Here is a 288,358-nt window from a genome sequence, read left to right as displayed (position 1 = left end):
TGCACTGCCTCGCTATCGATCCTCTGCGGTGCTATAAAACACATCGGGACAAAAAAGATGCACACGTCTACCACAGAGGCTTTGCGGATTTTTTTCCACCTTTGGATCTTGAAAAACTTAGATGGGGCAATAAAACAATTGGATTGGTGTAAGGAACAAAAATGGTTTGGGAGGAGACAGAAGGTGACCTACGTACATGATATGCTTAGGTTTGCTATGGAATGCTTCAGGTCGGGTGTTTACAGTTCAGTTTCTCGTACTATGTTTGTTTCATTGCAGGGTGGTAGAGTTGGTCATGGATACTAGTGTTGTACCGATACTAGTAATGGAAGGAGCCCGATATGGCACAAAAATTCTGGTATAGTACGGCACGTACTAACAAATAATGCGTGGACACCATACAGTACAGTACATACTCATCAAGATTTAGTTAAAATCAAAGAAGAAGAAGGAAATGAAAAAAACAAGTTTTTCTGGTATATAGGGTTGGGAACCAGAACATACTGCTTATTTGGTAACGTTACCAACTTAACTGGTAGTAATCAGAGCCAATAAAACAAACATTTTGGTTCCTGATTACGGGGTCTTTTTACCACACGCTTGTTTCGTGGCATCAGGTGCTGGTGTAACCGGTGTGTCCACGCCGCACCAACCGCGTTCCGGTCCCACCTCGCTCAGGTCAAGACTCGAACCCACCACGCATGACGCGACTACTCGGCAGGTGGAAACACTAACCGCTAGGCCATAAGCTCGAGCTGACGGCCTAACCGCCAGCACACCCACATGAAGGCATCAGAGGGAAGGTTTTCCATGCACCGTTTCACACACGCGGACCTGCATCTACCTGTCACACTCACCCCCCCGAAAACCTTCGCTGCCGATCCGGGTCACGGCACCACTATAACCGGTGTGTCCGCGCCGCCCTGCGTTCCGATCCCCCTCATTCAGGTCAGGATTCTAACTCGCACCGCATGACGCAACGACTCGGCAGACGGAAACACTAACCGCTTGGTCATAAGCTCGAGCTGACGGCCTAGCCGTCAGCGCACCCAAAGCATCGGAGGGAACTAATTTCTAGTTCTAGTTGATCTGATAGTACCCATGAGAATATGAAATGAAGCAAAGCAATTCGAATTTTAGTTTACAGATGAAGACCATGACAACAGACTTTTTTATTCAGGCAAGTGATATGTTGTAAGTGGGGAAAAAGAAAAAAAAAGCTATTTTGTACTACAGTGTCGGTACAGCATTTGAACCAAAAAATTGTATCATTACACTAGTGAATGCTATTTAATGTATTCGGTAGATGGCTCATCGAATTGCAAAATATTAATTTTTCACAACTGTCACCTTTCCGTGATGACTAATTGTGGGGGATGTTTTGCAATTAAAACTATCCCTCCATATAAAATTAATATTTTTTTCTTTCGACATGCTTAGAACAATTCACACCATTCCAACTTTTAAACACTCCAAAAATTCACATACAGGCGCTCTTTAAATTTCGACTATAACGTTGACTGTTGCGCCAAATACATGGGGTTCTTGAACTAAAATAAGCCCCATTCATTTCCAATGGCAAATCAGCCAGTTTTTGGCAAAAATGTACAATTCCGGCCGAACGTAAATTATCCAGCATGCGTGTGTACTGCCATTGTGCACTCTTTGTATGAAGAAAACTCTCAAGCACGACAAATTTGCTCCGAAGCGACTGTTTTTGGATGGGAAAATCTACAAACGTTCCTCCACTCTGCAGTGAGTGACTTCCAGTGCTCCTAATTGCCTGCCATTAACGACGGTAGAAATCCAATTCATTTAGACTTAGAGGACTTTTTGTAAATGCTCATCGTTCAGTGCTACTGATTACGCTAGACATCTAATTCATTTTGACTGGGACGGGCGAACTAATGAATGTTCAGTCCCCCCACTTTAGTCCAAATGGATCGGACATCTAGCGATGTCAACGGCAGGCAAAGAGTCAACAAGAAAGTGAACCTAAACTGCCCCAAAATTAAAAAGGAAGTTAAAAAAATCTACAGGTTATGATCCATGGGAAAACAAAGCGGCACCATGCAATTTCTGCAGAAATTGCATTTGTAATTCATAAATTCTAATATGCCAGCTGGAAAAAAAAAATCGTTTATCATGATAATTTCTGGGGAAAATTTATGATACGACAAAAGCTTATTGTGACAGGCCTGGTTGCATGGTTCAGTCATAGTATGATTCGTCTGCAGTGGTTCGGCTAGTTAAGGTATAGTATTGTGCTCTAACCGCTCTGAGTGTACAGACGCACATTTCTGAGCTCCTGAAAAGCACGCTCCTATCAAATGATGTGCTTAAGTTTGATATCCTACATGACATGTCAACTAGGATTGAAGATCCATTGCAACGCGAGTGCTGTGTCTAACCTGCTGTAAGATGGAGCTTATGGACTGGACACTCAGCTCTCTGGACAAAATATTTTCTACAATGAGACCTACACCAAGCCAACGGCCATGTCCGGCCAACACCTTCACGTCTGGTTATGTGGAGGATGCCTGGGGGAAATGGAGGCCAATATGCCACAAAAATCATCACGGAGCTCCGGGATCATGAAAGGCTCGCTCGCGGGAACCGGGCAAGGGAGGATGATGACTAATCTTCTGAAGCGGATACAGCAGACGTGGGCCTCCATGATACCCCCGGCTATCCCTCCCTACACCAACTTGGACATCAACTGATACAATGAGCCCACTGAAATTGACAATATGTGAAATTCCATGGCAATCAATGACTTTTGAATGATATTTGAGTTAAAAAAAAGAAAATAACAAAAAAAACTGATAATAACTGGACTGTAACACAAACATGCTTGATTGTGCGTCCCGGGCTGTTGGGGGACGGGTATCGATAAGCATTTGCTTTTTCCCGTCTTTCCTTTGTCTATCATCGTCTTTTTTTCGGGCAAATTCCACACTCTGAAACTGTCAATGATTATTATGATGATGACGATGACAATAAATTTATTCATTCATTCATTCATTCATAGTTCAGTTAGTTTCTGTTTATTTTTGCATGGCATTACTTTTTGCTTTGATGCAGGGCCGTTCCTGACCAATTTGGTGCCATAGGTAACACATTTGTCCCCCTCCCCTTTTCACCACATATATTTAATCACTCACACTGAAAAAGCACATTATCTCCTTGTAATTTATTATATAAAACAAGACAACGAACAAGTGCAGAAAATAATAAAATAAAAAAATGCTGTAATAACTATTCAAAAGCACCGCTAAAAAAACACTTCAAAAACAAATGCATTAAATAAATTACAATTGTTATTACAATATGATTAACACCCACCCGCCCAAACCTATATAAAGACACACAGAACACTTTAAAATGATTACCTGGCCTTGGTGGGCTTGGACTTGGTGCCGATGTGGATAAGTTTGCTGTAAAAGATGGCCCAGGATGTACAGAGGTGGAAGGAAAATATTTCAGAAGAGCATCTACAAAGAGAAGAAAGTGGAATGTTACATTATATTAGTCAAGTACAGTAGCTGTTGATTGTGAAACCAGCATGACATAATAGCGCCTAAATTCTTGCAGCCTACTCTACCTGTCTATTGGATCCGGCCGCTGTCTTTGATGGGCGTAGTTAAAAGAAAATAAATTCTTGAAGCACGTCAACTACACAGGACTATCCAATAATAATGAATTAAATAATAAATGATTGCAAAATAAATAAATAAATAAATTGAATACTGTATGTTTTTACATGAACGTGATCGCCATTTTAATGAATTGATAACATTTAATAACAAATATTGGCATTTAAATCCGTGGCACTTTTAGTCCCCTATACCACAGAACTTTGAAATTATTAATTGCATATTTAATGGTGTGTTTATTTAATTAACCTTGGCACTTTTAGGCAACGCAAATTTATTTGAAAAGCACAATTTAACACAAGGTAAAAGTGGTTCCCATCACATGAAAATAGGCAAGACAATTTTGGTCTCACAAACACTTTGTCCAAATTTATCTGAAATTGGAGGGGGAGTAAATTTAACTGAAACTAATCCACAGCTGGCTGAATACTGAAAATATTTCTAAAACAACAGCCTGGCTAATGATAAAGTATAATTTTGCTTTAACACTAAGTCATGTAAACTGTATGTAAATAACCGCTAGCTTGCAGTTGCGCTAAGTCTACGTGCTTATGCTGTTGAAAAAAATCAACACAACAAACCTCTGTTTTACTTCACGTCTCAGCTCTCTTCTTTTTCTTCTGACCTGGAGGGCTTTTGTCTTTTCATGAAGTTGACTTGTCACCATAACGTCGCTCAATTGCGGAGGCTAAAAATAGCACCTTCAGGTAGCTCGCTGGTCTGCTGGGTGGTGAGTAAGACTAGGGTCTGTTGTGAAATTATCGCATCACAGGAAAAAGTGAAACGGGCAGAAGGCACACTAGAAAAATCATTTCATTATTATTTAAAGACTTATTATGAACGGTTTTGTTGTTCTTTTGTTTTATTGTTTTGTATAAATTTTTGAATACTGCTATCATCAAATATTATTTGAATATTTTTCTTGACGCCCTTTTGGACGCTGGTGCGCACTTAGGCGGTTACTTAGTTCGCCTTATGGGCGGCACAGGTCTGCTTTGATGGTGGTAGGGATCTTTGTTTTTGTCATTTAGTCTTTGTCATGTACAATTAGTGGTTCATCATATTTGGCGTGGTAGGGTTTAATTTAGAATTCTCTGGCTTGGTTTGTCATACTGGGGTAAGCATCATGGTTCGGGTTGTCGGATTTTAAGTTAAAAGAAAGAAAAAAAAAAAAACCTGTCTGGGAGGTGACATCACGGTTGCATCCCATCTTTGAAGGACGGTTGATGGGGATGCAGATGGTCCAGGGGACCACCGTGGATCCCGGGGGATGACAGCGCCCCCCTTGCTTGGCTCTGGCACTGGTTCGCCCTCCCGGACTGGCTAAGGGCAGTGGCCCTGGGGTGGTTCCCAAGCATCATTTCCACTCATCTGCAGGAAAATCACATGTCTGAAGGGATTCACACATGACTCGGTGCAATTAGACACACTCAAGTAGAAAAACTCGGTTTCAAGATTAGCGATCAGGCAGAATAGAATAGGATGCCAACATACACTCACAAGGGATTCACACAAATACTCCACTCCCCCAATCACTTATCTTTCTGACTCCCCCCCTCCTCTTTCTCCTTTGTTATCAGGCCCCCCACGCGGTGTCAACCGGAAATAGAACAAGCTAACGACAGCATCAACATATTCATAGCTAGTTTAGGCGTTTAATGTATTTCTTGTTGTTTGTGCTTCTTCTGTCTCTCTCTTCTGTTTTCTTCTGTCTCCCCATGACCCCTTCCAGTTGTCTGCTTTCTCCTAATAAACAAAGCACGTTGAATGACCACAATAGGAGTATGTCATACTCCCATGTAATACATTAAAACTGTTCAGACCAATCGGACACTCAGACTTCCACTCTCTGTGTCAAGCAGCCGAACAGGATAGGTTAAAAAAAAAAAAAAACCCTGTCTTTGGGGGGGGGGGGGGGTATTTTAAACCCATTGATTGAAGGTACATTCATTTTTTTATTTCTGTTAATGAATATTTTTGGACCATTTTTCAAAAAGTACAGACACCAATTAAATGTAGCTAAAAAGACAAAACTTCAAAATCTCTTCATTTTTCGTAAATGGGGCAGTTCTGGATCAGAAGCAATGTTTTTTGCAGGGTTTTATGGCTCTTTTCTCTGCGTGTTTCTGGTGGAGATGAGCAACTGCGAGCGCTCACGTTGTGTATAAATTATGGAGCAGAGTTATTGTCTTTGAACAGGCTCAAGTCCCCTTCGGGAATAGTTACACTACACCAGAAATAAAAGGAAATGAGACTGTTCCATATTACACCATGTCAAGTTTGTCGTGGAAAATATCTTTTCAAGGGAATCTGAATTCCCAGTGGTTAAAAAAAAGAAAGGGAAGTAACAATTCCATAAAAGCGCCGAACATTAATGAAGACAAGCAACGCGAATGTTCGCATTGGAGACCTGTCATGCCAAAGAAAACAGGAAGTAGCAAACTATTACAACATGTAAACCTGGGAAGCATTGCTTCACTCATTCACTGCCAATGACAGCCATGGGCTTAAAATACATTTGAACTGGGATTGGTGCCATGGAAAGTTCAGGTTTCAGTGCCATTAACACTGACTAATGTTTTTTCCATTATTAGAAAAAAGTGGGGGGAATTTTTTTTTTTTAATGTATTTATTATTATTACTTTATTGTATAAAGACAAATTAAAAAGGAAAAAAAAAAACAGTTAATCTCTTATTTCTGCAGTCCTCAGTCTTTCATTTAGAAGTACAGAAATTAGATTTAAATTTTGTTTAAGCTATCAACATGAAGCCGACGCACATTATTTACTTTTGCTGGCAACATAAAATGACGTGGCAGGCGGGTTCTGGTTCCCAGGTGGCGAGTTCGACACCTGTGCACACCAAAATCAGTTAACTTTTGCATTGCTACCTAACTGTTGCACTGCGAGCACAGTCAACAACTTAACCCATTCACTGCCATTGACAGCACTTGATGTTAAAGAAAAAGTCAATTTTTTTCTTTTTACAAGTTATTTAATTTTCTTAACTAACAGGCGATGATGACACACAATTCAGGAATAGAAAGAAAGCAACAATCACCTAAGATATATACATTTATTAAGGAAAAATTAATTTAAAGCTGATCAGGACACATCTCCCAAAACACCACGAGGTGACCCCAGAAGAAGTGCCCCTAATCTCGGACAGCATACCGTTTATGTTTGTCGTCTTCCACGAACCGTGGCGAGGTAAAAAAAAAAAAAAAAAGACAGCAGCCTAGTACCTAGACAAAACAATGGAAGCAAAAGCCCTTGTACTGTAGATAACACAGCTATGAGAAGATCATGTACAACATGAAATAAACATATGTATTTGTGTGAATAAATGGAAATATATACAGTATCTACAATGTCCAATCCATTTGAAATGAGAGGGCTGAATAAACGAATATTCATTTGCTGCAAACCCTCCAACTTCAAATGGATCTGATGTCTACTTGTAAGAAACTTCTTTAAATTCACAGAAGGATGAAAAGCACCACATGATTGGACGCATAGGCGGATCTACTAGTAGACGATCCCCTTAGGCCCCAAACCAGTAGGGGGCCTCCAACCAGCTGCCCTTACCCCAACGAGCAACGGCTTGGGCCAACGGAGCCAGCAGCACCCCCAACTATTCATCATTTATAATTATGTCAGCATACCAAACAAATAACAAAACAAAAAAAGAAAGCCATTTGAATGCTGCATTTATATTATCCCCCCCCCCACACACACACACACAGACTACAATGGACTGTTCCATGACAACGGACTGAGTATCAGTCACTTAGCTTCATTTAGCGCCGTTTAGCATTGCTTAGCTGTTCGTTAGCTTCACTTAGCTCTCCCGCGGTTTTCACGCCACTAAGCTCGCTATTTTTACAGCTCACTTGCTACTTTGCACGTCGGCTATCGTTTATTTCGAACACATGAGCGAACGTGCTCTCCATGAGAGCCAAAGTGCAGTGGAGGAGAAGTTGAGAACAGGCCTCTAATTGCCTCTTAACTTTCTTCTTCTTCTTCACACGGAACATAAAATACACGACAGCACACCCTGTGGCGAAACAATGTAGTACAGTTCCAATCAGTCATACAATAACACTATTATACTATGTTGAGTAAATACTACATAATACAGATTCTACACTAAGAATAGCTTTCAAATGGCACTCTTCATGACAAATATGATTGGCAATGAATAATTATTATACAAATATTATATATAGTAGGATACTATAATAATATTGCTAGAATTTATTTTTAAGAATCGTTTTGAATAATGTTGGAAAGGCAAAGTCAGTGTTCTGAATCTGTTTACTTTCCATTCTTTCGCACTAGTAAATGCTATCAGCATTTAACCTCATTGTTTATTTGAGAATAATTATTGTTATTTACATGATTATTTGTACTTTAATAAAGAATTTAAGTGTTCCAAAATAGTTTTGTGAATTAATAAACGTCAACAAAAATTTCATTGCTAAATTAGTAAAAAAAAAAAAAGAAAATTATTAGATTAGTCGATTAATCGTAAAACTAGTCGGCTGACTAATCAGGAGAAAATTTGTCGTTTAGGACAGCCCTAGTGTACCAGAACATATTTCGTCCACACCCTTCTCACCTTTTCAACCCCTGACCCATGAAGAGGGCAGGATATGTTCGCCTTAGGCCCCAAAATTGCCAAGTCCGCCATTGATTGGACGTCTATCATCGTCAATGACATTGAAAGAGTTAAAACTCCCCTAAATGAATGAAGGGCAATTGTATTTGGAGTCACTTGTCTTCCCTAACGTCTTGATTGCCACCAAAGTTGCATCAAGATGCAAAGTAGGCCGCCTGCATGCGTGCGTGTCACGGTATTAAGAGTGCCTTGATGCGGGTGTTCGCCGCTGTCTGCAAATGAAAGCGAACCAGCGCCAGCTGCCTCCAGAGGATTGACAGCAGACTTTGGAAGAAAATCACACGTGGTTGTCACTAACAGGGGGATGCGGCGGGCGTCCCGACGTGAGTGTGCAGTCAGGTGATGTTCGTACAAGATAGTGACTGATCATTCCACTGAACTAATACATGGTTCAATGCATGTTTCAAGGTTTTGGAAATTAGCACATTATTCAAATTCCACATCTGAAAAAACAGGTAATCTCTTATTTCTGTAGTCCTCGGTTGACGGGTGCAGAAATTTAAAAATTAAATTAAGCGGAAAACAATTAATTTCATGCACATGATTTACGTTCACGTGACCACATATGAACACTTAGGATGGTCAACCTAAGGAAGCATCAATCTTCATACTCTTTGAACAAATTTAATGTTATTTGCTAAACTCATTAATTGGCTGCCAGCCTCCAAGTCTAAATGGATTGGACGTCTATCACCATCAATGGGAATGAAACATCAAATTGCACTGCCAGCCCTCACATTTCAAATGAATTAGGCATCTATTGTGATGAACATGGTTTTTCAAATATTTAAAAACAATATTTCAAAACATAAGTGACAATAATCACTAACAATAATAGAATAAACAAGATAAAAAAGGGGAAAAAAATATTCAAGGAAAAGAAGTGAACCTTATTTACTCCCACCCCTTGAGCCATCACCATCAATAGTAGCCAATACTCACAAGAATAGGATGTTGACTGTTTTTTCCTATTTATATTATGAATATATATATATATATATATGTATCTCCTCAATACTTTGTTATGTACCTTTTGTTGGCAATAACGGAGGCCAAACGTTTTCTGGAACTCTTCACAAGCTTTTCACACACTGTTGCTGGTATTTTGGCCCATTCCTCCATGCAGATCTCCTCTAGAGCAGTGATGTTTTGGGGCTGTCGTTGGGCAACACGGACTTTCAACTCCCTCCACAGATTTTCTATGGGGTTGAGATCTGGAGACTGGCTAGGCAACTCCAGCACCTTGAAATACTTCTTACGAAGCCGCTCCTTTGTTGCCCTGGCTGTGTGTTTGGGATCATTGTCATGCCGAAAGACCCAGCCACGTCTCATCTTCAATTCCCTTGCTGATGGAAGGAGATTTTCACTCAAAATCTCTCGATACATGGCCCCATTCATTCTTTCCTTTACACGGATCAGTCGTCCTGGTCCCTTTGCAGAAAAACAGCCCTGAAGCATGATGTTTCCACCCCGATGCTTCACAGTAGGTATGGTGCTCTTCGGATGCAATTCAGTATTATTTCTCCTCCAAACATGAGAACCTTAGTTTCTACCCAAAAAAATCTATTTTGGTTTCATCTGACCATAACACATTCTCCCAGTCCTCTTCTGGATCATCCAAATGCTCTCTATCGAACCGCAGACAGGCCTGGACATGTACTTTCTTCAGCAGGGGGACACGTCTGGCAGTGCAGGATTTGAGTCCCTGGCGGCGCATTGTGTTACTGATAGTAGCCTTTGTTACTGTGGTCCCAGCTCTCTGTAGGTCATTCACTCGGTCCCCCCGTGTGGTTCTGGGATTTTTGCTCACCGTTCTTGTAATCATTTTGACGCCACGGGGAGAGATCTTCCATGGAGCCCCATATAGAGCGAGATTATCAGTGGTCTTGTATGTCTTCCATTTTATAATTGCTTCTACAGTTGATTTCTTTACACCAAGCGTTTTACCTATTGCAGATTCAGTCTTCCCAGCCTGGTGCAGGTCTACAATTTTGTCTCTGGTGTCATTCAACAGCTCTTTGGTCTTGGCCATAGTGGAGTTTGGAGTGTGACTGACTGTGGACAGGTGTCTTTTATACCGATAATGAGTTAAAACAGGTGCCATTTATACAGGTAACGAGTGGAGCCTCGTTAGAAGAAGTTAGACCTCTGACAGCCAGAAATCTTGCTTGTTTGTAGGTGACCAAATACTTATTTTCCACTCTAATTTGGAAATAAATTCTTTAAAAATCAAACAAGGTTATTTTCTGTTTTTTTTTTTTCCCACATTTTGTCTCTCATGGTTGAGGTTTACCCATGTTGACAATTACAGGCCTCTCTAATCTTTTCAAGTAGAACTTGCACAATTGGTGGTTGACGACTTACTTTATTTGCGCCACTGTATGTGTGTAAGATTTTGAAACATTTTGTATGTGTATATATACTGTACATTATGTATATGTATTTGTGAGACAATATTCACAAAAAATGGAAATAAATATTGTTTTTATTCTTAGAATATCTTTTATAATTTTTTGTTAAATAAAGAATATAGTTGATGGGTGGGCGTGCGGGCAAGCACGTAGGAAGGGGATGGAGTCTTCTTTTTCTTTAAATTCAAAAAATGTTTTAAAATAATAGTCTATAATAATGTTTTAAAAAATATACGCATGAATATTTACCACAAAAAAATAAAATAAAATAATTTTCACTGTTGGAAAGCATAAAATGAGGATTTGGACACTTTTTAAATCAACAATGACTCCCAAAAATTCACCAAATATGAAATTAGTCCATCAATTTGATCATCAATTAGTCGATTTATCGTAGTGGCCCGACTTGACTTAAGCATCCCTCCACCAGAGTAGATGACTCCACTTTCACCACGAGTTGCGCCACTACAGCAGACGACTTCACTAGTACGCGGCTGCACTACAGGGGATCCGACGCGGTCTAATTAGGTTCCAGTCGATATATCCTGCAAGCGACAGACTCGGCTGGGTCCTGAGAGGGAGGGACACGAAAGACGAGGAGCTTGAGCGGGTGGCTCTTCCGCTCTTCCTCTCTTTGCTCTGGGAAGCGTCTAATTGCCTCCAGCAAACACACACAAAGAGGCAAGAAGACAGAAAAGGTTAGGAAGGAAGGAGCAAGGAAGATTTTTTTTTCCCCGAGCGAGATGCAGTTGTTTCCATCAAGTAGTGGTCACTCCCGGGGGTCCCCTGAATGCAATGAATGACTCCGATGCAACTCAATGATTTTGTCCTGAGGGCGAATCAGGAAAAACACGCTCACTCTCCAGATGGGGGTGCACCACCTTTCATGTTCTACACTAGAGATCCCCAACTGCCGGGCTGGGGACCGTTAGCGGTTCGGGCCACACAGAAATAGTAAATTTAAATTTACTTTAGTCTGTGCCCCTTGACATACCAATATGCCTTTCTACTCTATACATATAATAATAAAACTGGATAGAATGTTGTCATAGAAATCCATGGGAGCTATAATGTATCATCTATTTTTTTTTTTTTTTTTTTACATCTATGTGTGCTTGTCCTTGATAATGACATAACCGCATCATATTTGTTCCTGGAATAATAAACCCACATGCTAGCGAAGATGACTGAAAACCAGACGTCTTTGGACAGCTTTTTTTTAATGGAGAAGAGGCCACCTGACGAGCCAGAAGAGGAGCCTACAACTTCAAAAGAAACGACAACTTCTTTTAACAGGCGATACCCAGAATCCTACATAAAATATGGGTTTGTCACAACAAGTGACTCTTAATTGCCAAGAAGTCTGCTCTGCATAAGATGTGGCCAAAAGCAAGCAAAAGAGGCAATGAAGCCGTCAAAGCTGCTTTGGTACATCAGACTGAGCACCCTGAGATTACTTTTGGAATTTATTGAAAGAAAAAAGAGCGAGCACGAAGGACAGAAACGATTACTTAGGACCACCACATCAATGACAGCGAAAGCACTGAGAGCATCTTACCTCTTGGTGAACTGTATTGCTAAAGCCAAGAAACCTTTCACGACCAGAGAATTTATTATGTCTACGACCAAGGTTATTTGCCATTTTTGCTGACCTCCCATCACGCTTAGATGGGACTATCTTGTCTCAATGAAGCAAGCTCAGGCCTCTTACTGATTGAACATATGCTTAACATTTTTTTTCAGCCCCGTCCTGTTATTTAATATTTTCTCTACTTTTCTGCCACACATTCACACCGGTCCGTGGTGCAAAAAAAACTTGGGGACCCCTGTTCTACAAAACCTACACTACACTACACTACACTACACTACACTACAGTACTTCATCAGTCAATAATTTTACTGCAATATTGCACTACTACAATAATTACGTCACTGCCATGGTGAATTGACTAAACAATAATCAAATTGTCATCATTTTCGGACTATAACCCATTATTTTATTCCCCAGCATTGAACCCTGGATCTTATTGATGCGACTTATAGTCAAGCGCAACTTATAGTCTGAAAATTAAGGTCATTGACAACCATTTTGATGGTTGATGGATTTTTTAGAGACATTGTTGCACCCAAAATTACCATATCCTCTTTATGAGATTTCCAATCATAGCAATTCGCTTATGTATTTATCTTTTTAAGTTTTTTATTTATTTATTTATTTAATTTAAAAGCAAATTTCAAATAAAGAAAAAAAACAGTAAATTATAATTTTTCTTACAATTTTCAATTGAATTTATTTAAAAAAATATTTTGAATAAAAACTTATTTTGCGTGCAGTATTTTATCATTTGTTTTTTCTAAATAAAACAAAACATTGTGCAAATTTTAACTGATTGGCTGCCATTGACAGCAGTAGATGTCTAATCCGTTTGAAATGGGGGATGTTTGCAGTGAATGATCATGTTACAGTGCTATTGACGTAAAATATATTTTGACTAGGAGGGACTTTGAGCAATGATTCTGCCGTGCACAACTACAATATATTACTGAATTATTGAGCTACTACTGCGCAAACCCATGATTATTGAAAAATCGTAAACAAATTAAACTTCATGAAGATAACAATACATTTTATTTCAGGTGCCTTTCAAAACACCAAAGGACACTGTACAAGTAATCAAAATTAAAATAGACAAATCACAGATTTAAAGTGCGTACAGCAGGAGAAAAGTCTTACATATCATTATTATGTGAATTAGTGAACGATTTGACTATATACAACAATTTAGCAAAGCACAAATGATGAGAAATCAGTCTTTTAATCTGCCGGTTTGTCACGCCTACCATTATAGGGCTCTAGCGTCCCCAACAGGTGGATGACGTCAGGAGAGTAACGATTTCATCTGATTTAGTATGCAGCCCATTCAGGGGGAATTATTCAGAACGAGGAAGACGCGACGAAGACAGCCACAAAATGTCATTGTTTCAGTCTCTCTACTCCAATATTTTTACAGGATATTCTGTTTATCCAAGTATTTTTCCCCAGTAGCTAAATAAATGGCATGGTCATGACAAATAACAGTCTTATGCTAAATGGAATATGAAATAATAAAAATGCATTTATTCAGGACGACATGGCAAAATTACTCCATAATGGTCAAAACCGTCGACTTCACTTTTACTGTCGCACCTCCCGAACGATATTTTATGCCACCTAAATCGGGCTTACGTCATTTCCCTTTCCCGGCTTTGGAGAATGTAAACAAACCAAAAGGCGTGACAGCTAGCCGACATGCTAACCCGAACCCAGTGATGTTTCAAAGTCTTCGAAGCGGAAACTCACACATACAGTAACTAGCCTGGAGCATTTCACATGACGACTGGGTTGTCGATTGTCTTCGTTGATCGGCAACCCACCCGGCGACAAACAAGTTAGAGCTCGTCGTTCACCTGCTGAGGGCAGAAGGCCCGTTTGCGGGAAAGCCGCTGGACAATGATCGCCAGACAAACTGGCCGACATCAGAGGATCGTGTAGCTGCCAAATGGTTAACATGAATATGGCAAAATAATTCTTTACTACACGGCGAAGTCGTAAACATCGAGAGACTCAGTGGAGGAGGGCGGCTGCAGTTGTTATGCAGCTAACATGACAATATGTGTATGAGGAGAGCTTTTTACATGCCCATCCATGATCAAACGTAGATAGTCCTTTATTTAAAGAAAGTTTGTAGTGTTTACTTTGTAATCGCTGTATTCGCGGCTATTTTTAACACAAAGTTGCAATTTCTAATTGGTTGGAAAATTTGACAGAACAACAGGCACATGAACAGGGCAATAAGCCGAGTATAGTGCTCTCCCGGCGGGGGGATGTGCGACAAGCCGCCGGCCGATCGTCAGCCGAGGGGACAAGGAGCATGTCAGCCACAAAATGCAAGCCACCTACATATCAAAATGATCCCAGTATTTGACATAATACAAAACACAATGTTTACTCACTTCCTCGTAAGTCCCATGGTCCCACAGTAGTAGGGCTTGTTTTGGCCAATATCCACCGGTGAGTGGGAACCTTTTGAAACCCCAAAAAGGCTCACACGCCTCTCCCTCAAGTACAGCAAGATTTTACAGCAGCCTAACGGCTGCAGTGATGCAAAAAATAAACGAATTAATCCGCAAAATCAGATGAATCCTTAGTCCTTTTCATACAACAGTACGGCTGTATAGTGAAGAGGACTCCTTCTACCGTTCACGTCACAGCGCCCTCTTCCTCAATGCAAGACCGAAGCCAGAAGTCGGTCATTTTCGCAGCGCGGGATTCAAAATATTGAAAAAATATATTGATCGCTTCTTCACACATCCAAGTGGTCCATTTCATTCAGGAGCATAAAATACCGCGTGTATTGTGAAATAAACACGCTTTTTTGTGTCACAGGCACTTTATTAAAGGCACACTTAAAGTTATAAGAAACTAAGAAGGCAGAGAACAAAACAAAAATGAGAATCAAACTAGATAAGATCATTTGAACATATGTTTTGAGTAGACGAGGAGCGAAGTGTTTAGAGAGAATTGTTGATGCAAAGGAGGTCAGATATGCAAGATGGCGCCAGGCCGTGAAGAGCTTTGAAAGTGATGATGTGGATCTGGTAGTTGATTCTTTGTTTTACAGGAAGCTAACTGAGTTTACGGAGGTTGAGGGTGATGTGGTGTGTGGTAGAGGTTTGTGTGATGAGGCGTGCTGCTGAGTTTTGGAGGCACTGCAGTTTTTAGCGGGATTTATTTGGGAGACCAAAGAGGAGTGTAATGCAATAGTCAATCCAGTAGGTGACTAGACTGCAGATAAGAGTAGCAGCGGTGTGGTGGGTAAGAGAAGGGCGGAGACGAGAAATATTGTGAAGATGGAATTAGGCTGATTTGGTGACGCTATTAATATAGGAGCTGAAAGAGTGGGTGCTGTCGAGTAGAGGTCGACCGATATGGGATTTTCAAATGAAGATGCCAATACCAGTGTTGTTAATGTTACTTTAAAAAAGTAATTAATTACAGTTATAAATTACTTAAATTACTCCCAAAAAGTAATTGCGTTAGTAACTCAGTTACCTGAATGTACGAGTAATTAAATTACTTGGCAAAGTAACTGATGATGATTTTCATGAATGTTCAAAAAAACAAAACAAACCACAAAAAAAAAAAAAAAAGGTCACACAATGTGAGGTTTTTTGGGACAATTGGCCTTAGCCCAATTCTTTACCTTAAACTTATCTAGACACAGGGGTATTGCGATAACTAGATAGTAACCTTTGCTATGTGTGTAAGTCATTTAATATTGTGAATCAACCGTTAAAGTTGTTAAAATTGCTCCCGTTATTGCATTAGTTCCCTTCTGTCTATTTTCGACATGTGTAAGTTTTAAAACGTTTTCATCATTTAAAGATAGAGTTAAGGTTTGCCGATTTAGGCGCATTTTAGATAAAAAGTTACTTAGGTTAAAGTCTACTGCTTCAAGATGACGGCTGCTCTATATCTCCAAAGCCGAAACAGCGATTAATTATGCCTTAGAGCTTTTCTCTAAATTTGGTGAGATTTCCGGTTATAAATTAAATTTACATAAAACTGAGCTCCTTCCATTAAATCTGACCAAGGCGTCACTGCAAAATCTCTCTGTACCATTTAAGATATCTGAGCAAGGCTTTACGTATTTAGGTGTCTGGGTGACCAAGAATTATCAGGAACTGTTTAAAAAAAAAATTTATGAACTGCAACTCAAAACTCAACAAGACTTATCTAGATGGTCATTTCTCCCACTCTCACTGGTTGGACGAGTGAATGCGATAAAAAGGTCGGTGCTACCCAAATATTTATATCTGTTTCAGACTCTTCCCGTGCTCATTCCCAGCGCGTACTTTAAGAAACTTGATTCTATAATATCATCCTTCATCTGGAATGGCAAAAAACCTAGTCTCCGGAAAGAATACCTGCAAAAAGCAAAACACGATGGTGGTCTTGCTCTCCCTAACTTCCGTTATTATTACTGGGCTGCCAACCTTTATTGCTTGTCCTTTTGGGTATATTGCTCTTTTAACGATGGAGGACCAATATGGATGGAGATGGAGAAACTTTCATATGGTTCTTTATCCTTGTCATCTGTGGTCGGTACTTCCATTTCTCAATCACAGAATCTGCCACGCCACAACCCTATAGTTTTTTATTCTGTTAGAATTTACATGTAGTATAGAAAGCATTTTGGTCTCCATAACATGAGTCTATCAAGCCGAATAGCATCAAATAACTTTTTTCCTCCCGCAATGCAGGATTCTACCTTCCATGTGTGGCGACAACAGGGGCTGATGAGTTTTGGAGACTTTTATATTGAGAACAAGTTTGCCTCATTCCAGCAACTGTCCCAAAAATATCATCTTCCGGTCTCTAACTTTTTTTTAGATATTTGCAGATAAGACATTTCATCTCAAGTTCCATCCCAGGGTTCCCAGATAAACCTTATAATAATGCAATTGATAGTTTGATGTCTTTTAACCCTACCAAGAAAAAGGGAATCTCGATGATTCTGGCATCATTCTCCCATTTAAATTCTTATTCTACGTCCAAAATCAAAGAAGCATGGGAGAAGGATCTCGACATTGTTATTAGCACAACTGACTGGGCAAAGGTTCTGAGAAGAATCCATACATCTTCATTCTGTGCAAAGCACTGATTAATCCAGTTCAAAATTGTACACAGGTCCCACCTTTCTAAATCTATGTTGGCAAAAATTAATTCTCAAATTTATCCATCATGTGACCGATGTAAATCAGAAGTGACTACTTTAGCACATATGTTTTGGTATTGTCCCATGATACAACAATACTGGGAATGCATTTGTAATTCACTTCCTAGTATGTTGAAGGTCAAACCTCCATTAAATCCACTAATGTTACTCTTTAGGGTTGTACATGAGGGATTAACATTACCTATTGGGGGATGAAAAATTATTGCCTTTTCAACATTATTAGCTCCTCGCCTGATCCTTCTTAAATGGAAGGATGCAGCCCCACCGACAATATCACAGTGGATCAAAGATGTGTTACTTCATCTGAGACTTGAAAAAAATCAGATATGTGATGAGGGGCTCAGAACAAAAATTTCATCTAGTATGGGGGGTCTTTCTAAGGTACGCTGACAATCCTTCAACAAAGATAGAGGAATGAAAACTCTGTAGTATAAAGGCAGACTCAATATGTATCCTGACATATGCCTATGGTCTTCAAATATTTGTTTGATGTATATGCCTGTGACAGTGGGGAAATGTTTTTTTTGGGCGGGGGGTTCTTTTTCTGTTGGGGGGGGGTCTTGTATGGATCTTCCTGTAACTTTTGTTTTTTGTCAAATCAGCAAATCTGAATAAACCCATTCCAACCCAAAGATGGCGGCTGTTTACTCACGCATCTAGTTCTTTAGTATACATGTTGCTAATGCCGCCGTGTCTGTCATTTGCATCTAGTTCTGTATATATGTGATATCTACCGAAGCATCATGTGGGCGTAGTTTGTAGGCTATGGGCTACAGTCAGGTATTATTGGAGCCACCTAGCATAGTAGCATCGCGTTTGCAATGGCGTCACACTCCCTTGCCTCCTCCCCACTCCTGCTCTGCTCTCTCGTTTCCGTGAGTCCGTCTTTTTCAGACTTTTCCCGCGTCAGTCAACCAACATCGTAACGCATAGTAACGAACTCCTTTCCCGCCTCAGTAATGGTAACGGCGTTGCCAAAATGAGAAAAGTAATTATATTACTCACTACTGAAGAAAATAACACCGTTAGGGATACCCAGAGGCTGCGCTAGACATTTTCGTTGTCTGTCATTTTGACTGACAGGGTCATAAAAATCCGGTCATAATCTATTTTTACCAGTCACTTAAATTTTTAAAATGATAATGATGATATATTCAATAGTATTTAGTTTTCATTTTTAATTAATATTGTAACGCTTGCTTGGCGGCGAAAAATTAGACACGGAAGTTGTATTTTTCTCCCTCTTTTTACTCTGCTTACCGCCAACAACACCAACAAAACAACTCCACTCCCAAAGAAAAAGAGGCAACTATATAGACCCCAATCACCAACGTCACACAATAACCTTAATTGTGGTTGTCAGCCCAAAATCTTCTAAATATATATTAAATGCATCTTACCAGATATAAAATGACTACTACATAGTCTGTGGTGATCGTTTGGTGCCCAGATTTCTTGTCGAATTACAGCAGTCCATCTCGCTCTCCTCTTCGGGTCTCTCAGAATACGGTAGAACTTCAAGTCTCTCCGTCTATCTTCTCTGTTACTGCAACCAACCGCCACACACGCCTTCGCCATTTTGATTATTAATGTTAACGAGCAGAAAAACACGCCGTAATAGGAGGCATGTACGTAGCGGTAATGTGTAAACACGACGAGCTGACGGACAATATGGCTGCTCCAGTCAGGGGGCGGAGTTGTGACGTCATGTGATTGGGGTCTATAGACAAGTTTCCTGAGCGAAATGTGGGCTTCGCACTTCCGGTCCGGTTGAGTATCAGTGTATTAGCAGTGTATTGACGATGATAAAACTACGCAATCAAGCCAGAGCAACCCATGGAATCTTCAAAAATTGATTCAGCACGACTTAGATGACGTAAATGAGATTGGATGGCAGTTCGTGTCACTTCGTTGCTCATTCGTGGACAAAATTATTAACAACGGTCAGCCTGTGTTAACGTGAGGAATGGATTGATACTACGGCCATTAGTGACCAAAATGTGGTGAAATTACAAGTTATATTACATTTGCCGACTGCAGAAGGGCTGACATGGATTGTTTTGTTACAAGGAAATGCTACAAGGTTATGTACATATGATGTAAACACAAATAGTATGTCATTCTTTTTTTTATTGCAGGCATTGATCGCAATAAAACATTTAGACATAATTCCATTTCTTGTTTTATTTAAAACGATTGGTGCACTCCAAAACAGGTCAATAAATCACATTTATAAAAGTATTGCAAAAATAGCATACGAGAATGTGATATTAGACCGCAGAGCTTAGGAGCCTCGTGAACAAATAGCGACATCACGGAGGCCCTCGGCGGCATTTAGATGTGCTTTTTTTTTTATTTTTATGATCTATGTACAACTAAAGAACAATCGGCTAACTTACAAAGAAAATGTCCGCTAGATTAAATGCTATAAAATGCTAAAGTTTTTTCACAGTGCTCTTAACAAATGCTTCAAACACATATTCCCACAAAAAACACCTAAATATACCAATAAACTAAACTATGAATGCATGAAAAAACATTAGCTCAAACTAAAACTTAGCTGGCGTTGGTCTTAACAGGGAGCAGTTGGATTCAGCCATGTGAAAAGAGGCGGACCAGGGGGCAGTGTATCCACCCCAAATCAATTAAACTAAATGAAAACACTTTCAAAATAAACCATTACAATGCCACTTTAATTAATCGAATACTCGAAGCAACAAAATTTAATTTGAATATTTTTTTCTAATCGAATACTCGAGTTATTCGATTAATCGTTGCAGCACTAATAAGAATCACTCAGTAAACACCTTAAAAGGCTAAAGTAACATTGCATGTTCTCTCATGCAAGATAAAAAATAATATTACAATATTTACAAAACAGGCAAGCCAGAAGCTTTCCTGAAGCAAGCTGCCTTCAAGCTGCTGCAGGGTCCTACTGTAAGTCAGCGGCAGCCACAGTGGCCCACACAGATGCCTGATCACAATCCTTTGTTATCGTATTTTTTTTTGTTGTTGTTGTTGTTGTTGTTAATCACTCTCTGGGCAATGTTGGAAAAAAATTCCATTTTTCGGCCCGATATCTCAGTTGACATCTACTGTCGAGAATGAAATATTTTCAAAAAATGAAAAAAATGAAATTTAAAAATGTTATTTTTAAAACTAAATTAAAACAAAAAAATAGTCTGATTATTTTTTAAATATTTTTCAAAAAAAAATTTTAAACTCAACTTAATTTTTTTAATTAATTTTTTTTATAAGTTAAAAAGCAAAAAAACAAAGCCTGTGATACTTAATGGTATAATATGGAAATTATAGTGTTAATGTAAAATTATTTTCTATGGCATGCAAGCTCCACCAATGCCCTGATGAGTACACAGAGCACTGACATTTTAACTGAGACTGCCCCAAAAATCCCCTTTTCATAACTTTAATAGAGAGGGGTTGGGTCGAACTTTCTGGACGAACACACGCCTGTGCACGTCCATACGTGTTCCCGCAGCAGCAGCATAGTTTTCACCTGTCTTGTCTCGGCTTGGCAAAAACATTGCACATGCGAGCCAGTAATCGTCCACATTTTATCATGGATTCAGAAGACAATAAGAAGAGACTGGCTTCCAGCACAGCCCTACTCCAGTACAACTCATACAAGTAGTGATGCATGATAATACATTTTTCAACCAATACCGATAACCGATAATTTCCTCCTCATTCCAACCGATAACCGATGTCAAGCCGATAATTCTATTAAAAGATTTATGTAAAATTTTAAAGTATACACAAAAGAAAATATTACTGTGCAAAAATATAATTTATTGCTCTTTTTTCAACATAAAATACGAACAAGTAGTCAATTCCAACATCTAAATAATGACAGATTGTCTGACATTGTGTAATGGTAAACTTTTGGCAACAATTACTTACAGAGTAAATACCTAAGTTGCACAAAAATGCCTTTAAAAGTAAGCCATTCCTAACATATATAACATTAATACGCAACAAAACACACCCCCTTAAAACTAGTCAGTTTTAAGTGTAAATCTATTGGAAGTAAATAGCTAGCTGAAAATAATCTTAACAGTCATATTTTAAGCAATACATTATTATACTTAATCCTAAAAAAAAAAAAAAAAAAAAAAAAAAAAAAAAAAAAAAAAAAAAAAAAAAAGGCGGCCTGCCAGACCGGCCAGAGCGGCGGGCTCCATCTACTTGCCGACTATCGGTCTCCAGTCGTGCAGGTGTTTAGCCTTAGATGAGAGTTTACCACCCGTCTTGGGCTACATTCCCAAACAATCCGACTCTGTATCGTCACAAGCCCCGTAGTTTAACTTAGTTTGTGTGTACAATAGCTTTAGCATTCCTGCTAGCAACAGCCTTGTATTCGTTCCAAAAATCTTTGTGATGCAGTTTTAAATGGCTGCTGGGTTAGTGGTTTTGAATGAGGATGCTTTCTTTCCGCCTCGTGGAACTTCTGCGGTGCATGTTTCGCAGATGGCGAGAGCGTCGTTTTTTTAGTAACAGCCGACATAATATACAACTGCTTCTTGTCGTGTAACTCCGCCTCCTCAACCCCTCCTCCCTAAGGGGGGTTCAGAGAGGGGAGGGGTTAAGGAGCGTGCTGAATTCTTCGGTTGCGCACATTTGGAGGCTAACTCAAGTATATAATTATCGGATTGCATTATCGGTTGAATTTCTGTGTGACGTCATAATTGCCATTATCAGCCGATAATTATCGGTGACCGATATTATCATGTCTTATATATATATATCTTTACATACAAGCATGCGAGGCATGCACGACCATAGCACAATGGCAGTTACACTTTAGGCCGGAGGTGGCAGTCGCGAGTAAAACGGTGACCAACTCCATATAGCATCTTTAATGAAAGCAGACCGATTATTGTTTACGAGTCAAAGTGAGATACTTGCAAATATTTGCTTTAGCTTTGGAAAACAATGATTCAGGGGCCTTTTACATGTTGAAGCATTGACACTAAGACGCAACGATTGTGTTGAGGAATGGCCTCGCATTTACATGGTTACAGCGAAAACAGAAGGATGCAAACTTTTGATTCCGGCCTCCAAAGCGGAACGATTTGATTGCGGGGATTGTTCCGCAACCATATGAATGGAATGCTCTCGCTCCGATGACGTCAGCACTTGCACACGTGACTTTAGGCATGCGAAGTCACTGCTTCTAAACATTCAAAACAGCAAACATTGTGGAACGCTGCCATTAATCTGCTGTTTTTATAATATTTTTAATTTAAAGGGTTTAAAGAGTTCAATTCTTGGGCATTTTACTCGGTTAAATCGTTTGAATGATTACATAGTTTTTGAGTTACTGCCATACCAACACCAACACCAAAACTGCACTGCCCCATAAGACCTGGCATGAATACTACATAGTTTTCACGTGGAATTGCGACACCGTTCGAATGGAAACGGAGCCAAGACTGAACCGTGTAAATGCAAACATGAAATGTGTCACATACTCGGAGTGTCACCATGTAAACGGCCCCTTAGTTGCATACATACATATTTTATAGTCCAACTTTTTTGGTTTAATTGGACATTTCCAGCTAAAATGTTAAGCCCAGAGTAAATAAATTTTCATTTATATACTAGTCCACTCAATGTAAAAATAATGTGATTAGTTGTCTATCAAAATAACGGTTTGTGGCAACCCAAGTATTTATTCCAGTATTTCCCTGCAGTTACACTACTCAATGTCTACAGTTGCACTACTCAACAGACTTACTGCACTTGCTAATTTTAGTCTGTCTTTCTCTGAACGACCCCCGGTCCCCCTAACTTCGCCCCACAGGGACGCCACCTTCCGGTCCTCAACACGTGCAGCGCCCACGCCGCTCGTTAAGCGCCGCTCGCCTAGCGGGAGTGTGTTTGCGTTCCCAAACGGTCTAATTGTTTGTTTTGCTCACTCATTAATTTCCGTCCCATTTACATCCATTTGATCGCCCCCTTGCCTACTTCCCAAGCTTGTTTTCCCGACTGGAGGAAATACCTCCTGTGGGGCGCAATTTCACATCTAGCTCATTTGCATTTGTTGGACTGATCCTTCATTTTCACTTCTAGGATTTTTTTTAATAAACTGTATAAAATTGCAAGTCACGTTGAGCCAGGATACCTTTTCAGTTACTTCTAGATCAAGGGTTTTTAGCCTGTTAGTATCACATAGGAACCCAGTGTTTTTCTTTGACTCAGTTTCAATTCAATCATATATATATATTAAATTGAGGCATTTTCAGGTCCTGAAATCTTCTTGGAATAACTCGGAAGCAAGAAATTCTTCTTGTAGAGTCTTCAATATTGAAAAAATGTCTCAAAGGGGTTGCCAGAATTCCTTCATACTAAAATGTGTAAACCCAGAATTGTTTGAGAAATACAGTCATTTAGATCCTGATCTGTACAAGTGGGGGTGTTGGCCATTGTAATACTATAAACAGCCACCACACTACTAAAGTATGTCAATTAAGTACAAATTTGACCAGAAATTTAAGTTTATGAAGGCAAAGTTAGAATTTTTAAAGTAAAATATATTCATAATTCTACAAGAAACAAACCTTGACTTTACCTGAAAACATTTTTTTTTTTTTTACTTCCTCCTTTAATGCATTTGGGTCACTCCCAAACCCCAAAAACTTCTTAAAAAAGCTTTGGAGGTAAGAAATTCCACTTGTAAAATCTTGAATATTTAAAATTTGCTCCAACAAGTCCACAACATTTCTTCTTATTGAAATGCGTAAACCCAAATTTCTTTTTGGAGTATTGTAGGTGTACATGAGAGAGTTTTTGGCCGAAGAAATTCTACAATTAGCCCTTTAAAGTACATCAATAAAGTCCAAAATTGACAAGAAAAATTGCACTTTACAACAGAAATAGAAATGTAATTTATTAGTGTAGAGTTGGAAACAAAACATTTATAATTCCAAAAGAACCAAATCTTGATTTTCAAAGACAGTTTGTTTTGAGCAAACTCATTTATGATGATTAGAACTGAGATGGCAGCGATCATTTGATAGCTGCCAGACCCTTGAGGTCAAAATGGATTTGATGTGTATCATGGTTAGGAATGGGAATCGAAATCCGATTCCAATTCCGGCCCGGTTCCTAGTGTTTCGAGGCCTCGACATCACAATGAAAAAGCCTTAATGATTCCTTTAACGATTCGTAAAGACGCGTATTGCGTCGTAATGTGACGTGACGTGTCTTGTTATCCAGACGCGTTAAACTAGCATGGCGCCAAGAACCACTCGCTCCAAAGTTTGGCTACACTTCACCAGGAAAGTGGGTGAAAATGATAGGGTTACGATGGTTTAGCACGAGCATTGCAGCCGTAAACATAACAATGACAGCACATCGGTTCAAACGTTTGAAAGTGTATCTTCACTTCACGAGGAAAAATTACAACAAAGCGACTTGCAGTCATTGCAAAGTGGAGATTAACTGCATAGGGAGGGAATACGACTGTTCTGTCCTCACCGAGACGCAAAGGCTCAGTCCTGGCTATAGAGCGAGCTAAACTCCCAAATGACGATGCAGAAGACGTTGGTATAATATGCTGACTTTATTCAGCCTACGTTTTGACACCATCACTTGAAGAGTGAAACTAAAAGTAAAAATGAAACAAATCAATTTCGTCCCCAATAACAAACAAGTTCGCATCGACGTAAATCAGCGATGATTAGCTGCTAATACAGTAATAACACAAACGGTTAGCATGCGTTCGCTAGCATTAGCACATCATCAAACCACTACACAACTGGATTTAAGTGTCCGATCTCGAGTGGAAACACACAACAAGAACACAAAAGATGATACATACAGGCGTTGCATCTGTAGATATTTTACTAACATGAACAAAGAACGTAGGCTCGTAGCAGTGTTTCCCTCTCTCACAAACTCGCTCACTCGCTTGGATGCTTTATAGCTGCACTTCTTCGCGTGTAAGCGCGCTCTTCTTCACGTGAGCGATTCTTCTTCGTGTAAGGAAGCGCAAAGGTGCCCCCACTTGAGCGTGAAAGCACACTAAAAACTAAAAAGCATGCATTTCAATATAATGGTAAAGAATACACTTTAACACATATTGCCAAAGGCAGAACAACGACTTATATGCCAATATACACCTTTTTTTAAATTTCTATTAGAAAAATGTTTCACTAATATGTTAAACATTCTTGTGTATTTGCCACTTATTTCCACAGTTAACATTTAAACCTTGGGCCTCTTTTGACCTCGTTGTGAGTTTGTAATGTTCTGAATTCTGATTAAACAAACTCGATGCCAATCAAAACGTTTATTCTTCTTTTTCCCCAAATTAGAATCGATAAGAGTATCGATAAAGAATCGAATCGTTAAGCAATATCGATAATGGAATCTCAATCGTAAAAATCGTATCAATTCTCATCCCTAATCATGATATAGATTTCAAAATCCTTCATTGTGTTACTTCTAGATCATAAAATTTTTGAATAAATTTGAGGCAAAGTTGTAGCGTCTGCAATATTTTAAATTCTTTCTGAGAAGTCCCCAGAATTCCTTCTTACCGTAACCCAAATCACAGCTCTGTATAAGTGACAGCGTTTGCCAACTGCAGTACAACAAATAGCAGCCAAAATTGGCAATAAAGTCCAAATTTCGACTACGAAAATTATATACTTCATGACTGAAAAAGATACATTATGTAATTTATGTGAGTAAATTTGGAATTTTACAAGCCAAATATTTATAATTCTACAAGAAAAAAAAAAACAATATAACAAGGGAAAAATAATGTTTTCACCCAACTCATTGACAGCAATTAAAATCTATTGGATATCTATCACCACCATTGGCATTCAAACATAACCTTGATTTGAAATTTCTACATTGAGTCACTTCCTGATCCTGAAATCTTTTTGGAATATCTCGGAGGCAAGAATTTCTTCTTGTAGAGTCTTCAATAATTCAATTTTTTTCCAAACAGTCTTCTCTTTGGGCTATAAGCAAGATGCTGCTCTGTTCAAGTGAGAGTTTTTGGCCAATGCAATACTACAAAATCGCCACAAAGTACATACAATGAGATGAGTTCAAAGAAGTATATGCTGTTTGCAAGTGTTACCGTTTAACTAAGAGTCTCCTATAAAGGAACCCTTGGCTTCTTTCATCACGTCTGCAGCAGAGACGTGACAGAATACAGCTCTAATCAAGACGCCGCGCTTGTCCCGCGCGCACGCTAAAGCTGCGCTCGTCAGCATATTGCGCTCGAGTCTGTTTGGCTATTCCTCGCTAATGACGACCCCCTTGAAGGTGCTGTGTGTGTGCGCATTTGTGTGCGTGATGCTCTCGCTCCACTTTTTCATCTAGCCAAGTCCAGCAGCACTACAGTATTTACATTCTGCTGTGTTTATCAATGTTTTACATACAAGCTGCTAGAAGAGAGAATATATTCCTTTTCAGCAAAATTCATGAGGTTAACCTCCTGACACTGGTGTCAAAGCACGCATACCACAAATGTTGAATCTTTTGATTTCGGCCCCATTATCTGACACCACTTTACAATGTGGACACTCTTATAAAGGCTTTATGAATTTTTTATAGGTCAGTTTATATTCATAGTAGCAGTACTGTAGAGAGAAGGAATTCTGGCCCTATGAATGACTGTGAGAATGAATTCTGAATATGTGAGTACTCTAAGATCAAGCACAGAACCTATATGTGTACAATAGAAGGAATTCTGGATCAGTATGTGGATACAATTCTGGATCTGTGAGTAGTCTGGCTCTCCGAGTCTAAAGAGGAATTCTATTGTTAAGTGACTATGCTAGGGGTGGACAGGAACCAAAAAAATGGCCCTGGCATTTCTGTCCTGTGTGGCCCACCTTGATCAGAATTCAAGCCTGAATTAATTAGGCACATGTATGAGTGATATAAGCACCTAGAATAACAAAAATGATTTAATCCAAAATTTTAAAAAACATACTAGAATAATACTTTCTCCGTTAAACACTGTAGAATTTAACCCTTAAGGTCCTGAGCCTTTTTTGTGTGTGCTTTTTGGCTGTTTATATATACAGTGCTGGCCAAAACTATTGGCACCCCTGCAATTCTGTCAGTGCTCAATTTCTCCCAGAAAATGATTGCAATTACATATGCTTTGGTAGTAATATCTTCATTTACTTTGTTTGCAATGAAAAACACAAAAGAGAATGAAAAAAAATTAAATCATCATCATTTTACACAAAACTCTAAAAATGGGCCCGACAAAAGTATTGGCACCCTTAGCCTAATACTTGGTAGTTCAACCTTTAGACAAAATAACTGCGAACACTGCTTCCGGTATCCATCAATGAGATTCTTACAATGCTCTGCCGAACTTGAGACCATTCTTCTTTGGCCAAATGCTCCAGGTATCTGAGATTTGAAGGATGCCTTCTCCAAACTGCCATTTTCAGATCTCTCCACAGGTGTTCTATGGGATTCAGGTCTGGACTTATTGCTGGCCACTTTAGAAATCTCCAGTGCTTTCTCTCAAACATTTTCTAGTGCTTTTTGAAGTGTGTTTTGGGTCATTGTCCTGCTGGAAGACCTATGACCTCTGAGGGAGACCCAGCTTTCTCACACTGGGCCTTACATTATGCTGAAAAAATTGTTGCTAGTCTTCAGACTTCATAATGCCATGCTCACAGCCAAGCAGTCCAGTGTCAGAGGAAGCAAAGCAGCCCAAAACATCAGGGAACCTCCTCCATGTTTGACTGTGGGGACCATGTTCTTTTTTTCCCCTCGTTTTTTTCCCCTGTAAACTCTTTGTTGATGCCTTTTCCCAAAAAGCTATATTTTTGTCTCATCTGACCAGGAAAAAAAATCTTCCAAGATGTTTTGGGCTTTCTCAGGTAAGTTTTGGCAATTTCCAGCCTGGCTTTTTATGTCTCTGGATCAGAAGTGGGGTCTTCCTAGGTATCCTACCATAGAGTCGCCCCTTTTCATTCAAACACCTACGCATAGTACGGGTTGACACTGTTGTACCCTCGGACTGCAGGACAGCTTGAACTTGTTTGGATGTTAGTCGAGGTTCTTGATCCACTATCCGCACAATCATTCATTAAAACCTCTCGCCAATTTTCCTTTTCCGTCCATATCTAGGGACGTTAGCCACAGTGCCATGGGCTTTACACTTATTGATGACACTGCGCATTGTAGCCACAGGAACATTCAGGTCTTTGGAAATTGACTTGTTTGGCCTCGAGATTGCCCATGCGTCCTCACATTTTTTCGTCGCAAGTCCTCAGACAGTTCCTTGGTCATCTTTCTTTTCTCCATGCTCAATGTGGTACACACAAGGACACAGGTTGAGTTAACTTTAATCCATTTTAACTGGCTGCAAGTCTGATTTAGTAATTGCCATCACCTGTTATGTAACAGGTGCTGTTAATTACACAAATTAGAGAAGCATTACATGATTTTTCAAAGGGTGCCAATACTTTTGTTCGCCCCATTTTTGGAGTTTTGTGTAAAATGCTAATATTTTTTTCCCATTGCAAGACAAATTTAATGAAGATATTATTACTAAAGCATTTGTAATTGTAACCTTTTTTTTGGGAGAAATTGAGCATTATCTGACAGAATTGCAGGGGTGCCAATAATTTTGGCCAGCAATGCATGCATATTTTTTTCTTTCAGCACATTATCAATATAAACAATTATTATTATTGTACTATAAATGATTAAATTACCATATTATGCCGATAAATGCACAAAAAGAATCAAATTCCGACTTAAAAAATGCATATGCAGAAGTGAAGCATTAATACGTCCCGTCCCAAGAGCACAAGTGCCCTCTAATGTGCACACATGTACGGATAAAGATGTGTTCTTCATCAGTTTTAAAAATGCTACATTATAAAAAGGTGTTGCAGGTTGGGCTGCATGAGAAGAACGATTCTGTTTTGGCCAATTAACCAAAGGCTAGGATGTTGATTCTGAGGAAGCGTGTTTAGCTTCGCCTCATTGTTTCAAGTTGGCCCGTATGGAATCTCGACAAAATAGACACGCGTTCCAAGCATACCATCCACAACTTGGCAGTGGAAACGATCCCAAATGTTATATTATCCTACCCGCACTGGCTTAAGTGTGTCTGAGATGGAATTGTGTCTCTCAAGTGCACTGTGGCCTTGAAGCAGAGTCACTGGCTGCAAATGAATTGGGACTCCATTGTTCCTTCTATCCTTGTTGTAAATGTCCTCATTAGGATTCCACTAAAGATACTGACAAGTAGACTGCACCCTTGTCACTGTAAAATGAACTCTGGCGGAAAACAGTGCAAGGCTTTAACTTGTTTTTACACTTTGACAACAGTTTGGAACATTTATAAGGGAGACAAAAGAAGCAAACTTCCCAGGTGGCCATGTTTAATGATCACGCAGAAGAGCGGAATCTCAAAAAGGAACCTTAGGCATTGATCGAACCCCCCCCGGATCGCTTCTCTCATTGTTGTCTCATTGCCACGTCGAGCACACGGCCAAGCGGAGTCGAACAAAAAGATTTCCTTTTACTGCAACGACCCTCGTGACACTTCCGGGGGGCAGCAACGCCCAGCAACTCCCAAAGTCACTTCCAATGCCATTAAATAATACACCACCGCCGCCACCCATCCCCTTCCCCACCACACTCCCTCGGGTTGTGATCGATCACAGAGAGGAGGCGCCGGAGTCGACAATGAAAAGTTTAGAAGTTCACTGCATACTCGATAGTCATGGTTTTTAGACTTTACATGCTCATCTGCGTCTATATGCGCAATGTTGTGCTCAAACCAAACCTGTGTCTAATACCGAAATATTGCTTTGGTGCCGTGTGTGTTGTAATGTTGCATCAGTATCGGCAGGAGGCGCCGATCCTGCCTGAAATGGAGGTATCGGTGACAAATAGGGCGCTGATACCATTTACTGGCATCACTTGAACGCAGCTGTAGTCCTCACTAAGATGCGACGGCTCAGTCCTGGCTATACAGCGAGCAAAACTCCCAAATGACGATGCAGGACATATTTTATAAGCATCAAAAATGCATATAGACTCGCAGCTGTGTTTTCCTCTCTCACTAGCTCACTCACTTGCTTGGATGCTATCTACAGAGGCAACACCTGTATGTATAGTCTTTTGTATTGTTGTTGTGTGTTTCCGCTCGTGATCGGACACTTAAAGCCAGTTGTGTAGTGGTTTGGATGATGTAGGGACGCTAGTGAACGCATGCTAACCGTTTGTGACTGTCATAACTGTATTAACAGGTAATCATCGCGGATTTGCGTTGTTGGGAACATGTTTGTTACCGAGGAAAAAGTTTAATGTGTCATTTCTATTTTTAGTTTCATTCTTCAAGTGATGATGTTAGGATCAACGGCAAAATAAAGTAAAAAACAAGCATTAGAAATACACGTATGCTCGCAGCTGTGTTTTCCTTTCTCACTAGCTCGCTCACTCGCTCGGATGCTTCGTATCTGCAGATCTTCTTCAGGTGTGTAAGCGCGCTCTTCTTCGCGTGAGCAAGTGCACCCCCTCTTAGAATAGAATAGAATAGAATAGAATAGAATAGAATAGAATAGAATAGAATAGAATAGAATAGAATAGAATAGAATAGAATAGCCTTTTATTGTCATTATACAGTTGTACAATGAAATTGTGAAGCATCTCCCTTTACAGTGCAGGATAAGTTAAAATCTCAAAAATGACATGCAAGTATAAACTATAAAATCTAAATAAAAAATAAATATAAAATGTGTATGAGGAGAGGTATGATAGACAGGAAACTGTGATCAATTATTGTTAAATTATTATTATTTGTCGCCCATACCAGGTATGCAATATAAATTTCTACTACATTCTCTTTGTATTAGTCTTTTTCCTGTTTCACAAAAGGTAAGCAGCAGCCTGACAAAGCCATAATAGCAATGATTTCACATCCAAGTATGTAGCTCTTCATACAAACAGTGTGTATATGTATATATATATATATATATATATATATATGTATATATATATATATATATATATATATATATATGTATATATATATATATATATGTTAGGGCTGTCAAACGATTAAAAATTTTAATCGAGTTAATTACAGCTTAAAAATTAATTAATCGTAATTAATCGCAATTAATCGCAATTCAAACCATCTATAAAATATGCCATATTTTTCTGTAAATTATACATATATTCTGTAAAATAAATTGTTGGAATGGAAAGATAAGACACAAGATAGATATATACATTCAACATACGGTACATAAGGACTGTAGTGGTCATTTCACTATACTGTCATTTGAATCTATCTATGCTGTCCTCACTCCGAAGCTTCTACTTTTTCCAAAGCTAGACAGCTAGTGAACGACGCCTTAATAATCAGACTTCTTCCTATTTCATCTGATTTATTAATAAAATGGCCTCAAAATATTGTCCTCTTTAGACCGTAGTAAAACTACAAAAAAAAGTACACAAGCATTGCATTAGCAACAACGTTAGCTTAGCACACTATACAGGTTCACTAAACATAAACAAAAAGCGTCTCATACAAAAAATATAACATTTCGCTTACTAACATAATATGTACATTCTTTACAACAACCATACTTACGGACAAATCTTGTCCAAGGATCATATAAGCACAACATTACAACGTAGGAGTCAGCCTGAGACGTCGTGCAGCCATACTGAACTGGCAAGAAAGCAATAAACCATGTCGCAAAGCGACCACAAGAGTTCGCTGTTAGACAGTACAAAAAACCTTGCTGTAAAACATACCAAAAGGCAGAATACTGTCAGAGCGGGAACATGTGCGTTAATTGCGTCAAATATTTTAACGTGATTCATTTGAAAAATTTATTACCGCGCGTTAACGCGATAATTTTGACAGCCCTAATTTTTTTTTCAAACGGAGTTGTATCGGAATTGGCCGATACTGCACAGCCAGGTATTGCGGCCAAAAAATCGTATCGGTGCAACACTTTTGTGTTGCCATGAACACCCAGGGCATAATATTTCTTAAAACTTAAAAGTGCTTAACCCTTTATAGAGCACTCATTTAACTCATCGGCTGCCACTCACGGCACTAGACGTCCAATCCATTATGACTGGGAAGGGTGAATGAATAAATGTACATCTTAGGTGGTCCAAAAGCTCCCATCAATGGCACAGAATGATGAGCATTCACAGCCAATCCTCCCAGTTTAACAAGACTATACAGGATTTTGAGTAAGATTGTTTTTTTTAAGTAAAGTTGATTTAAAATACTTTTCTACTCCAAGCATGCTCCACCAATGCCCGGATAAGTACACAGAGCCCTGACATTTCAACTGAAACGGCCCCAAAAAGACCATCTTCTTTCATTCAATAGAGAGGGTATGGGTCGACCACTCTGGGTGAACGTGCCTGTGTACGTCAATGCGCGTCCTAACAGCAGCAGCACTGTTTTAACCAAGCCTTCGATTAGTCTCAACTTGGCAAAAACACATTTCTAACCACTTTAGACTTGCTACTGACTGTTTTTACATACGTAAACAGATCATATTAATCCCCCCCCCCCCCTTGTTTGTTTGTCAATTTACAAATTTTGAATAATCATTATAAATAATTTGAATTAATGATATATTTTGAGTATAAATGTAATGAAGGAAAAATATAGTCCCCTTTATTGTTTGTTAGAGTTGAAAAGAAAAAAAGATCAGGAAATTAATTCATCAAATTTTTACTCACTCAGTGAGCCTGTTGTATTGGAATAGGGATCGTTGAATGTCCAGTTATTCTTTAGTCTTTGGTAAATTCCAATGAAAGATAACTTCCCTATATTGACTCACAAAAGACTCAAGAAACACTCATCGATTTCTTTTGACTGCCACTCATACTTGGGCCTTCATCTAGGTCAGAATTTTGTGCAGTGTCCAGTTCTGTCATGGCTTGAGTTAAGTTCTGTTCAGTTTGTGCCCTGGTGTTTCTTGTCCATGTGATTACCCATTGATTTCACCTGTTGTGGGCTGATCCTTGTGTATCAACCACCTGTGTCTCATTATCTCGTTACCCCTTGTCTGTGTATTTAAGCTCTCAGTTTCTGTTAACTCCTTGTTGTGTCATTGTCGCTTTCATGTTTCTCCCAAGGTCTGGTCTTGTTCATGCCAATTCTGCCGTCCATAGCCCTTGTGTTCCTTCCTGCGTCCTCTGTTTGTGTAAGTTTTTGGTGCTTTTTGGTTTTACTTTGTGTTTTTGTAGTTATCATTAAACCATATTTTGAGTTCATCACCACCCTACCTCGCTTCCCTGTCTTTGTTTCCCTGCATTTGGGTCCTCCATACTGTCCCCTTACAAGTTCTGCATTAGCAACTTTCCTTTTCGAAAACCTTTCCATCGCTGTCACTGTTATAATTTTGTTAGCTAGCTAGCTGCTAGCTCCAATGCCACTCTTTCCAAGTTACCGCTTACAAATCACTAAACAATACAGTACGATAATTGGCTACCTGTTACCACCTTCTCATATGGAAGAATATTATATTTACCGACTATTGGACCACACAGACATGTAGCAATTGCAGATTTATTTTCAAAAATAGTTAAAAAAAAAAAATTCAATTAGGCAAAGTGGATGATTTCCATGGCACACCAGACACTACACCACCGCACACAGTGGTTGAACAATACTACAGTGACCTATAGTGTTTGTTGTTGTCGCAACATCAAATCTTGCCTATTTTCATGGACAATTCAATTTTTCAAGAATATCTGCAATTTTCTGTCAGCACGATTCATTGTAAATATGTATGCAGGATAGCGTGGTGCAATAATTGAGGGAGGGAGCGTCTCCTGGGGCCCTTTCCTCCGCATTTTCCTCCCTCATCCATACTTGAGCCGATGGCCACGCACCACTTGCCAAGGAGCTCGCTGCTTTTTTGGGGGGAATCACAAGGGAAGCTTGTGTGTATGCCAAGAGGTATTTATTGCGCAGGCCGTCTCTCTTCTGGCTCTTTTTACAGCACTCTTGTCAAACCGGCCGTGCCAGCAAGCGCTCCCGCTTGCTGTCTCCAGAGTCTTCCTCCGCTAATGGAAAACAACTCAGAGGCGGTAGTCGCCCATCATCGCATTGCCAAAAGTTTCCTCCGACGAGCCTCCGCTTGATTTGTTTCATCTTTTAAAACATGCGTGAGACATCAACATCGGGTGTTTTTTCCAAGGAAATCATCACTTTTACAGCACTTGTTCCTCACATTTTACAAGTTAAATATGAAATCTTTCTTTGCCGTTGGTGAAGATAGACGTTCAATCATGTAGCTCTTCTCATCCTTCTGCTGTGAATTTAAGTGTTTTTCACTAGCAGATGTCCAATCCATTTGAAGTGGGAGGGTTGACAGCAAGCTTGCCCTCCCTCCTCAAATGGATTGGACAACTATTGCTGTCAACGGCAGCCAATGAGTTATTTGACATTTATAAATTGTCTTGAAATGTTTGATTTATAACAAATAAATGACCCCAAATCATATTTTAATTATTTAGTGTACTTTTTATATTTTTTTGTTTATTTTAGTAATATAGTATTTTATTATTTTAGTTTAATGTATTACTTCTGAAAAAAGTTTTAAATCAAATATTTTCTTTTATAATTTTTCTATACTTTTTATAACCGGTACTTTATTTTCATTTATTTATTTTTGAAGACGGGGGTAAATCCCGATAAATACTGGTTATTTTTACATTTTTAAATTATTTGTACTTTGGAAAAATTCAAATTCTTAAAATCATTATTTTTTAAATTGTCTTTGTACAATATGCATGGAGAAAAATGGTAAATATTGAACATTAAAAAAAACATTAAAACTGGAATGAATGAAATGTTTATTTTCAACATCGGTATCATTGACAGTTGCAAAATGTGATATGATTAGCCCAAAGAAAGAACCGAAGAAAGACAAGGGCAGATGAGAGAATGTCCCCTTGCAGCCAAGGACGCACAATCAAACATGGTGGAGTTGCATACATCATATTAAAATCTAATTTAATTCAAATTAAAAAACTGAAATACAGCGATCCCTCGCTACTTCACGCCCTCAGTCCATCGCGGTTTTCAATTAAAAGAAATACAGATGAGCTGCCTCAAGCCAATAATGTACTCTCACTCCCTCCCTCCCTCTCCCTGCTCTTTGTTCATCAGGCAGTGTACTTGCAGTGGAGTTGCTTATTAAAGTTAACGATGATTGACAGGTGTTTGTGTTTGATCTTGCCAGAGACATGAACTTCAAAAGCGCCGCATGCATCAATCATCGTTTAACTTGGTAAACAGATGCTTTGGCAACTCATTGTAAGTGAGCAGCTTGAGTGAATTCAAGTGGACTCACTCAATGAAGCATTCAATAAAGCCAAGCATTTTTCTACTACTTTTTTCTGCTCAGGTTTCGCATCAGCGGACAATGACACTCTGGCACAACACAAAGGGAACACTGACTATATATACACACAGAAGGTAATGGGAAACAGGTGGAACCAATTGGTGATAAGGGAGGACAAGAAGAAGGGCAAGTGCTCTGAAACAAGGAGGGAAAGCCCTGCAGAATAAAGCAGCAAATAACCATGACACGACAAACCACCACGGTGTGACATTTTTAAATGTTAAAGATTTTGAAAAATAATGTGCAAAGCATAATAATTGCTACCAGCCCATTCTAGTCAAATGAATTGGAAATTATTTACCATCAATGAAAAAGAAACATGATCATTCACTGTCGGCAATAAGAGTACAAAATAACGTCTAACGTTGTCAATGGTAGTGAATGAGTTCATGTTAAGCCAATGTCCAAAAGTGCAGTTTTTCTTTTTCTTGTGTTTTTTTTTTTCTTTTTTTCTATTTTTTTCTTCCGGCTCATGATGAGTTCTCCCTCCAGACCCAGATGTGAACATCAGCGGTTCAGACGTCCCAAAAGTAACACAAGAACATAACTTTCGCATCAGCTCACCACACAGAAGAGTCTCTAAACTGGCGAACATGCGCAGGTGCAAGACAACACGTTTTGGGACATTCATGAGAGTGTTTTACATTTTAGCTGCAGGTGTTAAGATGTTGGCTTCAGCATTGAGAGCAAATGTGTTTGCCCACCTAAACGCTTTTTTCAAGCATATGATTGTTTTTCCAAAGAATAAGCAGATGTTTGGGGGGGAAATAAATCCCATTTTGTTTCATTGCAAAGACCATCATCTGATTTCCTTCGGGAATTTTTTCTCTTTTTTGGGAATTTAAAAACTTTTTAAAAATTTAAAATTTAAAATTTAAAATTAAAACAAATACAAATATTAATACATTTCAAAAATATATATCAACTTTTTAAAAACCTTAAATAGATATTTTAAAATATTTTTTTGTTTTTATTGAATTTTTTTTTTTTTAATTTAAAAAATAATTTGCCGTTTATTTTCCTTTATTTTTGTCTAATTCAAAACATATTTTTAAGTAAAGTAAAAAAATAGAATATTTTCCTTTTCACTATTTCGTAATCAAAATTATGTAAAAAAAAAATGTTTTTAAATAAATATTTACATTTCAACAGGATCAGAGAAGAGGATTTGAAATATTTTTAGCTCGATGTCTTGAAACGATTAATCGATTATCAAAACACTGTCACGTAATAATAAATTCATCGATTAATTGTGACAGTCACACTCCTCATACTAAGCATGCCTTATTTCTATAAATGCAGACTTGCAAGCCGAATTCCACAAATGACTCGGCAGCATTGCTCTCATTTCCAATCCGAGCTGCCTCCTTCCGATAATTACGACATCACTGTGACAAAGGTCACATCAATGCGCAAACACGCACACACGTACACACAGCTGCGATACTTCCCCCAAGGCACTGCGCGCTCACAGCGCATGCCAAATTAAAGAAGAGTCCACAGCAGCAATTCCCGTAAATATTGAGTGGCTTTCAAGGGTCCCTTGGGAAGCGTGGCACTAACTCGCCGGCCGCTAACAACGCCGGGTGCGGTCGATACGTGGCGATCGCTAAGCTAACTGTTAGCCGCCGCCTCCGCATCTCGGGGACCGGAGCTGTCGTTAATCTAATTAGCAGCTACGGGAAGGTAAACGATGGGGAATTTCTCCGGAGGAACATTTCCCGCTTTTATAGACTGGCAAATGAATGGCCGTCACGGGAAATCTACCGTCGCCATCCGGGCCTCCACTGAGGCTACTTCGTTCGCTGCCATTGACGCCGATAGACGTTCGATCCATTTCTGGGTTTCCCCAAGAAAAGCCTTCCGGCAGTTCACCATGTCTTTTTGGATAAAAATTATTTATTAATTAAAATGTTGACAGGAATTTTGAGATGATGACTATCATGTTTCATTATAAGCTATTTTTTAACAATACTTAACCGCCGAGTTTTAGAAAAAGGTTAAAGTTTTGGAAAATAGTCTTAACAAACAAATTACAAAACAATTCACTGCGAACGCAGAGAGATGGGACAGGTGTGTTCACTTATCGATCATAAGATGTCACCATTGTAATGGTTTTAGGTTTTTTTTTTGTTCATTTCTAAGTCTGTTTAAGGCCTGGCATCCACATACGTGGACATGACGATTGGGGTCATGTAGGGCCTGCATGTTTTTCAACCTTTTCTGAGCCATCCCATAGCAAAAATTTGCTACTCATCTGTTGCTTAATCTCGTCTCGTGAGATGAATTTGATCATCTCAAATTTATCTCATTCTCTGCTTTTTTGTTTCTGAGGGTACCCTTAGGAGCAAGTGATGAGTCATAATGAGCAAAGACATTATTGAGACAAAGGAATTTGATTTGAGAAAACCAGATTTGAGCAATTTTTTTCATTAAAAATGAAGCTACACTTGTACAGCACCTTTCAGGCACTCAAAGCACTTTGACACTATATCCTCATCTACCTGCTGGTGACACAACACCGTGGGGTTCAGTGTCTTGAGTTGGGAAATGACTTCTCTACCACTGAGCCACGCACGGGCTCACATCAATGGAAAGCAACTTCAGAAAGTGCTAGTAGCAGCAATGAAGAAAATTTTGGAAAAAAACTTCCAAATCGCAGACATGTTGCCTGTGAGCCAGTAGTTTTATCGAGACATTGTCAGCCAGCGTGTTGCCTGTTTTGACTACATCATCAAGAGGATTAATGTTCTTCACACTATTTTGTGGGAAACTTTCGGTCTTCGAAACCAAAAACCGATAATGCACTTGTAGCGGCAGATAGTTTTCGGTGCCAAATTTTTGGTCATATCTCTAATTTTTACATTGAACAAGATGAACCAAATGAACCAGATGTTATTTAATTATTTGACCAATTATATTATTTTCTCGGATTTTAGTATGAGATGAATTAAGATGTGATTGGACATGTCAGAGCAGACACTACTCTTTCTTACAATAAAAGAATCTTGAAAACCCAAAATGAGCAATTACAGACTGGAAGGAAATCAAATTGAGAAATATTTGTGACTGGAACAATATAAGTTTGCTCCACCAGATCAGTTAAAGAGGCAGTTTTGAGACAAGTTGAAGAAACAAAATACTTTGCTCATCCATATCTTTTACTGAGACATTACTGAGATCGTGACTACAAGTTAGGAGATAAAATTGAGATACATTTGAGATCAACACAAGTACTCATAGTTGTCTCTTGGTGAGATCTTGAAAGGAGAAAACTGTGAGACTTTATTGAAAAATCGTGCCAGTAGAACTATTCTCAAAACCTTCTCATGTAATGCTCACTATGAGACTTCTCATGAGACAAATTTATGAAAACTGAGAAAACCACTTTGGTCTCGATTATTGCTGATTCATTTCTCAGAGACGTAAATGAGACATGAACAAGATCTCATCTTCAATTTTGCTTAGCTATGGGATTGCTCGCATTTTTCATTTAAAAAATACCTAGGCACACCACCAGTTAAAAAAAATAAAATAAAAAAATAAATTAATGCGCGATAAATGATAGCCTTTCCCTCAACCCATAGTTTGGAATTCAAGACATTGAGCAGTCTCATTGATGCCAGTTCTCGGGTAGAGCCAGAAATCATCCTGGTGACTTGGTCCTGATAAAACTTAATTTTTTATTCTAATAGGGCACGATGAGGTGGCGTGATAAATGTGCACCTGTCTGGCCGCTTGCCGCGGTTGACCCATCATGGTTGTTTTTGTGCATGTTTGGATGAAAATATATGTGGGCATAAGCATATGCGAGGTTTGGGGTGGAATCCCTGTGTCAAGCCAAAAGTAACTTTGGCTGTTTTAGCCCAAAATGTGGCACACTGAGGCGATTTGTGGCATTTATTGTTATTTTTTTTAGCTGCAATGGGCAGGTAAACTGTAAATGAATTTGTTGTATGAAAGAATGAATGCTTCCGAGCACCACGAGAACCTCAGGCATTGAGGCGTTAGATGCTTCGCGCTTCTCTCACGGCTGACCGAAGCTCACTATTTTCGGGCAAAAGGACACAGAGGATCGGGGTGAAATCCACGTTGTCAGGAAAAATGTAACGGATTATCCCTGAATGTGGCACTCTGAGGTGGATTAACTGGTGCAACCCCACTAAAATGCACTGGAGAACTACAGTGGGGTAAATAAGTATTTAGTCAACCACCAAATGTGCAAGTTCTCCTACTTGAAAAGATTAGAGAGGCCTGTAATTGTCAACATGGGTAAACCTCAACCATTAGAGACAGAATGTGGGAAAAAAACAGAAAATCACATTGTTTCATTTTTAAAGAATTCATTTCCAAATTAGAGTGGAAAATAAGTATTTGGTCACCTAAAAACAAGCAAGATTTCTGGCTGTCAAAGAGGTCTAACTTCTTCTAACCAGGTCTGACGAGGCTCCACTCGTTACCTGTATTAATGGCACCTGTTTTAACTCATTATCGGTATAAAAGACATCTGTCCACAATCTCAGTCAGTCACACTCCAAACTCCACTATGTTCAAGACCAAAAAGCTCTCAAAGGACACCAGAGACAAAATTGTAGACCTGCACCAGGCTGGGAAGACTGAATCCGCAATAGGTAAAATGCTTGGAGTAAAGAAATCAACTGTGGGAGCAATTATTAGAAAATGGAAGACCTACAAAACCACTGATAATCTCCCTCAATCTGGGGCTCCATGCAAGATCTCACCCCGTGGCGTCAAAATGATAACAAGAACGGTGAGCAAAAATCCCAGAACCACACGGGGGGGCCTAGTTAATGACCTACAGAGAGCTGGGACCACAGTAATAAAGGCTACTATCAGTAACACATTGCGCCACCAGCGACTCAAATCCTGGAGTGAAAAGGAGTGATTCTAAGAGACATTTATGCTTTTGTATTTTCTTACCGGCATTCCCAAGGGGGTGCTATCCTTTTTCAATATGACTAGCATTACAAATATAGCACAGAAGAAGAAATTGGTCAGAGCAAAAGAGAGAGAGAGGCAGGTGTTGAAGTTGCGAGGGAGCGTCGTTTCGAGTGGCAGTGTCCCACGCTGATTCTGTTTAGTTAATAAAAAGTCTCCACTGAAAAAAACATCGGACACGTCCATGTGTTTCTTACACTTCGCCATCCACTCGAAGGAAGAACCAGATCTGTAATTTTATCTCCTATTAATGTCGATCGTGTGTCTTCTGTTGTATATTTGGTTATATGCAGGGGTGCACATAAGTGGTCCGCATGCACGCATGCGTACTGGACGTAGACAAACGCGCTGGCCCTCAACGGGTTCCATACGCTTTTGCGTACCGATGGCTGACCACTGTATTTGCGGCGGACACGAGAAAATAACTTCTCAAAATGTCGAAGAGGCAGGCCACACTGAGTAATTACTTCCGTGTTCCCCCACCCCCGTCAAAAGACAGACAGACGACAGAGACGTCACCGGAGCTACCGAAAAAAGGACTTTTGCTGAAAAGTGGCTGCAGGAGGTACCGTGGCTAGAAGTAAATGATGATCGCACGGAAATGCGGTACAAAATGTGCCGTGAGAATCCCAATGTCGCCGATAAGAGCAGCGCATTTTATGTAGGGTCAAAGAATTTCAGCCATCCAAACTTTGAAAAGCACGAAAAAACAGAGAGCATGTGGCAGTTAAGCAAACTATCAATGTCAGACAGCACCGTACTCGCCCTATGGACAAGTGGCGGAATAAAGGTAATGAAAACAGCGCCATGCACTGACAAACGTGTTTTTGCTCGCATTTTACAAAGCTAAACATGCACGTTCAATGAGGTCTTATGAGGAGGACATCCCACTTTTAAAAAGGCTTGGAGTTAATGTGGGAGCTGCATAATGCCCTTTATTTTGAATTGGTGCGTTTATGTTTATTTCTTTACATTTCACTTCAAAGTAATGGCAATTTTGTTGTGCCAGTTGTTGTTAATCAGGCATTAATTGTTAATATAATTAAAGTTAATTGGCTCTAAGTAAAGCTTGTCATAAATTTATCGCATTAGGTGGGTCGGCTCTCAAGCTCAATGAGGACCAAGTCACATCTCCAGGTCCTCCCCTGAGAACCTGGGCAAAAAAATTATGTGCACCCCTGGTTATATGTGTACACAGAGATACAGTATATTGTATTAGTCTCACAGTAATTGTTCTACGTTTGCGTATCTGGTTGTATGTTAGTATTCTAAGAAGCTGTGTTTCTTATGCCTCAGGGTTCTGTCATATATATTAATAAAATTCCAAATTGACTCAGAGGAGTATTTCTTCACAATTAGCGTGTGTTGAAATTGACTGACACTTTGCACAGAATACTATGATACTGTGCTGCCTTTGGCGTGTTCCCAGAGAGCATGCCCATTTTTTTACGATCAATACGTATACAGTATAATCAAATACTCATGTACCCAAAGAGTAATTAAGTCGAAAATACCTTTATTCTACTTTAGATACAAATTTCCGCATGCGTAGGCAGTCAGGCTGTATACATACATACATTTCCATGGGTCTGCATTGAATTATTATTTTTTATCATTATTTAATTTTTTTTTATTTATTTATTTTTTGATCATTTTTAGGAAGAATAAAGCCTTTTAAGTAACCTGTAACCTGAATTTTCCTATCCAGACGGAGGATGCACACTTTAAATAGTATATTAAAGCGAATAGGCACCTTTGAGTGAACTTCGAGTAAAATTCAAGTATCTCGAGGCAGGGCCGAGTGTCCGCTTTTTCGGAAATCAAAATATGGTCACCCTATTTTATCTCTTTTTTCAAATTTCATTTTTTTGTAATTTCATTACTAAATGATAGTAAACTAATGATCACTAAAACATTTCATTAAAATATATATATGCATATAGAAATGTAAAGTATATAAAATAAAATATATGTGTTATAGAATATACCAAAAAAATAAATGGAAAAGCAGGACCTAGGATTGAACCCTTGATTTCTGCACTGTGAGCAGACGTTCTAACCAGTCTTCCTCCGTGCTGCCCTTTTTTTTTTTTAAGTTACTTGGGGAAAATGGAAATTTATTTCATCTTTACAAGTGTAAAGTTGCCCCACTTTTTTTTCTAATGAGGCTTAGATTTGAATGATGTAAGGTAAGCAATTTGGTCAACTGTGCTAATAGGTGTATTTAAAAATTGAAATATTAATAATCAGTTTTGCATTTCAAAAAATTAAAACAAATTGTGATCATTCACGAGTTAACTACGGACTGCATGCGCTTGGGAGAAGTAGTATCAAATTTGATGAGACTATTGGGATGGAAAAAATATCAATGAATTTTTTCACCAAAAAAACTAGAATAAACTAAAAAAAATTTTTGGATTATTTGCGATTAAAAGTTTTAATGCCTTGACAGCACTAATGAATATATATATATTAGGGGGGTAACGGTACACACACTTGTTTACCATGCTTTCATTGCCATTGATGATGATAGAAATCCAATCATGTCGCTCAATACATCATTCTACTGTGAATGTTGAAACTTTAAATGGGTTGGATGTCTATTGCTATCAATATAAATATGTTAATATCATGGCCTACATGGCTAAAAATGCAATGTCAACATATTTTGACACGAGGTCTTTTTAAAAGACCAAAAACAGTTACTTTCCCTATAAGGGGTTAAACGCATGAATAATACGGGATTAAAACGATCAGAGGTTCTTGAACCAAAATTGAGCCGTGGTAGACCTTTTGGTATATTGCATAGTCATGAAATTGGTGATTTACAATACCGTATTTTTCGGACTATAAGTCGCAGTTTTTTTTTCATAGTTTGGCTGGGGGTGCGACTTATACTCTGGAGCAACTTACAGTGTATCACAAAAGTTAGTACACCCCTCACATTTCTGCAGATATTTAAGTATATCTTTTTATGGGACAACACTGACAAAATGACACTTTGACACAATGAAAAGCAGTCTGTATGCAGCTTATACAGTCGTGGTCAAAGGTTTACATACACTTGTGAAGAACATAATGTCATGGCTCTCTTGAGTTTCCAATTATTTCTACAACTCTGATTTTTCTCCGATAGAGTGATTGGAACAGATACTTCTTTGTCACAAAAAACATTCATGAAGTTTCGTTCTTTTATGACTTTATTATGGGTTAACAGAAAAAGTGATCAAATCTGCTGGGTCAAAAATATACATACATGGATCTGAAAAAGCGAATCATTGACTTGAACAAGTCAGGAAAGTCACTTGGAGCCATTTCAAAGCAGCTGCAGGTCCCAAGAGCAACAGTGCAAACAATTGTTTGTCAGTATAAAGTGCATGGCACTGTTTTGTCACTACCATGATCAGGAAGAAAACGCAAGCTATCACCTGCTGCTGAGAGAAAATTGGTCAGGAGGGTGAAGATTCAACCGAGAATCACCAAAAGCAGATCTGCCAAGAATTAGAAGCTGCTGGAACACAGGTGTCAGCGTCCACAGTCAAGCGTGTTTTGCATCTCCATGGACTGAGAGGCTGCCGTGCAAGAAGGAAGCCCTTACTCCAAAAGCGGCACCTTAAGGCTCGACTGAAGTTTGCTGCTGATCACATGGACAAAGATAAGACCTTCTGGAGGAAAGTTCTGTTGTCAGACGAAACAAAAATCGAGCTGTTTGGCCACAATGCCCAGCAATATGTTTGGAGGAGAAAAGGTGAGGCCTTTAACCCCAAGTACACCATGCCTACCGTCAAGCACGGTGGTGGTAGTATTATGCTGTGGGGCTGTTTGCTGCCAATGGAACTGGTGCTTTACAGAGAGTAATTGGGATAATGAAGAAGGAGGATTACCTTCAAATTCTTCAAGATAACCTAACGTCATCAGCCCGAAGATTGGGTCTTGGGCGCAGTTGGGTGTTCCAACAGAACAATGACCCCAAACACACATCAAAAGTGGTAATGGAATGGCTAAATCAGGCTAGAATTAAGGTTTTCGAATGGCCTTCCCAAAGTCCTGACTTAAACCCCATTGAGAACTTGTGGACAATGCTGAAGAAACAAGTCCATGTCAGAAAGCCATCAAATTTAACTAAACTGCACCAATTCTGTCAAGAGGAGTGGTCAAAGATTCAACCAGAAGCTTGCCAGAAGCTTGTGGATGGCTACCAAAAGCGCCTAATTGAAGTGAAAATGGCCAAGGGACATGTTACCAGATATTAGCGCTGCTGTATGTATATTTTTGACCCAGCAGATTTAATCACTTTTTTCTGTTCACCCATAATAAAGTCATAAAAGAAAAAAACTTCATGAATGTTTTTTGTGACAAAGAAGTATCTGTTCCAATCACTCTATCAGAGAAAAATTAGAGTTGTAGAAATAACTGGAAACTCAAGAGAGCCATGACATTATGTTCTTCACAAGTGTATGTAAACTTTTCACCACAACTGTATAATAGAGTTAATTTATTTTCCCCTCAAAATAACTCAAAATATAGCCATTAATATCTAAACCCCTGGCAACAAAAGTGAGTACTCCCCTTAGAAACTACGTACATCCCTAAATGTCCAAATCGAATACTGCTTGTCATTTTCCCTCCAAAATGTCATGTGACTCATTACAGGAGTGCTGTCAGCATTGCTGCATAGATTGAAGAGGTGGGTGAATCATTCCCACCACCATGCTTGACTGTAGTCATGACACACATCTTTGTACTCCTCCCCTGGTTGCCGCCACACATGCTTGAGACCACCGGAACCAAACAAATTAATCTTCGTCTCATCAGACCATAGGACATGGTTCCAGTAATCCATGTGCTTTGTTGACATGTCTTCACAAAACTGTTTGCGGGCTTTCTTGTGTTCTTGTGAGAAGAGGCTTCCTCTTGGGGTGACAGCCATGCACACCAATTTGATGTAGAGTGCGGCGTATAGTCTGAGCACTAACAGGCTGACCCCCCACCTCTTCAATCTCTGCAGCAATGCTGACAGCACTCCTGTAACGAGTCACATGACATTTTGGAGGGAAAATGACAAGCAGTACTCAATTTGGACATTTAGGCATGTACGTAGTTTGTAAGGAGTGTACTCACTTTTGTTGCCAGGGGTTTAGATATTAATGGCTATATTTTGAGTTATTTTGAGGGGAAATAAATAAACTCTGTTGTATGAGCTGCACACAGACTACTTTTCATTGTGTCAAAGTGTCATTTTGTCAGTGTTGTCCCATGAAAAGATAAATATCTGCAGAAATGCGAGGGGTGTACTCATTTATGTGATACACTATATGTGTGAAATGATTAACACATTATTGTATCATTTCACATTTTATTTTGGTGTTTTGGAGTGACACTGATCGTTTGGTAAACTTGTTAGCATTATCTTTATGGTATAGTTATCTGAATAACTCTTAATAGCTATGTTACGTTAACAAACCGGCCACGTTTGCATTTTGTTGTTCATGCATCATGTAACATTATCATACTGTACACTTATTCAGCATGATACTCTCTACTGTATTTTTATTTTAAAGTACCTTTCAAGATGACATATCTGTTTTATGTGTTGGATTTCATCAAGTTAATTTCCCCTAAACTATACTCCGGTATGACTTTTTTTTTTTTTTTTTTTTCCTCTTCGTTGGGCATTTTATGGCTGGTGCGACTTATACTCAGGGGCGAGTTTATAGTCCGAAAAATACGGTACATTCATTACTGACCAATCGGGAAGTTGAGTTGGGTTTCAGTAGTGTCCAAATCTGTTAATTACAAACATCAAATTAAAACAACAAAAAAACGGTCACGACAGAAGCAGCAGTGGCAGACGATGCGCAGTCAGGTCCACGTTTGATGGCAAACTTCATTTCACACCCGCTTTGGGAGGAGCCTTATCTTGAGCGGAACCCAGTAGGTCTATTATCAGGATAAAACAGGGCATGGGGGAGGTCAGCACCAGCCAAAGGGGAAATAATGACTTCTTTCATGGCAATGGAGCTTAAAGAAACATTTAATTAGAAAGTGACGAGCTCGTGCCACGTTTTATTTTTACCCCCCTCCACGAAAGACGCGCAATCAATGATCCCGAAGAGGCTGGGGGAAAAAATAATTAGCTGCCCACGTCCCGACGCGCGCCCGCCGAGGAAAGACAAGGAGGCGCTAATGATTTGCATATTCTCCACGCGCTGACAGCGGCCCTGCCAAATTTCAGTGCCATTTGCTGTGTGGGCGGCAGGTGCTCGCTGCAGTGACAGTCAACTCAATAAATTACTCATAATGACTCACACAAGACATTTTTTTTAAGAAAAAGAGAGGGGAAAAGAACAGCTTAACACATTCCGAGGCCCCACATGGCAGATAAATGAGAGCATGTGTTAACACCAGACAGTGAAGTCCAGATACTACTAAACGCAAAAACGGTCTTGAACTATCTGGCATATTTTGGGAAAAAAATGGTATTTCTAACATGTGCGAAAACAGAAAATACAAGCGTTAGAAAAGTCAAGTAAATTATGAAACAAAAACAAGGCAATTACAAAAGATTATAATCAATTATATAAAGGATTCAAATATAGTTCAAAGATGGAAATAATGAACACAACGTTAACTGATTGGCTAACATTAACAGTGATAAACATCCCAAGGTTCATACAGGCATGAAAATCTCTCACCTTTCGGCGAAATTCACCGTTTTGAAGTCAAAAAGGGCGACCTACGTGAATTGCGTAGATCCGAGGAGAAATTCTTTTTTTTTTTTTTTTTTTTGGGGGGGGGGGGGGGGGGGCGGGAGGTTTTATTTAATTATTATTATTATTATCATCATGTGATTAACTTAGTACGTAAACTGAGCACAATCAGCAAATCCTTCTAGATGCTTCGCTGACGAGAACCAATCATCGGCCCAAGCTGCGTTCCATTATTCCAAACGCGTGCACTCCTTACTGTAAATGGAGTGCTCTGAGAGCCTTTGGTTGCATTGCAAAGCTGCGAAAACAAAAAGCAGGCCTTATCCACACCGGGGCAGACCAGAGCGCAGCATACACACTTGCCTGTATTTGCCAGCAGATTGAATTTGGTGGTAATGGTTTCAATCGTTTTCACATTTTGCGATATAAAAAAGTTACTGCCATTCATTGCAGCTTGCGTTGAACACTGCCAGAGCTAGCCAAATCTCCCATGAAAAAAAATAGCTCCCGTTAAATTGGCGTCAAGCTTGTGTATTTAGCGGTAATATAAACGAAGAAACACACTGTTGAGTCAAATTAAGCGGCATGCTCTCGGATGGAGGGGGCGCCTCACATTGCTCACGTCGTCCGCCGGAGACGCGTTATTTTCGGCTTGGAGTTGAGCTGACGGCCGGTGTCGGCACAACACCGGCCCGACGAGTGGTGGGAATGAGTCCTGCTTCTTAAAGCTTTTCAGAAATACAGGGATCCCTCGTTTTTCGCGGTTAATGGGGACCGGAACTCGCCGCAATAAGTGAAAACCGCGAAGTAGCGCCCCCCATTTTTTTGTGCGTGTTCAATGCATTTATTCAGATTTTACATTGGAGAAAAGATATATATATATATATAAGACATGTTTTTTTCACTTTTTTCACCAAAGTATCATTTATAAATGGTTTTCAAGCACTTCAAAATGTAAGAATTATGATAAGTTTTAAACATGTTACTGCCCCACCGAATTATTTTTAAACAAGAATAAAGTAGTAAGAAAATGCTTGGCTTTATTAAATGCTTCATAGTGAGTCTACTCAAACCCTCTCAGGCTTTGGTGAACGGTGATTGACACATGTGCAAAGTTGTTCTTTTTATATATATTTTTTTGTTTGAAGCAACTTATTTGATTGAATAATAAAGACACAAATGTCCTAGCCAAAATGCAGCCCAAACGCAAAACAACGTTACTTCAATGGAAAAATTTGTTTCAATCAAGAAAAATAGTTTTCAAATGCTTTTTTTGTCTCAAATTTCTTTTTGCAATCAAAAACAATTTTTTTTATTGAAGTGACTTTCTGGGGATTAAAAGTATGTACTGTATTTTGATTGAAGCAACTTTGTTTTTGATAGAAGTAACTTTGTTTTTTGATTGAATAATAAAAACACGATTGAATAATAAAAACACAAATCTACCTCCATCGTTATTGAGAGAGAAAGAAATTAAGAAAGCTTTAAAACTAAAAGCCACCGGGGAGTCTGTTTTTTTGTTTTTTTTTTTAATATTTATATTTCATTACATAGACATGCGTCGTAGGGAAGGGAGATTGAGGGATAAAAAAAGGAGTTAGATGAGGCTGCTAAAGGCAGTGGATACCTCATCAGCTGGGTGAATAGCAGACCTGGTAAGAACAAGTTTGCAAGGATAGTCGGGTATTAAATACAATTATAAACACAATTACAATGTTATTTTTCTATAAGATTTTTATGTCATTGCTTTATTAATCATTAGGTGCTAAAGTTGTTAAGTATGGATAATAATGAAATAATAGTTTTAAGAAAACTGTGCTGTTGGTGGCTCAGTGACCATCTGATGTGGTTTGTTCTCAGATGAACAAGTTGAGGAAGGAAGTTTTGATGCAGAGGTTGAAGGAAGAAAAGAGGCAGACTGACTGAGTCACAGCCAGAAAGTGTTGATGACAGTTTTGATTTCTATTCACTGTTGCCCCCTCCCAATTAAAGTATGTCACAGTCGCAGCCAATTATTATCTAAAGCTGGTTAAAATTGAAGTTATGTTGTTTTAAGGTGTATTAAAGACTTGCTCATGTGCCCCTTTTGATCTACGAGCACCCGCCCCTCCACCGGTCTCTGCACGGCCCTGCTGAAACACAGTGTGGGTCGACAGAGCTCAATATTTTGTTGGGGTGTACAGTGTACTGGAACATATTTCCTCCACACCCTTCTCACCTTTTTAACCCCTGACCCATTTTCATGCCTGTTCATATCTAAGGTTATCATTTAACCAGTCAAAAGATATTAAAGTCAATTGATTGTCTATCACTTCCAATGAGTTAATGTACAAAAAATTAGGGCTGTCAAAACTATCGCGTTAACGGGCAGTAATTAATTTTTCTAATTAATCACATTAAAATATTTGACGCATTTAACGCAAATGCCCCGCTCAGATTAAAATGACAGCACAGTGTCTTGTCCATTTGTTACTTGTGTTTTTGGGTTTTTTCGCCCTCTGCTGCCACTTGGGTGCGACTGAGTTTCTGGGTTTCAGCATCATGAATATTGTGTAATTATTGACATCAACAATGGCGAGCTACTAATTTATTTTTTGTTTGAAAATTCTCCAAATTTTATTAAAACGAAAACATAAAGAGGGGTTTTAATATAAAAATTCTATAACTTGTACTAACATTTATCTTTTAAGAATTACAAGTTTTTCTATCCATGAATTGCTTTAACAGAATGTTAAAAATGTTAATGCCATATTGTTGATTTATTTTTATAATAAACAAATACAGTACTTATGTACAGTATGTTGAATGTATATATCCGTCTTGTGTCTTAGCTTTCCATTCCAACAATAATTTAGAGAAAAATATTGCATATTTTATAGATGGGTTGAATTGCGATTAATTGCGATTAATTAATTTTTAAGCTGTGATTAACGTGATTAAAAAACGATTTTAATCGTTTGACAGCCCTACAAAAAAATGTTATAGCTGTTACAACAGTAGGAAGTTTGCTGATCTGTTCCATTAGTTTGAGTGGTGCAGGTGTAATGCAACTCCCATTCATCATTCGGTGTCAATGGCAGCCAATGTGATCATGTAAATGGTCGGTGGGCCAAATGATCAAAACAGATAAGGTCGTACTTTGCCCACCCAGCCAAATGAAGATAGACAAAGCGGGTAAGATGAAGTAGCGTTTTGCCGAGCGAAATGTTAGCATTGCTCCAGCGGGCCCTAAAACAGACTTGCACGAGGCGGCTAGTATTTATCGCCTACATAAAAGCCACAGAGGCGTGAAAGGTAATAAGGACGCGAGATGGAGAACGGGGAGCCGGATAAAACACATGCTGCTGCTTCCATTCGCAGCAATTTCACACCCGTTTGTTAGGCAGCAAAAACTGTCGATTCTGAGTTTGGAAACAAGATTAACACACTCCCTACCATTGACGGAGATAGACTTTGAATGATTGAAAGCAACACTAGGTAACTTTTCAACCTTTATAAAATATTTTCATAACATTTGTGATGATATGTCGACTGACAACTAGTTGAATGACACCTCTTTTATATCTTGAGCAGGGTTGGGCATCGAGCATCAATGAGATCCGGGACTAACACTCCAATGCTCCCGGAACCGTTCGAATTTTTAAATTTCGATTCCATGTTTCGGTGCCCTGCCGAAATCCCAGAAGAATAAGCAACATGAAGTGTGTGTTTGTGCATTGCAACTTGATTTCAACCATGGGAAGAGCCAGTTTGGCAATTTCACAAAGAAAACTGACCAGTCAGTTTAGTGCAACATTTGCAACACAGCTATGCAAAGGTGGCTGCACAACCAATATGATTAAATACCTCCAGCTTCATGGAATACAAGTGCCATAGCTGAGTACCGCGCCGGTCTGCTAACCAGTCAGAACCAGGTAAGTAAAACAATAAATTACTTCTGTCTTCTGCTGTCCCCATGACCCGACTCTGGATTAAGCGGTAGATGATGGCTGGATGGATAGAATAGTACGAGAATAAGTCATATTATTACGTCAGGCTACGATAGATATCACATGTATATAGAACTAGATGCAAAATGAAAGACTCGGCGCCGTTAAGCATGTATAGAGAGCTAGATTCGAATTGACAGCATCGCCGGCGTTAATAAACAGCCACCATCTTAAAGCAGTAGACTTCTCAGTCAATATAGGAAGCTACATACTTTACGGAGCGCGTTGCCGCTTCCGTTAAAATCAACAGTATTAAAAGATCATCAAATTTTAATCAATAGAAGAATTTATACTTCGTCGTAGCTCCCAGCTAAGGTACATGTATGTAAAGTGCGTAGCGGCTCACAGCTACTTTGCCCCTAAGTACCTACGTAGAGTTTTTCTCGCTTTCTCATGCGTTCAAGCGTCATCTACACCCAGTGAATGTGTGTTCTCCACTGCTGGAGACACTATCTGTCCAGAACGCTTACACTTACTGCCTGAGAAGGCAGATATGATTTTATACTGTACCCGCTGCTAATCTGGACTGGGTTTGACAAGTTGTTTTGTACCAGGTTAGCCCATTAGTGGGAGCTCAATAACATGTAAAAATGTCTACAGCATAAGACACTCTAAAACATGGGCAAAAAATGTGTACCGTATTTTTCGGACTACAAGTTGCACCTGAGTATAAGTCGCACCAGCCATAAAATGCCCAACGAAGAGAAAAAAAAAACCATATAAATCACACCGGAGTATAAGGTGCATTTTGGGGGAATAAAATCCAACACATAGAACAGATATCATCTTGAATGGCAATTTAATATAAAAATACAATAGAGAACAACATGTTGAATAAATGTACAGTGTACAGTGCATGAACAACGAAATGCGAATATACTGTCCTCACCAGGACGCTACGGCTCGGTCCTGGCTATACAGCGAACACCCAAATGACGATGCCGGACGTCCGTATAATTTGCTGAATCAATTTTGTCCTTGATACCAAACAGGTTCGCATCAATGTAAATAAATGATAATTAGGTTGTTTTACAGCAATGACATAAACGGTTAGCATGCGTTCGCTAGCATTAGCACATCGTTCAAACAACCACACAACTGGCTCTAAGTGTCCGATCGCGGGTGGAAAACACACAACAACAATGGAAAAGTTGATACACACAGGCATTGCCTCTGTAGAGATATTTTAAAAGCATAAACAATGAACGTAGGTTCGCAGTCGTGTTTCTCTCTCGCTAACTCACCGACTCATTCAGAGCTACGTAGCTGTCCGTCTTCTTCTGGCGTGTGAGCGCTCTTCACGTAAACAAGTGCGAGTGCGTTCCCACGTGGGCGTGAAAGCGCCACAAACTAAAAGCATGCATTTCAATATAAAAAAAAAGTCAATAATACAATTGAACACACATTGCCAAAGGCAGAACGCGAACGTGGCCATAGCTATTAAGAGTTATTCAGATAACTATAGCATAAAGAACATGCTAACAAGTTCACCAAAACCATCAGTGTCACTCCAAAACACCAAAATAACATGTGAAATGATATCATAATGTGTTAATAATTTCACACATAAGTCGCTCCTGAGTATAAGTCGCTAGAGGTTAGATTTTGTGCCCGAACCCGAACCCGACCCGACCCGAATGTCATTTAAGCATTCACGTTCGGGTCAGTTCGGGTCGGGCCGCCATGCCGGACTAATAAATTATTTAAAAAAAAAAAAAAAAAAAAAAATGGAGAGCAGGCTCTCTGTATTGCGCTTCTGCTTGTGCGTGTGCACGAACGCCGTGGCGCCGGCCGCTTTTTATTCTTGTCCTCCCGCTGTACCGTTTGCACACGGCCGAGGCGCCGCCCTCTCCTGTTCCCTCTCCTATCAGAGAGGCGCGTCCATGTGAGAACAATATCCCACACACTCAGAAATATGTTTAACAAACTTTCCCAGCGTTATTTCGTTGTGTGAATGCTTTGATAATTCTATAAAAAATATGTAGATTATTTAAACATTAAGAAAACTTGCGTTTTTTTCTGCCAACTCGAAGAAATGAAAATAAATTGCTGCTGCTGCGTTTTTTTCCGCGTCACTCAAAAAAAAAAAAAAAAATGGAGAGCAGGCTCTCTGTATTGCGCTTTTGCTTGTGCGTGTGCACGAACGCCGTGGCGCCGGCCGCTCTTTATTCTTGTCCTCCCGCTGTACCGTTTGCGCACGGCCGAGGCGCCGCCCTCATTTTCATTTCCTTCTCAGAGAGGCGCGTCCATGTGAGAACGATATCCCACACACTCAGAAATATGTTTAACAAACTTTCCCAGCGTTATTTCGTTGTGTGAATGCTTTGATAATTCTCAAAAAAATATGTAGATTATTTAAACATTAAGAAAACTTGCGTTTTTTTTCTGCCAACTCGAAGAAATGAAAATAAATTGCTGCTGCTGCGTTTTTTTCCGCGTCACTCAAAAAAAAAAAAAAAAAAAAAAAAAAAAATCAGGTTTTTCGGGCTCGGGCCTGCAAATCTAGTTAAGTGATCGAGCTCGGGCCGGGTCGGGCCTCAATACCAGCGGGCCGTGTCGGGTCGGGCTGGATTTTTTAGGCCCGAACTAGGCTCTATAAGTTGCACCCCCAGCCAAAAAATGAAAAGAAAAAAAACGCGACTTATAGTCCGAAAAATACGGTAAATGTTTTCTTCATGAGCTTTAAAAAATAAACATCTTTGTGAAAGTGCACTCCTGTGGAAAGAAACTTCATTATATTGAAAGACTTGTATTTATATACAAGTTAAAAATAGCCCTGTGAGAAATTCATAGTTAATTGGAAGTTCATATGATTTAAAAAATAATTGAGGAGTTTAGAAATCATTATAAACTATCCAATTTTTTTCACTCTGCCTATTAAAAGAATCGGTATCAAGAATCGTTTGGAACTGGAATCGAAACGTGGAATCAGAACTGGAACCAATCAAATTCAAACGATGCCCAACCCTAATCTTGAGCGAGTCTGTATCGCTTTCAACAGCACTAATTAACTTTGAGGACGGTGGCAGGAAACCTACCACACAAAAAATACTACAAATGTGCTGACTGCTTTAAGGCATACGTCACTTTCCCCATTCATTATAAAGACAGAAGTCGATGTGTAAAAAAGGGTGGCTACCAGAATACTCAAGAATAAACATTGGCCCGGCTTCTACTCGCTGGCGGGACGACTCTCCCCCTCACTGACGAGTTTGGGTGGGGTGTTTAGCCACACTGAGCCACACGGTTGCTAACCGTCATATGCTGTTGTTTAGCCACAACTGGATTCATTACCTTATTACTATTCATCCTTCACACAGCCGCTGGAAACAGAAATGTCATTTAATCCAATGTTTTTCAACCAGTCTGCCACAGCACACTAGTGTGCTGTGAGAGATCGGCGAGGTGTGCCGCGACAAATTATCCAATAATGCGTTTTTTGTTTTTTGTTTTGTTTTTTTAACGACGTGTGGAGTTGCAGTTGGAAGGAAGGAGTAGGTAGAAGGTTGCGGTCATGTGCAGATGAGCGAGGTATTGCTCGTGTCGCATTCAAAAACTGCTCGGATTTCTAGCCATCAGCCATCTTGCTGTCCGCGACCATTTGGACCCCAGCACGTCTAACGTACATTATTTGAATTGAATCGTCCAGTGTCGATATACACGGAAATGTCCTTTCCATTTTATCCATATATGACCGCCATCAATCCTCCCTGCGTTTCATTCTAACACATTGTCGAGGACAGCAAGGTGGCTGATGGCTAGAAATCTGAGTAGTTCTTGAACGCGACACGAGCAGCTACCAACAGCGCCATAGCGCCAGGCAAGCTTAAACGTCATTTCCAAACGAAACACCCGCCGCTTCAAATAAGTCGATGGACTATTTTGTTTGCCATCGTGAAAACACAGAGAAAAAGGCAACTCTTTTTTTTTTTTTTTTTTAACCTAGAAAGGTATATGATAAAGCCCTCAAAGCCAGTTTCCTTGTTGCTGAAGTTGTTGCTAAATCCAAAAAGTCCCACACTGCGGCAGAGACATTAATATTACCTACCTGCAAAGCCACTGTCAGCGACATGATGCAGTGAAAGACATTGCTAAAGTCCCGCTGTCTGATAATTCTGAGCTTTTCAAGCCTAACTGCTATAAAAAAAAAAAAAAAACAGAGAGACTGAGAGCTGTTGAAGAAGATATACCTAAGCATATACAGTTGGGCAAATAAGTATTTCGTCAACCACCAATTGTGCAAGTTCTCCTACTTGAAAAGATTAGAGGCCTCTAATTGTTAACAAGGGTAAACCTCAACCATGAGAGACAGAATGTGGAAAAAAAAAAAACAGAAAATCACATTCTTTGGTTTTCAAAGAATTTATCTCCAAATTAGAGTGGAAAATTAGTTTTTGGTCATCTACAAACAAGCACGATTTCTGGCTGTCAAAGAGGTCTAACGTCTTCTAACGAGGCTCCACTCGTTATCCGTATTAATGGCACCTGTTTTAACTCATTATCGGTATAAAAGACACCTGTCCACTGATTGAGATCAGTCACACTCCAAACTCCACTATGGCCATGACCAAAGAGCTGTCGAAGGACACCAGAGACAAAATTATAGACCTGCACCAGGCTGGGAAGATTGAATTTGCAATAGGTAAAATGCTTGGTGTAAAGAAATCAACTGTGGGAGCAATTATTAGAAAATGGAAGACATACAAGACCACTGATAATCTCCCTCGATCTGGGGCTCCATGCAAAAATCCCAGAACCACACGGGGGGACCGAGTGAATGACCGACAGAGAGCTGGGACCACAGTAACAAAGGCTACTATCAGTAACACAATGCGCCACCAGGGACTCAAATCCTGCACTGCCAGACGTGTCCCCCTGCTGAAGAAAGTACACGTCCATGCCCGTCTGCGGTTCGCTACAGAGCTGGATGATCCAGAAGAGGACTGGGGGAATGCGTTATGGTCAGATGAAACCAAAATAGCACTTCCTGGTCGAAACACAGGTTCTCGTGTTTGGAGGAGAAAGAATACTGAATTGCATCTGAAGAACATCATACCCACTGTGAAGCATGGGGGTGGAAACCTCATGTTTTGGGGCTGTTTTTCTGCAAAGGGACCAGGACGACTGATCTGTGTAAAGGAAAGAATGAACGGGCCCATATATCGAGAGATTTTGAGTGAAAATCTCCTTCCATCAGCAAGGGCATTGAAAATGAGACGTGGCTGGATCTTTTAGCATGACAATGATCCCAAACACACAGCCAGGGCAACAAAGGAGTGGCTTCTTAAGAAGCATTTCAAGTTCCTGGAGTGGCCTAGCCAGTCTCCAGATCTCAACCCCATAGAAAATCTGTGGAGGGAGTTGAATGTCCGTGTTGCCCAACGACAGCCCCAAAACATCAATGCTCTAGAGGAGATCTGCATGAAGGAATGGGCCAAAATACTAGTAACAGTGTGTGAAAAGCTTATGAAGAGTTACAGAAAAAGTTTGGCCCGTTATTGCCAACAAAGGGTACATAACAAAGTATTGAGATGAACTTTTGGTAATGACCAAATACTTATTTTCCACCATGATTTGCAAATGAATTCTTTAAAAATCAAACAATGTGATTTTCTGTTTTTTTTCCCCCACATTCTGTCTCCCATGGTTGAGGTTTACCCATGTTGACAATTACAGGCCTCTCTAATATTTTCAAGTGGGAGAACTTGCACAGTTAGTGGTTGGCTAAATACCTATTTGCCCCACTGTATCATATATGTGTTCATCTAAACAGGCTCAAGTGCACACTGAGTAAGTATAAATATTGAGAAATAATTTTATAATTAAATATATTGCGCAGAAAGTAATTTTTGAACATTTTTGGTTTGGAAAAGGTTGAAAAATACTGGTTTAATCTATCTTCAGGCGACCGGGAGATTGATTTTTGATTGATTTTACAAAAATATGTAGGTGTGCGCTGGTCCTCATGGGAAACGCAGTCTTCCTTTTGGTTTGGAAAAGGTTGAAAAATACTGGTTTAATCTATCTTCAGGCGACCGGGAGATTGATTTTTGATTGATTATTGATTTTACAACAATATGTAGGTGTGCGCTGGTCCTCATGGGAAACGCAGTCTTCCTTATGGTTAAAAACTACCACTTTTGTCCACCGGCGTCGCCAAAACTGAAACATTATGTAGTGTTGCTTTAAACTTTTATAGGGTACTCTTTTGACTCATTTGATGCCATTGATATTACTAGATATGCAATTCATTTAGACGAGGAGAGCTAACAGTGAATAATCGCTAAAAGCCAGGCAGGAACTATCGTTGTCAATGCCAATGAGTTAAATACGATGAAATGTTAAAAAAAAATATATATATATATATATATATATAAGTACAGTATACATATATTGATAAACTTTAGACTGCTATTGGGGCTCATAAGAAATATTTGTATATTTTTTATATATATTTTTTTTCTTAAGTCAATGAGTTTTCTTTTAATCACGGGGTATGTGTTTATTTCTATTTACCGGTTTCTTCCTTCCCCCTTTTCATTGAACTTTTGCAGTGCCATTGATGATGATAGACATCCAGTTATGTGGCTTTTTTCATCTTTCTGCTGTAAATTTTATTAATTTGTCCAATCCATTTGAACTGGGAGAGATGACACCAAATGAATATAAACATGGATTTGACGTCTAGAGCTGTCAATGGCAGCCATTGAGTTTTGAAAAATCATCCATGACCCCCACAAAATAGGGCCCTGTCTTAAAGCCTGACTTGAACGATATTAATGGCATGAACCATCTGCCAGCACAGGAAACTGGACAAAAACTCTTTTTTATTATGTTCAATTTCAAAATATCCAAGTGGCACACTCAGCAAAAGAAAGTTTTTTTGTTGTTATGTGTGTGTGTGTGTGTTTTGTGTGTCTGGTCTCAAATCGGTTTTGGCGGCGCGCCTCGCATCAGGTGATGTGACGACTGGAGCTCAGCCATGTTGGGGTCTTGCTTCTGCAGCTGTCCTCCTCCTTACAGCTCCACTTTGATCACACTCGCACGTTTTCTGCACGCACACGTTGTTGACACAAGCACATCACCACATTGCAGTGCCATTCAGTCTTTTGAAAGGCAGTGAATGATCATGTGTCAGTGATGGCGATTGACGTCACATCCATTCGAAATGGCAGAAGGTGTAGTGAAAGAAATCCAACGGTTTGAGCCAAATAGAGCTGCCAATAATTTTATTCTATTTTGACGACTAATTGTTGTTTTAAAAATAATAAATCACGTGCTATTTACAGTTTTATTACTCCGGGTATTGCATTTCAGCTGTAAATAAGCACCAGAAACAAAAAGCCTCCATTCTTTCGAAAGCAAAGACAGATATTTGCACCTACGCAGAGGCGTCGCGTCCCATTAGGCAAACCAGGCAATTGCCTAGGGCCCCAGCCAACAGGGGCCCCCAGAGGGCCAACAGATTTAGCACACGCAGCTTTACTGCACTGTCGCAGAAACAAGTGTAGGGAGTGTTTCAATAACATGGAATCATTTGGCAGATTATCTAACGATTCTGCTATCAATCCCAATCAGCATTTACCATGTCACATAGATTATACATGTTTAAGAAAGTCAAATCAGCTATTAATACCTCATGATTGTTTAAAGAGGTAAGTACTCTCTGGTAAGTTCTTACTGAGTTGTTTTACGTTGATTTTCACAGGCCACCTCATTATTCATGTGACTACTTAAAGAAATGGTGATTTTTCCAAAAAAGTCTATTAATGGGTCTATCGTATTTTTCGTCGAATGCTCTATAAAAAAAAAAATAACACATGCATCTAAAATAATCCTAAACGATTTTATTAGCAATTTTAATACTCCTTTTAGGAAGGTTCCTTGGGTATGCGTACGTTTCCATAGTAACCAGTCCTAGAGAATAGATGTAAGGTGCGCATTTCGAGCAAAGGACGGCCACCTGTTAAAATGTGTGCATTCATGAACGAATGTAAGTACATCCATATGAGTCAGTGTACAGTAAAGTGCTTAGTTTCCGCCACTTCTATGGCCAAGGTGACCGCACGTGCACGCAGCGCACACTCGCACCCCCCCACCTTTGTGTTCATTATACTGCACAAGTATGTATGTGTGTCACGTGACTCAGAGTGAGAGTGGGAGGCGATCTGGCCTTTTTTTAATTGGCAAAATGAAGAGAAGTTATCCTTCTGGAAGCAAAAAAAAAAGAAAGGAAAAAAAGCAGGAGAGAAGAAAAGGAAGCAAGACAGTGGTGAGTGGACTATGTTACTGTAGTTATATGTCGCAATGTCGTAGAAGCACTGCAGACTAGTAGTAGTAGTAGTATTTTCATGTCCTAAACCATTTAACTGCCTTGACTTGTTGTAACTAGCTTGTTAGCGTTTGCTAACAGCATTGCAGCATGGTAGCGTTATCAGACTTTTATTAAATATGCTATTTCTCCAAGTCCAACAGTCCCCTTTACTTACACATGCTCAAAGGGCCCCATGTTGCTTGTTGCCTGGGGCCCCCAGGGACCCTTGCTACGCCTCTGCACCTACGTACATCATTTTGAACCGCTTTCATCGAGGACTACAGAAATTAGAATATTTAGTATTTTTGTATTGTTTTGTTTCTGTAACCAAGAAAAAAAAAAAAAAACTAAATAGTGAGAAAATTTAGAGTTAAAAGGAGAATATTTACTGTGTGGTTTTTTGTTTTTCTTTATTTAAAGTATTTTATATTAAACTTTTATTTTCTTCTTATTATATTATCGTTCTTAAGTACACCTCTCGGTGCTACTTGGTCATAGGGTGTTTCGGGTCTTTGATCATCAAACACCCTCGCTCCGGCGACCCAGCCGGGGGTTATCAGCCCCCGATTTGTGTCCAAGTGGCCTGCTACTCCAAGGATCCCCCCTCCGGATCCATATCAGTCTTGAGGCTTTGGGCAGCCTCAGAGATTGATTTGATGGCTCTTCGGCACAGCTGCCCTTTAACTCCAAGGAGTTTGAGGGTTCGAGATAATGACTGGCCAGCAAAACCCCGACACCCCACCTCAACTGGTTGGCAACAGGCTTTCCAGCCATTGCTCCGGCACTTGGTTACCAACTTCGCATATTTGGCCCTCTTACGTTCATTTGCCTCCTCCAGCCTGTCTTCCCAGGGGACAGGAAGCTCAACCAGGACCACTTGCTTTGTTGACCCTGATGTTAGCACCATGTGTGCCAGACCCAGCGGCATGGGCGGCCATTAGGGGGCCGGGCCCGCCCTGAGAGACTGCTGTGCCCGCCCTAGCTCGATTAGACTGTACTGTGTAATTTTTTTTTTTTTTACATCTTCCACAAAAACACACACACACACACACACACTGAGAGGACGAACCCTCTATTCATTCTACCTTGATCCGTCGTCATTCAATTCAACCAATCTGAGCAGCGAATGAAGGCAATTTCTAGCCAATCACAGATAAGGGGGGCGGGCCGAGTAGCTGGCCATTGGGTGCTCATGTTTATCAGTGCATATGTTATGTTTACACTGAAGCACTTTAGTTGAATAAGTGCACACAGTACTGCACAATTGTTTTTCGAATACCTGTCAAGTTGTACGGTTTCGGCGTAATTTGTACAAGTGAGCACTGATTTTTAAATGTGTACGTTCGAAATCTGTACGTTTTTCGTGCATTACGTTTTTTTTTTTTTTTCTCCGGTTGAATCTCCGGTTTGTTTCTCTGGTTGAATGACGCAAGAAAAGTCAGAGACACTGAGAGAAGAGTGTTTGTTGTGACGCTGTAGCAAACGCGATGCTAGGCTAGGTGGCTCCAATATTTCCTGACTGTAGCCGACAGCCTACAATCTACGCCTAGATATCACATGCTTATAGAACTAAATGCAGAATGACAGATGGCGGCGTTAATAAACAGCCGTCATTTTGAAGCAGTAGACTTCTTAGAAAGGCTCTGTTGTAGTGAACCTTCCTAGCGAACGTAAGTAACTTTTTATCTAAAATACTCCTAAATTGGCAAAATCTCGACTTGAATCTATCTTTAAATGATGAAAGTTTTAAAACTTTAACATGTCGAAAGTAGACAGAAGGGAACAAATGCAAAAACGGTGGAAATGTTAACAACTTTAACAGTTGATTCACAACATTAAACGATTTCCAAACATAGCAAAGGTTACTATGTTGTTGTTTTGTTTTTTTTATGAAAAAAAAAACATGAAAGGTAACTAATTACTCTTATCTTCAGGTAACTTAGTTACTAACTCAATTACTTTTTGGGAGAAGTAATTTGTTACTAATTAATTACTTTTTAAAAGTAAGATTAACAACACTGGTCATACAGAGGAAGTCTGTAGAATGAAAAGTGACGAAAGTGGAGATTTCATTCTGCCAATTTGTTGCCGAACACAATTTGCCTGCAACTATTGCTGATCACTTCTCAGAATTAGCAAAAGAAATGTTCCCTGACTCAACGATTGCATCAGTAAGTTAATTTTATCAATTGACCTTTTTAGTTTATAATTGGACACATTAAAAAACTACCTTCAAGTCAAACTGAATTGCGAGCTGAAGTGCCATGAAGTGCAGCCATCAAGACATAATAGAAATTGCCTAAAGTGCTACATACAATTATAACAAAAGTCAGTGTTAAATTTTAGTAATCACGATGTAGCTGAAGATATTGTTCTTTAATTGCACCAGGTTATATGTTACAATATTACCAAAATATTCATATTATTTTAAAAATTGAGTTTTATTTTTGTTTCATATTGCACACTGTATAGAACGTTATTAGTCACCAATTTGTATGCGCATACGTCACTATTTGTAAGATTGCCAACGGCCCCAGGTTGACAGGTATGTTTTCGTTTGTCTTATAGATTTTACGATGAACTACCACTTGTGACTTCAGTGACAGGGAATATTTCAGTGCACTGATGTAGTAATGTCCAGGTAATACCGCCACTGTTCAGGCTAAATCTACGTTGAAGAAGTGTGCCCCCCCCACCCCCCAAATGTAATGCCCCCCCTGTAATTTCTTTCTGCAGTCGGGTCTGATGTCTGGGCGGAGTGAAGTGGCCAGAATGTTTTCTGGGAACTTGAGCTGTCTCCCCAGGTCGACTTGAAGTGTTCAGTTCTGTGCAGTGGTGAGAAGTAAAAAATAAAATACAATAAAACTATTGTTCACCTTTTATAGGGCAAGTGACTATTTTTGGTAATTAAAGGGTATGTAGTGCCCTGGGAAAATTTTAATATTCCATCATTTATCCATAAACGCATGCCTTTTGTATTCATATCATGTCACTTCGTGTAATTACACACAAGAAAATGAGAGAAATTTGGCTCGATTGTCAAGCTAAAACGACCGGCGCCCGAGATCTGGCAGATTGTGTGCGTGATGTCACGACAAGTGAAGAGAGTGCCACCGGCCACTAGGGGGGCAGCGCCTGTCTGCATCAATATAATTCCTTCTAGTGAGGGGAGAATTAGGGGTGTTTTGAGCTGTTTATGCTGATGCATTGTGTTCGTCCTTCACATATTCCAGGTTCCCTCATGAAGAAACACCCCTCGTTGTCAATAAAAGAGAATTCAGAATTGACAGTGAGGGGTGTTTCTTCAACAAGAAAAAGGCTCAGTGCTTTAATACTGAATGGCGGCGATGATGGCAGACAATTTCGTTTCTAGTTTCAGCGACGAATCCGACGTAGAAGGACGTAACGAATGTTCATCTAATGGTGACAAGGAGAGTTAGGAAGCTTTAATCGGTGTTTTAGGTTCCCAATTTGACCCCAAACGAACGCCAATGCAGCGTAATGAAACGGTCATTGAGGGGAGCAATGACACTGATGAAACATCGGCAGCAGATCGTGTGGGAAACACCAATGATTTGTTTTGCATTTCTTTTTGTGAAGCTGATACACCGTGACTGCAAAATAAAGGAATGCATAGAATAATTATCATTTATTGCGCTATCATAGCTTTTCGCTCTGCCAACAGACACAAATATGCATGGGATCAGAGGATTTGTTCTATATATTTTACGAACGATAATTTATGCATGTGTCCAGTCCTGTATCCAATGCGTGACATTTTTTTATTATAAAAGAGTACTCACTCTGGCCATTTCGAGCTTGGCTGCTCCCGTCCTTTGCTTAGCTTTAGCCTCCTTTACCAGTCATTGTCCTCTTTCTTGATATCTCGGGACATTTAGGTGGCTGCGCCTGTATGGTCGGCACCGCATCTCCTTTGAGCAGCAATCTTTTAGCAAAACCCGATTTCTCTTGTCCATAGTTCGAGAAGCTTTCAGGTGGAAAATGCGCACCACAGAAAAGCGTGCCGGAGGCTGTGTATAGAAAATTAGCCCTCTTTGCACGGACGAACTTTACCCATTGTCTGTGTAGTCCAGCTTTTTTTTTCGCCTTCAGGAACTCATGGATACTATATTCCGATAAATAACTATTTGTACACCACATAGCACAGCAGTTTTGAACCATTTTTGTGATGTTTTGGTCAAACAAACCCCAACGCTACTCTCTCGTCGTTAAAAAACAATGGCACCTGGCTCCGCCTCGACTGTCAATCACTTGTCGTGACGTCTCCGCCCCATTCGGCTGTTTCCGGAACACTTTCGGAAATGTTTGTCATTTTCGATCTATTTTCGATAATTGCTCATTAATGTGATTGATTTTTTTGTTAACTTTATCAATATTTGTTATCTTGGCACATAACGGTTCTATTCTCACCCCCCCTTTGCCGCTACATACCCTTTAAAGAAAAATTAAGCCCCATAAAATTCTATTTTGAGCTATACTGTCTCAATTATTATTATACCTTATTATTATCTATCCATCTATCTATTTTTTCATGAATAAATCAAATTATACATTAATAAAATGTTGATAAAACCAAAATTGATAAAAATTTAAATGAATAAAACATACACTTTGGTATGCAAGACGGGTTTTTCATAGTATTTAACCTATTGTCTGTCATTGACACCAATACTCAAAATGAATTGGACATCTAGCAGTCTAAAACAGGCGATTAGTTTTTAAAGAGTGCCATATAAAGGGTTAAGGGACCTAAAAAAGCGACAGGACAATTTTTAGCTCAACGCAAAACTGTTAATGAACAGAATGAAAAGAGTTGTTGTTTAATTCGTCATCCAATCACTGCCCTGTCAAAACGGATTGGATGTCTATTAACGTCAATGACAGCCAATGTTCATTTGTGAAAAAAAAAAAAAAAACTCAAACTGTTAGAACAGGAAATATGTTGATGTTTCTATAGTCTGAGTGTTATCACATGCTAATAATACATCTTATTTTTTAAGCAACTCTGGTATGTCTATCATCGTCAATGGCAGATAACCAGAAAACATCCTAACCCTGGTTTGGAACCCTACTTTGAAAGCAGAGCCCTAATACAAAACTAAGATTGTTGTTTGAAACCCTGTCTTAAAAGCCTGATTTAAAAGCCCAACCTTGAGAACTCCATAAGACATTATGCAAATTGCTTTTTTTTTTTTATTCCCCATGACTGCACACTGAAGCACAGCCCATCAGAGTCTGCTTCACCTTAAAAGTCTTCGCTGCATGCACGCTAAGCCGCAGCTCTTCATCCTCCTGTCATGTATCTTCGCACCTGCTTGTCTGTTTGCACCCACGTGGACGTTCGGCTACACAATTTCCGCCGCTTAATCTCTCCAATACGTGACTTCATCAACACCAGAAGAACACAACAAAATCAGGGCGATGCTTAAGCGCATGCCCCGTGTAGCAGTATACATTCCACACTTCTATAGGGTGTGCACGGGGAGGCCTCCGATGTGTACAGTGGGGCAAATAAGTATTTAGTCAACCACTAGTTGTGCAAGTTCTCCCACTTGAAAATATTAGAGATGCGTGTAATTGCCTACATGGGTAAACCTCAACCATGAGAGACAGAATGTGGGGGGAAAAAAAACAGAAAATCACGCTGTTGGATTTTTAAAGAATTTATTTCCAAATTAGAGTTGAAAATAAGTATTTGGTCACCTTCAAACAAGCAAGATTTCTGGCTGTCAAAGAGGTCTAACTTCTTCTAACGAGGTCTGACGAGGCTCCACTCGTTACTTGTATTAACTCATTATCGGTATAAAAGACACCTGTCCACAACCTCGTCAGTCACACTCCAAACTCCACTAAGGCCAAGACCAAAGAGCTGTCAAAGGACACCAGAGAAAAAAATTGTAGACCTGCACCAGGCTGGGAAGACTGAATCTGCAATAGGTAAAACGCTTGGTGTAAAGAAATCAACTGTGGGAGCAATTATTAGAAAATGGAAGACATACAAGACCACTGATAATCTCCTTCGATTTGGGGCTCTATGCAAGATCTCACCCCGTGGCGTCAAAATGATAACAAGAACGGTGAGCAAAAATCCCAGAACCACACGGGGGGACACAGTGAATGACCTACAGAGAGCTGGGACAACAGTAACAAAGGCTACTATCAGCAACACAATGCGCTGCCAGGCAATGTAACCGGGGTGTCAGCGCCGCCCCACGTTCCGCTCCCATCTCTGACCAGGCCGGAACGCGAACCCCCGCGCCACGACGCTCATTCAGCAGGTAGGGACGCTAACCACTGCGCCAATGAAGCTGGAGCCAACGGCACAGCCGTCAGTGTCCCTACTTGAAGGCATCGGAGGGAAGGTTTTCCACGCCCCGCCTCACACTCGCGGACCAGCGTGTATCTGTCACACTCACCCTCCGAAAACCTTCGCTGTCGATCCGGGTCACGGCACCAATGTAAACCTGTCCCCCTGCTGAAGAAAGTACACGTCCAGGCCCGTCTGCGGTTCGCTAGAGAGCATTTGGATGATCCAGAAGAGGACTGGGAGAATGTGTTATGGTCCGATGAAACCAAAATAGAACTTTTTGGTAGAAACACAGGTTCTCGTGTTTGGAGGAGAAAGAATACTGAATTGCATCCGAAGAACACCATACCCACTGTGAAGCATAGGGGTGGGTGGAAACATCATGCTTTGGGGCTGTTTTTCTGCAAAGGGACCAGGACGACTGATCTGTATAAAGGAAAGAATGAATGGGGCCATGTATTGAGAGACTTTGAGTGAAAATCTCCTTCCATCAGCAAGGGCAATGAAGATGAGACGTGGCTGGGTCTTTCAGCATGACAATGATTCCAAACACACAGCCAGGGCAACAAAGGAGTGGCTTTGTAAGAAGCATTTCAATTTCCTGGAGTGGCCTAGCCAGTCTCCAGATCTCAACCCCATCGAAAATCTGTGGAGGGAGTTGAATGTCCGTGTTGCCCAACGACAGCACCAAAATATCACTGCTCTAGAGGAGATCTGCATGGAGGAATGAGCCAAAATACCAGCATCAGTGTGTGATAAGCTTGTGAAGAGTTAGAGAAAACGTTTGGCCTCTGTTATTGCCAACAAAGGGTACATAACAAAGTATTGAGATGAACTTTTGGTATTGACCAAATACTTATTTTCCACCATGATTTGCAAATTAATTCTTTAAAAATCAAACAATGTGATTTTCTGGGTTTTTTTCCACATTCTGTCTCTCATGGTTGAGGTTTACCCATGTTGACAATTACAAGCTTCTCTAATATTTTCAAGTGGGAGAACTTGAACAATTAGTGATTGACTAAATACTTATTTGCCCCTCTGTAAAAGCGAGGGCATTCCGCAACACAATCATTGCGTCTTGGTGTCTCAGAGTCGCCATGTAAACTGCCCCTAATTTGACACGCTAACCTTCATGAAACCATGAACCAATGTTAATCTGAAGCTATCCCTCCAAATTGAAGCACTCATTTGGAAAAAAAAAAAAAAAAAAAAACCTTTAAAACCTGCCCGGAAACCCTATTTGAAACTCTGATCCTAGTTTGGAGCAATAATTACAGACTGTGTTATGAAACTACCTAACCACAAATTAAAAACCCACTTAACAATCAAAAGTTATCTTGGCTTGGAACCCCAACATTTGACTTGAACCACTAATTTGTATTCGTATATTTAAAACCATAACTTCACTCGGGTTTGAAATCTTTGCTCTGTTTTGAAGCCTGACCCCAATTTGAAACCGATTTTAAATCCTGCCCCAGGCTTAGTATGGTAAGTCTTATTACGATCATTCAATCACTACGATCCGTCCTAGTCAAAATGGATTGGACACCCATCTCTGTCAATGGTAGTGAGTGAATAAATTCGAGTCAAAACAAACGAGGCTTTAAACCCTACTTTAAGACCTGGTTCGCATTTGACTGCATTCTATTGCGAGCATTGACCTCTTTTTAGCTCCGACGCCGCTACCTCGCGGCACTCGATTTCCAAGGTGATAAATGTTTAAGGCCCGGTCTTGTTTGCAAATGTCTTCGTTTAGATCAACGACATAATAAAACTCCGCCGGCGGATTATGAATAACGACGCCACTCCAGCAGCCCGAGCAAAGTATTGTTCCCTCGGCCATTCAATCATTCATCAGCGGAAAATAAGCAGCGGGGAAGAAAAGGTTTGATTGTGTGTGCCAGAGAGCTTTAGAAAATAACAGGTGAATAATAATAACAGGTGAATCAACAACAAACACTTCCTGTAGCGCTCACTTAAATATTTCTACAAAGCTGCTTTAAAAGAGTCAGTACACACTGCTAAAATATAACATAGTATAATAGTATTTAATATTACCGTATTGGCCTGAATATAAGACGGCCATGATTATAAAACGACCCCCTCTTTTTTCAAGACCCAAGTATGAAAAGACTTTTTCAACACCAAATTAATTTTTATACAGAAAATAAGTACAGTACAGTACATCCGAAAAAAATGATTATAACAATATATTTGAGAGAAAAAGCTTGTTATTTTGCCTCATTCAAATCTTAATATCTGAACATTTAAATATGTAAACTAAAGTGCAATCACATTTCTAAATGAATGGCTTCTGTTTTTTGAAATGTAAATAAACCAATCTATTGTGATATAACAACAAAATTGCAATAATTCCATTAACCATCGAAGTGAAGTCTAACTGTAACTGTAGTCTAGAAACAAATCTGAATAAGGAAAAACAATGGAATTAAATAATGCAAACTGGTTAAACTTGAGAGTAGCTGAGATCTGTCATGACAGAACATCACTTCAATGATGTCTGGCGCCATCTAGCGTCGTGATTGGGTATAACGTCTAGACCGCAAATATAAGAAGACCCCCTCTTTTTCAGTCTTATCTCAATGCAAAAAACACCGTCTTATATTCTGGCCAATACGGTATATAAAAATCTAATATTATTTAATATAATATATAAAGATGTCCCGATCGATCGGCATCGATCACGTCATTTTCAAAGTATCGGAATCGGCAAAAAAATATCGGACATGCCTTTTTTTAATATATATATATATATTAGGGCTGTCAAAGTTATCGCGTTAACGGGCGTTAATTAATTTTTTAAATTAATCACGTTAAAATATTTGACGCAATTAACGCACTAGGCCCGCTCAGACAGATTTAAATGTCAGTACAGTGAAAGGCCAACTTGTTAATTGTGTTTTATGGAGTTTTTCCGCCCTCTGCTGGCGCTTGGATGTGACTTGCATATGTTATGTGGCGTAATGTCGCCCTCTGCTGGCGATTCAGTGCAGCTGATTATTTGGGTTTCGGCGCGCTTTTCTGACGTGATTATATGTCGACGCGAACTCACACTAATAGACAGCGCTATTCAGACCAGCTAATGTCCGCATCCAGTATTCAGTGGCAGTTCTCATAGCCCCATCACACTGTTTGTGTCTACTACATGCATCGCTTGTGAGTTATATTCCTCCTTTGTTTATATTCATGAGAATTAGATTGTTATTGATGATGTGTATTTGAATTTGTTCACATATATGGTGAAATGCAGTTACATTGTTAGATGCTTGTGAGCTAATTGGCTAGTGCTACTGCTCAAATGGACACGTGTGTGTACATTTTATGTTATTTTGTGATTTATGCAAGTTATTGACACATTGCCTTGTTATTTTCAGTTTTACAAAAATACAAGAAACGTGCTCCTGTCAAAAAGAGATGACTTCAGTAAAGCCCATGCAACTTTCCCACACCGTCTGATTTCTTTTTGGAACTTATGTTCGCTATCTGTCAATTTGTGTACTCACACACATTGAGGACAGAATAGGGCTACTAGTTTATTTTTTGATTGAAAATTTTACAAATTTTATTAAAACGAAAACATTAAGAGGCGTTTTAATATAACATTTCTATAACTTGTACTAATATTCATCTTTTAAGAACTACAAGTCTTTCTATCCATGGATCACTTTAACAGAATGTTAATAATTTTAATGCCATCTTGTTGATTTATTGTTATAATAAACAAATACAGTCCTTTTGTACCGTATGTTGAATGTATATATCCATCTTGTCTTATCTTTTCATTCCAACAATAATTTACAGAAAAATATGGCATATTTTATAGATGGTTTGAATTGCGATTAATCACGATTAATTAATTTTAAGCTGTAATTAACTCGATTAAAAATTTTAATCGTTTGACAACCCTAATATATATATATATATATATATATATATATATATTATTTAAATCGTTTTCTAATTGTATTTAACATTACAGACAAAATGTCTTACACTCAACCAGACTAGTTTTGGCTTAAAGTAGGGCTATCAAATTTATTGCGTTAACGGCGGTAATTAGTTTTTTTTTAATTTATCACATTAAATAATTAACGCATGCGCTGCACGACCCATTCACGCATTGTCGCGTTCAATCTATAAAGACGCCGTTTTACCTATAGATAGCTCTAAAAGGCAGCGTATAATGAGTAGAGAGCATTTTGACAGTCTTTGGAGCCATTTTTTATGTGGCTAAAGCCTTACAATACCTCTCTCTGCAATTAAAAATAACGTGGGAGAAAATGTGAGGAAGAAAGGTAGTAGATTATCATTTTCTTAACACCCTATGTTCTTTCCCAACGCAGAGAAGATATATCAATTGGTACCCCTACGCACAGTCATGGTTGCACTTCCCATCATGCATTTGGGCAGAAGTTAAATGGCCGCATTATTATTTACTGAAAGCTCAACAAATACACTAGATGGCAATATTTAGTCACAATATAGAAAGTCACATTTATCCTTTAAGAATTATAAGTCTTTCTATCCGTGGATCCCTCTCCCAGAAAGAATGTTAATAATATAAATGCCATCTTGAGGATTTATTGTCGTAATAAACAAATACGGTACTTATGTACTGTATGTTGAATGTACAGTATATATTCGTCCGAGTTTTATTCATTTTTTTCTTAATGCATTGCCAAAATGTATATGATCGGGAAAAATTATCGGGAATGATTGGAATTGAATCGGGAGCAAAAAAAAGCAATCGGATCGGGAAATATCGGGATCGGCAGATACTCAAACTAAAACGATCGGGAGCAAAAAAACATGATTGGAACAACCCTAATAATATATCATTACAGTCATGGTACGGGCGTCACGGTTTGGTGCACGCAGTCAGGCGGCAAATTCATTTAAGTAAAAAAAGAAAAATCAATGTCGGAGTTAGTTCTCCACTCCAAGGGAGGGTGGAAGTCATGCGCCTGAACCAACAACTAACATTACAGGAACAAGAAGACAAAAACACTACTAGGAAAGGAAAGTTATGGCAAATATACAGAGTGGGAACTATCAAATGCAGTATTACTAAAGCCTGAGTTATGCTTCTGCGTTGCGGTGACGGCGAGGTAACTACGGCGTCAATAAGCATTTGATAGTTCTGCGGCAAGGGAACATGTTGCTCTGTAATTCACCGCCAAGCCACTAGATGGTGTGGCGTTGTGTTTGTACGGTTTTGGGGAATTGTCGACTTCCTCTAGTTTTCTTCCGGTTACACAACAATGCCAACAGAGAAAAAAAAATCAAATAAATTGCTAACAAAGATAAAACGCTTGAATGTGGATCCTTAGCTCATCAACATTGAACAACAAATGTTGATCATACAAATGTTGATGCGCAGGCCACGCAGAAGAGGGTTTCGGAGGTGGTCTGTTGGACTGTTGATGCCGCACAGAGACTTCCTTTGCTGTTTCCGCGGCTTGGCTGGGGTGGCGAATTGCTTCAGTTGGTGACCCTGACGAGATTAGCCTCGGGTGGAAACCAGCAAGCTGTGGCGGCTAGCTTCAAACTGGCGTTGAGCACTGTGTCCAGCGTTTTGTTCGAGGTTTGCAAAGCATTGTGGACAGCCCTCCAGCTCGATTTTTTTTGCAGTGTCCTACAACCAGCCATTGGGAAGCCATAGCAGATTTCTGGTGGCTATGGAACTTCTCAAACTGCGTTGGAAGCCTTAAATAAACACGTGATCATAAAAGCACCGAGGCACTCTCTATCAGTGATGATGTATCAAGTGTTTGAACTGTCTGTTGTTGGAAAACTAAACATCAAATCAACACTTTGACACGAAACCTGTGCTTTATTCTTCAAATGCTTGAAGTGCGAAATGTAAATACGTCACAGACTCACAGCAAACATATGTACACAATAAATGATGGAGTGCACCAACCAAAAATATGACATAAAGTGATAAAAAGCTGGCAGTTTTTGGCCGACTGTGTCACGGCTTCGGGTGTCCATTTGCTTCCGAACACACACATACTTGTCTCGGTGGTTCTTGCATTTTTATGCAATCGCTGACCTTGCCATTGAACAATCTTTATAATGTCTTGACGAGACATTGTAGAAGTTGTCGTACTTGGTCTTCGATGATACTCCCGTCGGATTTGGTCCATTTTTGCGTGTAGCAAAACAATGTTTGAAAATTGCAGTGATTTCACGCTGAACCGGAAACAACAGTCCGAGCGGACCAATCACAGTCCATTTGCGCCACGTCACCACACATTGACGTCGCACAAGTCAAGATTTTGTTGAGGTGCACAGCAGGGTACAGCCGAGGATCGTAAATCGGGTCTGCCTTGATGGCGCAGGTCCACCACAGAAGCAGAACTTGGCCTTAACACTTTTTAAAGTGTATTTATTTTATATTTTCAAATCAGTAATGTTTACTTTGCTCTAGCCCTAGGCTGAAGTCATTGAAACACTGAGTAAGTGTTTATTTTTTGCACTATTTGAAGAGATACTTTTTGAGTTTTGGAACTGTTTGCACTTTTTATTTTATTTTAGCCAAGATAAAAATCGTATCGTATGTGGGAGTGTATGTTCAATGGTAATGGTTTGCAGATAAATGTGTGTAAACCAAGATTGAAAATGTGAGTATTTTTATGGAAAAAAAGTTACCAAAGCTGGAAATTGCCACCTAGATTTAACTGTTACCTCAGTCGATCCCTACAAAAAAGTGTAAGTCTATTAAACTGTGAATTAATGAATGTAAGAACAAGAAAAACACAAATTCACAAGTTTGATTGTATTCTTTGAATTATTTTGCACTTTAACAACAATTATTTGTAATTTTAGCCAACAACAATAAAAAAAACTTTTTTTTAAATTAAATTTTTTTAAAAAACGTTTTTCGTGTTGTACCGAACACGTACCGAATCATGACTTGTGTGTACCGTTACACCCCTGATACATTTACATATATGCTTGCGTATGTCTCAAGAGTTAGCTTCTGTAGCGGGGGGTCGGACTGCCAAGGCCCCCGCCTTTGGCTGCCGCCCAACTCCCTACGTACCTGACCCCTTTGGCCCCTCCCACAGGTAGTGATCCCATGAGAAGGGGGATCCACATTGCCTTTTCAGGCTTTGCCCAGCTGCGCCCCATGGATACAGGCCCGGCCACCAGACGCTTGCCTTCAAGCCCCACCTCCAGGCCTGGTACCAGAAGGGGGCCCCGGTAAACTGCGTCCAGGCAAGTGGAACCCGGGCCATCCCGGAGATCCTGCTCCAAGTGGAGGAGTTTAAGTATCTTGGGGTCTTGTACACGAGTGTGGGTGGGAGCGGAATATCGACAGGCAGATCGGTGCAGCGCCTGCAGTGATGCAGACTCTGCACCCGTTTGTAGTGGTGAAGAAGGAGCTGATCTAATAGGCGAAGCTCTTGATTTACCAGTCGATCCACGTTTCTACCCTCACCTATGGTCACAAGCTGTGAGTCGTGACCTAAAGAACAAGATCCCGGATTCAAGCTGCCGAAAACAGTTTCCTCCGCAGGGTGTCTGGACTCTCCCTTAGAGACAGGATGAGAAGCTCAGTCATCCGGAATGGACTCAGTGTTGAGCCGCTACACCTCCGCGTTGAGAGGACCAGTTGAGGTGGCTCGGACATCTGGTTAAGATGCCCCACTGGAAAGGTGTTCCGGGCATGTCTCACCGGCGGGAGACCCCAGGGATGACCCAGGACGCGCTGGAGAGAATATGTCTCTCGGATGGCCAGGGAAGGCCTTGGGATCCCGCCGGAGGAGCTGGTTGAATTGGCTGGGAAGTCTGGACTTCCCAGCTAAAACTGCTGCCCCCGCGACCCTACCCCGGATTAAGTGGTAAATGATGGATGGATGGATGGATGGAGTGTGTATATATACCTACATATACGCAACAGTTTGTTTGTTTGTTTGTTTTTCAATTGATTAAATTTTAGCAACTCGGATTGGTTTTGATTGTCTGTGACCTCACTCTACACTGGATGACGTCTTCATTATGGGTCAATAACGTGGCCCAATTTGGACACTTTCTAAAAATACTGTGAACAGTCCAAAAAAAATCGAATTTGAGGAGGACTCCAATTGGAGTCAGATATGCCTGCAGTCTGAATGCAACCTTGATGGCAGATTTCCTGTGTATTTTCAAGCACAGGTTCTTAAGACTTTTTGTGGGTCTGCTCATGATACACATGTACCGAATTTCATGCTGCCAAGTAAAACTGACTATAAGGGCTGATTTTTGTGAAGTGGGGGGTAAATTTTAGCAGTTACTACTGAGCCAAAATGGGAACATGGAAGGTAAATGGCACACTTCCTTTGTATTTGGCAGAAAACACAGACATCTGAAAAAGCAGTTTCTGCTCTTGCAACCCTATTTCAAATAAACTGCTGTATTTCAAGCTAAAAGAACTGTTGTGTTTGATAGAGCAATGTGTCTATATGCTGGCATAGCAGATTCATGGCGCATTAAGCCCCCAAACTATTTTTAATTTTTCCGTTTTACCCTGGAAACCCCCCGTTTACAGACGTCGCGGAAACACTTTTGCTTTATTTTAGTTTTTTTTTTTAAATGACTTTAAACAATTATTCACCTCGCATATTTTAAACTTTTAAACAAACGATGTCACAATTTAAAAAATGGCGTCCTTAAAAAGGTCACAGGTATCTACCTCATAACTATCGCTTAATTGTATTTTGTTTGTTACCGTCGCATTTTCCCCAATATTTTAGATGATAAATAATAATAGTAATAATAATAATATTTTTTATGTATAAATCGATCCAAACAAACAAACAAAAAAAACGTTTCAAAGGGTAAATACATGAAAAAGAAAATCTCGACCACTCCTCGATGTCTGCGATTTCTGCATCGCGACCCTTGTTATGTGACCGTGTTTCACCCATAAAATCCGTCCAAAATTCTGCTGTGCCCATTCACAGTTGTGTCTTGACACTCGGTGATACATGCTACATGGAGTTTTTGGATCGAAAAGAGGTAAGTACGCGATAATATCTCGTTAAAATCATGGCATCTGTAATTCTGCTCTTGCGTGCTCTCACCTCCAGGGTTTTGCTGTTTAATTTTTTTTTTTTTTTAATTTAAGTACCCTCTTGTTAAAAAATTTTCTTCCCCCAGAAAATAAAGATTTTAAGATTTCCAATGATGTATCACACATGCATATAGGACAATTTTGAAATCTGGCCTAACTGGGGGTCTCAGAGCGGAACTTCAAGTCACTTGAGTGTTTTCCGCCATTTTTAAAGCACAGCACCTGTTTGTGGGTTTACTCAAGCTAGACACACCCAACAAATTTATCTTGCCAAGGGGAGCTGGCCTTGGGGGCGTTTTATTATTACAATTTTTAGATCATGCTACTCAGCCAAAATTGCAGAATTCCTGCATCTTTTCAGGTAAGAGCTCTGGAGTCTTGTTTTTTTTGTGGATCTACTTATGATCAACTCAAGATGTGGCAAGCCTTTGGAGGGAATGATGAGATTTATTTCTTGGCGAAACGTTACCTCATGTAGCTCTGGCCCCAGCGGGAGGCGCTTCTCTACCTGCTGAGCATGACGCAATGTTGCCCTGGAGTGGAGTAAGGTGCTGGCTGGAAAGGGGATCGAAGCGGCTCCTCCTTAATGGCCTCAAAAACCAATGGAGGCTACGCACTTGTTTTTCCGTGTGCATTCCGTTTGCTGCGTTTAATGTTCTCGGGCGTCAAAGGTAAAGCACCTGAATTAACATTTCATACGCGCCCTGTATTAAATATTCTCAATCTTGAAATACACAAAGTTAGGAGTTGTTGTGAAGCTACTTTCATGTGAAAACAACTTCAAGTCTGACTGGCCCAAGGATAACCTTTGTTATAATCAGGTTTTAGTACCATTGACAGCAATACACGTCCAATCCATTTGGATTGGGATCTAATGATCGCTGCAAGCCCCCTTTTAATCCGAATGGATTACAATTCTATCGCAAAGGCATAGATTTGGTGGGTGAACGGCGGTCAGGACTACATTTCTCACTAATAAGAACCTAATTAATTGATAGGCTAAATGATTAATGCAAAAAAATATGTATTGACATATACTAATTTACACACTGCAAATTTAGTTTAACGTCTTAATCTGATCATTTTTCTTAAATCTAGTCAAATAATTTTCATTATCTTGTTTTGCGTTTTAAAGGCCAGTTACAGGTTAATGTGTCAGATTCTTCCATTTACTTTTAGTAAATATTACCATTTGTTCTTATTAAGCCCGAAAATCTAAAAGTCGGTCAATTTTCACCTAAATCAAGAAAAAAATGCTTTCAAATAATGTTTTAAACAATATCTATTCTTAAATTAAGAACATTTCTGACAAACAAGTTTTTATGATTAAATATATAAGCTTTTTGCTTAAAATAAGTCTGTTAAGCTTATTATCAGCTAGCTATTTTTCTTATTTCAAGAAATCCAAGTAAAATTTACTGTAAAAGTACTGGCAGATAATTTCTTTTAATTCTAGTAGATTTACACTGAAAACAAGGGAATTTAAGTTTTTCTTTTTTTCAGTTTTAGGGAGATGAGTTTTTGCAGTGCATATACACATATATAAAGGTTCAGGTGATACACGGTTCGATTCAAACCTTTGTTTTCAAAAATTACTAAATAAACATTTTGAAAACTTCCAGAATAAATGTCTGGATTATATTATGAAATTTAAATTGCAATATTTGAACACAAATTTGTGTATTAACATACAAAGAAATACAAAACTGATTGTATGTTGACTATATGATTTAATTTTTCATGTTTTTACATGATATTATCATGTAAAAATGTGACAGTGGCCTTTTTTGGGAGGGGGGGGGGGGGGATACGCTCCCGTACAAATCCTCTTTTATTAGCTTGCCAAAATCCTTACTATTTTTTTTATTCTTATTGTTTATAAAATATATTCTTTATCTTTTATTTCTTTAAGATAAAAGGTAATTAAAAAAGTCATAAAAAAGGAATATTCTTTTTATTTCCTTTGAATTTGTTTTTAAAAACAAAATAATTAAAAGATAAAATAAAAAGGAAAAGGCAAATATTAATTTTCATAACATGAATTTCAGTATTGCCAGTCAAAATGGATTGGACCTCTATCAACGTCAGTGGTAGTGAATGAGTTCAAACGCGGCCCTCACTGATTTAACCTATTCATCCTCATCGGTTACACTGTACACTCTTAAAGGTAAAGGACTTGCCAGCCAGGGCCCTAAAAGTCTTTCATGCCACCTGCTTTTAGCCCCGGCTGACAAATGTGAAAGATATTTGGCCGATGGCCACTTTCCGCCGAGATATACGGACCCCCTCATGCCCTACCTGCTCATTATTTCTGCCTCCCACATGTGCCCGAGATGACAGGTTTCCCACGCTGAAAAGATGGCGGGACAACAGGCTGACGTACGCAACAGCCGTTGCTCTTTTGTCAACGTTTAGCCTCCCGGCACGTTTGTTTGTTCTTGTTCATTCTGTCGATCACACTCGGGCATTCATAAATTCATATTCTCCACAGGTTCCTCAGATGTGAGTTTGCATTTACATATTTCTGCTAGTAGAGTTTTATAGCTGGTGGGAAAATAGGAAGGGCCAAAAATGGAAGCTTCAAACTCAAATGGAAAAAATTCTGTGTCTTCTTGGGAATAGCTTTTTGAGGCTTTTTTTGGTGGGTCTGTTCATAATTGGCACATCTACCAAACTTCATAGCCACTTTCACACACATATCCCGGTAAATTCCCGTGTAAAGTGGCGCGGGATTTACTCGCGTCATTGCTTTCACACATGGAGAGCTATCCCGGGAATGACGCGGGTTGGACAGACTTGTCCCGTTTTGCGCTCTCTGTGCAATGAAGGCTGCCGGTCCGATTATATAATTAAGTAATTTTTGGTTGGCATCGGCTGTCATATTCTGTTGGTCAGATCGTGTTTTGTTACAGAGCCGGTTGTGGGAGAGTTCCCGACGTCGTACCTGCAGCCAATTCAAGCTCATCAAGACCGTTTTTAAGCCCAGGCGATCCAAGAGAAGGGTGCCGAGATATTAATTTACTGGGCGCCATTCGACACGTTTTACTCCCGAATTTCGTGCATTTGCTAGCTTGTTAGTCTGCTGCCCTCGTATTGAAATCCTCTACGTTGGGCTGGTATTTGTGTGTATTTGTTTTGTTGTCTTATAGGCTCTCTGCCTACCGCTTCGGTTAGTATTATTGATTCCCGTCGACCAAGTGTCATGGACCCATTGTGTTATTCCCCCTCTTCCGCGATCGCGTGTATTTTGTTTGTATTTGATAAACCCTTGAACGCTTCCCTCTGTTTTTTTCTGATTTGAGGTTTCCGCAGTTGCGGACCCTAACAAAATAAACCACAGATTTCCAAAGATGGACGACGGACACTCTTCCTCGGCTCTACGATCCAGTTGCAATTTAATTTAGTTATGTTTATGGTTTAATTTTGCCATTTCCCACTTGCCATGTTGACAGGGGCGCTGCCAGGGATTTTGGGCCCCATGAAAAGATATCACTTTGGGCCCCACCACCAGTGCTGGGACACACACACACACATTTAGAGTATCAACTACGAAATTTCCTGCATTCTGGTGAATCTTTATACACTAATTTGTACATTTTCTGCATTAATTTGAGATGAAAATGTATTATATTAAGTAAACATACAGCACATAGAGCAATAATGAATAGACTAGAAGAAATGTACTGAAGGTCATCTTTTACAATCTAAATATATTTTTATTAGAAATATTCTCAAAGCAAATACCATAATAAATGACTTAGAATAAATGTTTTTTTTTTTTTAACGTAACTATACTACAGTTTTAGTATGAATAGATTGCAAAGGATTTGCCTGTCGTACTGATTAAATGTAAGCTAAAAGTGGAGCAAACACCAGCTAGCAAACAATTCCAGTATTTCATTATGGAGTAGGCTTAGCCTCATCTGGAAATTTGCGATCTCCGCTATAGGCTACAGCTCCGAAACGAGGTCCCTTGGTAACAAACTAAATTCAGTTGATGACAAATTAAATTTTAAAAATTCTTGACAAAGTGGTTTCAAGTTTATTTTAACCCTTTAATGCCAGCAATACAAAGCAATTATCAGAGAATCCCAAAATTTGAAAAATAAGGTCCTAATGAAACCTTTTTTTCAAATTTGTGAAAAGAAAAGTCAAAATGAATATGTGTAATAAGCGCTCAGATATCTATAACACTTGCTAAATCCTGTTTGTTTTTTTCCATGGAACCTGCAGATGCATGTGTTGACTTGCATCCATTTTTTTCCAAAAAGAAATGTCAAAATCTGAATTATTCCCAAAATCATGAAATTTTAGGTGTATCAAATGTGATACGTTTGGCAATATAGGGTTGAAAAAGAAAATTTCCACACCAACTTTCAACATCTGTAGGATACCCAAAAATGCTGTCATTATTTGGAATTCATGTTTTTGAATAGGTGCATGTTGCTCATTGAGGCTGGGAAAATCCCGTGTTTCTTACAGAGTGAGCTGGGACCTCGCGTCGGAGCTAAGATAACAGGTTAATTTTCAGCACTACACTGACACAAGACACCAACCTTCCTTTGTGAAGTATTTTGTCACATCCTGTTGGCCTTTTCTACCCATCTTCTGTTTAGCTTTCTTTCCTTTTTGGAAAATGCGATTTTTGTTTTGAAAACATTTCTGCAGTACTGCACTGCGCGTACTTCGAGTTATTGAGTGGTGTAAATGCGCACCGCTATGCTCCCGGTCTGATCGAAGGAAGCGCAGACCAAACCATTTAATGAAAATTGGTAAGGGGTGCAATAAATATGCTCTCTGGGTGTTTACTTTTTGCCAAAAACAGAAGAAAACGAAACCCTTCATTTTATTCCTATTAAAATAATGATCAATATTTAAATTTGCAAACGATTACCAAATGTTCTAATTTTCTAAAATATCGGACATGCCTTTTTTATTTTTTTTAATTAAATCGTTTTCTAACAGACATAATGTGTTACACTCTTCCAGAGTCTTTAGTTTAAGCTTAAGGTAGGGTTATCAAATTTATCGCGTTAACGGCGAGAATTAATATTTTTTACATTTATCACCTTACAATATTTAACACATGCGCTGCACGACCCACTCACGCATTGTCGCGATCAATCTATAATGGCGCCGTTTTACCCATACAGTATATCGAGCTAAAAGGCAGCGTAAAATGAGTAGAGTGAATTTTGGCAGCCTTTGGAGCCTTTTTTTAAATGGCTTAAGCCTTACAATCCCTCTCCCAACGATTAGAATAATCGTGGGAAGCAATGTGGGGAGAAAGGTAGTAGTTGATCTTTTTATTAACACACTATGTTAATTCCCAACGCGGAGAAGATATATCAATTGGTACCACGATGCACAGTCATGGTTGCACTTCCCATCATGCATTTGGGCAGAAGTTAAATGACTACAGTATCATTTACTGAAAGCTCAACAAATACACTAGATGGCAATATTAATATTTAGTCACAATATACAAGGTCACATTTATCCTTTAAGAATTACAAGTCTTTCTATCCGTGGATCCCTCTCACAGAAAGAATGTTAATAATGTAAATGCCATCTTGAGGATTTATTGTCATAATAAACAAATACAGTACTTATGTACTGTATGTTGAATGTATATATTCGCCCGAGTTTTATTCATTTTTTTTTATTAATGCAGTGCCAAAATGTATATGATCGGGAAAAATTATCGGGAATGATTGGAATTGAATCGGGAGAAGAAGAAAAAAAAGCAATCGGATCGGGAAATATAGGGATCGGCAGATACTCAAACTAAAACGATTGGGATTGACTCGGCAGCAAAAAAACATGATCGGAACAACCCTACTTACAACGTGGAAATATCTTGGACTATGAATACTGGCTGTAGGGACAACAAAGGGCGAAGACTAAGGAGTGACAAACAATTTAAGCACTTGAGGAATGGGGCACAGGTCGGAACAATAGGTAATCATAATCAGAGACAGGTGAGACAGCAGGAAGGGTGAGTGGTGGAAACAGGAGGGTGAGGCTTCAAAATAAAGCAGGAAGAGACAAGATACCAAGACGTGACAACCCTCACCCAGGCGTGACAAACGGTGTTCAGATATATGTGAAAGAGCTACTTTTTCCACGTAAAACTATCTTTGGGGGCTGAATTTCTTTGCCAAATTTAAATGGGTGTTATTGAGTCAAAATGGTAACGTACAGTGCTGGCCAAAATATTGCAAAGATTTGATACGCAAAGTGAAAGTGGCAGATTTTGTTTTACTTTTTAGCTTCTTCTTAAGGTGTTTGCTTCCTGAAAGTTTTGGGCTCCAATTTGATAGTTGTGCATTTTGGAAAACTACTAAACTGGAACACGCCCAATCAAAATTGACTAGACGTCTATCGCCATCACTGGCACTGAAATACGGTCACTCAATGCCAGCCGTCCTAGTTAACCTTTTAAAAGGCACTCATTTAAACACTGGAAATTTAAAAAACCATAACCGGAGTTTATTTCTCATGGAAACGGAAGTCACCAAAATAAAGATATCTAATATGTATAAAAAATAAATATAATAAGACATATACTTATTAATACTTAATAATGAATGAATGCTTTATTTTGGACATGAGAAAATAAAAATAATAAACAATACAGCAAAAAAAAAAAAAAAATCAGACAAAACCAATTATTATACTTGAGATAACAGCAACAATATTTAAGACAACAATAATAATAATAATAATAAATAATATCAGAATTTATTCATTGTGTCCAAAAAAAGGGTAGGATGAAGAATTTGCTTATTAAACCCCCTTTTCTATTCCTCAGTTATATCAGTCCGCCCTATTTCGTTAGTCCTCATATCAACAAAGAAATAATGTAACCATATACATAAGATAATAAAATTAATGTTAATATACAATGAGTAATAATAAATTAACATAATACCGTAATGGCCCGAATATCGTGTTTTTTGCATTGAAATAAGATTGAAAAAGAGGGGGTCGTCTTATATTCGCGGTCTAGACATTATACCCATTCACGACGCTAGATGGCGCCAGATATCATTGAAGCGATGTTCTTTTATGACAGCTCTCGGCTACTTTCCCCATTCACGACGCTAGATGGCGCCAGATATCCTTGAAGCGATGTTCTCTCATGACAGATCTCAGCAACTAGTTTAACCAGTTTGCATTATTTTATTGCAATGTTTTCCTTATTCAGATTTGTTTCAATACTACAGTTACAGTAAGCCTTCACTTTGATGTTTAATGCAGTTATTGCAATTTTGTTGTTTTATCACAATAGATTGGTATATTTACATTTCAAAAACCAGAAGCCATTCATTTACGAATGTGATTGCACTTTAGTTTACATATGTAAATGTTCAGATATTAAGATTTGAATGAGGCAAAATAAAATGCTTTTTCTCTCATATATTGTTATAATCATTTGTTTCAGATCTACTGTAATTATTTTCTGTATAAAAATTAATATGGTGTTCAAAAAGTCTTGAAAAAGAGGGGGTCGTCTTATAATCAGGACAGTCTTATATTCGGGCCAATACGGTAATACGATAATGATGACTATTTTAAATTACAAAAAATAAGTTTCTTCCCCTGTTTTGGATTACAATGGATTTGATATGTGTCGTTCAATCACGGACCACTATTAACTCAGTGCCTGCCATTGACAGCAATATTCCAATTCATTTAAACTGAATTGATTGGCTGTGAATTCTCATGTTTCAACACCATTGCCGGTGCTAGATGTACAATTCCCTCTTACTAGGAGCAGCAATCATTCACTGCCAGCCTCTCCTAGTAAAAATGGATTCGACGTTCAGCACCGTCAATCACTGAGTGCGCGAAAAGGCTAAAACGTCTCACATCATACTTTTTTTTTTTTTTTTTCCAATCGCTGCCTGTCTCTCACAGAAATGGAATGGACGTCTAGCGCTGTCAATAAGCAGGCTGGCAATGAGTTAAATCCCTGCCACGTGAGTGTCAAATCCCAAAGCATTTTAAGCAAATTATATTTCAAGGTTGAGCACAACTTGAAAGTAAACTGGCTGACTTCCAGTGACTCTTTTTGTGTAAAGTCAAAAAGAAATCCAAGGTGTGTTGTTTGACCGATTCCATCGAGTTTGCTGTCCAATTAAGATGAGAGGACGCTAAATGGCCAGAAGAGCTGTTATGTGAAGAGGCCCTTAAGGGCTTTTCTTAGCTGGATGCTGTCGCCACTGTACTTTGACGTCTGGCCAAGCGGGCCGCGCGCAGCTGATTCCTCTCCGCCCGGGACCGCGTGGGCAGACCAACACTCCATAAAAATGTCAAAGCTTGTGTTCAAGACAAGGGGTTTTTAAGCTGGGGTAGAACATTAAAACCGTGCTTATCTTTTTGGCTGTTGTTGACAGCGATGGATGTCCAATGTCTATTGCCATTAATGTGTGCATTCAAGTTTTCTTCTTTTACTAACTACCACAGCACATACTCCCAGTTCTTTTGGATTGAATGTATATCGTTGTCAGTGGCCCTGTAACATGATCTTTCCCTACCAGCAAACGCAGAATTTAATATGATTTTAAAATCAAGAGTTTTCCGGTAAGATCGTGTCTATAAAAGTTGTAAAGCAATAAAACAAAATGAATGAAATTAACAACAACAACAAATTATAATGGGTCAAAATTATTTTTCGAATAGATCATATGACTAGTACCTTTGATGGTCATTTGCTTTGCTTAGCTAAAACCACCTGAGGACCGAAGAGGCGAGATGGATATACATAATTTTTTTCAAACCTTAGCTTTCAAACGCGACAACAACTACTGAGCTAGAACCAAGGATTGAAAATGTGGACCATGAAACGCCAGAGAGCACCGCCAAAATGGTGAGCAGAGTTTCAATTTGCCCCACAAAAGACGCTAATTGTACAACAGAGCCACCAGTGGTGGCCCACTACCGGTGGGGGTACCATATTCAATGGGTGACGATCTTGGCGAAAATTATAGCTGTCCTAAGCAGCCTGATTTGGAATTCCCCTAAAAAATGATGGGAAACCCCAAAAGTCAAACTCCGCCTAAGCTTTACAGCTATTTCAATAGTTTAGAGTAGTGTTGTCCGATATTATCAGGTCGCTGATAAAATTGGCTGATAAAAGCATGTCTTTGTAATTGATTAAAATTAGAAAACAATCATAAATTCACCTATATATAGTTAGATAATATCCAACTTGCATTGTTTACATTTGGTATTCGAATAGTTGATTCTTATTTATTTGTGTTTGTTATTTTAAAATACTAGATTTTTTTTTTTTAAACGACACATTATATTTACATGCTCTGGCATCCAAAATGAGTAAAATCCTTTTTTAAAGTCATGGTGCAGAATGATTACATTCATTTGGAATCATACAACTTAAATAAAACAATAAATTTGAAATATAAAAATGAAAACTAGTTGATTTGCACTCCTTACATAATACAGTGGGGCAAATAAGTATTTAGTCAACCACTAATTGTGCAAGTTCTCCCACTTGAAAATATTAGAGAGGCCTGTAATTGTCAACATGGGTAAACCTCAACCACGACAGACAGAATGTGAAAAAAAAAAAAACAGAAAATCACAGTTTGATTTTTTAAAGAATCTATTTGCAAATCATGGTGGAAGATAAGTATTTGGTCAATACCAAAAGTTCATCTCAATACTTTTTATGTACCCTTTATTGGCAATAACGGAGGCCAAATGTTTTCTGTAACTCTTCACAAGCTTTTCAAACACTGTTATTGCTATTTTGGCCAATTCCTCCATGCAGATCTCCTCTAGAGCAGTGATGTTTTGGGGCTGTCGTTGGGCAACACGGACTTTCAACTCCCTCCACAGATTTTCTATTGGGTTGAGATCTGGAGACTGGCTAGGCCACTCCAGGACTTTGAAACGCTTCTTACGAAGCCACTCCTTTGTAGCCCTGGCTGTGTGTTTGGGATTATTGTCCTGCTGAAAGACCCAGCCAGGTCTCATCTTCAATGCCCTTGCTGATGGAAGGAGATTTTCACTCAAAATCTCTCGATACATGGCCCCATTCATTCTTTCCTTTACACAGATCAGCCGTCCGGGTCCCTTTGCAGAAAAACAGCCCCAAAGCATGATGTTTCAACCCCCATGCTTCACAGTGGGTATTGTGCAATTCAGTATTCTTTCTCCTCCAAACAGGAGAACGTTTTTCTACCAAAAAGTTACTATTTTGGTGTCATCTGACCATAACACATTCTCCCAGTCCTCTTCTGGATCATCCAAATGCTCTCTTGCGAACCACAGATGGGCCTGGACGTGAACTTTCTTCAGCAGGGGGACACGTCTGGCAGTGCAGGATTTGAGTCCCTGGCAGCGCAATGTGTAACTGATAGTAGCCTTTGTTACTGTGGTCCCAGCTCCCTGTAGGTCATTCACTAGGTCCCCCCGTGTGGTTCTGGGATTTTTGCTCACCGTTCTTGTTATCGTTTTGACGCCATGGGGTGAGATTTTGCATGGAGCCCCAGATCGAGGGAGATTATCAGTGGTCTTGTATGTCTTCATTTTCTAATAATTGCTCCCACTAGTGATGTGTCAGTCGCGAACGAGCCGGTACAAAGAGCCGGCTCTTTAAAGTGAACGATGAGAGCCGGCTTGGTCATTTTCCCTTCTGTCTGTCTGTATAGGAAAGGACGACACACGAACGCGGTTTGTAGGCCTCAATATGAGCAGAAAACGCAATAACATTTGGAGACATTTTAATATGTTTAAGTCACATGACAATAGGGCAGAATGCCGTGCCTGTAAACTTAACCCCTCATAGCCTAATGTATCACATTTGATACACTTAGAATTTGATTAATTTGAGACTAATTTAGACATTTGAATTTTTTTCTTTTTTTTTAAATGAAGGATGCAAGTCAACACATGCATCTGCAGGTTCCATGAGAAAAAAAAAATCTGGATTTAGCTAAAAGACTGGACAAATAATTACTGATAGAAGGAGCCGGATCAGCCCGTCAAAGTTGAAGTATTTAGTTTTCTTGAATGCAAATTTAAAATATTGCAAGGAGTAGCTTATGTTTGTTAAAATATTGCAAGGAGTAGCTTATGTTTGTTTTGTTCGCTGCTTCTGTTGCAGTTACTACTCACTATTTTTGTTATGATGCAGCATGTTTGATTGTTGTTGGTTGAAGTTGAATTTTGTCACTTGTTTATTGTTTGGAGCCTTTTTAATGTTCAATAAAATAAATGAAAAACCCTTTTCTTTGCTTGATAATTGTTGCTATTTGCAGTCAGTAGAGTGCAATATTTAGTTCACCAAGTAATTTATCAAAATATATGCTAAATTTGTCATAAATATTTAAAAGAAAAGCTAAAGTTAAAAGAGTCGTTTGAGAGCCAAAAAGAGCCGGCTCTTTTCACTGAGCTGATCCAAATGAACCAGATCACCAAAAAGAGCCGAAAATCCCACCACTAGCTCCCACAGTTGATTTCTTTACACCAAGTGTTTTACCTATTGCAGATTCAGTCTTCCCAGCCTGGTGCAGGTCTAAAATTTTGTTTCTGGTGTCCTTCGACAGCTCTTTGGTCTTGGCCATAGTGGAGTTTGGAGTGTGACTGACTGAGGATTGTGGACAGGTGTCTTTTATACCGTTAATGAGTTAAAACAGCTGCCATTCATACAGGTAATGAGTGGAGCCTAGTTAGAAGAAGTTAGACCTCTTTGACAGCCAGAAATCTTGCTTGTTCGTAGGTGACCAAATACTTATTTTCCACTCTAATTTGGAAATGAATTCTTTAAAAATCAAACAGTGTGATTTTCTGTTTTTTTTCCCACGTTCTGTCTCTCATGGTTGAGGTTTACCCATGTTGACAATTACAGGCCTCTCTAATCTTTTCAAGTAGGAGAACTTGCACAATTGGTGGTTGACTAAATACTTATTTGCCCCACTGTACATTGCTCTTATACGATGGACTTTTCTACATCTTCAAAGTCACTTTTATTGGAAATATCCCTATTTTCCATATTTCATACACTCATATATACATAGAGCTTTATAAATAATTGACTGAAAAAAACTTTGTGCAGAAAGAAATCCATTTTGATTGCTGAAAAGCCGCTCGCGCAAACAAAGACGAGCGTAACATGAATGTTTCATCTGGTGCAAAGCGCGCACCATGCAAATAGGATCCATGTTTGTATTGGAAATGGCGTGCTAACCGGAGCTTAATGCGCTGCGTTTTACCGGCGGGATCGAGTCACTATTAGCACTCTACACTCTAATGTATGCGTGAGGGCCCGCGGGGTCGCCCACACACATTCCCATCCTAGGTCACTCGGGATTGGACACGCGTATAAATAATACATAGCGTCCATTTCATTTGGAAGCCGGTGTAATCAGCCACTTTTGCACCCCACTTTCTACCCATGCTCAGGGGACCAAGGCATCCACTTGATGCAATAAATCAGTGGTTCTCAAAGTGTGGTATGAGTACTACCATTGGTACAAGGCTGGCCTCACATAAACTACAGGGTGACCCAAAAAAAAGTTTACACTCAGTTGACTGCTTGTTTAAAAATCATTGAAACATATCTAAATAGGTTGTCATGCTTAAGTGATTCATTAATGTCACTCAATGCAGCTGGTAATCTCTCGTCTCTACAATTCCTGTGCTTCTGCTGAAAATGAAGAAAACTTTAGCTGTACCTGAATTGCTGCGTGCCGGTCTGACACCTACTGAGATTGCAGCAAATCTGAGAATATCCAGATGTGCAGTCTACAAAGTTAAAAAGAAGATGAAAGATACTGGAACAGCCTCACGAAAACCTGGGTCTGGAAGTGCCCGATCTGTGGGGACCAAAAAGTTGACTGACAAGGTGATATGTGGCCACCCAGATCCAGATCTCAATCCCTTGGATTATAGCATATGGGCAACTGTGGAGGACAGTGCCTGTAAGAAGCCACAAACTTCTGTGGCAGCCTTGGAGAGGTCCATTGTTAGATCTTGGGAAAAGATGACAGCATCCTACATAAAGAAGACCTGTCAAGCGTTCCGCAGGCGCCTGCAGGCTGTTGTGACACTTAAGGGAGGACACATTGAAAAATAGAGTGTACTGTACATGCTCTTTACAGTAATGTATCATTTGTGATTAAATTCTAATTCTAAGATGAATAAACATGGCATTTAAGTTGTATTATGGCAGTGTAAACTTTTTTTTGGGTCACCCTGTAGATGCAAGAAGTTGGCGTCGGTGGCTTAGTAACCGGCGACCATCTTAAAGCAGTTTTATCTCACATTATATGCTCCTTTGACTATGATGTTATGTTTATTGAATGGTCAACAAGTGATAACGGCCGTCCAAATTGGCTCACAGCGCAAACTACGCATAAACAGTGCTAGCCAAAAGTATTGGCACCTCTGCAATTCTGTCAGATAATGCGCAATTTCTCCCAGAAAATGATTGAAATTACAGATGCTTTGGTAGTAATATCTTCATTGATTTTGCTTGCAATGAAAAAACACAAAAGAGAATGGGGAAAAAAATTAAATCATTATCATTTTACATAAAACTCCAAAAATGGGCCAGACAAAAGTATTGGCACCCTTTGAAAAATCATGTGATGCTTCTCTAATTTGTGTAATTAACAGCACCTGTTACTTACCTTTGGCACATACTGTAACAGGTGGTGGCAATAACTAAATCACACTTGCTGCCAGTTAAAATGGATTAAAGTTGACTCAGCCTGTGTCCTTGTGTGTACCACATTGAGCATGGAAAAAAGAAAGAAGACCAAAGAACTGTCTGATGACTTGAGAAGTGAAATTATGAGGAAGCATGGGCAATCTCAAGGCTACAAGTCCATCTCCAAAGATCTGAATGTTCCTGTGTCTACCGTGCGCAGTGTCATCAATAAGTGTAAAGCCCATGGCACTGTGGCTTACCTCCCTAGATGTGGAAGGATAGAAAAATTGACAAGAGATTTCAACGAAAGATTGTGCGGATGGTGGATAAAGAACCTCGACTAACATCCAAACAAATCTGAATGAAAAGGGATTTTATGTGAGGGTATCAAGGAAGACCCCACTTCTGACCTAGAAACACAAAAAAGCCAGGCCGGAGTTTGACAAAATTTACCTGATAAAGCCAAAAACGTTTTATGATTTGCAAATAAATTATTTAAAAATCAAACAATGTGATTTTCTGTTTTTTTTTCCACATTCTGTCTCTCATGGTTGAGATTTACCCATGTTGACAATTACAGACCTCTCTAATATTATCAAGTGGGAGAACTTGCACAATTAGTGGTTGACTAAATACTTATTTGCCCCACTCTCTCTATATATATGTACACTCTTAAATCTTTATATATTGTTGGAAACATATCATCTCCACAAATGTAAATTTCAGAATGCAAATCCAAACTTCAAATTATTCTTGATTGAAGTTGATTTATATTTCACATCACCTAATAACAAACAAAAAATACTACTACTACTATCTATCAATCTACTACTGAAGCTCAGGAAATATTTAACATATAACATGTTTATTTCATTATTATTATTTTCTCTGTCTTAGTATGAACAGGTAAAAATTGTAAATGATGCACACATATTACGGGAACTGGTTGTTTTGTGTTGTTGTAATTTTGTATTTTTTTTTTTTATACTGTTCATTAAAAAAACAAAACTGTTTGGGTTGGGGACGTCACGGCAACGCTTTCGGGCTAGTTTTTCTATTGTGTTAATAATGGACGATTTATTTGAAGAAATGTGTCATTATTTAATGAAAAGAACATATGACATCAATGCTGATGTCAAAAGCAAGCAAGCAAGTAAGCATAAAAAAACAAGACATTGAAAGGGTTGAGTCTGACGCAGGGGTTAAAGCCAAGGAACAAAACTGTTTTTTTTTAAAACTAGTTTTAGAGATGGACAGCGATGGGCTCTAATATTTAATGTAGCCTACACTGTAATATTTAATGAGTGTCCTATAGAGGGTTATAAAATACCCTTCTTACCTTTAATTTTATGTGATATTGTGAAATTAAAGAATAGTAGATAAATTGATGAAAATGTATGTCCTGTATGTTATCTGGGACAGTATATCAGGTAGAATCGTCCCGACGTTAGCGATCGAGTTCCTAATTTAACATAAGATTAAACTCTTACTTTTTGCCCTTGTTCCACATATGAGCTCAAAATGCTCCCAAATTTAACATCAGGAATATTCTTAGTAATGAATTCAGTTAAATCCACTGTGAAAGTGTGTGAAAATGATGCCTGCCATACACATTAGCAGCTATCCAGTTATGTTGCAGAAAAAGGGGACTTTTCCAGTAAAATAGCAACGATTTATGGCGCTGGGTAGCAACACCGGTCAAGATTTGATGGCTAATTTGCACCATTTGCAAGAATCCCTTTTACGTGTCGCACTTTTGCGGCTCACCAGCAAAAGAAGAAAGGAAGCTTAGCTTAGTGCCCATTAAACTTGGCTTTAAACAGCATCCGACCGTAAAGCAGCCAGATGTAAATTTACAGGTGGGGGGCTTGTAACACTTTTACAAGCGGCACAGAGATTATGAACGCACGTATCACATCGATTCTGTAACGTATAATATGCAAATTAACGGAATGCACAAAGCTTTATGTACGAAAATACCCTGATTGCCTAGGTTGCCATTGTCGAAGACAGACGTCCAATCACTTCGCTCATTTTACTATATTATCATTGAATTCAGGGGGGAAAAGGAGGGGGGGAAATAACACTCAGTAAACCAGAGTAATTAATCTCTTTATTTTTAATGGATTTTTGAAAAAAACATTTTTGGCTCCCCAAATATTTTCTACGGAGACCCTTAAGCAGGGGTGTCAAACCGATTCTACAAAGGGCCGCAGTGGGTCCTAGTCTCTTGTTCCAACAGATCCATCACAGACATTTCAACCAATGAGGTTTCTGCACCTGACTGCAACCAACTGATTACACTTGTATGACACTAGATTGTTGAAAAAGTATTCGTTTGGTTGGAATGAAATTTAGCACCCACTGCGGTCCTTTGAGGACCGGTTTGACACCCCTGCCCTAAAGGGGTGTCGACAGAAATAAAATAAATTTAAACCATGTGGTGCGCACCAAATTGTATGTGGTGCCCACTAGAAACTATCTAGTGCGCACCAGAAAAGTATTTGGTGCGCACCAGAAAGTGCAGGCGCAACCTGCAGGCGCGCATCGAACACCAGCAGTTTTGGCATGTTAAAAATTATAATACAGGATTTAGGAGAGCTTTACTTCAATCTTGGACTATACTATAAAGATATTACTAGTGATGCACGACAATACATTTTTCAACCGATACCGATAATTTTCTCCTCGTTCCAACCGATAACCGATAACGTCAAGCCGATAATTCTACTAAAAGATTTATGTACAATTTTAAAGCAAATATATAATTTATTGCTTTTTTTCAACATCAAATGTGAACAAGTAGTAAATTCCAACATCTAAATAAAGACATCGTCTGACATCGTGTAATGGTAAACGTTTGGCAACAATTACTTAATGAGTAAATACCTAAGTTGCACAAAAATGCCTTTAAAAGTAAGCCATTCCTAACGTATAAGATTACTACACTGCAAAACCACACCTCCTTAAAACTAGTTAAATTCCCTTGTTTTCAGTGTAAATCAATTGGAAATAAGTGAAATTATCTGCCAGCACTTCAAGTATATTTCACTCAGATTTCTTGAAGAAAAACAGCTAGCTGAAAATAAGTTTAACAGCCTTATTTTAAGCAATAAATTATTAAGCAATAAATTATTATACTTAATCCTAAAAAAAAAAAAAACTTGTCAGAAATGTTCTTTTTAAGAATAGGTATGGTTCAAAACATTATTTGAAAGCAATTTTTTCTTCATTCAGGTGAAAAATGACAATTTTTTTCCTTTAGATGTATGGGCTTAATAAGAACAAATGATAATATTTACTTCAAGTAAGTGGAATAATCTGGCTCATTCATCTGTTAACTAGTCTTGAACACTAAGAACAAGATGGGGAAAATTATTTGACTAAATTAAAAAAAAATTATCTGATTAAGACGTCAAATTTACAACGCACTGAATGCATTACTGACTGGCTGACTTCTTTGGGTGGTTTTGTGCATGTTACAATTATCATCTAACCAGCATGCTTACTTGACATGACTTGTCCAAATGTCCGTAGTGAAACGGATGTGATCCGCATGTCTTTAACGAAGAATGGCTGTCGTATAAACTGCATTATTTTTTTATCCAGGGGTTTGGCTCTCGAGTCGTTTCGGTAAATAAAAACGTCTCTCGTCCGGCATCTCCTCCCACCTGTGCCCTTCAGTCCGTCCGGCTGCCAAATTAGCACTCGCGCCAGGTCTCTGCCTGGCCGTGGTGTTCGATGAGTTGAACTGGAGACGTGTCCGTCTCCAAGTCGGACGGAGGCGCACGCCGTGGGGGAAAGCTTGGGAAACCGGGGTGTTCGTCGAAGGTCCCACCGCCGGGGAAGGCGAGGCGGCTGTGGCCTGCCGGACCGGCCAGAGCGGCGGGCTCCGTCGGAAGACGACTACTTGTCGACTATCGGTCTCGTGCCAGTGTTTAGCCTTAGATGGGAGTTTACATGCTTTGGGCTGCATTCCCAAACAACCCGACTCCTGGAAGGCCGCAGCGTCTCTGTATCGTCACAAGCCTCATAGCTTAGCTTAGTTTATTTGTGTTTAAAATAGCTTTAGCATTCGCGCTAGCAGCAGCCTCGTATTCATTTCAAAAATCTTTGTGATGCAGTTTTAAATGGCTGCTGGGTTAGTGGTGTTGAATGAGGATGCTTTCTTTCCGCCTCGTGGAACTTCTGCAGTTTATGTTATGTAGATGGCGAGAGCGTCGCTTATTTCACACACGGAAAAATCAACGCACGCTAGTCAGAGCGCCACAACTCATTTGTGTAACGCCGCCTCCTCTATGACGCCGTACTCCTCAACCCCTCCTCCCTCAGGGGCTTCAGAGAGGTAAGGGGTTGAGGAGGCGGAGGTGCTGAATTCTTCGGTTGCGCACATTTGGAGGCTAAATCAAGTATATAATTTTCGGATTGCATTATCGGTTGAATTTGTTTTTATCTGGATTATCTGTGTGACGTCATCATTACCATTATCGGCAACCGACATCATCGCGCATCTTTAGATATTACTGCATTACTTGGACACCAATAGTTTTCTCGTAAGCACCGGATAGCTTCTAGTGCACACCAGATAGTTTCTAGTGCCCACCTCATACTATCTGGTGTGTACCAGATTGTTTCTCATGCGCACCAGATAGTTTCTAGTACACACCACATACTATCTGGTGCGCACAAGACGGTTTAAATTGATTTTATTTCTGTTGATGTCCCTTTAGGGGCTCCATAAAAAAGGGTGAATTAAGTATTTTACCTTTATTTTTATTTTATCTATTTTTTAATTAAAAGTAAAATTGTGTAATCGCTTGTTTTATATTATTAATTTACTTATATAGTTTTGGTTCCCAAACTATTTTCATCGTTAAATTTTTTTGAAATTTCTCGACCTAGAGAGTAACTGAATTCTCTTTTTTGGCCTCCCAACAGCAAATATTCTCTTTTTTCCCCCAGCATTATTATCATTTTGTTTTCTTTACATTATTTTTCTTGAATACAATTATTATTTTTCAATTAATTAAATAATACAGTATTCTTTGTTTTTAATGTATTATTTTCTTAATTGAAAAAATAATAATTTAAATAGTTTTTTTCTAGGGCTGTCAAACGATTAAAATTTTTAATCGAGTTAATTACAGCTTAAAAATTAATTAATCGTAATTAATCGCAATTCAAAACATCTATAAAATATGCCATATTTTTCTGTAAATTATTGTTGGAATAGAAAGATAAGACAAGATGGATATATATACATTCAAAATACAGTACATAAGGACTATTTGTTTATTATAACAATAAATCAACAAGATGGCATTAACATTATGTTAAAGCAATCCATGGATACAAAGACTTGTAGTTCTTAAAAGAAAAATGTTAGTACAAGTTATAGAAATTTTATATTAAAACCCCTCTTAATGTTTTTGTTTTAATAAAATTTGTAAAATTTTCAATCAAAAAAATAAACTAGTAGCCCGCCATTGTTGATGTCAATAATTACTTACACAATGTTCATGGGTGCTGAAGCCTATAAAATCAGTCGCACCCAAGCGCCAGTAGAGGGCGGCAAAACTCCATAAAACACAATTAATAAGCAGTTCACTGTACTGTCATTTAAATCTGTCTGAGCGGGGGGAGTGCGTTAATTGCGTCAAATATTTTAACGTGATTAATTAAAAAAATTAATTAACGTCCGTTAACACGATAATTTTGACAGCCCTTTTTTTCCACAAATTTTCTTTGAAAAAAAAAAAAAATGTATGTTTTTATAGTCCTTGATCATTCTGGGGAACATGGAAATGTTATCAAAGTTTCATTTTAGCTTAATTTATTCCACGGGCTACAAATAACGGCGTGGCAGGCACCTGAAGTGGCCCCAGGGCCTTGAGTTTGAAACCTGTGTGTGTTAACTCATTCTCTTCCAAATTTGCATTATGCTCTATGCCAAAGATGTATTTATTTAGTCATTGGTTGCCATTGATGGAGATAGAGGTCCTCAATGGATTGGACGTCTATCCCAGGGATTGGCAGCCAATGAGTTCAATTCTGGTCACAGTTTAATACATTTAATTTCCATGTGGGAAAATATGAGGCAAGACTTCTTAATTCCCCTTCTGGCTTGGAGTGATTTGAATCTCCACTTGACACCCGCTCATCCGTTTAATCCAAACAGCTGTTGGCGAGCAAACAACAACTTCCCGCGCCACGCGCTATTAATTGGACGTCATTACAAAAGTGCGCAGCCAAAAACAAACCATGCTGCAGTTTGTTTGTCATGTCTGCAAGGCCTTTAAAGGTTTTTTATTTTGCTAAATGAGATCAAATTGGATACACGGCGATTTATTGCCCTCCAGTGGCCAAGGTCTGAAGTGTTACAGAAAATTGGAATTTCCTACTGAACGTCAAGGTATGACCAATTGGGTCCCAACCAATTTCTGGAGAAATTGCATTTTATAGTTTAAAATGAACCAATGTTGATATTTTTCCTATTAAGAAATATATTTTAAACTTTCAGATCATTCTTAGGTCTCCACTATTAAAGTCACTAATACATCAATGATTAATCAAAATTAGTTAACGTAACACAGCGAAGTGCAATTTTTTCTCATGAAAAAAACTTTAAAATTTTTTAAACTAGAATATGAGATGTCTACCAAGCTGTTTTCTGGCTAGTCGACATCATTCTCAACTCTTTGGCTGCCATTGATAATGATTAGAAGTCCGATCAATTTGGATCAAATGATCGCTACCATCCCAATGAGGATTGTAAATGTCTGCCTGGCAAAGACAGAAAATTCAACTTGAGTAGGAAACACGATTTCATTCATTTGGCGTTTTTCAAAAATGGTCATAAGACCCTGTACAGGTGGATTTGTCGCAGATCCTCAGGGTCTGTGTCTTTACCGACAAAGACGTCGTAATGCAGCGGAAGCTCCTCCACCCAGCCGGCCGGTAGCGCTTCCTGTTGCACAAAAACAGGCAATGCAAAACAATGGTTGTTTGAAGCGATTTGGTGTCAATCACGAAGTGTCAATTTCACCTGCAGAGGTTGGAGTGAGTCGTGCAGGCTGGGAACGGTCACCAGCAGAGAACCAGATTTCCTCAACGTCTGCATGATGAACCTCCAGGCTCTGAACAGGACAAATTAGCAATTAAGCAATTCAACGTTGAAGTCCCGCCCCCCAAATTCTCCAGTCTCAACTTGATTTTTCTATCGTTTTCAATTTTTTATTGGCAATTTTAAAGAATCTATGAACCAATGAGAACTGGAGAGTAGGCTTTTTTCACGCTTTCAAATGATTGATAAAATTGGAGTCCCCGGCTTCTCACCTGACTTGCTGCTCTGGCTGCATGAAATACTCGAAGACGTTGTTCATGACTACGACATCGGCGTTATGCAGAAGCGTGTCCTGTGAGCAAACGTCAGCGTGGACAACCTGTGGAATAGAAACATTACCAGGGTTTCTAAAGGTATCTGCAAATCTCATTTAATGTCACCTTAAACCAGTGCTTCTCAATTATTTTCTGTTACGCCCCCCCCAAGGAAGACGTAAATGTTTCGCGCCCCCCCAAACTCTCTGCCGCCACTGTAAATAGTATCATTTGTCTATAAAATTATTATTATAAATACGCATATGCCTAACATTGTGTCCTTTTTTTCTAATAAAGTAAAAAAGTAACCTAGATAAACTTATAATAAAGTATAACTTTATTAACATTGTTTTGTTTGTAACAGAGAAGACTTGACGCGCATCAATTTGCCTGAATTTAAAAAAAAGTCACATCCAAACTGTAAAAATACACTCAAGGTACATTTTTGACCATTTGATACAGAAAAATAAAATGTAATAAAATCAGTAAATAATAACAAATTCAAATTGATTAGAAACATTCACTCATGAGGACAATATGGCAAAAAATTTGACTGGAAAAACAAAACTGAATAAAAGAAAAAAAAGAGTGTCCTTGGACGGAAGGACAGTTTTTATTTTTGCTGCTCACAGCCTCACAGTATTACCTCCTTTGCAATGTGTGGAGTTATTTTGCAATGAGCATGCTAACAATGCTCACTGGTTTACTGATATAACACTGACAAAGCAGGACAATTGTTGGCAATATTCAGCACGTTTTCGCTGAAAAACAATCAAGCGGCTTATCAATGAGATTGGGGTCTAATGTCTTTAAGTAGCGTCTTAATTGATTTGGCTTCTGGCTGTCCGCTATAATTATTTTTAGACACAGTAAACAGTGGTCTTTCCTCATCACCCACTGTATTAAAAGTCAAAGCTAAAAGGCAAACGGCACGAATAAAGCGCATTCTCGGCGGCCGAGGTAGAACCGAAGGTGAGGGCGGTCGTCGTGACGATCCCAAGCCGAAAATGGCACTTCTCGGGTGGCGACGTGAGAACCGGACAAGACAGTGGGTCGCTGCGTGAGCGAGTCCGGTCGGAAAACTGCTTTCGAAAACGGCGGCGGCGCACTGCTCTTCATATCTGTTTTCTGTGTGCTGAGTGCTCTTCCTTAGTTCAAAAATACTGCGCGCACTCTGAAATTGAGAGCGCCACTGCCACCCACTGAGTGGATGTGCAAGTACACTTTATTCCAGTACGGCACAAAAAAAGGCACAAAAAAAAAAAAAAAAAAAGGGGAAAAAAGCATGTTCCCCGAGGTCACATGCGCCCCCCCTGGCATCGCTCTGCGCCCTCCCAGGGGGCGCGCCCCACTATTTGAAAAGTACCGCTTTAAACTCATTTGCCCATGCCTGACTGGAGATAGTTTCACACACAAATTGTAAGTAGAGTTGGCCGATAATGATTTTTTAACAGTTATTGTCAAACTCCAAAAATCCGATACATATATCAAACAGATACCGAGACTTAACATATTATGGATAATTATTCATGATTTTGCAGTCATTAACTAGACATTTAACCTTTCCCAAGCATCATAATTTGGCGACATCTAATCAGTGTTGTTAATAACGGCGTTATTTTCTTCAGCAGTCAGTAATCCAATTAATTACTTTTCTCATCTTGGCAACGCCGTTACCGTTACTGAGGCAGGAAAGGCGTGCGTTACTATGTTGGTTGACTGACGCGAGAAAAATCTGAGACGGACTCACAGAGACAAGAGAGCAGAGCAGGAGTCGGGATGAGGCAAGGGAGTTGTGACGCCGTTGCAAACGCGATGCTACTATGCTAGGTGGCTCCAATAATACCTGACTGTAGCCGATAGTTTACAAACTACGCCCACATGATGCTACGGTAGATATCACATATATATAGAACTAGATGCAAATGACAGACACGGTGGCATTAGCAACATGTATAAAGAACTAAATGCGTTAGTAAACAGCCGCCATCTTAAAGCAGTAGACTTCTAGAGAACCTTCCTAGTGAACCTAAGTAACTTTTTATCTAAAATGCTTCTAAATCGACAAAAGTTCACTTAAATCTATCTTTAAATGATGAAAACCTTTTAAAATTTAAACATGTCAAAAGTAGACAGAAGGGAACGAACGCAATTACGGGAGCAATTTTAACAACTTTAACGGTTGACTCACAACATTAAAAGACTTCCACAAATAGCAAAGGTTACTATCTAATTATCGCAAAATATCCGCAATACCCCTGTGTCTAGTTAAGTTTAGGGTAAAGAATTGGGCTAAGGCCAATTTTCCCAAAAACCCTAAAATGTCACATTGTGTGACCAGTTTTTTTTTTGTTTGTTTGGGGTTTTTTTGGGGGGAGAAAAAAAAAAAAAAATCACGAAAATTATCATCAGTTACTTTGCCAAGTAACTAATTACTCTTACATTCAGGTAACTGAGTTATTAACGCAATTACCTTTTGGGAGAAGTAATTTGTAACTGTAATTAATTACTTTTTTAAAGTAAGATTAACAACACTGCATCTAATGATCAACAAGCATAACTGCTGTGCTAAGCTGTGATGTGACCTGCCCTTGTACAAAGGCAACATGCATATTATCCGATATCATTTTAAAATACTTTTATCGGCCGATATTATCGACTGCCCTATGATATCAGACAACTCTAATAATTTATATTAGAAAAAGTTTACCAATCAAATTTACATATTTTTTAATGCCTCAGATATTTAGTTTAATGCATTTTATGGCCTGAATTTTGACCAAATCCATTTAATGACTTAAAGACCTGCAGAAACTCTGATTACAGATATTTGACTTTTCAAAATGACAAGTCTTACATCTCCACGTGACAGGTCTAGCATCTTTAACCACTCAACCGATTCATGTTTAACTCATGAACTCGAAAGTGGTAAACATTTTGAATGGAAGGGGCTAGAAGCAATCATTCATAAAATAGCCTGAACTATTGACTGAAGATGGCTCACCTGAGCTCTGGCGTCCATTCCATACTTGTGCAGCATTTTGTTCTGTAGGTTGACAAAGTCGGCGCTGAGCTCGATGCCAACTAACCTGGACGCCGAGCTGAAGAGGAATCCCTGAATGTGTCAAAAGAAGAATGCTTATATTTCATGTCAAGGGGACCGGGGTTGCACGCATCTTGCAATCGGACCCCATAGAGCACAGCCCCCAGCCGCGATCCGACGTCCACCAAAGTGCGACCGCTCAGGTCCGGCAGAACATTTTGGAACAAGAAGAGCAGCTCGGACACAGAGAAGGAATGAGACACAAACTCTGTCCACAGAGAAGTTTAAGAATACACAATTGCGTCACCAAATTTGTCACCGGCATCGATTTTGCGCACCTAAAGGTGCCGTGCTTCGGGAGCCGCACTGGAGACAATAGCGGCGACTCATGCTTCCCGCCTCACAAAGCGCATCCACGTGCTCGTCGTCATACAAGAAGGCGTCCACGTGAACGGTGGCTCCTGAGCGCTGCTGCAACTGCGACACAAACACACAAGACGTGGTCAGTTTGAAATAGGGCTGTCATAAACGGTTAATCGTAAGTTATTTTGTGTGTTGAGTCGATTATTTAGGTCATGTTGCAAATATCTAATTTTGATTCATTAAAAAAAAAAAAAAGGGGGGGGGGGATCTGCCTTCATTGAAGACTAAAAATATTTTCTTACTATGTTATTTCACTAAAAAAAAAATAATTTTGTAAAATTTGTCAGAAAAAATGCTAACTGTATGTTCCACTTTTTAGTTTGATATTTTAAAAAAAATAAAGTCTAAAAACAATATTCTTACTTTTTTTTTAACGTAAAAGTTGAACAATATTTTTTTGGGTGTTCTATAAAAGAAATCAAAACATACGGATGCACAGAAAAATATATATGTATTTACGAGGACTGGTCCATAAGTAAGTTTAATGAATTGGAGTTTTTTACTGCAGATGGTTAAAAAAATGATGATTAATTCGTTTTGTTTTGTTTTTTTTCCCAAATTTTGTTTTTTTGCCAAATCAAGCAACCAATTATTTCGGCCCAAATCTGGGTAAAGCTTACTTTTAGTTGTCCCCAACTGTCGACCAATCACATGCCCCTTACCCTTACACGAAACATAACTAAAAATCCCTAAAAGTCAGCTTTACCAAGGAATTCTAGTTATGGTTAGATGAGGTAGGGTTTTTTTTAGTTATAGTGTGCTTAATCTGTACATCAATCACTTACCCAGGAAGTAGTGTCAGAAAATGAGTAGTTACCGGTATTACAAAAAGCTCTGTAACTGTCAACGCAGCAAAGAAGGAGAGTCTATTTTATATCTTTGAGGTTTTGGGAATGATGAAAAAGTCATTTTAATCCCCCCCAAAAATGTGGAACTCAAAAAAAATTATTTGAAAACTATTTTTGATTGAATTTTTTTTTTTTTTTTTTAAGTCAAATTTTTTTTCGATTGAAACAACATTTTTGAGTGAAGTAATGTAATTTTGCGTTTGGACCACATTTTGGCTAGGACATTTGTGTCTTTATTATTCAATCAAAAAAATAAGTAAATATATATTTTCAAAAGAAAATCACTTCAAATTTTTTTTTTAAAAAATCAATCGTAAAAAACTGTTTTCTTTTATTGAAGCAATCCTTTTTGTGTTTGAGCGATATTATGGGTAGGACATTTGTTTCTAAATCATTGAATCCCAATAAAAGTTGCTTCAATCAAAAAAAAAATATTTTTAATCAAAAGAAAAAAAACATTTGCAAAAGTTTTTTGGGGAAAAATATTATTTTATTTGAAATATATATATACATATTTTATTGAAGTGTCACTTTTTTTTGAAAAGCAAAAAGTTTTAAACTTTTTTTGAAGTGGAAAAAGTTTTGAACACACTTTTTTTTTTAAGTGGAAAAAGTTTTGAACGCACTTTTTTTTTGAAGTGGAAAAAGTTTTGAACGCACTTTTTTTTTTTGAAGTGGAAAAAGTTTTGAACGCACTTTTTTTCGATTGAATCATTTTGACACAAAGATTCAACTTCAACGCTACTTCCGACATGTTTGAGTGGCAGGTGAATATGCCAATGGCATAAAAGCATGAAGCAAGAATAATGGCCACCAGCCATCGGACTCTGCTCGAGTCCAAGCCGAAAATAAGGCGCGGACACTCCGGTTGGACCCAATTGCGAACCGTCACGTCAGGGCAGCGGGTTAAGTTCCCAGTGTTGAATCACATTAAGCAGCAGGGCACTGTACCATCGCGGGCACTCCGGTGAGATGCCGATGTCACACCCGCGTACCGGTGCCATATTTTCGGCTTGGACTCGAGCAGAGTCCGATGGCTGGATGGAACCCTGGTGGCCATTATTCTTGCTTCATGCTTTTATGCCATTGGCGTAGTCACCTGCCACTCAAACATGTCGGAAGTAGCGTTGAAGTTGAATCTTTGTGTCAAAATGATTCAATCGAAAAAAAGTGCGTTCAAAACTTTTACCACTTCAAAAAAAAAATTTTTTTTAAGTTTTAAACTTTTTGCTTTTCAAAAAAGTGGCACTTAAATAAAAAAAATATATATTTCAAATAAAAAAATATATTCTAAAAAAAAAAAAAAAATTTTTTTTTTGCAAAAGAATTTTTTCTTTGATTAAAAATATTTTTTTTGATTGAAGCAACTTTTATTGGGATTGAATGATTTAGACACAAATGTCCTACCCATAATATGGCTCAAACACAAAAAGGATTGCTTCAATCAAAGAACACAGTTTCAATGAAAATTTAAGTGTTCAAATGCGAATTTCAGAGTCTCAAATATTTTTTCACATTCAAACCTTTTTTGTACGTTTGAATTTATATAATATATATATATATATATATATATATTAGGGCTGTCAAACGATTAAAATTTTTAATCAAGTTAATTACAGCTTAAAAATTAATTAATCGTAATTAATCGCAATTAATCGCAGTTCAAACCATCTATAAAATATGCCATATTTTTCTGTAAATTATTGTTGGAATGGAAAGATAAGACACAAGATGGATATATACATTCAACATACGGTACATAAGGACTATTTGTTTATTATAACAATAAATCAACAAGATGGCATTAACATTATTAACATTCTGTTAAAGCGATCCATGGATAGAAAGACTTGTAGTTCTTAATAGAAAAATGTTGTACAAGTTAGAGAAATTTTATATTAAAACCCCTCTTAATGTTTTCGTTTTAACAAAATTTGTAAACTTTTCAATCAAAAAAATAAACTAGTAGCCCGCCATTGTTGATGTCAATAATTACTTACTCAATGCTCATGGATGCCTATAAAATCAATCACACCCAAGCGCCAGCAGAGGGCGGCAAAACTCCATAAAACACAACAAGTGAGCGTTTCAATGTGTACTGTCATTTAAAACTCTCTGAGCGGGGCATCTGCGTTAATTGCGTCAAATATTTTAACGTGATTAATTCAAAAAATTAATTAACGCCCGTTAACGCGATAATTTTGACAGCCCTAATATATATATATATATATATATATATTTTTTTTTTTTGAAGCAACTTATTTTTTGATTGAATAATAAAGACACAAATGTCCTAGCCAAAATGTGGTCCAAACGCAAAATTGCATTACTTCAATCAAAAATGTTGTTTCAATTAAAAAAAATTAAAAAAAAATGACTTAAATAAAAAAAAATTCAATCATTGAAAAATAGTTTTCAAATATTTTTTTTTGAGTATCAAATTTATTTTTGCATTCAAACACATTTTTTTTAATTGAAGTGACTTTTTCTTCGATTGAAAATACATATTTTGATTGAAGCAACTTTTTATTTGATTGAAGCAACTTTTTTTTTTTTTTTATTGAATAATAAAGACAAATCTACCTCCATACACCAGTCCCTAGAAATAAGGAATCGTTCCGAATAGGGATTTAAAATTTGCATTCCGTATTGAACCAGTTCAGAATAAATATAAATATATACATTTCTATTCATTTTAGGAGTTTTGGGCATGTCCCTTTTTTTATTTCGCCTGTACGGCTTTGGGCGTGAGTGTGGCGTCCCTTATTTCTATTTCTATTTAGTGGCAAGCCTCTCAGTGGCCGCAGACCACCCAAATTGATTGGACGTCTTTCAACGTCAATGGCATGGTGATAAAGACCTTGTACTTGGCATCGGTCTCCGAAGGCAACATAGCGTCAAGAGGTAGGCTCTCCCGGATATCATCGGCGATGCACCTCAAAATAACTTGGTTGTTGTCCAGCAGCATGTCATCCAGCTCCTCTGGGCGAGTCAACGCAAAGCATTGTGGGGGACGTAGTCAAAAACAAGTCAACACGTGAAGTGGCCGTTCCGACCGTAGAAGCAAACAATAAAAGCAGAAGTGAGAAGATTCCTACCCGAGGTTCTGACCCAGTCGAGCAGCTTCGGCAATTGAGAAGGTTCGACTCTGCTGAGAAGCTGTCGTAGCTCAAGTTGAGCTTCACTAAAGTTCATCGTACAACACTGCTAGATAGCTAACGTCGACGGAGCTGGTTGACAGCAGCAATTTGACTCGTCGCGGCCAGGGCTCTGGTCGCGGCCGTCGCAGCCAATTACTGACGTCACAACGAGGCACGGATGTTCACCTACGGGAGTAATTGTTATACATTTAATATTATTATCATTATATATTCAGAAAAATACAAAATTGCAGTTCACATTGTCTCACAAACTCACCAAACACGAAAAATATTAAAGCAAAAGTATTTTTTTCACTACAACTTTATTTACAAACGTGTCACCAGACGGTAGTTACATTTCTGCGCTAGTTTAGGTTAGTGATGGACTAAAACCGTTCCATATTATGAACATCAGACAAAAAATAAATTTATTGTTCCTTCAAAATACAGACATTATTATTAGTACCAGTATTATTAGCAAGTTTTAATAAACATTTAACAAACAAAAAAAATCCCCGAAATCCATCACGTACCCAAACTGTCGTAAAAAGGTCGCAAATCAACTCATGCACGGTTAGCTTGTGCATGTACTACGCATGCGCGACTCACATCATGTGCCATGTGGGTACTCACACTGGGTTGAGACTTGAGAGACTGCGTTCTGCGTTGAATCGTGAAAAGCGGCAACCAGAGTTGGCCCAAGATGGCGGACGTGGACGGTGAGTACGATCGTTCGCGCCTACAAACGTGTCTTTTGTTAGATTTTTTCGCGAGGCTATTAAAATCGGAAGTTTGATTAATATTGCTGAAAAAACTTTACATCTCCACACGCAATGTATGCATCTTTATAATGCTGCTAGTGGTGACGTATTATTAGTTAGCTTACTTGCACTCTCCAAATGATCGACAAAAGGCGTTTAAAATTCAATTTCTTCGATGACAAATCAGTATTATGTCAACGATGTGAATGCAATGATTTAGATGTTTGAATCAAATTGTGGCTTCTGATGATTTCAATGGAGAGGCCACGTTAGGCGAACCTCGTGAAAAGTTTTTTTACCCCCCACAAACACCTTAACTTCATTCTTTCGTCTTACGCTGCAACCTAATTATTCACCGCTGTCCGTTCTTTGTCGCAATAAATTCCATCTAGTGTTATTTTGCACATGCGTTAGCAATCTGTTAGCCCCCACGTGCTAGCTGGCACGTGTTGCGGGAGAGGCCATGTGGTCTTATTCATTCGTCAGTCGTCACTGTTTCAGTCAATTTTAGATCAATATTGGCTCATTATATAAGCGGCATGGAAAGTGAATGAATAAGAGCATCATAAAATTTGTTAGAGCATATAACTAAACAATATTTTTGTAACTGGGTACCAAGTATATTGTCAAAATGTAAAAAATGTCATTGGTTCAGTTGGCTCTGGATCTCATACCCACAACGCCGAGGGTTTTCTGTTTTGGAGGCTATAAGAAAATGGAGTCGACACACAGAGACTGAGAGTCACAGGGTGCAGATAGACAATAAGTAAAAGCTTTAATGAATGAGGCACACACGTTTCAGAAACTGACTCCGATATACATCTCACGTTTTACAATCTAGTAGGTATTTACCACTCAAGCCATTGGTCAACAAGGAACAGTTCTGGGAGTTGTCTGTGACTTTCCCTGATTTTATCAAAAACTTAAGTAGACTTAAGTTACACCTTTGTTTTATTCAAAGGATTGAGATACGTGAGTTTACTGCTATGACACTAAATGGTATGTATGAAAATTAACCGGAATGTGAATGCATGATTGCTTTGAATAAGAATATAAAAAGGGTTGCATGAAGCATACACACGAACATATAAATGTGAGTACCGTATTTTTCGGACTATAAGTCACACCCGAGTATAAGTCGCACATGCCATAAAATGCCCAACGAAAAGGAAAAAAACAAGTCGCACTGGCGTATAAGTCGCATTTTGGGGGGAAATTTACTTGATAAAATCACACATAGAACAGATATGTCATCTTGAAAGGCAATTTGATATAAAAATACAGTAGAGAACAACATGCTGAATAAGTGTACAGTATGATGTTACATGATGCATGAACAACGAAATGCGAATATACTGTCCTCACTATGACGATACGGCTCGATCCTGGCTATACAGCGAGCTAAACTTGCAAATTACGATGCTGAACGTCCGACTAATTTGCTGAATCAATTTCGTCCTCGATACCAAACAGGTTCACGTCATCATAAATAAATGATAATTAGGTGCTATTACAGCAATGACACAAGCGGTTAGCATGTGTTCGCTAGCATTAGTACATCGTTCAAACAACCACACAATTGGCTGTAAGTGTCCAATCGCGGGTGGAAAACACAACAGAAAAGATGATAGACACAGGCGTTGCCTCTGTAGAGATATTTTACAAGCATAAACAATGAACGTAGGTTCACAGCCGTGTTTGTCTCTCTCGCCCACTCGCTCAAAGACGCGGCGTAGCTGTCAGACTTCTGGCGTGTGAGCGCTCTTCGTCGCGTGAACAAGTGCGAGTGCGCCCCCACTAGGGCATGAAAGCGCCACAAACTAAAAGCATGCATTTCAATATTAAAAAAAAAAGTCAATAATGCAATTGAACACATTGCCAAAAGCAAAACGCAAACGTGGCCATAGCTATTAAGTTATTCGGATAACTGTAGCATAAAGAACATGCTAACAAGTCTACCAAACCATCAGTGTCACTCCAAAACACCAAAATAACATGAGAAATGATATCAAGTCGCTCCTGAGTATAAGTCGCACCACCAGCCAAACTATGGAGGAAAAAAAACTGCGACTTAGTCCGAAAAATACGGTCCATAAGTTATTTTACAAACCACATTTTGGGTGCATACATGGTACCAAATTTCGTTCATTAATGCAAATGGATAAAATTTACAAGATATTGTTTTGTAGTCATACTTGCTCGAATCTATTTGCAGCCTCGGCGAAGAAGAAGGCTAAGAAAATGGCTGCTGATGTTGGGGTGAGTATCGACAAAAAGTTGAACATTTGCTCTAAGAATTTGTGGTATTTCTAATATTTAAAAAAAAAAAAAATGTCTGAACCAGGAAATCCAGCAGAGCAGTGACTTCCTCATCCAACCTGAAAGCAAAGTACCGACGTTGGACACATCCCAGTGGCCCCTTCTCCTCAAGGTGACTACGTCGCCCATTTTCTTCCCTCATTGCCGGTGCGGCGTGATGAATCCGTTTATCCATTCGCCGAGCGGCAACCGGTCCCCGCCCGTCGCCCCGCTCCCGTTCTGGGGGAGGGGCCTCGCTTGTGCTGCTCGAGACGTGTCTCGGCGTTCTGCTGGGGCAATATGCTGGAGCGGCACGGTGTTGAGGGCTGGACGGGTCGCCTCGAAGATGACTGTTAATCTGATTGCACCACTCGCGCTTGACAGGTTGCTTTGGCTCAAATTCGGGAAGTAACGATATGCGTTTCTTGTAGAACTTTGACAAGCTGAATGTGCGCACGGCTCACTACACGCCGATACCAAGCGGGAGCAACCCACTCAAGAGGAACATCCAGGACTACATCAAGTAAGATAATTGTCCGAAAGTGCGACTAGATTTTAAATACCCTGCTGTGAGCTTCAGGGCGGAGCAAGCCACAGCGAACAGACAGCGGAGTGGACCAATCAGCGACAGGCAGACGTGACGTTATTAACTGACGACGAAGGACGGGGGACTTGCGCGCGGAAGTAAACATATGAAGAGAGCGGAGTTTATTCAACATGGCTAGCGCGAGACAGACTGTTGTCAATTACTCGTGTCGATGTGTTTTTGGTCATTTAAAACAGAATTTACCGCGGATTGGGGCATGTTCTCGGTTATCCCGTTGACCATCTGTGTTGTGGAGACCACTTTCGGCGCGCAAGAGTGACGTTGCTCGTGAAGAGCACGTCACGCAAATGAACGAATCTGATTTGTCGATTGATTTTGTACCTGCTCGAAAAGGCCGTTAATGGGATGGTTCCCAGACTATTTCTCTCAGTGTTTGAAAAATACAGGGAAAATAGTCTGGCAGAGCCAGGCAAATACAATGCTTCTCAATCAGCAAGTTAAAATATGTTCATAGTACAGGGATCCCACGGGTCCTTAAAAAATCTTAAGGCATTGAATCATTTTCAAAATAAGGACATACATATGTGAACATATACAGAAAGTACGATGAGTTATTTAAACAAACACCATTTATTATGTTAAATATTACTTTTAAACTTTCCCATCTAAGATTTCTGAGAACGATATGTCGCCAATCTTGTGGGTACTTTCCACTGTCATTGACAGCAATGGAACTATCACCGCAACAGTGGCCATTTTGTGTCCTGAGCACATATATATAATGTGTGCTCCACTGTGTCCCTTGCAGGTCAGGCTTTATCAACCTCGACAAGCCGTCCAATCCTTCATCTCACGAGGTGGTGGCATGGATCCGGCGCATTCTGCGCGTGGAGAAGACTGGCCACAGCGGCACCTTGGACCCTAAAGTCACCGGATGCCTCATCGTGTGCATCGACCGAGCCACGCGGTTGGTCAAATCGCAGCAGAGTGCAGGTACGACAACACAAGCGGCGAGCGCCGGGTCGATCTCGCTGGGTCTGACCCCGCCTAGCCGTTTTTATAGACAAGCACGTGTGCCAAAATTAAATCAATAAATGTGATAAAATGTTAGCATTTCAGTATTTCCCAAGATTTCAATATTCATATAATTTAGTTTTTATGTATTTCAATGTTTTTCTACGAGTTTTGTTTACGTCTATATTTAAATATTTCAATTTTTCAGTATTTAAAGGTGAACATTTTCATTCAAATAAAGTGAAATAACGAAACAAAGGGACATTGAAAGAAATACACATTGGCATAGATTACGGCTGCAGCTATCGATTTTTTTTTTTTTTAAGTAATCGATTAATCCAATGATTGGTTCGAATAATCAAGTAGTCAGATTACAAACATTAAATGCCTTGCAGAATGCATTTTAGGAAATGTAGAACATTTATGCTTGCAATAATATTTTGGCTTGCTAAATCTGACTGTCAAAAGAGCATTAAATTCGAATATTCTTCAAACGATGCAGGATTGCACTTTCATTTCACAAGAGCAATAAATGCATTTAAAACTAAATTAAAATACCAGAGCTTAGACTCAAACAGTATAAAAAATAAATGAGGCTCAAAGTACAACAATTGGCTAATTTTCTAATCAAATTACTCAAGTTAATTAATCATTGCAGCACTAGAATATTTAAAAATTAAAATGGAAATCGATCACTGTCAAAACATATGAAATGTTAAAATAAATCAATAAATATGCAAAGAAACGATATTGAAATCAATAAATCCTGAAACCAGGAAATTAAACTTGAAGTAATCAAATGAACATTGAAAGAAAAAATATATTTGAAAACCCGAAATGGGTGAATGTTGAAAAACACAAATTTAAACAGAGAAGTAAAAATAACAAATATATATATCAGCTTTAAATAGACAAATAGAAAGAGCAGGTTATAATACTTAAAATACATAAAAATGGAAACTGATAAATATTGCAATAAAATTAAAATGTATAAATAATGAAATTTAAAAATTTAAATGGACAAATGTTGAAGAAACATTTAAATGGATCAAAGAAATGAATAAAAATTTGAAATTAATAAATGAAAAACTTAAAAATGGAAATCGATAAATATTGTGATCAAAAAGTAAAGTTAAATGTTAAAATCAATAAAATGGCAAACAAAGTTGAAACAAATCAATAGAAAATGAAATAAAGTTAATTCAATAATTGGACATCAAAACAAAATTTGAAGTTGACAAATGTTTCAATCAAAAAATTTTGATTAAAACTGGAAATCAACATTTAAAATGGGGAAATGTAGAAGCAAGTAAAAATAAAAGTGGAAATGTATCTCAATCATGAAATACTGAAATAACATTTAATTTTGGCACTCTTGGTCATCCATACCTCTGAGTTGGCAACAACAAAATAAGCGGCCGTGCCCACTCCTCTCTGCTGTATTGCAGGAAAAGAGTACGTGGGGATTGTGCGGCTACACAACGCCATCGAAAGCGAACACGCGCTAGCCAGAGTAGGTCGTGCTGCGCTCCTCGACTTTCGCCCCCCGCTACATAGCGAGCTTTTCCAAATCGAAACGTGTCTCTTTCAGGCGATGGAGACGCTGACGGGTGCCCTTTTCCAGCGACCGCCGCTCATCGCCGCCGTTAAGCGGCAGCTGCGAGTGCGAACCATCTACGAGAGCAAACTAATAGAGTATGACGCTGAAAAGAGGCTCGGTAAGCTCGGACGGACGTAAACGTCGCACGAGGTCAGCGTTGACAGCAACTTGTTTCAGGAATCTTCTGGGTCAGCTGCGAGGCAGGAACGTACATTCGAACCCTCTGCGTGCACCTGGGACTGCTGTTGGGGGTCGGCGGCCAGATGCAAGAGCTGAGGAGGGTTCGCTCTGGAGTCATGGGGGAGAAGGTTGGTTATGATGCGTTGCCACTTCCTGCCAAAGTGTTGAGTGCAGTGCGACTGGTGGTGTCGGACTGCTAATGAAACTTTGGAACAGCAAAAGTGCAGCTGAGATTTGACTTGTAAAGTCTCACTGCTGACAGTTTTTATGGTTGGGTGACGATTTATGCGTTAAAAGAGAACTACATCAAGTGATAAAAGGTTGACATTGTTTTAAAGATGCAGTGCAATGGTACTTGTGATTTTTGATGTTGTGTTTATGTCAAACTTGCCGTGTTTTAGGTCCAGGCCTATTTTGTCCAATTTTGCATGCCCTTGATGTTTCCTTTCTATTTTAAAGAAAAAAATGTTCACAATGGCCTGGTTGGGTCCTTTTCTCACCATACATACCCTTTATGTCCAGATTTTTTTCTTCCCTGTCTATTATAGAAATTTTGCACCCAAAAATACAACATTTTGTCAAAAGTTGTAATATTGATTAGTGCTGCAACGATTAATCAATTAACTCGAGTACTCGATAGAAAAATATTTGAATTTTGCCGCTTCGAGTATGTTTAAATAAAGTGGCGTTGTAATGGTTTGTTTTGAAAGTGTTTGCATTTAGATTTGATTTGGGTGGATACACTGCCCTCTAGTCTGCCTCACTTCACATGTCTGAATCCAGCTGCTCCATGTTAAGACCAACAAAAGCAAAGTTTTTGTTTGAGCTAATGTTTTTTAATGCATTCGTAATTTAGTTTATAGGTATATTTAGCTGTTTTTTGTGGGGATGTTTCTGAACCATTTGTTAAGAGCCTTGTAAAAAAGCGTTATATAGCATTTAAGATGGCAGACTTTTGCTATGTAAGTTAACCAATGTTTTGTTGTACATAGGTCCTTATATTTTTTAAACTGTTTGAGGCACAGGTATTATTTTTTATACTGTTTGAGGCTCGGCTCAGATATTTTCATGTGCCTTATCTGATTACTCAATTATTCAAACTAAGTAGTTCATCGATTAATCGACTACTAAAATAATTGATCATTCCAGGCCAAATATTTATGTCTAATTGACAACCCAACAGGCGCAATGAACTGTTTTGAAGCTTGATAATATTCAACTTGTTAGGATAAACATTCAACAGAAAAAAGTACGACAATAGTTTTATTTGATAATTCCACAGAAACAGCAGGTATGGTCATAGGCGTTTTTGGCATATTATGGTCGAAACAGGTTATATACATTAGACCCAACAGTGCAAAAAAAGTGAAATACATACTGTATATTATTATATAGTATACCATCTAACACAGGGGTGCCCAAGTCTGATCGAGGCGAATAAAATTACTGATCAATTTTTAAACTCAAGTATTCCTATTAGCTGTAGAACACTGGTGTTAAACTCTGGGCCCGGGGGTAAGATCTGGCCAGCACAAGTGCACCATCATGTCTCGCTAAAATAACATTTCTGTATTCTTCAATGAAAGAGACCATAGAAATGAGAATGTTTGATGGCTTGTTTTTCATTTTAAAAAATTTTTTGTTAAGAAAGTTTTTTTTCCTTTTCTATTCAAGATGGAATTTTTTTTCCCTCTCTTAAAAATGTAAATGCGAAAAACGCCACTTAATAGTTGCTATTAAAAGGCTGGGGGAAAAAAGGATTGGGTCCATGTTTAGGTCTGCAATGTCTAAATGATTGACCATTAAAATAGTTATTGACACTCCTGAAATGGAAAGTAATTAAGAAACAAAGCTTCTTCGCTCTCAAAGTAATTGTAAATGCCTTTAACTGAAATATCTTTTTGTCAAAGTAGTTATTTTTCCTCCCTTCCGCTCAGGACAACCTGGTGACAATGCATGACGTGCTGGATGCTCAGTGGCAGTTTGACCACAACAAAGACGAGTCGTACCTGCGGCGAGTCATCTTTCCCCTAGAGAAACTGCTGGTGTCGCACAAGCGCTTGGTGATGAAAGACAGCTCTGTGAGTAGTCGCTCACCCGTCATCTCGATCCCGCACCCCGTCAGTGACGCTGTTGAACTTTTTGCTATGGCTTAGGTCAATGCTATATGCTACGGAGCAAAGATCATGCTGCCGGGTGTCCTCCGCTACGAGGATGGCATAGAGGTCAACCAGGACATTGTGGTCATCACCACCAAGGGGGAAGCCATCTGTACAGGTGAGCCTTCCTTCTTTCCCTCCCGTCGTTCCTCGTCTTCGTGCGACATGAGGCCACATGATGACTCTGTAGATTCACGAGCCCTCGGGCTGTGCTGACCTACCTATCTATCACCCTTGTCTGATGGCTCTCGCATCCACGGCCCGATGGAAATGCAATATTGCTCTAGAAATAAGACCAATATGGACGGTTGAACAATTTTTTGACTGAAAGTTGTCATACCAAAATATTTCCTAAGTCATTTACAGATTGCTTTTCTTCTGAGGGTGAATGCTATACTGTAAAAATAAAACTTTCAAATAGACATGCTTGTAGACAGTCATTGTTAAGGTCTCTTAAGTTTGAGTTTTCCATCAAAACTTGCAAATTCAAGTGAAATGGGTTGACTTGATTTCAAGTTCTGCCAACTTTTTTGTTTTTTTAATTTACAGTGTAGCTGTTTTGGAGGGGGTTTCCAAAAACATTACAATACCATTTGAACAAGCCGTTTTTAGAACTTATTGCGTTGTCTTTTTGAGATTTTTTTTAATGGCAAAATGGATTCGGCTGAAAGTTTTGTCAAAAACTTTTGTAAAAAAAAAAAAAAAAAAAAAAAACATAATTATTACCATTCATTTTAAATTTCATACAAGCCATTTTTTAAAAATGTATGGATTTTGGTCTTAGAGATTTTTTTTTTGCAAAAACATGGCATTATTTTTCTGGATTTAGAAAAAATAAATAAATAACTTTAAAAATTTAGGTGAACTTTTTTTGCGCAGCAGTTTTTAAATAAATTAAACCATTTTATGGTTGAATATTTTAAGCAAAAAGTTTTGACAACTTGAGTTGGTGAAAAACATGTAATGGTGTTCCCTCGCTACTTCACGCCCTCAGTCAATCGCAGATTTTTTTTCAATTAAAAAAAAATACAGAATTGTACTTAAAATGTTGATATATGCATGTATACATGAACAAATCAGTTTTCCTATATATACTAGTATCTCATTTATATCGTAATTATTCCATCTGCAGTTCTGAAAAATCATTTGTGGGGGGGGGGGCGTGTCTTATACGCATCTTTCCAATGCTGTTAAATCTGAGTAAATACATTGAACACACCCCAAAAATGTTTATTTTTTTAATTTTTTTAAATTTTTTTAATTTAATGTAAATAAGCACCGCCTAAGCGTTCCCATTACCGCAAAAAAACAAGGGATCACTGTACTTTTCAAAGTTGAAATTCTGGTTATAGACAAAGCTATTTTTAACCTAAAATCCCAAAAAGGCAAAGGCCTGCATGCCACAATGTATTTGCAAAGGAACATGCTTAACTCTTTCTCCCTGCCGTTTTGTGTCCCAAAAGCCACAGCCCTGATGACGACGGCGGTCATCTCCACGTGCGATCACGGCGTAGTGGCCAAAATCAAACGGGTCATCATGGAGAGGGACACTTACCCACGAAAGTGGGGGCTTGGACCCAAGGTACCCCCGAGCGGAGTCCGTTAATTGGCAATGAGTTGGGAAGAAGCTATGTCTGACGTGTTTTTATTTTTGTTGCATGTGATGGTCAGGCGACTCAAAAGAAAATGATGATCCAGAAGGGTCTTCTGGACAAGCGTGGGAAACCCAACGAAAGCACACCCGACACGTGGAAGACTGGCTACGTGGATTACAGGTACTGGTGTTAAGGGGGCGTTCGGGGAGGGGTTGCAGAGGGTTATCCCTGGCTGAGGTGCACTGTCCACTTCCAGGGAGTCACTCTGCTACATAAACTCTCTGGAGTGCTCGCTGGCTTCGCTTGTGGCGGTAGCCGGAGCTGCCAGAGTACATGGAAAATAGTTGCTGAGTATTGCACAGTTATGCTAGCACATTTAGTTTTACTCTCACTTAAATGTTTTTTTCCCAATAGTTGTACAATTTGAATAAATTCATTGACTGTTATAAATAATCCGCTTGGACTGGGAAAGGACGTACACAGACGTCAATGAGCTGGTGGTGGATAAAGTTTTGTGTGTGTGAAATGCTTTATGTATTTGAATGTATAATTTTAAATTTAATTTTTTTTTTGGTTGAGATTTTTCGGTTTTGAGGGCAACATTTTTTATCATTTTAAGATTTAAGTTTTTTGACTTTTTGGGCAAATGTTTATTTTTTAAATATTTTTGCGGAAATTTGTTTTAAAATTCTAGATTTTTTTTTTTTTTTTTTGGGTCAGCGTAATTGGGGCGGCCAACTTTTTTTTTTTTTTTTTTTCCTTCTTAAATTAATAATTTATTGGCGCGAACCTGCGTTCATTTGTTGTCAGACCTTCCCAATTCTAATGGATTGGACATCTATCACTTACGATGGCAGCCAGTGAGGTCTATTAAGAAAAACATGGAAATATTTTTACATCATAAATGATTTGACTTAATTTGAATAAGGGTCTGTAGATTTTGTTTCCAGTTCTGTCCGTCCTCAAGCAAAATTCATTTTCATTTATCTATTTTTTTTTGTTTTTTACTTCCACAGTGCCCCCGCTGCAAAGGAAGTGGAAACATCCGTGAAGCCAGCAAAGGTTAATTAAAAAAATGCAAATATTTGCCTCCTAACGTTAGGAGGGGCTCTCACTCAGTTTTTTTCCTCTGCGCAGAGAAAGAGGGATGTGGAAGAAAGTGAAGTAGAAGCCACGTCAGCTGCTGAAGAGACGCCTAAAGAAAAGAAAAAGAAGAAAAAAGAGAAACGCGCCAAGACAGACGACGCAGAAACGGAGGAAACTACGGCAGCAGAGCCACAAGCAGAGGTTAGATTTTCATTTCCGACTGGAGCTTTTTATACTAATAGTATGCTGGTAAATTCAAATGATACCTTTTTTTGACTGCATTTTTTTGTTCTGTGTTTTTAGCCGGAAAGTGGCAAAAAGAAGAAAAAGAAGAAGAAAGCCAAAGAAGCCGAAGAAGCTTCAGAGTGATGCTCGCTAACTCCGCCCATCGAGTGACCTACACATCTTATTTTATTTTTTTTTACTTTTTTTTCTTGTAAATAAGTTCAAAAATGAAAGTACCTCTTTTTTGACATTTTAGAGGAATCTAAAATGAAAGATTGATGCCATGTATCAAACATTTACATGAATAAAATTATACTCTTCTAATTGCATTGATTTTTATGACAAATGACATTTTTTTTTTACCTCTAGTTTAAAGTTCAATTTGGAGGGTCACAGATGACAAATTGTTTTATACTATGTAACGCATTGCTACAATGTATGACTGTCATTGTGTACGTCTTGAGCAGACCCAACATGCTCATATCATGTACAGTCTTGCCATAAAAAGCAATCATTGCCAAGGTACGCTTGGTTAGAGCGATACTTTTCATTCATGAAAAGTGCACAAATTCACTTGTCCAATTCAAAGAATATCAACACGGCTTTGAAATATTTTTGTGGCTCTTTAAGAGCATATTTCTTCTATTGGCTGACTCTGGTGTCGAAGACCACCTTAGATATCTCATATATAGAGGGAGATGAATAATGTGCGCTGTCAATCAAGAAGGCAGTTACCAATTTTCAAACTGCCTGTTTTTTTCATAAACATCATAGATGCTGTAAGTTAAATGATTTTTAAAATTAGATTTTGTTTTTACAATGGCCAGAAAATGCCACTGTTCAAGAGGACCGCTGGTTACCGACGCCGCCCACACAGACTTTTCGCATCTAGCTCCATGAGAGGCGTTCTATGAATATGCATACCTGTCAAGTTGTACGGTTTTGGCGATATTTGTACAAGTGAGCACAGATTTTTAAATGTGTGCGCCGTACGCTCAAAATCTGTACGTTTTTCGTGCATTATGTTTCTCAGTTTGGATTTTGTCACCGTTTCGGCAACGAGACAATGTGCGTTACTATGCGTTACGTTGGTTGACAATGCGAGAAAAGTCAGAGACATGGAGAGAGGTTTGTTGTGACGCTGTAGCAAACGCGATGCTAGGCTAGGTGGCTCTAATATTTCCTGACTGTAGCCAACAGCCTACAATCTACGCCTAGATATCACATGCATATACTAGTAGAACTACATGTGAAATGACTCAGCGGCGTTGGTAAACAGTCAGCCACCATTTTAAAACTGTATACTTCTCAGAAAGGCTCTGTTGTAGTGAACCTTCTTAGCGAAGCTAAGTAACTTTTTATCGAAAATACTCAACTGGCAAAATCTTGACTTGAATCAATCTTTAAATGATGAAACCGTTTTTAAACTTTCACATGTTGAAAGTAGAAGGGAACTAATGCTAAAACGGGAGTATTTTAACAACTTTATAACGGTTGATTCACAACATTAAATGACTTCCAAACATAGCAAAGGTTACTATGTTTTGTTTTGTTTTTGAAAAAATGGGGAAAAAACATGAAAGGTAGCACCAGTTACTTTGCCAAGTAACTAATTTTCTTACATTCAGGTAACTGAGTTACTAACTCAATAACTTTTTGGGAGGAGTATTTTGTAACTAATTAATTACTTTTTAAAAGTAAGATTAACAACACTGGTCATAAAGATGAAGTCTGCAGAACTGACGAAAGCGGAGATTTTATTCTGCCAATTTGTTGCCGAACACAATTTGCCTGCAACTATTGCTGATAACTTCTCAGAATTAGCAAAAAAAAAAAAAAAAAGTTCCCTGACTCAACGATTCCATAGGTAAGTAAATTTTATCAATTGACCTTTTTAATTTATAATTGGACACACTAACGAACTACCTTTAAGTCAAACTGAATTGCGAGCTGAAGTGCAGCCATCAAGACATGATAGAAATTGCCAAAAGTGCTACATACAACTATAACAAAAGTCACTGTTAAATTTTAGTAATCATGATGTAGCTGAAGATATTGTTCTTTGATTGAACCAGGTTATATGTTACTATATTAGCAAAAAAAATATTATTTTAAAAATTGAGTTATGAATATGGCGTCAGAAGAAAAGCAAAAAAGTGTCTTTAAAAATATAACTGGTGTTGAGGTAATTTATTTTAACCATATATTATGTAACACGTATCCTAAATTTGTTTGAAATTCCAATTTAGGCATTAACAAAAGTCACAAAAAAATCAAATGTAATCGCAAAGCGTTGATATACGCATTTTGGCCAGACGTAGGTGGTAACGGGCGTCAGTATACTCAGCCAGACCAACGACGAAGAAAACATTTTTACGTCATCTGGCGGCGACCAGAGTAATCATAAACACATGGAAGGTAAAAGAAACATTAAATTATATTTACGCGTTTTAGCGAGGTTGTTTTGCCGTACAAACCACCCAGTTTGATGCGGTAATCCAAGAGAATTGGAGTATTTTGCATTTTTATTGAACGCAGTTATTTGTGTTACGTTCCTGTGTGTAAATTGTTTTTTAATTCCCTTGTACTGAAAATGGAATCTAGAGAGAAATGTTGTGTAAAAGTGGCAATTAAAATATTATGACACAAAAATCTAAGAATCTCATCGATGTTTGTTTTATTTAATTATAACCTCATACAATCAAAGTATACACGCAAAATTGATGTATTGGACGTCCATTGCCGTCAGTTGCAGCCAATTAGTTGTTTTATGGAATTACATTGAGCTGTTTGTTGATGTTTTTCCTTAGTTTGAATGTTGTAAGTGGTAATATGCCAAAGTTATTGTGTGGTCAAAGGAAAAAAAAAAAGCAACTCTTTGTTTTATCAACCTCAATGTTAATTAACACGTATGACGTCCTTCTTAAATTTCTGCTCATAAGAATTGACTATATGAATAATTTTAAAAGATAACAATTAAAAAAAAAGTCTTTGGCAAAAACCAAACTTTTTCCCAATTAATATTCCCCAACAAACTACAAGTAAAATAATGGAATTTTGAAAGAAAGTTTGAATTAAACCAATGTTATTTCATCAGGTGAGGTCATTAGCGTGAACAAGAAGCCCTCAGCCATTACGGGAAGCGGGCGCAAACTGAAAGACAATGCCGCCGACTGGCACAACTTAATGCTCCGCTGGGAGAAGCTCAATGAGGAAGGCTTCACAATCGCAAGTAAAATCATCAACACCAGGAGAAGCAGGTGACGGCTTCATGTTGGCGTGGAGTGTGTGCTGAAGCAGTGTTGGCAATAACGCCGTTACGTAACGACATTATTTTTTCAGTAACTGGGTAATCTAACTAATTATTTTTTCCGCCGTTACAAAGCCGTTACCGTTACTGACGGTCAAAAGCGGTGCGTTACTTACTTTGAATAAATTGAAGAAACTACCAGCCGTAGCGAGTCTACTTTGCTCTGTTTATTTGTCATCCAAGACTTGGGGTGCGTTCAGGTTCATGACAATGAAAATAGTAAACACACATAGCCTACCTTTGCAAGAACGATGGAGTTGCTGTTTGATACGGTCATAATGTGGAGTTTCTGCACCCATCAGCAGCAAAACTGTTCGTGGCTTTGTAGCGATTTGTAATTTCGGAATTGCTGATGAGTTTAGTAACATACACCACACAATAAATACAGCAGAATGTCCATTTCGCGTAATTGTGGAAGCCCGTCTTCGGCTTGCTCGTAAGGGTCAACATTGTTCACATCCTTAAGTTTGATCACATATCTGTTCTTCGCCTTAGTAACGAGTTTGTCTCTTTATCGAACTGGCAAGTTAAAGTGCTTGTGACACGAAAAAGCATGTTTATTTCATAATACACGCGGTATTTTATGCTCCTGAATGATATGGACCGCTTGGATGTGTGTGGAAGCGATCGCTATATTTATTTAGTTTTTTGAATCCCGCGCCAGGAAAATGAGTGACTTCCGGCTTCGGTCTCGCATTGAGGAGGAGGGCGCTGTGACGTGTACGGTAGAAGACGTCCTCTTCACGCTACAGTGTACTGTTGTGTATGAGGACGAAGGATTCAGCTGATTTTGCGGATTAATACTTTTATTTTTTGCATCACGCCAGCCAAACGGCTGCAGAAAAATCATTCTTTATGCGGGAGAGGCGTATGCGCCTTTTTGGAGTTTCAAAAGGTTCCCATTCACCGTGGATATTTACTGTGGGACCATTGGACTTACAAGGAAGTGAGTAAACATCTTGTTTTGTATTATGTCAAATACGAATACAGTGATTACAAAGTAAACACTATAAAATTCCTTTAAATAAAGGACTACTTACGTTTGATCATTGATAGGCATGTAAAAAGCTATCCTCACGCTCATTAGCAGTTAGCTGTTAGCACGTTAGCTACACAACAATTCCAGCCACCCTCCTCCAGGGAACGAACTGTAAATTGCTCTCCGCCGGGCGGTTTGCCGATCCGCAAAGAAACTCGACAACCGGGTCGTCATGTCAAATAATCCAGGCTAGTTATGTGTGATTTTCCACTTCGAAGACTTTGAAACATCCCTCGGTTCGGGTTAGCATGTCGGCTAGCTGTCACTCCTTCTGGTCTGTTTACATTCTCCGAAGCCGAGGAAGGGAAATGACATATGTCCGATTTAGGTGTCATAAAATATCGTTCGGCAGGTGTGACAGTAAAGGTAAAGTCGACTGTTTTGACCATTATGGAGTAATTTTGCCATGTCGTCTTGAATAAATGGATTTTTATTATTTTATATTCCATTTAGCACAAGTTATTTGTCATGACCATGCCATTTATTTAGCAATTGGGGAAAGTACTTGGGTAAAAAGAATATCCTGTAAAAATATTGAAGTAAAGAGACAGAAACAATGACATTTTGCCGCTCTCTTCGTCGCGTTTTCCTCATTGTGAATAGTTCCCCCTCGACGGGCTGACTGGTCCTTCTCAAGCCTTTTATATAGCTATTGGGGAAAAATACTTGGATAAAAAGAATATCCTGTAAAAATATTGAAGTAAAGAGATAGAAACAATGACATTTTGCCGCTCTCTTCGTCGCGTTTTCCTCATTGTGAATAGTTCCCCCTCGACGGACTGACTGGTCCTTCTCAAGCCATTTATATAGCTATTGGGGAAAATACTTGGATAAAAAGAATATCCTGTAAAAATATTGGGAGTAGAGAGACTGAAACAATGACATTTTGCAGCTCTCTTCGTCGCGTTTTCCTCGTTCTGAACAATTCCCCCTCAATGGGCTGAATAGTAAAACCGATGAGCCTAGTCTACCGCTGACGTCATCCACCTGTTGGGGACGCTAAAGCCCTATAATTGTAGGCGTGGCTAACCGGCAGATTAAAAGACTCATTTCTCGTCATCTGCGCTTTGCTAAATTGTTGTATATGGTCGAATCGTCTCAAAATATGATTCTAATTCACATAATAATGCCATTTAAGACTTTTTTTCTGGTGTCGTATGCTCTTTAAAGTTTAATGTCCCGCGAGCCAGACCTGCTTTCAATATGGCTGCGTTGTTGTCAAATCTCACGTGATCCCCCATTCTGTGACGTAAACGCTCGAGCCTAGCCTGGTACACCAGACTCACCGCTGTTCCAGTTATTGAGTCTGACCACTATTCAGCGGATAAAATATCCAGGGCGGAGCAAGCCACAGCAAACAGACAGCGGAGTGGACCAATCAGCGACGGGCGGATGTGACATTAGTAAAGCGATGAGGGGACTTGCGTGCGGAAGTAAACATACAAGGAGAGCGGAGTTTATTCAACATGGCTAGCGCGAGACAGGCTGTTGTCAATGACTTGTGTCGATCTGTTTTTGGTCATTTAAAACTGATTTTACCGTGGATTGGAAGTTGGAACATATTCTCAGCTCTCCTGTTCGCCATCTGTGTTGTTGTGGAGATGACTTCTGACGCGGAAGAGTGACGTTCCTCGTTAAGAACACGTCACGCAAATAAACGAATCTGATTGGACGGTTGATTTTGTTCTTGCTCAAGAGGCCGTTAATGGGCTGGGTCCCAGACCATCCTCACTGTGTTTGAAAAATACAGGGAGAACAGTCTGGCCGTGTCAGGCAAGCTCGAGCCTAATAGCGCACGTACTTCAGAGCCGGTGTTTTCACACACAAACCGGAACAGCGCGTGCGGCAAACACACACACGCAACACAGATGCAGAGGGATATGATGGCAGAACATTCAGAGGAAAATTTGTCCTTTACGAGGTGGAGATATAAACACTATTTCAAGTTGGTCGAAATTAAAGGAAAGAACGTGCATGTAAAGTGTAATTTATGTCCCGGGGCAAAGCTTTTGTCGACATCTGTGGTAAGCAATTCAAATCTTTATTTTTGTTGCACTTCAAGTGACCACCTGGTGGTGTGTTGGCTCTGATGGGAGGGGAAGATGCTGGCCAGATCTGGCACCCAAACGTATTGTGAGGGTCTGCTGGGTACATCTGGCAGAATCCCCTGTCAGAAAGAGCTTCAATACCCACCTCTGGCAGAACTTGTCCTGGGGGAGGTGGGGGACATCGAGTCCGAGTGGGCCATGTTCTGCACCTCCATTGTTGAGGCGGCCGATCGGAGCTGTGCCCGTTAAGGTGGTTGGTAGAGATGTCCCAATCGATCGTGTCCGATCACGTCATTTTCAAAGTATCAGAATCGACAAAAAAATACCGGCCATACCTTTTTTTTAATATATAAATTTTAATTAAATCGTTTTCTAATTGTATTTAACGTTACAGACATCTTATGTTACACTCATCCAGAGTCTTTAGTTTAGACTTAAGGTAGGGTTATCAAAAATATCCCGATAACGGCGGCAATTCATTTATTAAAAAATGTGTCACGTTAAAATATTTAACGCTATTAATGTATGCGCTGCACGACCCTCTCACTCATTGTCACGCTCAATCTGTAGTGACGCCATTTTACCTATATAGAGAGATAAAAAGCAGCGCAAAATGAGTAGAGTGAATTTTGGCAGCCTTTGGAGCCTTTCTTCAATTGGCTAAAGCCTTGCAATCCCTCTCCCTATGATTAGAAATATCATGGGAAGCAATGTAACACTTTAAGGTATTTCCCAAAGCAGAGAAGATATATCCATTGGTAGCACGACGCACAGTCATGGTTCCACTTCCCCATCATGGTTCCACTTCCCATCATGCATTTGGGCATGGCTGCCGTATCATTTACTGAAAGCTCAAGTACACTAGATGGAAATATTTAGTCACAATATATAAAGTCAAGTCTTTTCTATCCGTGGATCCCTCTCACAGAAAGAATGTTAATAATGTAAATGCCATCTTGAAGATTTATTGTCATAATAAACAAATACAGTACTTATGTACTGTATATTGAATGTATATATTCATCCGAGTTATATTCATTTTTTTTTCTTAATGCATTGCCAAAATGTATATGATCGGGAAAAATTATCGGGAATGATTAGAATTGAATCGGGAGCAAAAAAAAAAGCAATCGGATCGGGAAATATCGGCATCGGCAGATACTCAAAACGATCGGATAGGGAGCAAAAAAACATGATCGGAACAACCCTAGTGGTTGGTGCTTGTCGTGGTGCCAATTCCCTAACCCGCTGGTGTACATCAGCGGCAAGGGATGCCGTCAAGCTGAAGAAGGAGGCCTACCGGGCATTTTTGGCCTCTGGGACTCCAGAGGCAGCTAACATGTACTAACTGACCAAGTGGAATGTAGCTTGGGCTTTCGCCGAGGCAAAAACTCAGACACGGGATGCGTTTGGCGAGGCAATGGAAAACGACTACCGGACAGCTTCGAGGAAAATCTGGTCCACCATCCGGCGTCAGAGGAGAGAAAAGCAGTGCACCATTAACACTTTGTATAATGAAGATGGAGTACTGCTGACCTCAACTCGGGACGTCGTGATTTTGTGTGGAGAATACTTCGAAGAGCTACTCAATTCCACTGACAATCCTTCCTTTGATAAAGCAGAGTTTGGGGACTTCGAGATGGGCGCTCATATCGCTGGGGTCGGAGTCACCGAGGTGGTTGGAAAGTTCCTCGGTGGCAAGGCCCCGGGGGTGGATGAGATCTGCCCGGAGTTCATGAAGGCTCTGGATGTTGTGGGGCTGTCGTGATTGACATGCCACTACAACATTGTATGGACATCGGAGGCAGTGCCTCTGGATTGGCAGATCGGGGTGGTGGTCCCCCTTTTTAACAAGGGGGGGGCAGGAGGGTGTGAGTTCTGATTATAGAGGGAATCACACTCCTTAGACACCCCGGTATAGTATTCAGGGGTGCTGGAGAGGAGGGTCCGTTGAGAAGTCGAATCTCAGATTCAGGAGGAGCAGTGTGATTTTCGTCCCGGCCGCGGAACAGTGGACCAGCGCTACACCCTCGGCAGAGTCCTAGAGGGTTCCATGGGAGTTCGCCCAACTGGTCTGCATGTGTTTTGTGGATTTGGAATGTCCCTCGGGGAGTCCTGTGAGGGGTGCTTCGGGAGTACAGGGTACCAATCTCCTTAGCCCCTGTACGACTGGTGTCAGAGTTTGGTACGCATTGCTGGCAGTAAGTCGAATTCGTTCCCAGTGAGGGTTGGACTCCTCTAAGGTTGCCCTTTGTCACGGATTTTGTTTCTAATTTTTACGGACAGAATCCCTAGGTGCACTACTACTACTGCATACCTCATTAGCAGCACGCGTTAATGCTGTCAAGATGACGGTATTGCCCAGATGGCGGTTTGGCTCTTCATAATTTTCAGTTGTATTACTGGGCCACAAATCTAAATTGTATGGCATATTGGTTATATTACCATCTTAAGGAGAATGGTCCCACTTGGGTGCAGATGGAAGCATGTGCATGTCTCCCAAATTCATTAGCCGCCTTGTGTGGTGCGCCACTGCCCTTGAAAGTTGGGGTATCGGGAAATAACCCAGTATTATCTCACTCCCTTCGGATACTTTCTCAATTTAGGAAAAAAAATGGTGTAGTTGGTACTTGCCTTTTTAGCCCAGTAGCATCGAATCATTTTTTGGTACCCTCAACAGTCGATAAAGCTTTTCATTTGTGGTCCGGCCTGGGTCTTACACATTTAAATGACCTTTTTGTGGATGATATTTTTGCCTCTTTCGCACAGCTAGTCCAAAGATTTAATATTCCTAACTCTCATCATTTTTGATATCTGCAACTTAGAAGCTTTGTTAAGAGTATCATACCGCTTTTCCCAAATAAACCTCCTACAACAGTTTTAGATGACGTTATGTCTTTAGATCCGACAGAGAAAGGGGGAATTAAGCACATTTTTAATCTAATTTCTCATATGGTAGCTCCGTCCTTATCCAGAATCAAAGACCTGTGGGAACGGGATCTTCAAACACCAATCGGAGAGGGACTGTGGTCTAAGGTCTTGGGTAGGGTACATAATTCATCTATGTGCGCTTGTCATGCTCTGATTCAATTTAAGGTAGTACATCGGGTACACTATTCTAAGGTAAGATTGTCCAGAATCTTTCCAGAAATCAGCCCTTTGTGTGATAGGTGTAAGCTGGCGGATGCAACACTGATCCATATGTTTTGGTTATGTCCGAACTTAGAAATATTTTGGAAGGGTATTTTTGAAGCCCTCTCCCTAGTGTTAGGGGTCGGACGGAATCACTCCTGATCCTTTAATATCAATATTTGGAGTTTTACCGGAGGGTCTGTGGCTGCCTACTTGGGGGTGTAGGGTTATTGCTTTTACCACCCTTTTGGCGCGACGTTTGGTTCTTTTGAGGTGGAAGGAGGCTGCCCCACCCACAACGGCGCATTGGATAAGGGATGTGCTGATGAACCTTAGGCTCGAGAAAATCAGATATATTCTTCGCGGTTCTGAAAAGAAATTTTATAGTACATGGGGACCTTTTCTTTCATTCTTTGACAACACCGCTACACAAGTGCAGGAATGACATGCACTGTTATATTGCTCATTTAGCCATGGGGGATGGGCAACGGTACGGTCGCTGTCCATGCTGCTCCTATTTGGTGGAACATTTGAATGTATTGCACTGGATTTTTATTCTGTAACAATTATGTATTGGAAGTGATGGCACGGAAGAACTTTCTATGACTCTCTGGACATTTACGATCAGACTTAGACTTCATGGTTGGTTGTGTTGGATAACTTAGAGTGAATTTTTTAATTTTTTTTAATTTTTTTTTTTTTTAGTTTGGGGTGGGGGGTGTTCTGTATTTTTGTAAAACCAATAAAAAGAAATTTGAAAGAAAGAATCCCTAGGTGCAGCCAAAGCATTAAGGGGGTCCGGTTTGGTGGCCTCAGCATGGCATCTCTGCTTTTCGCAGATGATGTGCTGTTGGCTTCATCAAGCCTTGACCTCCAAGTCTCACTGGAGCATTTCGCGGCCAAGTGTGAAGCGGTTGGGATGAAGATCATACCTCCAAATCCGAGACCATGGTCCTCAGTCAGAAAAGGGTGCCCTCTCCTGGTCGGGATGAGAGCCTGCACCAAATGGAGGAGTTTAAGTATCTAGGGGGTCTTGTTCACAAGTGAGGGTAGGAGGGAGCGGGAGATCGACAGGTGGACCGGTGCAGCGTCTGCAGTGGTGCGCACTCTGCACCGGTCCATAGCGGTGAAGAAGGAGCTCAGCCAAAAGGCGAAGCTTTCGATTTACCAGTCGATCTACATTCAGAGTTCCTACTCTCACTTATGGTTACGCGCAGTGGGTCGTAATCGAAAGAACAAGATCCCGGATACAAGCGGCCGGAATAATTTACCGCTTCGGGGTGTACAGGCTTTCCCTAAGAGATCAGCTGAGAAGCTTGGTCATCCGGGAGGGACTCTGTGTCAAGCCGCTACTCCTCCGTGATAAAAGGAGCCCGTTAAGGTGGCTCGGGCATCTGGTATGGATGCCTCCTGGACGCCTCCCTGTTCCGGGCATGTCCCACCAGCAGGAGGCCCTGAGGACGACCCAGGTCACGATGGAGGGACTATGTCTCTCGGCTGGCCTGGGAACACCTTGGGATCCCGCCAGAGGAGCTGGTTGAAGTGACTAGGGAGAGGGAAGTCTAGGCTCCCCTGCTGCTCCTGCTGCTGCCCCCCGCGACCCGACCCCGGATTAAGTGGTAGATAATGGATGGATACGCAATGAATCTAAAATATATGAAAGATTCATTTTTTTCATTACATTATGGAAAATAATGAAATTTATCACAATAAGCTATTTTTTTTTCAGAAAGGATTAGTATGTCTGTCCTGAAATATATGAGCTATATTGCTAATATTAGCGTCCCTCTCTACTTCCTGTGCAGCATCGACACTGAAGGATCCACCCGAGATCTGGTTTTTGAGAATTCAGCGCTTCGGGAGGAATGCGAAAAACTGGAGGGTGTTGTTGACAAAATGGTGGGAAAATAGTCATTTTTACTTTGCGAGCGTTTTATTTAACGTGCTGTTTCGTGTTAGGCGGCCATTGTGGCCAAGATGGAGCGCCTTATGGCATCCCAGCGAGGCCTGGTGGACCTGGAGGAATTTCAGTTCGGGCCACAAGGCAGGAAGGTTCCGCTCTTCCACAGTTGGAGCACTAAAGACTTTGGTGAGGCAGCGTTGCCAAAAATCGATTTACTTTCTATGTGTATGTGTCTGCCATTGACAGCGGTAGATGTCCAATCCATTTTTACCGTGAGGGAAAATAGACCTCTATTTCTATCCTTTCACTCTAGTCTTCCCAATTCAAATGGATTGGGCGTCTAGCGCCGTCAATGGCAGCCAGTGAGTTAACACTAAATCTCATTCATCTTCCTTATCGCTCACTCTCACGAGGGTGACTGGGGTACTGATGCCTGTCCTAGCTAACTACAGCCAGGAGGCGGAGTACACCTTGGTTACCAGCTAATTATATAACACATACAACCAACCACTCGTACCCACAATCCCACCGATGGAGAATTATGTGTTCAATTAGCCTACCGTGCAGGTTTTAGGGAGGTGAAAGGAAGCCAAAATACGCGGAGAAAGCCCACGCAGGTACGCGGGGGAACATGCAAACTCTACACAGCAGGGTCGGAGCCTGGGATCAAATCCTTGATCTCAGACATGTGTGGCAGCCGCGCTTAACTCTCCACCACCGTGCTACCAGTAAAAATCAATTTGGGAAAAAAGTAAATAATCTTAATTTCACTTATCAAAAAACGCTTAAATAAGAAAAAAACTGCAAATCTGTTCATTTAAAATGTTTATTTTATTGAAAACAAAGAGGGATTTAAAAAGTTATTTTATTGCATTTATGATTTTGAATTTTTATTGTAAAAATGAAAAAAATTCAGAATCCAAAAAATATGACTCATCTTTTTTCACGGACACAACATTCCGACACTTCATTTTAGGAACATTTCCAAATTCCTCAAAGCTGAGGCACCTGCCGTTGCGCAATACCAATCTTAAATCAATGGCTGCCATTGACGGCACCTGACGTTCAATCAATTTGAAGTGGGTGGGTTGGCAAATGAATATGTTCATGCGTTGCCTCCTACTTTAAATGGATTGGACATCTAGTGACAAACTAAAATTCAGTAGTCAATAGCACTGCTTCGTGATGGAGCCACAAAACAGCTTCGGTTATAGAATTCATTCATTCTAAATGTGGTAAAAAAAAATTATGCTATGAAAGTGGCTATAGTTTACGGATGCGTGAAATGTTAAAGGGGCGCAAATGTGACCCATTTTTGTTTTTCCTCTATTTTAAAGTGTCGTCGTGTGACATCCTACTGCAGTCGTTCTCGTCGGAGCTGCGCCTGAAGCGCGTCATCCTGCGGGAAGCAGCCCACAGCACTGACGGCGACCTCGGCCTGGTGTACCTTTCTTGTTGGCTGCACCAGCCGCTTGTACCGGCTCAGGCCCGTCTGGCCCTGGAGGCCATCCTGCTGGAGACGGGCCATCGACACCTTCCCGCTTGACAGTGGCTTTTATTGTGAAAACAGGAAATGAGAGCAACGAGCGGCGGTTCTCCAAAAAAAGTCATAAAAATAGCGCAGCTGTGTTTCTCACATTTATCTACATATTAACAAGGCAGATATGAAAAAAAACATTTACAACAAAGCTCATAAAAATCAATCCAGCGTCGTCTTGAGAAGAAAATACGGACGTACAAAATAAATAGGAACTAAAAGACCAGTTCCAGGGGAAGAACCTTCCGTTTTTTCCCCCCTCCCCATTCAGCTGGCTTTGCTGGGGTCGGCCGCCTCGATGCCCAGCAGGGCCTGCACCGCCTCCAGCGGGACCCCCTGGGGGGTTTGGATGTGCATGGTGGTCCCGTCCGGCCCGTTGACGATGACGATGCCGTCCGCGTCACTCAGGCCGTCCGTCTCAATGTAGATCTCCTGGCCCTCCTCGACCACACATGTTTCAGGAAGTTTCTCAGGCTCTGCCGCTTTCTCTGCTTCCGGAGGCTTCTGGGCCGGCTCGCTCGGGGTCGGTGGAGGGGCCTCGGCCACCTGCTGCTCAGCTGTGGTCACCTCCATGGGGATGTCGGCCGGAGGATCTTGGCTGGAAGAGCACGTACGGCAATTACATCACTTGTAACTCAAATCAAAATATTAAAATTAGGTCTGTCAAAATTATCACGTTAACGGGCGGTAATTTTTTTTTTTTTTTTTTTTTTAAATAAATCACATTAAAATATTTGATGCAAATAACGCACATGCCCCGCTCAAACAGGTTAAAATGACAGCACAGTCATGACCACTTGTTACTTGCGTTTTGTCACCCTCTGCTGGCGCTTGGGTGCGACTGATTTTATGGGTTTCAGCACGAGCATTGTGTAATTACTGACAACAATGGCAAGCTACTAGTTTATTTTTTGATTGAAAATTTTACAAATTTTATTAAAACGAAAACATTAAGAGGGGTTTTAATATAAAATTTCTATAACTTGTACTAACATTTATCTTATAAGAACTACAAGTCTTTCTATCCATGGATAGCTTTAACAGAAGGTTAATGTTAATGCCATCTTGATTTATTGTTAAAATAAACAAGTACAGTACTAATGTACAGTATGTTGAATGTATATATCAGTCTTGTGTCTTTCCATTCCAACAATAATTTACAGAAAAATATGGCATATTTTATAGATGGTTTGAATTGCAATTACGAATAATTTTTAAGCTGTGATTAACTCGATTAAAAGTTTTAATCGTTTGACACCCCTAATTAAAATGAAGGCAAATGCCATTGACTGCACTAGAAGTCCGATCCATCTAAACTCGTTGAGCCATTAGCGAATGAATGAACAGACATCAGTTGAAAGTAATTCCCGTTTCCCAAAAGAAATTGGTGAAACTTTTTTACTAAACAGACATCATGTTTTAATGGGGTATTTAACATTAATTTTGTATTTAACCTGATAAAATTCACAATTTATCATTATAAATTGAATGTTTTGAGGTGATCGATCTGAACTGTTGCCCACTAACAGGACAGAAATACATTGCATACAAGTCTTAAAATTCCCGCACAAGCTGTATCAGACAAAACTACTGCAATGGTTACAGACAAAACTACTGCAATGGTTATCTCGAGATTAGAAAAAAGCTTCGAATCAATTTTGCTTTTTCGAGGATTTGTTTAATTAGAGTGACGTTGTAATGGTTTGCTTTGAAAGTGTTTTCATTTAGTTTCATTAATTTGGGTGGATACACTGCCCTCTAGTGGCAACAGTTAATGTGACAACTCATCTAACATGGCTGGATCAAACTGCCCCCTGTTAAGACCAACATAAGGTTTTTCTTTGAGCTAGTAAGCTTGTTTATGCTTTCAAATTTTAGTTTAGAAGTATATTAAGCAGTGATTTATGGTGAATATGTGTTTGAACGATTGGTTAAGCGCATTGGTTAATTTTTTTTTTTTTTTTTTAAGTTGCCGTTTTAAGGAATTTAAACTAGCGGACTTTTGCTTTGCAAGTTAGCCAATTATTATTTTGTTGTATTTCGATCCTCTTTTAATTTTTCATACCGTTTGAGGCTAACCTTAGGTATTTTTAAATGTTTTTATTGCTCTTGTGAAATGAAAGTGCAATTCTGCCGTTTGAAAAAAACTCAGGAATTTTATTTTTTAATCGCATTTAATGCTCTTTTGAAAGTCCAATCTTAGCAAGCCTTTGTTTTACATCCCCTAAATTTATCTAAACTAATAGATAATCGATTACTTAAATAATCAATAGTTGCAGCCCTTGACAAAACATTGATCGACGTCTTTGTCAATGAGTTAACGAGATATATCAACCTGATGAATTTGGGTTTAATTATAAAATTCACATAATGACATAATGTGATAAATTTCATGTTTGATGTAATAAAATTCACACCATAACACAATGAATTTCACATAAGAAAGATCATGTTTTAATGTGATGAATGTCACATTCAAACTCAAAATTCATATTTCAATCTGATAAAGCGGAAGTTCAGGACATTTGACATTAGGCTAAATCTTCAAATTAGCAGAGTTTAGTTAGTTGGTGGAGTTGATGTCAACAAATTCCGTTTTGTTTGAGAGTTATTTGTTTCAGGGCTCTGGAGTGGCTAAGCTAGCGTGAGTCAATAGCACCATTATAGCATGCCAATAAAAAAACGATACAGATCTACGAACAGATCCAACATAGTCAAATACATTCAAAACACATATCATTGTTTCAAAACACCCATGCGGCCAAACCAATGTCACACCAAACTGCCGTAGTTCATTTCATTCTGCAGGACTATTTTTTAGATGCGTAATACGACCCCAATAAAGAGGAGTGCTTCGGTCACTCGTTCTCACGCTGCATTCGAGGAAGGTGGAAAGTCGGACTTATCACGCTCTGAGAGTACCAGTTGCGACTTGGCTGCAAAGATGGCTGATCGCCACAAGTTGTTTTTTATTTTGGCCTTCAAAAGACATTTTGACCTCCAGCAAACCTGACTTCTCATAAGCGATCAAATAGTGGAGGTGTACTAATGATATTTTTCCAGATCAGACGTTGGAAACTCTTGACTTCCCACCTTCCTCGAATGAAGTATCAGTCTGCTGAGTTAAATGATGGCCGGCAAAATGGAGAAATGCGATTTAGAGGCTGTGGAAACAAACGGGCAAAGGAAAGTTTCCACAAATTCCCTATGCAGAACGAGGAAAAATATAAACTGGTCATTTGCTGCTGGCAACAACATAAAAAATCAGCGATGAAAAAACCCCCCGATGTGATCTAACTCAGCCCTGCTGCTTTGCAGAGCTTCTGGATTACAAATGTTGCTGTTCATACTGCAATTATTAACATGCAATGGTAAGTTTTAAGAACTTCATCCTGAAAACATTGCCAACACTATTGATTGCAAGGGTCATCGATGATTTTCATAGTGTGCATATGTTGTTTTTTATTGGCATGCTATAATGGTGCCATTGACTCGCACTAGCTTAGCCACTCCGGAGCCCTGAAACTAACAACAGGGTCCCCCCAGGATTGATAAATCTAAATTCAAGACTTTTAAGACCTTTTTTAATGCCATTTCAACTGAAAATTAATACTTTTCTCGCACCCATTATTTAGATAATAGTGAATCATATTAAGAAAAATAAAGCACTGAACATCAAATTTAACCTGAATTACTAAGTGTGTTTAACAAAAGAATGCACATTTATTGAAGATACAATTAAAACACATTTATATATAAGGTCTTTCAGAATTTTTTTTCCCAGGATAAAATGGATTTTACACTATTATTTTAAAGCAACTTCAGAAATTACATTTGCAATACAACAGGTTTCCCTTTTAAGAGGACCTAGTCAAGATGGTAGGTATGTGATTGTCAAGTTGACAACCTTAACTGTAAAGTGCTTGCAATTGGCAGTGAAAGTTTAAAAAACAGCCACTAAATGGCAGTAGTTTACCATTAATTACCACAAAATAAAAAAGCTACACATGACCATTTCCCTTGGTAATCGTTTTTTTCCTAATCACATTACAAGAAGTATACAAAACACATGTTAATCCTTTGTTAGCCATTGAAGACATTTCTTTTAATCAGATAGAGAGAATCAATACTCTTATTTAATCAAGAAAAACATTTAAATATACCAGGAGGTGTTTTACTATCGCCTACATTATAATTTGACTATCACCATGCCATGTTATTCAGATCAACGTTACCCCGCACTCTTTCCAATAATAGACAGTTTCAACCGTGTTGTCTATCTGAGAGTGATGGTGAATCTACGACTCCGGTTTATCCATGCTAAGGCTAGTGCACCTGCCAATACCCCATTGAACATGGCTAACTCTTGAGTTAAAACTGCGAAATTCACATTCATTCGAAAGGCAAACCGTGCAGAAATACATTATTGCATCTAACACATTTTAATTGGAGAAATTGGCAACTTACTTTGAAATGTTAAGCAAGTCCACTGCCTTCGCATGACCCATAAACTGCGACCCAAAGTATCTGGATGCGACTTGGTCGCCGATCCAATACCTCACATGCTGGTCCAACTGTTTGGACTTGGTTGTCTTGTTGAGTCTTTCGTCGAACATAACAACTAAGGCATCGGAGCAGTTCCTTGCGTTAGCACACAGTACTGTGCGATTGCCTGCTGTTGTGATGTTGATGCTAATGATGCTAACGGCGCGCACGCACGAGATGCAGTGCATCGTAAAAATTCTACGCGTCATCTTCGTTATGGATTTTAAAAAAAACTTTGTCACGGATATCATTTAGGTTGCACTGAGATGTTCTTGAAAATTAAAACCACGGTGAAAAAATTCCAGACTTACGACAGCTAATTTAATACTTTTAATACCTTTAATAATGGAAAACTAAATTCAATGCTTTTTTAATACTTTTAATAACCCGCGGGTACCCTGAACAAATAACTTGCAAACGAAACGGAATTTGTTTAAATCAACTCCACCAACTAACTAAACCCCCGCTAACTCGAAGATAAGCCTAATGTCAAAAATCCTCAAATTCCGCTTTAAGGTTTTAACGTAAAATTTACACGATAAAGTTCATGTTTTAATGCAGTGTTGTTTTTGTCAATGATGGTGATAACGAGCTAAAAATGTCTTTTGGGAGACTATAACATAAAGAGACGAATGCCAATTTTCATCTGACTAGTGGAAAATCCGCCATGGATTCCGGCACATTTTATGTGTAACGTGGCCTGCATAGTAGCAGTGTTGGGTTGTGTCACACGTGACATGCTGTGCTTCACCACCCCCAACTCGCCAGTGTCCTCTCCTATCAAGGCTTTTACACTGTAAGAATTGTTTTATCTTGGCCAGAGAGAATATACAATGTTGCTTTAGCCTTTAAAGGTCTGTGCAGAGTGATCATCACACGCTAAATGTAACTCGTAGCGTTAGCATTAGGCTAACATAATTCCCGGTACATCTCCCAATGTATGAAAGCCATGACACGGGGAAATCCCGCGTGACATCACACGGGAGTTTAGCGTAATGTAAGTGGCTTTGGTCTTTGTGCCTCTGCCTCTCTGTAAACAGGCTGAGCAACCAGGAAGAGAGGTTGGCGAACATATCAGGAATGTATTTCTCTTAATTGTTTACCTTTATTCAGTCCATTTTTGTTACATGAATAAAATTAAAATAAACAAGTTGTCCTGAATGTTTGCGCTAAAATAGCTCATAAATACACAAAACTTTTGCATTTTAAACTTTTTATTTAATATGTGTATTAATTGCGAGTTTTCTTGCTTACAGACTAGTCACAAATAAAATCGGAGGCGAGTCGGCAGGGAAACTAGTCGAAATTCCCATCCCAAATTATCACCAAGTTGGCGCTGTCCTTGTGGACGCTACAATATGTGCTCGTCTGTCAATGTTCATTCAAATAGTCGGAAACCTTTATTTATTCATTTATGGCTTTTTTGTTTTAAATTTTACAAATGAAACCATTTTTAATAAATGTCGACTAAAACTAGACAAAATTAGTCTTGAGTTTTCGTCAACAAAAACTAGACAAAGACAAACACATTTTGAGATGACTAAAATATGACTAAGAATAATAAGTATAACTGTCCAAAAGACTAAGACGAAAATTTAAAGGGCTGCCAAAAACAACTGTGTTTTAATGTGATAAAAGTCACATTTCGACATGATAAAGTTCACGTTTTAATGTAATAAAATTCACATGCAAATGTGATTAATTTCATGTTTAAATGTGAGAAGTTACATTTTACCGTGATAAATTTCACATTTTAGGCTAAAAAAAAAAGAAGTCATTTTTACTTGATAAATTTCACATTGATGTACTAAGTCATATTTCAACGAGATAAATTTTACATTTTAATGTGATAAATACCACATTTTAAAGGGATGTATCAGATATGAAGCGTAATTTTCATCAATGGAATGTGCTGTCATTTTTGGATGTGCTCCACTCACAGTTTGGCTTCACCGGGAATCGGCGGCGTCTCCGTCGTGGTGGCGGTGGATGGCGTCGTCGTTGTCGGTGTCACTGGGGCTACCGAGGTCACCACAGGGGTAGCGGAGGTCACAACTAAAGTTTTAGAAGGTCAGAGGTCAAAAATGTATCTTGTCCAATGGTTCCCTCCACTTTCTATCATCAACGTACCTGTTTTCTCAATCCCATTGTGCTGTAGAGGAACACTGTTCTCCATCTTGAAACGCTTGGACGGTGGCAGCATCTTTGAGTTCTGAAGGGGGCACAGGAGAGTTTTTGTTTCGAAGGCGCTCGTGTGGAGAGTTTGCCATCTCACCTCCATGTAACGGCTACTTTTGTTGCTAACACTTGAGACCGCCGGCGTGCCGGGGAGAACCTTCATCCGGTTGATCTCGTCGAGAATGCCCAGGGAACGCGCCACCTGCAACGTGCATGAGAAATGACGCCTCCATAATGGCCGACTTCCTGTGTCTTCAAAATTCTGACCTCCATGTTCCTAATCTCCAATGGTGCGGCTCCTCCTCCTAGTGGGCCTACGATGTAATCCTGCGCGGCCTGTCTCACTTGTGCCTGCAGTGACTCAAACTCGCGGTAAATATCCGGGAAGTGAGTGCGAGGCGGAGCAGTGCGCTCCACCTGAAACGAAGAAAGACACCATTTTAGGTACGACAAAACCCCCTTTCACACTCCATTTTAGGATCAGTTCCTAATCAATTCCTCAAAACGGAAGAAATTTGAGCTGTTGTCATGGGTTCCCTCTAGTGTAAGGCTGTAACAACTAATCGAGAAAATTATTTAATAAATTAGCTGCCAACGAATTTGATAATCTACTTTTGCCGGCAGCGATGAGCAGTCCCGTTTGTGTCCCTGTTCGTGTTCAGCAAGAGTTCACTGCAACACTCAGGTTGGGTGGCTGAATCAATACTAGAGCTGTCCCAACTAGTCGACGTTGTCAACGTCATCGATGACGTAAATGGGTAATGACAGATTTAAAAAAAATTTTTACACCTTTGATCATAGAACTACCGAGGCACCTCAGGTCAGATCAAAGCTACAAACTTGTCAATCATCGTTAACTTTAAGTACCAAACGCCGGCTGCACTGAGGAGCAAGGAAAAGAGTTTGGTCGCACTGCTTTTCAGGAGGGAGGGTGAGAGGCTGTACGAGCATGAAACAGAAAAACATATCCAGTACATTTTTTAATTAAAAACCCTATCCTTTTCACCCAATTCTGATCCTCCAAAAAATGGCTCGATTGGCCCGATTTCCGATCATGTGATCGGATTGGGACATCTCTATTGAATATAATGTGGTCATAGTGACACAAAGTCTTCCCAAACAGAGCTATTCAATTATGGTGAAAATTATTCTAGTTTTAATATCGCAATACATATCGCAACCCCCCCCCCCCCCCCCAAAAAAAATCACAATGTCACCCCCCCCCCCCCAATATTGTTCAGCCCTATAAACTACTGTATTTCAAGCCCCCCAAAAGTTGTTCTGTTTTGCTCATGGATAATTAGTAGGGCATAATTTCCTACTGCATGTGTTGTATTCATCGATACATACAATTTTCAAATATTATGCTAATACTTCTGCATTTATAAATGGTTCTTTGCTTTTGCTGGCTATAAAATTAGAATGAAAAAGGGACTTTCTCTTTAAGATCTAGATGTTGTTCTTATTTGGTTCCCTAAATTTGTCATTTTCAAATACTTTTTAAACAATTTACTTCGCCTGCTTAAAAACTTCCCAATTATCTCCCATTTACTGAATCGAATACATTTTCTTTTGCAAAATGTTACCTGAACTGTTTGTCATATACTATGTACCAGTATGGGTGCCCAAAACAAAGGTCAAAGAGAAAAATTCAAAGGTCTCAAAAATGTTTATTTTTAGCTCACGCAATTTGACCTACTTTTAAGGTGTCAAAAAATCCCTCCTGTTTTTTTTTTTTGTACAAAAAAAGAAGTTTTAAGCTTTCCAACGATATATCACACATGCATGTTGGACAACGTCGAAATTTGGCCAAATTGGGGGTCTCAGAACAGAATTTTGAGCCACCTCAGTATTTGCATTTGTTATTTATCCATCCATCGTCTGCCGCTTAATCCGGGGTCGGGTCGCAATAAGGGCAACGTCTAAACATTGTAAAATAAATAAAAGTATTTACTATGAACTCATTCACTGCCATTGATGGTGTTTAGAGTGATAGCTGTGAGACCTCACAGTCCAAGCGGATTGGACATCTACCGCCGTCAATGACAGCCATTGAGTTTCTGTTGGCCCTGATGGTTTGAGTACCTTGGCAAGCAGCATCTCCCACACGCTTAAGACTTTGGTGAGCCGAGGAAGAACGATGTCCATCAGATCCTCGTCCTCGCATTGATCCACTAGCTGTGGACAAACACGGTTGTCATGGAAACATACAATTTGCAAACATAGTGGCGAACAAGCAAACCTCCTGCAGCCGCTCTCGTCTCCTCTCCCCCTGAAGCTCAGGGCTCAGCACGCCACTGCCCAGCTTGGGGGGCCTTCCGCGGCGCCCCCGCCGGCCCATGAAGCCGCTCGAACCCTGAACAAACTTCATGCATGTCGACTTGTGAGCAGCTTGTTTTTTTTAATATATATTTCATGGGATTTTCACCTTAGGTGGCGCTCCTAGGGACCTGCCCCGGCCCCGCCCGCGTCCTCTTCCCCGTCCTCGGCCACGGGGCCTGCCGGGACCCCGGTGGTAGATGCCTCGGAATCCTCCAGTCACAGCCGCCACTGGGCCTGGCTCCTGTGACCAGACAATTGACTAATTAAACATACTTTTTCCCTTTTCCCTTAAAAAAAAAAAAAAAAAAAAGAAATTAAACAATTAATAATCAAAGCATATTTTTTCCCCAGTTTAATTATATATATATATATTTTTATTTTATTTTAGAGATTTACTGTTATTTGTGTTTCTTTATTTAAATGAAATTATTTATATTCCTTACAATAAAAGACTTTTTCCTGTCCCTTTTTATTTTTTAATATACATACATTTTAGATACATTATTATTATTGTTATTATTATCATTGTTATGTACTGCTATATTTGTATTTTTATTTTCATGAAATTATTTGTAATACAATAAATAATTTCCTGATTTTTTCTTGTTTTAAAAAGAAAATATTGAATAATTTCTTTGTTAAATAAAAATGATAAAAGAAAGGATTACTCAGAATATTCACAGAGAATATTTACTTTGCAAAGATTCAATGTTTACGCTCCTTTTTTCTGAATCAAATAATTACAAGAAATTTTTAAAAATTAGGTTTTTTTATATTTAAAATGTAGATTATTCATTGTTTATTTCCCTTTTTTATTTTAATTGATTTTTTTTAATCAAAAAAATGAAGATTATGTACCGGTTTTTTTTTCTTTTTTAATTTTCAAAAATAGAAAAAAGTAGATGATTAAATGGGATCTTTTCACAAACATTAAAAATAATAATTGGAGGAGGCGGCGGGAGTACTCAGAAGATTCACTTTTAAGAGGCCCAATGTTTTTACCAGCTAAAGGCCTTTCAAGTTGCCACCCAACCACCGTAGTTGTTGTTGTTGTTCTTTATCTTGTGGACACTAACTTTGAAGTCCTACTCTGCCATCATTCGTGAACCAATTGTCTTAAAACCAGTAGTTATGTAGCATGGGCCAGCATATATCAATCCTTTGAGCACGTCTATTGATTTTTTTTGTATCAGGGCTGATTCGAATGTTTCTGTGTAACAGCTCTCTGTATAAATGTCCCATATTAAGACATGGACATGGCTTATAGTCGAGTATGGCGTATGTTTTTTTCTTAAAATTTTGTTGAATTTGGGCTGTGTGTCTTATTATTAGGTGTGCTCTATACTGTGGAAAATATGGTAAATGAGTGCCGTACCTTGTCTGTTTCCAAGGCATCAGGTTTTTCCTCCATTTCCTCTTCTTCATCGGCATCCGCTGAACTGGCCTCCGCCGTCTCACTGGCGAGCGTTGGTGCCTGCTCGTCATCGCCCTGGCTTTGCGACGGGGCTTCACGGACAGGCTCGGGCTCAGGCTCCCCGTGACTGGGGTTGAGCTTGTAGTGGCGGTTGAGTCCTCCCTGTCCAATATAGGCCTTGTCGCAGGTCTGGCACGGGTGGTGCCTGGACTTGTGGCTGTAGGCCAGCGAGGAGTCGGCATCTCGGGCAGCATCCTTCCTTTCCTCATCCTCTGTGCTCATGTCCGAATAGTCGTCCGAGTCAGACTGGTGGCTCTCGGCCAGGTCCTCGGTCTTGATGAATTTGTAGTCTTTGGCTTTGTACTTGGGTGGTCTGGACACTCGGCCTGAACGGGTCTGCACCTTGACAGCCTTCTTCTCTTTCTTCTTCTGCTTCCGAGCTTTTTCTTTTTCTCGATCCTTAGCTACAGTCGGCGCGCCTGCTGCAACGGGGGCGCCTGCTGCCGCGGGGGCACCGGGCTGTGCTGACGGCACAGCAGCAGGGAGGGACACCACAGTGCCATTGCTTTTGAGTAACGACACATTGGCTAGCCTAACTGTGGGATTGGGAGTTGTCTTGGAGGCCGAGGTGACAGTGGCGGATGCAGGTGTCGGCAACTTTTGGACCAATGGGAGCAGGGAACTCACCACGGGCGTGGAGCCCTGGAGTACCAGCTGGATGGGGGTGTCGCTCAAATTCTGCTGCAGGAATAACTGCTGGCCCTGCTGAGCCACCACTGGTTGGATGTGGATGATCTGAGTGCTGCCGTTGGTTGACAGCGTCACCTGTGGATTGTTTTGCTGCTGGGATGCAGGGCGGGGCTTCAGGTCCTGTTTGGGAGGAGCTTGAATCTGGATTCGGACTGGTTCCGACTGTGGACCAAAAAGGAAAATCATGTTTTAAAAATATTCCAGAAGAACCCTGGCTAATACAGTTAGCTAGGTAGTATCACAATGTGCAGATTTCAACCCATTCATTGCTGTTGACGGTGATGAATGTCCATAAAAAAAAAAACAAAAAAAAAACTACATATTTATTTGAGGTTGGATTTTTTAAACCCCCCCCCTAATTATTGGCTGCCGCTGGCGGTGATAGACATCCAATCCATTTCAAGTGTGAGGACAGTTTGCTACCAACCCTTCCACTAGAAATGGATTGGACGGATTGTCTATGAGTGACAAACTCCTTCAAATTCACAGCAAAAGGAAAAGAGCCACATAATTGGACATCTATATTTTCCAATGGCCAGAAAGAGTTAAATAAATTAAAACGCTGCAAATATTCAATTTATTTGAAAATGTTTCTTTTTGGAAATTTAAACAAAAAGGATATTTTAAAAGAATGTTATTTTTATTACATTGTATTTATTTAAAAATATATAATTGAAAAAAGAAGAAACACTGGAAATATTTACATTTTAAAATGTATTAGTGTTTTTAATTGGAAAAAAATAAAATAATAAATAGACATCTCACTGTCTGCAGCTTTTTTGGTCTTTTGCTGTTAAATACTAAAACGGAGAACCTGAAGTTCCATATTTTAAACTGTTATGTTACACTTGACCTACGAGGTTATACATTGCAATTTTTTATTTCCAATTCAAGCTTTCAGTTAGCTACTGGAATAGATTTGTGCTTGTTATACAGTATTGCTGTGTAAAACATGGATGGCTTAATTATTGTGTGCAATAAATAAGAGATTGTGTGAAAAACAAATGACATATTTTTAGAATTTGTGTCCCAATATCGTCATCGCAAGTTTTTTTTTTTTTTTTTTTTTTTTTAAATATCGTGATACAATTTTAGGCCTTATTGCCCACCCCTAGACTGCTTACCTTGGAAGGGGTCACCTGGACTGTGCTGCTGCTGCTACTACTGCTGCTGCTGCTCTGCAAAGCAACCTGCTGGGCAACGCTCTTCAGCTGCTGGGAGGCATTCTGGACTTGGACTAGCTGTCTTACTGCCTGCTGCGGAGTCTGGACCTGAACCAGGTGCTTGACAGTCTGCTGCGGTGTCTGGACCTGGACTAGCTGTTTGACTGGCTGCTGCGGGGTATGAACCTCGACTATTTGTTTGACCGCCTGCTGCGGCGGGGTTTGGACCTGGACTATTTGCTTGACCGGCTGTTGAGGAGGCTGGATCTGGACTATCTGATTGACCGGCTGCTCCTGGGTCTGGACCTGCTGCTGCTGCTGTTGTTGTTGCTGGGACTTGCTGCTCACCTGGCTGATGACTTGCTGCAGCTGGTTGGGGTTGAGAGCCACACTTTGGACTGGACTGCCTTTGACACTCTGGCTGTGCTGGAGCAACTGGGCGGCCTCGCTGTCCGAGACCTGAACCACCTGCTGCTTGCTGAGCTGCTCCAGTAGAGCCTGTTGCTCCTCGGGGGTCAGCCCGGAGCCCTCCATCAGTGTGCCGTCCGGTTGCACGTAGATGATGGTGGTGTTGCTCATGTCAGCGCCCAAGCTGGCGAACTCGGTACCCACCAGAATGCTTTGTTCTGTCTGTAAAAAGTCCACCAACTGTGTCTCGGCGACCACCGCTTTGGGCTGCTCCCCGGGATGGTCGCTCTGCCCTGCGGATACCGCGGGCGAGCTTTCCCCCGGCTCTGCGGGCGTCTCGGCCGGCGTACACTCGCCCGTCTCGGCGGTGGCGGCGACAGGCGCCGGTGGGACGTCGTCCTCGGGCCGCGTGGAGTCTGCGGCGTGGGTCTGAACCGGGGCCGGCGAGAGCGGAGGTTCCGCGGCTGTTATTGTTCTCCCGGAGCCGCTCTCATCCTCGTTGTCCGCCATTTTGGCTGCGCGGTTGCTGTTAGCTGAGCGGCTAACGGAACCAGTCTAGACCTCAAAGTAAATGCAATGGCGACGCGATGCGACTACGTAAATCGACGCGCGTGCAAAATATGTAAAGTGAAATGTCCCGCTGCTGCGAGGAACAACATGAACACCGGAGCACAAAGCGCGCAGCGGCTGACCGATCCGTGGGGGAGTTTTCAGCTAGCTTAGCTTAGCCTTCGCCTAGCTGCTCAAGGCGGGAAGGGAAGCCAATTGTCCGGACCGGATCACTGGAGCGAACTGCCATGAAGGTTACACCAGAAATGTCGAATCTGTGGCCCTCGGGCCAATTGCGGCCCGCGGGACAGTATTTTGCGGTCGCTTAGGTGAAGTTAACTGTATATCTCTCTATGTATATCTAAATATTGGTTGCTGTTGACGGTGATAGGCGTCCAATCCCTTTGAGTTGGGAGGGTTGGCAACAAATGAACAAATTGCTGACAGCCCTCCCAATTACAAGGGATTGGACGTGTACTAGTGACAAACTTATTTAAATTCACAGCAGAAGAATGAAAAGAGGCTGATGATTGGACATGTATCATCATCAATATCACTGAAAGAGATTTTTATGCAGACCTGTTTTGTTTTATTTGGTTATTTATTTATTTATTTATTTTAACTATTAATCGCTACAGAACAAGCTAGCATAGCTCAGGTGAATGTCAGTTTTTCGGTGATGTTTGTCAATGTGTTACAACCAAATAATTTCGAAAACTAAAAATTATCTAAATGTTTTTTAAAGTTCTTAAAAGCAATTATTTTCTTAATTCTTAAGTATTTTATTGTTTAAAAAATGTTTAATGTTTTTTTAATTAAGAAAGAATTATGTAAACATTATTTGTTAAATAATATACTGTGGGTGGGTAGGTGGGTAGGTGGGTAGGTAGGTAGGTAGGTAGGTAGGTAGGTAGGTAGGTAGGTAGGTAGGTAGGTAGGTAGGTAGGTAGGTAGGTAGGTAGGTAGGTAGGTAGGTAGGTAGGTAGGTAGGTAGGTAGGTAGGTTCCGAGTTAACCATTGGAGAGAACCTGGCAATCATAGTTTTATAATAATAATTTTAAACTTTCTTTAAAAAAACAACAACTACAAAGTAACTAAATTACTGTACCGTGTTTTTTTTTTTATTATGATTTAGTATTTTAGTTTCTTTTCTATTAATTTTGTTTTTATATACTAATAATTATTACATAAAAATGAGAAAACTTCCTGGTTTTTCCGTGTTATAATTAAAAAGAAATGTATGTAAAAAGAATACATGGAACACGAGAATCTTTAATATTAAGAGGCTCACAACATGATTTAGTTTTAGGTCAATAATGTCTCTACCATTAATCTAATATTAAAAAAGCATCAGTTAATTTGATAATTCATTAGTTGTTGATTATCCAATTCAAGGTGGCAGCCTTTTAACGGCGATAGTTGCTGTCAGCATTACCAGTCCAAATGGATTGGACGTCTATCACTGTCAATGGCACATGAGTTAAAGTTCAAACCACTTTTTTTTTTTTTTTTTTTTTTTAAGATCTTTAGAGTTGGTGGGTATCAAATATTTTCATTCTTCATTGCAACCGCCGTATTTATATATATATATATATATATCTCTTTTTTTTTTTTTTTAATATTTTATTTTATTTTACTGAGCTTGATGCGGCGATCTTTTGAATATCTCCTTCTAATTTTATATTCTTTTTAAAATAGAGGTGACTTGAAATTCCGCTCTGAAACCCCCAATTTGGCCAAATTTCAAAACTGTCCTATATCCATGTGTGATACATCTTTGGAAAGCTTAAAATCTCAGTTTTCTGGGGGAAGAAAATTTTTGGACACGAGGGTATTTAAAAAAAAAAAAAAAAAAAAAGTTTGTTAAACAGCAAAACCCTATCTGGAGGTGAGAGCACGCGAGAGCAGAATTACAGACTCCCTGATTTTAACGAGGTATTATCGCATACTTACCTTGTTTCAATCCAAAAACTCCATGTAGCATGTATCACTGATTGTCAAGACACAGCTGTGAATGGCCACTGCTGGATTTTTAAAAAAAAATATTTTATGGGCGAAACATGGTAATATAAGAAGGATCGCGACTCAGAAATATCAGACATCTAGGAGTGGTTGAGATTTTCTTTTTCATACAGTGGGGCAAATAAGTATTTAGTCAACCACTAATTGTGCAAGTTCTCCCACTTGAAAATATTAGAGAGGCCTGTAATTGTCAACATGGTTAAACCTCAACCATGAGAGACAGAATGTGGAAAAAAAACAGAAAATCACATTGTTTGATTTTTAAATAATTTACTGTATTTGTAAATCATGGTGGAAAATAAGTATTTGGTCAATGCCAAAAGTTTATCTCAATACTTTGTTATGTACCCTTTGTTGGCAATAACGGAGACCAAACGTTTTCTGTAACGCTTCACAAGCTTTTCACACACTTTTGCTGGTATTTTGGCCCATTTCTCCATGCAGATCTCCTCTAGAGCAGTGATGTTTTGGGGCTGTCATTGGGCAACACGGACTTTCAACTCCCTCCGCAGATTTTCTATGGGGTTGAGACCTGGAGACTGGCAAGGTCACTCCAGGACCTTGAAATGCTTCTTACGAAGCCACTCCTTTGTTGCCCTGGCTGTGTGTTTGGGATCATTGTCAAGCTGAAAGACCCAGCCACGTCTCATCTTCAATACCCTTGCTGATGGAAGGAGATTTTCGCTCAAAATCTCTCGATACATGACCCCAATTATTCTTTCCTTTACACAGATCAGTCGTCCTGGTCCCTTTGCAGAAAAACAGCCCCAAAGCATGATGTTTCCACCCCCATGCTTCACAGTGGGTATGGTGCAATTCAGAATTCTTTTTCCTCCAAACAAAATAACCTTTGTTTCTACCAAAAAGTTATATTTTGGTTTCATCTGACCATAACACATTCTTCCAGTCCTCTTCTGGATCATCCGAATGCTCTCTAGCGAACCGCAGACGGGCCTGGACGTGTACTTTCTTCAGCAGGGGGACACCTCTGGCAGTGCAGGATTTGAGTCCCTGGCGGCACATTGTGTTACTGATAGTAGCCTTTGTTACTGTGGTCCCAGCTCTCTGTAGGTCATTCACTAGGTCCCCCCGTGTGGTTCTGGGATTTTTGCTCCCCGTTCTTGTTATCATTTTGCCGCCACGGGTTGAGGAGGGAGTTGAAAGTCCGTGTTGCCCAACGACAGCCCCAAAACATCACTGCTCTAGAGGAGATCTGCATGGAGGAATGGGCCAAAATACCAGCAACAGTGTGTGAAAAGCTTGTGAAGAGTTTCTGAAAACATTTGGCCTCCGTTATTGCCAACAAAGGGTACATAACAAAGTATTGTGATGAACTTTTGGTATAGACTAAATACTTATTTTCCACCATAATTTGAAAATAAATCCTTTAAAAATCAAACAATGTGATTTTCTGGGGGTTTTTCCACATTTTGGCTCTCATGGTTGATGTTTACCCATGTTGACAATTACAGGCCTCTCTAATATTTTCAAGTGGGAGAACTTGCACAATTAGTGGTTGACTAAATACTTATTTGCCCCACTGTATATTTACCCTTTTAAAAGTGTTTTTTTTTTCCCCCAATTTTTCTTTGTTTGGATCGATTATTTATCATCTAACATATTGGGGAAAATGCGACAGTAACAAAAAAAATACAGTTTAGCGATAGTTATGAGGTAGATATCTGTGACTTTTTTTACAGACGCCATTTTTTTCCATTGTGACGTAATTTGTTTAAAAGTTTAGAATATGCGAGTGAATAATTTTTTAAAGTAGTTTTTTTAAGGCAAAATATTAGACATCAATTAATGATTCTAAGCTAGAAATGAGACACATTTTGTATAATAAATATAATTACTTGCCTTGTTTTCATGGCTGGTTTGGGAAAAAAAACGGTTGCGCGACGTCTGTAAACGGGGGTTTCCAGGGTAAAACGGGCAGATTAAAAATAGTTTGGGGGCTTAATGTGCCATGAATCTGCTATGGCAGCATATAGACATATTGTTCTATCAAACCCAACAGTTGTTTTGGCTTAAAATACAGCAGTTTCTTTTAAAGAGGAGTGCAAGAGCAGAAACTTTTTCAGTCTGTCTGTGTTTTCCGCTATATATATATATATATATATATATATATATATATATATATATATATATATATGTGTGTGTGTGTGTGTTTGTGTGTGTGTGTGTATTTAATCACGTGACAATCCTCAAACACAATAAAGCAGGGGTGTCCAAACTTTTTGCAAAGGGGGCCATATTTGGTGTGGTAAAAATGTGGGGGGCCGACCTTGGCTGACGTCCTTTACGTAGAACAATATATTTAAGCAAATTTTAGCAAGCCATTCAGTGTGTCACATTTGCTTTATTATTATTTTTTTAATGGGCTTAGTCAATTAATAATTTCAACAATCTCACAACTAGCCTTTGTGGCGTTCTCTTTCGACTCTCGGGCTCTTGCGAAATACTGCTGCTGTGAAATTAAACTAGTTTGAAGTTGCTTCAATTTCTCGCTGCGTATCTTCCCTGTAATCTTGTTATACATGTCAGCGTGTCTTGTTTGGTAATATCGCCTCACATTGAAATCTTTAAAAACAGCGACTGTCTCTTTGCAAATGAGGCAGACACAGTTGTTGCCTATTATAGTGAAGAAATAGTCCAATTTCCACCTATCTTTTGAAGCGTCGGCCGTCACAGTCAACTTTCTTTTTTTTGTTGATTGTGTGTGACCATTTTAGGAAAATGGAAGTAATGGGTGAAACGGGGTAATGTCGCTTAGCCCTTAAATACCTGCAACATGAAGCAATTATCAGAGAATCCCTAAATTTGAAAAATAAGGTCCTAATGAAACATTTTTTTCAAATTTGTAAAAAGAAAAGTCAAAATGAATATGTGTAATAAGCACTCTAATATCTATAACCCATGCTAAATCATGTTTTTTTTTCTCATGGAACCTGCAGATGCATGTGTTGACTTGCATCCATTATTTAAAAAAAAAAAAAAGAAATGTCAAAATTCTAAATTAGTCTCAAAATCATGAAATTTTAGGTGTATCAAATGTGATACATTTGGCAATAAATGTTTAAAGTGCTAAATGAGGAGCAACATTTCGTGTGTAAGCCACTTCATTCAATTTATGAAGTCTGTGTGCGGGCTAGACGTTATTGATTTTATGACAGAGGCTGGGGGCCGGATGAAATTTGACCACGAGCCGCATTTGGCCCCCGGGCCGACTTTGGACATGCTGCAATAAAGCATAAAGTATGGTACGTATGCAACACTCCTTGCGTAATCGTGTGTCTGTGTCTTCCCGTTTTTGTCCTCTAGGGGACGCCAAGATGTCTTTCAACAAATGGCGACGGTCGTGGATGATGCAAAATTTGCATTGTCAACAACAAAATCCTCAAAACCCACCCCCAGCCCCCATATATATTTATAACACCCCCCTCTCTTTTTTTTTTTTTTTAATAATGGGGGTTGAGAAGGGCCGCCGCCCTTCCGCAGGTAGAGCGTGCGCGGGCACGTCGTGACAGAGGCGGCACTGTTAATGCGCGTCCACAGGTGGTCCAATCAGTCCCAGTTGTCCGCCAGCAGCGTGAAGGTCGAAGAAGAAGGAAGTTGTATCCCGTGGCACGCGGGCTGCTTCTTCCTTTTTTTTTTTTTTTTTTTGTTATTATTCTCTCTTCTTGTGGTCTTCCTGCTTCGTTCGGTGATGTTCAGTTGGGTGAAGCAGGAGCAGGGCGGCCGCAACAAGGAGGGCGAGATGTACCAAACCGTCACCGAGGGTCTGCAGAGCCTCTACAGCAAGAAACTACTGCCACTGGAGGAGACTTACCTCTTCCATGACTTCCACTCGCCTGCCTTAGAGCCGGCCGACTTCCAAAGCAAGCCCATGGTTCTGCTCGTTGGACAGTACTCCACCGGGAAGACCACCTTCATCAGGTAAGGGAAACTGCCAGACTTCGCGGAGAATTTGCTCGGTTTTAAATCGCCCCTTTTCAGCGACGTCAATACTTTGGTAACGGGGGAAAATGCACATCGAGTGTCTAAAAGTGTAATCTTCAATTCGGCGCCTTTGAAAGAAGACCAAACCCGTGTTTTCTATGAATAAATCTCCAAAGTTCACTCCGTTAGCGTCGTGGACTTCCGTAAATTCGTGAAGAAAAAATAGCAATAAATGAACAAGCAGGCTTGCTAATAAAGTTATTAGACACACGCCGCCGTCACCAACGTTAACCAAGTTGTACTAGTCCGAGTTGTAAACTTTAATCAATACCCATTATTCAATGCGTTCTTATTAAATTGGATTTTTCATTCGGCTTTTGTGTGTGCGATGAAGTCACGTGGGTCCACTGACCAGCTTCAGCACCCAGCTGTAAAAACATTTTTTTTTTGAAAGTCAACTTTTTCACATATTTGTTAGCACACGTGCGGGTGCACATGTTGTTTTCGAACACTCATTTTGGACCTCAATGACCTCCTGTTGTCACTTTCTGGTTTTCTGATGACGGACCTCCCTTTGTTGACACCCCCATTGTCTGCACTTCCTTAATGTCATGTGTGCACTTGACACACAAGCACAACCTTTGCTCTGCTAGACTCGCTACAAATTAGGGCTGAACAATACTTATTGGAAAAAACTGACCGGGGAGGGTGGTTGCGATATATATTGCGATATTAAAATTTTCACCAGATGACTGAAGTAGCTCTGCTTGGGAAGACTTTAGTTGATTCCCCATGACCATATACAGTTGTACCTCGACATACGATCGCCTCCACAAACAATCTTTTCGACATCCGACTCAGCATTTGTTTCTACATCCGACGACAGCGCCGCAGTTTGTTTTCCCGCAATAGCAAGACGGACGCACGGTGGATTTTCTTGTGCGCGAAATCAACATGAGTTCCAATAATGTTACTGCAGGTGGCGAAAAAAGGAACAAGGTGAGGCTTAATAGTGAAATGAAGATGGAAATGATAGGAAAAATATGAGGGAGGTGTGCGCGTCCCTGAACTTGCTCGACAATACGGCTGTAGAATGTCTACGACTCGACGGTCCTCCTCTGACCTCCGTTCACCAGTCTTTATAAAAGTTAAGGTGACAATTATTATTGTGGTTAAATCGCCAGCTTCGTCAGGTTTTTAATCATTTATTTCAAAACTTGTGCAACGCAACATACCAACTGTCTGCTGCAGCTGAACATGAAAAGTGAAAATTAAAAAGTCCTCTCTTACTCTGTCAAGTCAGCCACGCAGTGCGTTCAGGTACACTACGCAAAATACAACCGCCGCATTAGAACCTGATTCATTACATTATTACAGCCTACATGTATTATTATTATTATTAGTATTACTATTATTATTATTACAATTAATTATTCATAATTTATTTGTTTTGCTCTGTGTAATTGCTATTTGCAATGGTACCAGCAGCATTTATTAAGGATTTAGTGTAGGTTTTCGGGCTGTGGAACGAATTAATAGAAATATAATGTAATCTTATGGGAAAATCCTACTCGATATACGACCATTTCGACTTACAAACAAGGTCCTGGAACAAATTGACTTGGTATGTAGAGGTACCTGTAATATGGGTTAATCCAGGCTAAGAGGGTTCATCTGTGAATGATGAAGATTGCTGTATATAAAAGGGATCCAGAAGGCCAAGTCTCTAAACACTTACAGCTTTTATAAAGGAAAAACAAAAGTTTGCATGTTCCATAAAAAAGGACCATAGACATCAAATTCATCTCAGCCGGGCATCAAATGTTCATGTTTCAATCCCATTGACGATAATAGAAGTCCAATCCATTTGGATTGGGAGGGCTGACAGCGAGTCAATGAGTTAATTTATGAAGTAACATTAAAGCCATTAGAACAGAAGGTAAGTTGTTGATGTGTTTAGTTTCAGTGTTGTAAGGGGTGGTGAAATCCTCAAGTTACTGTGTGATCAATTTAAAAACAGCTAATATTTATAGCAACTGTGTTTCGTCTGTCTCTGTCAGTCGTAGACAAAGAGTTAACAATAAACTCTCACCTCAGAAACGTTCATGTATACTTGCTGATGCATGTTCATTCACTGCCACCCTTCCCAGTTTAAGTGGATTGGATGTTCATCACCGTCAGTGGTAGTGAATGATTTCATTAATATTATATTGATTAAAATAAGTAAATAAGTCAGAATAATGATAAAACCACACATTAAATGATTTAATAATAATTATAGAAATAAACATAATGTTATTTAATGGCATCCTGTGATGTATAACTCTCATTGGTCAATAATAAAAAAAATTTGAAAGGTAGATATTGCCCCTGTGGAACAAATATTATTCCTACCATACCAATGCAACTAATATAAAAGAATGATTTTTAAACCTTTCAGTGCCATTGAGAATGATAGACTTATAAACTTATCCATTTAAACAGATAGAGGTGGGCAGTGATCGCCCTGGCCAAATAGCTTGGACATAAATGGCAGCTAGGTCTGCTATGGTTAATTGACGAATCAATAAATCGACTACTATTCTGATAGTTGGTTAATCCATTAAATGATCCAACCCCCCCTTTTTTTCCTTCTTCATAGCAAGTATTATCTTATTTACGTTTTTTTTTTAAATTAATTAAATAGGAAAAATGATATTCTTTTGTATTCTATATTTTTTAACTGATTTTTAAAAATTAAATACACAAAAAAAGAAAAACAGTAAAAAGTCTGATTTCTATTGTCCTCAGTGAAACCTTATACTGTATTTGTCATTTATTCAAATGAGGGACTGCATGAATGACCATTTTCATGTTTCTGTGCAATTGACAGCAATAGACATCAAATCCATTTTGACAGGGAAGCACTGAGATTGAACGCTTTCAGGCACTGGGAATAATCACTGTCAGCCTCTCAGTCAATTGGATTTGCCATCTATTGCTGTCAATGGCAGCTAATGTTTCACTGAATACTTAAGGACGTATACTGTATGGAGGACTACTTTTACATTTACTCAGGTTGTATTATTGTAAAGTAACTACTAAGTGTGAACAGAATGTGAAATGTTTTTTTCCGACTAAGGGACGAAATCTTTGTCTTTGTGTATGTGTGCGAGTGCATGTGTGGTAACATTTTTTGGCAGCACACCATCTCCAAATCCAAGCTGCAGAGAAAAATGAGCTGTTCTTGTATTGTGTGTACTTGCACCACTACTGAGGCCCACCCTTTTCTGCTGGAATGCTGTGAATCATGGGAACCAGAAGGATTATGAGGAATCATGCCAAAAGGAAGCTTGCTGAGTCACGTGACCTGCCGACAAGATGGCTACGCGATTGATTAGTCGGTGGTTGACTGCTAATATTCGAACCTTGGAAGTATTGTAGTAAAATAATTTCTTTTCAAATATCTGTTGACTGTGCTGAAATGCTGACTACTGCTGCTAAACGTTTGCGTGTTAGTGGATTTTTCCATAGTATGTTGGCGATTTTATATGTATTGCATTGTACAGTCGAAACTGGTCTTTGTTCAAGATAAATTTTGAAGATCTATGTTTGGTCTCTGACTTGATTCATAAAAGATTATCTTGGCCTTGGTTTTGACTCCCAAAAGTCTTGAACCTCACTAATCTCAGTGATTCTTGTTTTTTGGCAAATCATGGTTAGGTCTCTGTCTTGATTGTCACTCAATCTGTGATTTTTGAGTTTGTGTCAAGTTTTGGTCCTTATTCCATAAAGTCTTGATTCTCACAAAAACTCAGTGGTTCCTAGTTTTGGGCAAGTCTTGGTCGGGTCTTGATCTTGCTTAATCTCTGCGATTCCTGATTTTGTGAAGGTCTCAGTCACTTTTCAGTCTTGCCTTGGTTTTTGTCTTTATGCTATAAAGTCTTGATCTTCACTTAATCTCACTGATTCCTGATTTCGGGCAGATCTTAGTCAAGTCTCTGTCTTGATTTGGTCTTGTCTTCAAAAAAGTCTTGAGTTTCACTTAATCTCTGTGAATTCTTATTTTGGACACGTCTCTTTCAGGCTTTGGTCTTGTTTTGGTCTTGACTCCCAAAAGCCTTGGTCTTCACCTAATTTCTGCAACTTCGGGCAACTCATGTTTTAGTCTTGGTCTCGACTGTAAATTCTCTATCCTTTCTTAACCACTGATTACCGATTTCGGGCAAGTCTCGGTCAGGTCGGTCTTGATCATGCATTATATGAGGCGTGGTAGTCGGAGGCCTTCCATGGCTTAGTTCATCAAAAAAACATCCTGTTTTGAGAAATTTGCCAAGCGACCAAAACGAAATTGAAAAAAGGAAGTGTATGGTGACTTCAGGCCCAATCTGTAAATCTTATGTTACATCACTCTGGGAACGTTTCTGAAGGAAGGTTGACTTTACTTGAAGACAGTCTTGGACGTGTTACCTACCTGATTGTAAACCAGATAAATCCTTCCAGCGATTTTCAAAAGTGATTTAAGTTTCAAAAGTTTTGTTGTCCCATACTAAAATTACATGAGCAATTTGGCAGTGAAATGCTTGTATCTGTCATTCCCAATAACTGCAAAAGGAACACACGACAATCAACATAAAAATAGAAAAAGAATACTAAACTAAAATAGAAATATGAATGTGAATACAGCCTAAATTTTACAGTAAGTACACTATGGTGTGTGTAAAATGAGGCCGTGACAGAAATACAAAAAGTGTATACTGTAAAATGAGGCGGGTTGTGCAAAATGTTCAGGCTATTTGCAATTAAAAGACTTATGGCCTGAGTGATGAAACTGTCTTTGAGCCTGCTGGGGCAGGCACAGATGCTGCGGTACTGACAGTCAGAACGCAGTAGGCAGAACAGTTTGTGTTTGGGGTGATGAGAGTGCCTGATGATCCTGATTGTCCTCTTCCGACATCGCTGGGTGTAGAGCTATGGATGGCAGCATCATCCTAGTGATGATGTACTGTGCAGTCTTCACCACCCTCTGCAGATCTTTCCTTCATGTTGAAATTACACTAACAATGTTTTTTTTTGTACTCAACTGAATTTTCATGCTTTTTTACTGGTCAACTATGTTTTTTTGTTTACACCTATTTGATGTGTGTCAGGAATTGTTTTGCTGAAAGGACGCTCCTTTGTTGGCAGGTATCTTCTGGAACAGGACTTCCCGGGCATGCGGATTGGACCTGAGCCCACGACTGACGGTTTCATTGCCGTGATGTATGGTGACAGCGAAGGGGTCGTTCCTGGTAATGCCCTGGTGGTGGATCCCAAGAAGCCCTTCCGGAAGCTCAATGCCTTCGGAAATTCATTCCTCAACAGGTAAGCAACCAGTCAAGCATTTGCAACAGTACAAAGAGGCACTGGAGTGCTGCCCATGTGAGAGTGAATCTGAGAACTGATAGCGTAACAAAATAGTTCATTTATTGGTGTAGTTTAAATTTTATCAGTCAGTGCTACAGTACAGATTGTGAAGGCAGATTAGATGGACATGGTGACAAATAGAGGCTAAAATCTGATGGACATGAAAGTAATAATATAGTTGGGAAAACTTTCTGGAACAAGTATTTAAGTTTTAAAAGTAGTTGAGTTCATGTGACAGTCACAGTCCAGCTGGGAGGGACTTTTGGGCCCTGACTGCACACCAAAAGATCCCATCATGATTCAACTAATAGATTATCAAATACTGTAAATGACAAATATTTTCATAGTAATCATTTAGCGATGTTGTTGTCCTAAATAATTTCCAGTTGCTCATTTTGAACCTCTAAACCGACTGACCTCAGGAACACAGATTCCCTTCCCCTTTTTCACTCAAAACTCACCTGTTTAGACTAGCCTATCCACAATAATCAATAAGTTCTGTTTTTTTTAACTGCCCATATATCTCTTTTAGTATTTTAAATTTCCTTAAACGTTCTATACTTTCATTTTCTCACTTTTAATATGTTTAAATGTTTTAAATGATTGTAAGGCGACCTTGAGTGCCAGAAAGGCGCCTTCAAATAAAATGTATTATTATTATTAAACTGTAAATCCCCTGTTGTTTATTTTTTGGGGGGTATTTCTTAAACAGTGTATTTATTATAAAATGTATTGGAAAAAAAAAAGGAAATATACAGTAATTACCAACAAAATAATTTTGTGATAGCCTTGTTGTACACAAAGGATGTGGCATCATCACTATGCATCCTCACCTTTCACCGTGCACATTCCGGCATTTTAAATTTAGCTGACAGCTCAGGTCTGAACTGCATTTCCTACATCCAGAAATATTTGTTCCGGGAAGTAAGGCGTTTCTTCGCCCATCTTGTACCACAGAGCCCCCCCCCCCCCCCCTCCCGTTACACTCCACCTATTGTAGCGATTGTTTCTGGGGGAAGCGTTTGTGCGTCACATGCTGCGGGATCAAACTCATGTTTTTTCCCGCCTGCCAGCCTGCCACTCGACCGCCACGCGATTTATGGTCACCGCGTGAGTTGAGCAGGAGTTCACAATGTTTAGCTTTGTCTTCTTCTGTCAAACCCTCAAGTGCTCTCCCTAAAGGTATGAAAGTTCCCTCAATAGAAATGGAAACAACTAATCGCTAACTAAATGCTAAAAATTGTGTTCCATAACACATTCCAGGGAAACTGTGTTTTTGGTACAGTAAAAAAAAAAAAAAAGTAACCTCATAACCACCTGGCCTCCACAAAGGTGAACATCACATTTTGGGTCATGTAGGGCACAATATTAACATTTGGTATGAGTGGACGACATTTATTATATTATATGTATAGATTTTTTAATTGTATTTTTTTTTTTAATATATATATGTATATGAGTGTGTGTATGTATGTACAACCCCTAGCAAAAAGTATGGAATCACCAGTCTCGGACGAGCACTCACTCAGAAATTTTATTATGTAGAACAAACTCGGATAAAAAGCTTGAAAAAAAATGAATGAGTTCAAAAGTGCAACTCCTTGGCATTCAGAAACACTAAAAGAAATGAATAAAAAACACTAGCCACGGTTACATGCTGACTTTTATTCATACCGATTCAAATCATTCCGAATGGAAATTTCACATCAGCTGTTTACATGTCACTTCATCTATTCCGATCCAGCGTTTACATGTGACTGCCTTTATTCCGAAAGGACGTTTGACAACTGCCGTCTGACATGCGCAGATGAATCAAAACAAAGCGTCACGTTGCAAAACATGGAGATCGATCGTCAGATCAGCTGCTGTTTTAACTTTTCGAGTGGAAACAAAACTTCAGAATGATACGCCGTTCATTTAAAAAGTTGTGTGGGTGCGCTGTGCGTGTGCTTGGAAGCCATGTTGCAAGTGACGTTACTTACGTCACCGAGTGACGTCACCACGTCAGTACGGAGCATGCGCAGAAAGAACGCAACCAGACACCATTCCGCTTCCCTGTTTACATGATATAATTTTACTTCTAATCGGTTTGGGAAAAGGAATATTCCACCCCTTTGAATCGGAATGAAATTCCATTCGGTTTGGGCCTGTTCATTCTGAACGAGGTGTTTATATGGAACACATTTATTCGGTTTGAACAAATATTTCGATTGTAATTGGAATATTTGGCTCCATGTAAACGTGGCAACTGTGGTGGTCAGTAAATGTTACTTGTATAGAGCAAGTGCAGGGAAATAAATATAGAATCACTCAATTTTGAAGAAAAAAAATATGGAAACACTCCATTTTGAGTAGAAAATACAGACACACCCAGTCATTTTCCTTTCTTTAATTGGGCCCCTGCCTCAGATTAGATCTGCTCGTTAGTCAGCAGTTATCACACCTCGGAGGGCTGCTGGACCAAGTGGATTCACAAGAATCTTTGCTCCAACAAGAGTGATGTCTCTTGAGACCAAGGAGAGGATTATCAAACTTCTTGAAGAAGGTAACACTACACATATGGTTGCCCAAAGGTGTGGGCTGTTCACAGTCAGCTGTATCAAAAATCTGGACCAAGTACGAACAGCATGGCAAGGTTGTTAAAGTTAAGCATACTGGTAGACCGAGGAAGACATCCAAACGTCATGACAAACAACTAGAGGCCATATGTCTTGAAAACAGATGATGTACAACAAGACAAATGAAGAAATTGGAGGAAGCTGGAGTCAAGGTATGTGACAGGACTGTGCAAAATCGTCGAAAGGAAATGGGATTTTCATACAGGAAAGCTAAAAGGAAACCATCATTGACACTTAAACAGAAAAGAACAAGACTGCAATTGGCTAAGAAGAGGCAATCATGGACTGTGAATGACTGGATGAAGGTTATTTTCAGTGATGAGTCAAGAATCTTCATTGGACAAGGTGACGATGCTGGAACTTTTGTTAAGTCCCGTTCCAGTGAGATTTACAAAGATGACTGCCTAAAAAAACATCAAAATTCCCTCATTCCTTGATGATATGGGGCTGCATGTCAGGCAAAGGCACTGGGGAGATGACTGTGATTAAATCTTCAATAAATGCACAAGTTTGCATTGAAATTTTAGAGAGCTTTCTTATCCCTTCAATAGAAAATGTGCTTGGGGATAATGAAATCATTTTCCAAGATGACAATGCATCATGCTACAGAGCTAAAACTGTTAAAGCATTCCTTGAAGAAAGACTCATCCAGTCAATGTGGGATAATGAAATCATTTTCCAAGATGACAATGCATCATGCTACAGAGCTAAAACTGTTAAAGCATTCCTTGAAGAAAGACTCATCCAGTCAATGTCGTGGCCTTCATATAGCCCAGATCTCAACCCTATTGAAAACCTGTGGTGGAAATTGAAAAAAATTTCCTCAGCAAGGCTCCACCCAGCAACGATGATCTGGCAACTGCAATCAAAGAGAGTTGGCACCAAACTGATGAAGAATGTTTGTCACTCATCAAGTCCATGCCTCAGAGACTGCAAGCTGTCATAAAAGCCAGAGGTGGTGCAACTAAATACTAGAGATGTGTTTTGATTGTTATTTCTTTGTTTGTTTCTCATGATTCCATATATTTTTTCCTGAGAATAGAGTGATTCTATATTGATTTCCCTGCACTTGCTCTATAAAAGTAACATTTACTGACCACTACAATGTTTTTAATCATTTCTTATAGTGTTTCCGAATGCTAAAGAGTTGCAGTTTTGAACTAATTCATTATTTTTTTCAAGCTTTTTATCTGAGCTTCGTCTACATAATAAAATGAGTGAGTGCTCGTCCGAGACTGGTAATTCCACACTTTTTGCTAGGGATTGTATTTTTTATGACTATATACATTTATCAATGAATAAAATGTTAATAAAACCAAGGCAATAAGATTTAAATTATTATGTAAATACAGTTAATTATAGCTCCCAATAATACTAAAGTTGAGTTTTTGTTAATTTCATAATATTTAACTCTTTTGACCATTGACAATGATAAATGTCCAATTCATTTAAAGTGGGAGGACTGGCTGTGAAAGCTCATCTTTCAGTGCCACTGACAGTGCTATACGTCTAATCCATTTTGACTGGGAGGAGTAGGAGCAATCATTCACTGCCAACCCTCCCAGTAAAAATTGGACGTCCTGTGCTTATAAATGAGTGGGCAAACAGTGTAACTACACACAACGCTGTCTCTTGTGCCAAAACAAACAGCACATGAACGTGAGCTGCCATGTTAAAAAGTCTCCCTAGTTTTAGTTAGTGTAGCTTTCACTTCAGAAGCTGTGATTATGGCATTTTTATGAAGAAACAGTGAGATTGTTTTAAAATCAAAATACCACAATGGTAACCTAGTTCCTAAGAAATGAAAAGGACTCCACTACTGTAATTTTACAGGTAAGGGAGGAAAATCTTGGTGTCTTTTTACAATTGCATAGGTATTCCATCCAAAACAATGCATCAGGCAACACCCAGTTTTTTTCAGCAATTCTGGTTGTGACATCTCAACCATAACTGATGATCCTGCTCAGCTTTCTCGTGCTGCAATAGCTAGTACGTGTTGATAAAATGACAGAATGGTCACACAGTAACCACAGAATACAAAGCCTATGGATGGCATGCTAGCAGACTGCAAAATTGTGCAGCTCATTGAGGTTGAGACATCAACTTCTGCTAGGAGATTTTTTTTAGTGGGAGGTGTGAAGGCAGCAAAGAAAGGAAGACTTATTCAGATCTACCTTCATTATTAAGACTGTTCTAATGGATTCCATTTTTTTGGATGAATTTGTGTCAAAAATGTTGTCTATTATTTTAAAGTCAATTACTGTAGTATTTCATAGCACGTTTAGTGTCAACACTAAGAAAGCCCCACAGATTACTCCGATTTCACGAAGTTGTACAACTGTTGGATGAGCCGATAACAAACTCGCCGTTGATTTGTATGTGTGTTTAGGTTTATCTGCTCGCAGATGCCCAATCAGGTTCTTCAGAGCATCAGCATCATCGACACGCCCGGAATTCTCTCCGGAGAGAAGCAGCGCATCAGCAGAGGTATGTGGAATTTTTCTATTTTGCTTCATTTATTTCATTAGTATTTATTCGTATTTATTTTATGCATCATTGTTGATGTAATTTATTTTATCATTAAAAAAATATATATTTTAACTTTATTTGACATGCAGTATATAATTTGCTATAATATATAAATATAATATACCCTGTTTTTTGTTTTGTTTTGTTTTTTTACTGGTATGCTTACACATACAGTGGGGCAAATAAGTATTTAGTCAACCACCAATTGTGCAAGTTCTCCTACTTGAAAAGATTAGAGAGGCCTGTAATTGTCAACATGGGTAAACCTCAACCATGAGAGACAGAATGTGGAGAAAAAAAGAAAATCACATTGTTTGAGTTTTAAAGGATTTATTTCCAAATTAGAGTGGAAAATAAGTATTTGGTCACCTACAAACAAGCAAGATTTCTGTCTGTCAAAGAGGTCTAACGTCAAGTTAGTCAAGTCAAGTTCAAGTTTATTAACGAGGTCTAACGAGGCTCCACTCGTTACCTGTATTAATGGAACCTGTTTTAACTCATTATCGGTATAAAAGACACCTGTCCACAATCTCAGTCAGTCACACTCCTAACTCCACTATGGCGAACACCAAAGAGCTGTCGAAGGACACCAGAGACAAAATTGTGCACCTGCACCAGGCTGGGAAGACTGAATCTGCAATAGGTAAAACGCTTGGTGGAAAGAAATCAACTGTGGGAGCAATTATTAGAAAATGGAAGACATCCAAGACCACTGATATTCTCCGTCGATCTGGGGCTCCATGCAAGATCTCACCCCGTGGCGTCAAAATGATAACAAGAACGGTGAGCAAAAATCCCAGAATCACACGGGGGACCTAGTGAATGACCTACGCAGAGCTGGGACCACAGTAACAAAGGCTACTATCAGTAACACAATGCGCCACCAGGGACTCAAATCCTGCACTGCCAGACGTGTCCCCCTGCTGAAGCCAGTACACGTCCAGGCCCGTCTGCGGTTCGCTAGAGAGCATTTGGATAATCCAGGAGAGGACTGGGAGAATGTGTTATGGTCAGATGAAACCAAAATAGAACTTTTTGGTAGAAAAACACAGGTTCTCGTGTTTGGAGGAAAAGAATACTGAGTTGCATCTGAAGAACACCATACCCACTATGAAACATGGGGGTGGAAACATCATGGTTCGTGGCTGTTTTTCTGCAAAGGGACCAGGACGACTGATCTGTGTAAAGGAAAGAATGAATGGGGCCATGTATAGAGATATTTTGAGTGAAAATCTCCTTCCATCAGCAAGGGCATTGAAGATGAGACGTGGCTGGGTCTTTCGGCATGACAATGATCCCAAACACACAGCCAGGGCAACAAAGGAGTGGCTTCATAAGAAGCATTTTAAGGTCCTGGAGTGGCCTAGCCAGTCTCCAGATCTCAACCCCATAGAAAATCTGTGGAGGGAGTTGAATGTCCGTGTTGCTCAACGACAGCCCCAAAACATCACTGCTCAAGAGGAGATCTGCATGGAGGAATGGGCCAAAATACCAGCAACAGTGTGTGAAAAGCTTGTGAAGAGTTACAGAAAACGTTTGGCCTCCGTTATTGCCAACAAAGGGTACATAACAGAGCATTGAGATGAACTTTTGGTATAGACCAAATACTTATTTTCCACCATGATTTGCAAATAAATTCTTTAAAAATCAAACAATGTGATTTTCTGGGTATTTTTTTTCTCCACATTCTGTCTCTAATGGTTGAGGTTTACCCATGTTGACAATTACAGGCCTCTCTAATATTTTCAAGAGGGAGAACTTGCACAATTAGTGGTTGACTAAATACTTATTTGCCCCACTGTATACACATCGGTCTCTTCGTTACCTTTTACACAATGCATGAAAGCGGCTGTTGTGTCAAAACGGAGTGGCTTTTTGGTGCTATGTGGCCTGATGACATCATCAGTTAAAAGCTTCAGCAGGACGGGTGGAGTCATGGGGGCGGGGCATTCCAGCCATCTGGAAACATTTAGTTGGCTGTAAACTGACTTAGAGAGGAACACGAATGTAGTCGAGCATCACGATTACGAAGTCAAGCTGAGTGATGACATCACAAAATCAAGCAAGTGACATTTGATCCATATCTCTCAATTCGCGAGCTCCACCTCCACGTCCTGATAGGCACCAGGATGTATTTTTGCAGCGACAAACAATGAATGAAAGTGCGTGTGTTTTCTTGAGTCAACACGCGTTGATGTTTGCCGCGTGATTTTGTGTCACCGTCGCTTGAAAGAGGAAGCAGGATTGTTGGACCGAAGGCATTTCCTTTAAAAGAGGAAGTGGAAACTGTGAAGTCATCAACCGGCTTTCTGTAATAAACACATGAAGACACTAAAGAAACCCGACACTAGAGAGCGTTGTCTTTTGTCACACGTTCTTAATTTATTGATGAAGAAGAGACAACTTTAGGATCATTTGGCAGTTAACTCATTTCAGCTGCAACTGACGGCGATAGACGTCCAATATATTTCAGCTAGGAACTTTCATAGTCTTTCATTGGCAACCATTTTCAGTGTGACAAACTCTAAATTGACAGCCATTTTGGAACCTAATCATTGTTTTTCACACAGAATTTGGGGTGTTATTACACGTATATAACTCAGAATGAACCAAATGAAAAGAATTTTTTTCTTCAACAGGAAAAAAGGTTGATTCTACCTCTAGTAGGACACCGACACAAATTTGACAAAAATCAGCCAGGTCCCCCTCCACCCCCCCTCCAACACCTGCTATGCACACTCATGCATTCAACGTCACAGATAACTACAGTGTTTTTGCTTTTTTTATGGCCCGATTTCAATTTTTCAGTGTTTTTTTTAAAAACTTAATTTCGTGTAATAAACCCCCCCCCCCCCCCCCCCCCCCCCCCCCCCGTAAATGACACCATTTTTTTGCTAGCGCAGTAAATGTCATTTTGTTTGTGTGTATAGCTCAACTGGAGGTTAGTAAATGTCTTGAAAAGCATAAAACGTGACTTTTTGGAGGAACTGTTTGCTTGTTAAGCTCCATTTTGATGAATCAAACCTTATTAAATTTACATTAATCTTGGTGTGCACTGCACCGTAACCCCCAAATTTGTAACATTTTGCTTCCTGGAAGTACAGTAGCAAGAAATTAATTTATTTACTGTGTGTGCGTAGGTTACGACTTTGCTGAGGTTCTGCGTTGGTTTGGCGAGCGCGTGGACAGAATCATCCTGTTGTTTGACGCACACAAGTTGGACATCTCTGACGAGTTCTCCGAGGCTATTCGAGCCCTCAAAGGACAAGACGATAAGATTAGGGTGGTCCTCAACAAGGCAGATCAGGTCAGCAGTCTACCACTTTTCTCTTAACTAATAAACCTTCACTTTTCATTTCTCAACCAGTTCTGTTTTGTTGCAGGTGGACACACAGCAGCTAATGCGCGTGTATGGGGCCCTCATGTGGTCGCTGGGCAAAGTGATCAACACGCCCGAAGTGGTGCGAGTTTATCTGGGTTCCTTTTGGGCCAAACCTCTGCAGAACACAGAGAACAGGTTCGGTGGAAATTAGCTGTCACGCGATCGGTCGGAATCGTCATGCTGTCTCTTTGGCTTTCAGGCGTCTCTTTGAGGCTGAGTCTCAGGATCTCTTCCGGGACATCCAAAGTCTTCCCAGGAACGCAGCGCTTCGGAAACTCAATGACCTCATCAAGCGGGCCAGGCTGGCTAAGGTGAGATGGGCTGTGGCACGGGGATTGACCACAAGTCTTTACCATGAAGTTCATTCCCAGTTTATTATTTGATGTTTACTGTAAAGTCTTGACAATCACCATGAATTCATCACTGTAAAGTGCTCCTGACTATAAACCGCACCACACAAATTTAAGAAAAAACACACTTATAAGCCGCAGGTTTACACATTGTATTATAGGACGTTTACAAAGAAAGATGCAGCATAGAAAGATTTGATGGATTAAAAATCACTCCAGCAAAGTTACCATCATCAACATGTTCTCCTCATTCACATGAAGCTGTGTCAACAAGTCCCACTAGTATGTTTAGTTTGAAACCACAAAAACTTCACTTTAAAAAGCAGTTGGCTAGTACTACTAGGGGCCAAGAAAACCAAATCCTTGACTACTTTCAACGTGCAGCAGACAAAGTCCTCTTCAAAGCCAAGCTGGAACTCTGGGATAACTATGTCAGTGCTAGCTCTAGCAACACACCTTGGTTGTAGCACACTGTGGAGTTACATTGTTTGTAGATAAATTTATAAAATCCTTAACTAAGTCGGCTAGAAGCGTGCTAGCATAGCAGCCTCTTCGTACCATACTGTGCATAATCTTTTGTCAAACCACCCATGGTTAGCCCTAAATCTGTCCTGTAGTGGCACCAATAGTCTTGTATTGGTGTGTAACTGGAAATAATATGCCTTTTTACAAATGTAGGCTTGGGCATGCTAACACTAGGAAATAAAGCTAAAGGTTTGTTACCATGATGTGCTGCTACACTGGGAAACTGATTGTTGTTGGTTAATGGAAAAATTGCGCTAAAGGGTTCAAAGAGGAAAAAAAGTAGTGGTTTATACTACAGAAAATATGGTTAACACAAAATGAAGTTAACTCGTCTGACATTGACGGTGATAGGCCAATCGTTGCAGCCTTCCCAGTCCAACTTGATTAAGCGTCTATCGCCATCAATGGCACTAAAACATGAATTCACTGCCAGGCCTCCCAGTTGAACTTGAGTGGAATGAAGCGCCTAACTCATCCACTAAATGTTTCTGGAATGCACACTATGTGCCATTCCATGATGGGGACGGGCGGCCCAATCGCTGGTACATGAGATATTCTTGTGAAGACAAACTGCAGGCAAGCGAACACGTTATCAGCTCGTTCCTGCTTTTCGTCTCCTGTCGGGAGAATGGCTGACGCAATTAGCTGCTGCCGTTTCTATTTGCGTCGTGATGGATGGAGCGCTTTCTCCTTCCTTCCCACGATGCACCGGGAGGACATTCCTTCCTGCCTCAGGTTAATCCTGGGTCGGCGCCGCCCGGTCGCCACCACCTCCTCCTCCTTGCGTGGAGATAAACTTTGTCCCGCCTTTCTTACCGCTAGGTGCATGCGTACATCATCAGCTACCTGAAGAAGGAGATGCCGTCACTGTTTGGTCGGGAGAAGAAGAAGGAGGAGCTTATCATGAGGCTGCCGGAGATTTACGCTATCCTGCAAAGAGAGCACCATATCAGTCCAGGAGATTTCCCCAATGTCACCAAAATGCAGGTATATGAATAGAAAAAATGATCAATAATTGACAACAACTCCCCAAAATTCTTGAATAAGAGCTGATGGGTCATAACTGAGTGATTTCCACATGTTCCTACCAAAATAAAAGAAAAAAACATAAAGAAAAAAAATGTTTTAGATATTTTTTATAATATAGCAGGAAAAATAAATCTGAAGGTCCCTGTTTGAATCCACTGCAGAAAAATATATCAATTTGGTCAACTGGATATAGTTTGGGAATTCATAATTTTAATGCAAGTCCTAGCCATAAAAAAATGTACAAAAATAATGTATTTTTTGAAACAATTAAATTTCATATTAAAAAAATAATCCTACAGTACAGTAAAAAAATGGTACAACCCAGTCCGAATTTTTTTTCTCCACCCAGGACATGCTCCAGCATTACGACTTCAGCAAGTTCCCGTCTCTGAAGATGAAACTAATTGAGTCCGTGGACAAAATGCTGGCATCCAAGATCGCCGGTCTGATGGCGATGATCCGCGAGGAGGAGTCCAAGGCGCCACCGGCCATGGTGTCAGGTGGTGCCTTCGAGGGCTCCCAGGACGGGCCATTTGGCCGCGGTTACGGTGAGGGCATCAGCGCCGGTGCCGACGCAGATGACTGGATCGTGAGCCGGGACAAGCATCGCTATGATGAGATCTTCTACACGCTCATGCCAGTCAATGGCAAGATCAGCGGCGTCAATGCTAAGAAGGAGATGATGAACTCACGGCTTCCCAATACCGTGCTAGGAAAGATCTGGAAGCTGGCTGACTGTGACCAGGACGGCAGCCTAGACGACGAGGAGTTCGCGCTGGCTCAACATCTTATCAAAGTTAAGCTGGAAGGTTATGAGCTACCTACCGAGCTGCCACCACACCTGGTACCCCCTGCCCACCGCAAGCACTGCGAAGCCGAGGCACTCTACAACCATGCCGAAGACTAAAAAAAAAAATTTAATCTAGCTCGCCTCCTTTAATTGGCTATGGAAGCATATTGCTGCCCCCCCCACACCTAAAAAAGACCAGTATGACATTTTTACATTATATTTAGCACTTTGTTACATACCATATTTTTCAGAATTTAAGGCACACTTGAAATCCTTTATTTTTCAAAAAATTGATTGTGCGCCTTATAATCCAGTGTGCTTTAGTATGGATTCTGATTGTGCCTAATAACCTCTTAAATCTATTATAACTATATTGCACTATTTTAGTAAAGCGCTCAATACACCCATTCATCATGGTAAAATGGACTTAGTGCTTTTCTCGAAGCGCTTTCACGCCAAAGCTTTATTTACCTACTGATAACGCAAAATGAGGGTCAACGTGGGGTTCAGTATCTTGCTCAAGGATGCTTGGACAAGGTCATCAGGGCAGGGATTGGAATCCACAACCTCTGAGTTGGGGATCGACTACACTACAACTGAACCAGGCCGCCCCATTAATTTATCAAGCCCATAAACCAATAATTACAATGTTAAAAGATAGCAAATGTAGTACATCAGTGCACTTAATGCACCTTATCAGGTGCGCTTTCTGTATGAAAATAAATGATAAATTGATGGTACGCCTTATAGTCTGAAAAATACAGTATTATTATTATATAAAAACGTGATCATTTTGTAAAGCAGAAGCATAGCTAATAGCTAACGCTTTTGAAATAATTCTTTAGGTTCTATTTAGGGCTGTCCCAAACAATTATTTTTCTCCTGATTTATCGACGATCGTTAATATTGATCTAATGATTTTTTTAATTTATTTTTTTTACCTGCCATTATTTTGGAGGGTTCACTATTATTAATTCACAAGAACTTTTATAAACACTTATTTTAATTATTTGCTTATTAATAAGTAGCAGATAACGGCAACTTCAACGACAGTAAAGTTGCGTTTTTAGATGCCCGATATCTAACATCTATGAAGCGGACCACATTGTACTGTCAGCACATGATATGACAGTTGCACATCAAATTTCATTTTTAATTTTAATAATCAATTTAATTAAAATTTGTTTAAACGTTTTTCTAATAGATGGACTTATGATCCTCCAGCATTTTGCTTTCTGTCGTTTTCCAGCAGTACACTTGGTTGACGATGCTTCAGGCATTTGTTCATTGCTGATGTCCTACTATGCAGGGATGGAGCATGGTGGACCTGGCAGAGTCTTAGAGGCCTGGGTGGGCGAGGAGAGGAACTAGATAGCATACCTGATGTTGCGCTGGGTTTCATTCGTGGGTGTAAGCAGGCGGTCATATCGCAACTGGTATCAAACTCTCCGCTAGCACCACCCCAATACAGTTTTAAAAAAATGTATCTAGATAGACATATAGTATATATATATATATGATATGTACTTTAATGCTTAGTTTTTCACATGGCAATATTTCAGTTATTGAGCACACTACCTATATCCTACTACCTAAAAAGGATGTGACCATAAAATCAAATAGGACTTGTGTCCAAATATTCTTGATTGATTTCACATTAATACATGATAGTTATCAGGTTTTATAAGATAAAACATTTTTACGCATCATGTTTTACATGTTATCACCTTTTATGTGATACTTGTATGCAAAAACTTCATTTTAAAACATGATTTCAACTTTTTTGGGTGTGTGTGGCAATAATATGCTTCCATAATTTGCAACTCTTTCCATGGAGAAAGTTTTGGAATTAACCTGTTCTTTGGGATTCACAGAAAAACATGCTTATTCGCCGTTTTTTCTGCGCTTGGACCAAAGCCATCTCTCTCCAAATATTCTTCTTGCTCTTTTTTCATGTTGCTCATATTCTTCATTTTGTTTTTTTGTTGTTCTGGTTCTTGCTCTTCATTTTTTTTTTTTATCCAGATGTTCATTTCATCTTGGTCCCCCCCCCCCCCCCCCCCCCCATGTTTTTCTGTTTTTTGCTCTCAATCTTCGTTTTCTATGTTCGTTTTTTTCTTCTTTTCCTGTCTTGTTGCTCTTCATGTTTATGTACTCATGTAAGTTTCTTGTTATTGTTCTTCGTCCTTATTTTCCCTTCTTGTTCTCTAAATTCCTCCAAATTTTCTTCTCATGGAAAAACCACCAAAATGTCTTTATAGGACAGGAAGTGCATTCAGTACATTCGTGCCTTCTGCCTATGCCTGTCTTTTCACAATAAAAGCTTTGACAAAGAGATTAAATAGCGTTAAATAAAAAAATCATATTTGTACTCCTCTCCTTTCTTGATTGCTCATGATCAGTATTGAACCAAATAGTCTGCATGATTTTCATGTAATCTATCCTTTATTTAGCGTTTATATTGTCTGCACTTTGTTTTAGTCCAATCAGATTTCAGAATGTTAATATGTTAATATGTCAACCTAATCGTCACAAACCTTTGTTAATATTAGCAATGGTACTGATTCTTTAACCAATTAAATTTGTCCTCATAAGGACTGAGCGCTTGCTGACATATTTGTCTTTTATGTTGATCAGAACAAAGTTAATTTAGGAGAATGTTTTTATGTGATTCATACACTTCAGTGAATGCAATTGATGGCAATTGCAATAATTACTGCCAGCCCTAGTCCAAATGGATTGGACAAGGTTCACAGTCAATGGCACTGAATGAGTTAAAATGTATATATAAAAAAACAGTTTTATTAGTGGATTGAGACGAGCAAAGATTTTCATTCCTTAGTGCGACCATCGTATTTTGTCTAAATGGATTGGACGTCTATGTGAACTTTAACTCAGGTGTGTGTGCTGCTATTGTCAGGTGATGCTAGAAATGCTGTAAATGGATGCAAAGGTCTCGCTCATAGTCAAGACAGTTACTTTGCAGTTTCTTGTAGATGCTCACATCTTTGGATCATTTGGCGAAGAAAAGGTAATCTTTTTGCATGTTCTGCTAGTTGTTGTTTTTGCAGTTTTACATGTCAACATTTCATGTATCCTATTTCAATTTCTACCTCAGTTGTGTCAAAGCCTTTGTCATAGCCCACATCGTAGTATTTCTTTTTAATATAAAGGTGGAAAAGTTGTTTTTATAAACAGAAAATGGTTACTATTCTTTTACTTTTTAAAATCATTTTAAAAATCGCAAACGGGGAGTAATTAGTCTGATTTCTGTTTACCTAATCTTCAATCTTGCATTGAAAAATTAGGTTTTAGCAAGAAACATGAAGTAAATGCACATGATTTTGAGTTTGCACCCAGTCATTCTAAATGAAGGCCCGTCATTTAAGAAAATTCACAATTTTTGTAGATTGTCTTAAATGTTAAAGATGAACATGTAGTGCTTGCATAGCTGACATTAGAGTCCCACAAGGAAGTGTACTTGTCACTTTATAGTCCTTTTTAGTGTGTGTAAGGTTTACAAGCTCGTGATTTCGAGGAAAGTGCTCCGTCAGTAACAATCAGGTGACAGCGGAAAAGTCACCTCAAAGCACCTGATGGTAACCATCCGATGATGATGACCAATAATCTTTAGGACGACCAATCAGTATGGAGGGCGAGGAGGATGGGGCTGGGCGTGTCCGAGAGCTTCAGGAGCAGAGGATGATTGTTCAAAAGAAAACTTTCACCAAGTGGATCAACAGTGTCTTCTCCAAGAACCAGGTCACATTAGCACAGTTACATTTACACATTTGGACTCGGAGGGTCGGCATGGGATGATCACTGCCAGCCCTCCCAATCTAATTGGATTGCTTGTTCAGAGCCGTCAACGGCACTGAAACATGATCATTTATTTAGCAATAAATGTTCTGTTTTATATGGATTTTAAATATGGATATTTAATTTGGGGGTCCACATGGTTGGAAGTTGTGACATCATACCGGGTTTCCACTGGCCTCTGTTGACATATCACGGAAACCACTTGATCGGCATTTTATTAATATTTTGACAACAAGCGGCGTAAGGTAGCAGTACTGACTCAGCAATTTTTCACTTTGATGTTTCACTTGCACATTTTGAATTTTAAAACAATGTGACACAGAGTGCAAAAATTAAACAAGTACAGAATAAAAAAGTTAAATGTAAACATTTCAGAATGTTTTTTTCCCAGACTTATTTCAATATTTGTATATGTTTAAGTATTTTTTTTCTGTTTAAACTATTTTATATTTATTGTAATTTTGATGTAATTGCACCTTCATTTATTTAAATATGTTGAAAAAAAAAAGAAAAGCTACAGCAATAATGAATTAAATGTAGCAAAAAATAAATAAATAAATAAAAAATGTAAATGTCAAATGAATGTTTCGAATTTAATAGATTCCCATTTTTGGTTGTTTATTTTGGTTTTTATATATGTGAATTTTGAATTAACCCACTGATGCCTAGATTTTAAAAAATAAGATTTAAAAATCTTTTACTTATGTTTCCGATCCATCAAAAATGTCAACACAAAGCCAACTCGGCTTTATGGTTTGTATTATTATTTTCTATCTATTTTTGTGTTTATTGTTTATTCTGTCGTGTTGTTGTTGTTAATTAAAAAAAAAAAAAATTTTTTTTTAAGTACATTTAGTGTAGCCACGCGTTCCAACAGGAAGTTGCGCAACAGTGGCGGGAAGTCTGGTTGAGGCATCTTCTTGTAGGATGACCTGTGTCCTTCCCGTCGGACACTTTGGGAAACATTTTATTTTGGAAGTAAATGTCAAAACATGTCAAACTAATTGTCAACATGTGGAAGTGTAGCTCAAAGCCTTGGCTAACGTTATCCTGTGCGTGTGCGCACAGGAGAAGGCCGATCTGACAGACGTGTACACAGAGCTGAAGAGTGGAGTGGTTCTGATTCGCCTGCTGGAGCTTATCTCCGGCAAGGCCCTGGCGCCGCCCAGCCGGCGCAGACTCAGGGTCCACTTCCTGGAGAACAATGGCGTTGCCATTAACTTCCTGAGAAGCAAGGTTTGTCACCAATCATACCTGACACACACATACACGCACACCCACATTACGTCGAGCAGTGTGTTTAATAAACGACGTTAACGTGTGGTCACTTTTGGTATTGCAACATCAGGTGGGGTGGGGTGATTCTCAACTATCATAGAATTTGTGTCCCAGGCAGAAATAGGAAAAACAAAAAAATTAACAAAAACAAAATAAATAAAACACTCATGCTGCACTTCCAAGGCATGAAGGCGAACCTACTAAAAAATATGATATATTACTATGTTTAGTCATAATGGTTTTATATTGAGTGTTTTCGCGGCATGTCCTTGGTCCCGTGGCCAGGTTTTTGACTCTGTCCCTCCTTAGACTAAAATTAAATTTGATTCAATAGTAGCTTTATAATTGGTACAGAACTTTTTTAGTTTATTGAAAGACATCGTGTTTTTGAAAGATATATTTGTATTATGTTTATTTTTCCATAAAACACACTATTTTACAGCAAAATGAGCAGGACAAATTACACAATATTTACCTTTGGTTTGTACAAAATCAGTGTCGATCATACGCAGTTTGGGTGGGGTTAGGAAAGGCAGTGCCCCCCCCCGGTGGCCAAAGAATGTCATTGCATGTAATTGGCTTTCCAATACAGTACTCGTATCTTAAAGCACCAGTGTATCAAATTTGTCACAGGCTTATTCTACAACTACAGTCCAATTTCATCATATTTTTAGAAAATCCAAAACGTTTTAAGAAACCTTTCATGTCCAAACATATCACAATGTGTAGAAGCATAAACTGTAGAATAACGCTGTGACAAATTTGATACAATAGTGCTTTAAGATACGAGTACTGTATTGTTGTTGAAACCTGCCTAAAAGGTTTGTTATTGCCTTTGGATGCCACTACATGGCTTCAAAACAAAAGTTTATACTGTATGTCATTCAATACAATCATCTGATTGATGCCGTGCTCCTCCCAGCCAGAGATGGGTAGAGTAGCCAAAAAGTGTACTCAAGTAAGAGTAGCGTTACTTCAAAATATTACTAAAGTAAAATTAGTCATCCAAAAATGTACACAAGTAGTAAAAAGTATTTGTTGAATAAAATACCAAAGTAATGAGTAACATTCAGAGTAACTGCTTATGATGTTTTTTTGTTTTATTAAACAATGGTATTTTTTCTCTGCACAGTAATCGATATGAACTATTATCATTCTACTGTACTATAACCTATTACGTTATCACTTGGGGTGCACGTATCCATTTTTTGAAACCGATACCGATATCGATAACTTCCTGCTCCTCAAAGCTGATATCGATAACCGATAGTAAATATATAATTCTTAAATGTACACTACCGTTCAAAAGTTTGGGGTTGCCAAACTTTTGAACCGGATTGTATATAATGAAAAATCCCATATGATACACTACGGTTCAAAAATTTGGGGATAAAGCAACGCCAAGCCTTTGAACGGTAGTGTATATTCACAGTTTTTTAACCCCTGGAAGTTAAAAAAACTAGTGGTGGATTCAACATAAATTTGCCTTTGACCTAACCAGATTCTTCAGGATGACATGAACATTATTATAATGAAGAAAACAAAGACAAGAAGTCTCAACTTCAAATAAAGTGCCAATATTTATTATTTTTTTTAAAAATAATTATAATTTGAGTCAATCACAATCAATTAGTCAATGTCATTGAAGGGGTGTTCCCTGAACAATAAGCACTGAACTAAAACATAAACCCAACAGGTGTTGTGCTTTGTCATCAGATTAAATATTTGGTGCTAGAGGAGAGGAGACAGTTGTGGTCCTGGTACATTAAACAACCTGGCAATTTTGGGACAGCAAGCCTATCAATAACCAAAAGGCCTCTCAATAACTTGTAAAAATAACACTTTAAAATGCAAACATTGGCTAATTGCCAGAGTAAGGTTCATCACTCAATGATAGAAAAATTAGGCCTCTAGAACAGTAACAAAACTTTGCATAAGCCAAGGCTAGGATTCAGTAAAGAAATACTTACAGGTAAATGTTGATAAATTTAACTGAAACAAAAAGTGCATTAATACTCTTCAGTGTCTTCACAGTATCCAAAAGTAAATAACTATGACACTTAAACAAGTTATACATTTAGTGAAAGCGCATTCCTCATTATCAAATATGGTAGAACAAAAAGCATTAATGGCTTGCCTTATAATAATCCATATAAACGGCAGTGAGTGAACCCATTTTCAATTAAGCATGAGGTTTTGTCTCTGTACAGTACGAAATCCTTATCCAGCCACTGCACCGTAAGACCAAGCATGCTGACAGGACAAACATTACACGTCCATATGTCCGTGGTGAAATTTATGTGCATGCATGGTTGCCGATCTAAGTATGGACAAGTGTGGCAATCTCATCATAATTTGCCGGTAAACATTCATCTGAAAAGTGGCGGCGGCTTGGAATGATGAACCTGGGATGAGCAGCTTCATTCGCAGCTCGCGCGTCCTCGTACTCCTTTAAAACACCATTGAAGCGATTGTGATCTTCTAAGTGGTTTATTAAGATGTGTTGTGGCTCGACAACTTTTCCTCTCCTCGTGGAACTTCGGCTTTGCATGTGTTACAAATTGCAAGTGAAGCGTTTTCCACTGACAAATCACACACTACCGATGCCATGCTAGTTTTTTTGTTAGCCAGCCGTTCTGCACAGTACTGCAGTCAGTTGATTGTTATGTCACAAAAAAGGAGCGCTTGATTTGTTGTAAAACTCCCTCTTCCCAAACCACACACAGTCACTGACACGTTGTACTGGCAAAATAGGAGTGGAAACAAACGCACACATCCCAATCCGCCAACACCGTGCCAAAATTATACGTATATTATCGGTCCTATTGATAATGTTATTGGATTTATTGGGAATTCCTATTATCGGACCGATAATTATTGGACCAATAATTATCGTGTATCTGTAATTATCACCTTAAGACAAAGAAAAGTCCGGCGAAACAAAAAAAAAAAATCAACAGGACTGACGCATCATTCGTCCAAAGAGCATGAGTGCCCTCTAAGAGAGAAAATTAGTTCCTAGTTAGAATAATGAATAGTTCCTTCGTAGTTCCTTTTATGAAATTAAAAGGATCATATCTCCGGTTTTCAATGGTCAATCGGTGCCAAATAAAAACTGGGCAACACTCTATGTCATATACTTAATTTTTTAAGGTGCTTTAAAGATGCCACGTGATTGAACAAGCCAGCTTGATCATGGAACGGCAAGCTTGAGTCGGACTGGTATAACAGATTAATGTGATTATTGTTGCAACGTCTCATTGGTGAAACAGGTGAAACATCTTGGCGTCCTTGGCAATAAAAAAAAAAAAATGGGGGAAAAAAAGTAAAATCTAATATGCAGAATAAAGAGGATAAAGTAAGAGTCGTGTTTCTTCTTCACAAATCTACTTATGTAAAAGTAAAAAATATGGATTAGTAAAGCAGCAAATACATTTTTCGCATAAAGTTACTCAGGTAAATGTAATGACTTATTACCCAGCTATGCTCCCAGTCCTAATAAATTGGACGTCTATCGCAGTCAATGGCACTGAAACAATCATTACTAAACTTGTTTTTCATACGTGAGGTTCGAGTGGACTCCATCGGTCCTGAAAACGTGGTGGATGGTGACCGCACGCTGATCCTGGGTCTGCTGTGGATCATCATCCTCAGGTTCCAGATTGGAAACATCAACCTGCTGGAACAGGTATGCTAGGTCTTTGCCTTCTTTTTTGTCCTTTTCTCTGTAGTCCTCCTTTATGTTGTTCCTTTCTTTTTCTTACATTCTTTTCCTCATTTTCAAAACCCTTCCTCCTTCAACTTTCTTTCCTGCTCTTATGCCTAACTTCCTTTAACTCTCCTCCTCTGTTCCTTTGGCAGTTTTGTCTTCCTTTCCTCACTTCCTGCTGTCTCATTTTCTTTCTCCCTTCTTTTTTCTCCTTTTTCATGTTTTTTTCTTTCCTTTTTCTCTTGCTCCCTTTATAATTCCCTTCTTTCGTTTCCTTGTTTCCTCCTCTCCTTTAATTCTTTCTTCTGTCCTACCTTTCTTTCCATCCTTTTGCATTCCTTCTTTTTTGCATTATTTCCTTTTTACGTTTCCCTCCTTCGATGAGTTTCCTTTTATCTTTTTCCTTCCCCTATTCCTTTTCTTCTTGTGTTCTTTTTTCATCCCTTGTCTTCTGTCCTTTTTTCCTTTTTTGTTCAACTGTTTGTGTTTGTCATCAGGGCTCGGGCTCGAGCAACGTCCACGTATCGGCAAAAGAAGCTTTGTTGATTTGGTGCCAGAGGAAAACATCGGGTTACGCTGGAGTCAACGTCCAGGATTTCTCTTCCAGCTGGAGAGACGGACTGGCCTTCAACGCACTGATACATGCGCACAGGTAACACACACGCAAATCGACACACAAACTCACGCTCACGGCTGGCCCCTCCCCAGACCCGACCTGCTGGACTTCGCCAGTCTCCGTGGTGACGACCCCCGCTTTAACCTCCGGCAAGCGTTCGGCGTGGCAGAGCGCTCGCTGGGCATCATGCAGCTGCTGGAGGCGGATGACATCATGGTGGCACGACCCGACGAAAAGTCCATCATGACATACGTGTCGCTCTTCTACCACCACTTTTCAAGGATCAAACACGAGCAGACCGGACAGAAGAGGATCGCCAAGGTGACAGCTCCTGTCCACCAAGGGGCAATGCAACACAAACACTTGCGAATCTGCTTGCAGCACTGCCGTAAACCACTAGTAGTCGTCACATACACGCAGTGCAGTGACATCACCTAATCCAGACGTCAATCTGGATTATATCGGGATTAGAGTCGGGAAGCTACCTGCAGTCAGAGGTGCAGCACATATGAGTCATCTCGGACTACGAAGCAAGTTGGAAAGTTATTTTTACTTGATGGCAACTTTATATGGCCTTTCAGTGGAGATTGTGTATTTGTGGGTGTGCACAGGGCAATCAGCCAATCAGGACGTAGGCAGCAGCGGTTTGTCAAGTTGCAAAAATATCTAACCCTTGAACGTCGGGTGATGTTAGCAGGTTTGAGGTAAAGTCAGGGGGAGGCAATATGTCAGTGGGGGGCCGCCTCAGTGGATTATGGGTAAAAAGGAGGTACAGGAGCCAGAAGTCCACTTGGAGCCTCCACAAGGTTTGTTTAACCACATTTCTCACGCAAATTCCAGGAAGGTCAGAGAAACAAAAAGAACAAAATTAGAACAATTAGAAAACACAATGTTAGAACTTCAAATTCAAGATCAAGTTTGAACATAAAATGAGAAAACATCGAGACAAAATTACAAAAGTAGAGAACATCATCACTAGACTTCATGTTATAACATCCATAGGCGAGTTAGGTAAAGAACATCAAGTGAGAAAATCCGATTTTAGAGAACGGCATTTTGGGCCCTCAACTAAGACAAGATCAAACGGTAGAACACAGCATTAGAACATGAAATTAGATCACTTAAAAGAACTTCATATTAGAACAGGGGTGTCAAAGTCATCTTTGCCAAAGGCCACATTGGAGTTTGGGTTTCCTTTGAAAGGACATTAAGTATGGCAACTAGGGATGCCATCGATAATCAACAATCGATCATCAAATGAATGGACAGCTATTTTAATAGTTGTGGATCATTTAGAGACTTTTTTGTTCTTAGTTAGACATTGTCCAAATCCTCTTTTTTTGAAGCTCTTACCTTATTCACTGGGACCTCCCAAGTAGAAATGGAAGTCAATGAGCTAAAATGTTGCTTACACCTTGCCTGCCTGCGCAGTCATACCGTAGTCTTTTCTATCCTCCCTATTCGATGTCAATCGAAGTCAATGGCAGTGAATGAGTTTAGTTGAAAAAGTCTCTTATTTAAAATTTTTACTTTTTGTATTTGTTTCCATTATTTTAATTTTAAAAAATAAAAGGGGAAATGTTTTTTTGTTTTTTTAATTTAGTTTAATTTGTATTTTTATTAAATGTTTTATTTTTCAGTTTTCATTCATGTTTCTGTTTACATATTTAAATAATAATACTTTTTTAGGAAAACGGTAAATACAGTATCATTTGTTCCAATTTTTCTATTAAAAAAACAACAACAAGGAAAAAAACAATCAAAACAGAATAGAGTAATTACTGTATTCTCTAGATTTAAACCATAAAATGAAAAATACACTTAAATGTTACTTTATTTTAATTTAAAAAAAGAAAAAAAGTCAATATCTGATTTCTATAGTGCTCTATGAACAGATTGTAAAAGTTATTTGAATTTATTTTTGCAAAAAACTATCGATACACATGATTCCCTTTCACAGGCCACACAAAATGATGTGGCAAGCCGGATCTTACACCCGAGCCTCGAGTTTCAAACCTGTGTGTCATTACATGAAGTTACAGGGTATACAAATTAGAGAACATCACTCAAAAGTGACATGTCCCCTCAGATCGTGGGCATGCTGATGGATCTGGATGCTATGAAAATCCGCTATGATAAATTGGTGTCCGAGCTACTGCGCTGGATCCAAGTGACTGTAAGAAAAAGAACGTAAAGATGATGAACTGAGATTTGATTGACTGTTTTTTTAAGAAGTGCTGGATGTGTTGTAGGTACTGCGCCTCAATGACAGAACTTTTCCCAACTCTGTGAAGGAGCTTCAGATCCTGATGGGAGATTTCAAGACCTACAGGACGGAGGAGAAACCACCCAAATATCAGGTGAAAACCCATCTGCTTCAGCTGTTTGAAATAACAATAACTTCCTCTTTGGTTTCCATTTTCCTTCTTCTTCAGGAACGTGGAGCCATCGAAGCTCTTTTGTTCAGTCTGAAGACTCAACTGGCTGCTAACAACCAGAGAGCCTATGCGCCATCGGAAGGTACGCAAACTTAACATGAACAAATAAATCTTTTCAGCTCCAATGGTTTGGCAGACTTTTTAGCCTTTGGAGAAAACCAAAAAATACAATTTGAGTTTGGTATCCCTGGTCTTGGAAGTCCAAGATGTCGCAGTGTTTGTTCTTTGTGAAGGCAAAACCCTCAGAGACATCGAAAAAGGATGGCTACTTTTAGAGAAAGCAGAACATGAGCGCGAAGGAGCCCTACAGGGAGCGCTCCTGCGCTTGGAAAGCCTGGAGCAGCTGGCCCAGAGGTTTGGCAGAAAGGTAAGCAAGAACCTGATGAGATGTCGACCAGATATTTATGAGATGAGAATGACCAGGCAACCCTGAGAGAAACCTACTTGGAGGACACCAGGCACCTGATCCGCCAGCAGAATTTTGACAGCCTGAGCACCTTGGAGGAGGCGCAGGTGGCTATCAGGCGTCTGGAGGCGCTTGCCACCGATGCACAGGCCAGGGAGCCTCGTTTCCACGCCCTGCAAGACATGGCCGACGCCATCCAGAGAGGAAACTACCACGGCAAGGAACTTGTCAACAGGAGGTAGGTCGGACAATGAGCCAAAATGGATTTGTGAAACCAAAACCAACCTTTTCTAGGGCGGAGAAGATTAGAAGTGGATGGAAGGATATTCTGAAGCAGCTGCAAGAGCAGAAGGAGATGCTGGGAAGTGTCGTCTCAACTTTCAGTGTCCTCAGAGATATTGACGTCTTCTCCCAGGAACTCAAAGAGCTTCACGTGTGTGCAACATTTCAATTTTCTGTCAATAATTGCGCACATCAGGAGTCAAGCCTCAACATAGTTTTGAAAAATGTGTGGTACCACCATTTAGAACACAGCTAATGGTTTAAATTGTAAACATAATACAAACGGTTAACAGAGACATACATTTCCCATCATTTGTTAACTCGAAAAACATCCAATGAACATTCAGGAATCAGCAAATGTTTTTTTCGCTGCCAACACTCCCAGTTCGAAAGGATTTGAAATCTACTAATAACAAACAAATGAGTTCCACTAGACGCTGTAATTATGTTGTCTACCAAATGAGCTGGAACTCTTTGAGGTTCTTCGCGCAGATGAATAGTCGCACCTGTCTATCTCCGTCATTCCATCACCTAAAATAGATTTCATGTTCATCACTGTTAATGGCAGTGAATGAGTTAGGTATTGTCACCAGTTGGTGGCTTCTTAGGACACTACAAAGCACAGGTTTCAAACTTGTGGCCTGAGGTCTTGACCCGACCAGCAACATCATTTTGTGCGACCCGCCAAAATAGATCATGTGAGTGTACTTCATCATATAAATATATTTTCAAAAATAAGAGATTATTTATGAAGAGGCTCAAAAACACGGGTTTAGACCATTATCAACAATGTATCCAAACGATTCATCGACTACCAAAAGAATTGTCGATTCATTTGATAATCGATTTGTTGTCAATTAATCATATCATTCCAAGTTGGCAGGCATAATGGTCCTCCAAGGGAATCCCGAATTAATGTGGGGCCCTAGACAAAGATGAGTTTGACAACCTTCCAACAGAGAATCTATGTACTCCAAGTGTGATAAATATTGACTGGCAGGTCCAGGCTTCCTCTTCTGAGTTCGGCAAACAATTGACAGAGACGGATTCTCTTCTCAAGAAGCACCGCCTCCTGGAAGCACAAATCTCAACCCACGGCGAGACCATCAGCACCATCGGCAGCACGGCCCTCAAAGTTTGTTGCTCGCAGCTTCAATCCCACGGTGGAACCAGTGCGGAAAACTCCAACATGCTTGTGTTGCCTCTTTCAGGGAAACTCAAGGGACATTCACAAAATCGAAAGCAGAGTGAGAGCTCTGCATAGCCAGTATATGGCTTTAGTGTCACACAGCACCAACAGAACGCGTCGTCTGGAGGCCATGTTGGCACTCTTTGAGTTCTTCCACAACTGTGAAGAGTTGGAGGTGGGGCTCGATGAGTGCCGGACACAGCTTCAGGCTGCTTCGCTCGGACGGGACGTTGATCACGTGATGCTGACGCTGCACAGACACAAGGTGACACCTGCACGCATGCTCATTACAATTTCTTGATGCGTGTGAATGTATCTAGGCATTGGAGGTGGAACTTCATGCTCAGGGGCCCGTGTATCATCGCGTCTTGCGTGAAGGGGAGAATGTCAGCACTGAGCAGAGTGCAGAGGACCAGCGATACATTGGCAAACGCATAAAATATTTGGCCAAACTCTGGATGCAAGTCAATGCAGATGCCAGTGCTCAAAGACAGAGACTGGACGCCGCCTTAGCCATCAAACAGGTATGCGGCGAACACACGACAGCGACACACATAGCAAATAAATTAAATAAAAAACATGAAACAAAAACAAAACCATGACAACGAAAAAAACAGTGGTAGTTACTTTGGCGCGATCTTGGTGCCAAGGAACAATTAGGAAGTGAGTTTATGAGCTTCATTTAGACAAAAGTAATGCTTTGTTGCCATCCGGTGACATCTTGGTGGATATAATACATGATGAAGTGAGTTGATGATATTCATATAGACATTAATAAGTACTACTTGTGCTGTCTTTAGTTCTTAGAAACTAGGTTGAAGTGAAGTTGAGGTGTTTCATTTTGACCAAAATAGTGCCTTTCCAAGCTTCCTGGTGGCAACTATTGTAATTTATTAACCTTTTTTAAGGGGATCAGTTAGTTGTGGATTTTTGCTACTCATTGTAATTACCACAATTTTCGCTTTGTGACTGGGCAGGAGAAGCTCCCTCCCACATGTTGATTAGTTGTCCTTGTGTGCTCTAGTACTTTGCGGATGTGGAGGAGGCAAACTCCTGGCTGACCGTCAAAAAAGCGCTGCTGACCAGTGAGGACTACGGGAAGGATGAATCCAGCTCAACAGCTTTGCTCCAGCGCCACTTGCACCTTGAAAAACAGATGAAAGCCTATGGTGCTGAGATGAAGAGGCTGGCAGAGCAGGCCAGAAGTGCCGCAGGATTCACGGCACTCACTGTTTGTTGTGCTCATCCCGTAAAGCACTGCTCAACATTCTGGAAGATGCCATCAAGTCATTGGATGCTTGTCTGTGTAGGTGGAACCCCAGTCGAGTCAGGTGGTCGAATCCAGTGACTCTTCAGACGAGGGGGGACCACAGGGGACATCGTCGCCCCCCAGAGCTACAAGTGGGACTGGTTCTGTACCCCAGGAAGTCAAGGCCAAGGTTCGGTTCAAATACATCCGAGGTACTTGATCACTTTACAACATCAACAAGTTTAACCAAATAAGCCTTGTAGCATTGTAGAAAATAGCTGTGGTTAAGTGTTCCTCATTGTGGCCCAGTGAGCATTTTCGTAATTTAGAGTCATAGAATATTTTAGCAAAAAAGTTCCCATTCCTGTATTAAAATAGTCTCTGACACTTCCAGGTGACTTTCCATTGGATCGGAATGAGACTGTCACGATCATTAGGACTGACACTAATCATGACAAAGTTATGATCAGAGATGTCCGAGGAAACCAGCAACTGATCCCCAACACGTACCTGACATTTGCGCCAGCTCCGGTGAGATGAATCCAAGATTGCGTTTACCAGAACATCTGTAATTAACATCCTCCTTTCCTTTAGGCTCCTTCCAACTCACCAGCTTCAACCAATGGTATAGTAAACATCCAGGGGAGGAGGTTTATCCGTCTGAGTCGCCGTCGTTCGACCTATCACAGCACCAGTGAGATTCAAACTCCATGGGCCCCAGACCCTCAGTATCAGAGAGCCACGGTAGAGATGACTCAGGCCCAACTGGATGAGGACTATATGTCCATGTGCAATCTCTTGGAGGTAAGTACAGTATTACGGGAATGCAGACTGAATTCTGTTGAGATAGCCTAGAAAATGAATAGAGGAGGACAAAAGTGGAACTCGGCACATCTACTCTGTCTGTCCGTCCATCCATCACACTCTCAAATAGAGAACTATATGTTTTGAGGAAGACAATAAAACTATTAGAGCAGAATTGGAGGGAATAGTAGACTGAGGTAGAGTGGAGAAAGCCTACAAAATAACTGCAGGGGGGACAGTTGCAATAGCGGGATTCAGCAGCATTAGAGGACTATGCAAGGACTACATGATGTCTAGAAATGGATTAGTCTAGGACACAGGTGTCAAACTGATTCCAGAAAGGGCCTAGTGGTTGCTGGATTTTGTTCCAACCGATAACGCGCCGAGTTTAACCCATGAACTTCCTGCTGAAACAAGCAGCACCTGACAAAGTTTAACTGATTACACATGTAAAAGATCTAATTGGTGAAAAGGTGTCCTCTTCATTGGTTGGAAAGCAAACCTGCACCCACTAGGCCCTTTCTGGAATCGGTTTGACACCTGTGGTCTAGGACTACAGAAGGCTCAGAACAGGAGGAATCTTGGGAAATGTAGCTCGGGATTTGTTTTTTGTTTTGTTCTGATGTTGGTACTTACAGTCTAAGGTTAAGATTCTGGAGGAGATGGTGCTCCTGCATCGTTTCTATGGCCGTTGCCAGGAGTTTGAGTGGTGGATAGATGACAAGGAGAGCAACCTGGATAATTTCAACACACACCTCAAAGACCTCCATATACTCCAAGCCAAATATGAGGTTCGATTTTAGGATTTAGCTATATAATCCCATCTGCATAATCAACACAAAAACGATAACAATTAACATTCCAGAACTTTGTGACTGAAATGATGAGTGGGCATGGCCAGTTGGATGACATTACCAAGACTGCACAGGAGCTGGTGAGGAACAGACATGGTAAACACAAAGACATCCAGAGATGCCTTAGCAGCCTTAACACCAGGTACAAATGACTAGAAGACGATTAGAGAAAGACCTGGGAGACTGTAGTAGCCTTGCTCAGTGTACAGCTGGCTTAATTGTACGTACTTCCTGACCACAGATGGGAAAGTCTCCAGCGGCGCAAGGATGAAAAGGCTCGCGAGGTGCTGAGCATGGCTGACATGCGCTTCCTCCTGCAGCAAGTCCAGGATGTAAGGACACAGTTGGCCCATCTCGAGCAGCTGGAACCCGTAAACATGAACATGGCAGGCAGTGGAGGTAGTTTATTTGCACTGCGGGCTGGTGAGAATCAGCAAGCAAGCACCCAGCGAAATATCAACACCCTGGAAGGCAGGATCGCTTACTTGAAGGACCTCGCCAATGGGTAAGTTAACTTTGGCGTCGTGGTCTGCAGAAGAAAACTACTGAAGGTCCAGACTAGAGGTAGACAAAGACTAGAGGAAGATGAGAGTAGGTCCACTAAAGGACAAGAGAAAGATTAGAGGAGGAAAAGAGAAGGGCACTAGAAAATTATTAAAAATGAATAGAGTATGTAAGTAAAGTAGGTGATCGAGGGACTTCAGAAGGATTACAGAAGAACTGGAGAAGGTCTAGAGTAAGACAAAACAAGAACTACAAAATGTTTATAGAAGAGTCACAGGACCACAAGTCCTAGCAGGGGAATAGTTAAGGCTAGTAAAGGAAGAGAAGGAATAAAGAAGAGGAGTACTTGAAAAATTCTGAAGAAGTAGTAGAGACCAATACTGTAGGGAAGGTTCTAGAAAACAGCTAGCTCTAGAAAGACTATATTTTGACTAGAGCTACACTTGAGGAGGACTACATGGGTCACTTCCTGTGAGGCAGGAAGCAGGAATGCAGTCCAGCAGAGAGTGCGGCTATCATAGAGGAGGTGCGAGGTCTAGAGATGCTCCTGAAGCAGGTCAGTGACATCATCAACATGCATTGCTTATCGTCCTGTCACCTGACCCACATCTCAATGGTCCTCAGGTGAAGGTTCGAGCCATAGAGTACCAGCGGGACCTAGAGGAGGCCCGACTGCTTCAGCACTTCCAGCAACAGACCAAGGAAATGCAGCATTGGTTGGTGGCCTACCAGGAGGCCCTGCTGCGGAATGGGGCGGTGACCGATGTGGCCTCAGCTGTAGCCAGGCTGGAGGAGCATGAAGAGCTTTGGATAGAAATTGAGGAGCACAGGAGGAGGTATGGCAACAAGGACATGCCTCACACTCGCTTCACACTCCCCATTTTTGACAACACCTCCTGTTGTATCAGAATGAAAGAGACAGAGACGTTGGGCGAGTCTCTTCTTGGTTCCTCTGACAGAAAGCTTGACACAGTCGACATCCAGTATATGCTTGCGGACCTGAGAGCTGATTGGTCCAAACTGGAGCATCTGTGGACCAATAGGAAGAAGCACTTGGAGCAGCAGGTGGCGCTACAGAGACTCAACCAGGAGGGCGACCGCATTGAGGCTGCAATGACCGGACACAGGGCGAGGCTTGGGCTAAAAGATGTCGGGGTGAGAATGCCAGTAATGGGACTGTCACTAACAATTAGTCACTAACGATTAATGACAGGACTCGTTAGACGCTGTACAAAGTCTGCTGGGTCGTCATGAGGATCTGGAAGTTGTGCTGAAGGCTTTGGAGCAACGTGTGGATCTTTTCACCAAACGCAGCCAACAACTCATTAGCCAGCAACACTACGCCGCCATACAGTAATAAATGGATAAATCAATTGCTGACAGAAAAATCGTGCATAGTGATTGAATGTTATATATTGTGTGTGTTTCAGTATCCAGCAGAGGATAGGAAGCCTACAGAAAGCCAAAAGAAAGTTGAAGGAAAGTAGTGATGAGAGGCAGAGTCATCTGCAAGCCTCCAAGAAATATCAGGTCACCATCTGCCATCCACATCCCACCACCTTGTTGAACCGCAAAGTGACAAGTGTTCAATCCCTGCGTAGGAGTTCCGGCAGGACGCCGATGAGCTTTTGTTGTGGATGGACGAGAAGTCTAAGATGGCAGAGGATGAGTCGTACCGCGAACCCACCAACATCCTGTCTAAGCTCAAGAGGCATGAGGCGGCTGAGAGGGAGATGCAGGCCCACCAGGCATGGATGGAGAGACTGGTTCAGGTGGTATACACTGTATGTAAAAAAGAGAAGAACCCCACTCAAGCAGCCAAATTCGATTTGACTCTGACCTTTGAGCACATTACCCCAAAATTTAATCAGCTCTTCCGTCTTAGATCACAAACATTATCTGCAAATTGATAATAATAAACAAAAAAGAAACTTTATTCTTGAAGCTTTGCATTCACTCTTTATTATCTTGAACACAAACAAACATACAAAGTCATACAGAACCCAATTCATAACCTCCACCTTCCGTATGTTACACCAACAGGCAGAAGTGTTTAAAATACGCACCCTTGCCCATTGTCCTGTTCCCAGTGTTAGAATTGAATGTTTGTATTTTTGCATGTGTTTGTGATTTCCCTTGTGTTTTTGTTTCCATGTGTGTGTGTGGCGTATGTTCCTGTATGTGTCTTTGTGTGCATAGGTGGGGTCTGATATGCTGGAGGTGGAGCATTTAGTTAGCAGCGACATTACTAGGATATCATCAGAGCTCACCAGCCGGTGGCGCCATATTCAGGTCAAAATGGCTGAACGCGGCGATAAGCTGAGACAGGCGGGGAAACAGGAACAACTCATGGAGATACTCAGGGTAAGGATAATAACACACGCACAAAGCTAAATGTGTTTACTTAATTTTTCCCTTCCCCATTGCTCTAGGATGCCAAAGTCAAGATGGAATCCATTCAGTGGACTCTCAGCAACGCCCCTCTTGGCCACGATCGGCGGTCCAGCCAGCAGATGCTCAAGGTGTGGACAAGACACAGAATATGACTGGCCACACCATAACTGCTATTTTGTGTTTTAGGAACATCATGAGCTGGAGAAGGATGCAAAAGAACTGGCAGAAAAGATTAGCGCCATCGTAGGCAGGGCAAAGAATCTGGCGTCCAATCACTCTGACTCACAGGGAATCCTGAAGGAGACCGACACCTACTTAACCTTGTAAGCGACCTTTGATGATGAAGCTGTTTACCCTTGATAGGACACTTATTTAACTAAATGGCACTGAGCATTCATTGTCAATACTCCAAGTTTAAATCAATTGAACATCTGTCGTAAATGGCAGGCAATGAGTTAAATACGATAAAATTAAATATAAATAAATAAACTTTCAAGGAGTCTTACAGGGGTCATAACCAGAGTACATTTCTGATTTTAGTTTTGTTTATAATTTTTTTTAATTGATTCATACATTTATTAATTCGTCATGGAATATAAAACTAAGAAATACAGTAATGATAACACTGGTCAACAAAAAATTTTGTCGTAAACACTTTTCCTAATGTAATGTTTATATTACATAATGAAAAGTGTTATGACATGTTTTCAACAACTGCAAACACAGGAGACCAACAAGAAGGACATTGTGACATTTGCCGCAGGAGACACACAGCCAGCAACAGGCAGCTAACCTTACCGTTTACATTTACTGATGCTGGGCTGCTACTGAGATGTGTAAACACCCCAGTAATGGCGTCCACCACTGGAGGGCGATGTCCACATATCTCAACTTGTACCCGTCAATAGACCCTACCCACCGACGTCACAAAACCACGTGCTCGCTGTATGGTTCTGCCCACTTGTCCGTCATTTTGTCTCTGTATTAGCATTGGTTTCAATTGATCGAGGAATTTAAAATGCATTTCATGGAAGACCCGGTGCTTTCTGATGCCGTAAACTCACTGGATGTGTTGCATAAAAGGCGTTATGTGGAAAAGCTTCGTTCTATACAGTCGCCAGATCCATAGTTGATGCCCAAATCGATGTTTTTCGACCCACTGTCTTCGCCCTGTCTGCCTGACATCTGCTATGCTGATATTTACAATTATCTTGTCCACACAAAATCAGCCTATTCTAACGAAAATTTGAAAAACTTCAAGAGCTTGGAGGCTTATAAATACTTCGTTGCTGGTTGGGTGAAACAGGTCCTCGTCCACGAAAATTCGGCAGGAATCTATCTTGTGCTTGGAAAGGTGAGTTACGAAATTTTCAATTCAAAATCTTTTGTTATTGCTAACATCCACTGTCAAGTCTAATGTATTTCATGTCGTTTGTCAATGGAGTTAAGGCTTTTAATGTTTATATGGTTTAGCGATAGCACTCTCACTACATACATACGTGTATGTTGTCGGCGATTAGCCTAGCAATGATCTTAATTGTGGTTATTTGTCAGCCCAAAACCCTCTTAGTATATCTTAAATGCATCTTACCGGATATAAAATGACTACTACATAGTCTGTGGTGATTTTTTGGTGCCCAGTTTTCACGTCGAATTGCAGCCGTCCATTTCGCTCTCCTCTTTGGATCCCTCGGAATACGGTAAAACTTCAAGTCTCTCCTTCCATCTTCTCTGTTAGTGCAACCAACAGCCACACACGCCTTCACCATTTTGATTATTAATGTTAAGGAGCAGAAAAACACGCCGTAAATAGGAGGAATGTACGTAGCCGTAACAGGTTAACACTATGTTTTGACGGACAATTGGGCGGTACCATTCAGGAGAGCGGAGTTGTGACGTCACGTGGGTAGGGTCTATAGAGTAGGCCGGCAGATCGATGTGTCGAGGCACAGGCAAGAATGTTGTTGTTAATAAATTATTTATTATTTCTATGCGGCCGGGTAGCATATGCGTCACGAACCGGTACCAGTCCCCGATCCAGTGGTTGGGGACCACTGATGTAGGCCACACTTGTATACCTAATGTAAATATTGTGCCCTACATGGCCCAAAATGTGATATCCACATATGTGGATGCCAGGTCTTCCTAAAGGTTTTTTTGTTTTAAATTACCAAAAATAGTCACTTTCCCTCTAAAGAGTTAGTCAAATAAAACACACGTAAATTAATGCACTCCAACTTCTAAAGTTACATTATTTTTATGTCATAGGTTCATATCCCTTCAGAAGCCACTGGATATTCGCCGGGAGCAACTCGAGGCATTGGTGCAGCTCTATGAGTTTTACTATGATGTGGATCTAGAGCTAAGCTGGATCTTGGAACACAGGCCTTCATCGGTATCAACAGCACATAACTGGTCATTGGTGGGAGCCACCAGCCTCATGCAGAAGCACAAGGTAGCGATTACTTTACTTTTCATTAATTGTTTTTCATATGTTGAAAATGTTACTTAAAAAACAAAGAGGGAAAAAAATAGTAAAGCAAAAAAGGAAAAAAGTATGCTTTTGTTTCAAACAAAGAAATCGTATTTGTTCATTTTAAATAAAAAAAAAAGGTAAATCTGAATCTGTGGTTTCTGTAGTCCTTGGTATTTCAACGAGAGCTACAGAAATTTTATTTATTGCCACAAGTTTATGCACATGATTTGCTTTTTGGGCCATGCAAAACTATGTAACGGGCAAGATCTGGCCTTGTGTTTGACACCTCTGAACTGGTAGGTGACGAGAGAAGTAGAGGAAATTAATTTTTGTGTGGAATTCTCTGTTTATGTAGGAGCTTCAGGCAGAGGTAAATGCCCATTCTCAGCACCTCAAAAACATCCTGAAGAAAGGGCAACACCTGGCCAAGTCCAGCCAATCAAACGCAGAAGAAGTTCTTCAAAGGTAAGTCATATCCGTGGAAAGGTCAATGCTGTATGCTCCTTCTCCTTTTCCTACTCCAGGTGCAGACATCTGAGTGATGAGTGGGGGAAACTTGATGCAGAGTGCAGCCAGCGAGGAGCTCATTTGAGCCAGGCCATCACGAAAGCACAGGTGACAAGGAAGAGAAGGTTGAAGTTGAGCTGATGTTCAGATGCTTGTTCCGAATCTGAGGGTCTCTGGTCTCTGTTGTGACACAGTTGATGCTGGACTGTTCCGAGCTGGAGGTCCGGCTAACAGAAACTTTGGACCTTCTTAACGTTGATGAGCTGGGCAAGGATTATATTGCCACACAGTCTCTACTCAGCAAGCAGCAGGTTATTACATTAGCCTAGACTAGAAGGGGACTTTTTTAGCATGCGAGCAGCACTAGACAGACTTGGAAAGTACTGAGACGGTCTTGAGGAAGACTTCAAGAGTGCACTAAAATAGAGGTGACTGATGGAGACACTTCTAGAGAATGACAAGAGGTAGACTTAAGGGAAATAGAAGAAGACTGAAGTAGGAATAGAGAAGAATTTGAGATTCAGTACCACACACCCACACTTGTGTCCTTTCATGTGTAAACTTTTCTTTCCATTGCAGGTTCTTCAGGCCCAGCTGGAGGTTCTGCAAGTGGAGGTGGATCAGATTGAGGACCAGGTTGAGCAGGCGCTCCTCAACTGGGACCTGCAGGAGCTACACATACCTGTGGGACATCTGCAGGGACTGAAGCATCAGCTGCTTCAAAAAGCGGCTCATAGGTGAGCCCTTGTAGTTGATAAGACACATGATGTGATGTCAACAACACTTCTGGCCAATCATTTTCTCCTGTGCCAGGGTTCAAAGATTAAAGGAAGCTCTAGACCTGCACGAGTTCACACAAGAGGTCAATGAGATGGACGAGTGGTTGCAGCAGCAGCAGAAGATGGCACAGTCCCAGGATCTTGGTGCAGACTACCAACATGTTGAGGTGCAGCAGTCTTAGTTTTGTTGCCACGTAGGAGGAAGGCCATCAATACAGCATGTTTTGGTTCATGGTGATGGTGACAGTCTTCTGATATTTCAGTTGCTCCTCAGGAAGTTTAATGCATTCCTGAAGCAACTTGAGTTGGCTGAGGAGCGGCTGGACTCATGTGGCAATCTGGGGACCCGACTCATCGACAGCAAACACCCACAGAACATCATCATTAGGGAAAAGCTACAGAACCTCCGGTATGCTGGTTGCCCTTGTATATTTGCGGTTTGATATTCATGATTTCACATATTTTTGCAGTGAATGCTGGGAGGACCTTATAGATGTGGCCAGGGAGCGTCAGAAGCAGCTGCTCAAGGCGGAGCGATGTCACCGACTTCATCTGGACCTGAGTGACGCTCTGACACTCATTCAGGTATGAGTACATGTGGATCTGGCCAGGGATATTTGAATTCGCTTCACAACAAGCATAGTCATGAAGTGTTTAAACTTGGTTAAGTCTTACAAATGGAAAATCCAACCTTGTATTGGCGTTTTTGTGTGTGTTTGTGTAGGAGCGTCAGAAGAGTATCCCGGACAACGTGGCCAAGGACTGGCGAGGAGCGATGTCACAGCTCAGGAGGCACCAGGCTCTCCTGCAGGAGCTTGCTGCCGCTGAACAGCAGGTTGGCAGTCAAACCAGTTTTTACCCCATGACATTGGCTAGTGCTCAGCAGGTCTGTCTCATAGTTTTTGTATTCTGGGTTCAAATCTTTGTTTAATCTTTCCAATGTTTAGTGTAAATTTTATTACCATACTTTGTGGGTATTTCCCTCCACATTACAAAAATATGTTATCATGTTAGCTTCTTTCACCAAGACAGTGTGAATGCTATGTGTTTGTTCATCCATTCCGAGACCTTTATTGACGATCGGTTTGTTAGATCCTAACCAACATTAACTTGACACTGACAGGAATAAGCTGCAAACATTGCTTTGCTTTCAGCTTCAAGAGCAGTTGGATGTGGTGGATGCGATCTTGGACCACTGCTCACCTACATTGAAACGCCGTCTGCAGAAAGTGCAACAAGAAGTGGTGGAGAGGTGGGAGGAGCTCCGGATCCACGCCGAAGGAAGGGAGCTGGTGCTAACGCTAGCGTGCCAGCAGTATTTGTTCTTTAACACGGTGGGTCAGTGAGAACAATGAATGAATAATAATGGATAATGACTGTTAAGGGTTCCAAACTTATGAAAATTCTTTATAGTGAGACAGTGTGCGTGTGTGGGGGGTGGACATATATGTACACTGTTTCCTTCAGGGTTTTTTTTTTTGTTTCGGCAGAGGGGGCAGAAATAAATTTAACAGTCACCATTATCAGTGATACCGGACCATCCTTATTGAATCTTTCCTGAATTTTCAATAAACGCATCTGAAAAATGTAGATTGGTCAAAAAGTAGGCGAGGCGGGGCAATGTGTTTCCCTGCATATTCTTGTAGTGTTCCAGTGGCGATTTCTAAGACTGCAAGGAAAGCTCAGGTTCCCCTAAAGTGTAAAAAGTAAATAAGTGATCAGATGTATACCGTTGTGTGTACATGTCATTGACAAAATATCCGCTACAACGCGCTCAGCTTTTGTTCAGAATCAGCTTCTTATAACTGGATACGATGCAGCTTTCTTTTCATTCATTTGCGTACCTTTACGGTGCTTTAAACAGTGCGGACTGGGCTGAGTCTCCAGAGTTGAGACCTAATTTTTACATTACAGTTATACATTATGACAACGGTCGAGTTATATTTTTTGGGGTTCTGAGAAATGTAAGACTTGGCATAGGGTGTAAAAATGACCTTAAATGCATGAGTAATACACTCAGTGCGTAAGAGTCGAGAACCCTGGTTTGAATGAAACAAAATTGACAGTGACAGTGACAATCACAATAAATAAGACCTAGTATCTTGTATCAGTACTAAAAGCAAAATTATGTCAGCAACTTGGAAAGCGAAACAGTTTTATAATATAAACAGTTATTCTCAAATTTAGCAAAACGGTTAGCAAGTTGTTACATGTGATACCGTGACAAATAAGGGAATTTCCTGCAGTAATCCAATCGAGTTAATATTTGTTGTATAAGAGTTTAGGTTTCCAATCCAAAGGCTAACCATGGTGACCGCCCACCAGGTCCAGGACTATCTGCTGTGGTGTGGTCAGCTGACAGGTGCCATGGCAGCCGAGGAGCGCATCAGCAATGTAGCAACAGCTGACCTCCAGTTATCGCTGCACCAGCAGCTATGGGCTGAGCTGGAGGCCCGTCAGGAAGTGTACCAGCAGGCTGTTGACATGGGAGAGCAGCTACAACTGCAGGACACCAGGAACCGGAACCAGGTGAGGGCATATGTTTAATACACAGTATGTAACAGAATACATATGCAGTCATGGAATCCCAATCTTAAAGTCCCCACCATTTTAGAGTTTAGCTGTATGTGCATATCTGTGGATAAGGACATCTGTCAAGTTGCCATGTTTGTTTGCGTTGTTAATGTAGTGTTGTCTTCTGGCAGGTGCTGCAGAAACTGGACATCCTGCAAGCCGAGCGAGAGAAGGTTCAGGACCAGTGGTGTCGCAAGCAAAGCTGGTTAGAGAAGATGCGCCTGGAGCAGCTCTTCTACAGAGATGTCAGCAGCATGGACAAGACGTGCAGCTCGCATGAGGTATAGAGAACCTAATTTATAAACCACTCAAAACAATGAGATGTAAAAGTCAAGCATATAATTTGCTTGAAGTCTGATTAAAATGGAAGGTCATTAGGCAGTTGTGGTTAAAAGTACACTTTCGAGAAAGCGGCACACAACATTATAATCTATAGTAGTCCAACAAGAACGTTATTGACATTGTACTACATTTTAAAATTTTCAATATTTGAAGAGAATTGACTAGTTCCAAAGGAAGGTTCAGGTCTCTGAAGAATTCCCTTGTGCCAAGACAAAGTAGGATTCTCATCCAAAGAGAATGTAGTATTCTCAAGTGATATTTCTGAATGGCCTCAATCCAAGTTGTGATTGACCATGTGCACGTTTTTTTTTTCCTGTGCTTCAACTACCCAGGTGATGTTGAAGAACAGCACTCTGGGAGAGACGATGGACGAGACAGAAGCTCTCATCAAACATCACGAATCCTTTGAGAAACTGATGTCATCTCAGGAGGAAAAGGTTTACACCCACAGGACATTCACCAAATTAGATGACAAACTTTGAACTTACTGTTGTGGGTGCAGGTGTCGTGCCTTAAGGACTTGGCCGCACGCCTCAACAAGACACTCAGCAGAGAGAAGAGTGGGCAGACCCAAAACCGGCTTAAAGTATTCCTTCAGCGACGTGAAAGAATCAAAGAGCTGTCCATCAAGCGGAGGGAGGAGCTACAGTTGTCTTGGCTAATGTGTGCCTTCAACAGAGATGTCGCAGAGGTACAGGGACCCCAAATTGGTGTGGGTGTCAAACTGCAATGCAGCCCACTAGATAACATATGTTCCCCTCCTTTTTTTTGTCCTCCAGGCAGAGGAGTGGGTGAGTGAGCGGATGGTCAAACTTTCTGAGGACGCAAAAGCTGACCTCAGCAACCTGCAGACCAAAATGAAGCTGCTTCAAAAGCATCAGGTGTTTGAGGCAGAGATTCTGGCACATGACCAGATTATCAGCGATGTGCGTCAGGTCAGACCTGCTCTGTGACGACAAACAAGGTCAGCCTGTAGAGCGTCTTTAAAGGTAATTGTTACTCCAGGCGGCCGAGAAACTGGTGGTCCTCCGTCACCCGAGCTCGACCGAAGTGAGAAGGATTGCCAAGGCACTGGAGCGCCATTGGGACCAGCTCAAATTAGCAGTGGCCACGAGAGGGAATATTCTGGAGGACAGCAGAGACTTCCTGGAGTTCTTGCAGAAGGTGGAGGAGGTGGAGGCCTGGATCCGACAGAAGGTGGGAGATGAACGGCAGGGAAGGGGCTGTTTATTACGCTGTTGTTTTTACGGTAGTGTGGGTTGTGAAATATATGGAATAATAAAACAAAATTATTCTTATTGCATTAAGGGTACATGTGGTATCTCATATTGATTTGTAACTAGTTATATCATAACCCAAAGATTTTTCCAAACCCTCATTTAATCTGTGTTATAAGGAAGTCAAGGTCAATATGGGAGACATGGGGAAGGATTATGAACACTGTTTGGAGCTTCTAAAGAAACTTGGCGAGTTCCATGGAAAAGGACGCGTGGTGAGGATATTCATCCAGTTCCAGGAAAATAAATATCCCATTAATTTGGATGGTGGTGAAGATAAGTGATCCTGTATAGGGGGTTACTATTGATGATGCTCATATCACAGCCATGGACCGACTGGCAGCTCGGCTGGAAAAGCGGCAGAATGTAGACGAAATGCAGACCATCAGACGGAGGAGACAGCAGCTCAATGACAGGTACAATTGTAACTTGACTTACGAGTTCCACAACTAAAAATTGTATTTGTTTAGTTTTTGTGCCACGAGTCCGAATAAGAGGTACAATCGAGCTTCAATTAAACTGGTCTATAGAACTTGGAAAATATTGCTTGAGATTTTTTTTTTTTTAATGGTTAAATCGTACTTGCTGTTGTGACATGGATTGGAAAATAAATGATATTAGTGCTGGTTGGCTAAAATATTCCAGATATTTAAATTTTGATTACAAAGATAAATTGGTGTCATTATAATGTCACCACCATTATTATAATGTCATGTTTACAAGGTACTACATTTGACATGGGTATGATATAACGGTGTATGCCACCCCTTATGAAATGTGTCCGCATTATAATGCATTTTGCCCACTTCCAAAACACCAGGATTTTTGCAATACAGTACATTGAAAATGCCATATTATGTCAAAGCTATTGTCAACACAATTATATTCTGAGATGGTAGCCAAGTTTTTTTTAGGTGGATATGTTCACGCAGAAATAACCATTCCATTTCAAATAATACCCATTTTCGCCTAAACTGCTTGGATTATAAAATTTCGGCCAAATACTGTATCTCAAAAACTATAGCCAATTGACACTTTTGACCTCATTTTCCTTTTTAATGACCCAAATTTAGTGAAGTCTCACTACTTTCATCCAGGAAGCATTTTGCTTGTAGACCAGTGTTATACAGTTGCTTGAGTCAGTCGATCCAAGTTTTCCTGTTGTTGTATTGCAAAGGTCAGTAGCTCGAAGAGCAAGTGGTGAATGTGGCCAGTCACTCAATAGCCGAACTTTTACCTAACCCACTTTTAGGTGGAGTAAATTCCATGTGGACCTGAATGACTACAAGAAGAAACTGGAGGGGGCCTTGGTGGTCCACGCGCTCATCAGAGAACTGGAGAATGTCCGCGACCGAGCCAGTGAGAAGGTCAGCTGGTATTTTTTTTTATCTTGTCATCTTCATTACATACTAAATTACAGTAGAGTTGTCCATTATTTGGGGAAAAAGGCCCCAGAGTGAAGGCCCAGGATTGTGGTCATGCTCCAACAGAAGCTTCTGTATGCAAAAAGGTACTAGTCACAACAAAGTACTCGTGCTCCAAGTAAATGCTCTAGTCGCAAGATGGTTGGTGTCACAGCAAAGGTTCTAATCACCAAGGAGAAGGTTATCGTCATACAAATATGTACTTACCCAGGAGAGGTCTAGTTGAATGGTCCAGTTAAAAATGAATTTTCTACAATCAAAAATATGTTCTGGTCCAGGGGAAAGGCTATTAATATATATAACTATTATTATATATTATAACTATATATTATAACTATTCCACAAAGGGCCGCAATGGGTGCGGGTTTTCGTTGCCACCCATCAAGAGGACACTTTTTCACCAATCTGGTGTCTTACAAGTGCAATTACAGTGGTACCTCTACATACGATCGCTTCGACACACGAACTTTTCGACATCCGACGTAAAATTTCACACGCCATTTGTTTCTACATCCGACGACATGCTCGAAATATGACGACAATGGCAGCACCGCAGACGAATGCACGACGGATTTTCTTGTGTGACAAATCAACACAGGTTTCAGAAAAGGTTGGTACAGGTGGTGAAACAAGGAAAAAGTTGACGCTTACCTTCTAAATGAAGATGCAAATGACAGAAAAATATGAGCGTGGGGTGAAATGGCTCAACAATACATCTCCACGGTCCTCCTCCGACTATCGTTCGCCAGTCTTTATAAGTTAAGCTGACAATTCTTATTGTGGTAACATCTCCAGAGAAATCGCCAGCTTCGCCACATTTTCATCATTTCTTTCACAACTTATTCAACACAAAACGCCTGCTGTCTGCCGCAATTGACGATGTTCTCAAGAAAGCATTGAAAGCGAAAGTAAGCTCTCACCCGCTCCCCTCCCTCTTTGTCACGTCAGCCCCGCGGTGCCTTCAGGTACAGAAAAAAACGTCCGCCTTATTAGAACCCGTTTCGGTACACTATTACAGGAATTCTTATTATTATTATATTATTAATCCGATTTTTATTTATTATTTATTTGTTTTGCTATATGTAATTGCCATTTGTAATAGTACCAGCAGTATTTTTTAAGGATTTAGTGCAGGTTTTTGGGCTGTGGAACGAATTAATGGAATTATAATGTATTCCTATGGGAAAATCCTGCTCGACATACGACCATTTCGACTTACAAACAAGGTCCTGGAACGGATTAACTTCGTATGTAGAGGTACCACTGTAGTTGATTGCAGTCAGGTGCTTCTTGTTTCCCCGGGCCCATATTCGGTTGAACTGCCTGAGCTGGATCAGTTGTGACAAAGGGCCCAAGTACACCAGATGCATGATCGTTGCGGTTCCGGTCCGGTTCAGTGTTGACTGCGTGCCACGCAGTACGTCAAAAACAGGCAAATCATACCGGCTGCGCACGGCTGCGGTCTGCCAACTCCGTCCCCTCGTGAACTCTCGCGTGATCGCGCGCGATAATGTGGCATTTAAAACAACGACTAACACACGGAGTCTGTACTCATCCGAGAAGCAGAGAGAGAGCACATTTTTTGCCTTGTATATTGATATTGTTACGTTTGCTAAGCGGAAGTTTGGCCGCGAAAACAACACACGAGCCTCAACGCCTTTTTCCTCTTTTTCTTTATTAACTTCCCGCCACCTCACTAATGCAAAAACAACTACAGTGGTACCTCTACATACGAAGTTAATCCGTTCCAGGACCTTGTTTGTAAGTCGAAATGGTCGTATGTCGAGCAGGATTTTCCCATAGGAATACATTACAATTCCATTAATTCGTTCCACAGCCCAAAAACCTTCACTAAATCCTTAAAAAATACTGCTGGTACTATTAAAAATGGCAATTACACATAGCAAAACAAATAAATTATAAATCAAAATCGGAATAATAATAATAATAATAATAATAATAATTCCTGTATTAATGTAACGAATCGGGTTCTAATGTGGCGGACGTTTTTTGCTGACCCTGAACGCACCGCGGTGCTGACGTGCCAGAGGCAGACCGGTGAGCTTGAGTTTCACTTTCACTTTGAATGTTTTCTTAACACCGTCAATTGCGGCAGACAGAAGGTGTTTTTGTTTTGAATAAGTTGTGAAATAAATGATAAAAACGTGGCGAAGTTGGCGATTTCTCTGGAGATGTTACCACAATAAGAATTGTCAGCTTAACTTATAAAGACTGGCGAACGATGGTCGGAGGAGGACCGTGGAGATGTATTGTTGAGCCATTTCACGGATGCCCACCCTACGCTCATATTTTTCTGTCATTTGCATCTTCATTTAGAAGGTAAGCGTCAACTTTTTCCTTGTTTCACCACCTGTACCAACCTTTTCTGAAACCAGTGTTGATTTGTCACACAAGAAAATCCGCCGTGCATTCGTCTGCGGTGCTGCCATTGTCGTCGTATTTCGAGCATGTCGTCGGATGTAGGAACAAATGGCGAGTCAAATTTTACGTCGGATGTTGAAAAGTTCGTGTGTCGAAGCGATCGTATGTAGAGGTACCACTGTATATACACTGACGCTATCTAGTCCACCAATCGGAGCGACGCGCTGGTGCACCAGCACACCAATGACAGCCCCGCGTTGGTGCATAAATTAACCCACCGATGACAGCCCCGGCGACGCTAAAATATTTTCGTTGTGTCTGTCTCTTAATTCCAGATTGACTGCATCATGTTGAGATCAGGGCTCCATGTGTGGGTGTGTGGGGGGTAGAGGGGCGTGGGCCTATTATGCCCTTGGTTGTGTCGGTGGGTTTATATCTTTGTGCACATTTAGAATTTATGGCACATAACATCTGATAGAGCTTTTATAAACAACTGTTAAATAATCTGTAATATTTATGAAATGGATAGCGAATTATATACTACATGAACTAAAAAACAGCATACTTGGAATTGGTGTCTCAACACTGCAGATTCCTGTGACCAGCGCAAACTGTTGGTTTTTCAATGAAAAGTCAAGTAAAATGTAGGAAAGAAAGAGAAACGTCTTGAATAGACCGCCAGGTCGAAACTTGTGGGTGTCTCTTTATTCTCTTTCGTACTTTTCCCCCTCGACTCTGTATACAAACCGACATTGTGTGAGTGCCGGGCACGAGAATTTCTGCAGTGGAACCACTTACAGACATGCTGCTGCTTTTTTTTTTTCTCGCTCACAGTTGTCAGCATGTCGTGTGTTTGATATCATTGCCAGAAAAACACCTTGCAGCTTTGCTTTTAATGCTGTCCTTATAATAACGATATGCTACATCGTATATCACTTTGTGACTTTCCACCTCCATGATGAAACGTTCTTCGTCCATGTTCGCTGGTGTTTAAACCGTGAATAAGCAAGTTACGTCCAGGCCCAGCTCCGCCCATTTTGTCGGATGTGTGTCCGGCAAAAATAGAAAATAGCCTATACCATCCGGTGGGCATGCGGCACGCCGGAGGTGGTTCGCAGTCAATCCGGAGCACTGACGCGGCCGGTACACGTTGAACAATAGGATATAATGGGAACGGATTGGCTCCGGCGCTATTGTTTACCGGAGTCGGACCGGAACCGCAACGATCATGCATCTGGTGTACTTGGGCCCAAAGACCAGGACCCACTCAGCCTTTGAGGAGCGGTTTGCCCATCCCTGTTCTAGTCCAGTCGTAAAATAATGGTCTAGGTACAATTAAAATGATCTTCTCTACTGTTATTTTATCAGAAGACAAGATTCTCATTACAGGACAAGTTTCAGGTCACCACTGAAAGTAGGCCTACTAGTCTTATTAAATGTGTAGTTCCGGTTGAAGGTACTAATTCTGAGATACAGCTCACTTGCCAAGAGAATGTTCTGATATATTTTTGTCTCGATTGAAGTTTCCTAGGTTTCTGGGGTTGTAGCCCCATCTTCATCTCTTTTTCATGTCATCATGTCTGCAGATGCTGCCTCTGTTAGATCATGACTGTGGAGTGGACGTGGAGAGCGTGGAGAACTTGATCAGACGTCACAAGGAGACTGAGAGAGAGAGTAGGGTGATCCAGGAGAGGTCCAAGGTGTGCTTAATATTGTGCTGAGATTGTAAATCTAACAGGAAATGAGAATAAGACATGAACATTTCCTCTATGTAGGTTCTGGAGAATGATGTTTGCCAGCAGCTAAAGTTACGGTCAGTGATGAGTGAAAAGCTGCAAGAAAAGCAGAAAGAACTTCATAAAACCCTGGAGGTGCTAGACAAGGAGATCAAGCACAGGTGAAACCGTAGCTCTGTTGTGGTTCTATTCTACTTCCTGTTTGGTCGCTTATTGGATGTGTTTATTAGGAAGGATAAGCTTCAGGAGGCTCATCAGCTGCAACAATTTAAAGCAAACCAGCGCCTTTTAATGGATTGGATAGTCAAACAAAGCAATGGGCTAGCCGAGAAAGAGTTTCCTCGAACTCGAGCTGAAGCCAACCGTCTCCTTGTGGAGCATCAGGACTGTAAGGTAATGAAAGTCCAGCTTCTGGACCACATAGGATTGAACAAAGTTGTTCTTATTTATTTATTTATGTAATTCCCGAATGGCTCTTCCAGAAAGAGATGGATACCCGGGCTGAGCGCTTCACTTCTGTCCAAGACTATGGGCTCAGTTTGATCCGGTCCCACCACAGTTGTCAGGCAGAAATTCAAAAGGCTCTGGAACAGTTGGACAACGCCAAAGATGGAATGGATCGAGCCTGGCAGAACCACAGTACAAGGCTGGAGCAGGAGTGCACCAAGCTGGTCAGTTTTCAGGGCCTACTTTACTAAAGACACCTGCACAACGTTTCCTCTTTGTCAGTACACAACAGCCATGGAATAAGACCATCTACAGTTGCAGTTTTTTAGTTGTGATGAGATGTCAGGGTTTTGAAGGTAACTCTCAAGGGTTGCGAGAATCAATTGCTGAGCTATCTAGTTCTTCATCAGTTGGTATACACCTGGCCCAATAAGAAGCAGATCTTTCAGCATTCTGGCCTGACTGGTTCTTGCTCACTACAGGTTTTCCTGGCCTACGTGGAGCAGTGTGATACTTGGATCAGTAACAAGGAAGCTGTCCTGGTCCATCAGGATCTTGGGGTAATAACGCATGTCAACTGCAACTTTTGCAGTTGGCCTAGAAGGTGAAGCTAAAACGTTCTAGTTTGTCTGCAGAACTCAGTGGCCGAGGTGGAGATCCTGCAGAGGAAGCAGCTCCAGTTTGAAGAAGCTATAGATGCTCAGCTAGACCAAGTGGCTCAAGTGGAGCAATTGGCCCATGATATGATCCAGGAGAACCACTTTGACTCAGACAACATTAGAACAAAAAGCAAAGCACTGGTTGCTAGGTGATGAATATGAACTGGTTGGCCTCAGGTGGTCAGTGTGTTACCCCCTCTCCTCACATATACGTCTGCCTATAGGTGGAATCAACTCCAGAAGCAGACCAGGTCTCGTCATGAAGCTCTGGAAAGATCCTTGCAACTAAAGAAGTTTTTGTCCAATAGCTACCAGGTACATACTGAGCTTTAACAGATCCTACTGGTTCTAGTAGACTCTTCAGAACTGGCTACATTATAGTAACTCAAATAGATTGGACTCAAATTAACTTCACTAGGCTAATGTAATCTGGTGGACCTAAATAGAATGTGATAGAATGTTGTAGATTCAATTGTACTTGACTGGTCTTTATAGACCTCTATGATATTCTACAGAACTTGAGAAGACTTTAGTGGACTCTACTAGACTTGATCAGACACTAGTAGACTTTACAGGGCTCTTGATCTGAATCGTGATTTGACAAGAATGGATTTATAAGACTGTCCTCCATTCCAGAGTATTCATCAGATCATATTGGTCTTTATTGCCACTTTGTCTGTGTTTTTGTGTGTATTTTAGTTGTGCGCATGGCTGAGTGAACGCAATGCTTTGGCGTCTGATGACATATGGAGAGAACCAAGCAACCTTCAGGCCAAAGTGTTGAAACATCAAAGTTTCCAGGCGGAAATCCTGGCTAACCGTTACCGCATAGACGCTATCACAGTGGTCTGCGCATTAAATGTTACTAGCATCTTTGAGGAGTGCCTTTGCCAAAGTGACAAGAAGTGTGTTATCCTCCTTCAGGAAGCAGAAAAACTGCTGCCTGATAGTGGCACTGTTGAGGCCAAGGTGAGAACTCAACTAAATGAGGCAACCGAGGCCTGGGCAAATTTGGTGAGTAACTGTGAGAAGAAGAGGAACCGACTACAGGAGGCCTACCAGGTACTGAATACTGCCACATGCATAAACAACAAAGTTGCGAATGAATTTTCAGACATTTACAGCCAAACACACTTATAGACCAAAAGGTGAGTGAGAATCTAGCGATCCTGTGCTTGCTTTTCAGGCGCTGCAGCTCCAGCGCTCCCTGGATGACCTAGATGAGGTGGTGGACTCAGTGGAGAGGGACGTGTCCAACAATGTATGCGGAACTGATCTGCCATCAATCAACAGGCTCCTAAAGACACAGCAGGACCTTGAAGACCACGTGGACAGTATCTGTCCGAGACTGCAGGTGTTTTCTTTTGTGTTAATTCAGTTCCTAAAGCCAATTTGGCTGGGCACATTTAATTTGTTTGAAAAAATGAATACTAAAAAAAGACGTAAAAGTCTTTTTAAATTTGGATTTTAAATCAAATTTACATTTATAATCATTTGCACTATACTACATTTATTTATTTATTTTAGCTAATATGTGTGGGTAAGACTTGGGAGTGGAATTTGATGCAACATTTATTTTTGACACAGACTCTGGTGGAGACAATGGAAAACCTTCAGTTGCAGGGAAACTTTCGGGCTGAAGAGCTTCAGAAACGAGTGGCCAACACAGTCCACAGGTTGGACACATAACTTGATTCATTCCTGTGCATGTACAGACTTGTTGAATAATATGTGTTGTTTTTGTAGGTACAACAGCCTGCCAGAACAACTTCATAGTCGCCGAGAGGGACTGGAGGCTTGGCAGCTCCTGTTCCATTTCAGCCGGGACCAGGACGAGGAGCTGGACTGGCTCAGGCAGCGAATGACCACAGTCACCTCTTCCGAATGTGGAAGCTCGCTACCTGACAGCCAGAAGCTGCTTCACAAGCACCAGGTCTCTAAGTCTGAAGTGTTTACCTTCAGGTTTCAAGCAAATCAACAGTTAGTATTGCAAAAGCCAGTCAACTGCATTTCTCAGTAGGGATCAAGCAAATCAAGAGAAGTCTTTCTTTGGGTTAAGTAATTTATTATTCAAGTCATACAAATCTTCCAAACAAATCCAGGTGCTGCTGCAGGAGATTTCCAGTCGCGAACCATTGGTTCAAGCTGTTCTGGAGGCGGGGCATAGCTTGGTAAGGGAGTCAAGCTTCAAAATAATTGTTGAACGCAAAGTTTCACCTTTTGCTTGCTAACAGGTCAGAGGTCGCCACTTTGCATCACGTGACATCCTGGAGCGTGTGAACCAGCTCAAGCATCTCTATGGGGACGTAAAGATGGAGGCGGAGACAAAAAGCAAACTCCTTCAGGAGGCGATCAGAATCCACATCTTTCTGGCTGAGGTCAGGAACATTTTTAGTAGTGCCACATGTGCTAAATATTAACTTAGTATTGTATTCTCATATTATGTCACCATTAAGATGTGATACAAAAAAAAAACAACATTACATCATGATTATGAAAACCTAAAGTGTTAAATTGAAATGTATCTTGCAGGTGCGCGAGCTGCAGCTATGGCTGGAGGAGCAGCAGGGGGCATTTGAGAATATTGAGATCATTTCCAGCGAGGAGGCGACGGAGGCTTTGTTGAGACGTTTGGATGTCATGGACCTGAAGATAAAAAACCGGAAGACCATTTTGGACCAGCTGTATGACAGAGGACAAACTCTACAGCGGCTGCAGCATCCCCACAGGTGTCAAACGTTTCAAATATCTATACCTTAATATCTTAATGTCGTATGTTCTTATTTTCATGTGGAATTTGTGTTGGTTTTGTTATCCTTTCAGCCAAATGGTCAGCGAGTGTCTTTTGATCGTGTCGGATCTCTTTGAGACAATCAAGCATCTTAGTGTGTCGCGTCGGTCTGTCCTGGAGGAGAACTTGCATGTGTTTATGTTCCAACGTGAAGCCAAAGAACTCCAAACATGGCTGGAGTCCAGGAAAGCAGCAGTGGACTTGCAGGACTACGGTCAAGACCTGGAAGACATAGAGGTTGAAGACCATCAGATATACAATGGAAAGACATTGGTGTTAAGGTCAGATTTGAGCCTTTTCTCATCGTGATCAGGTTCTTCAGAAGAAGTTGGATGTTGTGCTGTCAGAGGTCTCTGGTGTGGGTGAAAGTCGGCTGGCCTCGATACGGAAACTCAGTGGAGGCCTGAAGCAGGACAGTCGGACCCACAGAGGGGACCAAGAGCTCAGTCGACTCTGGCACGACTTGGATGACGCTATCAGAACCAGACAACAGGTACAAACTTAACCCATGTCAGAAGAGAGCATCAGTTAACCTAACGCCCAGACCAAGACCGAATCCTTTACTTAATGCACAGCTCAAAGTGATCATCCTTATTTATTTTTTTGTCCTTTTTTAGTTTAGTCATCCCACCATACTTATGAACATCTCTACAAATGTTATTTTCAGGTTATTACACGTTTAAATGGGAAAATATTGCCTCTTGTTAAGAAAAAAATTTCAGGTTACGAGAGGCAAAAATACTAAACAATACTGTAAAAGATACAGATGTACTTTCTGCTTTAAAATGTTGCACTATAAGATCCTGCTGCCCTATTGGTCATAATATATCCCATCATACTTAGTAATGGAATTCCACTCTACTATTGTTAATGACATTTCAATTTGGGTGTCGCAGTATGATGATGTGCACAAATGCGACGGTGTTATTGTTAATATCGTGGGCCGACGTCTGAGCCAAATGAGCACAAGGCTCCTCGTGTCCTTGTCTCACGAATTTTTTTAAGCCCACAGACGGTTCATTACATTAGTAGCACATTAGAGCAGGGATCCCCAACAACCGGGCCGTGGACCGGTACCGGTCCGTGGCGTATTTGGTACCGGACCGCGCAGAAATAATAAATAATTTATTAACGACTGCATTCTGGCCGATTGACTTTGGCCTGTGCCTCTTAACACACCAATATCCCTGTCTACTCTAGATATACAAGTACAGGATAGGAGGTTGTCATAGAAATGCATTGATTGGATTGTTGGCAGTACATCTTGTTTTGTATATCTATGTGTGCTTGGCCTCGATAATAGCGTATGACGTAGGTCCTCGCCCATCACATTTGTTGCCGGAAATAATTAGCCCCACACTAGAATAGGGCCAAAACGGATGTCTTTGGACAGATTTTTTTTACGGGGAAAAGGGAACCTGACGAGCCAGAAGATGAGCCTACAACCTCGAAGAAAACTAAATCTATGCTACTTTTCAATCACTAAGGACCCACGAACTGCGAAGGAGTGGATCCGTGACCCGTATGTGAATAAACCGAGTGATTCGAGCATGACTGTGCAACAGGAATATCAGCTTGTAGAGATCGCAAATCACGGCGACCTTAAACATACATTTGAGACAACAACTCTACCGAGGTTCTGGATTAAAGTCATTTCGGAAAATCCTGATATCGCTAGAAGAACACTGAAAACTGTCCTACAATTTCCAACATCGTATCTTTGTGAAGCGGGCTTCTCTCACTCTCCCATCTCGGGAGATTCAGGTGAGTTGTATTTTCCCTGCACTTAACACGACAGGGCTAAAAACAAATGTTATTTCATATTTGCTGTATTTTTCTGCCGCACATTGCTGGTGTTCTGACAAATTTGGCATGCGTGGAACGTTGAAAATGACTGCGAATGCAGCGATTCCAAAGTACACACTACAAACTTTCTTTAAAGAAAGGAATATTAACTTACGTTTGCCATGCTAGCTGCACACAACAACTGCACGCAGCTCTCTCTTAACGACTTCACCGTGTCGTTAAGCATTAATTTACGCCATTTTCGTGTTGCACATGTACTGTATGTTTATGATGTAAATAGTTTTTTAGTGCTGTTGGATTACATTGAGAGTCCAACTAAACATAAAATCTATCTAGTGAAAGAGGATATTGCCTCACTCAAAAGGTAAGATACACATTTTTTTTTTCTTTGCATTTTGTTCTTTTATCTACTTAGTTACAGGTATTAACGGTTCAGTTAGGTATATGGAATGATTCAAATCTGTTTGGTTGTTGTTTTGTTCCGGCTTTACCCCAATTTTAAAATTTAATATGGCGTGTCAGTAGTGCTTGGAACGGATTAGGGCAAACATATCCAAAGTCTGGCCCGGGGGCCAAATGCGGCCCTTGGTCAAATTTCATCCGGCCCCCAGCCTCTGTCATAAAATCAATAACGTCTGGACAGACTTAAAAAATTGTCAGCAGTACTGCTACCAGCATATAAAGTAGCTTACACACGAAATGCTGCTCCTCATTTACCCACTAAAAGGCAGCAGCACTCCAAGCAACATTACCCCGTGTGACCCTTTAATTCCAATTTTCTAAAATGGCGACAATCAACAAAAAAAAAAGTTGACTGCGACGGCCGACGCTTCAAGGATAGGTGGAAATTGGACTATTTCTTCACTAAAATACGCAACTGTGTCTGCCTCATTTGCAGAGACAGTCGCTGTTTTTAAAGAGTTCAATGTGAGGCGATATTACCAAACAAGACACGCTGACATGTACGACAAGATTACAGGGAAGATACGCAGCGAGAAATTGAAGCAACTTGAAGCTAATTTAATTTCACAGCAGCAGTATTTTGCAAGAGCCCGAGAGTCGAAAGAGAACGCCACAAAGGCTAGTTGCGAGATTGTTGAAATTATTAATTAAAAATAATAATAAAGCAAATGTGACACGCAGAATGGCTTGTTAAAATTTGCTTAAATATATTGTTCTACGTAAAGGATGTCAGCCAAGGTCGGCCCCCTCACATTTTTACCACACCAAATCTGGCCCCCTTTCCAAAAAGTTTGGACACCCCTGGATTAGGGCATTCACATCGCGTCTCTATTTACGAAATTTTAGGGTTAGAATACTACTTCCGGAACTAATTAATGTAGTAAGTAGAGGTACCGCTGTACTTTTCTTGCTTCAAGCCCATTTGCTGTCACCACAGAACCTGCAGTCAGCCAGGAAGATTCATCAGTTCCATCACGACATGGATGAAGTCAAAAGCTTGATGGCTGAGAAGGAGGCAGCTTTGGACTTGGACGAGCTGAAACAGGACCTCCATGCCATCCAGACCCGTCTACAGCAGCACGAGACTCTGGAGGTCAGCAACCGGACATCAAAATTAGCACAAGAGGCATCATGCTAACATATTAACATTAGAACTTGCTGAAGTTGTTTACATTTTCCCTCCTAAACCCTAACTTGATACCCTATCTTAACTAAACTTAAAACTTATTCCTTGTTTATTGTTCTTCAGCGAGACCTTGTAATAATCTCAGCTGAAGTGAGCCGCTTGAAGGAAGCAAGAAGAGTTCTGAAAGGCAGTTTTCCTGGTTCTGGCATGCCTGTGATTCGCAGGCTCGATGATCTTCACTCTAGCTGGGCAGCCCTCCAAGACAAGGCCAGGCGCCGCCGCGCTCGACTGGATCAGGCCAAGGATGCGCACAAATTCTTGTCCCTCTGTGGCGAGCTAACGTAGGTCCTCTTTATAGCTTACTTTTTATCGTGGAAACTAAATTAGCTTTATTTTTTGTAATCTTACCAGTTTTTTTGGAAGATATAAAAATATATTAAACTTATATAGTGATTTTTTTAACCCTCTTAGACTGTACTGACGAAGCCCTGTGCCCAGTCAAGTACTGGATGATAGTTAGGAGTTTTGTGATGACGTGCGCCCAGTGCAGTAGGAGACGAGAAGCATACAACAGCGAGTCCATTTCTCAGTTCCAATATTTATTCTGTTGACATCTAGTAACTTGACTAAAAAGCATTTTGTCCAAATAAAAGTAACAAACCAAAAGACTCAAAAACCATATCCAAAACGGCTGGGGGTGCGACTTATACTCTGGAGCGATTTATGTGTGAAATTATTAACACATTATTATATCATTTCACATGTTATTTTGGTGTTTTGGAGTGACACTGATGGTTTGGTAAACTTGTTAGCATGTTTTTTATGCTATAGTTATCTGAATAACTCTTAATAGCTATGTTACGTTAACATACCGGCCACGTTCGCATTTCGTTGTTCATGCATCATGTAACATTATAATACTGTACACTTATTCAGCATGTTGTTCTCTATTATTTTAAATTGCCTTTCAAGATGACATATTTGTTCTATGTGTTGGATTTTATCAAGTAAATTTCCCCCCAAAATGCAGATTATACTCTGGAGCGACTTATATATATTTTTTTCCTCTTCTTTGCGCATTTTTGGTCTGGTGCGACTTATAGTCTGAAAAATACCATAGCTGTCATTTTAAGCGTACCGGGGCTCACTCCGGGTCAGTCGACAGACACTACTTACAGCCCCTAGTGGCAAGGAGTAAAATCACAAATAATAAGACAAATCAGGAATATGGCTCTTACAAAGACGTTTCACGTAAGGAAGACAAACAGCAACTACAGAAAAGAATTAAGAAAAAGCCAGTTTAAACAGGTAAATTTTCAGAAGTTTCAGAGTTGAGTTTCAGAGGGTGGGGGCGGCAGTGGCAAAGGCTCGGTACCCCAAGGTCGGGTATTTAGTGTGGGTGATGTGTGTGAGGAGGTTAGTGTCAGCAGAGCGGAGGCTGTGAGTGGGACAGTGTTGTTGCAGAAGATGGGGAGCAGGAGTATGGATTGGCAAGATTATGGAGGGATTAGTAGGTGAGGAGGAGAAGCTTGTATTTGATGCGGTACTGAACATGGAGCCAGTGGAGCTGTTGGAAGATAGGAGTGATGTGTTCTCTGGAGCAGGTGTGCGTGAAGAGGTGGGCAGCAGAGTTCTGGATGTATTGCAGTATTTGGAGGTGAGTTGAAGGTAGTCCATGGATGAGGCTATTACAATAATTGAGTCTGGAAGTAATGAAGGTGTGAATGAGGATTCTAGCCGTGGACTGGTAGAGGGAGGGGCAGAGGCGCGTGATGTTACGGTGGTGGAAAAAGGATGTTTTTGTAATTTTATGGATGTGAGACTGGTATGAGACAGTTGAGACCATTATGATGCCAAGGTTACAGACAGAGAAGGAGGAGGTGACGTTATGGCCATCAATGAAAAGTGAAAAATTTTGCATAGAGGTAAGGAGAGCTTTCGGACTGATGGTCAGGAGTTCGGTTTTATTGCTTTGGAGTTTGAGAAAATTATTTTCCATCCAGGTTTTTAGCATACAGATTGTGAAAAGGAGAGGGCCAAGCACCAATCCTTGGGGAACACCGTGGGTAACAGAGGAGGAGTGGGTTTTAGTTATTGACTGAGACGGTGGTAACGGTCAGAGAGGAATGACTTGAACCAGAGGAGTGCTGTGCTGGAGATGCCAGTTTACTGTAAACGGTGGAGAAAGATGGTGTTGTCGATGGTATCAAAAGTAGCGGAGATGTCAAGAAGGAGGAGAATGAAGATGGAACCCGAATCTGTGACAGGAAGGAGATCTTTGGTGACTTTAAGGAGGGCTTTTTCTGTGCTGTGGTATGAGTGGAATCTGAACTGAAATGTTTTGAAGAGCTGAGAGGAGTGAAGTTATTGTTGAAGTTGGATGATGATAGCACGTTACAAGTTTTTTGAGAGTTCCGAGAGGTTGGAGATGGGTCTGAAGTTTTCTGGAATGTCCAGATTTACGCCTGGCTTTTTCAGGAGTGGTGTGATGGTGCTGTGTTTTAGTGGGGATGGAACAGAACTAATGAAAAGGGAGGTGTTTATGATGGTTATGGTGAGCGGGATGAAAGTAGGAATGGAGATTTTGAGGAAAGGAAGTGGGATGGGGTCAAGGTGGCAGCTAGAAAATCTCATGGTGGAATGGAGGTTTTGAGGAAAGGAGGTGGGATGGGGTCAAAGTGACAGCTAGAAAATCTCATGGTGGAAAGGAGTTTGGTGATGTCGGAGGGAGCGACGAAGGAGAAAAAATATAAGTGCGGAGGGGCTTGTTCAGGTTCCGAGAGAAAAACGGCAAAGGAAGTTGATAGAAGTGAGTTCTGGATGGTCTGGATTTTTGAATGAAAAGATGGCAGGAAGTTGCTGTATTTGTCCGTTGTGAATGTGAAAGAGATGTTGTCTTTGGGTTGGGTCGGTTTTGTAAAAGTGGAGAATAAGACACAGGGGTTGGATGAGTTGGAGTGGATGAATTGGGAGTAAAATTTGGAATGGGCAGTTTTGAGTGTGATGTTGTAGCTGGTGACAAAGTGCTTGAAGGCTTGGGTGTGTTTTATGGGGTTTTTCAAGGTGTCTATTGCTTCTTGAGGTTGTGAATATAGAGGTGGGAAAGCAGACTGTATTCATTTTGAGAGGGGCTAACTGGTTAAGAAAGGAGGACAGAGTGTGTTTGTAGTGACTGACCATATCAAAAGCAGTTGGGTCAGAGGGAAGGGATGACGTGCTGATGGCATTGGATAAGAGGAGGAGACAGAGGGGGGAGAGAGTGAATTTAGGAAATGAAAAGTTATTGTTCTTGTGTGTTTGATGGTAGGGATTGGAGAGATGATGTCCAGAGTAATGGCCAGATGATCAGAAATGGTGAAATCGGCCAGTGATAGGTCATTTATGGTCAGGGAGGGTGCAGAACAAACCAGGTCCAGGATGCGTCCATGTGTGGTTGGGGTGATGTAACATGCTAGATGAGGTTGAGGCAGGTTAAAATGTCCAAGAAGTGCGGTGTAAATTTAGCTGTAAGGGAGTCAATATAAATGTTGAAATCACCAAGGAGGTGAACATATGTTTAGATGGAGGACAGCTTAGTGACCATGACAGTAAGATCGGGCCGAAATAATCGACAGGTTTTGGGAAGATGGTAGATAAGAGCAACAGTGAGTGATTGAGAACCAGGAAAGCTAGGTGTTTAAATGAAGATGCAGTCGGGATGGAAATAGTATGGATGGCAATAGTATAGCGATAAAATACTGCAAAACCTCTGCAGTGTCATTCTAATCTGGCACTGTCAATGTAAGAGTATCCGGGTGCGGTGGTCTGAGTTAAGGAAATATTATCTATTTTTTTGTGCCAGGTTTTGCTGAGACAAAGCAAATCCAGATTGTTGTCTATGATATTGTTGTTAAGGAGGCTTTTGTTGTTAACTGATCATGTTTTGAATACTACTGTCCTAAGAGGCTTTTGTTGTGAAATCCTTGTGACGGACGTTGGAATAGGCAGGAGGTTGTCCTGTAACAAGTGCACGGATGCCATACATGGATCTTGTTGTGCCAGTTTCCAGAAGGGTGCGGTCGGTCCAGATAGGGAAGGGAGTTTTCAGCAGTGCGGTTGTAGAAAAGTCTGCAACGCATGTTTCGGATGTAGGGGTGACAGCAAAGTAGGCAGAATTGGTTCAGAGCTGTAGTAATGTCCACAGAGAGAGTTGTGTGCTGGGTGAGTCCAAGGAGCTGCGAAGATATGTACCAGAGAGCCATGGTCAAATCCGGGAATGGCAACAGCCATGGAGACGCCAGCAGAGAGGCCACATCCAGTAGCCATATCACTGACAGACTCCTCTGAATGCAGGTCGGCCACCAACCACACTGCAGTTCACTGCTTGAGCAGAACACAGCAGAAACAGGCTGCAGGCAGCCCTAAAAGCTAGCTTGGTGGTGTCAATGGCATGAGGTGGGTGACCAGGTGAAGTAGAGTCCAGATTTTTTGCAGGATCAAAAATCACCGGCGTCAGGCAAAATGTAATTTAAAAAAAAAAAAACGTCAAATTCGAACTGAGTTCAATTAATTTGTCCAGAGTGAGAAGCAGCAGCCAAGTGCATCAGCATCATCTCACATCTGTGGATCAGCAATTACTGTTATAAAAGTGTAACTTTGTTAACGTCATAAAATGACATTTCCTCCGAAAACATGACTTTTGTTGGTAGGTTCATGTGATGTATGTATGTATGTCTGTTCTTAACTAAAATCCAACCTAGTAGTGATGCCGTGTGTGTGGGGGTGTGTGTAGGACATGGCTGAAGGAGATGTTGGTTATGGTGAGTGGTAAGGGTTTGTTTGGAGAAAGGCCAGGCAGAGAGGGTTGCGAAGCAGACTACAACCTGAGGAGGCACAAAGAGTACCGAGTCCAGATAGAGAGACACGCCCAGAAGGCTCAGGATGTCAAGCGTGATGGCAGGCGCCTCCTGCAGGATGGAAACTTTATGGCCATTGAAGTGAGTAGCAATCACCAGGAACTCACCCTAAACACCCCAATTGGTATCCCTAACCATAAAGAATTTGAAACGCTAAACCCAATATGACAACCTCATCTTCATTTGAAACACCAATTTGAAGCTTTAACCTAAAGTTTGGAAAACTAATTTGACTTACACATTTGGTTTTAAACTGTAATCTGAATTTCAATTGGAACCTATGTTTATTAGGATCCTTAACTCTTATTTGTCTGAAACCTTAACATTTGAAACCTTCACACTGGTGTAAAACTCTAAAGGTGGAGGAGCGTGTACATGAGCTGGAGGACCTTGAACGTTTGGTGTTTAAGACCTGGGATGAGACGCACCATGTGTACGAGAAGGACCTGGAGCTAAAGCTTCTCCAGAAGGAGCTAGACCAGGCTGAACGCTGGCTCAGCTCCTATGAGGACTGCCTGACCAGCGCTCATTATGGCGTGAGTCTTGAATCCCTAAACCAGAACCCATCCGACCTACCACGTCTTATGAATCTTGCACTCCTCTTCCAGGATTCTGTGTCAGACGTGGTTGACCTCCTGAAGCAACAGGAGGATCTGGAAGCTATGTTCACACTGCAGAGTGAACTCTTTGACGCCCTCCAAAACAAGACCACTCAGGTTTGTTCCTTGCATCGCCCTAAAGAAAACTCACCACTCATCTTTTTGTTCCGCTTCATGTCTCAGAGAGAAAGGAAGCTCCGTCTGCGTGGGAATGAGGATAAGGAGCTTGAAGAGAGAAGGCCACTGGCCAAAGTTTTATCTCAAAGGAAGGTGCCTGATCTAAAAAACCCAGAGATCTACTCCTCTTCCCCAGTCAGCGAGAACAGCACCTATTGTAGCACCTTCTCCAATCTGACTTTTAGATTAGACGAGGAAGAATTATCAGATATAAGACCTCTTACCCTAATTTCATCCATCCGAAAGACTGATCCCAAATCTTCATCGATCTCATCCTCCTCTCAAGTCAGTGAGTCTCAGAGATCTGACCAGGAGGAGAACCTTAAGAAAAGCCCATCCACCAGATTTTTATCCCTTAGGAGGGCAACTGTTTTAATACCTTCAGATATCTCATCCTCCTCTCAAATCATTAAGACCAGCACTTACTTCAGTTCTTCTTGCACATCTGATCAGAAGGAGGTGGTCGAGGAATACTCGAGATCACCATGTGGATTGAACCAAGAGGAGCTTCTTGAGAGAGACCCTTCTTTTTCATCTCTCCATAAGGTGACTGATATAGATACTTCAGGAGTTTCATCCTTGTCCCAGGTCAGTGAGACAAGCTCCTTACCCAAAAATTCCTCCAGTGTGTCAGACAGTTCTGACCAGGAGGAGGAGATGGATGAGGATACAAGCACTTCTGTATCCCCTTGCAGAGCTTACCATAAGAAGCTCCTTGAAATAAGTGCACCTGTTAGAGTTTTGTCATTCCAGAAGGCCTCTGAAGAAGAAAAGCTGAGAATCCCCAAGTCTTTTCGAGTCACTGAGACCAGCACCTCCTCCAAAACTACTTCTGATGAGTTTGGAGCTTCTGACCAGGAAGTGTTTGAGAAGGGCACCAGAACCTCAAGTTCGCCTCTTACATCTGACCACAAAGACCTCCCGCACGAAAGAACTCTTACCCAAATATCATCCTTCCAGAATGTTTCTGATCCCAAAAGTGCCGGAGTCTCCTCACATGAAGTCAGTGAGACCAGCTTCTCCTTGATTCAAACACTGAGATCTGACAAGGAGGAGCCATCAGACGCAACAAAGCCTACCACAGTTTTATCTAGCCAGAAGACTTGTGAAGCAAAAGCTCCATGGATCTCTTCCTCCTCAAAAGTCAGTAAAAATGGCGCAGTGTCCAAAACATCCTCCAATCCACTTTACAGATCTGACCAAGACGAGCTACTTGAGGGGGACAGCAAAACTCAGGTTTCAGCTGGCCTGTCAGATCCTAAACGCTCCTCCTCTCTTCGTCCCTCAGTTAAGCCTCCTTTGCCTCCCAAGCCAAGGTTGTCTCCTTTATCCCTTCTACCTGATTCCCACCTTCAGGAACTAGAAGCAACCGGTCGACAGCTTCCTGATCTGGTGGATTCTGCTAAAATGTTTCCAGAAACAAAAGGTGATGACAAAGACGAAGATATAAAAGAAGCAGAAAATGAAAATGAAGAGGCTAAGGTGACTGAATGTTCGACATTTCACTTGCTATGCATAGGCGTCATTTAATCTGATATTTTCTAGGCAGCAAGCAGGATACTGGAGGGAACGCTGGAGATCAAAGTGAAATGTAGTGGTAGCGAAGGAGTCGGAGCCAAGGTTGGAGCTTTCTCTGCTTGCAACATCAGATTTGTTAACCTGCTTGACTCTGTGTGTTTGACTGCTTGTAAACCAGGGGCGTGACCATTGGGAGGAGGTGTTTGCAACGCTTAATGGAGACAAACTCTGTTTGTACGTGGACCAAGATGCTGCCAAGCAGGTAGGGTAATGCAGACTTGACACCTTCTTCATACCAAAAGGTTTGAAACCCTTATTTGAAATCCTGACCCTGGCTTGAAGCCCTAATTTGTAAGGGTGTAACACTACATGTAATAGTATTGAACCGTTTCCGTACGTGGTAGTCGGTTCGGAACCGACGCGTACCGAACGAGTTTCTGACGTAATATAACCCTTACTTTTTGAGGCTGTGAGTCGATCGGGTTACAGTTTCTTTGTGTAGATTATATATACTCCGTCTTCTCTACTATAACGAGGACCAACACGGTAGGACAATCCAGAAACGTCAGCGGCGCGACAACGTGGCCGCCGCGAGAACGCAGTGAAACGCAGGCATTAGAGTCAATCAGCCAATGCACACCAGTCGCAGTGCGGCCGCGTGTTAGGTGCGTCCCAGAAGCGGCTCACCGCGACGCACGCGAAAAGAACGGCAGAGTTTATTATTTGACGCGAGACGCGGCCCTTATGCATCAATACTACTAGCTAGGATCGGGCCGGAAGTCACTCGTGTAATAATACGGTGGATCCGGTTGATTTTCAAACTAATATGCAATCGTAACCCACTTTTTGAGTCCATCAGATCTCTTGAGTGGTAGATAGGAGCACAGTTGACTTGTCTTTGTTGATTTACTGCTGTCTTCTCTGCTATAATAATAACCAACACGGCCCCGTGTTCAATACAAAACCCTCCTACCACAACAAAACAAGTAGGAACTAATATTCACATAGGAACTAAAGTTATACAACATAAAATATACAATATAAATGAATACTACATCACATTTGTAAAATATAAACATATAATAAAATAAATAATAGCCCATTTAAATAAAAAAAAATGAAATGAGCTAAAACACCTGTAATTAAATAATAAGAATAATACATCCTGCTTACACAATTAAATTTATTAATTTCTGTGTGGCGCTTTAACTTGGGAAAATCCACCAATAAAGCTTTTGAAAACTGTTCATAAGAAAAAAAAAAGATTCATTGAGGCATTTCATTTGTAAAATACATGTTAAAATCTTTGTCATTGGGATTGTTTTTCTCTTTAGCACAGGACTTCTTTTTTCTTTCAGAAAGAAAGCTGACCAATACGTGGGGTCTGAAAGGCAAATTGTTGTTGGATTATCTTTAAATACCCGTTACTTTTTGAGCAGAATTCTTGCTTTGTATAGGCTAATGTTCCTATTGTTGAAAGCACAAAAGTGCGTAATAAACAACTAGCACATTTATATTTTGCATTTTGTTCTTTTACTGTACCAAAAATGAACCGAACCGTGACCTAAAAAACGAGGTACGTACCGAACCGAGATTTTTGTGTACCATTACACCCCTACTAATTTGGCACTTTGACCCCTTTCTCTTACTGAGTATGTATTGCGACATCTGCTGTTGTCCCTTAGGGCACCACCAGGTGGCCTCCTGTCATCTTGAAGGGAGTAATCTGCAAGGAAAACTCTGTTGCTGCTCAACACAGGGGCAAAGAACACTCATTCACTGTCATGTCAGTAAAACACAGCAAAACATGCACATAAGCATGAGGCGCCAACATTACTTGTATTTGTTCAGGCTAGCCGACGAATCTCAGTTTGTGTTTGCGGCTTCCACTCGGGACCTCCAGCAACTTTGGTTGAGGTCACTTCAGAGTCAAAGCCCACACGGCACAGCTGACTCGGAATCCTCAGATGGCTCACACTCTTCGGACCACTCACAGTAACAGCACACACGTGATTCATACCTGAAATTGAAATGGCGGCTGTGTCTCCTCAGATTTTACACACTTTCTTCCAATTTTCCTTAGCAGCCGTGATAACCTGCAGAGACAAACATCTTCAGAGATTCGGGGCCCCCCTAAACCCCCCCACACTTACTACCGTACGCACCGCTACCTGCTGGGCGGCGAGGCGCTCGGCGAAGGTCAGACCACTGAGATTAGCCACAAGCTAACACGCTCTCCTCATCCAAAAGTTGAACTCTGGTGGTTGTGTGTTGTTGTCTATCAATCTGTAGACGCTGCAGCAGACAGCCATATCCAGCCTCCTACGATGGCCCCTCCCTCACCACCGCCTGCCTTTGCCAATGGCAACACCAGCAAAACCAAGATGGCAGCCTTCCGGAAGTTCTTCACCAAAAAGTAGAACGCGCTCATGCTAACTTGAGCCACATTTTCATTAATTGCCTTCGTCTTGCATCATAAATAGAAATCCTCATATCTAAATGAAAGTTTTTCAGTGAATAATGGAGAATGTCTAAGAAACAAATCAATAAAATTCATTTATAGGCCAATTTTTGGATGCCGAATTACAAATAGAATTTAATGAATTAAGAATAACGAATCATGAATCTTATTAAAATGTCTTCAAATATTTTAAACGATTATATTTAGGGGGGGAACATACTTTTTTGTCGTACTAGAAGAAAGTGTAATTGCACATCCACTCAGTGGGTGGCAGTGCCGCTCTCATTATCAGCGTGTGCGAAGTACGTTTGAACCAAACGAGCACACAGAAAAGAGCCTGAAGATATGAAAAGCTAAGACAAGGCTTTGTCTTTTAGTACAGTACAGAGGAAACACCAGACCGTCTACTTTGTCTAAAAAGGTTCCCAGCGGACAGCAGGAATTATTTTTTTTCAGCGAGTGCCAAATATTGCCAGCAATCCTCCCGCTTTGTCAGTGTTACATCAGTAAACCAGTGAGCACGGTTAGCATCATATAAGTTGGCATACCAAGTTGCTCAATGCAAAATAACCCCACACCATAGCAAAGGAGCTGATACTGCCTGCAGCAAAAATAAAAACTGTCCCACTTCCCACTTTTTGTTCTATTAATTTTTGTTTTTTTGGTCTAATTGTTTGACATATTGTCTTCATGCTTGATGTTGCTAATCAATTTGAATTTATTATTATTTATTGATTTCATTAAACGGTCAAAAAAATGTATCGAGTGTATTTTTACAGAATTTTTTTTTTTTTTTTTTTTTACACTTTATTGTAAGTTGATATATATTACTTTTTTCTTTAATATTAAAAAATAACACAATGTTATGCAGAGTTGTACTTATAATGAGAATTTTATATACAAATGATACTACAGTATATGCACAGTGGTGGCAGAGAGTTGGGGGGGGGGGGGGGGGGCGCGAAACGTTTACATGCTCCTGGGGGTCGTAACAGAAAATAATTGAGAAGCACTGCTTTAAGGGGTGCAGTTGACGTTTTGACCACTCGATGTCAGCATCTTCCTTTGCAGAAGCTCTTGAGTGACGTATGGAAGCTCTTCCAGCTCCAATACTTGTATTTCATGATCATTTTCCAAACCCTTTTGAATAAAGAAAACACACGACTACACTTTTTTTTATTTTTTTTATTTTTTTATAAATAACAAAAGACAATTATTCATACATCACATGATATCAAAAGCCATGATTATGTAGACATGATGTTGATGGACCATCCACATATTTTAAATCGCTCAACGTTTATGCGTTTTTTCTGCAATATTTTTATTCTGGCCGCTGAAAGGCGCCATTGCTCTGAGGAAACCTCAAGTGGACGTATACATAGTGTATTACAGCGTAAAATTGTTGCGGCATGGTGAAGAGTGGATAGCACATCAGCTTCACACTTCTGAGAACAAGGGTTCAATCACAGGCTCCGGCCTTTCTGTTTGGGGTTTGCAGGTTCTCCCTGCGCCGGTGTGGGTTTTCTCCGGGTACTCCGATTTCCTCCCACAGTCCAAAAACACGTATGATTGAATACTAAACATTGTCCCTGTAGATAAGAGTGTGTGCATTAACGGTTGTTCGTCTCCTTGTGCTCTGCAATTGACTCGCAACAAAAAGGGAACATGAAAAACAAAATAAACATGAAATTTTATCTTAGACGTTCTATAAATACTAAATACATAAAGACTTTCCGTGAAGACGAAACGTTGAGGAATACTTAACATCGAAATTAAGCACAAATATTTTACACAATGATTAATGAAACCTATAGAATGAATACAGAACACTATACAATTTATAACATGACGACTTAATATCAAAACCTAGCGCCAATTAAGACATAAAAAAAATGTAGACTTCACCATTAGATTAATTAATTTATTTTATTAAACATTGACAGTAACCTCCTTAGGTGCGAGAACTTTAATGAAGAGCCCTTGCTGCGGTTCAAAGGTCATCTTCAGGGACTGTTTGTTGTCACTATGATTTTTGGTGACATGCGACCTGGCGGCTCAAACAGGAAGCAGGAAGTTGTCATGCAAACAACAAAGGCGATCAAGCTAGTAAACAAATACAAAACCAGAAGCCATTGGGCATTTCGACACCTTAGCATTTGACGGCAATAGATGTCCAGTCTATATGACCCAGGCGGACTGACATCAGTCTTTTGATAGGACGTCAATCAATCAATCAATCAATCAATCAATCAATCAATCAATCAATCAATCAATCAATCAATCAATCAATCAATCAATCAATCAATCAATCAATCAAATTAATTTTTATAGCTCTTTACAAAACCTGAAAGGTCCTCAAAGTGCTTTAGAACAATGAGAGCTATGAGTCAAAAAGCAAATTGCAGTATCGTTTCATTTTTAGTTGCCACTTTTGTACTTTCCCCAAACTTGTTTTTACACACTGAAGAGTTTTGTCTGCACTGTACTTATTTTTTTTCCTAACAGTAGAAAATTATTTTTATATATGCATTTGAGTTTGCAATTTTTTTTCTTACTTCAGCAATTTATTTAATCCGTTTTATGGCACACATACATTAATTATAACTCATTGGCTGCCATCGACGGCGCTAGACATCCAGTCCACCGACTGGGAGAGGCTAACAGCGAATGGTCGTTGCCAGCCCTCCTAGTCATAATAGACTGAACAGCTATAGGCACGGAAAAAATATCATTTGCCTACAGCCAGTCCTCCCAGTTTAAATGAATATATATACTGTATCAATCAATGCAGTCAATGACGGACAATGAGTTGAATATGAAAAATAAACAAATAATATTAATCAGCTTTAGATTGTTATTGGGGTGATAAACAGGTATGAATTTCTCTGCATTTCATTGATCATTCATTTATTATTACTATCATTTTTTATTGAGATCAATATATAAACTTTATTCTTTTTAATTGGGGGTAGGACGGAATCAACTTTAGAGTGTTATTGGGGCCATTAGTATATATCTGTATTTATGTTGATTAATTCTGTTTCTTTAACATTTTAAACATTTATTTCTAAAACAATATATATGAAATTAAAATACAATCATTAATGACAAAGAATAATGTAATCTATATATTATTAGTTATTTTATTAGTTATCCGAAATAGTCACTTGCCCTATAACCTGTTAAATTAGTACTTTTAGTTTCCAGTAAAACTAATATATATATATACATATAATATAATATATAATATAATAATATAATATACATATAATATATATATATATATTAGTTTCGTAATAGAGTATTTTTCCTCCCTCGTTTTCCACAAGGAATAGAATCAGTGCTTGTGCTTTAGACTAAAGTGAGTATTTTTACTCGAGTAACTACAGACACTTTTGTGGACGTGAAGCGGAATGGAAACGAAAGCATCGAAAACATTTTTGCTTCATCGTGCTCGTGCTGGGAGGGAACTTCTTTGAGCCTGCGCGTGCGCGACAGCTCCCCACGCAAGCCGATTGGTTGCTCTCCGAATATCACGCGGCGCTGATTGGCCGAGGAGCAGGAAGGGCCGACCAATGTGTTGTGCCTCTGCGGCTCGCTAATTAATTGCTGCTATCTGTCTCCTATCCTTGTGTGCGTGTGTGTGCGCGCGTGTGTGTTTGCGTGTGTGAGCGTGTGTGTTTCCCTTTTTCTCCCCAAAGCGAACATGAAATAGTTTGTCGGGCTACACTTTCCTTGTCCTCCATCCATCCCCCCTTCCTTGCCTCCTTCCTCCCTTTCCCGTCCTGCTCGCTGGGCTCGGCGGCACACTTTCGACTCCGTTCGGTGATGTTGGACATGGGCGAACGCAAAGAGCTCAAAATGATCCCCAAGTCGTCCTTCACCATCCACAGCTTGGTGCCCGAGGCCGTGCAGAGCGACAACCACAACCACAGCCACCATCACCACCATCACCTCCACCACAACAGCAACCACCACCATCATCATGTCCACGTCCAGAACCAGCACCAGAATCGAGGAGACGACGCAGAGCTTAAGCCCGCTATCGTCGTCGCCGCCGCCGCCGCCGCGCAGCAGGACAGCAAGGCGGAAGCTTTGAGCGATCAACCGGGGTCCGAAAGCTCCGGCCAGGAAGCCCCCGAGGCGGCGACTGCGGCAGCTGCGGCGACGGCGGCGGAGAAGCCCGAAGACAAGAAGGAGGGAAAAGACGCATCTTCGGCGGACGCTTGCAGCGGCAAGGAGGCCGAGAAAAAGGGCGGCAAGTTTGAGAAGCCTCCGTTTTCGTACAACGCGCTGATCATGATGGCCATTCGCCAGAGCCCCGAGAAGCGGCTGACGCTCAACGGCATCTACGAGTTCATCATGAAGAACTTCCCATACTACCGAGAGAACAAGCAGGGCTGGCAGAACTCCATCCGCCACAACCTGAGCCTCAACAAGTGCTTCGTCAAGGTGCCCCGACATTACGATGACCCGGGCAAGGGCAACTATTGGATGCTGGACCCCAGCAGCGACGACGTCTTCATCGGCGGCACCACCGGCAAGCTCCGCCGTCGATCCACCACCTCCCGGGCCAAACTGGCCTTCAAGCGGGGCGCCCGCCTTACCTCCGGTCTCACCTTCATGGAGCGTGCCGGCTCGCTCTACTGGCCGGTATCCCCGTTCCTGTCGCTGCACCACTCCAGGGCCGGCGCAGCGGTGGGCTACAACGGGGCCTCGGCGGCGGCCGCGGCAGCAGCGGCGGCGGCGGCCTACCCGGGGCACCCCATGTCGTACGGCGCCATGTTGGGCCAGAACGTTCACGGCACGGGGCACCCATTCTCGCCGCCGTCCAACGGCCTGAGCATGGAGCGGCTCGTCGGTAGCGACCTGCCCTACGCCACGCACCACCTAACCGCGGCAGCGCTGGCGGCCTCGGCGGTGCCCTGCGGCCTGTCGGTGCCCTGCTCCGGCACCACGTACTCCCTCAACCCGTGTTCGGTCAACCTACTGGCCGGTCAGACGAGCTACTTTTTCCCGCACGTCCCGGTGAGCACGCCGGGCGGCGGCGGAGGAGGAGGAGGCGGAGGAGGAGGCGGAAGCGGCGGAGTCCCGGCAGTCCGCGCGCCGGCCTCCGGTTCACCACAGGCCGCCTCATGTGACTCCCTCAGGCCGCCCATGGGCGCCTCTTTGCCGGCCTTCTCGTCCGGACTCTCCGCCGGCCTCTCTGACTATTTCACGCACCAGAACCAGGCATCCGCGCCCAACCCGCTGATCCACTAACAGAACTGGAGACAGTGAGCCTCGGCAACTGTAAGTGGAACATTTACATCCGTATAAGAACAAAAAAAGAAAAAAAAGTTTAGCGCAAGGAAAAAAAAAACCGGGAAGTTTCCAGGTATTTTTTAATATTATTATTATTATTATTAATATTATTCTTCGTGTTCTGGATTTGTGTGTGTAAATAGTGCGTGCGCGTGTCATGTCGACTAGAATGTTAGTTTTTATTTTACATTATTTTCGGCTCAACATTTACACTTGAAAATGTTTCAGTATTATTCGTGACAGAGGTTTTATTTTGCTATTTTTAATTTCTGACTGAAGAAATGTAAAACGCAGTCGACTGACGCGCACCAACCCTCTTGTTTCCTTTTTTTTCTTTCCCCTTTTTACTGACCAGATTGGACTTTTTTTGTTGTTGTTGCCAAGACGCCAACAACATGTCTGCTCGTCTTCTGGACCCCCAAAATGTTCTGCTGCTTGTCTTTTGAATGTCTTCTTTTTTCTTTTTCTTCTTGTGTCGCTTTAACCTCAAAAATAAAAAAAAAAACAAGAGCGAGAAGGAAAAAAATGTTGCAATCTTTACGAAATAAAGCTAGCTGACCTTGTTAACATTCTTTTGTCGTCTTTTATTGCTACTGACGTGCACGCGCATGGGTACAAGAAATGCATCCACCATGCGCGTTCATGTATGTAGGTTAGCGGCACATCAAAGTGTGTCATGCGGCTTCCGGTTTTGATATGTGGGACAAAAACGTGCGCGCGCATTTGTCAGTATTTTGAATAAATAAACTACCCAAAATGATTACGTCACAGTTTTTTGTATTTTAACAGAAATTAGTTTTAAAAAAAAAATGAAAAAATGGAAAGGAAATGTTAAACTTCAACGTGTTCTTAATTTTTAGGGTTATCAATTTATTATTTATGTTAAAAATCATATATTATTTGTTTGAATTTGTAAAAAGTAGAAAAACTGTGTCTTTAGTTTTTTGTTGTTAAATTTGATGAGTCGAATCTTCAATTGTTTAAATTGCATTTTCCATTTTTATTTAACGAGGAATGACAAATGTTATTGAAGTGATTCAAAATGCACTTTTTATATATGCAAGATTTGTAGACTGCCATGACGTAAACATTTTAAAGTACGCTATTCTGATATTCTATATTAAATATTGGGGAAATAATATACATTTTTCCACTCTTTTTTTCCCCTCCCAATAAAACGAATGGAAACATTAGGATTTCAGTCTTTCACTGAGTAGAAACGTAAGAATTCGTGACAATTTTTTTTTTTTATGTGTCATTTTCAATTCAAACACTGATGATAATACGAAAATGTCTTTGAAACCTACCAGGAATTGATTTTGGAGGATGCTAATGAAAAAATACCCCCCCCCCCAACACACTCACTTTTTTTTTGTTCCAAGCCGTTAGTTCCGTTTCAGTATAACAAAAATAATAACATATATTTGAGTTAGAAGGAAATAACGTTTAAAAAAATTTTTTTTATTTTTTATTTCACTTCCTAAAATGTTTCACGCATTTTATTTTATTTCGAAAAATATTTTCAACAGCAAGCATGAAATTGCGTTTCAATATTATTACAAATATTAATTATGTCAAAAATGTTTACAAATAAAAGTGCTCATTGTCAGCGTGTGTGATGAACGAATTTGGGGGGGGGAATAGAAAAAAAATAGATTGTAGAACAATAATTTAGTGCGCAATCTAGACGTGTTTGTGTCTCTACACACTCCCTTCATGCACGATTTCAACCGTACTCAAACAAAAGATCAAAACCATTACATAATTTAGTGTTCATATTTTTGGAGCAACAATAAAAAGTGATTCTTCATTTTTCAGAAGAAAATGGTTATTTTACAAATTTGTTTTGAAATTTGGTCATTTTAGTGGTTTAACATTTCCTTCGTCGTCTTTTGCGTCCGCTAAAGTATAGAAAAATCTTTCAAATGCGAAGTTGTAATGAAAGGAGAATCGGAATAAAGCTATCCTTTTTGTGCGTGTGTGTGTGTGACACGCAAAAATGGTCAACACAAGAAAAAGGTAAAATTCCAACGGGCAGCAAAGCATTCACAATAAAAGACACTGTATTTTCATGCTAAAAAAATGCTCTGAATTATTATTTTCTGGCTTCAATTCCCCTGCAGATTCTTCTGTCATTTATCATAAAGGCACATTTTCATCTTTAAAATTAATAAATATTGTCCATCTTAACGAACACACACATTTTATATTTCCCACCGTGACCTTTTAAATGAACTCATTTCTGTCTTTTCTGCATTACAAACAACTTGTACGCGTGAAATGTCTCTAATTGATCGATTAACCAATTAACTGCCATTGACGGTGATACACGGCCCATCCATATGAATTGGGTTTCTCACAGTTCAGATGGATTAGAGATTAGACGTCTTTTTCCGTGTTCTCCCACCCCTTTTGCTACATAAATCTCTTTTTTTTTTTTTTTTTTTTTTTAAAATCGAACATTATTATGTTTCATCTATTCCAATTTAAAAAATATGCAATTTTTAGTCTTAAATGAATAATAAATTAATAATTAATCATAAAATGTTTAAAACAGCAAGAGTGAATTCACGTTCACTCCACCTGCAGGGATTCCAATCATTCAATCAATAAATCAATGAATACATAAATCAAAATGTATGAGCACATTTTATAAAGACTTCTTTATTTCACACTCAAAAATTGATCTATATAACATTTTAAAATGAGAAGCTGTTTTAGTGACACATGACTAATGTTTTCGTTCACTTTTCTTGTTGAACTGATTGTCCTTGTGCTGACAAACAATAGAAATGACGTTTACCCCCCCAAAAAAGATCTTTTATTTAGTTTTATTTGTGTATATTATGTAATGCATTTACCTTTATTTGTCTAATTACCGTGAGTTCATATTCATATATTAATAAATTTTCAAAACATTTTATTATATACACACACACGAACACCCCCACACACAAACACAAACATGCAAACAGAACCCCCCCGCAAACTTATGCATGTATATATATATATATATATATATATGTGAATTTAACATATACATTGCAACTTAATCATTGAATGTATATGCTGTAGTATGTTAACAGCGATTTAATGTAAATAAATTCAATGCTATATTTAGTCACAAAAGGGGGGCGGGGGGGATTGAAAGAACCTCCAATGATGGCAACAATAGGATGCATGTATGGAAGGGAGTTAACCTATACCACATTTTCACGGAAAAGGAATCAAACATCTGCAAGTGCAATGTGAACGTCACCGAGCGAGAATGATGACAAAAACTACTGTATGGATTTGAACGGAGGCCATCTTTACATATTGCAGTATGTGCATTAACATTTTGACATAAAATAAACAGAAAAGTGGCAATGAATGTATATCATGCAATATATACATTCAATGTATATAGTTGCGCATTCGACCACAAAAAGATGATGAAAATTTGAAACTTTAAATCCCAAAATAACTAAGTAAGCATTGTAGAAACATCATTTATTTAATGCCCTGCATGTATATGATACAATGTAATATATACAGTGACTGTATACATTTAATGTATTTAACACTAGATTTTGTTTAATAACCAAGAACATCATGAAACAAATACGCTAAAATAACAACAGCAATATACTGGGTACGGGTTTTGATGCATATTAAATCATTCAATGTAAGGATTTAATGTATGCAATTCCACATTTATCATTTTGACAGAGATGAAAAGTACAGTTGTGAATACTGTATTGAATACATGAGTCATGAATGCATATGCACCATTCCATGTATGGATTTAATTTCATTATTGCACTTTTTGACCCAAAAGAAAAACTACAAATATGTTCGTGTACGTAAGTATCTATGAATGAATATATATATATATATATATATATATATAATATATATGTGTGTGTGTGTGTGTGTGTGTGTGTATGTATGTGTATATATATATATGTATGTGTGTATGTGTATATATGTATATACATGTATGTATATGTATGTATGTATATGCATGTATACATGTATAACCCTATATATATATATATATATATATATATATATATATATATATATATATATATATATATATATATATATATATATATATATATATATATATATATATATATATATATATATATAAAGAAATGTTATATTAGATGTATAAATTTGTACTGGATATACATGTACACACTATACATGCACTATACCATTCAATGTATGGATTTAATGTATGCAATTCAACAATTGAGAAGCAAAAATACACAGAGAAAGGGGAAAAACAAATGTGTAATTATTATATATATATATATATATATATATATATATATATATATATATATATATATATATATATATATATATATATATATGTATATAAGGGCTGTCAAATGATTAACATTTTTAATCGAGTTAATCACAGCTTAAAAATTAATTAATCGTAATTAATCGCAATTCAAACCATCTATAAAGTATGCCATATTTTTCTGTAAATTATTGTTGGAATGTAAAGACACAAGACGGATATATACATTCAACATACTGTACATAAGTACTGTATTTGTTTATTATAACAATAAATCAACAAGATGGCATTAACATGAACATTCTGTTGAAGCGATCCATGGATAGACTTTTAGTTCTTAAAAGATTAGTACAAGTTATAGAAATTTTATATTAAAACCCCTCTTAACGTTTTCGTTTTAATAAAATTTGTAAAATTTTCAATCAAAAAATAAACTAGTAACTCGCCATTGTTGATGTCAATAATTACACAATTCTCATAGTGCTTAAACCCATAAAATCAGTCGCACCAAAGCGCCAGCAGAGGGAGACAAAAAACACAAGTAACAAGTGGCCATGACACTGTGCTGTCATTTTAATCTATTTGAGCGGAGCATGTGCGTTAATTGCGTCAAATATTTTAACGTGATTAATTAAAAAGATTAATTACCGCCCGTTAACGCGATAATTTTGACAGCCCCAATATGTATATATATATGTGTGTGTGTGTATGAAAATGTCTATATAAATATGCATATATTTCTATATATGTAATGTATGTATGTATGTATGTATGTACGTACACGCCACCACACACACGTATGTATAGAAAGAAACTGTATACATACATTTAGCTATATATAGATATATATATCATTCGTTGTATGGATTTAATGCATGAAAGTAAAAAATACAATACTGAAGTTATATGTAATTATATGTCAGTAATGTGCAGAAAGCAATGTATATTATTGATGCATGCATTGCCACATTTAGTTGTAAAAGAAAGTAAAAACAATGCTTATAGGGATGCTAACAAGGAGGATTAAAAAAGACCCCAGCAAGACACAAGTTAAACTAAGTGGTCATAAGTGACTCCTTGTGTGTGCTTATTAACTATAAGAATAATTTTCACGTGCTTGGAAGAATGTTGGAAGAGGAAGTGCGAGCGTGTGCGTGTGTGCGTGCAAACAGTCGACGGCTCGTGAAAAATGTTTTTAATGAGTTAGTAAAAAGCAGCTGTCGGGTTAAACAAACTCAACTAATCCTTTTGTCCGAGTGCAAAGTAGCGCCCTCACTTTCATTCCCTCCTTCCTCCTTTGACTCCACCTCCTCTTGTCTTCCTCCAATTAGCAGACAGGGTGAGATTTTCATTAACTTGCACTCAATGCTCATGTTTCAGACCATGGACGACAATAGACGTCCAATTCATTTGGATAAACAGCAGTCATGATTGGACATTTTTTTTTCCCTTGGTCATTTTTTTCTTTGCTTTTCCATTCATTTTTGACCCCTTAAATGCATTTTGCTCCTCCGCATCATTTTCAGTTCTGACGTTTGATATAAACTCTTTCATTGCCATTAACAATGATAAACATCCAATCATGTGGCTTTTTTTTTTCGTTCTTCTGTTGTGAATTTAAATTAGTTTGTCACTAGTAGACGTCCAATCCATTTGAACTGAGAAGGCCCCCACTTAAAATGGATATATTGCTGTCAATAGCAGCCAATGTTAACTCATTACAATTGTTTCATACATTAGTCTTCTGTATTGCTTAACCTTACGAGTGTTGCAGGTGCTGGAGCTTATCGCAGCTAAGTATGGGCAGAAGGCTTGATACACCCTGAATTGGTGGCTTGCCAATCGGAGGGCAGAAGGTGCCAAACAATTATTAACACACACACTTATTCATAGGGACAGTTTGAAGTGTTCAATCAACCTACCATGCATGTTTCGGGGATATGGGAGGAAACCGGAGTGCCTGGAGAAAACTGATGCAGGCATGGGAAGAACATGCAAAGGCCTCATAGGAAGGCGGGAGCCCGGGATTGAACCCTTGATCTCAGAACTGTGAGGTGGTTGTACTAAACACTCTTCCACCTTGCTGCTATGAGTAAACCTGAATGTTTACATACTGATTATTTCTTGAAATGTCTTTTTTAGGCATTTTGCTGTGATACATTCTGTTATTTCAGGGTCGTTGTCTTTGAATATTTAATATGTTTGTTCTACTTTTGTCTTGCTGAAAAAGTGGAGAGGTTGGGGGGGGAAGTCTTCTATATTTTGCAGCCCTCGGTATATTTGGGTGGGGTCGTCGTGACCGGAAGTGAAGACGCTCCTTCGCCAGCACTTTGATGCTCTAACAAGGGACGGGCCTTCAACTTTGACCTTTGACTCGTCTTGACACCTTTGGGAAAACATAACAGACTTCCCTTTTTTATAGCCAATTAGGAGACAATACGATCAAGTTAATTATTTCTCCTACTAGTTGGAATAAATGTCATTTTTTTTAATGTTCTTTAACTCATTGGCTGCTATTGACGACGATTGACGTCCAATGCATTTTGACGGGTAAGGGCTGTCAGCAATCGAATGCTACATAACAGAAATTAGGATATATTTAATATTCTTTCCCTTATGAAAATAATGCACTCAGAAAATGTTGTATAATCAAGATATAAAACAAGAAAAAAATATAGAAATAATACTCACATTTTTGTCATTTTTTGTTTCCTTTATTTCAAATATTATGAAAAAAATAAATGAATATTTACTGTTTCAATTTAATTTTTTTTAGAGAATATTTGCTCGTGAGAGGCTTATAAAAAGATTCATCAAATTTTAGGTAAGCAAAAACGGACTTAAACGATTAATCAATTATTAAAATATTTGTCGATGAACTTGATCTTTGATTAGTTGTCAAGTTGTACAAATAGGGGCCGTTTACATGGTGACTCTGCAAGAATACGAAAAATTTCAAATTTGCATTTGCGTCTCCATTCGAACAATGTCACAATTCCGCATGAAAACGATGTAGTATTTATGCCAAGCCCTAGGGGGCAGTGCATATTTACAGGGTGACAGAAAATGATGCACTTTGACCCCACCAAGCTCCCTCAGCCCGGAAAAAAATATGCCCGCCCACTCGAAGCAATGGCATTTTTCTTTAGTTCAAAAAGGCACAAAAATTGAAACATTCAACGTATTCAATTACATTTTTTTATTAAAACAGTAAATTAAAGCGGACATTCCACCATATTTGCTGTTTTTGATGTTTGTGTCTATTTGATGTTTAGTAGCACCGCTGCTACGTTGCTGCTGACGTGTAGGAGTGCTGACGTGTAGGAGTGCTGACGTTAACGGCGCGGTCTCGCGCTGTGGGAGCCTTTGATATGCATGCCGAGGAAGCCCCCCTCAATCCCCTGCAATCGGATTTTTCCACTTTGGATGCAGGATTCAGAATTTTTCGTCATCGCCTTCCGTCTTCACCGACACCATAAGCACGCGAGGCGTGTCCGCTACTCAGTCATTGCGTCTTTGTGTCGCAGATTCGCCATGTAAACTGCCCCATAGTCTTGACGTTCAGCTCCGTCAATGGCGGCCAATGTTTTAAAAGTTTTATCTTAACTTTAAATTGCGTTTGAGAAATTGTGTTGATCTTCCTGGTTGCCAGCTAATCAAAAGCTTCTAATTTATGGTTGCTGTTTTCATTGAAACCGTTAGAAGGTCAGCAATTTAACACTCAAGTTAGCCACTTAGCCACCTTAGCACACACACTAGAACTTCCTGTGTTTCGTTTCCTGTTATCTTCTCGGGCGTCAGCATGTCTCGTTTTGGTAAAGCGATCCAGCGGCAGGAAAAGCTGGTCCTGACAGGATCTCCGTCACGATAGAATCTGGGTCCCCAAACAAAGCTTAGCTTGTTTTAGCCCTGCCTCCTACGCTCCTCACCGCCAAAACACTTTGTCCACTTTCTGCTCCGCTTTGGACGCTTTGATACCTGAAAAGACTTCCACTTGTTCCCCCCGTCGACTGCCCCCAGCCCTTGGTTTCCCCGTTCCTCCTCCGTGCCACCGGAGCAGAAAATGACAGCCCGACCCCCCCAAAGCGAGTCCTAGACGTTAGCATTGAGGAGCAAGATCCAATATCAACTAATGTGAGGTACGACTAATCATCCCATTAGCAATGGCGACCACTCGCACGCCATTAATTATTTAGTACACTGTGTGTGTCCTTTCACACATAGCTAGCAAAGCCAATGATAACGCAGGTCAATTCCATTGTTACGCTGAGAAGCAGAATATTTCACTCAAAATAAGCAACACTGTGCAAAAGTTAGAAGTTCGCCTAGTGGAGAAATAGTGAATAGCGTAATTGTTTTCCGGGAGAAAGTAATCATTTATCGGCTAAAGTCGTCTTGGTAATGTTGTCTGGCGACAGACGTCCAGTACGCTGGAAATGAGAGGGACAACACTGAATGTTTATGTGCAGTGTAATTGACGGCTATCGACGTCCAATTCATTTGGCAAGGTATAGTCTTGCATCGACTGAACTGTTGCAATGATGAATGATAGACCAAATTAGTTCACACAAGGGAACAAGCAAGAGCTTGGGAGGGCTGCTGGTGGTGCGGTGGCACCCGGGCTCCTGCCTCTAGAGGGGGGCGGTTTGAGGGCGGAAAGGGGGCCCGGGTGGGCAAGGTGAAGGGCCGTAAATCTTGAGCTATAATATTGTGTTTAAGCGGGCAAACATACTACCGTAATTTTTGGACTATAAGCTGCTACTTTTTCCCCTCATTTTGAATCCTGCGGCTTATAGCCCAGAGCGGCTTATTTGTTGATTTTTTTGGGGTTATTAGGTAACACTTTATTAGACAGCGGCGTCATAAGACTTTGATAAAATCGTCAAAATTATGACATGACACTATCATGGGCATTACTCTATGCTTATGTCATAAAGTGTCATCCGGCAAATTATGTCACTAACTCCATTTATGTACAGCTTGGATCTTTTACGTCCATTCAAAAGTAAGATAATTTGCCGGAGGAGACTTAATGACATAAGCATACAATAATGGCCATGATAGTTTCAGGTCATAAATATGATTGCCTAATGACAGTCTTATGGTGCCTTTGTCCAATAAAGTGTTACCAAATACCATAACTAGCAATTAATGAAACAACTGGAACAGTAACTGAATAAATAATTAGCACAGAGAATGAATTTAGATTTTTATTTACATCTGTAGCGCTGCAATGCAGGCTAGGAGGCATGCCGGACAATAACAGTGTTGACAGCAGGTGGCATCAGAGGTTGACAATCTCCCCCAAGGGAGCAGTGATAGCCAAATGAAGCTTCTTGAAGCAATGAAGCTTTGCAGCCAATTTCTTCAAAGCTTCATGGTGGTTGATTTGTTGCCTGGTACACCAGACTCAACGCTGTTCCAGCTATTGAGTCTGGCCACCATTCAGCGGATACAATTTCCAGGGCGGCGCAAGCCACAGCAAACAGACAGCGGACTGGACCAATCAGCGACGGGCAGACGTGACGTTAGTAAAACGACGAGTGCAGGACGAGGGACTTGCGCACGGAAGTAAACATACGAGGAGAGCGGAGTTTATTCAACATGGCTAGCACGAGACAGACTGTTGTCAATGACTCGTGTCGATGTGTTTTTGGTAATTTAAAACTGATTTTACCGTGGATTGGAACATATTCTCGGCTCTCCTGTTCACCATCTGTGTTGTTGTGGAGACGACTTTCGACGCGCAAGAGTGACGTTGCTCGTTAAGAACACGTCACGCAAATAAACGAATCTGATTTGTCGATTGATTTTGTACCTGTTCGAGTGGCCGTTAATGGGCTGGTTCCCAGACTTTTCTCTCAGTATTTGAAAAATACAAGGAGAACAGTCTGGCCGTGCCAGGCAAGTTGATTTGGTCTTATGACAGTCGTATGATGCCGCTGTCAAATACAGTGTTACTGGTTAATATAATTTGCTGTAAATATCCCATAATACAGTGAGGACAGCTGCGGGTTATAGTTCAGTGCGGCTTATCTATGAACAAATGCCGTTTTCATGCCAAATTTGGTGGGTAGCGGCTTATAGTCAGGTTCTCCTTATAGTGCGAAAATTACGGTACATCTGACAAGAAACTCTCCGCTACCCCCCTCGCATCACAGTTAAGATGTGCCATTTGCCTTGTCCCCCCACCATCGCACCCTAATCAGATTTGTTCCGCCACTGGGAACAAGCGTACTGAAATAAATAAAAAGTGAAATAAATAAATGTCGATATGAATATATACAAAGAATCCACACAAGCCAGCTAGAATGACACTTCAGACGCAAGATCCATTTAATGAAATCATGAGGCAAAAATACACCGCAAACGTTTCAGGCCTCTCGGGCTATCATCAGTGCAAGCATGACAAACAAACAAAAAAAGATAAATGAAAAGTGAAATAAATAATTGTGGATAAAAAGCCATATAAGTTGAAAAACAAATATTTAGATAAATAAATTCACAATAAATAAATAAATTCATGAAATAGAAATTTAAATAAATGAATAAAACTTGAAATACCAAGATCCCAAGGCGTTCCCAAGCCAGCCAAGAGACATAGTCTCTCCAGTGTGTCCTGGGTCGTCCCCGGGGCCTCCTGCCGGTGGGACATGCCTGGAACACATCTCCAGGGAGCTGGCCAGAAGGCATCAAAACCAGATGCCCAAGCCACCTCTGCAGCTGGGTCCTCTCAACGCAGAGGAGTGACTCGACCCTGAGTCCCTCCCTAACGACCGAGCTTTTCACCCAATGGGAGAACCCGCACACCCTGCGGAGGAAACCCATTTTGGCCACTTGTATCCGGGATCTCCAGTTATGACCTGCAGATCGTGATCAAAAGTGAGGGTAGGAACGTAGATTGACTGGCAAATCAAGAGCTTTGCCTTTTGGCTCAGCTCCTTCTACACCACAATGAACCGGTGCAGAGTCCGCATTACTGCAGACACTGCACCGATCCACCTGTTGATCCCCCGCTCCCTCCTACCCTTATTCGTGAACAAGACTCCAAGATACTTGAACTCCTCCACTTGGGGCAGGATCTCATCCCTGACTCGCTAGGGCACGCCAGCCTTTTCTGACTGAGGACCATGGTCTCCGATTTGGAGGTGCTGATCTACATCCCATCTGCTCATCACAATCAGCTGCGAACCGCTCCAGTGAGAGTTGGAGATCACAGCTTGATGGAGGTGGAGTCCAACACTCACTGGGAACGAATCCAACTTACCACACTCTGGAACCAGTCGTACATGGACCGAACAGCCCTTACCAGGGGGTTCGGTACCCCGTACTCCCGAAACACCACCCACAGGACTCCCTGAGGGACATGGTCGAATGCCTTCTCCAAATCCACAAAACACATGTAGACCCAGGGGTGAAAGTGGGCCAGAACGGTCAGGAACACAGTTCTGGTATGAGATTCAGGGCCGGAACGCTGTTCCTGTATACGGTGCTTTGATTCCGAAAATATAACGGCAACTGTCAAAATGCTATGTAAAAAAATACAAACATGCCACACATGCATTTCATCTCCAAGAAGAAAACAATCTACCAACATCAGATTTACATACACAAGTGTTAACAACAAGCATAATAAAGTGCTTGTGTAGCGTAATCCGTTTTCAACTATATTTATTTTTTATTTTATTCCGCGGACGGCATGGAGGTTCCCCCAGCTGCTGCAATTATCTTAGTTTGACGACGACGAGTCACGCCAATGTGCGAATGCACGCGGCAAAGCAAAACGCCTGGACTCATTTATCCGTTCAATTGGCTGACATACTGACATGTGATCACCAGAGATAGTTGCCTCTGATTGGTTCGAATGTGCATGTTTCCTGAAACAGGAAAAAAAAAATGGTAATGCAACAGAAAATTGATCAAATCTTTAAGAGCAAACAAATAGTTAAGGAGGCTCATTTATCATATTTAGTTTTATTTGCTCTGATGGGGAGGTTCAGAACATCTTTGCTGTCAATGTGCACTTTGGACTTATATTTGTTCATTTATGTTAGGTTACTTTTTCATTTCCTTATGATTTAAAAAGTGAATGTTTGCGTGATCCTCAAAATATATTCCATTTCACTTTGCATAATATAAGTCATTTGTACCTATTTTTTTTTTTTTTTTTTTTATGTATGTAACTTATATCTTTATTATTGAAAAAAAACAACAAAAAGTAAATGTTTACCATATCTTCAATTTTAATATACCTTCAATTTTAATATACATCCCATGTTTTTAAGAGGTTAAAATTGAGATTTGGCATTTAGTATGTGAGGAAATGAGGGAAAATAAAAATTAGGAGATGGAGGTTGGGGTTATAGCTGTTTTTGTCAACTTTTATTTTGCAAATCATTGAAAAAATACAAATTTGAATGAAAATCAGTTTTTGTTTATTTTATAGGAATACTGACCAAAACAGTTTTCTTTGCATTTCAGAATTTTTGACCCCCCCCCCCCTAAAATAAATAAATGAAATTTCTTGCTCCATGGCGACCTTCACCTTCACGTCGGGGAGTTCCGGCAAGAAATTCTAGCCACTTTCACCCCTGTGTAGACCTATCCCATGCACCTTCCAGGACCCTGCCAAGGTTGTAGAGCTGGTCCACTGTTCGATGGCCGGGATGAAAACCACACTGCTCCTCCTGAATCCTAGATTCGATTCCCGACGAGGCCTCCTCTCCAGGACCACTGAATAGACTTTACCAGGGAGGCTGAGGAGTGCGATCCCTCTATAGTTGGAACACACCCTCCATTCCCCCCTTCTAAATGGGTAAATTTTGACATAAATAAAACTGAAATTAGGGTTGTCCCAATCATGTTTTTTTGCTCCCGATCCGATCCCGATCGTTTTAGTTTAAGTATCTGCCGATCCCGATATTTCCCGATCCGATTGTTTTTTTTTTGCTCCCGATTCAATTCCAATCAATCCCGATAATTTTTCCCGATCATATACATTTTGGCAATGCATTAAGAAAAAAATGAATAAAACTCGGACGAATATATACATTCAACATACAGTACATAAGTACTGTATTTGTTTATTATGACAATACATCCTCAAGATGGCATTTACATTATTAACATTCCTTGTGTGAGAGGGATCCATGGATAGAAAGACTTGTAATTCTTAAAGGATAAATGTGACTTTGTATATTGTGACTAAATATTGCCATCTAGTGTATTTGTTGAGCTTTCAGTAAATAATACTGCACCCATTTAACTGTTCTGCCCAAATGCATGATGGGAAGTGCAACCATGACTGTGTGTAGGGGCACCAATTGATATATCTTCTCTGCGTTGGGAAAGAACATAGGGTGCTAAGAAAATGATCAGCTACTACCCTTCTTCCCCGCGTTGCCTCTCACGATGTTTTTAATTGCTGAGAGAGGGATTGTAAGGCTTTAGCCAAAAAAAAAAAGGCTCCAAAGGCTGTCAAAATTCTCTCTACTCGTTATACGCTGCCTTTTAGCTCTATATACAGGTAAAACGACTTTATAGATTGAACGCGACAATGCGTGAGTGGGTCATGCAGCGCATGTGATAATTATTTAACGTGATTAATAAAAAAAAATTAATTACCGCCATTAACGCAATAAATTTGATAGCCCTACTTTAAGCCAAAACTACTCTGGATGAGTGTAAGACATTTTGTCTGTAACGTTAAATACAATTAGAAAGCGATTTAGATAAAATATATTTATATATTAAAAAAAGGCATGTCCGATATTTTTTTGCCGATTCCGATACTTTGAAAATGACGTGATCGGACCCGGCATCGATCGATCGGGACATCTTTAACTGAAATAGAAAATATTATAGACAAGTTTCAGAGGTACTTACGATTTACTTCTGCATTTCTGTTTGCGACTTCCGTTTTACACTTTCTCCATCCAAAATCCAGTGGAGCTGGAGTGGCATCACTCATCAAAATCCCTCAAAAAGACAATTTGGAAATATCGCATCCATCTACCATCATCACGACATGGGAGGACGACATGTTCATGAAGGCAGATGTGGAACCAAGCCTGTGCCACCACTAAGATTATGTTTATTTCGCTATGTTGCTGCTGGTGTTATGGAAGGTATGTTCTTCCTATGATGTTTCATATTATTTGCTATAACGTCTGTACTGCTGTGGCTGCAACACATGCTATCTGTTGCTAGCCTGTTGCTAATTAGTACATGTAGGGTGAAACAATTATGTAAACGCATAAATGCAAGTGTTACAAGTTTTTTGTTCGTTTGTTTACAGGTGGAAAACGTTGTTAGGCAAGAACTTGATGTGCCTAACAACAACACTTACTGTACGTCGATGGACAAATCTCGAGACTACGTGCATTCAACTTTGATGATGGAAGGCTCGACATATGCCGCCACCACCGTTAAGAGTTTTCTAATAATTTTATAAATTGTGATTTATTGATCTGTTTTGCACATGTACCAATCATTTTAAATAAAGCAAGAAATGGAATCATTCTGTCCAAATGTTTTATTGCGATCAATTTCTGCAATAAAAAGGAATGACATACTATTTTTGTCCATATATACATACCTTGTAGTATTACATTCTAACAACAAAATCGGTGTCAGCCCATCTGCATTCGGGAACTGCAATATAATTTGGAATTTCACCTAATTTTCGTCACTCAAGTGGCCGGCGTATCAATCTAAACCTCACGTTAACACAGGCTGCACAGGTTGTTATCATTTTGTCCACGAATGATCAACGAAGTGATAAGAACAAACATACAATCTTTTAGATAGATCCTTAGGTTATTAGCACATCCTTAACTTAATGTCTGCAGCTGGTTTCGATTTAAGGCGTATAGCGAGGTAGATCCACACTGGCGCATTGTAACTACCGTATTTTTCGGACTACAAGTCGCACCTGAGTATAAGTCGCACCAGCCATAAAATGCCGAATGAAGAGAAAAAAAACATATATAAGTCGCAACGGAGTATAAGTTGCATTTTGAGGGACATTTACTTGATAAAATCCAACAACTAGGGCAGATCTGTCATTTTGAAAGGCAATTTAATATAAAATACAATAGAGAACAACATGCTGAATGAGTTTACAGTGCATGAACAACGAAATGCGAATATACTGTCCTCACCAGGACGCTACGGCTAAGTCCTGGCTATACAGCGAGCTAAACTCCCAAATGACGATGCTTGACGTCTGTATAATTTGCGGAATCAAATTCGTCCTCGATACCAAACAGGTTCGCATCAATGTAAATAAATGATAATTAGGTGCTGGTACAGCAATGACACAAGCGGTTAGCATGCGTTCGCTAGCATTAGCACATCGTTAAAACAACCACACAACTGGCTTTAAGTGTCCGATCGCAGGTGGAAAACACACAATAACAACAAAAAAGATGATACACGCAGGCATTGCCTCTGTAGAGATATTTTACAAGCATAAACAATGAACGTAGGTGCGCAGCCGTGTTTCTCTCTCGCTAACTCGCCCACTTACTCAGGCTGCGTAGCTGTCCGATTTCTTCTGGCGTGTGAGTGGTCTTCCTCACGTGGGTGTGAAACCGTCACAAACTAAAAGCATGCATTTCAATATAAAAAAGTCAATAATACAATTGAACACACATTGCCAAAGGCAGAACGCGAACGTGGCCATAGCTATTAAGAGTTATTCAGATAATTATAGCATAAAGAACATGCAAACAAGTTTACCAAATCATCAGTGTCACTCCAAAACACCAAAATAACATGTGAAATGATAATGTATTAATTTCACACATAAGTCGCACCCCCAGCCAAACTATGAAAAAACTGCGACTTATAGTCCGACAAATACGGGACTGGCTTGTCGCTGTTTAAAACATTCCACTTCCAATCATGTATATAAGGGATTTCAGTGGCCTATACTACGAACCGAGTTCAACCTCCCCAGAAGTAATCCAGTTTACCATCGGGTAACCGGAGTTGACAAAACCTGGTTGTCTAGTTTGTGGTCAATCGGTACTACGACGCTGATTATGAGGTTGATTAGTCGAACCTGTGTCAACCCAGTCAGAGTTACTGCGCGTTCACATAAAAGGGGGCGGTGACCAGAGTCAAACACTACTTGTGACGATGGCACGGGCACCTTACTTCACGGAGGAGGAATGCGCGATGATCATGCGGAATTATGAGGAATTAAAATCCACCCTCACCGCGAAATCCAACACCGCTTCGGCGAGTAGAGCGCAACAGGTCTGTTGACAGCGAATTTACAGATCGTGTGATTTGTGAATGCGTCAATATGCCAGTTTACTTATGTCCATGAAAAGAAATAAAGCCTGCTGTCAGGACAATAAAATAAGATTTGGTACATTAACAGTAAGAAATAATTGTCACGCATCACCACAGGATGAAACAGGATGATTGTATGTTTCGTCCCCTTGAGTGTATACGTATGTTCTTTTTTTTAGTTTGGGCCTAAAAAATCCAGCCCGACCCGAGTCCGATCAATAAACTTGATTTGCAGGCCCGAGCCCGACAACCCCCCCACCTCCAAAAAAAAAAAAAAAATGTTATATTTGTGAGGACTCAGGAGAAGAAGGAAATGCGGGGATGCCATGCGTTGTTGCGTAAATAAAAGCCCGTCTTTTGTAACGATTTTTCACAGTTAAACAAGACTGTAAGATGCATATTCAATAAACATTTATATCTTTTATATTTGTGCGTCTGTCCTATCAGTGGATTTGACATTTAATTTAATCTCCTCCAGTTGGCAGAAAAAAACGCAAGTTTTCTCAATGTTTAAATAGTCTACATATTTCTATGATTATTATAAATGCATCAATTTGAAGCGTTTCCATACCCCACTCCGAATCGCACGGCATACAGTGTTCTTACGCAGATATTCAGCATCACCGATGGAATACATATATTGTCCCTGGCGAAAGAGCGCACGGACAGGCACACACAATCTGCGCGGTTGTGAGGGCCTGACTCGGCGGGTTACATTAGTGACGTCTGCCTAGATCAGTTGGCACAGGTAAAGAATTCCCTCAGCTGAAAATCTATATCTTTCATGGAGAACATCTTCCGGGTACGCCAGCGGATTCTGGCGGTCCCGAAATACCCGTGCCCTCCGGAGAGAGCCCCTCACAATCCGCGCGCCAATGTCGTATGGGTCGTCCAAGTACGCTGTCATTGTCAGGAGGACACGTCCGCGGAGGAGTGCTGTTTAAATAAATCCTGATGTTAAGCAAGATCTAACTCTGACACGACCAGGTTTGGCGTGTGGCGTGTGTTGCCATGGCAACACTTCTCGGTTCCAACATATCCACCTTTCGTAGTCTCGCATAGCCGCGAACTTACGTCGCACGTGATAAAGTTACTCTCGAAGTTACCCTGCTAAGCCAGAAAACCGGCTTCGTAGTATAGGCCACTGGAGTTCACGCACAGCACAGAAAGTCTCAGAGTCCCATCTACGTCGTGCTGTATCCATTTTCTGAGAGATTCTGTGAGTTCCTCTGGTTTGATTTTGTAGTTTTAATTTTGTCAACACACTGCTTACTTCAACCGCACTTCATGTTGTGCTGTCTAAAACTGAAGTTCCGAGCAGAAATGATCAATGATGGCGCTGCCCATGTTTCTCTCAGGAAACTTGTCTATTAAATTAAAGTATAAAGAAATTGCAATAGATACATATAATTTCATTATATACTGTATATACTGTATATACTATATATGATGCCATTGCTGAAATTGAAATATATTAATGAATATTGAAAGACACTCCTAGTCCTCCACCAAGAACAGCAGTACGGAAAAAGGATAATCTATGACGTTAACATTGGCTTCCACCATTGACAATAGACATCCATTCCATTTTGACTGGGAGGGTTGGCTGCGATTATTCGCATTATTATTCAAATAGCAGGCTCTATGGCCGCCAATGGCAGCCAGCGCATGTTCATTGCTCATTGTGTACGTGTTTGTCTGTTGATCAGTGTGAGACAAGTACGAGGGCAGGTGGCATCGGCTTTTTAGTCCCAGCTGTACCTGCTCCTGCTAATGATGGCGTGCAAGCGTCTCGGGATGTGCCTGATGATCACCGCCACCAGAGGCGGCGGCGGGGACGCGCTTTCTCACCCCCCCCAAAATCACACATCCACACCCTCAATACCCTCAACGCCATATTATATCTTGCCACTGTTGTTTGTGCGACTGTGAATTTTCACACGCCGCCACACACTCAGGCTAAACACACACACACGCACGCACGTAGCGAGCCTTTTCTTGTTGTGTATTGTTGTGCGTCAGTCCACATAAAAACAAACAACAACAAAACAGCACTGACAACAACAATAAGATGTTGATCTTTCTTCATTTTTGTGTCGTGCGATAGAACAATATTCAAGTTAAACGCACTGATTGCATTTGACGGTGATAGATGTCCAATCCATTTGAAAAGTGGAACGCATCGCTGCCAGGGCCTTTGGCACTAAAACAGTTAATTGAGGGCAATCTGATGTGATACAACAAAATACATAAAATTGAAAGGCTGACGCAATGTGACTTTTACCCAAAACCTGTGCAGTCCAAGTTTGATGGGCCAATGACAAATATAGTGCAAGAAAACATGCAGGACTGACCCTAAAAAGATAATAAAAGGGAAATCAATGTGTTAAAATTAATAAATATTATTACTAATTAATAATGTTAATAATTATTCATTATTACACAAAATTCAAATAAGTGAAATGGAAATAAAAGGGGAAAATACAACATAAGAATAAATAAATAAAAAGTGAAATGAACAAGTAAAAAATTGAATATATAAAAGTATATCAAAATAAATAAATAAAAATGGAAATACATAATAACAAATTGAAAAATTAAAAACAAACTAAAAAAATGTTTAAATTAGGGCTTTCAAACGATTAAAAATTTTAATCGAGTTAATCACAGCTTAAAAATTAATTAATCGTAATTAATCGCTATTCAAACCATCTCTAAAATATGCCATATTTTTCTTTAATTATTGTTGGAATGGAAAGATAAGACAAGACGGATATATACATTCAGCATACTGTACATAAATACTGTACTTGTTTATTACAACAATAAATCCACAAGATGGCATTAACATTATTAACATTCTTTCTGTAAAAGGGATCCACGGATAGAAAGACTTGTAATTCTTACAGGATAAATGTGAGTTTGTATATTGTGACTAAGTATTGCCATCTAGTGTATTTGTTGAGCTTTCAGTAAATGATACTGTAGAGACTTAACTGTTCTGCCCAAGTGCATGATGGGAAGTGGTGCAATCATGACTGTGTGTGGTGGCTGCAAATAATATATCTTCTCTGCTTTGGAAGCAATACAGTGTTAAGTTCCTGTCAGTGTTCCCCACCTCACTTCCTACAATAGTTGTAGTTGTTGTTAATGCTTCAACCAATTAAAAGCATGCCCCTAATGAATGCTTGCCTCTATTCTACTCACTTGACGCTGCCTTTTAGAACTGTATCTACGCAAAACAGCACCTTTGTAGTCTATTTGCGGCAATGCGTGAGTGGGTCGTTCCGCGCATGCGTTAATTGCGTTAAATATTTTAACGTGATTAATTAAAAAAAAAAAAATACCGCCCGTTAACGCGATAAATTTGACAGCCCTAGTTTAAATAAGTAAATAAATGTTGAAAATTTAAAATAAACTTTCTAATACAGAAATAACAACTGAAATAAATACATATCAATATAAAAAAAAATATAAATACAAATAACTAATTAAATACAAAAGTAAAATCAAATAGTTAAAATAAAAATAGGTAAATATTTAAAAAATACAAAATGGAAAAAAATTAAATGTAAATATTAGGGCTGTCAAAATTATCGCGTTAACGCACGGTAATTAATTTTTTAAATTAATCACGTTAAAATATTTGACGCAATTAACGTACATGTCCCGCTCAGAAAGTATTCTGCCTTTTGGTAAGTTTTACAGCAAGACTTTTTGTGCTGTCCAACAGCGAACTCTTGTGGTCGCTTTGCGACATGGTTTATTGTTTTCTTTCCAGTTCATTATGGCTGCACGACGTCTCGGGCTGATAATGTTGTGCTTATATGATCCTTGGACAAGATTTGTCCGTAAGTATGGTTGTTGTAAAGAATGTACATATTATGTTAGTATGTGAAATGTTATGTTATGTTTTTTATATGAGATGCTTTTTGTTTATGTTTAGTGAACCTGTATAGCGTGCTAAGCTAACGTTGTTGCTAATGCAATGCTTGTGTACTTTTTTTTTGTAGTTTTACGACGGTCTAAAGAGGACAATGGTTTGAGGCCATTTTATTAATAAATCAGATGAAAAAGGAAGAAGTCTAATTATTAAGGCGTCATTCACTAGCTGTCTAGCTTTGGAAAAAGTAGACGCTTCGGAGTGAGCACAGCATAGACAGATTTAAATGACAGTAGAGTGAAATGCCCACTACAGTCCTTTTGTACCGTATGTTGAATGTATATATCTTGTGTCTTATCTTTCCATTCCAACAATTTATTTTACAGAATATATATATAATTTACAGAAAAATATGGCATATTTTATAGATGGTTTGAATTGCGATTAATTGCGATTAATTACGATTAATTAATTTTTAAGCTGTAATTAACTCGATTAAAATTTTTAATCGTTTGACAGCCCTAGTAAATATGTAGATACAGATTGACATCAATATTCAAATGAATACTGAAACAACACATTTAATGATACATTTTATAATGAATTTATTATTCTTTATAATCTTTATTGATTTATTTTTTTTGTCACTCTTACACTCCTCCTCCACAACAGTCTGTGTAAAAAAAGAATCTACAATCACCTGAATAATGGCTGGACGGCGATAAGTGTCCGATCCATTTTGACATGGAGGGTTAGTAGTGATCTTTTGATTGCTGCCATGATTGTCCATGGAAGTTATGTAGTTCTCATTTAGTAAAATACAGACATTTAATATAATACATTTATCTGTAAATTAAATCAAGGTATGAGGCTATCTAATACAGCATTGCACAGACAATTATACTGAGTATGATTTAAAACAGTACAACTGAGAAACTGGCTTCTAATATAGAACAATCAATGTGTTAAATGTACCTGTGAATGATCAACCATTTGTGTGTTTCCGGTTATGAAATCAAACATTCACGGACGCACAAATCTGTCATTGATGAAGAAGAAGATGATGAAGACGACGCTGCAGCGTTTTTCTCAATTGGGAGCATTAAACAGCGGGAGAGCGTGCCTGTCAATCAACGGCTGACGCGCAGCCTCAGCCACCGTTTCCACGGCAACCGGGATGAAGGGATGGAGGCCCCTGGCAGCTAGAAGTGCAAATGTGAATGCTATCTTGTTAGCATGTTAGCATGGAGGAACACAAACACTAACAAAAGTGAATGAATGAATGAATAGATGAATCAACAGCCAGAAGGGGATTCACAAATGATGAATGGATGAATTATTTGCTATGAATTAATGGATGGATGGACAAATGAATGAGTGAACATGTCAATAATTTAAGAAATTAGAGAATTCATGTAGTAATAAAAAGGAATTTTGTGAATATATATACAGTATATAGTATATGACTGAATGAAATGATGGTCAAATCGGTTTAATATATAACAAATATATAAAGTTATGATGATAACTGTGATGGTATGATGATGATGATGATAAAGGGCTCTGATGATAAAGATAACTGATCATGATAAAACGGTGATGTAATGTAATTGTGATGATAATGATGATGATGTTTATGACTACATTGACTGAAATGATGATTGTAACAATGATGATGATCATAAAGATGACTAAAGATGATTAAACTTCAAATTTGTGATGATGAAATTGACAACAATGAAGATATCAAAAATTGTGATGATAGCGATGATGGTAATGACATTGATGATGACAATATTGATGATCATTATGACCATGGTCATGACAATAATGATGAAGATGTCAATGAACCAGTCTATTGCCATCAATAACAGCCAATGGGTTAAATTAGAAAAGTGAAAAGTGAAAATTTATGTATGAGTGAGTTATTGAATGATGAGGGAAAAGATTACTATTTCATCATTTTAATTCATTCACTAAAGATGGAAAAGGAGCCATTGGTGGCCCAAAACGGTGCTGCAACCAGGATCCACCTATTGACGCGCGAAAGATCCCCTTCAATCAATCAATCAATCAATCAATCAATCAATCAATCAATCAATCAATCAATCAATCAATCAATCAATCAATCAATCAATCAATCAATCAATCAATCAATCAATCAATCAAACCCCCATCCGTCCGTCCGTCCGTCCGTTTATTAACACATCAGTCAAAGTATACGATATATGGTATAAACCCGGGGTCGGCAACCTGTGTTTTGAGAGCCGCATGCCCTAGTGGCACCCTGAAGCATTTTCAAAAATTTTTGAAAATGTAAAAATATGCTATATTATATATGCTGTATATTTTATTCTAATGCTATAAAAATGTGTAGAATAAATATTAAATTTCAACATATCTGTCAACTAAGATTTGCGTCATTGCCTGCGACACACGTTTCTATCAGCAGGGCGGGATGCCAGGCAGATGGCTATTGTAAACAAACCGGCGGCTGTGTGATGTGCAATGTATCTGAAAGTGAAAAAGAGGATTCAACGTTGGACTCAATCATTTGCATTCATTGCCAATGTGGAAGGATTGCCTGAATGTTTGCTCTGTGGCAAAAAGTTTTCAAATAACAAAAATAGTAATGTGGAAAGTCGGAAAGGGAAGGCATGCTACATTTGAAGCCAAGTACCCAGGTGGGAGTAAGAGAAAAAAGTGCGATTGCATTACTTCTGAAGAACTTAGAGGCGCGCAAACATAGTTTTAAGAAGTGGATTGAATCGCAAAACTCCACTACTGCTGCAAGTTTTATTGCATCCCGGGAGATAAGAAAGCATGGAAAACCGTTCACAGACATTCAACAACATATCAGAACAGCTGTTTGAAGACTTCTAAAACAAAACCGAGATAATAAAGAAAATCAAAGACATGCCCAGACAAGGGGCATGTTATGCACGTTCCATTTTGTTGTTTTTTGAAACCTCAAAATAAAAACAAAATCAAAAATCGGATTTCTTTTTTTTTTGCATTTCTTTAATTTCATAAAAGCATTGAAACTTTTAATAAATATTGTAATGAAGTTAAACTTGAGGTGGCATCATACAAAAAGAGTATTCACGTGGTGCCTTGGATGCACTGCAGGGAAAATAAACATTAATTCATAAAGGCTCATTATGTATTTTTAGCCAACTTCATCATTTTGATAGTAGGCTAATATAGCTAAAACAGATACATACAGCATGTGTTGTCTTTTTCTTATGTATTAGGCTTATTTAAGGCTTTTAATTTTTTGCGGCTCCAGACATATTTGTTTTTTTGGTCCAATATGGCTCTTTCAACATTTTGGGTTGCCGACCCCTGGTATAAACAAACAGATACAGTATATGTTTATACAATTAGATGTGTGAAAAGGACACTCCAAGGAAGCTATTTACAGCTTTTAGCAGGGGGCCAAGTTTTCCACAAGTGTGAGATATTGGCCAGATATCTTTATAAATGTGGACATCATACACATGCACATACACAGACATACAAATAACTGGATAATTTTAACATTCTGGTTATATTGGATTTGATGCAAAGTACAGTAATAGTGTAGTATTTCAACTTTTTGTGATAAATTGGAGAATATGTTACACCATATGATATTATGGCCCCTAGATAAGGGATGGGTATTAACTCTTTCCCCTTTGGGTTGCCAGAGAAGCACTTCGCCATGGACAATCAAACTGCTTTATCATACCAATGTTCCATTTCAGTCAGAAAAGACAAGAGATTAACAAACCACACACTAACATCAGCAATGATTGGAGATCAACCGATATGGATTATTCAGGACCGATACCGATCCTTAGTAGTTAGAGGGGCCGAAAACCTATTTTTGGAGTTGATATTAAAATGCAATAAAAGTGTAAAAATTGGCAACAATAATTTGAATAACGCAAACACTGAACTTCATTGAAATGCATGTTTATTGAATCACACAAGTAGAAAATAATAGCACCCCAACCCACAGGTTGTGGGTTTGATTCTCAGCCCTGATGACCTCGTCTGAGTATGCTTGAGCTGATACTCAACCCTACGTAGCTCCTGGTGCTCCGCCACCAATAGTTAGATGACGATATAGAGTGAAATTCTTTGAGGGCCTTCAAATGGTGGAAAGGTGCAATACAAGTTTAACTCCACTTACCATTACCATTTAACCAATCAGAAGACAGGGTGAAAACTAGCGCAAGAGAGAGAGGCACGGCTGAATCTGAGCCGAAATAACCCAGTTTTAAATTGATTTTTTCATATCGGCTGGTCGGATTTTAAAAAATAGCCTGATTCCAAATATCGGCGGCGATAAACTGTCTACCACTAGCAATGATCATGTAAACATTCAGCATGTGTAGTCCATAACCTATGTACTGTATATTACATACCAAAAATTAAATGAGTACATGCTACAAAGTAAGGGATTCAAATTACACTAGGGTTAAGTTGGTGCATAAATAAATAATCATTTTCAGCAAGGAAGGTTAACACAAACGAGCCACGTAATGAGCACAGGTTAGTTTCTCATGCCATGACGGGAATGGAACTACTGTACTTTTCTCAACAACATATAAACACACAGGTTAATAAACATTTCATTTGGTAATGCATGGTCAGTAGGGGTGTAACGGTTCTGTACGTACCTTGGTTTTGAGGTCACGGTTCGGTTCATTTTCGGTACAGTAAGAAAACAAAATTCAAAATGTGCTAGTTGTTTATTACACACCTTTGTGCTTTCAACAATAGGAACATTAGCCTATACAAAGCTAGAATTCTGCTCAAAAAGTATTTAAAGATAATCCAGCAACAATTTGCCTTTCAGACCCTGCGTATTGGTCAGCTTTCTTTCTGAAATAAAGAAGAAAAAAGAAGTCCTATGCTAAAGAGAAAAGCAATCCCAATGACAAAGATTTTAACATGTATTTTACAAATGAAATGCCTCAATGAATCTTTTTTTTTTTCATATGAACAGTTTTCAAAAGCTTTATTGGTGGATTTTCTCAAGTTAAAGCACCACCCAGAAATTAATAGATTTAATTGTGTAAGCAGGATCTGTGTATTATTCTTATTATTTTAGCTAGTTTTAGTATTAGTTTTAGCTCATTCCAATTTATTTAAATGGGCTATTATTTACTTTATTATGTGTTTATATTTTACAAATGTGATGTAGTAATCATTTATATTGTATATTTTATGTTGTATAACTTTAGTTCCTATGTGAATATTAGTTCCTGCTTGTTTTGTTGTGGTAGGAGGGTTTTGTATTGAACACGGGCCGTGTTGGTTATTATTATAGCAGAGAAAACAGCAGTAAATCAAGAAAGACAAGTCAACTGTGCCCCAATCTACCGCTCAAGAGATCTGATGGACTCAAAAAGTGGGTTACGATTGCATATTAGTTTGCAAATCGACCGGATCCACCGTATTTTTCCATGAGTGACTTCAGTAGTAGTATTGACGCAGGAGAGTCGCATCTCGCATCAAATAATAAACTCTCCCTTTCTCTTCGCGTGCGTCGTGTTGAGCCGCTTCTGGGACGCGTCTAACACGCGGCTGCACTGCGACTAGTGTGCATTGGCTGATTGACTTTAACGCCCGTGTTTCACTGCGTTCTCACGGCGGCCACGTTGTCGCGCCATTGACGTTTCTGGGTTATACTGTCCTACCTTGTTGGTCCTCATTATAGGAGAGAAGACGGAATAAATATAATCTACACAAAGAAACTGTAACCCGATCGACTCACAGCCTAGAAAAGTAAGGGTTACATTACATAAGAAACTCGTTCGGTACGCCTCCGTTCCGAACCGAGCACCACGTACCGAAATGGTTCAATACAAATGCATGTACCGTTACACCCTTAATGGTCAGCATCCACAAAGACGATTTTATTCCTGCATCCATTTTAATTTCAATTACCGACGAACAATTGTGCACGCATGAAGACTTTGCCCCAGTCAATTGAGTGCTGGGGCCTATCCAGCTTATGTATATTGAAATTTAAGGTTCTTTTAATGAATAATTGAAATGCAACTTTTACATATGGCTCCACTAATAAGAAGGGCTGGAATTGACAGATCGTGTTTTAGTGACAGCAAAGTTCATTTATTAAAAAACAAACAAACGTTAAAGCCGTTACAACAAAAGGAACACTCAGTGTTGTAATTGTGAATATACTAAGTAATAAGTTACTGTGTGGTCATCGTTAATTTTTAAAGCACTTCTGATTCTTCCATCATTGTCAATGGCAGTCAGTGAGTAAATGGGGTCAAAAGCTGGCTGTTATTGAGTGTTTGGCAAGCTGCACCAATGGAATACGAGATCACTGCCATCATCACGATTATCAAAGATGGTGATGTTGGTCATGCTGCCATCCTCAAACTTAGGCTCGTCAAGGCATCATAATAATGATGATGATGGCGATGTCAGTCTGGCGCCGTAGCTGCCGTCCGGCGTCACCTGGAAGATTGGGGCGTCTGCGAGTCGTCTGACAGGCGGCGTCCCTTTTGTCCCGCTAAACATGTTTCGCTATTTCCCGCTGCCATTATCCAGTAAATTTCTTCCCCTTTTCTTCCTGATCTCGCCACTGCCGCATCACAATGCGGCGACTATTCAGATCGCTCTCGCCGAGGGGGGGGGGCGGGATGGCATACGGGGGCAGAGGGCTGATGCATTAGCGCCGCTTTAGATGCTTTACACGCTCAGGATGCGAGCGACTGACAGCACGTAAACGGCGGCGGGGGAAAAAAAAAAATTGCGCTTGGGCGCCTTTTGTCACGCGGCTGTCAGTCAAAATGCTACGGACGCATCAGCTTGCGCGCCCATGGAGATGTGGCATCAGAATATCCTTCGTATTCGTCACTGGCGTCATCCTAGTTGTCTTTGTTGTCGTTAGCATTGCTATCATAGTTGTCTACATCATTTTCATTTTCATCATCAGGATCAGAATCATTGTCATGATTTTAGTTATCATCAGGATCATCGTTGTCATCGTCATCAGCATTACAATTATCATCATCATTGTCATCATCGCCATCTTTGCAATTTTCATCATCCTCATTATCATCTTCATCATGATTGTCTCGATCTTCATCATCATCCTGTCCATTACACGTTATGATGATCATTTTCCTCCTTGTGGTCATTACCATCATCATCAGCATCTTTGTCATCTTCATTAGCTCATTAGCAACATCATCATCTGTAGTATCATCATTATCACCATAACAATGATAATCATCGCAATTTTCTTTATCGTCATCATCATTATCGTCATAAATATCAAAAAAAAAAAATTTTCACATACAATCACAATTTTTGTCATACTCAGCAGTATGTACAGTATATATATATATATATATAAAATCCCTGGGTTAGGAATGAATTCTGAATTCTGTTCCCAGGTTGGCGATGTAACCGGAATTTCAGTGTAAGTCGGAATTAACCCTTTAAGTAGCTCTAAATACAAAATAACTGTCCAAAAACATGTATTATATGTCATATTTATAAGTAAAAAAAAAAACACAAGTAAAAAAAAAAAACACAATACTGTGAGGCACGACGTGTTAAATGCTGTTATTTTGAATGACTCTTCGGGCTTTAAAAACAAAAAATCAAACAATTTGGGTTTTACCCGGAAGTGAGTCGCTTTGCTGAGAGAAAAGGGCGCGGTGGTAATTGTAGGGAGGCGAGGGGGGGGATATTATGGCCGGTCAGGTCGCCTCTCTTAACGCGAGCCCGCCGTCGGAACTCAAAAACCGGAAGGTTGGGACGAGCGTCATGACTCTCCCAAGCCGATGACAGCGGGTGGCTGCTTAAGCCCAGTCCGAAAAGGCGCTTTGTCGGTGGTCAGAGGAGAACTGGAGGTTGAGGCAGGCGTCATGACGCACCCAAGCCGAAAAGGGCGCTTCTCAGGCAGACACATGAGAACCAGAGATTACAGCGGGTGGGACCTGACGCTGTCAAGAACTACAGAACATGATTCAAATGGATTAGATGCCGATGGCTGTCAAGGGCAGCCATTGAGTTAAAGCCTTTCCAAAAGACTATTTGCATTTATACATGCGCAGAAAAGACCCAAGGAAGAAGTGTGGCAGTAATCACCTCCTCTGCCGCACAATTAGCGATGCGTGCTGTCACATGATTAGCTCTCATCACGCTTAGCATTACATGTTAGCGTGTCGCAGTAGCGTGTCAAAGTGCACACAGACAGGAAGTTGGTAACCTGTTAAATTCGTAGCTTTTTGTCCTGTTATTTCACTTAGCGACACAAGTGGGTGAAAATTTGAAATCTATTCGCAGAATACATTAACACTACACACATACACGTACATTTAGTTATGCTAATAAATATACTCACTTACAGACACCTTCACACCTACACCAAGGATTATATATTACTTGTGTTGTATTAAGTTTCACTTGTTTTTGCCATAATTCAGTTACTGTAGTTTCAATTTTCTTTCAGAGTGGACTTACTAGTTTTAATTCGTTTTCATCTGATCGGATCTGAATTTTAGTTTTAGTTGAATTTTTGTTTTGGTATTAGTTTCAGGTTTCTATACTTTGGGTTTTTATGTGGGGCATTGGGTAAGAATATCATCATGAAACAAAAGATAACACATTAAAACTGCTGTCATTTTGAACAGCCAACAATACCAAAATACAGTCGGTGCGTGCTTTATTTTTGATTATTTTAAAGTCAATGTTAACATGTTTTAGTTTTGTGAACACTCATTTTCCACTGTGAAAAATCGATTTTATTGCAGTGATTATTTTAAATTATAGTTTTTTTCATTTCATTAAATTAGGGCTGTCAAAATTATCGCGTTAACGGGCGTTAATTAATTTTTTTAATTAATCACGTTAAAATATTTGACACAATTAACGCATGCACTGAATGACCAGCTCGCACATTGCCTTCAACAGATTACAATGAGGCCGTTTATGGACATTAAGAGTGAAGAGAATGTCACCGGCCGCTTGGGGGCAGCGCCGTTCCATACTAATGTTATTTCTTCTAAACGTGGGAGAATTAGTAGTTGTGAGATGTTTATGCTGTATGCACAATGCAATGCAAATTGCTATTTGTGCTCCACACATATTTCGGTAAGTTTTCTTTCTTTTAGTGGCAATTATGTGTCTCTTGTTGTATTTTGGGTAATATATGTACAGAGATATATATTTTATAAAGGTGAGTGGACACAGGCATTCTTCGGACCGCGCTGTTTATTGGCAAAGCTTCTCCTTCACAACAAACATAAGTATCGTTTAGTGAAAGCACAACAAAAATAATATTCCTATCTCTCTCAAAAAGAATAATGTTCACAAAAAGAAAAGCATTTCAGTCTATAGTAATGACGCCCTATTCTCATAGTTAAACAACAATGCAAAAAGAACTGGCATTCCATATCAAAATAGCTATGCAAAATACACGTAAAACTTACTCAGACTTTGGTCACTCTATTTTTATTATTGTTATTTTTATTCTTATTATTATGATATTAACTCTACTTTTGATTGAAAATTATACAAATTTTATTAATACGAAAACATGAAGAGGGGTTTTTATATAAAATTACTATAACTTGTAATTATAACATTTGTCTTTTAAAAAATACAAGTCTTTCTATCCGTGGATCACTTTAACAGAAAGAATGTTAATAATGCCATTTGTGGATTTATTGTTACAATAAACAAATACAGTTCTTATGTACAGTATGTTGTATGTATATATCCGTCTTGTGTCTTTTCTTTCCATTCCAACAATAATTTACAGAAAAATATGGCATATTTTATAGATGGTTTGAATTGCGATTAATTGCGATTAATTACGATTAATTAATGTTTAAGCTGTAATTAACTCGATAAAAATTTTTAATCTTTTGACACCCCAACATTAAATTTTATTAATGATAAGGACCTTGATGAACACAATTTTTATCATTTACTTACACATACATGTATGGGGCGCCGTTTGTAAAGCAGCACATGCTCAAAATCACAACAACATTTTCTCACATTTAGCGCCACACAGTGTTTAAAATGGTGTGAAATTTTTAGAGTCACTTTTTTTTTTGTGTGCACATTTATAACATTATTTAGCAACTTAAATACTAAGAAGCTTTGGACCTGATTGTTTAAATCCAGAACTAAATATTTAATTTAAATCTTAAACTTATATCCTATATTCTAAATGTTAACTCAGGAAACGGTCGGAACTAAATATTTAGCCAAATATGCAAATTCACATGACTGGAGACCGGAAGTAATAAAATAAAAACTGGAGCACACAAAATACTCTTTAAATAGTTTCTCCTAAATATGTTTTTTTACCTATATATTGTTATTATCACAATGACTTATGTCCAAGAGCAGACTGCCACCGTTGAGTAGGTTTTATTCATTTTCAAGCAACGTAAACAGACAGTCTGAGCTGCTCCACCAGCTTTTATTTTGTTACTTCCGGTCTCCGGTCATGTGAATTTGCATATTAAGCTAAATATTACTTCCAACCGTTTCCAGATTTAGGATATAGGATATAAATTTAAGATTTAAATTAAATATTTAGCTTTGGATGTAAACAATCAGGTCCAAAACTTCTTATTTAAAAAATAAATATTTAAGTTGCTAAATAATGTTGTAAACGTACAAAAAAAAAAAAAAGTGACTCAAAAAATTTCACACCACGTTTTAAACACTGTGTGGCGCTAAATGTGAGAAAATGTTGTCGTAATTTTGAGCATATGCTGCTTTACAAACGGCGCCCCATATACATGCACTCATACATTTACTGTATATACACACAAATGTACACAATCATACAGTATATACACACCTGTACACCTACCCCACATGCACAACCCTTCACACACACTCATGCACCCCCACACGCACACAACCACATGCATACCCATGTACATGTATATGGCAGAAAACACACACAAGGCTGAAAAAGCAGTTTATGCTCTTTCCGTCCTGTTTTAAATAAACTGCTGTATTTTAAGCCAAAAGAACTGTTGTGTTTGATAGAACAATATGTCTATATGCTGCCATAGCAGTCTCATGGCGCAAAATGCCCCCGGTCTATTTTTAATTTGTCCGTTTTACCCTGGAGACACCTATTTACAGACACATCTCAACCGCTTTTGTTTCAATCCAGCCGTAAAAAGAAGTTAAGTAATAATATTCATTATTCGAATTATTTATTATTTTTAGCTTAGAATCATTAATTGATTTCTAATATTTAGTTTTAAAAAGAAAAATGACTATATAAAGTTATCCAATGGCGCATTTTAAACTTTTAGATAAATTACGTCAAAATGAAAAAAATTGTGTGTAAAAATAGGTCATTGATATCTACCTCATAACTATCGCTAAATTGTGTTTTTTTGTTGTTGTTACTGTCGCATTTCCCCCGATATTTTAGATGATGAATAATCGATCCAAAAAAAAAAAAAGTTTCAAAGTGTAAATATTTGAAAAAGAACATCTCAACCACTCCTTTTTGTCGTGTCGCGCCCCTTGCTTAATGACCCTGTTTCAGCCATAAAATCCAAACAAAGTCCGAATGTGGCCATTCACAGGTGTCTTCGGTGATACATGCCACACAGAGTTTTTGGATCGAAACAAGGTAAGTACGTGATAATATCTCATTAAAAACAGTGCGTCTTTAATGATGCTCGCTCTTGCTCGCACCTCGAGTTACCAGAAATGTAGCGCAAGCGACGAAAAAGACGCACATTGCAGTCGAACGCTAGCGCGAGAATTATGGACACAGCAGGCTAACTGACTAGCGTGCCATCCATTATCTTTTCGACTCGTGTTGCCATTTAGATTATTGCTTATTATGGGATGATATCGATGTATAAGGTACATTAGTTGATTAAATCATTAAGCCTAGGTCCTAAGCTTACAGGCTAAGCACAATAGGTAGATAGTATGATGTACCCACATTTATATGTTCTCTTTATGCATATGGAGCCTTTTATTCTCAGTCAAAGCAGTCATGCATTCACATTCTTTATTCAATAACTGAAAACATATCTTAAAAGCTCACTTGCAAAAATTAAAATGTTACGGCATTGGATCTTCTGAACCCCTAAAATTCCCCTAGAAATGTATATATATATTTTTTTTAAAAACACCGATTAAAATCAAGCCAAATGTATCCAGTAAAGTTATCATTAATGATACAGCTTACCTCCTGTTTAGCCATGTTTATTTACAAAATAAAAAACAGGGCTAAATTAAATCTACATTTACTCACACACCAATTATTGTACGTCTTTAAGTGTTTGCTATTTATTATGTACCACGATGGGTGTCCAAAACCTTTCTTATTTTATAATAATAAACTTGAAGAAAATTTCAAAGGTCTCAAAAAGGTCTATTTTTCATTCAACTGATTTGTCCTACTTTTAAAGTGATTCTCCACCTTAAATATATGTAGGCTCTAATAAACCACAATTGTTCTCTTGTACTAAAATACATTGTTAGAAAAACATAAAATGTAATATCAATGGTAATATTTTATAATATTTAGAATACATTCTGAACGATAGTTGGCGCCATGTTTTGCGGGCTCGCAGTGATGACGTAAAGGGGATCTTTCCAAATGTGCAGCATATACAACAATTGCGTATTGCTGCCTAAACTCGCGAAGTAAAATGCCACGATGCGCTGCTTTTGGATGAAATTTCCAGTCAAATTGAAACAAGGTGAGTGACGTGAGTGGTCAAGGTGGAATTATTATTTTTTGTGAATAAATGTGCATAAGTGGAAGCTTCTCCCCTTTTTGGTACCTGTATGCACGTGTCCTACCTACCACGCTTTAACAACTGGTGCACGAACATTTTTCCTGGATCCTTAGTCAAGAAAGGGATCCGTCTATTTTCTGGATTCGACGTTCCCACCGCGGCTGCAATATTGGTTTCGGATCTGACTATTTATTTTTTGGATTCGACGGTCCCACAGCGGCTTTTCGGATCCGTCTATTTTTTTGGATTCGACGACCTAATCGCGGCTGCAATGTTGTCATGGGATCGGTCTAATTCCTGGATCTTCGAGTGAGTGAAAAACGCGGATTTGGATTACTATTGTTATCTTTTTTGTTGACTATTCTTCGTGGGAGTTTTCCCCAAATCATACCAAATAATTAAAGCACTATTAGAGATGCACGATAATATCGGTCACCGATAATTATCGGCCGATAATGGCAATTATAACGTCACACAGATAATCCAGATAAAACAAAATTCAACCGATAATGCAATCCGATAATTATATACTTGATTTAGCCTCCAAATGTGCGCAATCAACAGTTTTGTCCAATTCTGCTAGTTTTAGGGAGGTGTTTTTGCAGTGTAGTAATGTGATATGTTAGGAACGGCTTACTTTTAAAGGCATTTTTGTGCAACTTGGGTGTTTATTCTCTAAGTAATTGTTGCCAAAAGCGTACCTTTACACAATGTCATTGCCATTGTTTAGATGTTCGAATTTACGACTTGTTCACATTTGATGTGGAAAAAAATAGCACTAAATTACATTTTTGCACAGTAAAATTTGATCTTTGTATACTTTAAAATTTTACATACATAACTGAATAGAATTATCGGCGTGACATTATCGGTTATCGGGTGGAAGGGGCAGGAAATTATCGGTTATCGATATCGGTTGAAAAATGTATTATCGTGCATCACTAAGCACTATGGTACGTTACAGTGACGACAGTGACTCTGACATGGACATTACTTTTATGTTGGAGTACGTCTGGGAACGTGTGTGTACCGCTGAGCTCCCGAGTGACGAGTGGTCAAGGTGGAAATATTATTTTTTGTGAATAAATGTGCATAAAGGGAAGCTTCTCCCCCTTTTGGTACTTTTATTCACGTAGCTTACCTACAACGCATTACAATGTACAAGACATGGATTACACTCGATTCCAGGATTTGTTCCTGTCAGATGACGTATTTAATGAGGACAGTTAGCACACAACAGCTCTGGATGCTAAAAATCTACATAATTATACTGGGATAAGTTTGAAAATGCAATAGTTTACCTTGAGGAACATAAACCGGTGTTTTCAACAGCATACACTCTCTAGCTCCATTGTCATTGAGACGCACTTGCCGTCAGTTTTTCCCAACTCGTCTTATCAGGTACTGTATTTCCTGCTCTCATTTAGCCTTTGCTGCTTGTCTTGTGAACGACCGACAGTGCTGAAGGGCTGGAAGGGCAGAACCGACGACATGTTGAGGTAGCTAAGAGTGACACCCTGAAAGTTCGGCAAGGGGCCAAGTGATGTCACGCACTGCGACGTAACAAGAATGGCGACCTATCACTTAAAATAATTCTACAAACATTGTTAAAACGAAAACATTAAGAGGGGTTTTAATATGAAATTATTATAACTCATACTAACATTTATCTTTTAAGAATTAATTGTCTTAAAGATCGAGGATCACTTTAAGGTGTCAAAAAATGCCCACCTGTTAAAAAAAATTTCTTCCCCCCAGAAAATAAGGATTTTAAGCTTTCCAATGATGTATCACACATGCATAAAGGACAATTTTGAAATTTGGCCAAATTGGTGGTCTCAGAGCGGAACTTCAAGTCACCTGAGTGTTTTCTGCCATATACAAATGCACATACACAAAAATGTACACACATAAATACACATACACACTTATGCCAAGCCAACAGAATGAATGAAGTTGCCTCATGCAGCTTGGTGGTGTGTAGAGGGCGTGGCCTCGGCAAGTGTAGTATGTCGGGTGTGTCGGGTGTCATGGTGGTTGAACCGATGACGTCATTGTGTCGTTGCGGCGCTGCAGGTGTTGAGGATTAGCGCAGTCAAAACAGAGAAGAAGAGAAGAAAAACAACAGATTAACGCTGACCTTTATTGTCATCATCTTCAGTCTGTGTGTGCGTTGAGTGAAGAGATTGAAAAAGTTTGTACGTGACACAAAGTATTTGTGGGGTCATGACGGTTTGTGTGTGTTGTGTTGGAGAGCTCAAGATGGATTTTCTTCTCCTTTGAAAAACCAAAACAAAAGATTTAGAAGGTTAGCGGCCAACGAGGCTTCACTTTCTCTTTTTTGCCTTCCAGGTAGACTCAATTCAACCACATTTTTAAAACCCTAACTCCAATGCTTTAAAGCTTTTTGTCACACCAAACTCTTTCTTTGAAAAACCAATGCTTCTTCAAAACCTTAGCATTAGTATAAAACCAAAGTCTGTCTGCAAAACCTAATTTCAAACCATAACACTTGAAAATATATCATCCTTATCTTAATTTTAAACCCTTGATCAAAACCATAATATATGATTATTACCCTAATTTTAAAACCCTAAAGAAACCCAAACCTTAAATCCTAACACAGTGTTTCTTAACCTTGCTAAATGGACCGAACCCCACGAGTTTCACATATGCATTCACGGAACTCTTCGGAATTAGATTATAATCATTGGAAAAAAAAAAAAAAAAATCAAATTCAAAACCTATCACAGCTAATAACTAAGCAGATTCCTGTTCAACTTCATCTTTTCATTTTGACAGCATGTTTTTAAACAGGTCAAGATTTGAGTACATGCTGCCCATCAGTCTGTCATACTTCTTCATACCAAGTGCGAGTCAACCTTCCACTTAGCAAAACAGTTTCTGCTCCCATCAGATAGAGGGAAAGCAGTCGAAAGAAATAGAATAAAGCCTGTAAATTGGGGGCAAGCCTGTCAAAAACCACCACTTTGCTTAGATTTAGTCAGCGTACGACGATAGGGCCCTGCAGGTCCTTTGCTGAACCCCTTAGACTTATTCACTGAACCACCCTTGACCCTTGATGTAAACCCAAATTTCAAACTCTCACCTTTTCTATAAACCCTGACTTTAAACCCTAACCCAGGGGTCTCCAAACTGGTCCTCGAGGGCCGCTGTGGGCCCTGGTTTTTGTTCATACCGATTAAGCACAGACCTTTTAACCAATGTGGTTTGTGCTAAAACAAGCAGCACCTGACTGCAATCAACTGATTACACTTAGAAAACACCAGATTGGTGAAAAGGTGTGGTCTTGTTTTGTTGGAGTGAAATCCTGCACCCACTGCGGCACTATGTGGAATAGTTTGGAGACCACTGCCCTAACCCTTGATCAAAACCGTAATACTGTATATCATTCTTACGCTAATTTCAAACCATAACCTTTAATGAAAAAGCCTAATTTTAAACCATGAACGTTATCATAAACCCTCAAAACCATAATATATGATCTTTACCCTAATTTGAAATAATAAACATTTATGGAAACACTTATTTTAAACCTTTACATCCCTTGAAATCCTTATGTGAAATCCTGACTATTTATTGAAATCATAATGTACTTCTATCATAATTTCAAACACTCATCCATCTTATAAAACTTTACTTGAAATCACAATTTACCGTAATTTCCCGAATGTAACGCGCACTTTTTTTCTCCAAAATCAACAAATCATGGTGCGCAGTGTACACGGGTACAGGGATGGAGACAGAAATATATATATATTATCCTCTGTGTATATATATATATATATATATATATATATATATATATATATATATATATATATATATATATATATATATATATATATATATATATATATATATGTATATATATATATATATATATATATGTGTAAAGGGGTGCACATAAGTGGTCCGCATGCGCGCATGCTTCCTGGACGTAGACAAACGCGCTGGCCCTCAACGGCTTCCATACGCTTTTGCGTACCGATGGCTGACCACTGTATTTGCGGCGGACACGAGAAAATAACTTCTCAAAATGTCGAAGAGGCAGGCTCCACTGAGTAATTATTTCCGTGTTCCCCCACCCCCGTCAAAAGACAGACAGACGACAGAGACGTCACCGGAGCTACCGGTAAAAAAGGACTTTTGCTGAAAAGTGGCTGCAGGAGGTACCATGGCTAGAAGTAAATGATGCTTGCACGGAAATGCGGTACAAAATGTGCCGTGAGAATCCCAATGTCGCTGATAAGAGCAGCGCATTTTATGTAGGGTCAAAGAATTTCAGCCATCCAAACTTTGAAAAGCACGAAAAAAACAGAGCATGTGGCAATTAAGCAAACTATCGAAAATCGATGTCAGATAGGACCCCACTCGCCCTATGGACAAGTGGCGGAATAAAGGTGATGAAATGCACTGACAAATGTGTTTTTGTTCGCATTTTACAAAGCTTAACATGCACGTTCAATGAGGTCTTATGAGGAGGACATCCCACTTTTACAAAGGCTTGGAGTTAATGTGGGAGCCGCATAATGCCCTTTATTTTGAATTGGTGCTTTTATGTTTATTTCTTTACATTTCACTTTAAAGTAATGGCAATTTCATTGTGCCAGTTGATGTTAATCAAGCCTTAATTGTTAATGTAATTAATTAAAGTTAATTGGCTCTAAGTAAAGCTTGACATAATTTTATCGCATCAGGTGGATTGGCTCTCAAGCTCAATGAGGACCAAATCACATCTCCAGGTCCTCCTCTGAGAACCTGGGCAAAAAAAATATGTGCACCCCTGTATATATATATATATATATATATATATATATATATATATATATATATATATATATATATATATATATATATATATATATATATATATATATATATATATATATATATATATATATATAAACAAAATTAGCGCGTTAACGGGCAGTAATTAATTTCTGAAATTAATCACGTTAAAATATTTGACACAATTAACGCACAAATGCCCCGCTCAAACAGATTAAAATGACTGCACAGTGAAATGTGTACTTGTGTTTTTCGGAGTTTTGGCGCCCTCTGCTGGCGCTTGGATGCGACTGATGTTATAGGCTTCAGCACCCATGAGCATTGTGCAATTATTGACATCAACAATGGCGGGCTACTAGTTTATTTTTTGATTGAAAATTTTACAAATTTTATTAAAACGAAAACATGAAGAGGGGTTTTAATATAAAATTTCTATAACTTACAAGTCTTTCTATCCATGGATCGCTTTAACAGAATGTTAATAATGGTAATGTCATCTTGTTGATTTATTGTTACAATAAAGAAATACAGTACTTATGTACCGTATGTTGAATGTATATATCCATCTTGTGTCTTATCTTTCCATTCCAACAATAATTTACAGAAAAATATGGCATATTTTATAAATGGTTTGAATTGCGATTAATTGCGATTAATTACGATTAATTAATTTTTAAGCTGTAATTAACTCGCTTAAATTTTTTTTATCTTTTGACACCCCTAATATGTGTATATATATATATATATATATATATATATATATATATATATATATATATATATATATATATATATATATATATATATATATATATATATATACACCGATTTTTTTTAATTGACACGGCCATGTTGTGTTAAAAAAAACGCATGCGGCGATCCATTGCCGACCATTATGGTACATGACGTCACCATTTTGTTTCGGTAATAATTCACTCTGATCGGTCAAATGATTTCGTCTGTGTTAATTTCTGCTTTTTTCACTCTTTATAAAGCACAGAATTTAATTTCTTGAACTCATTTGAGTCAACGTTTATTGCAGCTCCGCAACTCGGACCATAACAAATGTAACACAACACAGACTTCCTGTTTCCGTCAACTATATCTGTGCCTCGGGAAACTCAAACCCAAATAACAATAGTTCCTATTGGTACATTCTCGTCTACAGCGATGCGCTCTTTCCGATTTCCGGCTTAAATTCTCACTTTTATTTTACCGTATCAATCCATGGAAGAAACTTATTCATCATAATGAAACGAGCAAGTTATACAGCAGCCTTTAAAAGAAAAGTCACATCTGTTTTGTTTTCTCCTGGATTCTGGTAAATTCAAGAAGTTATCAGATCATTATCATATTATTACCGTATATATTGTCAGTTTACGGTAATGTTTTGAACTACCATTGTGCTAATCTTGCGATGTGTTTCACCAATCAGTAAAATTACATTTCTGTACCTGTACACGAGCTCTGTTTTCTTGTATTCTTTTATTTATTGGTGCTAAAATAAAGGTGCGCGTTATACACGGGTACAATAATTCCCCCTAGATTTTACAAGTAAATATGGGGTGCGCGTTATACACGGGTGCGCCATATATTCGGGAAATTACGGTAAACCAAATAATCCTCACCCTAATTTCAACCCCTAAACCTTAATAGAAACCCTCATTTCAAACCCTAACCCTTATTTAAAAAAACTGATCCTAAATGGAAATCCAAATTTCATATCCTAACCCTTGATCAAAACCAAAATATATCATTCTTACCGTTATTACAAACCCTAAAGATTGATGCAAATTTTATTTTCACTCTTGATGGAAATCATAATATACAGTATAACTTCTACCATAATTTGAAACCCAAATCCATCCTATAAAACTTTACTTGAAAACATAATTACAACCATTTTCCATGTAATCGTCACCCTCATTTCAAACCCTAAACCTTAATAGAAACCCTCATTTTAAACCCTAACACTTAATTGAAATTAAACTCTGATCCTAAATGGATATCCAAATTTCATATCCTAACCCTGGATCAAAACCACAATATATCTATTGCACCCTCATTTCAAACCCTAAAGATTAATGTAAACTTTCATTTTCATTTTCACTGTTGATGGAACCATAATATACAGTATAACTCCTATCATATCATATTTACAGTATCATCTTTCAACCCATTTATTAAAAAATAATTTTAACTGCAATGATTGACAGTGAATTATCATGTTTCAGTACACACACTAGACGACCGATTCATTCAAACTGGGAAGGGATAGTTCGATCGCTGCCACCCTTCCCTGTTCAAATGGATCGGACGTTTATGGCAGCCATTGAGTTAATAAGGGTGCGTTCATGGGTTATTGGTCTTTGTGGACTTGAATGGTGGCGCACGGGTGCACATACCAACACACACCAACACACAAGACAGTGATGAGTGTGTTTAGCTTGCAGGGAAGGGGGGTGGGGAAGTAACTTTAGCTGTTAATGATGGTGCTGCTGGGGGTGCGCAATGAGTGGTGGGGGGTTACAAATGACTTGAAGAGAAGGTAACACGAGCACCTTTGGACTCACCCTGAAAAGCAACACAAGCTTTGTCCCTGCAGCTGGGTGTGTGCGTGCGCAAGTGTGTGTGTTGACATACTTCCTGTCACTAATTTACCTGATTCATACCTTCGACAAGAAAAACAGAAAACAAGCCTTCCTTTGCATGTGTGAGTGTGTTGACATACTTGATGTCACTAATTTACATGATTGGCACTTCCAACAATAAAAAACATGAAACAAACCCTCTTTTGTGTGTGCATACTGTTACATTGTACTTCGAAATATTTGGATTTGTGTACGTTAATCCTCAATTAAGTTCATCATATCATATACTGTACATACCTAGAATACTTGTTACCAAATTTCATTCAGATCTCTCTATGAATAATGTGGATTCAGTTATTTTAGTTAGTATCCTCACCAAAGAGAAGAAGCTGCAGGAGAATAATAATGAGTAGAAGAAGAAGGAGAGAGAGGAGGAGGACAATAATAATAATAATAAGAATGAGATGAATAATAAGAAGAAATATACTATAGTAAATAATATCAAACAGCAAAAGAAATAAATGTATAAATAAATAAATAAATAAATGAATGAAGAACAAACAAAAAATTGATCTCAACCCCCAAATGTATTTGAATACACAAATACACAAAACAATTGGCTAAGTACTGTATTTGTTATTATAACAATAAATCCACAAGATGGCATTAACATTATTAACATTCTTTCTGTTAAAGGGATCCACAGATAGAAGTACTTGTAGTTCTTAAAAGATTAATTTGAGTACAAGTTATAGTAATTTTATATTAAAACGTCTCTTAATGATTTCGTTTTAATAAAATTTGTAAATTTTCAAACAATAAAATAAACTAATAGCTCGCCATTGTTGACGTCGCCGAGTGGTGATGTCACATCGGGCTCTCTGCCGTTCTTCCACAGTGTCATTAACTACGTAAGGTAGTGACTGAAATATACCACAAGGTGTCAATGGCAAGTTTTAAATTAATTAGATATCTAGCCAAGGCAAAATTTGAGTAAGTTTTATATGTATTTTGCATTGCTATTTTGATTGGGAATGCCAGTTCTCTATGCATTGAGCGCTTTTCTTTTTGTGAACATTATGTTTTTTTTGGAGAGATAGGAATATTATTTTTGTTGTGCTTTCACTAAATGATACTGTAGCGACTTAACTGTTCCGCCCAAATGCATGATGGGAAGTTGGGCAACCATGACTGTCAGTAGTGGCTGCAAATGGTATTCAGTATGTTCTGCGTTGTGTACAATTAGGTGTGTTAAGAAAAAGAACTTCTCCTGCTCCGCCCAAATGCATAATGGGAAGTTGGGCAACCATGACTGTCAGTGGTGGCTTCAAATGATATACAATATGTTCTGCTTTGTGTTCAATTAAGCTTGTCATGAAAACTATCGTCTCTTGCTCCGCCTAAATGCATGACGTGAAGTTGGGCAACCATGACTGTTAGTAGTAGCTGCCAAAGCCTAAGCCAATAAAGGGTGTGGTCCAATGAATGCCTGTGTACACTCGCACGTCACTGTAAACTGTTTGAGGCAACCCATGAACAGGTCATTCCATGCATGTGTTAATTGCGTCAAATATTTTAACACGATTAATTAAAAAATTAATTACCGCCCGTTAATGCGATAAATTTGACAGCCCTACAAATTACCTAGATGAAAAAACAAAATCCACGTAACCTGAATTGTTAGCTTACATCATTTGTTCTTCTGTAATGGCACCAAAAATCAAACAGTGATAGAATCCCAAAATGCCCACTACTAGCATAGAAGCTTTGTAGTAGCAACTCTGGATATTATTACTTTTTAAAATCTGTCAAACCATCCATTGTTAGCTTTGAATCATTCTTATATAGTTGCACCTAGGGTCTTCTCTGTACCTGTAAATCCTTTGCACAACCATAGCAACGCTATACAAACAACAAAGCTAAACATGCGTTGGAAAACGCACTCTGAGCGTATGTCGCAAAAATTGTTTGGTGTCGCATCTTTGCGCTGCCAATGATTGTAAACTTTTAGAGCAAAGTCTGATTTTGCCTCGGCTCCCGTACTCGCTAATAGGGTAGCAATCAGTGAGCTCAGCCGCGCTAGGCATTATGGCCAATGTAGTTTTGAACTGCTGCGTTTGGAAACATGCTGGTTGAATAGCTTGTCAGTTCATTTCGGTTATTGTTTGCGTACAATCTAGAACATTAAATGAGAATAAAAATTGAGTGGGAAGAACAATTTTCAACAACGACAATTTTCGTGATAGTAATTTTTCGTGATAGTAATTTAAAAAAATGTTGAGTTGGCACATAGCCTACTGTGTGTGTTATTGACTGGACTACATTTCCATGGGTCTGCATCATATTATTTTTTAATCATTATTTGTTTTTTTAAATTTATTTATTAATTTTTTTTATTGTTTGATTATTTTTTTGGGAACAATAAAGACTGTTGAGTAAAAAAAGTGGGTCATATAGGCATCTTTGAGTGTGTTTGAGTAAAATTCTCGAAAAATCTCGAGGCCGGGCCGAGTGTCCTCTTTTTTGGAAATCAAAATATGGTCACCCTAATACATATACACAGTGGTACCTCGACATATGATTGATATATAGATATATATATACGATATATGTATATATATTTATATGTATGAGTGTGTGTACGTTTGTGTGTTTGCAATTAGCGACAGCAAGTACTGTATGTCAACACACTCGAATGGGCAGTATGTCATCAAGGAGCGCTTGTTTAGTTGAAGCACAACACACATGTACTTAGCAGGCTCAAGTATGTCAACAAGGCGGTGTCATGTGACCACGTAACACAAGCAGTAACGCTGTGACGGCATTTCACCTTGACAAATAGGAAGTGGACGCTGTGAAGTGATTGTAGAGAATAAACCTTGAGTTTCTTTGAAAAAAAAGCACGCACACACATACAGGCACTCAGGTAGGCAGGCTGGTGAGGTGAGAGAATTGCTGTTAGCACCTTGCATGTAATTACAGCCACTCAGGTAACACTGTGTGTGTGCGGCGGGGTCATGTTTGTGTGCGCTGGAGGAGGAAAGTTGGACAACAAAAGAGTTGGAGGATGAATTTGAGGGAGGAGAAGAAGAAAAGATCTGACATGTGGACTTTCTTAAAAGCCCAACCTGATCCTCATGTGGACAGGTGTGTGCCTGTTGGAATTTCTAAAGATAATAATGGCCTGTAGGTGCAAGTGCGCTTGACGGGATCATTAGCGTCACCTAGCCGGGAGCTAACTGTTAGCAGCCAACGAGGTAATGCAGATAATTCAAATTCAACTTCATTTGAGCTGCTAACAAAAATTGGGAATAAGAATTCTGTCGAAGAAAGACATTTGGCATGTCTGTGAGGGTGGACGTGTCGCCTCTGGCATCCCTGCGTCACGCCGAGATCAACTTTCCGATGCTGTGGCAGCACAGCTTCAAAGACGACACGAAAGAGCACAAAGAGTACAAAAAGCAGTCGAAATGTGACACCTTTGACTTGTCAGGTGACTTGTACGACCACATGTAACTTGTTACTCTGTATGACTTGAAAATCTATCTCACCTGTCAGCACAATAATCCCTATTCACTGTGATGTCACTCAACTTCCGGATTACTTCCGGGTTAGAGATAGGAGTGTATGTTCGATATTTTTCAATGGTGATCGTGTGCACTTTTCCATAATCCAACAAAAGTCATTTAAATTCGAAGGGTACAATTAAACCATAATACATTTTCCGTTTCCATTTTCTGTCTGCACTGTGCTTCACCATTCGTAAAATGGCAAATATCTATTCAAAGAAATCCAAAAAGAAGTAGAAATGAGTTACTGTTATACATACAATCATGGGAAAATATTAGGACACTCCATGAAATATTCAGTTCTTTATTAAGAAATGTTTACATATTAATGTCTGATCTTGATTTTCTTTATCTCTGGAAAAGAAAGTGATTTTATTGCAGGTAAACAACAAAAATCAAAATTGGTTTCCTCATTAAACCAAATATATCAACAAATATGCATATTCAAACTGAGGAAAAAGTTAGGTGGTAGGGTGTCCTTATAGCTAGTGTTACCCCCTTGGGCTGAAATAACTTCAGTGATACACTTTTTGTAGCCATCTACCAGTCTTTGAAGAAAGTTTGCCCAACTCCTCAATGCAGAATACTTTCAGCTGTGAGATGTTTGAGGGGTTTCTTGCATGTACAGCCCGTTTCAAGTCACCCCACAGCATCTCAGTGGGATGAAGAGCTGGGCTTTGACTCGGCCAATCCAGGACTCTCCGTTTCTTCCTTTTCAGCCAATCCTTGGTGGATATACAGGTATGTTTTGGGTCATTGTCATGGTGCAGGGTCCAGTTTCACTTTAGCTTTAATTTTTTTCACACATGATCTCACATGTTCCTTAAGCACCCTCTGATACACGGTAGAATTCATGGTGGATTCTATGATGGTGAGCTGGCCAGGTCCTGCTGCAGCAAAGCATCCCCAAACCATGATACCTCCACCTTAATGCTTCACAGTTGGTATGAGGTTATTTTCCTGGAATGCTATATTTGGTTTACACCAAACGCGTCCTCTGTTCTGTTGTCCGAATAATTCAATTTTAGATTGCCAGACTCATAAGCGTCTACAATCTTCTTTCTGAAGGCCTCAGACAGCTCCTTTGATCTCACCATGGTGTTTTCTCTCACTTCAACTGTCAGTGGCACACCAAACTAAATGTGAGGTTTAAATAAGGCAAGCCTCCTTCTAAACACTGGGTAATGATGAGCTAATCATGTACACCTGAGTTCATACCCCTGTGTGTGATTTTAGCCATTTTAATAGGGATTGAATGTGGGGGTCCTAATTTATTCCTCAACAGAAATTGCATTAATTTAAAATGAGATTTTACAGAAAGTTATAAAATTTTTATTATTTTTTTTTTTTCCAGTTTTGTGTAGTTCTTTTACTTAAATCTCAGGATTGTTAAAACTGATATTAAATATCCATGTGACCAAATATGTTAGAAAACACAGGCTTCCATTGGCTTCCATTTTTTTCGCATGACTGTATCTAAATAGCCTATATAGCATGTGTAACACCCCTAAAATCAAAGGACGTATCCAAATTTTTTATATATTGATCAGCCTTTTAAGCTATAACGAACACTTGCCTTTGCAGTTTCTTAGTAGTTAACCATTTAAATCAACAATAGATGTGCCTGGATTTGTTACTGCTCACCAAGAAGCTGCGCATCCACAACAACACAGTAATAAAACCCAATGACAGAGTTAGATGCATGGTCATTTATCATACATTGAAATTAAAAGGAAATACAAAACGAAGTGAGGCTTTACACACAGGTAAATTGAAAGAATTATTAGAGTAATTTAGCTTCCATTCCGACATAATTTAGAAATGTTCAAAATAGTTAAATTCAAAATATGTATACATTTAGCAAGACAACATATTGCCTAGCCATAAATAATATTAATCTTCATTATGCCTTTCGAGATTGAATGTTTTTTTTCCCTTGTTACAAATTCCTGGATGTCCATATAAACTAAATGGACTTTCACAGAGGCAAACCCAGAAGAGTGTATGACGTTATGCCACCAAGATAAATTGTACCCTCTTTGCAACTTCAACAAAAATCAAATTATTGTCCATCTAACTATATTTTTTGAGCACATTTTTTTTTTTTTAAAGCAAAATAAAGTTTTGTCTTTAGTTTTATTAACATTTTCATTGATTTTGGACTGCCATTTATAGAGTTGTTCTGAATTTATTTGAAAAAAATTTACAATCATTTTTAATTGAGGACATAATATTTAAATTTCATGTCATTTTGGGTTTGACTAAATTTGTATTATAATTTTGCTAAATTTAAATGACATTTTATTTTTATTAGATTTTCCTGAATTCTCTGTGAAAGAAAAAAAGTAGTATTGTATTGTAATCTTCAGTAGGAAATGCAAAGATGTGTTTTGTTTCAATTAATGAGTCACTGAATTCCTTCCTTTTCTTTGTTTTAAATTTATTTAGTTATTTATTTAAGATCTATTTTAGGCTAGTGTATTTTTAACTGAAAAACATGTTTTTCATTGGGTCTTTATATAAATATTATTTATTTTGAATGCTCATTTTTTATAAGCTTTAGTTTGATTAATTTCAACTTATTTATTGACTCTGTAATGTAATTTTAGTTTTTTTTTTAATTACATTTTTGAATTAAAAACAAATGAATGTTTAATTGTAATTTTCAATTTAGCTAATGATCATCTTTAATGTGTTGTATTTTAATATTTTTGGTGCTTTATTATTATTGCTATATTTTGATTTAATGAATATAGTGTCATTTCGATCATTCACTGCCAACCCTTCCAAGCCAAAATGGATTAGACGTTTTACCGTCAATAGCAGCGAATGAGTTAAATATGGCATAATTCAGTTATAACATGTTACTAGATTTAACCATGTGTAATTCATAACTACAATTAACGATGCTAAATGCTAACTGTTGATGGGTCAACATTACGTGCATCTCAAATACGTGTATGTGTATGACTTTTTTTTTTCTTCTAATCTTATTATCTTTTCGTAGTGCGGCGTGCTGTGTCGACACACCATGCCTGTGCACGTGTGTGCGTCTGCTGGTCATGAGTGAAGCGATTACGCCGAGTGTTTAGCAAACATTTCCTAAGAGCATTTTGACATTTGACTCTCCAGTTTCTTCGTCTGGATGGAATGTTTCGTCAGTCTCCTCTTCCTCGCCTTGACCACCAAGATAAACACCATGGAGTTGCATGTTTAACCCATTTGCTCCCATTGCCGTCAATGGATGTCTGATTTATTTGAGTTAAAACTGATTGGACGTACATCACCGTCAAAGGAGACACGCACACTCTTGTATTTATTTGTGGCATATTTGCTCAACACGCGGTGGCGAGCTAACAAGACGTAACGCTCTTATGCAAATGGATTCACATCAAGGTGTGATATTTGGCAAATGTGAAACAAATTGATATAGCTCAATTAGATTGAAACTCCCGGGTGCTCTCGCCTCGCCTCAAAGTGCTTCGCATTTATGTTGGGCGTCGTGCGCGCTTAATTACGTGTTGATGCGTGTCGACATTTGGCTGAACAGTTAGGAGCCTTTAAGAGCAGCTAGCCACGCACGGCTAGCGTGCGGCTAAAAGCTTCCTCCCCGTGGAGCAGACTTGGGAGGAAGGAGGGCCGGGCGAAAACCTCCGACCCGACGGCACTCGTGAGGAGGCTTCAACCTTGTGCTGGAATCCAAAGTAGAAACCAGAAGGAGAAACACGCTCGAACATTTTGTGTTTTGCAAATATGACGACTTTAAAATCCGACATTAAGGCATTAAATTAATATGACAACCAGTACACTAATGATGCCATTCAGATAAGAAAAAACAGTAATACATCCATCGATGAAAGAACATTGTTGGTTATTGTGTTTAACGAATTATCTAATTTTTGCTATGTCATGTCTTAATGTTTGATTGACATCTTGTTGCACAACAAGCAGGCATTTTGGCTGACTGGAACCTGAAGTGGCTCATTGTAAATCATTCATTGTATGCAAATGTTCCTGTTTTGATGTGACCTAATAAACAGGGGGTTTAGGGCCTGTAAGCTTAGGGGCCGTTTACATGGTGACTCTCAGAGAATACGAAAAATGTCAAATCTGCATTTGCATTTGCGTCTCCATTTGAACAATGTCGCCATTCCGCATGAAAACGATGTAGTATTCATGTCAGGCCCTACGGGGCAGTGCAGATTTACTGGGCGACAGAGAATGATGCACTTTGACCCCACCAAGCTCCCTCAGCCTGGAAAAAAAATATGCCCGCCCACTCGAAGCAATATCATTTTTCTTTTGCTCAAAAAGGCACAAAAATTGAAACATTCAACGTATTTAATTTAAAAATATGATTAAAACAGTAAATTAAAGCCAACATTCCGCCATATTTGCTGTTTTTAATGTTTAGTAGCACCGCTCCGCACGCCCAATTTGACGTGTACGAGTGCTGACGTTAATGACGCGGTCTCGCGCTGCAGGAGCCTTTTATATGCATGCCGAGGAAGCCCCCCTCCCTCAATCCCCCGCAATCGGATTCTTCCACTTTGGAGGTAAGATTCAGAATTTTCGTCTCCGCCGACACCATATGCACGCGAGGCGCGTCCGCAACTCAGTCATTACGTCTTTGTGTCGCAGAGTCGCCATGTAAACTGCCCCTTAGAGCCTCCCTTACCATGCCACTGGTAAGAACTCTCCAAAAGGACCATGCCTCTCCTGGGTGTTTTTCTATATGTTAGTTCAGAGATCAATTAATGATTAACCCTAAAAATCATAATTTCACAATGTGAGACAAACAGGTAAACAGTGTTTCTATTCTATTCTATTCTATTCTATTCTATTCTATTCTATTCTATTCTATTCTATTCTATTCTATTCTATTCTATTCTATTCTATTCTATTCTATTCTACATTGTCAATTCATCCATCCATCATTATGCCATCCACCCATTAAATATTGAAACATCATCCATCTATCCATTTTACATTTCAACCAATCATCCATCGCCATCCATTATCCATCATCCCTCCATCCAACCATCCATCTTTACATCCAACTAACCACCCATCATCATTTATCCATCCAGCATTCATCTTTACATTCAACCAACAATCCATCATCCTTTATCCATCCGTCCGTCCGTCCGTCCGACCGACCGACCGACCGACCAACCGACCGACTGACCAACCGACCGACCATCCATTATCATCGATTATCCTTCCAACCAGCCATTGTTATCCATTCATCCATCTTTGCATCTCATCAACCATCATCATCCTTGATTGAAACCTTACTACAGTATATTTTACCGAATATAAAACATATTATACCATCTTCAAAACCCTAAACATAAATAAAGACCCTTATTTCAAATTATAACATTTGATCAAAAACAGTTAATAGGGTTAATCATATTTGTATTTTAATTCATGTCAAGTTTTATTACTTTATTAATTGACAAAAGTATTTAATCATTTTAAAAAAATGTAACGTGTGCAATGATATTTACAATGGCCAACCTTTTTTATTTTTTCATTTTTTAACTGACTTCATACAAGTTTTGGGAACTGATTTCAAATCTGCTTTCAATCAGCTTTTTCCTGTATGTCCATATTATATTATTTCCATCCAATACTAGTTAACCTTTTGCAGTCTTTGCAGTCAGTCAAATCTGAATCACTGTCAACATGAACTCGTCATATTTGATTGATCTTCACATAGTGGAGCACTTTGGCAACAGTACAGTGCATTAACATTCGTGTTTGTAGTATTGAGCCCCGTCGACCTGATGTCACGGACCCCATTTGTTGTTTCTACTCTTCCGTGACCGCGTGTTATTTTGTTTGTTCTTATTAAACCCTCGTTTGCATCCCTCGCTTATTGTCTGCTTCGAGGTCCAACCTTGTTTCCGCGATTGCGGACGCTAACAGAATATGTATTATTGTTAGGGCTGTCAAACGATTAAAATTTTTAATCGAGTTAATTACAGCTTAAAAATTAATTAATCGTAATTAATCACATTTAATCGCAATTCAAACCATCTATCAAATATGCCATATTTTTCTGTAAATTATATATATATTCTGTAAAATAAATTGTTGGAATGGAAAGATAAGACACAAGATGGATATATACATTCAACATACGGTACATAAGGACTGTAGTGGGCATTTCACTCTACTGTCATTTAAATCTGTCTATGCTGTCCTCACTCCAAAGCTAGACAGCTAGTGAACGACGCCTTAATAATCAGACTTCTTCCTTTTTCATCTGATTTATTAATAAAATGGCCACAAACCATTGTCCTCTTTAGACCGTAGTAAAACTACATAAAAAATGTACACAAGCATTGCATTAGCAACAGGGTTAGCTTAGCACGCTATACAGGTTCACTAAACATAAACAAAAAGCGTCTCATACAAAAAATATAACATTTCGCTTACATAATATGTACATTCTTTACAACAACCATACTTACGGACAAATCTTGTCCAAGGATCATATAAGCACAACATTACAACGTAGGCGTCAGCCCGAGACGTCGTGCAGCCATACTGAACTGGCAAGAAAGCAATAAACCATGTCGCAAAGCGACCGCAAGAGTTCGCTGTTAGACAGCACAAAAACCTTGCTGTAAAACTTACCAAAAGACAGAATGCTGTCTGAGCGGGACATGTGCGTTAATTGCGTCAAATATTTTAACGTGATTAATTTAAAAAATTAATTACCGCGCGTTAACGCGATAATTTTGACAGCCCTAATTATTTTGCTACATATTGTTACATAAGGCTATAAATAAAATGCCAGCTATATACTCGCTTTGTTAAAAAATATTACTTTGCAATAATTTTGCATTGTCCCCCCCAAATTAAATATTTATTTGAAAAAAATAATAAAACAAACACTTGGCCTGCAAGGGACTGAACAGGCCCTCGCAGCTTGGCGCACCTCGGTCGAACACCGCGAAAAGCGGGGTAATAACGTGAACATTTTTTTCGCTGTATTTCCTCATTTTTACTCCCCTTGTTTTTCGCGGTTTTCGTAAAAAAAACGCGAACACCACGAAAAAACTGTACCACTGTATTCCTCTGCTTTTCCATAAAAACAGTGTAAAATAAGGGAATACAGCAAAAAAAAAAAAAAAAAATCACTCTTTTCCCTCGCTTTGCCGTGAAAACTTTATTTCCTCTTTTTTTGGCGGGTTTCTCGGAATAGTAAGTAAAAGTAAAGCAAATAAAAGAATGACTTTCTGTTGCCACTAGTTGGTGCTGCAGAGTTGATGAAAATGATCCCTACAGGACTCTTCAGAGACTCTCACCAAGCACTGGAAGTTTGGCGCCGATATGTTGAATATCTGCCAAGTTATGAATGTTCAAAATTTGTGGCAAGACAAAATGGCGACAGTTATTTTCACTTTTTTGTTTCATGTCCACAGTTTCAACGAAACCTCAATATTTTTAATCAGGCACCTGAAAACATGTCTTAAAGCTCCTTTGATGCAGATTTGAGGTCAATTGATTTCTTTCCCTTGGAGGAGGAGCCTGTCTTGTAAAATAAGGTTGTTTCCAGTTCCCACTAGGGGGCGCCAGGCCTGATGGGTAAATATTTCAATGCAGTCGTGTTCAAGCTGGGATACCTTTCATTATTCGCAGATATGAAAATGACTGCACCTTGTATCAGGGAGTTATTAGTCATTTACTGAATATGGCGTGTTGCCATATAAATGGCCGACTTGGCACCCCGCTCAATTCAGCCCCGTGACTGAAAACTCACCATTTTGATAACTTAAGATCTCATATGTCTCATGAACAGTCTCACCAATTTTGAGGAGGATCCAACTAACTCCCTCAGTGCCAAGGTCTCAAATGTGCACCCTGTAGATCGATAAAAATTTCACATTCAATCCAAAATACCCCATTTCCTGTTGAGTTTGGAATATGGGTGTTAGAGACTTTTTGGAGCAGTTTTGGACAGCATATTGACTCCCCAAATTTCATCGCTGTACGTTGAAAAAACGTAATAGGAGAGGCCTTTTTGAAAAATTCAAAGGGGCGCCCCTGAGCCATTTTGTTACATTTTTTCGCAATGTTGCAAAATTATCGAAATTTAAAACTAAAATCTAAAAATCTAAAGCCACATGTATGTGCAACTTTTGGTGTGTTTTTGTGTGTTAAGGCCTCCAAATTGGCCGTTTTCATTTGCCATGAAAAAAAACAAAAAAGTAATCCTTTGCATTCCAATAGGGCTCTCGCGCCAGTTGATGCTTGGGCCCTAATAAAGACAATCAAACAAAAACTAGATCTTAATACATACATACCTAAGGTCTGATTTGGATTCAACACCCCAAAATGTCATTGTGTTTACACATACCGACCCAACCAACCACCCATTCATCACCTATCCATCCATCCATCCAACCATCCATCCATAGTGATCCATCCATCAGATTCCTGCCACACTAGAGACAAACAGGCCTGCAGATTGCGTGTGCATTGAGCTTTTCTCTCCCCTGCAAGGCCACGGAAACACACACACAGCCAGTTTGTGTCATGTTGAGCCACTGCATCGATTTCCTTTTTTTCCCCCTTCTCTGGCCGCTACACACGCAAACACATCAACATGCCAAACACGGGCTGCAAACATGACACACGCACACACACTGTACACACTGTATGTTGACCTGCTGACAGCTGATTGGTGGATTAGACGCGGTGACTAAAAGCGTGCTGGTAATCTTCTCTCATTATTTCAATTACCAGGCTAAACGCAGCAATCAGCCGCATAATGATGGACCTCGCGGCGGGGGAGGTGGGGCATGGATGGGGGGTTTACGAGGGAGGGGGAGAGACTGCAATATAGTGTATGCACGACTCAGAAAAATATAAATGGAAAAAATTAACACAATTCCTGCAACACGAAACATGTTTTCAGGATGTTAACTCATTGACTGCCATTGACGGGGATACGCGTTCAATCCATTTTTACTGGTAGGGATCACCGTCAATGGCTCTGAAGCATGACAGCGATTTTCACATCCACTCCCTGGCAACTTGCTGCCCCCTGCTGACGTGGAGTGTGACTACTTGGCGATTTGACCACTTCCCCCTCCAGAAGAATCCCTCCGCCCGCTCCTCCCCATGTTGAATCCATGCTCCCCCTCATGTCGGCGTTTGATTGACAGGATGGACAGATGCTGCTCTATAAACAGGTAACCTGATCTCCAGAGCCCATCTGCTCACAGCTCCTTCAATTCACACTTCACACTGCAGAACACACACACATGCACGTCGCCAGAAAGATTGACGTGCACACAATTGCGCGCACACGCACACACAAATATGGCCACGTATCAAATAAATATGGCGAGGACGCACACAGTGACTGATGCACACAAACACGTGGGTGGGCGAGAAAAGAACACGATTAGACCACTAAATACAAGCATCACCGTGATCCAGAAACCAAAAGAACCATGAACCAGAACTTTTTTGGTGGTGGCATGATACTGCGTAGTTAAATTATAGTTCTCATTGTTGAAAAACTGTTGTCTGCAGCACCATATAATGAACTCTGGACTTCCTTTTGAAGACATGAGGCCATAAGACTAGCTAAAGAATGACAAGCAAATAGAACTATGATCCAGACCCATAAACTAAAACCAAAAGTAACCCGAAATAGGAACACAACAAAATCAACCACATACCAGGACCATAAGCCAAATTAGAAACTTCATCTACAACAAAAAACAACCTGAATCGTGATCAAATTAGAAGAGTGGTCTAGAACCAAACACAGACAAAAATCAGAACTAAACGGCACTATAAAATTAGACCGAGCAAAACCAAACACTAACCGAACTAGAACCCAATGCTCAGATTCAGACATAACCATAAACCAAAACTAAACAGCACCATTATAAAAAATGATGGTCCTGTCTAGCTCAATCATGGTCTTAAATGGTCTAAAATTATGCAAAATCATGTATAAAATTTAACCATGTGCCAGTACCATAATCTCCAACCAAACCAAAAACATGATCTACAACCAAAGACAACCAACATAAACTATACAGGAACAATGATCTAAGCCCAAACCAGGCGTGTATCAGAACTAAATGGCATTAAAATACTGGATCATGATCAGGACGAAACGTTATTCTAAACCAGAGCCATGATCCAGAACCTAAAATGAAACAACCTATACCCAAAAAAGAAGGGAACTAAATAGAGTTAAACTACAATCATAAACACATTTTCAGATCCAAACATATTCATAAAACCAAAACAAAACATGACTGCAATACAGAATCACGTTTTAGAAACAAACACATATGCGAATCGGAATCATATGGCACTACAATACTGGACCTTGATCATAAATAAATATTATCCTTAACCAGAACTATGATTCGGATAAAACGGCACGCAGGTCAATATTGTGGCAGATTGTCCCCCTCTCCTAATCGCATGAGAACCTAACTTGCTCGAAACTCGCCTCAATTCAAAGTTTTCGTGCATGTTCAGGCCTCCAAATATAAACTGGACTATAAATCGAAATCGATAAAAATTTCACATTCGATCCAAAATACCAGATTTCCTGTTAGATTTAGAATATAGGTGCAAGAGACGTTTTGGAGCAGTTTCGCATAAGGTATCTTCTCCCCAAATTTCATTGCTTTATGTTGAAAAAACCCAATAGGAGAGGCCTTTTTTAAAACTCCTTTCTGTCACTACTAGTTGGCGCTGTAGAGTTGATGCAAATGACCCCTACAGGACCTGTTAGAGTATGACTCTCAACAAGCACGGGAAGTTTGGCGCAGATATGTTGTATATCTGTCGAGTTATGACTGTTCAAAATTTTTGGCGAGACAAAATGTTGACATTCATTTTCACTTTCCTGTTGGACCCTTCTGCTTCAACCAAACCTCAATATTTTTCATCAGGCACCTGAACACATGTCTTAAGGCTCCCCTGATGCAGGTTTGAGGTCAATAGATTTTTTTTCCTTGGAGGAGGAGCCTGTCTCGTAAAAAAAGGCATTTCCTGTTCCCACTAGGGGGCGCTAGGCCTAATGGGTAATATTTCAATGCACTTGTGTTAAGGGTGGGATACTGCACATACATGCCAGATATGAAAAAGATTTAACGTTGTGTCAAGGAGCAATTAGTCATTTAATGAATTTGTCATTTTGCCGAAAAAATTGCCGACTTTGGCACCACGCCCAGGTCAGACCCATGAATGAAAATGCACCATTTTAAAAACTTAAGATCTCATATGTCTCCTGAACAGTCTCACCAATTTTGAAGACTGTCCAAGTAACTCCCTGGGCGAATAGGTCTCAAATGTGCACCCTGTAAATCGATAAAAAAATTCACATTTGATCCAAAATAAGCGATTTCCTGTTGGGTTTGGAATTTGGGTGCAAATGCTTTTTTTGGAGCAGTTCTGGACAAGGTATAGACTCCCCAAATTTCATCGCTATACGCTGACAAACCCTAATGTTATAGGCCAATTTTGAAATTTCAAGGGGGCGCCACTGAGCCATTTTGTTGCATTTTTTTAAAAACGTTGCAAAATTATCAAAATTTAAATTTTGCCGCACGTATGTGCAAATTTTGGTGAGTTTGAGTATGTTCAAGCCTCCAAATTGGTCGTTTTTTTATGTGCAGAAAAAAAAATCCTTTGCAGAACAAAAGGCCCTTGGCACGCTTAGTGCTCGGGCCCTAATAATGATCTACAACCAATCAAAACCACGTACTAAAACAAAAAGAAACCATGTAACAGATCATTATCTAGATCAGAGGTGGGAAAACCAGTCCTCAAAGGCCGCAGTTGGGTCCTGGTCTTTGCTCCAACTGATCCAGCACAGACAGTTCAACCAATGAGGTTTCTGCTGAAACAAGAAGCACCTGACTGCGACCAACTGATTGCACTTGAAAAGGTTTCCTCTTGATGGGGTGGAACGGAAACCCGCACCCACTGTGGGACTTTGTGGAATATTTTGCCCACCCCTGATCTAGATATAAAACCAAACTGCAATCCCGAACCAAACACCATTAGAGAACTTTACATCGAAGAGACAATTGGCAGGGTGGAAGGTAATGTGGTCACATGTGCTCTCTAAATTTTAGCCTGCTGTTGCCATGGTAACTGCAGCCACTATGCACCTGAATGCTAAAGGTTAATGACTAGGAGTTGAACCTGAAGCCACTGGACAATATTTTAGTCTACACACATCAAACACAAAAACAAACTACAGAACACAACACTTTCCCTGGAAGAGCTGATAAAACATCCCCTATGCCATAGCGTGCGTTCATGTTCGACCCACGTTCGGCTCTCTAACTAGGTCAGCGGCGTAAATCACAAGACGGTGCCACCTTAATGGAAAAACGCTAATGACCATGCCGAGGCCGAGCTAACGGCTAAGCAGCCGGCGTACGTGCTAGTCGTCATTGTGAGCTAGGCTATAATTACGCACGGCCTCTGAAGGGCTCATCATGTTGTTTAGCCATTAGCACGTGCTAGCACACCACCCTAGAGTTGCCCTGCCACACTCTGGCATTTCAGAGTGCTAATTATCACAAGTTGTTGGCAAAGGCTACTTAGCCGCCGTTGGGGGTCTGAGGACTTGTGTGGGGGTGGGGGGTCACCTAGTCCCCCTGGTGGGGGGCGTGTCTGCACGTCCGCAGAGTGCTTTGTTTTGGATAATAATAGATTTGTGGATGCAGGTCACTTGAACGCACCATCACCTGCTAATAGCTCAGCGGACGACACGTCCGACGCTGCCGCCGTTTCAAGACAACAAACATCTCAAGTAAACACCAGGATGCCCGGCCTGTTGCTAGGTGACTGTTTGCCTGTGTTTGTGTGATTTGCAAAAAATAAAAAAATCAAATCAAATACACAAACAAACAAAGAAAAGAAGAAACCTCAACACAACACTGAAATGCGTTTCTCGTTGACTCATTAGCTGCCGTTGACGACGTTAGACGTCCAATCCATTTTGAGCTGGGAGGGGCTGGCAGCAGTTACCGTTACAGAACGCGTTTAGCGGCATAGTAGACAGCTGCCACAAACAATTTGTTAGTCGACTAATCGCTTATTATCTTTGCAATTAGGTTTACTAATCGGTTCATATATAAATCACCTTATTTACTGTTATATTATTCTAGGCTTGACATTTTATCCAGATATGTGCATTGGACCCCAATACTATGAGCTGAGAAAATTTCAATACCATTTAACCCTTATAGACCTGCAACATGAAGCAACATGAAAAATAAGGTCCTAATGAAACCTTTTTTTCAAATTTGTAAAAAGAAATGTCAAAATGAATACGTGTAATAAGCGCTCTAATATCTATAACCCGAGCTAAATCCTGTTTTTTTTTCTCATGGAACTTGCAGAAGCATGTGTTGACTTGCATCCATCATTTTTTTACCCAAAAGAAATGTCAAAATTCTGAATTACTCTCAAAATCATGAAATTTTAGGTGTATCAAATGTGATACATTTGGCAATAAAGGGTTAATTAACTACTTGTATAACTGTACTGTTGTTTTCCAGACCAAAAGCCGATGTTTTCTACATATTTAATTTTAGTACATTACTAATTAGCCTGCAAAACAGGAAACAAAAAACACTTGATAGAATTTTGAGTTTTAAAGTGACAATTCTGACTTCATTCTCAAAATTCTCACTTTAAAGTCAGAATTCTGGCTTTATGCTTTTCTAAGAATTCTGACTTCATTCTAAGTATTTGCAATTTATAGTAAAGTGGATATTGTGACTTTAAAGTCAGAAGAGAATGAGAATAATGTAAGGAATCTCACTATATAAGTTCTGCTGACTGTTTATCTTTTTCTCAACTGGCTCTAAACTTCTTCTGTAGCTTTTATCAAGATTTACAGACAATATTTACTTTTTGGTTTGCTTTTTTTTTTCTTTTTTTTTTTTCGGTATTATTTATTTATTTTTAAATGTTCAAATAATTGAAAACTACATAAAAATGTAACTACTTTCCAGTCACAATTGTCAAAATAACTAAATACGATAAATTAATAAGCAATTACTTTTTTTCCTGTAATTTTATTTAGAAACGTAAAAAGCTAAATAAAATAAAAATAAATTCAGTATTACTGTAATACTTTCTTTATTGAATGTTTAAAAAAAAAGAATAAAAATCTTTTCTGATTTGTATTTTAATGAAATACTAATTTTCCACATTTTTTAAAGTTAAAAAATATGTACAAAAAAATGAAACCATTATGCTAAATGTTAAAAAGTATATTTACAGTTATTCCCTATTTTGTTTGTTTTGAATTTATTTGTTCCACTTACGTAAATTCATATACAGTGGTACCTCTACATATGAAGTTAATTCGTTCCAGGACCTTATTTGTAAGTCGGAATGGTCGTATGTCAAGCAGGATTTTCCCATAACTACGGTGGCCGAGAGGTGTCAGGCGAAATGCAAAGTCAAAACACTTTGCAAATAGAAAAAAGCACGAACCCAAATTGTAAACACTTTGCAAAAGAAAAAAACACGAATGCAAACTGCCACAACACGATCCCCAATTCCTAAAGCGCAATTGCAAATTGGCAAAACCACGAACCCCAATTGCCACAGCACGACAGCAAATGGCTCGCAGCACGAATGCAAACTGCCACAACACGATCCCCAATTCCTAAACCGCGATTGCAAACAGGCAAAAGCACGAATCCCAAATGCCACAACACGACAGCAAATAGCTCGTAGCACAACAGCAAACGGCTCACAGCACAGCAGCAAAATCACGCAACACAACGGCAAGAGGATGACCCGGAAGTTTAAAAAAAAAAAAAAAAAAGAAGGAGCTAAACTGAGGAAAAGCTACGAGTTACATGACCACTCGAAATTAATATCTCTATAAAAGCATAATACTGTATCAACAAAACCGTTGCAGCACAAACGATTGACATCATTTTTATATAAATTTGTGTCAGATCGGGGGGAACTTCATGCAGGTCCGTATAGATGGTCACAAAGCACATATAAAGTGTATAAAGTGTCGTCCTTTTTTCTTTTGTTTGTTTTTTTTAACTTCTGGGTCATCCTCTTGCCGTTGTGTTGCGTGATTTTGCTGCTGTGCTACGAGCTATTTGCTGTCGTGTTGTGGCATTTGGGATTCGTGCTTTTCCCAATTTGCAATCGCGGTTTAGGAATTGGGGATCGTGTTGTGGCAGTTTGCATTCGTGCTACGAGCCATTTGCTGTCGTGTTGCGGCAATTGGGGTTCGTGCTTTTGCCAATTTGCAATCGCGCTTTAGGAATTGGGGATCGTGTTGTGGCAGTTTGCATTCGTGATTTTTACTTTAGCAAAGCGTTTACAATTTGGGTTCATGATGTTTTCTATTTGCAAAGTGTTTGGACTTTGCATTTCGCCTGACACCTCTCGGCCACCGTACATAACAATACATTATAAGGCAAGGCAAGGCAAGGCAAATTTATTTATATAGCACAGTTCAACACAAGGCAATTCAAAGTGCTTTACATCACATGAAGATCATAAAAATCACATTTAAATCAACACAACGTAAAAACCAAGACAAAAGATCGCATTTAATCACAGAATAAAAATAAATAAATAAAAATAAAACAAAAATAAAAATAAAACAAAACCTACTACTACTAATAATAATTGAAATCAGCAATGGAGATAAGCACAAGAGGAATAGAAAGCAGGTAGATTGAAATATATAGACAGTTATGGATATGCAATGCTAAACAAAAGCGTTTTTAGCCCTGATTTAAAAGAGCTAACAGTTTGAGCATACTTCAGACGTTCGGGTAACATGTTCCAGAGGTGAGGAGCATAATAACTAAATGCTGCCTCACCCTGCTTGGTTCTTGTTCTTGGAAAATGCAGAAGACCTGTTCCAGACGACCTTAGGGGTCTAGATGTCTCATAGGAAACTAACAAGTCAAGCATGTATTTTGGTCCAAGGCCATTAAGTGTTTTGTAGACGAGCAGTAGTATTTTATAGTCTATCCTTTGACTCACGGGAAGCCAGTGTAGCGATTTCAAAACCGGTGTAATGTGGTCCAGCTTCCTTGTATTTGTGAGGACTCTGGCTGCAGCATTCTGTACTAGCTGCAGCTTCCTGACTGATTTTTTATCAAGACCTGTAAATATACCGTTGCAATAGTCCAATCTGCTGAAAATGAATGCATGCATAAGTTTTTCCATGTCTTGTTGAGTCAGAAGCCCCTTAATTCTGGTTATATTTTTTAGGTGGTAATAAGCGGATTTAGTGACGGACTTTAGATGGCTATCAAATTTTAGGTCAGAGTCAATAATTACGCCAAGGTTTCTGACTTGATTTGTAGCTGTAAGTGACATTGTGCTAAGTTGGCTGCTTATCTTTGACCTTTCCTTTTTTGGCCCAAAAATGATCACCTCTGTCTTCTCCACATTTAACTGGAGAAAATTCTGGCACATCCATTCATTGATTTGATGAATGCATTCACTCAGGGAGACTAAGGGACTATAATCATGTGGGGACACAGAAATGTACAGGTGTGTGTCATCTGCACAGGCGTGATAGGAGATGTCATACTGTTCCATTATCTGAGCTAACGGAAGCATATAGATGTTAAATAAGAGTGTTCCAAGAATTGACCCTTGAGGGACTCCACACGTGAATTTGGTTCGTTCTGACTGATAGTTTCCGATTGACACAAAGAAATCCCTATCATGTAAATAGGATGTGAACTACTGAAGATTAGTGTCAGTAAGCCCTACCCACTGTTCCAATCTGCTGAGTAGTATGTTGTGATCAACCGTGTCAAATGCGGCGGTGAGATCCAATAGTAGCAGATATAATTCAATTAATTCGTTCCACAGCCCGAAAACCTACACTAAATCCTTAATAAATACTGCTTGTACCACTGCAAATAGCAATTACACAGAAAAAAAAAAAAATTACAATAATATGGTATAATGATATAATAATGATAATAATATAATAATTGTAATAATAATATTAATACCTGTAATAATGTAACGAATTGGGTTCTAATGTGGCAAAAGTGTTTTACGTGGTGAACCTGAACGCACCGCGGGCCGGACGTGACAGAGTGAGAGAGGACTTTTTACTTTCACTTTTCATGTTCAGCTGCGGCGAACAGTAGGCATGTTGTGTTGCACAAGTTCTGAAATAAATGATTAAATACCTGACGAAGCTGGCGATTTTTTGGCGATGTTACAATCATAATAATAGTCCCTTTAACTTACAAAGACTGGCAAACGGTGTTGGAAGGAGAACCGTCGAGATCGTAGACATTCTACGGCCGTAATGTCGAGCCAGTTCACGGCTGTGCACAACACGCTCATATTTTTCTATCATTTACATCTTCATTTCAATGGTAAGCCTCACCTTTTTCCGTTTTCTACCACTAACATTCTTGGAACCCATGTTGATTTCCCTCACAAGAAAATCCACCGTGCGTTCGTCTTGCGGGAAAACACAGAAACTGCGGAGCTGTCATAAATCGTCATATTTCAAGCATGTCGTCAGATGTAGAAACAAATGATGAGTCAAATTTTAGGTCGGATGTCGAAAAGATCGTTTGTCGAAGCGATCGTATCTCGAGGTACCACTGTATATATCCCTCTCACACTTGTGGTGTGGTATCCGTGTCATCCTCAAGCTTGGGTTGGAGGCCTGGGAGTTTGAGGGTTCTGCACAGTATCTTAGCTGTTCCTATAACTGCATTCTTCTGGACTGAGTCTTCAGATGTTGTCCCTGGGATCTGCTGGAGGCACTCAGCAAGTTTAGGACTACCAGCCCCGAGTGCTCATACTACCATGGGAATCACGCTAGTCTTCACCTTCCACATTCGCTCCATCTGCTCTATCAGCCACTGACACTTTTATACAGTGGTACTTCGACATACGAAAACATCGACAGACGATTCTTTCAACATACAACGTAAAATTTGATTCATCATCTGTCTCAACATATGACAACATGCTTGAATTACGATGATTTACGACAGCAACCCAATTTCATTGTTTTCCCGCAAGACGGCAGGATGTCAGATTTTCTTTTTAGAGAAATCATCATGGGTCCCAAGAAGGTTAGTCCAGGTGGTAGTAGTGGTTAAAAAAAGGAAGAAGGTGACAATTATCATTAAAATGAAGTAGGAAATCATTGAAAAATATGAGTGTTGTGTGCGTGAGAGTGAACTGGCTAGTCCTCTATCTACACACTGACTGTCTCCTCTGACCTATGTCCGACAGTAAGTTAAGGAGGCAATAGAATTGCTTTTTGAATTTCTTATTTATTTATAATTTAATTGTTTTACATGTGTCTAATTTAATGCACTTGGTAAATTAGACCCCTCTGCTTCACTCCTTTGTTGCCCTGGCTGTGTGTTTGGGATCATTGTTATGCTGAAAGACCCAGCCACGTCTCATCTTCAATACCTTTGCTGATGGAAGGAGTTTTTCCACCCAAAATCTCTCGATACATGGCCCCATTCATTCTTTCCTTTACACGGATCAGTCTTCCTGGTCCCTTTGCAGAAAAACAGCCCCAAAGCATGATGTTTCCACCTCCAAGCGTCACAGTGGTTATGGTGCTCTTCGGATGCAATTCAGTGTTCTTTCTCCTCCAAACACAAGAACCTGTGTTTCTACCAAAAAGTTCTATTTTGGTTTCATCTGACCATAACAAATTCTCCCAGTACTCTTCTGGATCACCTAAATGCTCTCTAGCGAACTGCAGACGGGCCTGGACGTGTACTGGCTTCAGCAGGGGGACACGTCTGGCAGTGCAGGATTTGAGTCTGTGGTGGCGCATTGTGTTACTGATAGTAGCCTTTTTTACTGTGGTCCCAGCTCTCTGTAAGTCATTCACTAGGTCCCCCCGTGTGGTTCTGGGATTTTTGCTCACCATTCTTGTTATCATTTTGATGCCACGGGGTGAGATCTTGCATGGAGCCCCAGATTAAGGGAGATTATCAGTATGTCTTCCATTTTCTAATAATTGCTCCCACAATTGATTTCTTTACACCAAGCGTTTTACCTATTGCAGATTCAGTCTTCCCAGCCTGGTGCAGGTCTACAATTTTGTCTCTGGTGTCCTTCGACAGCTCTTTGGTCTTGGCCATCGTGGAGTTTGGAGTGAGACTGACTGAGGTTGTGGACAGGTGACTTTTATACCGATAATGAGTTAAAACAGGTGCCATTAATACAGGTAACGAGTGGAGCCTCGTTAGACCTCGTTAGAAGAAGTTAGACCTCTTTGACAGCCAGAAATCTTGCTTGTTTGTAGGTGACCAAATACCTATTTTCCACTCTAATTTGGAAATAAATTCTTTAAAAATAAAACAATGTGATTTTCTGTTTTCTTTTCCACATTCTGTCTCACATGGTTGAGGTTTACCCATGTTTACAATCACAGGCCTCTCTAATCTATTCAAGTAGGAGAACCTGCACAATTGGTGGTTGACTAAATACTTATTTGCCCCACTGTATCTGTGCATTGCAGCAGAGTCTTGGGCAGCCCGAGAGCTGCGCGTGGCGCCGGGAGGTTTATCATTGTATTTTCATCCAAACATGCTCTAAAATGACCTTAATGGATTGCATCAAGTTGCAAGGCAGGTTCACGCTTGTCACACCGTCTCAATGTGGCCCATTTTTGCCATTAAAATCCGAAAATTAGTTTAGTCTGAAAACCAGTATTTCACTCTGGCTCTCTGGTCCAACTCTGACGGCCATAATAGCACGGCAGTCCCATAATTAATCGCTCATTAAAAAAATGAACAACGTCAAAAGGGGTTTGCATTAACACCGTTATTAACACGTAAACTGACAGCATTAATATACTATATACAGTACTAGTCCTTCTCAAAAAATTTGCATATTGTGATAAAGTCCATTAATTTCTGTAATGTACTGATAAACATTAGACTTTCATATGTTTTAGATTCATTACACACAACTGAAGTAGTTCAAGCCTTTTATTGTAATATTAATGATTTTGGCAAAAAAGTCCAGAAAAAACAAAAAAATGAGCATATTTCATCCGACCAATACAAAAAAGTGTTTTTGATACAAAAAAAGTCAACCTTCAATTAATTATATCAGCTATGCACTCAATACTTGGTCGGGAATACTTTTGCAGAAATGACTGCTTCAATGCGGTGTGGCATGGAGGCAATCAGCCTGTGACACTGCTGAGGTGTTATGGAGGCCCAGGATGCTTCGATAGCGGCCTTAAGCTTATCCACAGTGTTGGGTCTGGTGTCTTTCAACTTCCTCTTCACAATATCCCACAGATTCTCTATGGGGTACAGGTCAGGAAAGTTGGCAGGCAAATTGAGCACAGTAATGCCATGGTCAGTAAATCATTTACCAGTGGTTTTGGCACTATGAGCAGGTGCCAGGTCGTGCTGAATAATGAAATCTTCATCTCCATAAAGCTTTTCAGCAGATGGAAGCATGAAGTGCTCCAAATCTCCTGATAGCTACCTGCATTGACCGTGCCCTTGATAAAACACAGTAGACCAACACCAGCAGTTGACATAGCACCCCAGACCATCACTGACTGTGGGTACTTGACACTGGACCTCAGACATTTTGGCATTTCCTTCTCCCCAGTCTTCCTCCAAACTCTGATTTGATTGATTCCGAATGACATGCAAAATTTGCTTTCATCTGAAAAAAGTGCTTTGGACCACTGAGCAACAGTCCAGTGCTGCTTCTCTGTAGCCCAGGTCAGGCGCTTCTGCTGTTGTTTCAGGTTCAAAAGTGGCTTGACCTGGGGAATGCGGCACGTGTTGCCCATTTCCAGCAGACGCCTGTGCACGGTGGCTCTGGATGTTTCTTCTCAAGACTCAGTCCACTGTTTCTGCAGGTCTCCCAAGGTCTAACCTTCTCCACAATCTTTCTCAGGGTGCGGTCACCTCTTCTGGTTGTGCAGCGTTTCCTGCTACACTTTTTCCTTCCCACTGAGGTGCCTTGATCCAGCACTCTGGGAACAGCCTATTCACTCAGAAATTTCTTTCTGTGTCTTAGCCTCTTGCTTGAGGGTGTCAAAGATGGCCTTCTGGACAGCAGTCAGGTCGGCAGTCTTGCCCATGATTACGGTTTTGAGTAATGAACCAGGCTGGGAGTTTTTAAAAGCCTCGGGAATCTTTCGCAGGGGCCTAGATTACCTTTCGTTGATTCAGATGATTAGGTTAGTAGCTTCTTTAGAGTACTTTTTCATGATATGCTAATTTTTTTAGATCGGGATTTTTGTTTTTTCTTGACTTTTTATGCCAAAATCATCAATACTAAAACAATAAAAGGCTTGAACTACTTCACTTGTGTGTAATGAATCCAAAATATATGAAAGTCTAATGTTTATCATTACATTACAGAACATAATGAACTTTATCACAATATGCTAATTTTTTGAGAAGGACCAGTCTATGTATAGTTGTTGATTAATTCAATATCAATTATTATTCGATTTATCGTGGCAGTCCGACAGCATTGTAAGTAGCATTGTGGTTGACAGAAACGCACTCAAAACACACAGGCACACACACGCGTACCCAGCAAGTAGCCAGTAATAATGTGGTGCTCGTGGCGTTAGCATTGATTAGCATTGATTTCCCGCCCTCTCGCTTTAATAAATGTCTTGTGCTGCTCTGACAGGAAGTCAACAGTGCGGCCGGCAAATCGACCGCCGCGACTTCATCACACGGCACGCGGACTACTTACGCACTACTTAGTCAGACGGGGAGTCCATTACTTACACAGAGGCAAACGCACACACGCTAGCACACAAACACACGCACCCACAAAGACAATTGAAGTCATGATTTTTCAGATAAAAAGTTTCATTTTCTTTCTTTTACATTTTTGGTCGAGCAAATATCCCAAATTGATGTATTCACTTGAAAAAAAAAAAAAAAAAAAAAAAAAAAAAGTAAATGATCTGTGTCACACAAAACAGCAGGAAGCGAAGCACTTGGGTGGGTGTGTGTGGGTGTGTAAACCGAACTTGTTGTGGGAGTCACTTTGTGCATTTTCGATCAAATTTTCTAACATTTCTAAATGCTTGAAACCCGACGCCATATTTATTCTTCCTGCTTGCTTCCTTCCAGGAGCTCTAATGCGTCCAGGGCTGGTGTGTGTGCACGCCTGTGTGCTCTGATGAGATTTGCATCGAACGCAGAAACACTCAAAGCATCAAAGAACAACATCAAACTCACCGCTATTGGCTGACAGGATGGAGAGATGATGAGGACCGCGATGAGATGTAACCCTAACCTGTAATCACACACGCGCATCAAGACAATGAGTAGAAACTCAGTGTGATGTTTCAGATTTAATGTTGAAATATTTTTCTTTCTCAATTCTTACTTTTCATTATTTTATCAAGTCATAATGGTATTATTTTACTTTTTAAGTATACTTTTTTTTGTAGTTTTTGTGCTGGTGGAAAAGATCAACAAAGAAAGAAAACAATATCCATTACAAAAAGATAAACAAGAAAACAATCAATGAGGAAAAATATCAATAAAAAACAAGAGGCATAACACAACACCCTAGAAAAATGAAAAACAGAAAAGGGGGTTGAGGAATCCAGAACAAAAAAGATGAACAGCAGAATAACCGAAATTAAAATTGTGATGATAAAGACAACACAACAGCACAAACAGAAAAACACATAACTGATGAAAATGTCAACTTTGGAAAAACAACCGACACAGGAAAGAAAGAAAAAAAAAAAAGAGTCAGCAACGCAAAGATTAAAAAAAAAACAATAATCAACAATAATGACAAAAATGAGAAACACGACATTGGCATCTAACAAACAAACAAAAAATTCAAATAAATAAACCCAAAATTGATGAAAATATCAAGCTACTTGAACCTTAAAAACAGAAAACAAACAAAAATAAGTCAATGGAAAAAAAAGGAAAAACATAAAACAAAAGCAAAACAATCAATTCCAGAGAAAATAACAAATAGAAAGAAAACAGACAACACAAACAACAACTGCTAACAGAAAGCAAAGCAAATGAAGATGAAAAATATCAGAATCATAAAACAAATATACCAAAAATTTTAAGTTAAAAAAAAAAAAAAACACAAAGCAAAATTGACAATAATCAACTAAGGGATAAAACAACTAACAGCAAAGAACACAATTAAAAACCCTACAAAATACAAGTAAACACAGCCAACAAAGAAGAAAGGACAAAAATAACTAAAAAACAAAAACAAACACAACATCGTTTTGAGTTTGTCTTTGGAATATTTATTGTGTTTGTTCTTTATTAAACTAACTCAAATTTAAATGCTGAGCTGAGTTTCTGGCAGCATTGGTGGCCCCGCCCTCGCCCGCCGCTCCTTGTTTCTTGTTCGGCAGCCATGTTGTTGTTGTCGTCGTGGCCCAACAATCAATACGTAGGAATAAAAACGTAACCAAGCCAATCAATTAGGCCCACTTCATTTTCATAACTGCACTCATCGTCCTTGTCACCGCGACAACGGCCCCCTCCCACCCCTAGGAAGCCGCCACCCCCCACCACACCAGTGCCGCCCTGCCCGCTGTTCCGGCGGTGTCGAGTTTTGTACGTGATGGATGTTTGGAAACAGTCGAGATCGTCTTACGTCTAAGAACTTTGGATCAATAACAATATTTTCCCCCTTCGCAGTCCACTTTAAAAGCTCGGCATTCATTTTTAATGGCCACCAACTAATACGCGGACAGATGTGGCCGAGGCGACCAACGCCGGTTCGGTGCTGGTGGCTAATTGGCTCCTCAGCAACGATACACGATCCGTGTGATCCAATCAAAAAGCTTAACTAAGCCAAAAGAAAGACTCCACCAAACAACTAGTGAAAAACAACAAACAGATCCGCATAAAAAAAAAACAATGTAAAAATTAAAAAAGCAAGCACAAAATTAAGAATTCGTTCACTGCCGTTGATGGCGATAGGCGTTGAAACCTTGATGACTGGGAGGGGCTAATTTGGACCACCCAGTCAAAATGGATGGGACCATCACTGTCAATGGCACTGAAAAGATGGCTAGTTGGATGGAAGGATAAACAAATTTGAAAAAAGTGAAACAACAGATGTTAAAAACAAACAAACAAACAAACAAACAAACAAACAAACAAACAAACAAACAAACAAACAAAGGATAAAAATAGAATTGATAAAAAAATCTATGAAAAATAATAAATGTAATAATAATAAAATAATAATATAACAATATAAATCAATAAAACAACAACAACAACAACACTGAAATACATAAAACAGACATTTTAAAATAATAAATGTGAATACATTTTAAAAAAACGTGAATAAAAACAAAATAGCGAAAATATATCAAGGAATAAAATAAAAAGATTTTTAAAAATTAAAGAAAAATGATTAAAAGCAAAGTAAAAGAGGCTTACAATTTAGCGGATCCCAAAGAAAGAAAAAAACCCAATGAAATAAACATAAATTAGCAATAAATGTTTATATTTTATTTTAATTTTTGTAAAATAAACAATGAAAAATGAAGAACAAAAAGGTGCAACGATAAAATTTTCCAAAAACATACATTGGAATATAAATAGAAGAATGTAACACAGAAAGACAAAAAAA

At 39.7% G+C, this 288,358-nt stretch overlaps 7 protein-coding genes and 1 non-coding gene across 10 annotated transcripts; 6 read left to right on the top strand and 2 right to left on the bottom strand.

Moving 5' to 3' along the window:
- Window positions 1–91,292: 91,292 nt before the first annotated feature.
- zgc:109986 (uncharacterized protein LOC553566 homolog) lies at window positions 91,293–104,257 on the bottom strand. Its single transcript, XM_057860223.1, has 9 exons — window positions 104,123–104,257; window positions 103,804–104,031; window positions 103,566–103,687; window positions 99,773–99,911; window positions 99,581–99,702; window positions 99,396–99,506; window positions 96,350–96,456; window positions 96,060–96,150; window positions 91,293–95,981 (listed from the first exon to the last, which is right to left on the bottom strand). Exons 2-9 carry the CDS (start codon window positions 103,898–103,900, stop codon window positions 95,868–95,870), a joined length of 903 nt encoding a protein of 300 aa, XP_057716206.1. The 5' UTR covers window positions 103,901–104,031; window positions 104,123–104,257; the 3' UTR covers window positions 91,293–95,867.
- A 166-nt stretch (window positions 104,258–104,423) lies between these two features.
- On the top strand, window positions 104,424–115,634 carry dkc1 (dyskeratosis congenita 1, dyskerin). The gene is made up of 15 exons (XM_057860222.1): window positions 104,424–104,564; window positions 106,822–106,865; window positions 106,951–107,037; window positions 107,336–107,427; window positions 108,260–108,444; window positions 109,914–109,978; window positions 110,057–110,183; window positions 110,243–110,373; window positions 112,183–112,326; window positions 112,402–112,522; window positions 113,868–113,986; window positions 114,076–114,179; window positions 115,016–115,061; window positions 115,137–115,286; window positions 115,389–115,634. The coding sequence occupies exons 1-15, from the start codon at window positions 104,549–104,551 to the stop codon at window positions 115,452–115,454; spliced, it is 1,497 nt and encodes a 498-aa protein (XP_057716205.1). The 5' UTR covers window positions 104,424–104,548; the 3' UTR covers window positions 115,455–115,634.
- LOC130931579 (small nucleolar RNA SNORD83) lies at window positions 112,575–112,651 on the top strand. Its single transcript, XR_009067253.1, has one exon. It is a non-coding gene; the product is annotated as a small nucleolar RNA SNORD83 (small nucleolar RNA).
- Window positions 115,635–117,652: 2,018 nt separating the features above from the next.
- On the top strand, window positions 117,653–128,985 carry cinp (cyclin dependent kinase 2 interacting protein). Its single transcript, XM_057859768.1, has 5 exons — window positions 117,653–117,728; window positions 118,408–118,570; window positions 126,645–126,738; window positions 126,799–126,928; window positions 128,080–128,985. The coding sequence occupies exons 1-5, from the start codon at window positions 117,722–117,724 to the stop codon at window positions 128,286–128,288; spliced, it is 603 nt and encodes a 200-aa protein (XP_057715751.1). The 5' UTR covers window positions 117,653–117,721; the 3' UTR covers window positions 128,289–128,985.
- znf839 (zinc finger protein 839) lies at window positions 128,368–141,852 on the bottom strand. Its single transcript, XM_057859767.1, has 10 exons — window positions 140,613–141,852; window positions 138,700–139,650; window positions 137,431–137,565; window positions 137,245–137,367; window positions 137,088–137,180; window positions 135,270–135,419; window positions 135,100–135,204; window positions 134,955–135,036; window positions 134,765–134,879; window positions 128,368–128,877 (listed from the first exon to the last, which is right to left on the bottom strand). The coding sequence occupies exons 1-10, from the start codon at window positions 141,567–141,569 to the stop codon at window positions 128,547–128,549; spliced, it is 3,042 nt and encodes a 1,013-aa protein (XP_057715750.1). The 5' UTR covers window positions 141,570–141,852; the 3' UTR covers window positions 128,368–128,546.
- A 5,397-nt stretch (window positions 141,853–147,249) lies between these two features.
- ehd4 (EH-domain containing 4) lies at window positions 147,250–166,551 on the top strand. The gene is made up of 8 exons (XM_057859603.1): window positions 147,250–147,569; window positions 152,739–152,915; window positions 157,965–158,062; window positions 161,245–161,411; window positions 161,488–161,621; window positions 161,686–161,797; window positions 163,184–163,348; window positions 163,740–166,551. The coding sequence occupies exons 1-8, from the start codon at window positions 147,340–147,342 to the stop codon at window positions 164,295–164,297; spliced, it is 1,641 nt and encodes a 546-aa protein (XP_057715586.1). The 5' UTR covers window positions 147,250–147,339; the 3' UTR covers window positions 164,298–166,551.
- Window positions 166,552–173,544: 6,993 nt separating this feature from the next.
- On the top strand, window positions 173,545–214,910 carry sptbn5 (spectrin, beta, non-erythrocytic 5). 3 transcript variants are annotated; one of them, XM_057859601.1, is made up of 75 exons: window positions 173,545–173,638; window positions 173,695–173,923; window positions 175,692–175,778; window positions 175,855–175,962; window positions 176,038–176,122; window positions 176,274–176,407; window positions 176,464–176,684; window positions 176,741–176,879; window positions 177,729–177,863; window positions 177,940–178,182; window positions 178,238–178,441; window positions 178,942–179,148; window positions 179,228–179,378; window positions 179,561–179,697; window positions 179,761–179,970; window positions 180,609–180,761; window positions 180,836–180,966; window positions 181,066–181,329; window positions 181,809–181,884; window positions 181,953–182,164; window positions 182,237–182,483; window positions 182,542–182,681; window positions 182,759–182,858; window positions 182,930–183,100; window positions 183,528–183,692; window positions 183,761–183,850; window positions 183,909–184,045; window positions 185,991–186,177; window positions 186,554–186,663; window positions 186,723–186,813; window positions 186,900–187,016; window positions 187,285–187,442; window positions 187,519–187,651; window positions 187,748–187,893; window positions 187,955–188,069; window positions 188,209–188,319; window positions 188,639–188,818; window positions 189,810–190,013; window positions 190,190–190,339; window positions 190,733–190,837; window positions 190,903–191,091; window positions 191,180–191,335; window positions 191,406–191,597; window positions 191,797–191,892; window positions 191,972–192,093; window positions 192,930–193,044; window positions 197,070–197,183; window positions 197,259–197,380; window positions 197,450–197,612; window positions 197,702–197,890; window positions 198,149–198,226; window positions 198,302–198,474; window positions 198,550–198,640; window positions 199,025–199,171; window positions 199,250–199,387; window positions 199,512–199,679; window positions 199,913–200,001; window positions 200,072–200,258; window positions 200,428–200,496; window positions 200,560–200,703; window positions 200,858–201,054; window positions 201,149–201,353; window positions 201,430–201,609; window positions 204,322–204,477; window positions 204,634–204,851; window positions 209,282–209,486; window positions 209,765–209,941; window positions 210,014–210,121; window positions 210,188–211,663; window positions 211,727–211,801; window positions 211,878–211,961; window positions 213,385–213,485; window positions 213,551–213,694; window positions 213,783–213,898; window positions 213,992–214,910. In XM_057859601.1, the coding sequence occupies exons 2-75, from the start codon at window positions 173,789–173,791 to the stop codon at window positions 214,117–214,119; spliced, it is 12,201 nt and encodes a 4,066-aa protein (XP_057715584.1). In that variant the 5' UTR covers window positions 173,545–173,638; window positions 173,695–173,788; the 3' UTR covers window positions 214,120–214,910. The 3 variants fall into 3 exon arrangements, with proteins under 3 accessions (XP_057715584.1, XP_057715585.1, XP_057715583.1); XM_057859602.1 differs by lacking the exons at window positions 173,545–173,638; window positions 173,695–173,923 and adding an exon at window positions 174,110–174,408 and having other exon boundaries at window positions 175,897–175,962; window positions 181,953–182,483; XM_057859600.1 differs by lacking the exons at window positions 173,545–173,638; window positions 173,695–173,923 and adding an exon at window positions 174,110–174,408 and having other exon boundaries at window positions 181,953–182,483.
- A 2,897-nt stretch (window positions 214,911–217,807) lies between these two features.
- foxg1a (forkhead box G1a) lies at window positions 217,808–220,034 on the top strand. The gene is made up of 2 exons (XM_057859750.1): window positions 217,808–219,455; window positions 219,823–220,034. Exon 1 carries the CDS (start codon window positions 217,992–217,994, stop codon window positions 219,423–219,425), a length of 1,434 nt encoding a protein of 477 aa, XP_057715733.1. The 5' UTR covers window positions 217,808–217,991; the 3' UTR covers window positions 219,426–219,455; window positions 219,823–220,034.
- The last annotated feature ends 68,324 nt before the right edge of the window (window positions 220,035–288,358 follow it).

The sequence above is a fragment of the Corythoichthys intestinalis genome, chromosome 15 (assembly GCF_030265065.1).
Source record: "Corythoichthys intestinalis isolate RoL2023-P3 chromosome 15, ASM3026506v1, whole genome shotgun sequence".
In the NCBI taxonomy this organism is placed as follows: Eukaryota; Metazoa; Chordata; class Actinopteri; order Syngnathiformes; family Syngnathidae; genus Corythoichthys; species Corythoichthys intestinalis.
This window is presented reverse-complemented; position numbering and strand designations above follow the sequence as displayed.

Excerpts from the sequence above, each read along its gene's own strand:
- sptbn5 (XM_057859600.1), top strand. The coding sequence starts at position 174,328 with ATGTCAGTGGGGGGCCGCCTCAGTGGATTATGGGTAAAAAGGAGGTAC. Across the intron at positions 200,497-200,559 it reads TGGAGGCGGGGCATAGCTTG|GTCAGAGGTCGCCACTTTGC; the intron begins GTAAGGGAGTCA and ends GCTTGCTAACAG. Across the intron at positions 213,899-213,991 it reads CGGCGAGGCGCTCGGCGAAG|ACGCTGCAGCAGACAGCCAT; the intron begins GTCAGACCACTG and ends ATCAATCTGTAG.
- ehd4 (XM_057859603.1), top strand. The coding sequence starts at position 147,340 with ATGTTCAGTTGGGTGAAGCAGGAGCAGGGCGGCCGCAACAAGGAGGGC. Across the intron at positions 147,570-152,738 it reads GGGAAGACCACCTTCATCAG|GTATCTTCTGGAACAGGACT; the intron begins GTAAGGGAAACT and ends CTTTGTTGGCAG. Across the intron at positions 158,063-161,244 it reads GAAGCAGCGCATCAGCAGAG|GTTACGACTTTGCTGAGGTT; the intron begins GTATGTGGAATT and ends GTGTGTGCGTAG.
- dkc1 (XM_057860222.1), top strand. Across the intron at positions 106,866-106,950 it reads AAATGGCTGCTGATGTTGGG|GAAATCCAGCAGAGCAGTGA; the intron begins GTGAGTATCGAC and ends TGTCTGAACCAG. Across the intron at positions 107,428-108,259 it reads AACATCCAGGACTACATCAA|GTCAGGCTTTATCAACCTCG; the intron begins GTAAGATAATTG and ends TGTCCCTTGCAG.
- znf839 (XM_057859767.1), bottom strand. The coding sequence starts at position 141,569 with ATGGCGGACAACGAGGATGAGAGCGGCTCCGGGAGAACAATAACAGCC. Across the intron at positions 135,205-135,269 it reads TGGAGATTAGGAACATGGAG|GTGGCGCGTTCCCTGGGCAT; the intron begins GTCAGAATTTTG and ends TGCACGTTGCAG. Across the intron at positions 128,878-134,764 it reads ATTCCCGGTGAAGCCAAACT|CCAAGATCCTCCGGCCGACA; the intron begins GTGAGTGGAGCA and ends GTGCTCTTCCAG.
- zgc:109986 (XM_057860223.1), bottom strand. The coding sequence starts at position 103,900 with ATGAACTTTAGTGAAGCTCAACTTGAGCTACGACAGCTTCTCAGCAGA. Across the intron at positions 99,912-103,565 it reads AGACCGATGCCAAGTACAAG|TTGCAGCAGCGCTCAGGAGC; the intron begins GTCTTTATCACC and ends TTTGTGTCGCAG. Across the intron at positions 99,507-99,580 it reads TGGGGGCTGTGCTCTATGGG|GGATTCCTCTTCAGCTCGGC; the intron begins GTCCGATTGCAA and ends TGACACATTCAG.
- foxg1a (XM_057859750.1), top strand. The coding sequence starts at position 217,992 with ATGTTGGACATGGGCGAACGCAAAGAGCTCAAAATGATCCCCAAGTCG.
- cinp (XM_057859768.1), top strand. Across the intron at positions 118,571-126,644 it reads ATCAACACCAGGAGAAGCAG|CATCGACACTGAAGGATCCA; the intron begins GTGACGGCTTCA and ends CTTCCTGTGCAG. Across the intron at positions 126,739-126,798 it reads AGGGTGTTGTTGACAAAATG|GCGGCCATTGTGGCCAAGAT; the intron begins GTGGGAAAATAG and ends GTTTCGTGTTAG.